At 37.5% G+C, this 261,407-nt stretch overlaps 2 protein-coding genes and 1 long non-coding RNA gene across 7 annotated transcripts; 1 reads left to right on the top strand and 2 right to left on the bottom strand.

Annotated features, from left to right (window-relative positions):
• Positions 1–40,530: 40,530 nt before the first annotated feature.
• LOC105863334 (uncharacterized) lies at positions 40,531–44,095 on the bottom strand. Its single transcript, XR_001150435.2, has 2 exons — positions 43,871–44,095; positions 40,531–40,657 (listed from the first exon to the last, which is right to left on the bottom strand). It is a non-coding gene; the product is annotated as an uncharacterized LOC105863334 (long non-coding RNA).
• Positions 44,096–47,101: 3,006 nt separating this feature from the next.
• Positions 47,102–202,092, top strand: SMAP1 (small ArfGAP 1). 5 transcript variants are annotated; one of them, XM_012750288.2, is made up of 11 exons: positions 47,102–47,478; positions 98,819–98,952; positions 115,294–115,379; positions 124,259–124,334; positions 133,187–133,267; positions 140,259–140,339; positions 168,413–168,503; positions 192,563–192,687; positions 196,983–197,154; positions 198,193–198,500; positions 200,315–202,092. In XM_012750288.2, exons 1-11 carry the CDS (start codon positions 47,361–47,363, stop codon positions 200,447–200,449), a joined length of 1,407 nt encoding a protein of 468 aa, XP_012605742.1. In that variant the 5' UTR covers positions 47,102–47,360; the 3' UTR covers positions 200,450–202,092. The 5 variants fall into 5 exon arrangements, with proteins under 5 accessions (XP_012605742.1, XP_012605744.1, XP_012605743.1 ...); XM_076003238.1 differs by lacking the exon at positions 47,102–47,478 and adding an exon at positions 77,309–77,412 and having other exon boundaries at positions 200,315–201,289; XM_012750290.2 differs by lacking the exon at positions 140,259–140,339 and having other exon boundaries at positions 200,315–201,289.
• Positions 201,766–259,092, bottom strand: B3GAT2 (beta-1,3-glucuronyltransferase 2). Its single transcript, XM_012750298.3, has 4 exons — positions 258,484–259,092; positions 222,298–222,442; positions 201,933–202,081; positions 201,766–201,852 (listed from the first exon to the last, which is right to left on the bottom strand). The coding sequence occupies exons 1-4, from the start codon at positions 259,072–259,074 to the stop codon at positions 201,766–201,768; spliced, it is 972 nt and encodes a 323-aa protein (XP_012605752.1). The 5' UTR covers positions 259,075–259,092.
• Positions 259,093–261,407: the final 2,315 nt, after the last annotated feature.

Here is a 261,407-nt window from a genome sequence, read left to right as displayed (position 1 = left end):
TTAATGTATCTGTATGTGAGAAGGACATTAATTTGGCGGGGCCAGCGGCAAAATGTTATGGTTTGAATGTCCCCTCTGAAACTCACATTAAAACTCACCCATTGTCTAACAGTATTAATGGGGTGGGAAATCCAACCATGATATTTGATAGGTGGGACCTTTGGGAGGTAATTGTGAGGGTCATGAGGGTGGAGCATTGGTGGCTGTGTAAGAGGAGAAAGACTTGAGCCAGCAGGCTCGGCCCCCTCATCATGGGATGCCCTATGCTGCCTCAGGACTCTGCAGAGAGTCCCCACCAGCAAGAAGGACCTCACCAGATGCAGCCCCTTAAGCCCAGTCTTCCTAGCCTCCAGAACTGTAAGAAATAAATTTTGTTTTCTTTATAAATTACCCAGTTACAAGTTTCTTTTATAAACAACAGAAAACAGACTAAGTAGGTATAGACGGAAAATATGAGAAAAACTGAATAGAATGGGCCAGCTCAGTCAGTTTTGATGACTCAAAAGCTCCTATCCTGTGACCTTTCAATAACTGGGTCAGGAAAAGTCAAGTCCAGTTTACAGATCTGGAATAAAGGAAGGACAGGAGCTGCTGGGCCCCCCAAGGCATCCTTTGCTGCATGTCCTCTGTCCTCCCTCATTCGCAGAGGTTGGGCCTTCGGATCCTAGGCTACACTTGAATATTGAGGAAGAAAGGGTTTTCAGAACCTAAAGACAGAATGCAATAGTCTGATCAACTTGTGTGATATGAATTATAAGTGTAATATGTTTTGAGAAGATTATAGGGAGACTCATTTAAGTTCTTCTCCCCAGAAACAAACTAATATGCTAATTAGGACTAATCATTTGATTTTTATATCAGTTTTCTCTCTTAGACAGCATTTGTTCTTCTAGTTGCAATGACTGTGTATGCTGCTAAGAAATAACCACATTTCTTTAAAAATATTCTATAATTTGGTCAACCTACAATTAGCCCAAAATCAGTGAAGGTTTACTAAGTTAACATTCTCAAAATTATATGTTAAATTTTTTTCATTGTATGGTTTTGCTTGTGTTCTACAATAATCATGATATGTGATAAAAGAATATTTACAGTCCGGGTGTGGTTGATCACGTCTATAATCCTAGCACTCTGGGAGGCTGAGGTGGGAGGATTGCTCAATCTCAGGAGTCCGAGACCAGCCTCAGCAAGAATGAGACCCTGTCTCTACTAAAAATAGAAAAAAATTAGCCAGGCTTGGTGGTGCCTGCCTGTAGTCCCATGTACTCGGGAAGCTGAGGCAGGAGGATCACTTGAGCCCAGGAGTTTGAGGTTGCTGTGAGCCAGGCTGACATCACAGCACTCTAGCCCCAGCAACAGAGCGAGACTCTGTCTCAAAAAAAAAAAGTTTATGTACTCCAAAAGCTAATATAAAATACATAACAACCAAAGTGTTGTATTAACATAATAGAATCCTTAACCTCTGTTAATAGTAACATGTTTCATGACAGTTATCAAATATAGAGGTAAAATTTGGTGGCATGAAATCATTTATGGTCTGTATGTCTATCAAACATTAATGAAAAAACTTGAAGACTATCAATTTGATAACTACCAAAGATGATATGGCAGCTATGGAAATGCAATACCCAAATCTCCCCCTGTGGGAAGCAGAATTGATTGAGAACCCCAGCTGCTACCCAGTGAGGTCCACGACTGTGTTCCTTCTGTTCCCAGCCAAGGAATGAGTATTGCATGGCTATTAGTACTGGCTCACTCCCCTGAGGGACAACATTAGCTCAATGACTCCCCTTTAGCCTACGTAGAATTTTCTTAAGACCATGCCACTGTCTAAGATTCTTCCCACCCAATACTCCTTTCCTGCACCCTCCTCTTCACAGGCATCACACCATGCATACTCTGCTCTTAAAATTCACAGCTGTCTCCCCTAATAAATCTTTTTCAGACTTAATCCCATCTTGCCATCTGTTTCTTAGAGAACCCAAATTAACATGGATAATTTTAAAAGAACAGCTTATAGACAGGTTTTCAGAAAATGTCACACAAAGCTTTTGATTTTCTCTAGTATAATCATAGTTTAAGCACTTTGATTTTACATTGCTTAGGGGATTTCTGGGAAATTATATGTTGATCTTTTGTGTACAAGGCTCATACCATGGACTCTTGCTCATATTGGGTGTTTTGGTTGAATTAAATTACGTCCAGCATTTTTTCTTGCTTTGATGTAAGTTATGGGACCTACTATGAGTCAAAATATGATATTATTAAACTTGTAAGAGCAATCCTAAAACCATATTCTGCTAGTAAATAACAAATGTTCATTGGATGAACAAAAGTTTACAGGGAGAAAACTTCATAATAGCAACCATTAATAATACATCAGCAATTTGATAATTTCAGAACAGGACAGTAATTTTTCTAAGTACAGGATAAAAATGTCAATGGGTTATTAATCAGTGCTGATTGATCAATTAGAAGGAAAGTAAAATGAAGAGTGATGAGTTTCATTCATTCATTAAATTGATTCATTCATCATTGTCAATTATCTATGTGCTAGATATTCTGCTAGGCTCTTTATATTTGGTGATTTTTATAGAATGTGATATGAATGGCAGTCCTGGAGTTGTATGATATGGTAGCCCTTTATGGAGAACACAAATATATACATTTTAGGTATATGAAAAAGCCAATTGTGCCAATGGAAGAAAATTCTCCTGCTGGCTTTGAAGAAATAAACTACCCCATTTGGGATTGCCATTAGCTAGGCCATGAGGGTGGCCTGTAGGAGCTGAAAGTGATCTCCATCTGACAGCCAGCAAGAAAACAAGGACCTCATTCCTACAACTTAAAAGGCTCTGAATTCTGCCAACCACCTAAAAGAGATTGGACTCCAAACCTCAGATGAGGTCCCAGACCCAGCCAACACCTTGATTTCAGCCTATTAAGACCCTGAGCAGAAGACATAACTAAGTGGCACCCAGTCTCCTGACCCAAAGAAACTGTGAAATAATAAATGTGTGCTGTTCTAAGCTGCTAAATTTATGGTGATTTCTCATGCAGCAATAGAAACCTGATGCAGTATTCAAGTTGCTATTACCAGGTCATTGACCTTGACTCTCCAGAGCAATGACTAGACTGGCTTACTGACCTTATCCTCACCTTTTCTTGGAATTTGGTTAAATGGATTTGTATTTTGATTATTTGCACACAAAATCCCTCTAAGACTTGCTCTGGCAAAACTCTTGCCATTGTCTCCCTCAAGAGAAATGAAGCCCTACTATCTATAGACAATTTTTCCACAGACCAGAGGGGGATGGTTTCAGGATGATTCAGTGCATCACATTTATTGTGCAGTCAACCCTCTCTGCTAATGATAATCTGTATTTGCAGCTGCTCCCCAGCGCTAGCATCACCACCTCAGCTCCACCTCAGATCATCAGGTATTAGATTCTCATAAGAAGCACATAACCTAGATCCCTCACATGCACAGTTTACAGTAGAGTTCACGTTCCTATGGGAATCTAATGCTGCTGCTGATCTGACAGGAGGCAGAGCTTATGCGATGATGGGACAGATGGGGAGTAGCTGTAAATACAGCTAGCTAGTGATGAAGCTTCACTAGCCTACGCACCGCTCACCTCCTGCTGTGCGGCCCAGTTCCTAACAGGCCACAGATCAGTACCATCTGCAGCCAGGGGCGTGTGGACCACAGATCTCTAGGCATGCTTCCCTGTGCCAGCTCCCTGCTGATCAACAAGGTTTAAATAGTTACTGCTCTCAGATTCCTTCTTGCCATGTTCTGTCTACATATAATATTGCTTCTGTTACTTTACAATGGATCTCCCTTCCCTATGGAGTTAACACCTGCTACTTATTGTGATAACTTTTGTATACTGTGCTAGGCCTGCTGCACTGAACTTCCTTCAGCTGCCCACAGCCTGAATCTTGGTCCCCACTTGGAAGGTACATCTGTTTCCTTCTCACACAGTCCCCTCTAGTAACACCTAGCTCAGTTTTTGGAATTGGGCTCAGTATGCTAGAACTGCACCAGTTGGGCTCCTCGAGTGAAATAGAATTAATCCTAAATCATTCAAAGAACATATATAATGCTGTTTGTTTTAATTTAGAAAATATGAGAAGCATTTCTAAAACTTTAAATTGAAATAAAAATGTGTTATGCCAGATTCTTTTAGGAATTTATTTATTAAATAAAAATGCATTATGTTTCAAAATCAACTCAAAATGCTAAAAGATTTGGAATCCCCCAAGATTTCTAATGTCAATATAAGAAAGCTAGCAAAAAGTCTCACCTTGAGTTGCAGGGGACAGTGATTAACAAAGGTGGGAGGGAGGTGGTTGAGGAAGATGAGGTTGAGCCAGGTCAAGCTAATGTGCTTCGTGATGGAGAAAGAAGGGCTGGGAAGTGTCAAGTTGGGAGGAATCTTACCCAGTAACAAACTAGGGTTCAAAATGTCTGAGACTGGTCCTAGCTTTAATCGATAAGCTGAGCTAGAAGGCATTTGCTGTCATTTTATAAAAATGAACCCCAAATTTCTGACTGTGTAAGCCTGGCCCTACTTATTTTTCAAGACTATTCAATTCACTTAGAACACCTCAAATTATGTGTATTTAATTTTTGTTGAGAAAATCTAAAGAGAATTTACTAGAAATGGTAATCAATCTATAAGTACAGCAAATGCCAAGTAACAGAATAAAGACTTATAAGCATATTCAGATACTCTCCAAAATTTAAAATAGTTAAAATGTAAAAGGCAAAAATAGTTTCAGAAAAGAATAAGACTGACATTTTCAGATGCTCTGCCAAAGCAGAGCTGCCTCTTCTGTCGTGTTAGCAGCCTGGCTGAGATGATCACGGGTGGGCAAGCGAGCTGCTGCTGCTTTCCCACCAAACCAAACCACGCCACCCCACCTCCACACTGCCCCCTCTGCAGGCTATCAACTGAGCCAAGCCACCACTCCAGGGTCAGGTCACTGGGAAAGATGCTTGGGTGTGAAATGTCATAGCTATTTCAGGAATTGAAGCACAAGGCATTTCCTATTTTTCCCTTTAAAATGTGAGTACTAGGTAAAATTTTAGGGCATGCCCAGAACCAGTTCAAGACCTACATATCAAGATTTAATTTAAGCTTTCTCAGTAAACTTTTCTTCTCCCAAGCTTTTCCCCACTGAACTTCATAATATTCCTCACTTGGAGGCACTCCCAATTTCTAGATGCACACTTGTCACAGCTTAAGGCATAAAGGTGCAATTTAACGTGTCACTGACAAGAATGTGTTAATTGTTTCTGACATATCCATTGCCACTTGGCCTTTAAACAGTCTCCTGTGAAAAGAGACCAGAGATATCCTCTTTATTATTGTTGATTAAGCTTTTATTGTGGAAAATATTAAAATAACACAAAGGTTGAAAGAATAGTGTGTAATGTGTTCCCCTTGTACTCGTCACCCAAGTTTATTGATTATTGATATTTATCAACAGTTATTAATTTTGTTTCATTTATCCCCTTACATTCACTTTTCTCCTCCCTGAGATATTTTAAGACACACAATTTCAGACCAGATGTGTAAATTTCAATGTAGAGTAGTTAAAGCAAATTTCAGAGCCTGGGTCTGGCTGGGCCTCCTGGCTAGCTGGGTATGGGAGGTGGGGTTATGGGGCCAGGGGATTGTCAGGACTTAAGGGGCAATGAATGAAAGTTTAATGAATTTTTAATTGTATATTTTCTGAGAAAGAAACAACTAATCTGACTGCAAGCCCCCCAAAATGGTCTTGTTTTCTTAAGGTTTTGTCTCATCTTAAGGATAGGAAGAGTGTGCCTATATTCATTTATTTAGACTTCAAGTACTCATAATTACATGGAGTTTAAACATCTTGTAAACAGGATATTAACCCCAAAGTTCTCAATTCCCCAGTTTTATAGCCTGCTCTCAATGTCAAGGGCAATGATTTCATGGAATTGAGCAAATATGTTCAAAAGTTTCATCATCTTTGGGCTATGTACACAAATGTTCATAGTAGCATTACTTAAAATAAAAAAAAGCACAAATGTCCATCAAATGATGAATGAATAAAATATAGCATATTCATAACAAAAGTTTCATCTTTTACATTTAGAAAAACCATTATTATTGGTTTAGCTATCCTTGGTTATATAGTTTATTTCCAATTCCTTGGAAAAGTGGAGATTTGGCTCCTTGGGACACTTCTATTCCTTAAACAAATATTTCACAGTTTCCAATTAGTCAACATATAGCCTCTCAGTCCCCCATCTGTTGTAAAATCCAACCATGACCCAAGCCAGTACCTCCTTCTTCTTGCCAAGCAGTGCCTTCTCGCCTTGCACTAGCACATTAGGGGAAGTGTTACCAAAAGCTCCGAGGCCAAATCAATGATCATGAATAATGAGGACAAGTGGTTTGAGGAAAAAGGAAAGAGAAATTTATTAATTTGCCAGCAAATGAGGAGGGCAGCAGACTAGCGTCTCAAAGACCACCATCTTGCCTTTAAGCAGAAAAACAGAGCTTTTTAAAGGGGGATTTTTGGGGGGTTGGGCTTGGGTCTATGTGACTAGTGTCACATGTTGCAGCTTCAGGCTATTGTTGCTTAACTGTGATTGGTGATTTTCGTCTTGGGTTATTACGACCTTTATCTCCAGTAAGGGTGATCTTTTGAACCCTTGTCCTGAGGATTCTGTTGAGCCATCTCCTGTGATTTAAGATAGTAGAAAACGAACAGCAAAGAACATTTTTGTACCCCTTTGATCAGTGGCCTTGGGAAGGAATGCAAGTTTTAATTCCCAAAAAGGGAGGAGTTTTAAAGAGAAAACTAGTGAAATGTTTCATTGCCCTTTTTCAGAACTTTACCTCTGTTACAGAAAGGGGTTCATTGCAGGATGGTGTGTGAGTTAGTCCTGCATGCAGAGGGGACCTCCTTGCCCATCTGCAGCTCACAGCCCTGCCCACTGTCACCACCCCCGTCTCCTCTCTGTGGGACCCTGATTCATCACGCTGGCTGTGGCGGGAGGATGGTGGTAGGAGACCATACCTCCCTGAGCCTCCGTGTCACTTACACCACTTGTTCCTTATGTCAGCCTTTCACTGAAGGTTTGGGGTGACTGCAATTTGTGCTTGAGACAGCACAGAACAGGGAACAATTGCATACTACCATGATAGGGTAAGTTGTTAAGGCAAAAAAATCAGTAGGCTTTTTTCTTGAAGTTAGTGGTTTCCTTTAATTACTGTGGTCTCACTAGGAAAGAGTAACTTCTTTATACCTTCCACCAATCCAGGAAGGAGAGGCCAATATTATGTTTTTAAGGTCCCAGGTTCCATATCACCAGTAAGGCTGTTTCGCTTTCTTATCGTTCGTGTATTCGCTGGAGTAACACTTATGATTTCCTTCAAGAACTTTTCCACATTCACAACTTGGCTAACTGGTAGTAGAGGCCTAGCTTCAGCTGCCTTAGCTTCTGACATGCCTTCCTCACTAAGCTTAATCATTTCTAGTTTTCGATTTAAAGTGAGAGATGTGCGACTTTCATTTGAACACTTAGGGGCCATTGTAGGGTTATTAAGTGGCCTAACTGTAATACCGTTGTGTCTCAGGGGAAAGGAAGGCCTGAAGAGAGGAAGACAGAAGGGAGAATGGCCAGTCAGTGGACCAGTCAGAGCACACACAACGTTTATCGATTAAGTTCACAATCTTATATGGATTCAATTTGTGATACCCCAAAATAATCACAATAGTAACATATAAGATCACTGATTACAGATCACCATCCCAGATATAATGATAATGAAAAAGTTCGAAATATTGTGAGAATTACCACAATATGACACAGAGTTACGAAGCGAGTACTTCCTTTTGCAAAAATGGTGCTTGTTGCAGAGTTGCCACAAACCTTCAGTTTGTAAAAAACACAATATCCGTGAAACACAATAAGCAACGTACAATAAAATGAGGCTTGTCTATAAAAGCGTTCCCCTTATGCTTCATTCATGGAGCCCTGAACAATTCGATGTTTGGTGCTGCCTGATTCCTGAATCACTGTCTGCTCAAATAAACTTCTTAAAATTTTAATGTGCCTGGTTATCTTTTAAAATATTTTAATAGGTTATAGCTAATAAATGTTTAAGTAAATGAGTCAAGAACCACAGTAATTTTCCATGAGCTAGCTGTGAATATTTTCAGACATTAGATCACTCAAAGCCCAGGGAGAAGGGAGCAGAAATATATGTATGTGTATAAATGTATATGTGTGTGTATGTATTTTAAAAAATAAATTGATTTTTTTCTTTATAAAATGACCCCTAATTCAGGTTGCTAAAACTGTCTAATGACTTTCAATTGAGGTGGGGTGATAATCTGATGGTCAGTTTCCTACAGCTCTACCTGCTTACTGTTTTGAAAAGAAATTTTAAAAAATAGTCAACAAATAAAGTGGTTTGGCATAGGCAATATGTTATTGATAATTAGCTGTATTGCCAAATACAACCAATATTTATATAATTTTGTAAACATACCTGTTATTGTTGCCTTATTTCTTGGATTTTTCCTCTGCGCAACTATGTGAAGATGCTTTGATTATGGAACAGTATACAGAGGTTTCCATTTTGTCTCTGTGTGGGAGGATGCTATTCATGTGATTTAAAAAATTGTAGACAGATTCTAGTTTTAAAAACTAAGAAAAATCAGAGTGCTGATATCTCAAATGGATTCAAGCAGAAATAGGGCACTTCTTTGATTTTTACATAAATAGAGGAAAAAATCCAGCCTCCCATATTCTCAACCCCTCAGGAATTACTCTACAGAAGAGAACACATTTTTCTATCCCTTCCCTATTGCTTATAGGGACTGGTAGGAAAATAACTTCTCCCAAATTTTATATTTATTAAAATATAATTTAAATTTATTAAAGAAAAATGTAACTACATTTTTTATTACTAAGTCTGCCTATTAGGAGTACATGGCACTTTTGACTAGGAAGTGACCTTAGATTTTATTTTGCCTATGCAGATATATTTTGACTGGCAAAATAAAAGGAGGGGAATCTGAGGGTAGAACACTCGCACCTGTGGAAAGTAAATAAAAGAATGAGGCACTTGAAGAGAGAAACCAGCCAGTGAGAAATGACTGGAACTGGAATGGCCCACAGTATTTTGACAACAGGATGCCAAGCATAATTGTCTGAATATGCCCCCATGCACTCAACCCATCAATCCCTCCCCCAGGGAAATGCAAGTACAGTCACATTATTTGGGGGTGGTGGGAGTGGTGTGGGGGAGGCTTCCTTCCTCTCTTTGAGGTTTTTTTTTTTTTTTTTTGAGACAGAATCTCATTTTGTTGCCCAGGCTAGAGTGAGTGCCATGGCGTCATCCTAGCTCACAGCAACCTCAAACTCCTGGGCTCAAGCAATCCTCCTGCCTCAACCTCCCAAGTAGTTGGGACTACAGGCATGCACCACAATGCCCGGCTAATTTTTTCCTCTATATATTAGTTGGCCAATTAATTTCTTCCTATTTATAGTAGAGATGGGGGTCTTGCTCTTGCTCAGGCTGGTTTTGAACTCCTGACCTGGAGCAATCCACCCGCCTCGGCCTCCCAGAGTGCTAGGATTACAGGCGTGAGCCACCGCACCCGGCCTCTCTTTGAGGTTTTGTAAGAATCCCTAAGTGCTTACACAACCTAGACATTTTGGGGAGGGCCTCTGGTCTTGAGCTTATCCCTGCTGAGAATAGTCATTATCCAAGCATGCCTGGCTCCTTCAAAGGCTAGTGGCTATTTCCTCTGTACCAGGCCTGGTGTACACTCATCCTGTGTTATGGCTCTTGTTGTGGGTTGAATCGTGTACCTACTCAAGAAATATATGTTGAGGCCCTAAACTCTGATGCCTTAGAATGTGACCTTATTTGGAAATAGGGTCATGGCAGATGTAATTTGTTAAGATGGGTTCGTTGTGGCATAGAGCGGGCCCCTAACACAACAGTACTGGTGTCCTTATACAAAAATGTCCATGTGAAGACAGAGATACTCAGGGAGAACACCAGCGACTACGAAGGCAGAGTTGTGAACCTGAAAACCAGGAACGCTAAGAAAGGCTGGCATAGCATCAGAAACTAACAGGAGGCAAGGGAGGATTCCCTTCAGGTTTCAGAGGGAGCATGGCTCTGCCAACATCTTAATCTTGAAATTCTTGCCTCCAGACCTGTGAAAGAATACATTTCTCTTGCTTTAAGTCACCCAGTCAGTGGTACTTTGTTTTTTTTGTTTTTTTTGTTTGTTTGTTTGTTTGTTTTGAGACAGAGTCTCACTCTGTTGCCCGGGCTAGAGTGAGTGTCGTGGCGTCAGCCTAGCTCACAGCAACCTCAAACTCCTGGGCTCAAGCGATTCTCCTGCCTCAGCCTCCCGAGTAGCTGGGACTACAGGCATGCACCACCATGCCCGGCTAATTTTTTCTATATATATATTAGTTGGCCAATTAATTTCTTTCTATTTATAGTAGAGACGGGGTCTCGCTCTTGCTCAGGCTGGTTTCGAACTCCTGACCTTGAGCAATCCACCCGCCTCGGCCTCCCAGAGAGCCAGGATTACAGGTGTGAGCCACCAAGCCCGGCTTGTGGTACTTTGTTATGGCATCTAGGAAACTAATACAGCTCTCAAGGCTGTGGCACTTGCCATTTAGTCCCCAGGAATCTCCTCCCATCCCCTCGAGCTTGTTCTACTAAGGGTGCTGCTTGTTGTAAGATAAAAATGGGCCCTACTCACTCTTTAAGCCAAACCCTGAGTCCTCTTATCTTCCCTTCAGTGGTGACCTCCTCAAAGGACCTGAGTCACAACAGCTATTTATTTCTGTGGAGGAGTAAGAGGGAGGTAAAAAGATCTGGGACCTTAAAAACACAATATTGGGCTCTCCTTCCTGGAGTGGTGGAAGAGGTAAAGAAGTTATTCTTTCCTGGTGAGGCCACAGTAATTAAAGGAAACCACTAACTTCAAGAAAAGAAGCCTACTGATTTTTTTCCTTAATAACTTACCCTATCATGTTAGTATGCAATTGTTCCCTGTTCTGTGATGTCCCAAACACAACTGCAGTCACCCCAAACCTTCAGTGAAAGGATGACATAAGGAACAAGTGGTGTAAGTAAGAATGGTGAATCCTTTCTAGAATGTTTTCAATTTACTTTGCCCAGATCCATCAGAGGAAATACTACCTATGGCAGCTGTAGCCTTACAAATGTATTTCTGAAATAATAAGACTTGAAAGTCCAAATTACTCCTTGATCCATGGCTACAGAATGGAAGTCCATTCTAGAAAGGAGTCACTATTCTAGATCCCATTAAGAACATTCATGAGGCCAGGCATGTTGGCTCACATCTGTAATCCTAGCATTCTGGGAGGCCAAGGCGGGTGGATTGTTTGAGCTCAGGAGTTCGGGACCAGCCCGAGCAAGAGTGAGACCCTGTCTCTATTAAAAATACAAAGAAATTAGCTGGACAACTAAAAATATATAGAAAAAATTAGCTGGGCATGGTGGCACATACCTGTAGTCCCAGCTACATCAGGAGGCTGAGGCTAGAGGATCGCTTGAGCCCTGGAGTTTGAGGTTGCTGTGAGCTATGCTGATGCCACGGCACTCTAGCCAGAGCAACAGAGTGAGACTGTGTCTCAAAAAAAAAAAAAAGAAGATTCATGGGAAGAAGTCAAAATATCAAAATTAACAAGAGTTTGGGAGAAATTGATTCCAACCCTCATGGATGAATTTGAGAAGTTCAAGACTTCAGTGTGGAAGAAGTCACTGCAGCTGTGGTGGAAATAGCATGAGAACTAGAATTAAAAGTGGAGTCTGAAGGAAGACATGATTGAATTACTGCAATCTCATAATGAATGTTCAATGGATGAGGAGTTGCTTCTTATGGATGATCAAAGAAAGTGGTTTCTCTAGATGGAATCCACTCCTGGTGAAGATACTGTGACTATTGTTAAAATGACAGCAAAGGATTTAGAATATTTACATGAACTTAGTTGATAAAGCAGTGGCAGGGTTGGAGGGTATTGACTCCAATTTTAGAAGAAGTTCTACTCTGGGTAAAATGCTATCAAAAGGCATCACATGATACAGAGAAATCTTTTGTGAAAGGAAGAGTCAATTCATGTGTCAAACTTCACTGTTGTCTTATTTTAAGAAGCTGCCACAGCCTCCCCAACCTTTGGCAACCACAACCATGGTCAATCAGTAGCCATCAACATCAAGGCAAGAGTACTTTTTGTAGCAATGAAGTATTTTTAAAATTAAGTTCTGTGCATTGTTTCTCTTTAAGACCTAATGCTGTTGTACACTTAATAGACTACAATATAGTGAAAATATATCTTTTATATGCACTGGGAAACTAAAAAAATCCATGTGACTCCCTTTATTGTGATCATCTGGAACTGAGACCACAATATCTCCAGGGTATGTTGCAAAAAAAAAGTTGTTTGCAGAAGCAAGACAAAGAAAACCTTTTGTTGGTTAAATGGAAAGTCCCTAGTTAGAGGTTAGTTGGTGGTTTCTGATTGATTAAGCTTAAGTTTTGTTTTCTTAGGCTGTAACCATTCACTCTAAGTTGGGTTTAGGTTTGCTTGGGTACGAACCTAAATTGCTGGAGCTAAGTGTAATGGCCTTCCAAATAATTATTTTAACAAATGTAAGAGGACAAGAGGGAGATGGAAACTATAGGGTAATGCCTGGATTCTGTTGTTTAAGAACTGAGAGCTGTAGGCCGGGCGCTGTGGCTCACGCCTGTAATCCTAGCTCTTGGGACGCCTAGGCGGGCGGATTGCTCAAGGTCAGGAGTTCAAAACCAGCCTGAGCAAGAGCGAGACCCCGTCTCTACTATAAATAGAAAGAAATTAATTGGCCAACTGATATATATATAAAAAATTAGCCGGGCATGGTGGCGCATGCCTGTAGTCCCAGCTACTCGGGAGGCTGAGGCAGAAGGATCACTCAAGCCCAGGAGTTTGAGGTTGCTGTGAGCTAGGCTGATGCCACGGCACTCACTCTAGCCTGGACAACAAAGCGAGACTCTGTCTCAAAAAAAAAAAAAAAAAAAAAAAAAAAAAAAAGAACTGAGAGCTGTGCCTCTAGTCTATAATTGCAAGATAGAACCAGCATGGGGCAGGTTTATCTCTTGAGTAATGACACTGTGTGTTCCAGGAAAGATGCAGATGAGGGTAAGATATTTATCTTAGAACCATACCTATTAGATCTTGAAAGTAGTGTTCCGCTGTGCAAGCAGAGGTAAATCACTTAAGTGAGGTCAGGCAGCTGCTTTTTAGCTCCAAGGTCAGAACTTAGGGACCTTGATCTCCAGCTCAGTGCTCTTAACTCTCCTCACCCACAATTGCTTCTCTTGACACTAAATCAAAAATGTCACTAACTTAGAAATTTTCTGGTTTGAATTTGTTTTATTTAAGAAATATGTGTCATATCACCAATGTCATATTTTCTCTGTATTTAGCCATTTTGAAGTGTAGTGTAACATGGATGAAGTTGGTAGTCAAGCAAATATATCTTTTTAAATTTAGAAGAGAGTTGCTAACCCCGATTCCAAAAATTCTCAGCAATTTCATTTGTGTTCTTAACTCTGTATAGAACTTAAAGTGGTACGGTGGATGATAGCATTGTTTACCTATTTGCCTGAATGTGTTATCCTGGCCTCCAGCATCTGAGTTCACAGTATTAACTTAGTATTGCATTTGCTTCTTTGCCCCGGCAGCTATCAGCTTGAGTTTCGTTTCCTTACAGAATCCATTACCTTCTGGAAGGCGCTTAGCAGTACAGATGCTCCTCCACTTAGGATGCAGTTACATCCTGATAAACCCATTGTTAAGTTGAAAATACTATAAATAGAAAATGGGCATTTTCTAGATATGCTGAGATGTGAAACACAAAACACAGCATTTAAAAAACACTGGCAACACAGTACACCATAGAGTGTCAGTTGTTTACATGCACGATCCCATGGCTGACAGGGAACTGCGGCTCACAACCGCAGCCTGGCATCTCGAGAGAGTATCATACTGCATACTGTCAGCCCAGGAATAGATCAAAATTCAGAATTCGAAGTACGATTTCTACTGAATGTGTATTGCTTTCACACGATGGTAAAGTCTAAAAATAGTAAGTCAAACCATCATAAGTTGGTTTGGAATGTAGATACAATACTCTAACACCAAAAAATATAAGCATTGCCAGTTTAATTGGCTAGGTAAAAAATATTTCCATAAAGTTTATCAATTATTTCTTGGCTTTACAGTTATTGATACAAACTACATCACATATTGGGAGGAGGGCGTTCAAATCCAAATTACTAGAGGAATTTTATACATGGAGGGTATAAAGCAAAGACCATCTGTTATCTGACTTTCAATCCTTTTCTTTCACTATTTAAACTTTTTTTTTTTGAAGCCATCCATTTTTCTGAGAAAAAATATTTTTTCCTTAGAAAACTTGAGGTGAAAGAGTCTAGAAGTCTGAAATATACATAGAGTTCATCTCTGCCTCCCAACCATTTTGTTTTTAAGTCAGTTATTTGAAACTTGGTATTCATTTTGCCACCAAAACAGCATTAAGGGGTAAGTAGACAGTCAAAAATAGACTAATTAACTTTCAAATGAGCTTTATTAACATGTAGACCCTAAAAATCCATTTATAACATTGTGTTTCCTGTGGAAAAACTGGCTCAAGTTCCAGCTAAGGGGAACATAGACATATCTATAAAGGTATTACTAGGCTAAGTGGTATTAATTTAGACTAACCTGAATATGGAAAGCAATTTAAAAATTCTAGATAAAATCTACACACACACACACACACACACACACACACAGTCTCCTTAAAGGCACCAAAGTGCTATTGAGGTAGTCAGGAGTGACATGACAGAGCAGTCAGTGAGACATGAGAGCAGTGAAGCCATTTTCCCCTGACACATTTGTCAAGGCCTAGGAGCTGCTCAAAGTAGAAAACACTTAAGGGCAATGAAATAATTTGTTGTCCAAATCAGGACCTTATGAGATTAAAGGGGGGTGTGATAGTTAGATTTGTGTGTCGACTTGACTGGACCTTGGAGTGCCCAGATTTTGGGTTGAACATTATTCTGGATGTACCAGTGAGGGTATTTCTGGATGAGATTAACATTTGTATCTGTAGACTGAGTAAAGCAGAGTGCTCTCACTAGTGTCGGTGGGGCTCATCCAATCTGTCGAAGACCTGAATAGAACCAAAGGCTGAGTAAGGGAGAATTCACTCTCTCTGCCTGTCTTTGAGCTGGGATATAATCTTCTCCTGCTTTCAAACTCAGACTGGAACCATACTATCAGCAATCCTGGGCCTCCAGTTTGCTGATTGCAAATCTTGGGACTTCTCAGCCTCTGTAACAGTGAGACCCAACTCCTTATCATAAATCTCTTTGTTTATACAAATGTACATACACATACATGCATATACATATATACATACACATATACATATACAAATACAGGGGTTTATTAATACTTACATCGGAACAACAGGTACAAACTAGGCTATGCTGAGCAAACCAGGTTGTTGGATCGCCCAATTTGTAGGAAACCCTCCTCCCATCATGCCAGGCCTTCAAAAGGCTACATCCTTAGTTAGGGTTAGGTTGAACTGGAACTAAATTCACTCCTTGCTTCAAACCCAGAGGAATATAGATTAGGCTGTCTTAGGCTTTAGAAGAGCAGGAAAAGAAAAACCAAAGGAAAATTCACACACAACACCCAAACCAAAAAACTCTATCCTTGAGGAATTGTGCCAGAGATCAGGCTTGGAATTTGGGTCTGTAGGGTGGGCCAACCACTAGTTCCTTCATATACCTGCAGAAGCATACAGAAAGCCTCACTGAGGCAATACATTTATCTCCAGTCCCAAAGAACCCACACAGATAATATTTCAGAGACAGTGACCAGCAACTAATTAAAGATAACCAGGTCCATGAAGAGACAAGGTAAATTGTCTCTTACGAGGTAAATTGAGTAAGAACCAGCAGAAATGATAACAGCAAAAACAGACCTACACACATACTTCAGAGAGTAGAACAATCAGACATAGGTTATAAATCAACTCTATTTAATATGCTTAAATAAAAAATTTGAACATATCTACAGAGGATACAAAAATATAGACAGTGCTATAGCACACATGAAAAACAGTGAGAACATGAAAAATACAATCACTGAAATTGAATCCACCTGCTCCAGTTTCAAAGATGACTTCGAGGACTACTCTGGGTTGGGAGAAATTGTAGGTGAGGACACTAGTGGAGACAGTTACTATGTTTGGAGCATTTAAAGATTTGGGTGATAGGAGGAGGGAGGTGCACAATGTCCCTGGTAACCCCCAGAGCCTCCAGAGCTGCAGAGATCCCAGAGGCGCTGGCTCCCTCTGACAGATGGTGGCAACACCATCCGCTCCAGGTTCTCACTCGGCAGAAGCCAGGCTTCTCTGAGAAAGGAGGAAAAACAATGGGGGAGAAAGATACCACTCATTCTTGTCAAGTTGTTCAGAAGCGAGAAAAGTGGGCACTATCCATGCATTATAAATTCCAAATTTGATCCAGAGTGAAGGAGCATAATTAGCATATTAAATACTTATATTTGTGCTGCTGTTTGTGAAACTAATTGCTTTAGAGGCTCTTGAGAATCAGCTGTTAACTAAGAGCATGCACTACACATAAATTCTTCATTCGGTTCTTATAAGCCAAGAATTCAGCTTCATCAGATCTTTTCAGTAGGTAAGACTTTTCTGATCAAGGCAGAAGGTCTTACTTAAGAAAATAAATTATCTTAATGGTAGAAGAATCACAGAATTTGGCACCCTAGCTGGGCATGTTGGCTCACGCCTATAAACTTGGGAGGCTGAGGCAGGAGGATCACTTGAGGCCAGGAGCTTGAGAACTTGGCACTCAGAAGAAACCAGAGAATTACTATTTTTAGTCCCCTTATTTCGCAGTCCCCTTATTTCACAAACTAAGGCTCAGAGGGGGTTATGTGTAGGAAACACAAGATCACAGAGAAAGTCTTCAAACCTCCAGTGCGAGACTCAAATGACACAACCAACCAAAGCAGCCTCCCTTGATGAACCCTTTGTCAGAGTGTCCATCACCTGGTGATGTCCATTGCAGGGTGAGAAAGACAGCCACCTGAGAGATGGTGAATAGCTGCCTACCAAGAAACTGACTTGTTCCCAGACCACTTCCCGGGGAGTTTTCAGAAATTGGACTGGGTTCTGGATTTTTTTCCCTGTAATTATGAAATAACCCTTTTTAAATGAAAGATCGACATATTTATTTATTTGCTGAACTGATACGTAGGATAGCTGTTTCTGCACAGAGTTTGGAAACTCCACTTTCACTGGCATTTATTACTCTAATATGTTTGGCAGGATCATATCAAATTTGAACAGCGAATTACAAATTTGAACAGTCTAAATCAACACATTCATCAACTATAAGCAGAACTAAATCTCAATTAGTGACAGAGTTGAAATCAACTTGAAAACAGGATATGCTAAAATTCTTTTTAAGGAATAAATAAACTAGACTACTACTACCTAGTTTTGTTGTCAGAATTACAAAATGGAATGCATATAGTAATTTTCTCCTCTTAGTAATATGCATATTTTTGCATATATAATATATATATACTCAAACTATCTTGGACAGATAAACATATATTTATACACACACACACATTAGAAATAGGAAATGTGTATTCTTAAAGCTAAGCAGGGAATTACTCTTAGGGAATGGTTCTTCTCTCACCCCAATTCCTCCACTGCCTGATTGTTGTATCAATCAGGATAGACTAGCATCTACTGGAGTGAAAAACAGCCCTTGGGTTGGGGGCTACAGAGTGATAGCCAATGATCACAAACACTTGTAGCCTAGGATCATCATTTCTTTCATGGTACCACTGTCTCAAAAACTTAGTTGACCCCTTCCCTTTCCCTTTTGTCCAGACTGGGGACACTCAGTTGAGTGTCTCTGTGCTCAGCAGGGCTGGAGCTGGGGTGGAAGGAACTTGGTCCATGTGGTCTGTGCATCCAGAAGAGCTGGGACAAGGAGACACCTTGAATGTTTGGAAGACTGATTCCATATGGAAGAATCGAGCAGAAAAGCAAATATGTTAAGAGCAATGGGAACCAATCTTCTTACTGTTAGAGAAAGGAGATACAAATATGGGAAAAGGGAAGGCTAGAATACAGGCTGATGTATTGAATTGGAATTGGAGGTACCATTGTGAACATTCGGTTTTCAAGATAGGTAGACAGATAGTTGTGTGTATATGTGTATAAACATATGTATAATCCTTAGCTTTTTCTGCTTAAAGTCTAAATATAACGACATTTTTATAGCAATGAGTACACAAAACTACCCGATCTTGGTTTCTAACTACCATTCTCTACTCAAGGAAACAGGACTCTTGAATAAATAACTATTTATAGGGTTGGGGCATGGAAAGTATCAGATGAAGCTGGAATAACTGGTTTTGCCAGAAAGAAGGAACGTGTTCAAAGAATAATGAGCAAAAAAAAAAAAGGACACTGGAACCAGCTTCAAAGATCTCCCACCAGCAAAATATGAAACATTTTGAGCATAGATGGTGATTCATGTTATACTGTGGCAAAATATATGGTAAAACTGTTGCCTTGGAAGGCAGATGATGTGTCTCTGAATTTGAGATTTTAGGGGAAAAGATTGGCTGATAATAGCTGTGTTTCACAAATTACCGCAAGACAGATGGGTTCAGAAATAACTGGCAAGTTTACAAGCAGAAATAAAAGGGAATAGATAGTCCAGAAATTCAGACCTTGTTGCATTGGAAGAGGAAAATCCTGCTCAACACCAACCAATACAAGATAAAAATGAAGAACTATATTAAGTTAGCAGCAAAGATCAAACCAGGGATATGGCTGTCAAACCCATGATTAGACCTCTGGATAGATCAGGTGGCACCCAGTAAATCCCTTAAGTTGGGGGAAAAAGTGTCAGGGAAAACAGACTAAATAGTGTGGTTCTCTGGAGTTCCCCATTTGTTAACATTTTACCCCATTAACTTTACATATTCATTCTCTCTCTCTGTACAAACACACAAACATGCACACCCTTTGTTACTGTTTTCTGTACCTTTTGAGAGAGTAAGTTGCAGACATTGTGCCCTGTTATCTCTAAATACTTCAGTGTAATCTATGAAAAACCCATGATTAACATCATACTTAATGGCTAAAAACTGAATTCTTTCCCCCTAAGATCAGGAACTCAGGAACAGGACAAGGACGTCTGCTCATGACACTTCTATTCAACATTATACTGGAAGTTCTAGACAGGGCAATTAAGTAAGAAAAAGAAATACATCCAGATTGGAAAAGAGGACATGAAACTATCTCCATTTACAAATGACATGATTTTGTATACAGAAAAGCCCAAGGAATCCATTAAAAAAAACTATGAGAACTAATAAACACTTTCAGCAAGGTTGAAGGATGCCAGATCAATTGTATCTCACATTATCAGTGAAGAAGCCAAAATGACATTAAGAAACAATTTCGTTTACAAGAGCATCAAGCAAATACAATAACTATGAATAAATTTTTCAAAGGAAGTGCAAAACTTGTACTTTGAGAACTACAAAACATTGTTGTAGAAATTTACAAAGACTTAAATAAATGAAAGGACATTCCATGTCCATGGATCAGAAGACAATATCTTTAAGGTGGCAATACTCACCAAATTGATTTATAGATTCAATACAAACCATATCAAAATCTCATCTGCATTCTGGAATAAATTGACAAGTTGATTGTAAAATTCAAATAGAAATGCAAGGGACCCAGAATAGCCAAAACAATTAAAAACAACACAAGGAACAAAGTATGGAGGACTCATACTTTTTTATTTTAAATTTACTAAAATCGATAGTAATCAAGACAGTGTGATACTGGCATAAGGATAGACATACAGATCAAAGGAAAACATCAGGAGTCCAGAAATAAACCTTCATATATGGTCAATTGATTTTTTTAATAGGGGTGACAAGACAATTCAATGGAAAATAATCTTTTCAACAAATGATTCTAGGACTAGTGGTATCTATACGCAAAGAAGTTGTTTGTACTCGTTCCTATACCATGTACAAAGGCTAACTAAAAATTGATCATAAACCTAAGTAGAAGAGCTAAAACTATAAAACTCTTAAAGAAAACATAGGAGTACATCTTTATGACGTTGGGTTAAGAAATGAATGGTTTCTTAGATATGATGGCAAAAGCACAAGTAACAAAAGAGAAAAGATAAAATGGACTTCATCAAAATTTAAAACTTTTGTGAAGATATCCCACAGAATGGGAGAAAATATTTTCAATTCATATATCTGACAAGGGACTTGTCTCCAGAATATATAAAAGAACCCTTGTAACTCAATAGTAATTATACAAATAAGCAAAGGACCTAAATACACATTTCTCCAAAGCCTATATGCTAATGGCCAATAAGTGCATAAAAAGATGCTCAACATTATTGGCCATGATGGAAATACAAATAAAAATCACAATGAGATACCACTTCACATCCACTATGATGGCTATAATAGAAAAGCTAAATAATAACAAGTGTTGGCAAGGATGTGAGAAATCAGAAGCCTTACATGTTGCTGGTAGAAATATGAAATGTTACACCTGCTTTGAAAAAATGTTTGGCAGTTCCTCAAAATATTTAATGCACAGTTACTAGATGACCCAGCAATTCCATTCCTAAACATATACCCAAGAGAAGTGAAATATGACCACACAAAAACTTACATATGAATGGTCACAACATTATTCATAGCAGTAAAAAATGGGACTAGTTCAAATGTCCAATTGATGAATTAAAAAATAAAATTTGGTATATCCATAAAATGGAATATTATTATATATTCTAATGAAAAGGAATGAAATACTGAAAGCATTATGCTAAGTGAAAGAAGCCAGTCACAAATGACCACATATTGTATAATTCCATTTGTATAAAATGTCCAGAATAGATAAATCCATAGAAACGGAAAGTACATTAGCATTTGTCTAAAGCTAGGAGGAAGATTGGAGGGAAATGGGGAGTGTGTGCTAATAAGTATGGGGTTTCTTTTGGGGATGATGAAAATGTTCTAAATTGATTGTAGTGATGGTTGTATAACCCTGTGAATACAGTAAACACTGTTGAATAGTATACATTAATGGGTGAATTGTATGGTTGTTAATTATATCTTAATAAGATGTTTTTTTAGAAAGAAAAAAGTATGTTTAATTATAGTGAAAAACTAAAGAACTGAAATGTCTAACCAATTATACACTTTAAGATTTGTTGGAAGTTTTCTTTAATTCTAGACTGAGAGTGTATAGATAAAGTTCTGTGTTCAAAAGTTGCTTAGATTAGATTATTTTTTTCTCTGTAGTTATGATGTTTATTTGAAATACAGTTAGGTTCATTTTTTATATTCAATTCTAGTCTTTTTATCCATCCTTATTCATTTAATTTGACTTTTGAATATTTAAAACATTTGCATTTCTTTTTTTTCTTTTCTCTTTTCTTTTCTTTTCTTTTCGAGAAAGAGTCTTGCTCTGCTGTCAGGGCTAGAGTGCAGTAGTGTCAGCCTAGGTCATAGCAACCTCTAACTCTTGGGCTCAAGCCAGCCTCTCATGCCAGCCTCCTGAGTAGCTAGGACTTCAGGTGTGTACCACCATGCCTGGCTAATTTTTTTTTTTTTTTTTTTGTAGAGGAGGAGGGTCTTGCTATGTTGTCAAAGCTGGTCTTTAACTCCTGGCCTCAAGTGATCCTCCCACCTCAGCCTCCCAAATGCAAAATATATTTTTAAACAACACCGAAAAAAGCAAGATACAGAACAGTGTGTACAGCATACTTCCATTTGGAGTTATATTCTGCATGTGCTTAGACAATTTTGAAAGGATCTATAAATTATCTCTGTAGAGGAAAATTAAGGAACTGGGTTGAGGAGTTTTTTGTGTTATTTTTAAAATATACCTTCTCACCCTGTTTGGATCTTCCCAATATGCATGTACAAACTTTTCAATTACAAAATAGCTAATTTTAAAAGGTTTAAGAAGAAAATCCCTTCCAGGCTTCCAACTCTATTATATCATCATACTTTGTGATGCTGTCTAATAGAAAAATCTCCAAGAATCAATTACAAATTGAAGTATGAACATTAGAAAATGATAGCTAATGTGTTTTGAAACTTGAGTGCTGCTGAGTATTTTGTAAAAACCATATGTTTAATTTTATCACCATATGGCTAGATATCATAGAATGTACCATAGGATATATCTGGTTATTTCATACCAAGGTGAAACGAATAGTCTACAAAGGCCAGTTTCTTGAAATAAGTGGGAAGGTGGAAGGCATCAAGGTAGAGTAGCAAGTGCATTGCTGTTCGTATCAGACTGGAGTTTGAATCCTGGCTTACTTTCTGTGTGACCTTGAGCAAACCACTTTGTCTCTTTGAACCTAACATTCTTCTTATAAAAAAAGAGAATTATTAGGTCATTAAATAGGAAATGTCCAATTTTGAATCAACAGTGTAGTTTATTGTATCTCGAACAAGAAGCAATACAATTAAAGTATGCGCCTAAACTGTCGACATTGCCGTCTTAACAGTAGCTTGTTCATGCTGCAGTGAAGAGGCCTGGAGAGCAAGTGGCAATGAAATCTCGAAAGGCATTTTCCACAGCTTGTTGAGAATTGAATATTTTTCCTTGCAAGAAGTGGTCCAAAGCCTGAAAGAAGTGATAGTCTGTTGGTGCAAGGTCTGGAGAATATGGTGGATGACAGAAAGTTTCCAAGTCCAGTCTCTGTAGTTTGAGCAGCGTTGTTTGTGTGCCACGTGGTCAAGCTTTGTCTTACAAGAGGGATTAGCCTGTCTCTATTGACCAGTCTTGGCTGCTTAATTGCAAGCATCCTTGTTTCCAATTGGTTGCTGTAGACATCCGCTATAATCAATTGACCAGGTTTTATGAAGCTGTAGTGGATAATACCAGTGCTGGACCACCAAACAGACACCATTTGCTTTTTTTGATGAATACTTGGTTTTGGACTGTGTTTTGGCACTTCATCTTTATCCAATCATTGTGCTGAACGCTTGTGATTGTCAAGAAGAATCCATTTTTCATCACACATAACAATATGGTGTAGAAATGGTTCACCTTTATGTCGTGACAGCAAAGGAATGCAAGCTTCAAGACGATTTCTCTTCCGACGCTCATTTAATTCATGAGGAACTCATCTATCTACCTTTTTTATGTTGCCGATTTGTTTCAAACGGTTCAATGTTGTTGGAATAGTAACGTCAAACCTTGCTGCTAATTCATGAGTAGGTTGAGATGGAAATGCTTCCACTGTAGAAGCTCATCATTATCCACATTGGTCTCAGGTCGCCTACATGGCTCATTTTCAAGATTAAACTCCCCAGAGCAGAACTTCTCAAACCATCCATGTATTGTGTGTTCATTAGCCACATCCTTCCCAAACATTTCATTGATATTTCAAAGTGTCTGTGCAGCATTGGTTCCTTGAGGGAACTCATATTCAAAAATAATACAAGTTTTCAACTTATCCATGGTTTCACAAAAATTGCTCCAAAAAAATTTGAAAGGTAATCATAAGCCAAAATGTGCATTTGAAAAGATGAGGATGTAGATGTAGCTTCACAATAAAAATAAAACAAGTGTCAAAGTGAAATGTCTGAGATATCAATGATCAAACTTAGTACTTAAGGAAATCGGACGTTCCATACTTAATAACCTAATATTTCTTCCCTACTGGTCTCATAAGGGGTTGTAGGGATCCAGTGAGATAGTAAGTATGAAGAGTCTTGCCAAGGCCAAGGGGTTATTAATTTTACCAAACATCAATTACCTACTCAGCGTGTGTAGATCAGATATTGAAAACATCTTAAAAGGGAATAGATATTCAATTATTATCAACTTTTCAGAGTTTTGTGAGGAGACAGAACAACTGAGCAGCCACTATGGACTTACTGACTCATTAAAGTGTGTAAATTTCACCTTACTCAAACATCTAAGATGAAGTTATTTGTCAAATACCCATTTTTAGGATCATAGAGTGGTATGGAAATACTCAGAATAAGGTTTAAGGCATTTAATTACTGAGACCTCAGAGACTCATGGTTGCTGTGGCAAATAGATCAGTACATCTTGCTCTGGGAAAATTGTCATCTCAAAGCCTGGTACAAGAAGAGTAGGGAGAGATGGCTTAATCGAAAGGTAATTTTCATAACTCATAACTCAGAGTAATGGTTGAGAATGCCCTTTCCGCATGTGATCCCAAAAGAAAGGAATAAAAGGAGTTTTTCCCTAATAAGGTAAAGACTATCGGTAAAACAGCTAGCCCTGGGCAGTTCCTGAAGGCCTCATTCAAGTGTAGGTGTAGAACATCGTGTATGCATTCCCATGCAATTTGCAGCCACACACTGACACAGAAACCTGTATCTCCAAAGGTGATCTAAAAATTTATGCATCAAAGAGGTATTAGTATGGCAAAGAAGTACAGTACTGCTTAATAATTCAGCACATGCATTAACCTCAGAAGGGTTTAAAAGTCACTTATGGGAAAGAGTACTTTATTGTTAGCCATTTTCAATTGCTAATTTTATGACCATTTTATGCCAAAGGTTATCACTTCTCTTTTTTATGTTTTCTTTTATATTCAATTTAATATTTTTATGAGGCAGATTTAATAATAAATCATAAGATATTATTTCTTAATTATTTTTTATTTCTCTAAGTTTTTTCTTTTACCCTTTTGCTGTCCGTTACCAATTCCTTTTCCCTGCAGTATATAACAGACTTTCAGCAACAACAGGAAATTAACAGAGGTTTTTTTTTTTAAAAAATTGTTGCTTGTCTGATATAGGATCAGGGAGACTTCCTAGAACAAAAATTGAAACTTATATTCAAAAGATAGTGGGATATTAATGGCCAATGAGCTTAATATGCACAACAGAATGATTGATGCTTAAAAAAAACCCCAAAAGGCAAAATAAACTTAGGTTCCATATATGGAAATAAAGTGCTTGGAGCACAGGAAAACAGTAGTTCTGTTTTCTGCTGATCTGACCACAATTGAGACAAAGGGTTTAATTTAGGAAAACATAATCTAGAAGAAATGTGGAAGAGGGCTACCAGAGCAGAAAGAATCTGGAAACAGTCATGGGAGGAGGCACAGGAGAACTTTAGGAGGGTTGACCTGGGGAAGAGAACAAAAGAGAGAGACAGGACAATGGTCTGCAAAAAGACAAAGAGCCACTAAGTGAAAGAAAATGTGAACTTGTTTTATATTTATTAATAGAGATAGGAATTTTGCACAGAAATCAGAAGGAGGGAAACACATGAGTTAAATTATTTAGAATTATGTCTGGCAAATAGACATACATAAAAATGGAATATGCTGTCTTGGAAAGTAGCCATTGTCCCACCATTCAAGCCAAAGATACATGGGCATCTGTCAGGGATATGCCAGGGCATCACTGTCCAATAGGACTTTGTGTGGTGATGGAAACATCCTATGTCTGTCCTGCCAACACAGTAGCCACTAGCCACCTGGTACAAAAGCCCTTGAAATCTGACCCATTGAATATGACAAGGAACTGACTTATTTTATTCTAAGTAATTGTAATTGAAATACAAAGAGCCATGTGGGGGTCTTGGCCGCCATATTGGAGGGTGCAGTTGTAGAGTCTAGAAGAAATCCCCATATTGGGCTAGAATTTGGAAAAAACAACTTATAAGAGTTCTTCTAACCTTACATCCCAATGCCTCCCCCACCTGCCTCCTTACTTCCTGCCCCTATAACCCACTCCAGTAATACTAAATTGCTTACGTTTTCTTGAATACACAATGATATTTCATCTTGGTTTGTTTTTCATGTTTTCTTTGCATGGAATGTCCTCTTCCAGCATGTTCTACTGTTACATATTCTTCCTGACCTGCTTACTCATTCCTCTTCTCAAAAACCTCTCCTGATATCTCAACACTTACCTCTTCTGTATCCTGGACATATGCCTCTTATTAAATATTTTAATCATCTGTTTACATCTCCCTCTCACCTGGTAGCTTTAAGTTTCTTAAGGGTAGGGCAATTTTATATCTCCAGCACCTAGAGTAATAACTAGCTCCTATAGCAGTGCCATTGGACAGAATTGGAGGATGGATATGCCTGATGCTCCATCTGCTACATGTATAATATTTTCTAAATGATTTCTAAGAACTTTCTTCCACATAAGGGCAGACGAACAGCTTATATAATAATTCACAAATAAAAACAAAGCAGTCAAGTTTTTAAAATAATTTGTCCAATATCATGCCAAAAAAAGTAAGTAGAAGAAACTGGCACATGATAATAACCCACCTCATTGCCTCATTCTTAAAGATCATTGTGTCAGGTTAAGTACATTACTTTGGAAGAATTTTAATTAAAGCTCTTAAAACTGCAAGGGATCTCAAAATATCCTTTTGCCTTCTAGCAGTGAGATCCAAAAAGGCTAAATAAGCTGCCTAAGTTTCTTTACTGAGCTACAAAGTGCCAGAGTTGGCTTTAAAATTAGGTTTCCTATTTATTAAGCATTTAGTAGGGATCTGTAGTAGCAGATAATGTCCAACGGAGAAGAGAGGGAAGGGAAGTCAAATCAAATCATGTAGGATTTTGTAAGCAATGATAAAGTGTTTGCATTTTATTCTAATGTGATGGAATTCATTGGAGGGTTTTGAACAGGAAATGAGCACAGTCTTATGTATCTATAGTAATAGCTTTATTGAAGTATAATTGCTATTCAAAGAACTGTACATATTTCAAAGGATCACTCTAGCTGATAAGGAGAAAATATCAATGGGATCCCACCCTCCCATAACTTCAATTTCAAGCACTTTGCTTTCTGACCATCACCTTCTAACTTTCTAGCTTATTCGCTCCAGTGCCCCCATCCCAACAATCTTAACTCCTTAAACTCCAATCTTAAACTCTTCATCTCTCTCACTCCACTCCTATTTCAGCCCCCTCCTTATGTAGCTTAAATGCCTGGGTCAATGACAGCCATCCCCTTGAACACAGCCTCTACTCCTGTGCCCCTCATCTCTTCCTCACATTCACTTGCCAATCCTGAACACTATTTAGATAGAACCTCCATATACTATCCCTTCTCCCCAAAGATGGTTGGAGAAAAACATCCAACTTAACTAATTTCATTGTAAATTTAACCCCACTAAACTCAAGCATGCCCATAATTCCACTCAGCAATCAGACTATACTTCTGTTATCCAGTCACTCTCTCACCTTCCCTGGGGGCATATCGTCTCATTTCTCCTAAAGTCTTTAACTGTTCCTTGATTTTCACTCCTAGCTAATCACTGCCGTACGTACGTTTGGGCAAGGACTAGAAGCACTCAGAAGAGAGCCTGCATGAGTCCTCCCCTGCTGCCTACCCTTAGGGTCGGTGCACTTGTGCCCTGACCACGTGAGACCCTCCTGTGCTCCCTGCTCCTCCATTTGCTCCAGATCCCGCCCATTTTCACCGCTCACGGACAGCAACCTAGCAATTCTCCCACCTATTGCCTGTTTCTTCAAATTTCATTATACAACATATGCTGTAATTTCTCTCCTCTTAAAAAACACCCATTTTTATTCTACTTCCTTGACCGGATTTCTTTCTTTCTTTTCCAGGAAGAAAATTGTTAAAGAGTCGATAAAATCGTCACTGTTTTCAAGTTTGTCCTTCCATTTTCTCTTGAACCCTCTCTAATCTGCCTTTCCTTACCACCACCCCATTGAAGCTCAATATTGCAAAATCTCATTATCTATTTTCAGTCCTCATTTTACTCCATCGACGAGGATTTCATCTTTGAACCCATTTCTTCACTTGACTTCCAGGACACCAGAGTCTTCTGATTTTCCTTTTATCTCGCTGGAGCTATTCCTTCTGAACATCAAAGAGCTCAGACCCGGGTCTTCTCTTATCTGTCTCCCCTGGTGATCTGATTCAGCCTGTGGCATTTAATGCCACATATATGTATGCCACACTCCCAGATTTTGTTTTTGGCCCAGATCTGTCCCCTAAACTCCAGGCTTATATATTTAATATAACTTCCTACTCAACATCCTTTCTTAATTGTCTACTTGGCATCTCAAATCTACTATATTACAAGCAGACATTTTATCAGCTCTTCCAAACTTACACCGCACAGTCTTCCTCATCCAGGGTTGATGGCAATTCCCAGCTTTCAGGTGTTCAGGCCAAATGCCTTGGAGTCATCTTGACTCCTCTTTTTGTCTCACATTCAAATTTTTAGAAAATTTGCCCATTTCCTGCAACCTTGGGCCACTCTAGCTCTTCCCTTATAACTCCAGAGACTGTGTACTTTCATATCTCATGCACTACAGGTCTGTGGCAGACCATTTGAGAAGTGCTGAACATGCAAGGGAGAACAAGAGATGTAAGGAGAATAAAAAGAAGCTTTCTTAGTAAAAGAAAATAAAAGCAGGGAAGAGTAAAAGGACATATTCAGAGGGCTACTAGTAGTTTGACATAGCCAGAGCAAGGGATGTAAGTGATAAGGCTAGAGAAATACCGAAGGACCAGATTATGGATGGTCTTCTATTATCTACCAGGCAGTGTGAGACTTAATTTTGCAGGCAATGAGGAGTCACTGAAAGGTCTTAAGTGGGAGGAAACATAATCCAACAGATTTGTGTTGGAAAGATCACTCTTACAGCAGTGTAGAAGGTAAGCTATCTAGGACACACACCTGGAACAGAAGGGGCAGTTAAAAAGAAAAGCTATTACAATAGCTTCAGAGAGAGACAACAAAGGCCTGAGCTAAACTGGAAACTATGGGAATGGAGAAAGACGGAACAAAGCTGAAAATTTTAAAAATATGGAATCCCTCAAATTTGGTATATCATTGACTGTGGGGAATGCAAGGAGTCAAGGATGATTCTGTTTTCTGACTTGGGTGCATCTGGATAGTGGTGCCACCACCTGAGACAGGAGACAGGAGTAACAAGTATAGAGGAGAGATGATGAGTTTCTGTTCAACAGACATTTGAGAACATCACAGTGAAGACATCCAAGATGTTGTAAATTTTATGGGTCAAGAGCTCTTGAGAGATGTCTGGGCTGAAGATATGAGTTCAGGAGTTATTTGAACACACACCACTTTGTTCTTGCCTAGGCAGTGGGATTGCTCAGAGACAGTATACTGAGGGAGAAACAATTTAGGATAATAGTAAGTAGGTACAGAGGAAAAGGAGCCCATGAACAGTCAGAATGGTTGGAAGTAAACTGAGAACAAAGAGCAGGTAGTATCTCAGAATTTACAGGAGAAATTTCAAGAAGGGAGAATTAGCAAGTAAGATGAGGATTGACTTAGCTCGGACTGCCATAACAAAATACTATAGACTGGGTGATTTAAACAGCAGACATTTATTTCTCACAGTTCTGGAGACTGTGAAGTTCTAGATCTAGGCTGAACTAGCTGATTCAGTTTTTGGAAAAAGTCTTCTTCCTGGCTTGCAGACAGTCCCTTCTTGCTGTGTTTTCACAAGTTAAAGGGTGGGGTGGGGTGGGAAAAGAGAGGGAGGAAGTGGGGGAGAGAGAAAGAAAGTAAGACAGATAAGTACACTAATCCTATCATGGGGGCCCCACCCTCATAATTTCATCTAAACCTAATTACTTCCCCCAAAGGTCCTACCTTCAAATACCATCACATTGGGGGAAAGGGCTTCAATACATGAATTTGATGCAAGGGTAGGGGGAGGACACAAAAATTTAGTCCATACTACAGATTAAAGGGGTCCTTTATATTGAAGTCAAGAAGCATTTGGTGGCCTTGGTCAGAACAAATTTTGGTGAGGTTCTGATTATAGATGGTGGATAAAGGAAATACAAGTTTTAGACATGGGCATTGCATTAAAGCATATCATTGAGTTATTGGAATAGTTCAGAATTCACAATCTCTGGTTTTGAAAACTACTGCAACACTGCCAAGCAAATATGTGTTAAATTGCCAGTGTATAAATTTACATTTAAATTCAGACTAACACGAAACTGAAACTGATTTGTATGAAGCATTAAGTCTTTTTAGAAAAAATTTTCCACAAGAATTATCAGCTCTAGGTGTACTAAAATTTATATTTCAAAATACTTTATCAGAAATTTATCTCAATGTTTTTAAAGCTGAAACCTACTCTTAATAGCTCCAATAACAGTTGAATCAGCAGAAAGATTCTTCTCAAAATTATCCAAAATGACTTGAAATGTTGTATTTGTAAAGAACAACTGACATTGTTTTCAATTATAACCATAGAAAATGAAATTTCTAAAAGTAAAAATTTTGACAATCTAGTAAATGAATTTGCAGAAAAATGAGCCAGAAAAAATCTTGTGATTAAGATGTCACATTCATAAAATAGTATTTATTGTACTATATAAAGTTATGATACCAAAAAAAATTTTTTTGCAATTTCTAAGCTTGTTTTATTCATGTATCACTATTATCCCTAATATATAAGTAATGAAATATTTTTAAAGGAAAAACTTTATATTTTAGTACCTTAACTGCATTTTTTTTTTTTTAAACAATGTGCAAATTAGCTGAAGCTGGATGTAAGGATAGGATGTTGAGGGAGTCCAGGCCTGATATACACAGTTTCTTCTTTTCCTATGTGGAAAGTTGGAGGCAAGAAAATGGGGGTGGTGGAGAGTTCTGGGTGTTGGCTTGAGGGAGAGTATTAAAGGTTAAAAATGGGGAATCAGGGAGGGAATGTAGCACTTTGTCTGAGGGCTTTAAAATCCTTTAATATAATAATTTCCATAAGCTTTTTTATTACTACATCTATAATATGCATTTTATGAGCAATCATAAAGAAAATTACATTTGGGAATTATCCCATGTCTACTAAAACATTTGCCAGGTTTAATATCATGTTGTGACAAGTGGCGTACAATTAGCTTGACATGATATGAAATCAGTGGTGTGCTAAGGTCTCAATTACTATAGACGATAGAGAATGAAGGTAAAAGTGGCATGTAAATTGTAAAGCACTGTAGGTACTGCAGTCATTAAATTTATTTTTAGTAAAATATGAATTTTAAGAATATGCTTTTGTTTTTTAAAAGTAGCATTTTTTCAGTTTATAAAATTAGCCATATGTTTTTGTTGAAGCTTTGAAAATTTTGTTAGAGAAAAAAATTACTCACAGATCCTTTTCTCAAGGTCTACCATTGTTACCATTTTGACATGTTTTCTTCCAGATTTTTCCTCTGCAAATTAATTCAAATATGAGTGTAATCACATAGTTAGCATGTTATATCAATTCTTCATAAAGATCACTTTAGTATTTATATGATAGTCTATTATGTGGCTCTCTCTTACATGACTTATCCTTTTACCTATTTTTGGACATGTTTGTTGTTTCTAACTTTCTTGTGATTTTATATAACTACACGAAGATTTCCTAATGGAACTCCTTTCCAGTAGAAATATTCCTGAAATCAAATGAAATTAATCATCCTCGGTTTTTCTGCCTATCCCCCTTTTTTATAATCACAAAACTGTGAGTCACCGACCTATTTGAATCTTAGTTATTATACTAAGACCATTATACATAAACAAAATTATTCTTTGAAGGGATTATAAAAGGTGAGAAAACACCAAAGGTAACCTCACAGGAAATTACCTTTATGAAATTATTTTCTGTTATATGGCCCCATTGTTGAAAATGCCTGAGAATTTCTTAGTGGGGAGGCAAGGCAAAGGTTCAGCTCTTATATGATTCACGGAATTAATCATAGAAGGAGAGAACTCAGGCTGGAAACAGGATGAGGATCCCTGATAGATATAATAAGCTATTTTCTGTTACCTCTAAACTATCTGAATATAAATACAATAGGTCATTTGGGAGCACACTTAAAGTTTCCCAAATGACCACTCTAACTAGGGATGCTTCCTTTCCCCTCTCTTTAATTCAATCTCACCACTAATGGGTGTTTCAGGATATTTATTTTGTGGTCAGGAGGCTTGAAAGAGTTAATGCACTTTACAAAATGCCTAACTTGTATTTGGATTAATTTACTCCCACAGCAGGATCTGGCTTATTACAGCTTCAGATATGTCTAAAGAAAATTCTATGTTAGAGACATCACTGAAATGCTTGCTGTCTCACTGGGAACCCACATGAAATCAGCTTGGTGGAGTAAACTTATTTTTGTCTTTTTCTTCCCATGAGCTTTCCACAAAACAGCTGGCCTTTTCTAAAATGAAGTTGACTAACCATTTACGAGATCTGAGAAGGGACTAATTAGTATTGTAGGCTGATTGGGGATGGGAGCTATTTTTATTTTTTTAAAATCACATACAGAGAAGCATTTGTTTGGTGACTTGCTTATACGATTACTTTTCACTAACCACAGTGCTATAGTGTGGCTCTTGCATAGGAACAAAGCCAATGGGTCTTTATCACCGTTTGAGATTGGGCCCGTTGTAATCATGGTTACTCAACTACATGATTGTACACAGTTTTACAAGTTGAGGCAAGAGATAACGGTAACCCTGACCTCTTGTTTTGAAGATGTCTTTATTAATTTTTCCCAAAGTAGAGGCTAGAGCTAGAGTTCCTTCAGGATTAAACGGAGATGACAGGATGTGGCGCAGGCATCTTGCAGAAGAGCAAATAGTGATCACGAGGGCCTCCTCTCAGTCTCCCTCCCCCATCCTGCCTCCAATGAGGAGGTTCCTTTAGTGGCCTCCTGACACTGGGCCAATTCTTATTTTTGAAAACAGCATCATGAATAACACAAAAGAACATTGTCTGAGTTAATTCAGGCTGCTATAACAAACAATATCTTATACTGAGTAATTTATAAGCAATAGCAATTTGTTTCTCACAGTTATGGAGGCTGGAAAATCTAAGATCAAAGCACCTGCAGATTTGTTGTATGGCAAGGGCCAGTTCCTTATCTGTGACCTCATATGGTGGCTCTCTGCTCCCTTAGGGCTCTTGTAAGGATAATACTACCATCTATGAGGGTGGAGCCCTCATGACACAATCACTTCCCCAAAGGCTCCATCTCTTCATATCACTGCAATGGGGGTTAGGTTTCAATATGAATTTTGGGGCGACAATTTAGATCATAGCAAACATGGATGGACTTTTCAGGGTTGAAGCCCCTAGTTTCCAATCTCATTACTGCTCTTCTTTCACTGTCCTCCAGCTAATAAGTCCCGTACTTAAGTTCTCTACTTGGAATTTCTAAAGAACCAGGATGTCTCTTTCTTCTATACCTACATTATTTGTAAAACCTCAGCCTGAGACTCTTTCTCCATGCCCCACCCTCCTTTGATTAATTTTACTTACCACTGTTGTCTTAGTTTAGAGGTCAGCTTCCCTGACCACATCCTATTCCACTAAGAAACAAATGCAAACAAACCAGAAACCCTAAGAGATAATGGCAGCAGCAACCACAAATTTAGAACCTATTCACTGTTTTCCCACAGCATCCTGCACGTAAGCTTGAAATAGCACCTGTGTTCTATTACAGTCACCTGTTTACTGGGGAGGAGGGTAGGCTGCCTCTCCGTTAGATGGTAACATTCTAGAGAACACTGTTTGTTCATCTTTATATGCCATTATGTTAAAGAGATATAAGATACAGTTCCTTTCATCAAGTAATTTGCAATCCATTTGTGGATAAAAAGGTGTATTTAAAGCCAGCGGTAAAAAGTGTATGTAATTACATGATATACAAAATATACATAATGAAGTTCAAAACTGTTTGGTACAATAATTGGATCAACAGGAATTTATAGACAAGGCTCACACACAAAGGCAGGTGCAATCTCAGGAATCTTCATGGGGAAGTTGAGATTAGAATTGGCCAGATGTTGGTGCTGCCTTAGGGCTATGGAAGGGTTAAGGGTTGGTGTTCTAGGCTGAGAGACTAAAATTAATAAAAATATGAACATTTGAAATGAACAAAAAAAATGCATAAAATTAGCCAACTGGAGAAGGCTAGCACATGGAGAAGGAATCTAGGGCAGAGGTCATAGCAAGGATGAAACATGAGGCGAGAAACTAGCCCAAGCAGAAAGAACACTAAGTAGTATATACTATATATAGTATAAATATAATATATAGTATACTGTGGTGAGGAGTAATTTAGGTTGGACTTGATGGGAAACAAGGAATAATTATAGGTTCCTAAGCAAAGGATTGCCATAGTAGTTTGTTACTCCCTTTTGACTCCCACTCCTCCCAGGGTTTGTGTTTTTATGTATTTGCCTCCCACGTTTACCCTGAACTTGGACAAGCGCCTTGCTTTGGCCAAGAGAATATCACTCAGTAAGACCTTTAGTGCATTGGAGTTTTCCTTTTGGAATGCTGCTTTTGCTGTGTGAGCAAGCCCTGGCTGGGCTCCTTCATGATGAGAGACCACCAGGAGAGACACCTTGCTCTTCCAGTCATTCCAATGATCCCAGTTCAGGCATCAGACTTGTGAGACCACCTTGCATTATCCAGCCCCAATTGACACACCAGAAGATTACGTTTGCATGAGTGACTTAAGGTGAGCCAAAAGAACCACTTAGCTAAGGTTCATACTGCAGCAGAGTTCTGAGAACGTTTTGGCAATGCCAAAGGGATCTTTGAGCCACCACTGCCTGTTAGTGGAATCTCTTGTCTTATAGTAGTTGCCTTCCCGCCCTGCCCCTTCTATGCCCACGCTTGGTTATTGGCTGGCAGCAGCCCAGGGGAAGCATGGCCTTGGCATGAACACAGTGATGGATCCAGAGGAACAACAGCTTAGACTGTCAGTTACCTGTGTGCACCTGAGGCAGAAGAACACCGTGGTGGGCTTCTGTGACCCACCATGAGGCCCTGTGTGGTTTGATCTCAGCCCATTTCCCCAACGTCACCTTGCTCCATGCTGCCCGCTGCCCTTTGAAATCTCATACTATCTGTACAAGTGTTTTGTTACTTCCATGAATGTTATATGCGTTTCCAACCCCTCTCCCCAGCTCAATTCAGCTAATTCATTCCCATCAATCTTTTAGTGGCCAGCTCAGTTGTCTCTTTGCTTAGAGAAGATTTCTATGACCGGGACCAAATCTGTGTTTTACACGTCCTCATAGCACTATATACCTTTCTTCCATAGCATTATTTGTGTGATTATTTGATTACTGTCTGTCTTCTCCCCTAGACTGTGAGTTACTTAAGAATAGAAAATGTCTTTTTTTTTTCCTTGTGAATATATCTCCAGTGACCAGGATATATAGACTATGTTCAAAATATTTTTGTTGAATGCATGACTATAAGAAAGAAGACTCAGGTCCCTGACCTGCTGGTATCTGGGACACTTTTGGCCTTTTCAGCTGCTTTTACCTGCATTGAGGTGGTGAACAACTGATGACCCTGCCCTTTGCTGTGAGGTCCACACAGCTTAGAAAAGGGCATGATTGGTCTGGGAGATTCTGGAAACGAAGAGGCCCAGTTAGAAGCTGATGAATTGAATTACAGGAGACATTTTAAAGAAAGAAATGAAGTGATTAGGTCACTTCTTGGACATTTCATTTATTTGGACTAAATCAAAGATGACTCTATGGTTTTAAGCCAGACAATTGGGATCATAGAATTGCTAATGTTAGAGGGAGGAAAGTTAGAAGGTGGATTTTGAATAAGGAGGAAGATGAGTTTAATTTTGAAAACTGACTTCTAAAGGAGGCCAGGCTCTCCTAGTGGAAATAATTAAGAGTGGCACTTGGAGATGTAGAAATGAGGCTGATGTGAAAGCTCTGAAGTCTATGGAGTGTCTCATCCTTCAAGAGACCTGCCGTGGCAGCCGAGTCTTGGGAGTCTGGGTTGGCTGAGGTGGCAGGGGCAGCCCTCAACATGCACTGGGAGGAGCACAGGGGGATAACGTGAGACGGAAGGAAAATGTGAATTTGGCATCCAGTAAACCAGGTAGATGATCAGAGATGCTGCCAGTGCGAAGCATCAAGACAGAGATATGGAATCTGGGTGGGTGCTGACTGAATGGAAAACAGGGCTGAGGAAGAGATGGAAGGTTTGAAGAGGGTGTTGGAAAGGAGACCCTGGAAAGAATTCTCTGAGCCTATGCAAGAACGTCAGTCAAGGCCATCAAAGTCTGCAGCTTTGGCCATGCACAAGGATAGACCCTGCATGCTAGTTCCTCAGAGTAGAAGACATGGTGGAAGCTGCGAGAATGCATAGATCCTGAAAAACACAATGTAATTTAGGGAAGAAGAGCAAGGGGCTGAGGACTCAACACCAGCAATGAGGGAAAAGAATAAAGAAGAGGAATTTTTAAGAGGCTCAGAGAAGGAGAGTTGGGATGCATTATGGATTATACAGAAGTGCCAAGAGTAGAGTTTTAAGGAAGGAGAAGGGGAAATGTTCCGCATAGAACCAATAACAATGGGAATAAAATGAAACCAAATTATGCTCAATTTCCTAGTGGACCTATATGGTATAATGTCCTCCAATACTCATTTTCAATATTTTCTGTTGAGGTATAATTTATGTACAATAAAATGCATACATGTTAGGGATAGAGTTCAATGAGTTTTTTTTGTTTGTTTGTTTGTTTTTTTTGAGACAGAATCTCACTCTGCTGCCCTAGCTAGAGTGCTGTGGCATCAGCCTAGCTCACAGCAACCTCAAACTCCTGGGCTCAAGCGATCCTCCTGCCTCAGCCTTCCGAGTAGCTGGGAATACAGGCACGTGCCACCATGCCCAGCTAATTTTTTCTATATGTTTTTAGTTGGCCAATTAATTTCTTTCTATTTTTAGTAGAGATAGGGTCTCACTTTTGGGCTCAAACTTGTTTCCGACTCTCGACTTTGAGCGATCAGCCAGCCTCGGCCTCCCAGAGTGCTGGGATTATGGGCTTGAGCCACCGTGCCCGGCCTCGATGAGTTTTATAACTACATAAAACCTGTGTAAATAACTACCCCAATTAAAATACAAAGCACTTACATCACCCCAGAAAGATCCCACCATACACCTTTCTAGTTACTCCCCAGCCTGTTCTCTCCCAGGCAATTGTGGGTCATTTCTATAGCCATTTATTACTTTTGCCTGATCTACAACTTCCCATAAATGGAATCATACAGTATGTACTCTTTTGTGTAGGGATTCACATTGTATTTACCCCACATCATATTTTTGAGATTCATCTGTGTTGTTTTGTATACCAATAGTTTGGTGTTTTTAATTGCTAAGTATTATTCCATTATATACACATATCATTATTTGCTTATCCATTTTCTTTTTTATGAACATTTAGGTTGTTTACAGGTTTTGGCTACTATGAACAAAGCTATTATGAGCATTCTTACGTAAGTCTTTTGTGAGTATATTCTTTCATTTCTCTCCGAGTGGAATTGCTGGGCCACAGGAGTGTGTATGTTTAACTTTAACTGACAGATAGTTTCCCAAAAAGGTTATAAAATTTCATATTCCCACCAGCAATGAGAATACTAGTTGCTTATACCCACTTAATATTTGGTATTGTCAGTCATTTTAATTTTAGTAATTATAATAGGCTTAAAGTGGCATCTCACTTTAGTTTTTATTACATATTTCCCTAATTACTAATGATGCTCCATATTCTTATTGGTCATTCATGTATCTTTTTGAGATATCTTTTTAAGTCTTTTGACATTTTTAGGGATTTTCTTTTTATTATTGATTTGTAGGAATTCCTTATATATTCTCTAATAAGTTATTTGTATTTATCATGTACTACAAATATTTTATCCAAATCTTTAGCCTGCATTTTCATTTTCCTAATGGTGTCTTTTGAAGAGCAGAAATTTTAAATTTTAACAAAGTCTGGTTTTCAATTTTTTTTTCTTTTATGGTCAGTGTATCTTGTGTTCTAAGAAATCTCTGCCTATCCTAAGGTGGCAAATGATAAAAACCCTAAATTTAAAATAAACCTATGTCTATTTCTTTTCCCATTTCCTCCTAAAATGAGGCTACTTTTTGTTTGAAATTTACTGAGATGATATTCACCACTTTGGCAAGAAGGTCAAGAGTGAGAATGGCAGAAAATATCATGTGTAAAAGGTTTCATCCCAGTAAGGCTATCAAACTTCCAAGGTCTAGAAGGAAGAGAATGGTTTCCTTTAAAGACTAGAAAAGAAGCTAAGTTCTTCTTTGAGAAAGTGCTTTTTTGTTTGTTTGGGCTTCTGTAACAAAATACCTTAGACTAGGTAGCATGTAAAAAACAAACATGTATCAAAGAGTGACCAAGGTTTTAAACGAAAAAAAAAAAAAATAAAATAAAAAAAAAAAAAAAAAAAAAAAAAAAACAAACATGTATTGCTTACAGTTCTGGAGGCTAGGAAGTACAGGGTCAAGGCACCTGCAGATTTGGTGTTTAGTGAAAGCTCACTCTCTGGTTCAGAGATGGTGCCTTCTTGCTGCAACCTCAATTGGTGGAAGGGGCCAACAAGCTCCCTTGGGCCTCTTTTAGAAGGGCAGTAATGCCATTTCTGAGGGCTCTGCTCTGATGACCTAATTACCTTCTAAAATCCCTGCCTCTTAATACCATCAGATTGGGGATTAGGTTTCAACATATGCATTTTAGGCGACACAAACATTCAGACCATAGCATATGCCCCTCCACTTCTACCAAATGGTACATGGCTCACTATCAATAATGTTGCTGCTTTACATAAATCTGTTTTAGTTTGACTTTTTATATCTAACAAGCAAAAGAGGAATGCATTGGAAGACTTATGGGTGGTAGTCAAAGAATCTAAAGGAAAGCTAAAGAGCCAGTCTTCAGAAAGAACAGGAGCTGTGAGGATCAAAGGAAGAGGATCAAATAGATGAACAGACATCCAAATGGATGAATGAGCTCCAGCCATTTCTGTCTTTGAGTTACTCCCCTCAAACTCCACTTGCAAGAGGAAAATATCTGAATGGCCTAATTTTGTCATTGAATGGCTGGTCACATGCCTAGTATAGGGACCTTGGGACCTTGATTGACAGTCATTCCTTCAAAACTGCATTCAGTTCACCAAACTGATGCTTTTGAAAAAAAAAAAAAAACTGCATTCAGTAGGGAAGGGGGATAATTCCTCAAAGTAAAATTGGGACATTACTACTAGAATAAAGGGGGATGTACTTTGGGCAAAGACAATAGATACCTATTTTACCCTTAAAAAGGCAAAACATATATCTTTCTACTTGTGTTCATGTCTCCTGTCTTAAGTAGGATGAAATTGCTTATTCACTTACCCTTGAGTCTACCCTCAAATAACTGGGAATTAAGTTACTGTCAAAGATTTGTGAAAACAGACTGTACCTTCTCAGAGCTCATTCCAGGTCAGTTTTGCTGTTTGTTTTGTATCTTCAAGTTGACTGGGTATTTCTGATTACTTAGAATTTGTCTTTCAAAATTAAGATGAAGAATTAAGACATGAATTCTAATACTAAGTGGGGAAAAGGCAAAAACACTAAATAAAATATAACTTGACCAAAATGGGAAGTGAATTAGAGGTGATATAAATAGGAAGAATTCTGTGCATTAGTTTCTCTTTTTAAAAGAGAACTTTTTTTTTTTTATTTCATCATATTATGGAGGTACGAATATTGTTAGGGTTACAAATATTGCTCCTGCCCCCTCCCTCCCCCAGAAATGTTCAATCCTCTGGTGGTGTGCATCACACACATTATGGAAACATCCCTACTCCTGCCTGCCCACCACCTGCTAAAAAGTTTTTTTCTTTTTTTTTTTTTTTAACATTTTGGTTACATTGGATATCTTTACCTCTCCCTAAGAAGGGTTAGAGTTATGCCCTCCCCGTCCAAAATGCTCATCCCATCCTTAAGATTGGGTCCCCTCCCCACCAAATCTCTGGTGGGTATTGCCACCATTTGAAAACTGAAGTTTAAATCAGTCAGTACCAATTTGATGGCGAGTAGATGTGGAGCCCATTTTCCATGTCTTGTGTTGCCTCACTTTGGATAACAGGCTTAAACTTAATCCAGGATAGCATAAATGGTGCTAGCTCACTGTCATTTCTTAAGATTGAGTAATATTCCATTGTGAGCATATATCACATTTTAATTATCCACTCATGAATTGATGGGCACTTGGGTTGTTTCCATGATCGTGCAATAGTGAATTGTGCTGCTATAAACATTCGTGTGCAGATGTCTTTATAATAGAATGTCTTATGCTCTTTTGGGTAGATGCCTAACAATGCTATTGCAGGGTAAAATGGTATTTCTATTTCTAACTGTTTGAGGTATCTCCAAATTCTAAAAGAGAACTTTTAAAAAGTTGCTTTAAAAGTATGTTTCTTTATTTAGTCTCTATTCCTAGACAAGTACCTACATTGAAGTTCATTTGCTCATTCATTCCATTCAGCAAACATTTATTAAGGGCTTGCCATGTGCTGTTCAACGATATTTCCGTTTCTCCTTCTTAGTAAATAGTAGCATCATACTTCTGGTTCCTTTGATATGAGGAGGGGCCGTGCACTTGCTATGCCAATGGAATGAGAGTGGAAGAGAACATGTATCATTCCTGGGAAGAAGCTTTTCAGAGAGTCACCTTCATGCCTTTCCCCTAAAAAGTGATGAAGACTCTAACAGCCTAGTCCCTGAGTGAGGGCAACATGGAGTAGAATTCCTAACAACTCAATGCTCATGTAGCATGATCAAGAAATAAACTTCTATTGTTTGAAGTCATTATTATTTTGAGGTTGTTATCTCAACAAGAAATAGCCCATCCTGGCTGGTTATTCCTGGTATGAAAAATGAGTATAATAAGATTTATCCAAGAATGTTGGTATGAGCATTATTTTTTTTTTTTTTTGAGACAGAGTCTCGCTTTGTTGCCCAGGCTAGAGTGAGTGCCATGGCATCAGCCTAGCTCACAGCAACCTCAAACTCCTGGGCTCAAGCAATCCTGCTGCCTCAGCCTCCCAAGTAGCTGACACTACAGGCATGCGCCACCATGCCCAGCTAATTTTTTCTATATATATTAGTTGGCCAATTAATTTGTTTCTATTTATAGTAGAGACGGGGTCTCGCTCTTGCTCAGGGTGGTTTCGAACTCCTGACCTTGAGCAATCCGCCCGCCTCGGCCTCCCAGAGTGCTAGGATTACAGGCGTGAGCCACTGCGCCCGGCCGGTATGAGCATTATTAACCTATGGTAGGGGATTAAAAAGCAGTGGCTCGTATTACTATTGCCCTCATTCTCCCAGCTGTCCATACCCACTGCTCTCATCAGATGTTCCACTTACCCCTTCACATGTGCCTCACTCTTGTCCATTTCATTAAACTCAACTTTTTCCCTTCATTTTCCCACTCCCCTTCTTTCCCTCTTTTCCCATATCCTCTGTGGAATACTGGTTCCACTGTGGTCAAACTCCCTAAACTTCTTTCTTATCTTTTTCCTCCAACTGGATACAAAAAATTTAGAGTCAAAAGGGATTTATTCTCTCTAAGAATTTGCAGAAACAGACCTTCAACTTTGCTCCCCACCCATCAAGCATAGACACTTTGACATCCTGGACTTCATCAGAACAAGTTACTACACCCCTTCTGTGAACCGTCAGTATCCATTTCCTAACTACACCAAATCACCTCTGGCTTCAAAGAAACCTATAATCATTTGGGTGCTTCTACTTCACCTCTCACACACACACTGAGGACACTTCCCTTACCTTACACTCTGTAGTTAACTCTAGCCTGGCTTCCTATTGTACCTTTCTTCTTTTTTCCTTCTAACCACCCCCATTGCTTCCTCAACATTTCACTGGACCCTCCAGACAATCACAGTCCCTGGAAGCCTCACCAGATGATTTCTCTTCTCCTGCTAAGATTTCTCTTCTTATGCTCCTGGGCTAAAGGAAAACAATGAACTATACAGGCCCATGACTACATGTCATGTGTATTGTCTAAAATGGAAATGGACTTTTCTGTGTTCACCCTTACTTAGGAATCCTTTGTTCCATGGCTCTGGTTCTCTTCCTGGCCATACCTCGCCTCTCTTTTTAATGGTTCACCTTTCTCTGTCTACTCCTCATTTAGTGGGCAATCTCCAAATTTCTGTCTTGGGGTCTCTTCTCTCCTTTATCTACATGCTTTCTCTGGAGGAATCTCATCCATCCTTATGGCTTCTAGATCATTTAAATGTAGATGACTCCCCAATGACTTTCACCAGCACTGACTTATCTCCAGAGCTCTAGAAGTAAATATACAATATCTTACTGGACATATGGAGTTTGATGTCCTAGGCATGTCTTAAACTTAACATATCCTCAAGCAAACACCACTTCTACCTGATCCCAAATCTGTACTATTCTTTCTATTCTTTTTTCCCGAGTGTCCTGTTTTTACTGTTTCACAGCAGAATGCCCCACCTAGAACATAATTGCAAATATTCAGCTGTGCAAAAGAGGGGATAGTGCTTAAACACAAATGGGAGACATGATTTTTTTTTTTTTTTTTTGAGATAGAGTCTTGCTTTGTTGCCCAGGATAGAGTGAGTGCCGTGGCGTCAGCCTAGCTCACCACAACCTCAAACTCCTGGGCTCAAGTGATCCTACTGCCTCAGCCTCTCGAGTAGCTGGGACTACAGGCATGCGCCACCATGCCTGGCTAATTTTTTCCTATATATGTTAGTTGGCCAATTAATTTCTTTCTATTTATAATAGAGACTGGTCTCGCTCTTGCTCAGGCAGTTTCTAACTCCTGACCTTGAGAGATCCGCCTGCCCTGGCCTCCCAGAGAGGAGGATTACAGGTGTGAGCCAACCTGCCTGGCCGATTTTTTTTTTTTAAAGAAATACTTAAACACAACTTGGGTCTTTTAAGATCTGGACTCCATGTCTGCTTGGAAAGGCTGCCTTACCTGTGGACCCACCTCCACTAATCAATACATAGACTCAGGGTGCCAATGGTTGCCAATGGTTGAATATGATCATGATGAACCCCTTTCTACCTTTCTTAACCCTCTACAGACGTAATATGGCCAAGACAAAGACAATGGAATTTCTCAGCATTCAGTGGTCCATGACAGGGACAATATGTTGACTCTTTTGGACCCACACAGGATCAGAGGGGAAGGAGACCACACTGGCTACAACAATCAGAGTCTGGGCAATCATCTGGCTTACCACATCATGTGTGGTCTTAGGGGATCAGGGAGGATGCCTTAGGTGAGGCATGTCTTGTGTTGCCTCACTTTGGATAACAGGCTTAAACTTAATCCAGGATAGCATAAATGGTGCTAGCTCACTGTCATTTCTTAAGATTGAGTAATATTCCATTGTGAGCATATATCACATTTTAATTATCCACTCATGAATTGATGGGCACTTGGGTTGTTTCCATGATCGTGCAATAGTGAATTGTGCTGCTATAAACATTCGTGTGAAGGTCGAATAGGTCGACATAGGTCTTCAGGCTATGCAGCAGATGATGATACCCTGCACAGTGACACTAAAGCCCTGGTACAAGCCTCAGATCCTATGAGACTTGGTGATTTTCATTAGTCTCCCAGGCCTTTGAATTCAAACTTGAACTCTGGCTCTCTGCCTGGTTTCCCAACATTGGCCACCAGATCTACTGGCGAAATCCTGGGGGTAGCCAAAGCAGAGAGAAGTGGCTCTGGCTGCCCTGCTAGAGGCCAGATCGCTGGCAAAATACCTCTAGAACTGCACGAGCTTGTCCATAACCCTGGAAATACCTGTGTGTTCTTATCCTTGAAGGCAAAGTTGAGAGGGCTCGCATAAGGAAGTAGTGGATGACATCGGCCAGGTCTTTGGGGATGCAGACAATGTAGTCCACGATGCTTGTGTAAACCTGTCAGTTGTGATCTGTTTACCAACGTGTTGCAATTACCGCAGCAGCTTGACCCACTCAGGGCCATGATCTTCTTGGAGATGGTAGCAGCAATGCTCCTAGCCAGGAAGTCCTTGACAAAGGAGGTGGCTTGTTATGTCATAGTAGCACAGCGTGCTGCTTAGTGGGTGGTGACAGCCAGGAGGTTGATGCTACTGGCTCAGCCCTGTCACTGCCAGGATTGAGAGACCTACTCCTTCTATTCTTGATCTGGGTTAATGGCATCACCATTTACCTGTCTCCTAACTTAGAAATCTTGGTGTTATTATCACCTTCTTTCTCTCACCCCCCACATACAGTCAGCTGCCAAATCTTGCTGCTTCTAATTTTAAAACATCATTTGATTCTGTCTCTCCCAAACCCTATGCTACTTGCTTAAAATAGGCCTTCAACCTATCTTCTTGGGACTATTATTGCAACAGCCCTGTAATCTGTTACCCTAATAACAGTTTTTCCCCACCCATGTTCTCCATACTGCCACTGTAGTTACTGAGAACAAAGCTCATGAAGTCATTTTTATGTGCAAAAGCTTCTGTTGGCTCTATAAGCCCATGGGGTTGATACTCTATGTAGCTTGCCTACAAAGTTCTTAACCCCTTGGCTGCAATCTCTTTACCTTGTTTCCTTTCCTATCTTCATGTTTTCTGCATACATTCCAGGTTCCCTGTGCCTCATATTCTCACTACTTCCAGCATATAACTCTGCACTTTCAGAAGTCCATACACATTTTTTTCAAGCTATCCCTTTTCTCTTCTCTACCCCCATTCACTTGAAAAATATCTACATCTGTTAAAATCAAGTTTCAATATCACCTCCTTGGTGATACTTTCCAAGATTTTCCCAGGATACCTGGATGTACTGTTCCTTTTGCTCCCAGAACATTTTATATTTGCTATAGATTTTACAATGTGGTTCTTAATTTTTCTATTTACATGTTTAAATATCATGGTAGACTGCAAGCTTCTGATCATCAGAGAACTGGAGAGAAATTTTAAGAAATATTGGTGAATTGCTTTCTTCCCAAGATGTTTTTGGCATCAATCTCTTCCTTTCTTTTCCTTTCTTCCTACTATGTCCTTAAAATACAGTCAACTCAAACTTAGATTTTAATAGTTTCCAAGCTGACCAACTAGAGCAATACTGTTCAATAATGTAGCCACTAATGACATGTGGCTATTGAACATATGAAATTCCATTAATTCAAATTGAAATGAGTTGTAAATGTATAATACATATTGCCTTTTGAAGACAATATGGAAACAAGAATGTAAATTGTCTCATTAACAATTTTTATAGTACATGTTGAAATCTTTTGGATACATTAAATAAAATAAAATATATTATTAAAATGAATTTTACCTGTTGTTCTGTTTTTAAATGTGGCTACTAGACTAAAGTTACATATGTGGTGTACAATGTATTTCCATGAGATATTGCTGCAACCCTTCAATCTATCCTAAAGGTCATTTCGTGGTGGTAAATTTCTATTCTGATTTTCTGAATCCTTGCAGTGCTAAGCAGAATTTTTGGAGGGAGGGGGGATATTTAAAAAATGATGCTTGTTAACTGGTTACTGCTGGACTAACTTTCCTAAAAGATCTTTTTTATTATGCTATCATCCTAGTTAAAGAATCTACAAGTTTTCTATTGTCAACTGCATCAACTAGATTACTTTGGCTTCCCAAGTCTTCCATAATCCTATCATACTTGATTTATCCAGCCTAAGTAGTGGCCCTGCGTTCCAGCCTGTCTTCCAAGGTACTTGAAGTCTTTCTGCTTTTGTGTATGCTGCTGTTCCTCAATATTTCACCCCCCTCTAAATCAAGCCTATCTTTAGGACATGGCCCATAAATTCTATCTCCCATATGACTTTTTTTTTTATTGTAACTCATCAGGATATCTCCCTAATTATTATTTGTCAGAGCTGTGCAGCACAAGCTTTCATTTGTTTAGTTACTGAACATCTTCATTGCCATAGCCATTTAATTTAACTCCACAAATATTTTTGAGCCCTGTGTCAAGAACAGAGCTAGGTAGGTATGATGGTCACTTTTATGCAGGGCCCAAGGCTAGAAATTGGCTTTACAAAAAAGTGTGAGACACAGACTCCTGCTCATTTTAGCATCTGCCCAACCACAGGTAAGGGCAGTGTTTATTCTGCTTGCATTAGCCCCAAATTAGATTTTGCTAATAATACACAACATGCCAAATCATTCAAACTGTCTCAGCCAGAGTTCAAACCCATGAACCTAGATTAGGGAGCTCTGGGCTCTAATCAAGACTGTCTTCTTTCTCTTATTCTCTTTTTCTTGCATTAATGATCACTGTTTATGCAGCTTCTTGTTACAGTACCACCACCTAGTATTTGGCTTCCTGGTCGCACTTTCCCCTTTATGGAAGGGCTTATTATTGCCTGACTCTGGAGCCAGACTGCTTTGGATTTGAATCTCAGTTCCTTCACTGAGTAGCTCTGTAACTCTGGGCAAGTTACCTAATTCCTCAAGGCCTCACTTTCCTCATCTGTATAATGAGGATAACAATATAGGGCTGTGGTAAGGGTTACATGAGCTAATAGTCCGTGGCACAGAGTAATCAATAAATGTTAGTCCTCAATACCTGTCACTACCAGATTATTTGTCTTCCCCCAAAATGTAAGAGACTGTTTTTCCAATTTTATTCCATGCGTGTCTCTAGCTTCTAGGATAGTGCCTGTTTCAGAACTTGCAGGTGAATAAACATCGAATGAATAAATGAATCCACCCAATCGCTTATTATGTCTGCATGTCCAACGTTGTACCAGTAAAGTCAAGGATACAAGAGAAAGCAGCCTGTTTGTAAAAAGATCTTCCATTACCGGGTTTTCTCAAGGACAGTCGGGTTTTACTTAAGGCCTTCAAGGACAATCACACCTCCACAGGGGGGAAACCCAAACTGGGTGGTGCCAGACACCTTTCAGGAATCACCTTGGGCAATGGCCCGACTGCTAACAGACCTCGCTGACTGGGGTCTGTAAGCTCGGCGCATGCGCAGCGCGCCCGGCGCCCGGGTTCCTTCCTCCGCGCCACCCGGAAGCCTCGGCTCCACCCTCCGCCCCCTCCCCTCGCCGGCTCTAGCGGTGCGTGAGGGCCGGCCCGGCGAGGAGGCGGGGCACGTCGGCGCTGCCGCCGCCGCCGCCGCCACCGCCCCTCCTCCTGTTCCAGCTGCCGCCGCGGCCGCCTCTTCCTGGGCTGAGTCCGCCCGCGGTCCGGGCGGCGCCAGGTGCGTTCACCCTGCCCGGCTGCCGCCAGCGTCCGCCGCCGCCGTAGCTGCCCCGGGCTCCCCGCCCCGCTGCCGAGATGGCGACGCGCTCCTGCCGGGAAAAGGCTCAGAAGCTGAACGAGCAGCACCAGCTCATCCTATCTAAGCTGCTGAGGGAGGAGGACAACAAGTACTGCGCTGACTGCGAGGCCAAAGGTAGCGCGGACGTCGTCGCCGCCCGCGGTCGGGGCCTCCCGCGACCGGTGACCTTTCCTTGCCCGCCCCGGCGCTGATGGGAAGACGGGCGGGCGGGCGGGCGCGGGGCTCCTGTCGACCCTCACCTCCGCCAGAGGCGCCGGCGAGGTCAGGCCCGCGGCCCGGTCAGTGGTCGCAGCCGCCTCTCCGCCCGACGCCGCGCTGAGCCGGTACCCGCGTCGCAGAGCTCCGAGCCTCCTCAGGGCTGGCGAAGGAGCGGGGGCGGGAGCGTGGAACTGGGCGCCGGCTCGGGCAGTGCTTAGGGTTAAACACTTGCCTTCCTAGCTCTGCTCGTGGCTACCTCTGTGGGTGGGGCCACCTTAGGTCTCCGTCCCCTCCTCTACCGCGATGTGACCGTGTCCTCCCTCTCGGGGCTCCGATGCTTGGTCTCCCAGATGGAGCTCTACCTGCCTGTCTACCTGACAGCTTTTGTACAGGGCTTTAGCCTCTGCTTCCAGAAAAAAGAGTATGGTGGTCTTTTTTTCAGTGGGTTGGAGTTTTACTGAATGAAATAATTGGGAAAGGGTCTTTATTGGTAGTAATAGTAGTATTGCTGTTTAGTTTGGCTATTAGCCAGAATGAAGAGGGATTTCATTACTTGAGTTTCTTGGAGGACGGTGGGCTCATGTTCCTGAAGATTTTAGTAATTAGATTCTCTCTGAGCTGCTAGTTTGGGAGAATATGTGGATAACTGGTTTGTGTACCTCATAAATGTTGAAAGTGCATTTTAAAGATCCAGAGACGGAAAAGACCTAATTTTAGTTTGTTCAGTTGGAGGGCTTCTGCCTCAGCCTTTGAAACTATTTTTAGCTGATATGTTTTGTATTTGGAGATCTGATTTATATTTAATGTCTTGTAAGTAATCTCATGGGAAATATACTTCAGATTTTTTAAAACAAGTGTCTCATGTAGTTAAGAAAAGATCTTGCTTATTTTGAATTGTTTTATTTTATTATTTGGTGAGAAGTAGTTCTCCAAAGCAATCTGTCTTTAGGAATGCCATGTAAGATTTCTGCATTATTTGACCTAGACTTTTCCTGAAGCTTTATTGTTCTTTCTCAATACTATATAAATGAGTCACATTTCAGTAGGCTGACAATATTTGATTAGGCTGAGCCACACAGCATTAGCAAGTTACTTCACTGTCATAACAGGTACTGGATTACTGGAAGAATCATGTGGGAATAGTTTAACTAGATCATTTTATGAAGCACTTTCAACTTATAGTAACTTGATTGAGTCAACCTTATATTTATTCTATGTAACCTTTCAGGTGATGAGTTTAAAAAAATTGTGTGCCTTGTTCTTGTAGTAATATTTGCTTACCTGATACTTGATTATGGGTGATTATTTGGGAATACTGTGCTGTATTGAGGCTTGATTGCTTGCTAGATGTGCAACGTTTGGGGGATGGTCACTCTTGAAGCTGTGACTCTAGAGGGGAGGGGGAGCATGGGCAATATACTTAACATTTGTGCCACCATAAGATGCTGAAATAAAAAAAAAAAATGGAAAAAAAGGCCAAAAAAAGAAAAGAGCTAAAGTTATAAGGTACACGTTTTGTCATTTTGAATAATAAATTACATGATTAAGTAGAGATGCTGGTAAATATTAAATCCATTAAAAGTTGAATAATAGGTTCAGAATTAACCTTCCTTTATGTATAGAAATAATTAAAGAATAATTTTTTCTCCAGAAAAGTACTTTATAAAATCAGATTTTCACTAATGCTTCATAAAATAATATAGGTTTTAAAAAATCCATTATTGGGCACATTAACCATTTTTTTCATTTAGTTCTTTTAGGGTGAGGAGAGAATCATGTACTTCTTAAATTAGGATCAAAAGTTTTGCTTCTTTTGACCTGAAGAATAGGAAGCATTCGTTTTACTTATTATTTATATTGCCACTGAAGTCAATAGCTATATATTGAATGAATGTCTTTTGTATTTTGGGTTTTTTTTTTTTTCGAGACAGAATCTCACTCTGTTGCCTGGGCTAGAGTGTCGTAGCATCAGCCTAGCTCACAGCAACCTCAAACTCCTGGGCTCAAAACGATCCTCCTGCCTCAGCCTCCTGAGTAGCTGGGACTACAGGCACGTGCCACCATGCCCAGCTAATTTTTTCTATATATTTTTAGTTGGCCAGTTAATTTCTTTCTATTTTTAGTAGAGACGGGTCTCACTCAGGCTGGTTTTGAACTCCTGACCTTGAGTAATCCGCCAGCCTCGGCCTCCCAGAGTGTTAGGATTACAGGCGTGAGCCACCACCCCCGGCCTATATTTTGGTTTTATTTGGTCTTTTGTTGTTGTTGTTGTTGTTGTTGGTTCATTTGTTTTTGAGCAGTAAAGAGGTCAGAGAGAAGAGAATATAGTATCAAGAGTTCAAGGGTACAACCTGAAGGATATGAATTCCACAGTCATGATTTAGAAGGATTATTTTTTTTTCTTGTTGCTACTAAATCTAGAGTAATGTTAAAATAATCTTGTAAATTATTTTATTGTTTTATTTTGATCTTTCAGGGAAAAAAAAGTCACAGGTATGGCCACTTACTGGTTTAATTAGACCTGATTTCATAGTTGTAATTGAAAAACTTGACATGATTGAGCAATTGATAGATTTAAATATATTTTTGCAAAGTTTTTGAGTCTTGGTGTAGTTTTGAAACCCATTATGGAGCCCTCTTATAGTAGAATTCTTGGCTTGTTACATGATTTTGGATCTGTTATTATATACGTCAAATGAGATAATAAATGTAGTTAGTGAAATTCTGATTAAATGTACTTTTAAAAGACATGCTAAGGGTCTTACTTTACAGCTCGGTTATTAAGAGGTTCCATTCTGTATATGGTTTGATATTTTTTTACTGTCTAATAAATTGCATCAAGCTTTTCGTGTACTGTATTTTGAAGTCATTTCCTAGTTAACTCTATTTTTTTTTTCTTCAAAGAATGCTTCTCCCACTGGTCTTTGAGAACATGTACCAAAACTAAAGCCTAGGGTTTGAGACTACTGTATTTTGTTGCCTTATATTATAGTAGTTGGCAGAGATATGTCAATTGGATTTTGACATTTTCTTACTGAGTCACCGGTTTGTGTTTCCTGAATTGACAGTATTTATAAAGTAAGGAAGGAGAAAAGCATGGCATAGGTGCCAGTTTTCTGCTCTTGATCTTACTCTTACCAAATCTGTTGAGCAACTGTAGAATAAGAACACACAGATGGAGCTGCTCTTCTTCTCCTCTGGCCACATTTGTGACTCAGTTGGAGTTTTAAGCAGCCCTTGTTAGTTATTAGTTGGTGGCGCTTTAGGGAGTAGTGAGGACTGAGATCCTCTAGCCAACTTTAGTTTTCAGTATTTGAAGCTTCCTTCACAGGGAATACTGGCTTTGATTTTGAACATGTTTAAACTGGCATGAAAATTAGTCTTGCCCAGTAAGTTATGGGATACTCAGAAATATAATGTATTTGAACCCTAGAAATCATTTCGTTCAGCTTGTCTGGTATTGAGAGGATAAGCTTCTTGCCCAGATGAATCATTTCCACAAATCTTGAGGATACAGATCATTGAGGATACACTGTTACATACTGTTAAGTTATTGGGCTAAAAAAAATTATAAGACCTATAGAAATTTGTTTAGTAGGGGTTGTATTGTTGCAAGTAAATATTTCTAAACCAATGTGCTAAGTGTTATAATAGTGGTTGTAAGAAATACTTCCCTCTCTTATTTTGGACTGCTGTTTCCCTTGCACCTTGACTTTTGGCCATTGGTGGTCTTTACAGTTCCCTGGAATGCTGCTTCAAGGCCTTTGCACATGCTGTTCCTTCTGCCTAGGAAATTCTCATACAATTTTTTACCTAATCAGGTTTTACTTATCTTCCAGTTTCTGCTTAGGTATCTTTTCAAGGGAAATGATTCTCCTTGATCCTGCCAGATTAGGTTAGGCTACTGTTTATACATGTAAGACAATAGCACCCTGAATCTTTTATTGCAGTTACCACCATTATAAATAAACATTTTTAGGTATAATTGGGTACTTTATATCCTTGTTGGAGTATAGCTGCGAGAGAGAAGAGATCTTGTTTATCTTGTTTAGGGTAGTTAGTGTCCCCAGCTCTCAGCACCTGTGGTAGGTAAATGTAACTTAGCAAATATCTTTCGAATGAATGAGTGTGTGAATGAGCACAGAGCCCCTGGCAGGCAGCAGGGTGCATGAAAAGGAGTGCACCTGTGAAAGGGAGTGGCATGTGAAGTGACTCTGTTGAGAAAGAGTCTCATTTGAGATAGGTTTTGAAGGTGCTGTGGGATTTTACCAGATGGAGAAAGAATTAAAGGACACAGCTGTACACACAAAAGTATAGGTGTATGAAAGAACGGAGGAGGTTTCCATACAGCCTTTATTGGGTAAGCGTTCTTTATGCATGATCAGCTTGGTAGTGGCAGGTCAGAGGAAAAACTGGGATGGTGAGAGATTGCAGGCAAGTCCCGAGTTAGGAGATGTTTAACAGTAGTTCAAAGAAGAAAGTAAGAGGACTTAAAATCAAAGTAATGTCAGAGTGTCAGTGAGGGTATAGAGCAGGAAACAGAGCCACTGTAGCTATTTTTAGCTACAAAGGGTTTAAGGGATCAGGTACTTACAAAATCATTGGAACCGCTAGAGGAGGGAAAGTCAGGGAGCCACTTCTGGCTTCAAGGCTACACATACTGCCACTGCCACCACTGCCCTACTTCACAGCTGCTTCTCACCCATGAAATTGCTGTGTTGATGGGGGAACAAGGACTGTGGTGCTGTAACCCCTCAATGTCTATCAGATATTTTTTTTGTCAGTTGCCTCTTCTGTAGGAATATGGCCTCTGCCACAGTTGTGCTTTCCATATGCAAATAATTGGCAGAATCTAATTTATGTCCAACATCTTGCCTTCAAGGGAGTCTTTTAGCTTTCTAACCTCTCTCTTTATTTTTTTTTTTTTTTTTTTTTTTTTTTGTTTAGTTAAATACCTCAGGTTGAACTAACCTCTCTCTTTAAAAAGTAGAAACATATAGAGGCTGTTTGGTTGTGAGAGCCAATCCAGGAGTTCCACTAAGTGTGTGATACTCATTTTAGAGTTGTTATATTAACCTATTTTAAAGTGTAGCAGTTCTTACTAAAAAGTTCACCTTGGGGAGCTGGTGTTTATGATGATGTTGATGCTTATAGGATAAATTCATGTAAACAAAAGTCTGTAATTCCCCTAAAGAAATTTGTCAATCTAAAAGTTCCCTCAAAATGCTTCAGTCAGGATCTGTTGTTCTTGTAATTCTGCTGATCTTGAAGTTTTTCCTGATGCTTGTGTGCAGAGCCCCGGTGCAGAGCTGGGATGGAAACCATTGGTCTTTCTCTGAGTCATCAGTTTAAAAACGTGGGCTGCATGTTGTCCTCCTTTTTTTCTTTCCAATTCTTCTTCTTTTTTTTTTAGATTAAAATATTCTTTCATTACTTGACTGTTAATTAAGTAGACTTACATCTCCTTAATTCTTACTGTATGATATATGTATGTATACACATACACATACACAAATACATGTATACACATATATACATGCATACACACATATAATCCTCTTACCTATAAAGGACTTGAATCCATGCTGTCTTTAAGGCAAAGTAAAATATTTGACACTATAATTATACGCTATGTATACTCAATCCTTTTTTTACTTCTGTTGCTACTATTACTACCAGTGTTTTCACTGGATAGAATCAAACCTTTTTTCTTTCCATTTCTCAAATTTATCAATGGAAGAAGATAAAGAAACTCTTGGAGGCCATTCTATTTAAGTTGTTGTAATTATTATCAGAAGGGTTGACTGCCTTACATTCTGACCACTGTGAAGAGTTAATTTAACAGACACATAGTTTTGCTGGTAAATCAATATATTCTGGGCACTACAAAGATTAATTACCATGCTAGATAGTGTTGTTTGTGCTAAAAAGTTTTGGGCATGGTCCACAAGCTGGTTAGAGATCTTAGTAGACATGGAACAATTATCACTTAACTTCTGATCTGTGTTTACACTGGTAGATTCATTAAGAGTTTAGAGGTGGGATAGGTCAAATGTGACCTGGAGAATGTTAAAAAAAAAAAAAGCAAATAATAACATTACATATATATATACATAAAATCTGTAATATTTTATTCTTGCCAGGGTTGTTGTGAGTACTTTACATATATTAACTGATTTAATCCTCAAAACAACTTTTTGAGGTAGGCAATGTTATTATCCTGTTTGACAAATGAGGAAACATGCAAACAGAGCTTAAGTTTCTCAATGTTATACAGCTAGGAAGTGGTGGAGCCAGGAATTTTTTCATTAAACAAAAGTTTTGGGTGACTGCAGTATTTCAGGCACTTTTCTGGGAGCTAGGGATTAAAGCAGGAAACCGGTTGATAAGGTCCATGCTTGAAAGGACCAGCAGACCTACTAGTCTATTGGTGTGCAGAAAAGACTTAACAAAGCAGGCCTAACAGTCCTTGGCTGGCATCGGGTAACTTGGATTTGGGGATGGTCCCACCACCCTAAGTGATAAGAGTGTCATTATGCCTAAACTGTTTGCATAAACAATATGGTTTATACTGAATACCTGCTTTCATTCTGGGTGTCTGGAATTTGCATATGTGCTAGGCAGAGGTACCTACATGACCAGCCCTCCAATAAAAACTTTAGGCACTAAGTCTCTAATGAGCTTCCCTGGTTGGCATAATTTCACATGTATTGTCACAACTCACTGCTGGGAGAATTAATTGTGTTCAGTGCAGTCTGCTAGAAGGGAGTAAGTATCTGGATGCTTGTTCCTGATTTCTCCTGGAATTTGCTCCATGTGCCTTTTCCCTTTGCTGATTGTACTTGATATCTTTTCACTATAATAAATCATAATCATGAGTACAACTATATGTTGAGTCTTATGAATCTTCTTAGCAAATTGCTGAACCTGTGGGTGGCGTTAGGGACCTCTCAACATAATTGTTAACATCTATTTTCTCCCAGTATATTGTATAGGACATGTTGGAGTATATCTCTGCTAGCTCTAGAACCTAGCCTACTAGTAAGAAGAGTACAACCCAGAGGAGCAGGTATGAACATTAGAGGCTCTTGTAACCTGAGGGCAATTCTGGTTTTTTACCAAGATGAGATAAGGGTGGGAATCTGAACTGTAGAGTCAGGATTTGAGCCCAGAAGACCTAGGTCCTGAATCTATGCTATTAACCCTCTTTGATAGTATGATAGATAAAATATGTTTTTGCTGTTGAAATTTTATGATGTAAGAGGTGGTGGTTGGGAAAATTGCACCTTCAGCTGACTTAAGGTTTTTCTCAGTGAGATTATTACCAAATGTGTTCACAAGTGGAAAATACCTTTATTTTAATTTGTTTGCATTTAATAGCAGAACCACTATAACTTCAAAATACCAATTTAAACAAATTGAAATTTTTGCCTTATCATTAAACTTTATTTTAGAAACTGATAGAGTACATAGACAAGTACTTTAATGTTTAGTTTGTTAATTAATTATTTATTTTATTATAGCTTCTTTGTTTTCTATTTTTGCAGTTATGTACTTAGGTCAGGTACTCTTCATCTACCTGGGCTTCTTTTTTTAACCATAGAAACAACCTGGTAGAGTTGAAAAAGCACTGGCCTAGGTTAACATGGTAAAGCTAGATTTTAGTCCAAGCTTTGACTCTGACTTGCTTAGTGACTAATTGTCCCTGTCCTCTTTGATCCTTATTGCAAAGATTTATTTCAGCTCTGTTGTGTCTGTGTTCTTTCTAGAATCCCATACCCCATGTCACTTCTATGTCAGTATTTACTATTATTATTAATTAAAAAGTTCTATTATTGAGTTTTTATTTTTTGGGGTCTTATTGAAATTTGGATCATGATCAAACTTCTGTACTTTTTAAAGCTTTTCACTGATGATTTTGATCTTGCTGAGAAATTTACTTGAATTATCTTTAATTATCTCAAGCCATATTTTATTTTATAATTCACAGGAATATTCTTCATAGGTTGAGGAGTCCTTTTGTTTGAAACTTTTTCACCATATGCTTTCTTGGAGTAATTAGAGTAAAATCAAAGAGATCACCACATCCTGTAGTCGACTGCCAAAGCCAAGAATCCCCTTTATTCATCATTTTTAAGAAAAGACTATTAAATTTGCAATCACCCATGTACATTTATCAATGTCAGTGTTTCCTACTGATTTTAGGTAGATCTGTGTTTAACTCTGAGGCATTTAGCTATAGTACCATATAGAAATGATTTTTAAAATTATTTCACTTAAAACAGAGCTTCAGGTGCTATCGGAAACATGCTCATTTTATGTTCACATATATTTTGAGTGATAAATGTGAGGACCTTGAGGGTCCAAAGGTAAGATAATTATAAGCTTTCTAGTAATATTCCATTCTCTGTGTTGCCCAATCTGCCCAACAATTTCAGTCTTCATTTCACGAGAGATCCAAGTGATAACTTGCTTAGTGATTGATGACAGACGTCTGTCATTGATCTTTTTTGTCAAGAGTGTATTTCAGGGATCAATGATCAGCTCAGCTCCAAACTTAGAAAATAAAGGGAATTCTGTGGGGAATCCTATTTGGGATAACTTTATCTTCCAATGTAGAAAAATTCATGCAAAATAATGGTTTAGTTCTAGATGTTATTTAGTTTGTGCATTTCTACTCTTGAAAGTTGCTTTTGATGTAGGGTGATGATGGTATATGATGCCAGAAAACTAGTAAAAGTATGTTTATTGAAGTGAAATGATCATCACTGATATGTTCATTCATTCATTTCCTATTGCTACTCTAAAAAATTTCTACAAACATAGTAGCTTAAAACAATACAGATTTATTGTCTTACAGTTCTGAAGGTCAGAGTCCAAAATGAGTCTTACTGAGCTAAAAGCAAGGTGTTAGTGGTCCTGTATTCCTTTTGGAGGCTCTAGGAGAGAATCTGTTTCCTCTCCCTTTCCAGTTTTCTAGAGGCTACCTGCATTCCTTGCTTGGCTCATGGCTCCTTCCTCCATCTTTAAAGCAAGCATCGTGTCATTTTCAGTTCTGCTCCCCTCCATTCGCCACCTTCCATAATTACATCTCCTTCTTTGGCACTTTTAGGACCCCTGTGATTACTTTGGGCTTGCCTGGGTAATCCAGAACAATGCTGCCATCTTAATGTCCGTATTCAACAGGGATTCCAGGAGTTAGAATAGATCAGGAGCATCTCTGGTGGCCATTATTTGGCCTACCAAAATGGATTTGTGATAAAAATTGCATATGGAACCTAGATTTTTATAGAAGGTACTGCTTTGGATATATTTAAGACACACAAGGTAGTGAAGGGAATGCAGTTTATCCATTCTCACAGGACTTATTTTAAAAATATATGCATTATAGTCATTTAATACTCTTTTTGCAATGTAATCATTTATGTAGAAAATCCTAAGAAATTTATAAAAAAGTTACTAGAACCAGCAATTGAGTTTATCAAGTTTGCAGGAATCAAGTGAATATGGAAAAATTAACTATTTGTATATATTATCAACAAACAATTGGAAGTTGAAATAATTACCACTTACAATACCATAGAATATAAAAATTTCAGGATAAATTTAACAAAATATGTGTAAGACCTGCACACCAAAAATTATGAGAGATTGCTGAGACAAATTAATGAATATAGTACCTAAAGAAATGGAGATATCTCCCATGTTCCTGGATTAGAACAGTGGTCCGCAAGCTTTTTGGCACCAGGGACCGGTTTCATGGAAGACAATTTTTCCACAGGCGAGGTAGGGGAGGCAGAGTGATGGGGAGCGAGTGGCTGTAAATACAGTTAGATGAAGCCTCGCTCTCTTGTCTGCTGCTCACCTCCTGCTGTGGACACCCCCCCCCTTCCTAAGTGTCATGGAAGACAATTTTTCCATGGGGGCAGGGGTGTGTGTGGGAGCTGGTGGTGGAGCTCTGGTCCCTAACAGGCCGCTGCCTGGGGATTGGGGACTGCAGGATTAGAAGACTCAATATTTTTTTTTTTTTTTTTTATTTTCGTCAGTAATGGACTACGAAAGACTCAATATTTTTAAGATGTCAATTTTCTAGATTCAACATGATCCCAGTCAAAATCCCAGAGGCTACTGATAAGCTGATTCTAAAATTTTTAATGAAATAAAATTTTTAATGAAATCCAAAAATTCATAACAGTTTTGAAGAAAGAAAAAAAATACTGGCAGTCTTACACAATCTGATTTTAACTGTTACTATAAAGCTATAGCTACCAAGACAATGTGGTGTTGGTGTAAGGACAGATATAGATAAATGTAACATAATAATACAGAAACAGACTCTCATGTGTGGTCAGTTAATTTTAACAGAAGTGCCAATGGGAGAGAGATAGTCTTTTCAACAAGAAAAACAAAGAGTGTACCTTGAACCTTACCTTATACTCACTATACACAAAAATTGAAATGGATCATAAAACTAAATTTAAGAGCTAAAACTATAGAACTTCTAGAAGAAGACATAGGAGAATAACTCTTAGCCCTTGAGTTAGGCATGGGTTTCTTACATAGGACACAAAAGTACAATCTGTAAAGCTAAAATTGAGAAAATGGACTTCATCAAAATTAAAAACTTTTGCTTTTCAAGAGACATTTTAGAAAATGAAAAGGCAAAAGGCAAGTCATAGACTGGGGAAAATATTATATTTGATAATGGCTTTTATTCAGAATATATAAAGAAATGTTACAACTTAAGACAAAATAAAACTTGTTCTTGAATATTCATAGCAACTTTATTCATTTTGTAATAGCCAAACACTGGAAACAATTGAAATATCCATCAGTTGGTGAATAGAAAAAGAAAATGGTACATCCATACAATGGAATAATATTTTGAAATACAAAGGAATGACCTAGTGATATAATCAGTAATATGGATGAGTCTTAAAAGCATTATACTTAAGGAATCCATATATAAATGACTACATAATAATATATGATTCCAATTATATAAAATTCTAAAAGGATAAAACTTACAGGGACAGAAAATGGATCAGCCATTGTTAGGGGTTGGGGTTAGGAAGTTTAACTATCTTTCAAAAGTAAAGTTCATACAAGTATGTCATTGAATTCTTTTGGTGATGTTGACAGTTACTGTAGATGATATAGCAGTTTTTCAATTCTTTTATTTGAATGTATGCAACATATACACTTCTAAAGTTATTTTCCTCTTCCTTGAAAATAAAGTTAATGGTCTGAGTAAAGATTTGCAAAAGCAGTACTTTTCTTGATCCTGGCTTAAAGGATGAAAAATCCTTGATTGGTGCTTTTTGTTGTGTTTTTTTGCCAAGTCAATTAGAATACTCATGAGCACTTTAAAAACATTATGGAATCAGTGATTTAATGTTTTATTTTTCTTGAGGAGTTGTGTTATTCATACATAGCTCTAAAGTTGCTTATGGCATCTTCAGAACATCAGAGTTTTTTTTGTTTTGTTTTGTTTTTGGTGCCTCTGGGTGCAGGATTTTCTATTAGGGACTAATAGGGCTGCAGGAATAGCAGGTAGGGGTTCCTTTTCCATGGCTAAGAACAAGTAGGTTCTCTAAGAAGCAAGTGTGGCATATCTAGTTACTATGTTAATGCAAAATTTAGAGAAAATTTGATCTAAATCAAATGAAGTGGTTAGCTTTGGATAGGAGGAAAGGATCAGGAAAAATATGGATTTTTTTTGTGAGGAAGTAGAATGAGAGAGGTCTGAAATGTGAGGGGACAATTAGTTGATGAAGTTATTTACTGAGAATAAGGATAGTGGGACATTGTAGAGCATTTAAAGTTATTCTCTGCACAGAATATTTGCTAATAGTAAGTATTTTAAAATACTTTAAAAGTTTTAAAAAATAATCTGCCCCCACTAATGGGTGTTTGTTTTCTCATTTTTGTGGTTACATACACCCCTGCTATCAAAGCTTTGTGTGCACACTTAATTATTTCCTTGGAATGAAATCTAAGGTTTGTGTTAGAGTATGGCAGATTAAAACCTCTTCTTTGATCTGTATTGCCAGGAATGTTGGGGCCAGTTTACCTTCTGACCACTAGTATATAAAGACTGGCTGAAATCTGTACCTGATCTGTTACTGAGTATTCATATTTCTAAAAAGTTTACTTCATATGGTTGGTGAAAATGGTATCACACTATTTTGCATTTTCTCAATACCCTTAAGATTGAAAACTTTAATTATACTTATGTGTCATTTCTATTCTTTTATGATTTTCCCCTAAATTCTAGAAGGTAGAGTTTGGCAGTCTTTTTCACATGTTTCTCTTTACCAGTCATTGGGCCAAGAACACACAATTCCAGACAACATTCATTCCTCTGGGTATGATGGTAGCTGTGCTATTCACCCCTAGATTCTTTCTATTTTTAGTAGGGATAGAATCTCTCTCTTGCTCAGGTTGGTCTCAAACTCCTGATCTTGAGCGATCTTCCTGCCTCAGCCTAGGGCTTTTTTTTTTGTTGTTGGGAGATTTTTTTTTTTTTTTTTTTGAGACAGAGTCTCACTTTCTTGCCCAGGCTAGAGTGAGTGCCATGGCGTCAGCCTAGCTCACAGCAACCTCAAACTCCTGGGCTCAAGCAATCCTTCTGCCTCAGCCTCCCAAGTAGCTGGGACTACAGGCATGCGCCACCATGCCCGGCTAATTTTTCCTATATATATTAGTTGGCCAATTAACTTCTTTCTATTTATAGTAGAGACAGGGTCTCGCTCTTGCTCAGGCTGGTTTTGAACTCCTGACCTCGAGCAATCTGCCCACTTCCGCCTCCCAGAGTGCCAGGATTACAGGCGTGAGCCACCACGCCCGGCCAAGATTTTTAAATTAATGTTATTAATCCAATCTCACTACTCATTATTGGTCTGTTCAGAATTTCTATTTCTTCCTGATCCAAGCTTGGGGGAGGTTGTGTATTTCCAAAAATTTATGCATTTCCTCTAGGTTTTCTAGTTTGTGTGCGTAGCGATTTTCATATAGTCATGGATGATATTTTTGTATTTCTGTGTTATCAGTAGTAATGTCTCCAGTTTCATTTCTAATTGAGCTTATTTGGGTCCTTTTTTTCTGTTTATGGTTAATTTCACTAGTGATCTGTTGATTTTGTTTAATCTTTTAAAAGAACCAACTTTTTGTTTCATTAATTCTTTATATTTTTTTGGTTTCCATTTTGTTTATTTGTGCTCTGAGCTTTGTTGTTTCTTTTCTTCTGCTAGCTTTGAGTTGGATTTGTTCTTTTTCTAGTTTCTTGAGGTGTGACATTAGGTTGTTAGTTTGTAATCTTTCTGTCTTTCTGGTGTGGGCATTTAAGTCTATTAACTTCCCTTTTAGCACTGCTTTGGCTATATCTCAGAGATTTGGAAGCTTGTGTTTTTGTTGTTTAATTTGAAAACTCTTTTGATTTCCTCTTGATTTTGTCATTGACCAAGGATCATTAAACATCAGGTTGTTTAATTTCCATGTAATGACATAGTTTCGACAGTTCCTCTTGAAGTTGATTTCTAGTTTTATTCTACTGTGGTCTGAGAAGATACATGATGTGATTTTGATTTTTCTAAATTTGCTTAGACTTGTTTTGTGGCCTAACATATGATCCATTTTGAAAAATGTCCCATGTGCTGATGAGATGATGTATATTGTATAGTTTTGGGGTAAAATGTTCTGTGAATGTCTGTGAGGTCCATTTGTTTTAGAGTCCCGTTTAAGGCTATTGTTTCTTTGTTGATTTTCTGCCTGAATAATGTATTTAATTCTGTCAGTGAAGTTTTGAAGGCCTCAGCTATTATGATATTGCTGTTTATTTCCTTGCTTAGATCTAGGAGAATTTGTTTTATGAATCTGGGAGCCCCTGTGTAGGTGCATATATATTTAGGATTGTTATATCTTCTTGTTGCATTGCTCCCTTTATCATTATATAGTGACCATTTTGTCTTTCTTTAGAATTGTTGATATAAAATCTATTTTATCTGATATAAGAATAGCTACTCCTGCTTTCTTTTGGTTTCCATTTGCATGGAATCTTTTTTTCCATACCTTTACTTTGAGTCTGTGAGAATCTTTGCAAGTTAAATGGGTTTCTTGGAGACATCATATAATTAGGTCATGTTCATTTTTCCATTTAACCAGTCTGTGTCTTTTAAACGGAACATTAATAGTGTTTATATTCGATGTTAGTATCGATATGTGAGATAATGTTCTCTTCATCATGTTGATTGTTACCTAGTTGCTTTGTTTTGTCTCTTGTGTTACTGTTTTATAAAAGCTGTGAGTTTTAACTTTCAAGTGTTTGTACAATTGATTGTTCTGTTCTATGTATAGAGTGCTTTTAAGCATGTATTGTATGGCAGGTCTAGCGGTGACAAATTTCCTCAGTGTTTGCTTGTCTGGGAAAAGACTTTATTACTCTTTCATTTATGAAACTTCATTTTGCAGGATTCAGAATTCTTGGCTGGCAGTTATTCTGTTTAAGAAGACTGAAAATGGCACCCCAGTTCCTTCTGCCTTGTAAGGTTTCTGCTGCTAAGTTTGCCATTAGTCTGATGGGTTTTCCTTTCTAAGTTACTCGATGCTTTTGTATTGCAGCTTGTAGGATTTTCTCCTTCACTTTGGCTTTGTCCAGACTGATGACTGTGTGCCTTGGTGATGTCTTATTTGCCATGAATCTTCCAGGTGTTCAATGATCTTCTTTGATTTGGATGTCTAAATCTATAGTGATACCAGGGAAGTGTTCCTCTTATTATTCCTTCAAATAGGTTTTCCATGCTTTTTGCTTTTTCTTCTTTTCCCTAAGAGAAGGAAATATGATTCTTTATATTTGTTTGCTTTACATAGTCTCATATTTCTTAGCGAGATTGTTCAGTCTTCTTAATTCTTTTTTCTACATTTTTGGGTCACCGGGTTAATTAAAAAGCCTTGTCGGCCGGGCGCTGTGGCTCACGCCTGTAATCCTAGCTCTTGGGAGGCCCAGGCGGGCGGATTGCTCAAGGTCAGGAGTTCAAAACCAGCCTGAGCAAGAGCGAGACCCCGTCTCTACTATAAATAGAAAGAAATTAATTGGCCAACTGATATATATATAAAAAAAAAAAATTAGCCGGGCATGGTGGCACATGCCTGTAGTCCCAGCTACCCGGGAGGCTGAGGCAGAAGGATCACTCGAGCCCAAGAGTTTGAGGTTGCTGTGAGCTAGGCTGACGCCATGGCACTCACTCTAGCCTGGGCAACAAAGCGAGACTCTGTCTCAAAAAAAAAAAAAAAAAAAAAAAAAAAAGCCTTGTCTTCAGACTCTGAAATGTCTTTTTTCTTCTTGGTCTGGTGTTTTGTTAAAACTTTTTAGTATATTTTGAAATTCTCTAAATGACTTTTAATTTCTAGAAGCTCTGTTGTATAATTTTTTTATGTTATATATCTCTTTAGTGAATTTTTCATTCATGTCCTGAATTTTTTTTTTTTTTTTTTTGGTGTCTTTTGTGTTGGTTTTCAACTTCTTTGTCCATCCCATGGATCTGAGTTGCCATCCACATTCTGAGTTTCATATCTGACATTTCCACAATTTCCTTTTGGGTGGAGTCCGTTGCTAGAGAACTATTGTGATCTGTTGGGGGGGGGGTGTGTCAGCAAAGCCTCTTTTTTCATGTTACCAGAGTTCTTATGCTGGTTCCTTCTCTTCTGAGAGACCTCTTCTCTGAGCTCAAGGCAGATAGCTTTGCGGTACATCTGTTCTCTGGCAGGAACTGTTGCTTAGTGAAGAGAGGGAGAGATCTTTGCATGGTGCACTTGATTCCTACTCCAGAAGATAGACCAGGCAGGAGAGGAGTGGATACTTTATGAACCTTTAACATTGCTGTTTTCCTGTGTCTCCCCTTCACCCCTTGCCTTGTGGTTGTCACAGGCAGTGGGTACATGGTGTGAGTATTCACCTATTCAGGTCTCATGGGGGTGGCATTTGTTGACGTGTGAGTGTTTGGCTGCCCAGGTCTGTTGGTCATGGCATTACCCAGGTGATAGTGTCAGTGGCTGTTCCACCTGGATAGCAGTGATGGGCGCCTGAGGCTGTAGGCTGTCTGTACATACTGTTCCCATGGCTGCTGTGACTGAGTGGGACTGCCCAGGAGGTGGCAGCAGGTGCCAGGTCTGTGGGCACTTTCTTTGCCCAGGTTCTCTGGGGGCAGTGGGAGTGCATGGAATCCATCCACAGGGTGTGCAGGAACACTAGGCCTCCCTGCTCCTTCCCTGGCCTGGCAGGGATGATGGGGAGGTGGTAGCCATGGATCTGACCCCTCAGTCAACACATCATTCTGGGGTTGGGACTTAAAAATGGCACCAGGCACAGCACCCAGGGTTTACAAACCAGCGGGGTCCCCTCTGTGCCTTCTCTCTGGAGCAGTGCTGCTGCAAATTCTCCTGTCAGCTCCCCATGTCAGTCCAGTGACCTGCTGTGATGGAGGGCCCCTCTCGCAGCCTTGACTGCAATGTCCACGGGGAAGTTGAAGCCTGGGGTTCTCTCCTCTGTCCCTTCCCTACAGGTGGATGCCTTCCCTGTGTACTTCTAATCCTACTGAGCAGGTTGCCCTCTCCTTCACTTTGAGAGTCTCCTGTCGCTTCTCTGTTGATTCCCAATGCATTCTTAGATGATCGATGAAGGTGAATGTCTACTCACCACTTTCAATCTTCTCCATCAGAGCAGTGGATTCAGGCAGCTTCTAGTCCACAGTGTTGGCATGAATTGATATTTTAAAATATTTTTGTGTTTGAGAAAGGTTTTGCAGATGGAAAGCACTAGAACATTTGTGAAGGGGTAAACAAAATAAAGGAAGACTTTACTGTGCTTGCTCAAACTTTTGAATTTTTAAGCTGAATTTTTGAATGGTCCTAAATCACCTAGACAAAGAGAGAAATTATAGACTTGACAAGGCTTAAACTTTACGACATTCAAGTGAAACAAGGATTATTGATGCTCAAAAATGAAGCTCATTTTATTTTCTCCTTTGATATATCTTATGCCATCCTGATGATAAGTGAATCCTTAAGTAATCACCGTAGTTTAACTGCTTTGCCAAAGTAAACTAACATTTAAAAATGTCAGCAGAATGTATGCTGTATTTATAGATTTTATTAGTTTCCCAAAGAACCTTCTAAGTTTTTCACTGTCCTTATATTTTTAAACTTATTTATATATTTATTTCTTCATTTCAAGTTTAAAGGATAAATATAGAAAATAATAGTACTTATATAAAAACTTTTCCCCTATAGTACTCGTCCTCCAATTGACTGTGGATTGGTAGAGTCACTGCTCTGCTGTTATCCTTGAGAGGCAGATTAGTTTAATAGGGCATTGAAGGCTGACTGCTCTGGGTTAAAATCTCAGCTCCCTCACTGCTGGCTCTGATTTCTTTTTCTTTCTCTTCTTCCTTCCTTCTTTGTGGTGGAGTTGCAGTATTTAAACTTTCTGAGCCTTGGTGTCATTACATGCAGAATGGTGGTACCTGTGTCACAGGGTTGTGAGGATTAACTGAGCTTGTGAACTAACGTATGGCACAAAGTAAGGGTTTGATAAATGAGTAGGTGTTCAGTATATTACTTGGCAGGAAGCATTTGTCAATATATTTTGTCTATTAAAAATGTAATTGAACAGATTTTTAGACTAGACCAGTGTAAGAATACTTTATGGAAGCCTCAGGAGAAGAAAGTAGTTATTAATTTTTTTACTTTTTATCTGCTGGTCCAGTAGAGTAGAATCAGTGAGAGATACACAACAGAAGCCTTCACCTGCCCTGCTCTGTCCTTAGAAGCCTTTACTTTAAAGAGACAGGCAGGCCATAAGCACAGCATATATTCTGGGTGACTGTGTGGAAAGTATAGTGCAAATGTTAGGTGTTATGTAAGTTCAGAGAAAGTAAAAATCACCAAGGAGTTGGGGAAGGCTTTTAATAAGAAAGAAAAGAGTAGAGTCAAACTTAAAGGAGAATGCAAAGTTATTCCAGGTAGGGAAAACCTGGTAAACAGGTTTGTGCATATACTTAGTGAACATGTTTTACACATTCCTGGAGGCAGGAATAGGTACTGGGCAGATATTTAGGAGAGAGGATGGGCAAGGGGGTGATTGTTGATTTGGGAGTCATCTGGATAGAAGTATTTGCCAAAGCTATATGACTGCATTAGATACTTGTCTAATCAGGGGGTCAATGATTAAGACCTTGTAGGGAGGCAGCAAGAGGAAGTATTAATAGAATCATTGAAGGAACTAAATATGAGCCTGGGAGATTGCAAAAAAATCAGAACAGAAAATCCTTGGAGAAGAGGGTTTTAAGAAAGGGATATATTCAGGAAAATTAAATGCAATCATGAGGTAAAAGGGAGTAGAAAAGGCCATTTTATTTTTGTATTTTTGGGGTAGATTTTGAAACTATTTTCTAAGCTCTTATGAAAAGGTCTGTTGTGAAACTAAACCCAAATTGCTTCAGAGCCTGTTATCCACCTGCTGTGCAGTGAGTGCAGTGCAGTAAAGATTTAAGAAAGTGAGTCTTTAGTATGTTGGCACCATTTCTCATGTTTTTCTTAGGTAGTCCTTTGCCATTTCTAGCACCTTTGACAAATTTCTTTGCTTGTTTTGTTTTCTGTGTTTAGTTTACTTTTGAAGCAAATGTTTATTTTCCCTTGGAATTCAGACAACTTTTATACTGTGAGGAAAATTGTTTGGAATTTATTTTGCAGCTGAAGGAATGTTGTTAATATGTATGTAAATGCTCCTTGAAATAGAGGTTAGTTAAAATTTTGTCAGGGTTATTTTGTTTTGTTTGAGGTATTGTAGTTAACTCTTGAATAAACTGATAAAATTGACAAAAAGTGGTGTCTGGGGAGATCTGTCAGTGTTTTTGAAAAATATATATTTATTTTTAGCACATTTATTTCTTAACCTTCAAGAAGTACAATTCTGTTTGTATAAATGAATATACCAGTGTCTTTTGGTTCAGTACAATTGGACTTCTTAAGCATTTGAATATGGTATACTAAGTGGTAGTTTTAATATTAATAACATATTCGCCCTCTGCTGGGGAAAATGCATTATTACTCTTAACTCCATTGATTTAGTAATATCTTTGAATGAAATAATACTCTAATTTTTCAAGAGTAGCCATAAAATTAAATTTTGGGACAAAATGCCCATGTCATTTGAAAGGATTATTTTCTTTAGGACAGTTCTGTACAATGAATTATTTTGCCCAGAACGCCAGTAGTGCCCTGGTTGAGAAATATTGACCTAATACACTGACGGTTATTTTTATATTGTGGCTGTGTGTGTGTGCTTTTTTGAATTTTTCTCTAAGTTTTAGATTTTTTCTGTCCAGGTAGGAACCACTAGGCATAAGGCTATTTAACTGAACTTAAAACATTCAGTTCCTTAGTCCCACTAGTCACATTTCAAGGCTTAATAGCCACATGTGGCTAGGAGCTAATGTGTTGGACAATGCAGATTATAGAGTATTTCCAACATCACAGAAAGGCCAATTGGACAATACCATTCTAATTTTTAAATTTAAAATAATGAGTATTGTTGTTTTCATGAAGTAATCATTGTTACATTTGTAATGGATTTCTTTCTTTGCCTAGTATCCTTTTCATATAAAAATAGTTTCTCAGTCAACAGCTCCAATTAACTGAGGGAATCTGTTTAGTAGGATTTTAGATTATTAAAATTTTATTGTACTTTATAATATACTACAAGTTATATATATTGCAAAATTATTATAGTATAGTTTTCTCAGTGTAAGGCATTGAGCATTTTTAGTGTTTTGGTTCTCTGTTTTGAAGATTAAAGTTAAATTAAAAATGATGGTAAGGCTGGGCATGGTGGCTCACGCCTGTAATCCTAGCATTCTGGGAGGCCAACGTGGGAGGATCGCTTGAGGTCAGGAGTTCAAGACCAGCCTGAACAAGAGTGAGACCCGGTCTCTACTAAAAAATAAAATAAAATAAAATAAAATAAAATAAAATAAAATAAAATAAAATAAAATAAAATAAAATAAAATAAAATAAAAGCTGGGCATGGTGGTACGTGTCTCTATGGTACCAGCTACGTGGTAGGCTGAGGCAGGAGGATCACTTGGGCCCAGGAGATTGAGGTTGCTGTGAGCGAGGCTGATGCTATGGCACTGCAGCCTGGGTGACAGAGCACGAGACTCTGTCTTAAGAAAAAAAAGTCATATTTTCTCTGTGCCATTTAATTGAGGTAATAACTTTTTTATTTATTTTAGAGAAAATAAAACAGTTTCTCAAACATGTAGAGGAACTATAGTGTGTGGATCATATTTTAATATAGGTTGGATGATTATAAAATACATAGACACTTGGCCCAGTTTCCTCTAATGGTAACATCTTATAAAACTCTAGGAGAATATCACAAGCAAGATATTGACATTGATACAACCCAGGAATCTTACTGTAACTTCTACAGTTTTACCTGTACTAATTTTGTGCGAGGGTGTATTTAGTCTATATAGTTATATCACATGTGTAGATTATATATCTGCCACCACAGTGAAGATACAGTATAATTACATCACCACAAGCGTCTTTTGCATTTCGCTTTTACAACCACATGTACACACACACACACACACACACACACACACACACACACACGATCACCCGTTCCTAACTTCTGGCAACCACGAATCTGTTTTCCACTTCTAAAATTTTGTCATTTCAAAAATTTTATATAAATGGAATCATATAATATTCCTTCAACAACCTTCAACAGCCTTCTGGGATTGGCTTAATTCACTCAGTATACTTCTTTGGAGATTTATCCAAGTTGTTGCATCTATTAATGTTTCTTTCGTTTTTATTAAATGGAATTTTACGGTTTGATTTTATGTACCATAGTTTAACCATTCACCTGCTAAAGAACCTCTTGGCTCTTGATAGTTTTTGGCTATTGAAAATGAAGCTGTGGTTAACATTGTGAACAGGTTTTTGTGTGGACATAAGTCTTCATTTCTCTGATAAGTACCCAATAGTGCAATTTGCTGGATTTTATGGTAATTGCATATTTAGACTCATAAAAAAGTTATTAAACTTTTTCACAGTGGTTGTATGATTTTATAATGATGTATGAGTGATCTAGTTTCTCCATGTCTTTGCCAGCATTTGATGTTGTGACTTTTTAATTTAGCCATTCTGTTAGATGTGTAGTTACAGTGATATTGGTTTTGATTTCCATTTTCCTAATGACTAATGGTGTTGAACATCTTTTCATGTGCTAATTTGTCATCTGTACATTCTCTTCAGTGAAATGTCTGTTCTTGTCTTTCATTTTCTAATTGGATTTTTTAAAAAAGGTTCAGTTTTGAAAGTGCTTTATATATTCTAGATACCAGTCCTTTGTCAGATACGTGCAAATACTTCTACCCTGTAGTTTGTCCTTACATCCTCTTCACATGGCCTTTCACAGAGGAACAGTTTTCAATTTTGCAGAGATTCAGTTATTAAGTTTTCCTTTTATGGATTGTGTTTTTTGACAAATAATATTTGTCAAACCCTAGATACTGAAGATTTTCTCCTTTGTTGTTTCCTGAAAGTTTTATAGTTTTATGTTTTATCTTTATGTCCATGATCTATTTTGAATTGCTTTTTATATGTGATATGTATGGATCAAAGTTAAATTTTTTTGCATATTGATATTCAAAATGTCCTTCTAGGTCATTTCTGGAAAAGAATTATCTTTCTCCCTTGAATTACCTTTGAACTTTTGTCAATAATCAGTTGACCGTATATGTTGGGGAATATTTCTGGCATTATGTTATGTTGATCTGTTTGTCCACCTGTATGTAGTATTACACAGTCTTGATAATTATAGCTGTATAATAAATCTTGAAGTCAGGTAGTGTAAGTCACCCAAATTTGTACTCTTTTCCAAAGTTATTTTGGCTATTCTAAGTCTCCTGAATTTTCATGTGAATTGTAGAATCAGTTTGTCAATTTCTACAAGTAATCTTTTTAGATTTTTTAAAAAATTTCAGAATATTACAGGGGGACAAACGTTTTGGTTATATGAATTGCTTTTGTACAGCTTGAGTTAAAATTATAAGTGTGTCCATCACTCAGACAGTGTGTGTTGAACCAGTTAGGTGTGAATTTACCCATTCCCCTCCTCCCACCTGCTTGATTTCCATTGAGTTTTTACTTCAATATGTGCACGTAAGTGTTAATGGATTAGTTCCAATGTAATAGTGAGTACATGTGGTGTTTGCTTTTCTATTCTTATTATACTTCACTTAGAAGAATGGTCTCCAGTTCTATCCAGGTTATTAGTGAAGGTATTAGTTGACTATTTTTTTGTGGCTGAGTAGTACCCCATGGTATACATATATCACATTTTATTAATCCACTCATATATGGATGGGCACTTGTGTTGTTTCCACATTTTTGTGATTATGAATTGTGCTGCTATAAACATTCTAGTGCAAGTGTCTTTTTGATAAGATGACTTTTTTTCCTTTGGTAAAATACCTGATAGTGGGATTGCTGGATCAAATGGTAGGTCTATTTTTAGTTCTTTGAGGTATCTCCATACTACTTTCCATAGAGGTTGTACTAGTTTGCAGTCCCACCACCAGTGTATGAGTGTTCCTCTGCATCCATGCCAACATTTGTTGTTGTGGGACTTTTTGATAAGAGCCATACTCACTGGAGTTAGGGGATATCTCTTTGTGGTTTTGATTTGCATATCCCTGATGATTATAGTTGTTGAGCATTTTTTCATATGTTTATTGGCCATCGGTTTATTTATTTATTTTTGAAAAGCCTCTATTTATGTCTTTGCCCACTTTTTAATGGAGTTGTTTGATTTTTTCTTATTTGCTTGAGGTTTTTTTAGATTCTGGTTATCAGCCCCTTATTGGTTGTATAGCATGCACATATTTTTTCCCATTCTGTAGGTTGTCTGTTCACTCTAATGATTATGTCCTTGGCTGTGCAGAAACTTTTAAATTTATTTAGGTCCCATTTATTTTTGTTGTTGCTGTAATTGTTTTTGAAGTATTCTTCATAAATTCTTTGTCTAGGCTAATATCTATGAGAGTTTTCCCAACATATTCTCTAGAATTCTTATAGTTTCATGCCTTAGTTTTAAGTCTTTCATCCACTGTGAATTAATTTTTGTGAGTGTTAAGAGGTGTGCATCCTGATCCCTTTTCAATATTCTACATTTGGCTATCCATTTTTTCTAGCACCATTTATTGAATAGGGATTCTTTTCCCCAGTGTATGTTTTGTTTGCTTTGTCAAAGGTTAAGAGGCAGTACAAGGGTAGTTTTATACCTGGGTTCTCTGTTCTGATTCATTGGTCTATGTCTCTGTTCTTGTGCCAATACTAAGCTATTTTGGTTACTGTAGCCTTGCAGTGTAGCTTAAAGTCTGGTAAAGTGATGCCTCCCAATTTGTTCTTTTTGCTTAAGGTTGCTTTAGTTATTCATGGTCTTTTCTGGTTTCATATGAAGCATATAATTATTTTTTCTAGATTGCAAAAAATGACATTGGTATTGTAATGAGGACTGCATTGAATTTGTAAATCACTTTGGGTAGTGTGGACCTTTTTATTTTTTTATTTTTATTTTTATTTTATTTTATTTTTTTTAAATCAGTATCAGTATAGAAAAGTGTGGACCTTTTAACAATGATGATTCTGAGAATCAGTGAGCACGATATGTGTTTCCATTTGTTTACATTCTTTGTGATTTCCTTCCTCAGTGTTTCTTAGTTCTCACTATAGAGGTCTTTTACCTGCTTGGTTAAATATATTCCTAGGTGTTTTATTTTCTTTGTTGCTATGTGAATGGTATTGAGTCTTTGATTTGTTTCTTAGCTTGACTTGTTGGCATATATGAAAGCTACTGATTTGTGTACATTGGTTTTATAACCTGAGACTTTGGTGAATTTATTTATCAATTTCAAGAGTCTCTTGGGAGATAGGGGTTTTATAGACATAAGATCATAGCATCAGCCAATAGTGATAGTTTGACCTTTTGTTTCCCCATTTGGAGACCCTTAATTTCCTTCTTGTCTGATTGCTCTGTCTAGGATTTCCACCACTATGTTGAATAGAGGTGATGGTGGACAACCTTGTCTGGGTCTAGTTCTAAACGTGAATGCTTTGAATTTTTCTCTGTTCAGTATGATGTTGGCTGTGGGTGTGTCATACATGGCTTTTATAATTTCGAGGTATGTTTGATATATGCCTAATTTGTTAAGAGTTCTGGTCACAAAAGGTGCTGAATTTTGTCAAACGCTTTTTCTGCCTCTATTGAGAGGATTATATGGTCTTTGTTTTTGTTTCTATTTATGTGGTGAATCACATTTATGGATTTGCTTATGTTCAACCATCCCTGCATCTCTGGGATGAAGCCCATCTATTAGTGGTGGATTATTTTTTTGATATGCAGCTGAATTTGGTTTGCTAGGATTTTATTTATGCATCTATATTCATAAGGGTTATTCATTTGTAGTCTTTTTTTGTTCTTTGTTCCTTTCCTGTCTTTGGTATCAGCTGATATTGGCTTTGCAGAACGAGTTGGGGAGGACTCCTTCTTTCTCGATATTATGAAATAATTTTGGCAGTATAGGTACTAGTTCTTTGTAGTTCTGCTAAAATTTGGGTGTGAAACCATCTGATCTGGGACTTTTTTTTTGTTGGAAGATTTTTTATTGCTGGTTCAATTTTGTTACTTGATATTGGTCTGTGCAGGAGTTCTTTTTCTTCCTGATTGAGCCTGGGGAGGTTGTGTGTTTCCAAACTTTGTCCATTTCCTCAGTATTTTTAAGTTTATGTGCATAGATATTTTTATAGTATTCAGAGATGATATTAGGTTAGTAAGTATGAAATATCTGATTTTCTTAAGTACTGAGTTTGACAGTTGATAACTCTGACATTTCACTTTAATACTTATTCTTTCATTTTTTTATTGTGAAGGTACATCCTCATTCTTACAAACATAAATTTTGGCTTGCAATTATCTTTCAGAATTTTTCTTAAAGCAATTTTTGTGAAACTGTGGATAAGTAAAAAAAATCTGTTATTTTTTAATATGAGTTTCATTATGGAAGCAGTGTAGCACAGATAGCTCAAAATATCAGTGAAGTGTTTGGGGAGGATGGGGCTAATGATTGAATGCACAGTATGTTGATAATTTGTGAAGTTCTTTCTGGTGATTTTAATCTTGAAAATGAGCCACATGGCGACCTGAGACCAAGGTGGATAATGATGAACAGAAAGCTATAGTGGAAGTGAATCCATTGCAACCTACATGCAAATTAGCAGCAAGGTTGGACATTACTATTCCAACAATATTGGACCACTTGAAACAAATGTGCAAGGTAAAGAAGTTGCATAAATGGGTTCTGCATGAATTAAATGAGCATCAGAAGAGAAATTGTCTCAAAGCTTGCCTTTCTTTGCTGTCATGACGTAAAGGCTAACCATTTCAATACCATATTTTGTTATGTGTGATGGAAAATGGATTCTTTTTGACAATTGCAAGTGTTGGGCCCAACCGTGGGATAAAGATGAAGTGCTGAAACACAGTCCAAAACCGAATATTTATCAAAAATCCCCACAAACTAATGGTGTCTGTTTGGTGATCCAGTGCTGGTATTATCCACTACAGCTTCATGAAACCCAGTCAATCAGTTACAGTGGATATGTACTGTAGCCAACTGGACAACATGATGAAGATGCTTGCAGTTAAGCAGCCGAGATTGGTCAATAGAGATAGGCCAGTCCTCTTGCAAGGCAACATTATTGCACAAACAATACTGCTCAAACTACAGTAGCTGGACTTGGAAACTTTCTGATCTACCATATTCAGCAGATCTTGCACCAATTGACTACCACTTCTTCCAGGCTTTGGACCACTTCTTGTAAGGAAAAATATTCAATTCTGAACAAGTTGTGGAAATGCCTTTCATGATTTCATCACCACTCACTCTCTAGGCTTCTTCACTGCCGGCATAAATAAGCTACTTTTAAGATGGCAAAACTGTGTGCATAGTTTAGATGCATACTTTGATTAATTGTAATGCTTCTTTTTTAGATATAATAAACTAGACGTTTGATTCCAAATCAGACATTTCAGATTTAATGACCTAATATTTTGTATTTTTTTGTGGTATCACTTGTAACATTTCTTTTTTCATTTCTGATTGAGCTTATTAGTGTCCTTTAATTTTTCCTTCTGCTTAATCTAGTGAGAGGCCTGTCAATTTTATCTTTTCAAAAAATCTAGTTTTAATTTTATTAATCTTCTATATAATTCTTTTGTAATTGATTTCATTTCATTCTGCTCTGACCTTAGTTATTTCTTTTCTTCTGCTTGCTTTGGGATTTGTTTGCTTTTCCTTTTCCCGTTCCTTGAGATGATTCATTAGATGGTTGTGATCTTTCTGTCTTTTGGATGTAGGCATTTAAGGCTATGAATTTTCCTCTTAGCTTTACTTTTGATGAATTGCACAGATTTTGATAGCTTGTGTCCCCTTTGTCATTTAGGTCAAAGAATCTTTTGATTTCCATCTTAATTTCCTCCTTGACTTAATATTATCATTCAGCAGTGGGTTATTTAATTTCTATGACTTTGTATAGAGTTGAGTGTTTCTTTTGGAATTGATTTCTAATTTTATTACATATATCTGATATCTAAGAAGATACATGGTATTATTTCTATTTTTTAAATTTTTTTGAGACATGTTTTGTGGCCTCGGATGTGGTCAGTCTTAGAGAATATTCCATGAGCTGCTGAGAAGAATGTATATTCAGTAGTTTTGGGGTAGAATATTGTGTAAATGTCTGTGAGGCCCATTTATTTTAGAGTCCTGTTTAAATCCATTCTTTGTTTACTTCCTGCTTGGAGAATTTGTCCTATTCTCTCAGTGGAGTATTGAAGTTCCCAGCTATTATGATGCTGGTGTTTATCATTTTGTTTAGATTAAGTAGGGTTTGCTTTATGAATCTGGGCGCTCCTGTGTTAGGTACATTAATGTTTAGGGTTGTTATGTTTTCTTGTTGAATTGTTCCTTTCACCATTACATAGTGACAGATTTTGTCTTTCTTTACTTTTGTTGATTTGAAGTCTATGTTATCACTAAGAGAATATCTACACCAGCTTTATTTTGGTGGCCATTTGCATAGAATATTGTTTTCAATATTGATTGAAATTGAAATCTTGATTCTCAATGAGTCTTTTTGTATTATATCCATTTCCTGGAGACAGCAGATACTCAGCTTGTGTTTTTTAATCCATTCAGGCAGCCTATTTGTCTTCAGTGGAGAGTTCAAGCCATAAACAGTTGTTGAAATAATTGATAAGAGGAGTGGATTTCTGTTCATTCTGTTGCATAGAACTTTATTGTATTGTTTTTCCTCTTGAGCCATTATGGTATCTGGGCTTTGACCTTTAGTTTTTGGATGATTTTACACTGGTGGGTGTTTATCGTCTGATTCGTGTGTAATGCAGATCTGAGTACTTTTCTGCAGGGCAGGTCTAGTTATTACAAATTCCCTCAATGTTTGCTTGTCTGGAAAAGGCTTAATTCTTTATCAAATGTGAAATTTAGTTTTGCAGGACACAAAATTCTAGGCTGGCAGTTGTTCTGTTTAAGAAGATTGGAGATGGTGGCTCATTCCCTTCTGGCTTGTACATTTCCCCCTGAGAAGTCTGCTGTTATCCTGATAGGTTTTAGCCTGTAGGTCAGTTAGTTGTTGCTTACATCTAGCTGCTTATAGAATTTTCTCTTTCATTTTTACTTTGGTCAGGTTGATTACTGTGTGTCTTGGAGTTGTCTTATTTGCTATGAATCTTCCCAGAGTTCGATGACCATCTTGTATCTGAATGTCTGGAACTCTGGGGAAGCTTTCCTCAATAATATCCTCAAATAGTTTTCCCATACTTTTAGCGCTTTCTTCTTTTCCCTCAGGGTTACCTATAATTCACATGTTTGTTCTCTTCACATAGTCTCGTGATTTGTCTAAGTGATTGCTCTGCCTTTGTTGTTCTCTTCTCTGCCTGTTTAACAGATTGGATGAACTCAAGAGGCTTGTCTTCAAGCTCTGAAATTCTTTCTCCTCCTTGATTTAATCTGTTGCTGAAAGTTCCTACTGTGTTTTGAAAATTCCAGAATGATTCTTTCATTTTTTATGTCCCATTATATCTTTCCCAATTTTGTCTAGTTGTTTAGTGACATTAGTGACATTAGTTTTTTTAATGACATTAGAAAAACATTAGTTTTTCACTAATTTCCTGAAATATTTTTGGGGCTGCTTGTTGGTTTTTAACTTTCTCTTTAATTCCGTTCATCTTATTTGCCATCCATGTTCTGAATTCTATTTCTGTCATTATGACAGTTTCCTTGTAGTTGGAGTTCATTGCTATAGCTCCATTATGATCCCTTGGGAGTGTTGATCTGGTTTGATTTTTCATGTTGCCAGGGTTCTTTTCCTGTTTTTTCCTCATTTGAGACCTCTTTTCTCAACTCTGGGCTAATAGGTTTGCAGGGCTGCTGTTCCTTGCTGGATTAAATCCTGCTTGATTAAAGTAAGGGGAAGTCACTAGATGGTGCTCTTTTTTTCCCTCCCTACTCTGGAATGTTGACTTGGCAGAGGAGGGGTGTGTGCACTAAAAGCCTGTAATGAAGCTGTTTTGATTTGTTTTGTTTGCCTGTGATTGCCTCTGTTCAAGCCTGCGCTGAATGCTGTTTGGGTTGGGTGTCAGATTGTTCTCCAGATAGTTGTAGGTGTTCGAGTTGGGAGCTGGGTGAGACTTTCCTCATTGACCCCACCTGGGGTCTCCTCACAGAGGGAATGGCAGCAGCTGGATGTGGTTGTTGTAGGTTCCCAGGATGTGTGTGTTTGCTCAAACCACGTTCCAGGGTACTGGTGGCTTGAGGTTGGGGGTTCCCTGGCAGGATGTTGGACTTTGGAGCAATTTTTCCAGCTCTGCTGCAGTGGTGGAGGCTCTGGGGTGGGGTCTTGGGGCCCAGGTACAGTGCTGGAGACTTGGGGATGGTGTCTGGGGTCTGGTTGGGATTCTGGAGGCACAGAGGCAGGGCCGCTCTGGTGTGAGAGCCTCAGAGCCAGGACTGGGGAGGAGCCTGAAGCAGAGTTTCTGAGCAGGGATGAGGAGCCAGAAGCAGTGTGGTCCTGGGGATTGATCTGACCTGGAGAGCAGGATCAGGGCCAAGCAGGCAGGAGGCCTTTGGGGCCTGGAGGGTGGAGTCTGGGCTGAGCAAGTGGCAGGCTGTTCTGCAGGCTCAGGTGGGCTGTGGATGCCAGGTCAGGTAGGCAGGAAAAGCCAAAGTCAGTACACTACTACTTCCCCAGCCTGGTGCAGACCTGGCATGGTATACCCGAGAGCTCAGGATGGCTTTAGCTGCCGCCCAGTCCTCACCATGCCTGTTGTCTGATGCAGTGGCTCTGCACAGACTCCAGGCAGATCCTGGGTCTGACTAGGCAGAGGTCTGTTGGGGTGGAGGGAGTGGACTTGCAGTTCAGTTCCCATTGCGCCAGCAGAGTGGGCGTGGTGCCCCAGCACTCTATCTTGTTATTGTTCCCCCTCTTCTCTGATCTTGTTATATGTATCACCCCGTCACCTTTTTGCCCCCACTCTGAGGGTCTGTGATTTCACAATGCTGCTTCAGAGAAGAGTGATCTCTAAGTAGACAGCTGCCTGCACCTTTCACTTCTCTGGGTAGCAGCGTGCTGGCAGTTGGCTTCTAGTCTGCCATTCCCCTCCACCTGCTTTCAGATTTTAATTGGGATTGCTTTGAGTCTGTACGTCCATTTGGGGAGAATCGACATCTTAGACAATATAGTCTTCCAATCTGTGAACAAAGTATATCTCTCTGTTTATTTAGATCTTACTTAATTTTGCTCATTAGTGTTTTATAGTTTTCTGTGTACAGGCTTTGCTTATCTTTTGTCAGATTTTTTATAAGTAGTTTTAATTTTTTAATTCTATTATAAATGCCATTTAAAAATTTTAATATCTGTTTATTATTGGTACATAATAATACAGTAGGTTTCTGCACATTGATCTTAATCCTGCAACCTAGCTAACCTCACTTATTTGTTTTAGTAGCTTTTTTGTAGATCCCATCAGATCTCCTACCTAGACAATTGTCATCTGCAAGTACAATTTATGTTTTCTTTCCAATCTGGATGCCTTTTGTTTCCTTTATCTTACCTTATTGTACTGACTAGACTGTTCAGTAAAATAGAAATAGTGAGAGTGGACTTGATTGTCTTGATCCTGATGTTAAGGAGGAAAGTGTTCAGATACATGATGTTAGCTGTAGGTTTTTTTATAGATGCCTTTTATCAAGTTGAGGAAATTCCTTTCTATTCCTAGTTTGCTGAGGATTTTCATCAGAAATGAATGGTGAATATTGTCAAACGCTTTTTATGCATCTTTTGAGATGATCATATAGTTTTTATTTTTAAATCTTTTAATATTTTGAACTACATTGATTTTCACACAAACTAAGCTTGCATTCTTGGGACACACCATTCTTGGTTATGACATTATCCTTTTTATATAATTTTGAGTATGGTTTGCTCAAATTTTGTTAAGACTTTTGCAGCTTTTCATGAAGGGTTTTAATCTATAGTTTTCATTTCTCATGATGTCTTTGTCTGGTTTAGTATGAGGGTAATGTTAGCCTTAAAATAAGTTAGGAAACATTTTCCATACCCCCTTTTTTCCCTTGAGCTTCCTGAAGAGTTTGTATAGAAGTGATGTTATTCCTTAATTATGTGGTAGATTTCCCCAGTAAAGCGATCTTGGCTAGGAATTTTTGTTTGTTTTTTGCTGAAGGTATTAAACTGTAGATTCAGATTCTTTAATAGATAATCTTTTCCTTCTGGAGAGATCTCATTTGTGTCTTTCAAGGAATTGTTGGACGTAATAGCATAAAGTTGTTTATAATATTCCCTTATTATTTTTGTGATATGTGTAAAATCTATAGTGGTGTCACTTCTCTCATTCCTGATCTTGGTATTTTATATTTTCTTTCTTAGCCTGGCTAGAGGCTTATTATTGATAATTTTATTGATTTTTCTCAAATAATCAGCTTTTCTTTTCATTGACTTTCTTTGTTGCTTCTCTGTTTTCTACTTCATTGATTTCTATCCTGATTTTTATTTAACCTTGGTTTCTGAAAGATATTTTAGCGTGGTAAACAGTTCTAGGTTGATAATATTTTATTTTCAATACTTTGAGATCTTCCACTGTCTCCTAGCTAGCATTGCTTCAAAGAGAAATTTATTATCATTATATTTGTTCCTTCATACATAATATCTTTTTTTCCCCAGCTGCTTTTAAGGTTTTTTTGTTCATCCCTAGTTTTTTTGTTTTTTTTTTTTTGAGACAGAGTCTCGCTTTGTTGTCCAGGCTAGAGTGAGTGCCGTGGTGTCAGCCTAGCTCACAGCAACCTCAAACTCCTGGGCTTGAGCGATCCTTCTGCCTCAGCCTCCCAAGTAGCTGGGACTACAGGCATGCGCCACCATGCCCGGCTAATTTTTTATATACATATCAGTTGGCCAATTAATTTCTTTCTATTTATAGTAGAGACGGGGTCTCGCTCTTGCTCAGGCTGGTTTTGAACTCCTGACCTTGAGCAATCTACCCGCCTCGGCCTCCCAGAGAGCTAGGATTACAGGCATGAGCCACCACGCCCGGCCTTGTTCATCCCTAGTTTTAAGTAATTCAATTATGAAATGCCTTTTGGTGATTTTCTTCATGCTTCTTGTTTTTGGGGTTCTTTGAGGGTCTTCTTGTTTCTCTGTAGGTTTATAGTTTCCAACAAATTTGGAAAAATTTCTGCAACTTTTTTCTGTCATCTTCTGCTTTCTAGTTCAGGGATTCCAATTATAAATTAATTAGGCTGCTGAAATTGCTGCTCAGTGATGTTTTTTTCTCTTTGTGTTTCATTTTGTATAGTTGCTATTGCTTTGTCTTCAAATTCTTTAATAGTTGTTTTCCCCTTCTGTATTGTCTAATCTCTTCATTCTGTCCAGTGTATTTCTTATCTCAGGCAGTATAGTTTCATCTTTTAGAAGTTTGTTTTGGGTCTTTTGTGCCCACACACATACATATCTCTACTTAACATGGTCAGTCTTTGCTATAGCTTTTTTAACATATAGAAGTCAATGATAATGGTTTTAATATCCTTGCCTATTAATTCTATCATCAGTGTAATCTTGGGGATAGTTTTAGTTGATTAACTTTTCTCCTCTTTATACATCATATTTGCCCTTTTTTATGACTGGCAATTTTTATTGGATGCTAGATATTGTCAATTTTGCTTGTTCAGATATTTTTGTATTTTTATAAGTATGCTTGACTTTTTTTCTTGGATGCAGTTACTTGTAAATAATATGTCTTTTTTCAGATATTGCTTTTAAGCTTTATTAGGTGAGACTAGAGCAGTGTTTACTCTGGAATTAATCTATCTTAATTAGTGAGCCAAAAATTCTTCTAAATACCACATCTGATGATCCATCATTGATGAGGTTTTCAAGTTTGGCTTATGGGGCACTGTTTTGTACTGTTTCTGAGCTTTAAGGTGGTTTCCTCTAATTGTTTTGGATGGGTCTCCGCCTGCCTTCCACAGTTTCCTCACGCACGTGCACTAGTCAGTACTAAGTTGAATACTCCAGGGTGACCTTTCACAGATCTAAGGAGTTTTTTCTGTGCATCTCTCTCTTCTCTTGTACTCTGCTTTGTAAAATCCAGTGACCTTGGTCTCTGTGGACTCCAGATCATCTCAAGTCAGAGAGACCACTGGGCTGGGTTTGTCTTCCCTGTGCCATGGCCTGCATGCTTTCCCTGGACAGTAGTAAGCTGAGTTCCTTGTAGGGCTCTCAGATAGTTTATTTTCCAACTCTTGATTTCTAGTCTCTTCAGGAATGTCGTTTTATATATTTTGTTTGGATTTTAAGTTTTTGTAGGCAGTTGGGCAAATTTAGTGTCTGTTCCTCCATATTTTGGCTAGAAAATGGAACTCAGTATAATATTTTAGTAGAAAAAAGACATGAAAAGAAAATTTCTTTTAAACCTTTTGTTTCTTCTTATTGAAACTTACATTTTTCCTGGGCTCATTGAAGAGAATATTTATATTTAAATTTATTTATAACATCTGTCCTCATGTAATTTTACAGTTACTAACACAATATAGGAGAAAATGACAGAACTGTTGATGTTGCTACCACTCTTCTGTTCCAATGAAAGCTTGGCACTTCCAGTTAAATGATGCAGAATAACTTAATCCACTGCATTAATCCTCCCCATTTTCTAAAGGCCAAATCAACTTACGGAGGATATCTCTTATGCTGTGCTGTGTTCTTCATATACAAATTTGTTGTTACTTTGCTGACTGCTGATATCACAGATTTTTTTTTTCAAGTCAAATGAAAACATTTGGTTATATTCTGCAGCATGTTATTTAAATCGTCCATGTTTTAAATATTCTGTTTCTTACTGTTGAAAACATCTGTTTATATAATTATAGTTTGCTGTTCTCAAATTGGTACAGAATTTGTCTCAGTCTTTGCATTTATTTTTGCTAAAAATGCAAACAAGGCTAATATATTCCACAGTGGTATTTGTTAAAATCTTGATATATTGATATTTCATAGTTTTATTACTCATCTCAAAGACATTAAATTGATTTAGACAAGAATCTTAGTAGTTGGACTCTACAGCTAATTTAGAATGTCATTTTAGCTAATAGTTTCTGCTTTTTTAAAAAAGACTTTTAAAACAGCAGTTCTAATATATGGAGATATTAATTATTTAAGTTAATTTTTCACTTCAAACTGAAATTGCTATTGAGCAGGCATCTAAAGACAAATATCTATTAATAGCTTGTTTTTCTCTTTGTCTTGCTCCACTGGAATGTAGAGTTTATGATGGCAGGGACTCTTATCTATTTTATTTCCCTGCTGGATACCTAGAAAGTTCTTGGCACATACTAAGCATTTAGCATATTCCTGTTAATAGTGAGTCACTAAATTAATGAACAATTAAGCTTCTAAGTCATTTCTGCTTATCCAGATCTCATCCATCTTTCCAGGTCCAGTTCAAAGTTATACTGCATTCATGAAGGTGTTTTTGAATGAAATTGTCACCAACTCCTTCAGCTTGTTGTGCTCTTTTCCTCCTTTGAACTCCTTTTACATCAGTTGAAAAGAGAATTTTCTAACAGATATAACTGCATACCATTGGAGTAGGCTGCAAGAAGGGAACATTCTATTACTTGAAATGTTTAAGGAGTGATAGGGTGGCTTTGTCAATAAAAGGGGAGTTGACAGGTACAATGTTCTTAGTTTGTGCTAGGTGCTTATATACTTCATGCCCTTTAATTTCAAGGGACCCTACAAGGTATAGGTGAACTCTCTCTATTTCTTATTGGTGGAAACTTAGGTTTAGAGAAGCCATATAATTTGTCTACAGTTCCATATCTTAAGTGTCTGATTCAAACCCAGGTCTGTCTTTGTAGAAGAGCTATTATGTTGCCATCAGTGGGTAATTACTTTATGAGCTTAAGGTCCATTACTATTGTATGAAGTATGGTAGTTTGGCATTTCTACTAAGGAATGAAGGCTTGAGCAGGGCAGCATGATGGTGGTTAGGAAGAGAAGAAAAATTTTGGAAATTGGGATAATTAGAAACACCAAAGAGAAGGAGAGGCAACAAATTTTATCATTCTTTTCTTGTATTGACCTTGTGATGTGTTAAGATTTTGACAACCAAGTTGGTTGCTACTATTTTAATTTTTTAAATAAATATTTATTGTTGGAGTTTATTGCTCTGGTTTTTGTTTTTATATGATTTAAATGATATTACTTAAAAATTGAAATGAAAAAATCCTTTACCTATTAAGATAGTCTCCAGGGGGCGATAGTTATCATATTTAATTAGGATATATATTAATTAGTTATTACTTGTCAAGAGATTACCATGTATCAGAAACTATGTTTTATGTGCCTTATCTCATTTAATATTTTTTAAAGCAATTATTGTCAAGTTTCTATTTCCAGCACCATTTCACAGATAGGAAACTAAAGCTTATCAAAGGTATCCCACTCATATAACAATGAAGTAGCAAAGTCTAAAACTTACTTTGTCTCTGAGATACATTGAGAAAAAAGCATTTTATGTGATGCCTTGGTACACTTGTGCAGGCATACATGCATATGACTGAAAGAAATGTTTTTTGGATAATATTAACTTTTACTATAATGTTGCATACTGTTTTGTACTGTTGATATTTACCTCAGAATATATACGACATATAATGGGTCATTATCTGCAATTTGAAAAACTTTGCTTTTGACAGCTATATTTGCTTCCTGACTTTGTACAATAGCAGCCCACTTTTGGCTTCCATTCTTGTGCCTGCTTTATTATAACTACCTACTTGTATTCTGTGAAAAGAAATTTAAAAATTAAGTCTTGTGGTAAAAATATGTTCATTTCCTCCAATTGGATTTTTTAAGTTAAAACCAGTAAAATAATATTTTTAGTGAAAATTATGAAATTTTTGTGAAATTATGAAAATTTAGTGAAAATTAGTGAAATTTTTTTAGTGAAATTTTTTTTTTTTTTTTTTTTGAGACAGAGTCTCACTTTGTTGTCCAGGCTAGAGTGAGTGCCCTGGCGTCAGCCTAGCTCACAGCAACCTCAAACTCCTGGGCTTGAGTGATCCTTCTGCCTCAGCCTCCCGAGTAGCTGGGACTACAGGCATGCGCCACCATGCCCGGCTAATTTTTTATATATATATCAGTTGGCCAATTAATTTCTTTCTATTTATAGTAGAGACGGGGTCTCGCTCTTGCTCAGGCTGGTTTTGAACTCCTGACCTTGAGCAATCTGCCCGCCTCGGCCTCCCAAGAGCTAGGATTACAGGCGTGAGCCACAGCGCCCGGCCTGTGAAAATTTTTTTTAAGTGAAAATCATGTTTATTTATAATGCAGTTTTTGAACTTGCCTTTCCTCATGGTTTCATGTGGATCAGTCATATCATATTAAACTGTTGTTTAGAGATACTTTTATCTGACTGCTCAGTGGATGATCTGGTAAACTACTGTAGGATCCATTAACTAGAGGTTAAAGAGTTAAAGTGGGTTCATATTTTTGGTTAAGTTCGATTGGAAGTTTTTCCTCTCTGCTTTTCTGTACACTTTGAAATATTATATTTTCATAATAAAGAAATTTTAGAAATTGTGTAACCCTATTTGTGTTTAATAAATGCCTTTAAACAATGGAAAAATATTTTAAACTTTTGTCGTGCCACAAGATGGCGCTCGCTAGTAATCAAAATTAAAATGCCCGTACCATTTTCTGAATTATTTTATGTTAAAGATATTAATTAGAATGTTGGCAGGAAAGTATAATTAAATAATGGGATCTAGAATTCATGAATGAAAGAAAAAGTAGAATAAATAAGATGCTAATGTATAGCCCTAGGGTATATTATTAAATAAACCAGTGTTTAATATAGTTTCTGGAATTTAATCATTAGGCATTAGAATAATACTAGGATAAAATTTAGGATTAGGAATCTAGCTATTTTGTATTTGCCAAATATATTTGTCATTCATTATTGTTCTGGAGTTTCCTATGATCTTACCAGTAGTTTTTATCTGCTGCTACTTTTGACATTAGTGGTTTCTTTTGTTACGAGTTAGTTTTGATAGTATAGGGTAAGTTTAATTAATGATTCCAATTATGATGTACTGGAATTTGGATTTGTGGGATTTTGTTATTCTCATCACGTAAACATGGAACATTTAGGCTTGATTTCAGTTTAATACAATGAAAAAACTTCACCTCTGGATGCCTTCAGTTGTAGCCGTTCTGTAGAATTTTCATGAACTATCTATGGCAAAGATTGTGATTATTTCAATAACAAAGGGTGTTGAACTTAAATTAGTAATTCTAAATAAAAATTTTATGTTATTATTAAAACTTTTTTTTAAGTTAAAGGAATGATAGACAAAATTGATTGTGTTGAAGTTAGCTTTGATAGCTATTAATATTAAGAGTATGGTCTTAATTTGCCTCTTACTGTTGCTTTGGTTAAAAGATAACAAAACACTTATTTTTAACAGCAGACTATTTTGGCATATAAAAAAGCTTAAGAATAGACATCTCAAACCTAACATTAAAGATGTATTGAATAATGCATTTTAAAAATTTACTTTTTATTATATATATTAATATTTAAGGTGAATAATATGTTTCTATATATTTATACATAATGAAATGACTTCTACAGTCAAATTAACATCCGTCAACTTCCATGATTGCCTTTTTTGTGGTAGGAACACCTAAAATAGACTTTTTCCAAATTTTTAGTATATAATATGGTATTATTAATTATAGTCCTCATGATGTATTTATTAAATACATTCTATCTCCAGACTTAGCCACCCTACATAACTGCAAGTGTGTACGTTTGACCTATTTCTCCCTATTTCTCGTCCTTCCCTGCCCTTGGTAAACACCATTCTACTCTCTGTTTATATTTATTTAATTTTCCCCCCTAAATACCACATGTAAGTGAAATTACACAGTATTTTTTTATGTCAGGCTTTTTTCACTTAGCATAGTGTCCTTTAGATTTATCTCTGTTATCTCAAATGGCAGTAACTCCGTTTTACTCCCAAAGACTGAATAATATTTTATTGTATACATATATTGCAATTTCTTTATCCATACATGTATCAGTGGACACACACTTAGATTGTTTCCGTATCTTGACTGTTGTGAAAAAGGCTGCAGTGAACATGGAAGTTCAAAGTGCTGATTTTATTTTCTTTGGGTATATATCCAACCATGGGATCGCTGGGTCATCTGGTGGTTCTATTTTTAATTTTTTGAAGATCTTCCATACTATTTTCCATAATAGCTATACCAATTTACATTCCTACCAACAGTGTATAAGGGTTCCTTTTCTCTACATCTTCACTAACACTTGCTATCTTTTGTCTTTTTGATAATAGCCATCTTAACAGATAACAGCCATCTTATCACATAGTGGTTTCGATTTGCATTTCAATGAGTGTTGAGTACCTTTTTATATATATTTGTGTATTCTTTGGAAAGATGTCTATTCAGGTCCTATGACCATTTTTAAATCAGGGTTTATTTTTGTTTTTGCTAGTGAGTTAAGTGAATTTTTAAAATACATTGTAGATACTAACTTCTTATTTCATGTATATTGAGAATATTTTTCCCATTCCATAAGGCTTTTTCATTTGTTGATTGTTTCCTTTGTTGTGCAGAAGTGTTTTAGTTTGATGTAGTCCCACTTGTTTATATTTGCTTTTGTGGCCAGAGATTTTGGTATGATATCCAGGAAATCATGGCCATTATCAAGTTTTTCTTCTATGTTTTCTTCTAGGAGTTTTTTAAGTTTCAGTCTTTGAGTTGATTTGTGTTGTGGTGTAAGATAAGAGTTAATTTTCATTTTTTTGCAAGTGGATATTCCAGTTTTCACAGCACCATTTATTGAAGGGACTGTTCTTTCCCCATTGTGTTTTGGTGGGCTTCTCAGAAATTAGTAGACCTTATGCTTGCATTTATTTCTAGGCTCTCTATTCTGTTCCATTGGTCTATTTTTATGCCCACAGCATATTGTTTTGATTACTGTAGCTTTGTAATATAATTTGAAATCAAGAAATGTGATGCCTCTAACTTTTTCTTTCTCAATATTGTTTTTGCTACTCAGGATCTGTTGTGGTTTCATATAAATTTTAGAATTGTTTTTTCTGTTTCTGTGAAAAATGCCATTGGAATAGCATTGAATCTGTATATTGTTTTAGGTAGTATGGACATTTTAACAATATAATTCTTACAATCCACAAACACAGGATATCTTTATGTTTATTTGTGTCTTCAATTTTTTTTATCAGTGTTTTATAGCTTTCAGAGCACACATCTTTCATTCCCTGCTTAAGTTTATTCCTAACTATAGTCATGCAATACTTAATGATAGAAATATGTTCTGAGAAGTGTGTTGTTAGGTGGTTTCATCGTTGTGTGGACATCATAGAGTATACTTACACAAACCTAAATGGTACAGCCTAATACACATCTAGGTTATCATAGCCTACTGCTCCTAGGCTACAAACCTGTGCAGCATGTTACTGTAGATATTTTAATACAATGGTAAGTGTTTGTATAGAAAATACATAGAAAAGGGACAATAAAAATACAGCATAAGAGAGAAAAAATGGTACACTTGTATGGAGCATTTACTATGAATGGAACTTACAAGACTGGAAGTTACTCTAGGTGAATCAGTCATTGAGTAGTGAGTGAATGTGAAGGCTTAGGACATTGTTGTATACTACTGTAGACTTTATAAACACTGTACAATTAGGCTATGCTAAATTTATAAATATTTTTTTTCCTTAATAAACTTAGGCTACCATAACTTTATTTGATAAAACTTTTTATTTTCATTTTGACTCTTGTAATAACATTTAATTTAAAAAACACATTATACATCTGTACTAAAATACTTTATTTATATCCTTATTGTATAAGCTTTTTTTCTATTATATTTTAATTTTTTTTTTTTTTTTTTACTTTTTAAATTTTTTTTGTTGAAAACTAAAACACAAACACATGTATTAGCTTAGGCCTGCACAGGATCAGGATCATCATTATCATTGTCTTCCACATCTCCCTGGAAGGTCTTCAGGGGCAATAACACACATGGAGTTGTCATTGTCTATGATAACAATGCCTTCTTCTAGAATACCCCCTGGAGGACCTGTTTGAGGCTGTTTTACAGTTACCTTACTTTTTTTTTTTTTTGCGCTCCCCTCCCCGCCCCAGTTACCTTATTTTTTATAAGTAGAAGGAGTGCTCTCCAAAATAGCAATAAAAAGTATAGTGTAGTAAATACACAAAGCAGTAACACAGCCATTTATTACCAAATATTATTGAACATAATTGTATTTGTTATACTTTTGTATGACTGGCAGTGCAGTAGGTTCCTTTACAACAACATCACTGGAAACACATCAGTAATGTGTAGTGCTATGACATTACAATGGTTATGATGTCAGTAGGTGATAGGAATTTTTCAACTCCATGATAATCTTATGGGACAGTCATCATCTATGTGTACTGTCATTGACTGAAACATCACTGTGCAGCACATGACTGTATTTTATTCTTTTTGATGCTATGGTAAATGGGATTATTTTCTTGATTTCTTTTTCAGGTAGATCACTACTGGTGTTAAGACATACAGTTGATTTTATATTCTGGTACTTTACTGAATTCATTTATTAGTTCTAACAGTTTTTTGTTTTTTTTAAATGGAGTCTTTAGAGTTTTCTACGTATAGGATCATGTCATGTACAAACGGGAATAACTTTACCTCTTCCTTTCTGATTTGGACACCTTTTATTTCTTTTTCTTGTCTGATTTTGTTAGTATTTCCAGTCTTCCCTCCCTCCTTCCCTCTGTCTCACTTGCTTTTCCCTCTCTCATCCTTTCCTTTCCTCCTCCCTGTTACCTCCCTTGATGCATATATATATATTATATAATATACACACACATATATTTATTTATATTAGTATTTTTATTATTATTTAGAGACAGGGTCTGGCTCTGTTGCCCATACTGTGGTACAGTGGTACAATCATAGATCAGTGCAGCCTCGAACTCCTGGGCTCAAGCAATCCTCCTGCCTCAACCTCCTGAGTAGCTAGGGCTATAGGCACTTGCTACCATGCCCCGTTTTATTTATTTTTTGTAGAGATGGGGTCTCACTGTATTGCGCAGGCTGGTCTTGAAGTCCTGGGCTCAAATGATCCTCCTGCCTCAGCCTCCCGAGTAGTTGGGACTACAGGTATGTGCCTCCATGCCTAGCTAATTCTACATGCCTGGCTAATTTTTTTTTCCTTCCCTTTTCTTTTCTTTTTTTTTTGGGTGTGTATCATGATTGACCCTGGACAATATTTTGATATAGGTAGTTTCTCTTTGGAATCTTGTTGCTACTTTGGTGTATGTCCCTTTCCCTAGGCGTGCACTACTTATAATGCTTCCTTAATTACCTTTTATTTCTCAGTTGATTTCGCTGTCCTTTTGTCTTCTGTTCCCTTTGAGCAAAATTCTGTATCCTTTGCAATTTCTCTTTCCAGCAAATAAACCAAACCCAATTCATTTCTTACTGCCTCTAATCTTGGGTATTATGAGGAAAGAAATAAAGTGAACTTAATAATAATGTGGGAAGGATTGATACTTCCAGAGAAGTGAAAAAATTATTTGCATCTTTATATTATTTAGCCTCAACAGTAAGTGACATGGCATTTTAAAAAGTTGACAAAGTACAGTAAAACCAGTCAGTTGGTATTGAGGGAATTGTGTTTACTAATAGATTGATAGAATTACCACAGTAGAAGCCACAAAGTATTCACAGTTGCATTTGGAAATCTGCCTGTGTGATGGTCTTAGTTCACTCTTTCTTGCTTTGTAGCATTTTTTCTTTATGTTTTGAGCCTAAGTTTCTCAATCTCTAAAATGAGGTGGTGATATTATCTACCTCACATGTTTGTTAGGATTAAACTAGACAGTGGTATCTGGAAATATGATGAATGATGTGTTTACATATTCAGTAAGATGATGATTTCCTCTAAAAATACTCTCCTAGCAGTTTTTGTTAACAGTAATTTAGATGGTTCATGGTCTTAGATATCATTTGTAAGCTAGACTGCTTAAATTTTTTTTTTTTTTATTTCGGCATATTATGGGGGTACAGATTTTAAGGTTTCAATAAATGCCCATTTCCCCCCCTCCCCCCACAAGTCTGAGTCTCCAGCATGACCGTTCCCCAGATGGTGCATATCTCACTCATTATACATGTATATACTCGCTCCCCTCCCCCCTGCCCAGTACCCTATCACTGCAGTACCTATGTGACCACTTAGGTGCTGTTCAGTTAATACCAATTTGCTGGTGAGTATATGTGGTGCTTGTTTTTCCATTCTTGGGAAACTTCACTTAATAGTATGGGTTCCACCTCTAACCAGGAAAATATAAGATGTGCTATATCACCATTGTTTCTTAGAGCTGAATAGTACTCCATGGTATACATATACCACATTTTATTAATCCATTCTTGGATTGATGGACACTTGGGCTGTTTCCACAGCCTTGCAATTATGAATTGTGCTGCTATAAACATTGGAGTGCAGGTGTCTTTTTTGTAGAGTGTCATTGGATCATTTGGGTAGATGCTCAGCAATGGGATTGCTGGATCAAATGGTAGATTCACTTGTATCACTTTAAGGTATCTCCATATTGCTTTTCACAGAGGTTGAACTAATTTGCAGTCCCACCAGCAGTGTAGGAGCATAGAATTTTTTTATTTCCTTCTTGATTTCTTCATTTATGAAGTAATCATTTAGTAGGAGGTTGTTTAATTTCCACATTTTTTGTGTAGAAATGTGAGTTTCTGTTAGGGTTGATTTCTACTTTTATTCCACTGTGATCTGAGAAGGTACATGGTATGATTTCTATTTTTTTAAATTTCTTGAGATTTACTTTGTGTACTAGGATATGGTCAATCTTAGAGAATGTCCCATGAGCTGATGAGAAGAACCTATATTCAGTGGATTTTGGGTAGAATGTCCTGTAGATGTCAGTCAGACCCAGTTGTTCCAAGGTTTTGTTTAAGTCCATTATTTCTTTATTAATTTTCTGTTTGGAGGATCTGTTTAGTGCCGTCAGTGGGGTGTTGAAATCTCCAGTGATTATGGAGTTGCTATTAATCCATTTGCTTAGATCCAGTAAGGTTTGCTTTATGAAATTGAGTGCACCTAAGTTGGGTGCATATATATTTAAAATTGTTATCTCTTCTTGTTGAAGTGTGCCCTTCACCATTATATAATGACCCTCTTTGTCTTTCACTACTTTTGTTGGTTTAAAAACTAAATCATCTGAAATTAGAACTGCCACACCAGCCTTCTTTTGGCTTCCACTTGCCTGGAATACTGATCTCCACCCTTTTACTTTTAGTCTATATGCATCTTTGCAGGTTAGATGTTTCCTGAAGACAGCATATACTTGGCCTGTATTTTCTTATCCATTCAGCCAGCCTATGTCTCTTGAGTGGAGAGTTTTAGCCATTCACATTTATTGAGAGAACTGATAGGTAAGGTAGATTAGTGTTCATTCTGTTGGGTTGGATGTTGTTGCTTTGATTTCTCTCTTGAGCCATTATATTATCTGGCCTTTAATCTTTTGGTTTTGGTTGTTTTTATATTCATGAGTTTTTATTTTTTTATTTTTATTTTTTTTGAGACAGAGTCTCGCTTGTTGCCCAGGCTAGAGTGAGTGCCGTGGCGTCAGCCTAGCTCACAGCAACCTCAAACTCCTGGGCTCAAGCAATCCTCCTGCCTCAGCCTCCCGAGTAGCTGGAACTACAGGCATGCGCCACCATGCCCGGCTAATTATATATATATATATATATATATATATATATTAGTTGGCCAATTAATTTCTTTCTATTTATAGTAGAGACGGAGTCTTGCTCTTGCTCAGGCTGGTTTCGAACTCCTGACCTGGAGCAATCCGCCTGCCTCAGCCTCCCAGAGTGCTAGGATTACAGACGTGAGCCACTGCGCCCGGCTTTGTGAGTTTTTATTATGGTGTTCCGGGCGTAACACTGTTTTGAGTACTTCTTGAAGGGCTGGTCGTGTCTTGGTGAATTCTCTGAGACTTTGCTTGTCTGAGAATGTCTTTATTTCTTCTTCATATATGAGGCTTAGTTTTGCAGGGAATAAGATTCTAGGGTGGGCATTGTTTTGTTTCAGAAGAGTGAGAATGGGGCCCCAGTCTCTCCTTGCTTGTAAAGTCTCATCAGAGAAGTCTGGTGTTATTCAAATTGGCTTTCCCTTGTATGTCACTTGCTTCTTTCGTCTTACAGCTCTTAGAAGGGCCTCTTTAGTTGATATTTTGGTCAGTCTGATGACTGCATGTTGTGACGTCTTCCTGTTTGCATTGAATCTCCCAGGGGTCCTCTGAGCTTCTTGAACTTGTATATTGAGATTTTGAGCAAGGCCTGGGAAATTTTCCTCTATTATATCTTAAAATAGCTTGTCCAACCCTTGGGTGTTGTCCTCTTCCCCTTCTGGTATCCCTATGACCCTCACATTAGGTTTCTTCACATAATCCCACATCTCTTGTAGGCTTTGCTCTTTTCTCTTGTTTCTCTGCTCTATCTCTGTGATGGTTTTATTTAGTTGGAGGGTGTTATCTTCAATCTCTGAGATTCTTTCTTCTGTTTGATCTACCCTGTTCTTGAGACTTTCCACTGTATTTTGTAGTTCCCTGAATTGATTCTTCATTTCCAGGAGTTCGGTTAAACTTTTCTTCATTGTGTCTATTTCTTTAGTGAACTTTTGTTCTAGGTCCTGGAGGCTTTTGATGGTTTCTTTGTGTTGGTTATTGAGTTGTTGTTGCAGTTCCGTGAGTGTTCTTATGATCCACATACGAAATTCCTCTTCTGTCATTTTGCTTGCCTGATTTGGGTTGGTGTCCGTTTCTAGGGGGCTGGTGCTCCTCTTTGGGGGTGTGTTTTCCATTTGGTTCTTCATATTTCCTGAGTTCTTTCGCTGATTTCTTCCCATGTCGATCAGTTGTTGTTTCTTTCCTTTAGGTTTCTGTTTGGGTATTCACATGCCTTGTTTAGTTTCTGAGCCGTTAGGTGGTGTCTGTGGGTGAAATTCGACCACTCCCTGTATAATGAGTCAGTGGGGTGCCGTCCCTGTCACTAGGTGGCACTTGCTTGGAGGAACAGGCTATGCTGTTGTTTTTGTGTCCTGTTATCAGCTCTTGTTCTGGGCGAAGCTGGGTTGGGTAAGCCTGCCCTCAGGCACCACCAATGCCGTTAGCAGGGGTCAAAGTTTTGTTCTCTGTTTCCAGGAAAAGCTGTCAGGGCGGGGCTGGAATGGTCCCGCTCAGCCAGAAAGTCTGCTTGTGGGGGTGGGGCTGTCTGAGACCCGCAGTCTGGAGTGGGCCTCGCTTCTTTCCACCCTCCCCAACTCCGCAGCTACTCCTGGCCCTCTGCCAGCAGGCCAGACCACATGCCACCAGGCCTCCCCAGATTGTGATGCCAGCAGGGAGGTTCCCTGCGCAGGAACGCCACCTGGGCTGGGCGCATGGCTTCCCTTTGCGGGGAGGGTTGCCCTCTAGGATGCTGATCTGCCCCTGAAGGCACACACACCTCAGCAGGCTGTTCACAAATATCCCTTCTGTGCCCCGTGCAATGCTAGACCTCGGTGCAGGGGATCTGGTCTGCAGGTCCGACCTCTGGGTCCCAGAGTTCAAACTGTATCTCCACCAGGGAGAGGAGTTCCGGTCCCAATTCACCCACAGGGAGCCCAAGCTGTGTCTGTGTCTCTCAGCCTCTGAGTTGGCACCCTTCTCCTGGGGACACCGTGTCAGCAGCACCTGGGAGGGCTGGCAGATAGGGAGCTCACAGTCTGAGTTCCCCTTAGTCAGCTATAGGGTCCCAAAAGGGAAGGTCCTGTTCCCTGGAGGTGCCTCCGGCTGGTGGCTGTATTGTCTTTCTGGGCAGCCGTGGGTAGGGTCGGTGGAGGGGAGGAGGAGGCAGTATGGCACCTGCTGCACGTCTCGGGTCTGTGCCCCGAGGGATTTGGGAGTCTGGTGCTGCGTCTGCTACAGGCTCACCGCTATGTGGTGGCGGCCGTCTCTGGGCTGGTGTCCGCAGGTCTCTCCACCCGCTGGGGAGCCCACCAGCAGTCCCAAATGCAGGGGAGGGGAAAGGTGATTTATCCACCTACCCTTCCCGCTGGTCTCCGGGCTGCTCTGGTGGTCTCAGCTTCCAGTTTTCCTCCACAACCTCCTCCCGTGGAGTCTCCCGGGGTCTCAGGTACCCCTCCTTCCGGCCCTCATCTGCTGTATGCTAGCTTTCTTGCTTCTTTTTTCTAATTTCTGCTAGAATCTGTCTTTTCTGCAGAGACACTCTTTCTGGCGGTGTTTCTCGTCCGCCATCTTGATCCTCCTCCTTAAATTTTTATACCAGACTTGTGCTTGGTACTGAATATAATGGAGCTCTATCAAATAAAGTACCTATTCTTGAAGAGATCACTGTTTTCTCAGAAAAGGCAGCTAAAACAATTAACTATAAATCATTGTAATAAATGTTATTTAAAAAGTGTTGTTAGGGTATTGGAGAAGGCTTTAGAGAAGAACTAAGTCTTGAAATTACTGCTAGTAGTTAGTGTTAAGTTTTCTATTCCTCATTGTATTTTATTTTCTATTTATAAAAAATACTTAAGGAAGCTTTTCTGGTTGGTAGTCTACCATGATAATCAGAAATTTAAGAGAAATTTTTTCTCAGAAGATCATATAGTTGTATTTCTCAAATGGTGTGAAAGCTACAAGGCAAGTATATTGAGATCAGTAAAATTCCTGTTAGTTTTTTAGATACATAATATTTTTTATGTTATTTAGACTTACAATGATTTTTCATTCACTCAACCTAATTTTTCCACTTTCTGTAGGGTTTTTGTACCTTAGAACCGTCTTTCATTTCTGTCTGAAAATTAGTAGTCACATGATACTATACAAATTTTTGGTGCATATATATCAAAACTTAAATTAGTATTTAAGTAAAAAACCTTAGCAGCAATCAGGTACTGCAGTGTTATATTTTTTTGGCCATTTTTACAAGATAGCTGAAACTGTTCAACATGGGAGAGGGTACATTTTAAGGAGAACATACCTTGTCCTTGTACTTTGTTCTGACTTTACCTGCTGTATCTGAATCTTCTTATTTTATGTTATGTTATTTCATTTATTTTTATTTATTGAGTTTTTGAGATGAGTCTCCTTCCGTTACACAGGCTGGAGTGCAATGGCGCTGTTATAACTTACTCTAACCTCGAACTCCTGGGCAAGTGATCCTCCTGGTTCATCCTCCCAATAGCTGGGACTACAGGTGTATACCACCATGCCAGGCTAATTTTAAAATTTTTTGGAGAGATGGGTCTTGCTGTGTTGCTCAGGCCAGTCTCAAACTCCTGGCCTCAACAATCCTCTCTGCTTGGCCTTGCTCCTTACCTGGGATTACAGGCATGAGCCACCTCACATGGCCAGATCTATCTTTCAGTAACACATCAAGTGCCACTGGCTTTACAAAGCCTGCACTAATATCACTGGCCATCCTTCATCTTTTCTTCTTCTGTGTCCCATGATTATTTGTACTTACTACTATAACCATCATCTGATTAACTAGAGTTCAAGCTCCATGAAGGCAGGATTTGTATTTTATCTTCTTCATTTAATACTTTGGTTAAAATGCATAATTGATGATTTAAATTAAATTTAGAAAACTCAGATTTGATAAAGTATTTTATTATTCTTTAACCCCTCTTAGAATTTGAGCTCTGAAATCAGGATTATTGAACCTCTGGTGTGTTCTTTGCTGCTACCAACATTCAAATATAATTCACATTGAATTAGGTAGATTACAGGTTTAGCTGCTATAACAGAAAGACCCAAAAATATTGTGGCTCAAATAGGATAGAAGATATTTTCTCCTTCATATTAGTCTGGAGATGAAGTTTCTAGTGTGGATAGAATAACTCTGTCATCTTCAACATGAGGTTTTTGTATGTGGATCCAGGGTAGCAGGTTCATCTCCTAGCAAATGGAAAAGGGGAAGAGGCCAGGGGAACACAGGCCTGATTCAGGTAGTGGCAAAACACCTAATTTCTGCACATTTTCCATTGGCCAGAACTTGGTCCTGTGGCCACACTTTGCTACAGGAGAGGTTGAGAAGTGTAGGTTGAGAAGTATAGAAGCATGGGTAGCCATATTTCTAGCTAAAACTCAGAACCTTCATTACTAAAAGGAAGAATGGCTACAGTGATATTAAAGGTAGAAATTTTTGCCATAGTTTTTGGTTTTATTTCTGTTTTTAAAAATCATAGATAGGTTGCTCCAGGAATCAAAGAACTTGAGTATTTGACTAAATCATCAGATCTTACAGATTTTTTATTATATAGCCCGTGTTCCCTTACTATGGGTGATGCAGAAGGCCATATAGTGCCTTCCCAAAGAGAAATTTACCATGTACTCTAAGAGAGAGGACTAACTACAAATTAAAAAACAAACAAACAGGTACCTATTGTGGCATATTGTGTGCAACAAAGTGTCATGAGCTATAGACATTTATAGGAAAGGTGAAACGAGGGATGATGTCATAAAAGAAATGCTTTAAGAAGATAGGCCTTGAGTATGAGTTAGGATTTGTATGGTCACAAGCAGAACATTCTAGGAAAGGAAATGGTGTGCAGGAAAATGCCAACACAGGATAATTGAGTGGTATTCAGGGGAAAGCAATTAGTCTGTTCTTATTGGCTCCTGGAGTATTTAAGATGGAGTTGTGCAAAATAAAGTAAGTTTAAGAAGGATTAAAATCAAGATGCTCAGGAAAGCAATACGGAAGAAAATAGAAAACTGTTTAAGATTTGGAGACTAACATGGTGTAAAAGTTTAATCTGGTAATGGAATTCAGAATGGTGAATTCGCTCCCTCCCTCCCTCTTAACCTACTAATGGAATTCAGAGTGGATGAATTTCCTCCCTTTCACTCTGCCTAATCTCTGTGAAGTTTCCTGTGATATCTCAGTTACCTCAGTTACCACATCCAGATATTCTTTTTTAGACCCATTCCTCTTGATTTCTCATCTGACATTGTTGAACACCTATTCTTTAAAATTTCCTCCTTCTCTGATTTTGTACAGGTTTTCATTTTCTCCCTAAGACTTAGGATTCTGCTTTTCCCCCCTCTTTTTAAAACCATAATCAATGTAAAGAAGGTGATTATATGTATATCTCTAGTTTGAACATTAGTATTGTGCTCTAATTGCCCGCTGGACATTTTCATCTCAGTGTGTGTCACTGTCATTTAATGTATTCAGCAGATCTACAAGGGTTTCTAGCTCTACAAGTACCTTTATGCTTTAAATCCCAGGTGTAGAATTTGTAGAAATTTTGGTCACTACCTCCTCCTTTGTCACTGTATTTTCTATCACTAAGTCTTGTCAGTTCTTCGTGGTGATTCATACATTTTTCATTTCCAATCTTTTTGCCCCCACATTTATTGAACTATTAAAATGGTGGGTATATGAAAACAAATCAGGAAGTATGCTGAACATTTGCCAAGAACACACTAGAACCCTGCTATTCAAAATGTGGTCTGTGGATGGCAGCATGGGCATTGCTGGGAACTTGCTAGGAACGCAGAATCTGAGGTGCCATTGTGGGGGCAACAGAATTGGAGTGCATTTTCATAATATCCCTAGGTGATGCACATGCACATTAGAGTTTGAGAAGCACTGGTCTAGAACTCACTGTGCATTTCTCTAACTTTTCTTAGTTTGAGATTTAACTGTTAATATAATTAAACCCTCCAGCTATTTATCTGTTTGTAACTCTTTACCTTAGATTTTTGTGTAAGCTTCAAAACCGATTGCTGTGTTATAAATTGTTATAAGTGTTAGAAATGATGAGACTAGGTGGAGAGTTACTGCAGGAGGCAGCTCTATCTGGAGTAGTCATAAATGTCCCAGATGTATGCCTGTCAGTTTATGTCATTCTCAAATTTAAAGGCAGGATATTTTGAGATAAGTTGTATATAAATACTTTACCTTCTGTGTAATTAAGGAATTTGGAGGGGAGCATATGTTTAGTTTTACCATATTTTAACTACTGGCTTTAATGTTGTTTTGTAGCATAACTGTCACCCTTAGATGAAAAGTATGTACATAAAATAGAAGCCTGCATTTTAAAACTTTATTTTCATTGACATATATATTTTTTTCATAATCAAGTAATTTATAGAAGTCTGTTAGGTGTAAGCTTATGAATATTTGACATAATTTCCAAATATTACTTTCATTTTTCCATTTTTAATCATACAAACTATGTGAAAATACTTATAAGAAAATTTAAAATTATCATGAGAGAATACATTCAAAAGCATGGAGAATAGTATAGCTAAGGCTTGTATTTTCATATACATATGTGAGTTTTTCAACAGTGTTTTCCAGAATTTTTTGACCATGACCCAAAGAACTAACATTGTATAGCACATCTCATGCATATTATGTGTTACTAAAACAAACGTTTGTATTCTTACTACCGACTCAGGAAGTTGATTTTAACTAGTGTTCTCTAAGCTACATGTATTTTTCCCTGATCATATCCACTTTCCTCACCATTAGTTGCCTGTCTCAGTTTCATAACATGTGTGGATACTTTTAATTAATATGCAGTATGCTATTATTTAATATATTTTTCAACTTCAGTAAGTGGTTTCATACTATATGTATTCATCTGTAACCTTTCTTAATCTCAGTGTTATATCTGAAATTTAGCCATGTTGACACAAGGCTTTTTGAAGCAGACCATGTTATTTCTCATCCTTGCCAATACTTAGTACTAATGGACTTAAAATTTTTCCCCCCAATATGTTGAGTGCAAAATGGCAGTTACTGTAGTTTTAAAGGGCATTTCCATAATTACCAGTGAGATTGTGTATGTTTTCGTGTTTATTGGTCATATATTTCTTATGTAAATTACCTGTTTATATATCTTTTGCCCTTTTTTCTTTTGGGTTGCTTGTCTCTTATTTCCACATTTTTTTTTAAATGCCTTTGATTTTTATTGTTAATTTTTAAAGCAATATCTCATATAATATATTTAATAAAGTAATTACTTTTTATTATGGGATATTACTACTCCTGGTTCAAATATGCTGAGTAAATGGTTCACATAAATTAGTTTTAACCCTTTGCACTTGGATGTCGAGTGTGGATAATGTTGAGTGGATGATGAGAAAAAAGCAAGCGAGTGCAAAGGGTTAAAAATCTTAGGCAGATTTGGGGGAAAGTTTCTAGGAAAGCAAAAGAAGTAAAATCATTAAGGTTCTTGAGGGTTGCCAAGACATGTCTTTTTAGCAAGCTGCTGCCAATACCATTTGAAAATTTGTATGTGTGATTTTTATATTCTTCCATTATAATTGTATAAGAACCAAAATATTTCTAATATGTTGTCTTGGTGCTTATTTTAGTTTTTAATACTTGCTTTTTTGTGTTTGTTTGTTTCTTCTTCTTAATTAGGTCCCCGATGGGCTTCCTGGAATATTGGTGTGTTTATTTGCATCAGATGTGCTGGAATTCATAGAAATCTTGGGGTTCATATATCCAGGGTAAAATCAGTCAACCTAGATCAATGGACACCAGAACAGATACAGGTAAACATTACCTTACCAAGATATTATTAACATATTTAAAATTATTTAAAAATATGTAACCCTTCTTGCATCTAAGGACTAACAATGAATAATAGTACTGTATATTGAAATGGCATATGCCACATATAAAATTTGAATGTTATTTGAATTGTCAATTTACAGATGTTTATTTCTTTTTGGGTCTACAATAAAGTAAGTTTTTATCTGTTTTATGTGAAATGTTGCTTTTGAATTATTTAAAAAATACCCTTTCTTTTGCTAATACAAATTGCCAGTATAATTCCATAGTTTGTTTAATTTTCTTGTCAGTAGAGGGAGCCTGAGTAAAGATAAAGAAAAAAAAACCCACCTCAGCCTAAAAACTGACTTGAAGGATTTCTGTTCTGTACAGAGGTGTTCTTGGTTTTCAGACAGGGGCTAGTAGCTGGAAGACAAGCCCAATGAGCAAATATTCTTATGACTGATCTAGACTTGTTTATATTTGTAGTTTTAAGGGTTTGCCATTTTTTTCTGGTATGACATTCCTAAATTTTCAAAATCTTACTTTCTAATCCTTCAGGCTGGCTGCTAATGTAAAAATGATTTACTTCTACTGGTTTTATTTTATAATTCACAGTGAAATTCTACTTTTTCTTATGCCCTTTTGAAATTACTTTTAATCAGTGTGAAGTGCTGAATACATAAACATATGTGGTTGAAACTCAGTGATATGCATACATACCTCAGAATCAGAAAAAAACAACCCCCAAATTTGCATGGTTTGGTGAGGTAAGGGTAGAAAGAATAGAATCGAGATCTTCAGGCTATAAAGTCAAGCATAATTTATTTAGTTCCATCTTAAATTAGTTTTTGAGCTTTTTGCTGGCTAGGGCATAAAAGGAAATATCCTTTCTGTATTTTCAGGATCCTTGAAGAGAAAACATACTAGTTACATCAAAGAAGCAGAGCTTTTCCAACACTTCATATGAGGCAGTGTTCTTAATATCTCTGTAGCAAATGTGGTAACAGATGTCTTAATGTTGCACGTTTTTCTCAAAAAAGAATGAGGTGTAGCTTGACAATATAATTTGGTATTTATAATGAGTTTGGAGATACAAAACACTCAAGACTAAAGTGTCTTACCTTTTATATCATTCATTTCAAGCTAAGGATAAAACATGGAATCCCTTAACAATTCAGTTGTTCAGAAATACTATTTTTCTCAACTTAGTTGTTAAAAGGAGTTGAATAGCAGGTTATTTGAGATGGATAACTGTATAGCTTAGAGCAGAACTTTCCAGTCAGAGAGCTGTAGTTCACTGGTTTTCTTTGGAATAGGTTATAGGTAAATGGAAAGATATTGGATTATTAAAAATATAAGAATTTTAAAAGTAATTATTAAATATTTAAAATTGTATTTGAATATTGTTTGGTTCACCTGTCAGCTTCTTAGATAAGAATTATTATTTTACTGTGCAAAACTTTATGATTAGTACTTGTCACCAGAGAATGCTCTTTCTGGCTCTCCCACATTCCACAGACCTCCTCTTCCAGGTGTGCCATGGTGAGAAATAAGGTTAGGATGTACCCAGAAATCAAATGAGTAGACAAAGTTTCACATTAAAAAAAAATAGGGAGGCCTAATCACATAGATGGGCCATCCAGTATTTTTGTGATAGGCCCTCTGAGTTCTTGCAAACAAAGCCAGAGTTGTTTACAAATTGTCCTGCAACATAAACGTGTAATTGGTGAAACCCTCAAATTCCAAACTGTAGAGCATAATCTTTATTTAAGCCTAGAAAAATTCAAGGCAACTGATTCTAGAGAGGAAGTAGAACAAAGTGATTAAGAAGTTTATCTCTAGAGGTAGACTGCAAATAGACCTGTGTGATACTTAACCTCGGGGTGCCTCAGTTTCTCTGTTTGTGAAATGAGAAATAGTAATATTGCCTCCTTTTATAGGTTGCTGGAAGGATCAAATAAATTGAGTTAATTTAGGATAGTACCTGGCACATTTTAAACACTCAGTAAATGCTAGCTTGTTAGTGGTAGTATTAGTTTATTTATTCATTATGTAAAACCCTCAGTATAGCAATAGCCTCCTAGTTAGTATTAATATATTGTGATGAATTGGTTGCTAAATGTACTACTCAGTAAAGAAACAAATTGATCCATTGTATGGTATTATTAAGTATAAGTGAATTTCTTTTTGAGAATATTTACCAAAAATAATTATTTCATTTTTAGTAGTATTGGATGTTAAGGCATTTGGAGATGAATAATTAGTTAATTACAGAAGTTTTCTATTGAAGTTGCTCCTCATTCAGATTTGAGCATATCCTATTTCCTTTTGTTGTAGGTATGTTTCATATAATCTAACTTTATACCATGGCTATCTGGCTGGCTGTCTGGCTCCTCCTCTTCCTCCCCCCTCCCTCCTCCCTCCCTTCCTTCCTCCCTTGCTTTCTTCTGTTCTCTCCCTGCCTTCCATCCTAATTGAGGCATAATTACAAAAAGAACAATTCACAGATCTCAGTGCGTTTTATGAGTCTTGGCAAATGTCTATACAGTGTTACCAACACCCCACTGAAGATAGAGTATTTCTATCACCCTAGAAAGTTCCTTTATGCCAGTTTCCAGTCAAGTCCTGCAGAGGCAAATATTACATTGATTTCTAGCACTTTGGGTTAGTTTTATTATACATACATTGAAATGTCTATCTTTTAGAAGCCATTCCTGTTCACTTGGACCCTTAATTCAAATAGGAAAAGTGATGATCATAATGTGTTGTAATATTCCATGTTTACATATTTTATAAATAATTTGATATAAAAATGCTTTGGAGGTATTTATTTATAGAAGTAAAGGAAATGCTTTTTTACTGCACACAGTTCTACCCTATGTCTTCCCCTACCATCATCCCCAGCATTTCATGATAATCATGTTTCTAATTTTTAAAGATGATAACTTAGTTTTGGTTAGTTATATTTTTTAAAAAAAATTTTATTAGTAAATGTGGAAATGATTTCATCTCCGAGCACAGTCAAACTATTAAGTAAAAATGTTCTTTTTTGTGTATGTATGATACACAAAAAAGTTCTGTAAAATGTAACTACTAAGTTTTCTTTCAAGGTTACTTGTAAACTGATATTATATGTGCCATATTTTTATCAGGTACGTGTATGTTGTGTGTGTTCGTCAATTTTTAGGGGACCTACCATATATATAACTATGTTAGAATTGCTGGATGCTTATGTATAAAAGAAAATGACTTACTTTGATTTTTGTTAACATAGAAACAAAGTTATTCACCTTAAAAATGTTAAAATTTTTTGTTTTAACGCAGTTCATGGACGATTAAATGTCTTTGATCTTGGGTTTATTGTCTCAAATTTTTGGAAAGGAACAATTTTTTTATACTTTTATAAGTACTATAGTTTTTATCTTTTATTTGTGCTGGCTCATTAATGCTAGGTCTTGATTACTATTTTCTTCATTTTTCTCTCATTTAAGAATTCTTAATTATTCATTTTAATATATTCATTTATTTTTATTTTAATAGATTTAGAGGAGTACATTTTAGCTTTTTAAATGTCTGTAGTGAAGTTTTTCTATAAAAATTAATGTCTTATTTTTATTGTAGAGGAACATTACTTCCAAATTTTTTAGCTCACTTGAAATTTGTGCTATTGAATAAAACATCTTAATGAGATATTGACCATAATGGAAAATACATTCCATATATTTTATATTTATCTTGAAAACTTTTGACTACTTTTAATACTTTATGTATCTATAAATCTTCTAGTAACTTTCCCATATAGACTTCTTATTTAATGTTTTTTGCTAGTGTCATTTATTGATGTGGTCCTTAGTATTTTCTTAGAAACATTAAGCCTACTCAATTAAAATTTATTCATTTATTAAATATATTTTGGGGAACTTTAAATTTGAAATTGTCCATTCTCTCTGACTTATCCTTAGTGAACTTGCCTTCAACATTATAGATATTTAACTCCCTCTTCTGTATCTTTACCATTTTTACTTTAGCTGTAACTCCATTTTGGCTAGAAGGAAAGCATCTTTAAACCCACCTCTTTTCACAACCTGGTTATCATTGCAGCAAGAGATTATTCCCTTATTCTCTTCCTCTCTCTTATTTTTTGTTTATTCAACCTCTGAATATTTCTACTTTGACTAACAGCTTCTTATTCTCTTGATTTAGAGGCAAGAATGGAGGAAGTTAGTGGTTACTAGTTTCTTTGCCTGTATTTTCATTCCCAGGCTTCCTTCCTATTTTTCCACCTAATTTTAAAAAATTATATGCACTTCAAGGCATTTTGAAACTTTCTTCCTCCTTGAAATGTGTTTCCTCATTCCTTCTTTCAGAAAAAAGTCTCCCTCATATCTTTCTTTCTCTCAATATACACCTCTTGACTTGACTATTCATTTGTTTCCTTGTTAAGTCAATAAACATGTATTAAGTATTCATAATGTGCCAGCCACTGTCTTTCTAGTGACTACCTCTTATTTCTAATACTTGAATTTCTTGAGGAAGGTCTTTCCCTGCTGTTTCATTTCTTTACCTTATTTTTGCCTCTGCTAACTCATTTCTAGTCCTACCATTCCCCCTACTGGCCAAATCCAACTCTCCATCCTTCTCTTCCTTGATTTTTCTGCTTAACCACTGCCTTCTTGAAAGCTTTTTTTTTTTGTTGTTGTTGTTCTTTGTAAAAGAACAAAATTACTCCCCCACATCTTTTATTTTATTTTGTTTATTTAGTTTGTATATTTTTTATTTCTTCTTCTGCTTTTCCCTTTTACTTGGAGATTTTCTACAGTTTTGTTTTTAGCGTTTTTGTTCTTTTTGCCTTTCCCTATAGAAAAACTCATTTACTCTCATGGATTGAGCTGTAATTTTTCTGTGCAGATGGTTCTTTTCTGCCAGTAGTGACTCCCAGTAGGACAATGAATTATCCTTTTTTCAGATTGCTTATTAGAGTCCTTTGGTATTCATAGATTTGTCATGCTTAAGAAATCTTGAGTATCATTGGCATGAAATGATTGGTAATTCTCTCTAGTATGCATTTTTTTTTTTTTTTTTTTTTTTTTGAGACAGAGTCTCGCTTTGTTGTCCAGGCTAGAGTGAGTGCCATGGCGTCAGCCTAGCTCACAGCAACCTCAAACTCCTGGGCTCCAGTGATCCTTCTGCCTCAGCCTCCCGAGTAGCTGGGACTACAGGCATGCGCCACTATGCCCGGCTAATTTTTTCTATATATATCAGTTGGCCAATTAATTTCTTTCTATTTATAGTAGAGACGGGGTCTCGCTCTTGCTCAGGCTGGTTTCGAACTCCTGACCTTGAGCAATCCGCCCGCCTCGGCCTCCCAAGAGCTAGGATTACAGGCGTGAGCCACAGCGCCCGGCCCTCTAGTATGCATTTTAATTGTATGTTCTGTGAAGCTAGAGTTAGCTAGTTAGGTTGATTTCATGGCAGTAGAGTCTCAACGTGGTCTTACATTTTCTACTCATTTTTGGATATTCTGTAACTCTTATGAAGTAATTAAAAATCTTATTGCTTTATGAAAAATACCTTGCAAAGAAAGCTTGCTGTTAATGATAGAATGTTAAGAGAATGACAGAAGTTAAGAGAAAGCAATAGCTATGACCAAGGATGGATTTTGTTCCAGATAATATTATGCATTTGGATAGAATAAAAAGTTGAGTATCAGAATTAGCTATTGCTCTATTTGGCAGTATTAACCAATCCCTCCTCCTCCATATATTCCACATGGAAATAGGAAACAAGAGTATATGAAATTGTTACACTGTTTAACTGTGGGAAGTTTGGACTATAGTTATAGTTATTAATGCATAGCATTAAATGTTGAGATTGGTAGATGTCTTTATTTTAGTTGCAACTTGACAAATCTAAAATTAAAATGAGCTAGTTGTCTAGATTCCATTTCCTTAGCAAATGTCATTGTTCAGTTAATCTTTAAAATGTCTTGTATTCTGTGGTTCTTACTCCTTTCTCTCTTAGGCCTCTGTCTTCTATCGGTTCTTAATTCTCTTGTTGTTTCTGCTGCTTTCCATTCTCATTTCTCCTACCATGTCCAAGGCTTAAATTTTTGCCCTTTCTTAGACAAAAGTTTTTCTTATGGAAGCCAAAATCATGAGTTTTCACCAGTTATCATCAGTAAACTTTGCTTTATTCCGAGGCTTCAACTTGAATTCTTAATCAGGCCAAATACAGAGTGAATAGGCAAAGTAGTATTGATAGATACCTTAAATACTTCACTAACTTAAAAAAGCAACTAAAATTACAGATACTTCTTATGTTAGTGGTTATGTGCTCATGTTCAAGGGTAAAATTGAGATGTAAATGATTATAAGAGGAAAGGGATAAAAGTAGTTAAATACATTAATGAAATTTTCTGTTCTTTGACTCTCTGACAGTATATTTCAGGTACAGTTAAAATTATATTATTTAAAAGCATATTAATTTTTCAAATAAAACGACTTTCAGTTGATTGAACATTTCTGTGTGATATCTCTGCCATCTTTAAAAAATAAAAACCTAGAAATAGAACCTAGAATATTGATAGGCAGTTGGAATTTAATTTTACATAAGTCATGTGGGTTTGTGTTATTTGGAGCAGGGTCAAAGAATTTATTACTTTGATCCTTTCTGGGTTTTGTCTTAGCTGTTGGTAATTAGTAATAGATAATCAATTTGTTACCAAAAAAAATATTATGACATTAATTTTTAAGTCTCTAGATGGTGAGATAAGTTTATTATGCTTTCCACGTGTGAGTTCTGCAGAAGAAAAAGATCTATTAAATAAAATATATTATTAAAATTAATTTCACCCCTGTTTAATTTCTTTTTAATTAGGCTTGTAGAAAATTTAAAATAATATAACTGGCTCAATTATCTTTTTGTTGCACAGCAGTGGTATAGATGTATCATAGTTTTTATGTATTTGCCAGTAGCCGCTGCAGATCTCTTTTGCTTAATATTTGCATGATGTACCTTCTTCCATTCTTTTATGTTTAAGCTACCTATATCTTTAAACATAAAGTGAGTTTCTTTTATACAAGAAATTCCTACATGTGGTATACTCCTTCAACATGTAGTTTCACATTTTTTAAGTGAAGTTTTTTGAATTACGGTTTTTAATATTCTGTTTCATTATTTTTGTTTACTTCTTCAGTGACTCCTCTTACCTGTCACGTTGTCTTTGACCCTTTCCATTATTTTTCCTATTAAAATTTTTTTCCTCTTTGGGCTCTCCATTTTTCTTAGGTCATTATTTGTTATGTTTATTTTTTATCATATTTAATTTTGAAGTAATTTTACATCACATATATCTTTTAGTTTGTTCTGAATTAGTAGGTTATAGTTTTCATCTGTTTTATGCACTTATTTTTTCTATTGTGGTTTCATTGTAGAGATGTTATTCTGCTTATTCTTTTTTTATCTTACAACTTTTTATAAGATTTGACCTTGATTCTTTGTGTTGATCATTTTTGTGTAAAATTAGTTTTCTTTTACTTTTAGGAGGAAGCGACATTTAAGATAGCTTTTCTAACTTTAATTGTTTTCATATAGTGTTAAAAAAACAAAGCCACTTGTTTTTTGAGACTTTTTGCTCTGTTTCCTTCTCCCATTTTTACCTGCCCTGCTGAATTTTGACAGCTCCTGGGAGTTTTTTTTTTTCTCCTCAGTTTGGGGCCCTGTCCTGGGAGGAATACTTGGTCATCAGATATGAAAGTTCACAGAGGCTAGAATGTTCTCCCACATTCTGAACTTAACATGGACTCTTTGCATTTATTTGCTTTTGGACTGGTTAAAAATCCTTTTCAACTTCATGTACCTTTCTCAGATTGGTTCACTGTGATTTCCAGTTTGTATGTCTCTTTGACTATTTTGATGTTTTGTTCTCAGAATTGTAAGAACCTCCATTAGTTGAAGGCATCAGGCAGGTTGTTAGTGGTTATTAGTGTTGATGGTTGTTAGTGATTTGTCCCTACCTGATACCATTTTGGGGTTTGTGGAGATAGTCTGTTTTTCTAGTTTTGTTGTAAATATTGCCTAAGTTTTTAGTTTTTGTATCAAGCTGTTCTCTATTTTTTCTGAGTAGATTCTGGGAATTTTAAAAGCTGTCTCTTCTCTTACTGAATTCCCATGATAAGCAGTATTTAATAAAATAAAATTCCAGTTTAAAAGAGTTTATTTGGAGAACTCCGTGATTTAACCACATTGACCTGCATGTGTTAGAACATTGTTTAGTCTCTTAAAGTTTTGACCCTTAGATAAATTTTCATTAGTGCCTTATAGAACCAGGCACATAGTAAACTTTTGGTACACAATTCTTGGTACACATTCATTCAAGAAAATCCCAGATGAACTTTTTTCTTGTTTTGTGGTGGTAGGGTTGCTCATTATAATTCAATCAAGCTGACAGAATTTCTCAAATCATGGCCTAAGGTACATACTTAACTTTGTAAATTGATTGAAATTCAATTTATGATGAATCCTTGCTAGGATCATTAAATATGTCTTCAAAAAGGAGCAGAGTATAGGAGTAGCCGACAGCATTGGGTTTATGTATTAATATTATCTGCATGTTAAGAGTGATATAAAGAAAGAAATGTGTTACTGTCTATAACAGAATTTAATCTGTGAAGTTAAGAAATTTGCACTTTTATGAAATCTATTTGGGGAAAAATCACATAAAATTTGAATTGGAATATGCAAGGTTGTGCCCTATATTTTCTTCTTCCCCTTTATTTGCTAATTTTTAAGTTAAACTTTAAAGTCAGTAATAGTTTTTTTTAAAAGTACAGATTTTAGAATTCTCCATTACTAGTGATTGGCTAGTTCTTGTGTCAACGTAGTGAACAGAAATTGTAAGATATTACTTAGTGGAAGTCTTTCATTAATTTATTCTGTGCTTCCTAATCTAGGTAGAACTGAGAGAGTATAACTAAAGAATTAATAGGCTATTTGAAGATAAGGGCTTACATCCCCATATAGATTACAATATTTTGTAGGAAATTGTTAGGGTGTGTTGAATGAATACATATATGAATGGATCATGTAGAAATATTATTAATTTCATTTCACATAGCATTTTAGAGGTATAGTCATGTTCTTCCCTGCTTTGGGTAAATATAATAACGATAGAGGATAAGAAGTTTAGTTAAAGTACTGGCAGGGACTATAGAACTGAATTATGGTTCTGGCTCTGTTAACTGAATGATAGGTAATCTTCAAAGTAAGTCAAAAAGTAGCTTTCTTTTAAGATTACAATATCTAGTCATATGGTAAGCTTTAACATTTTAAAAATGTCTCATCACTATTTTTATAGTAACCTTTATTTGTTTATGAATTACTAAAAGCACACTACAGTGTGCAGAGGGCCTTCCAGGCAGAAAGATGGAGAAAGCATGTTGTGTTTGAGAAGGTAAAGTAGTGTTCTGTGACCAGACTGCTAGGTGCAGTTATATGTGTCATAGAAGGTGAAGGTGAAAGTTATAGCCAGGGACTAGTTTGGTGATGATCCTATAAGTGATAGAAGGTGGGGACAGGGAGAGAGTCAGGAGCTCTTAAAATGTAATAAGTTGAAAAGTATTAATAACATCTCACATTTCCTTTAAGAAGATAAATCTGGTAGGCTAGGTAATAAGTCGCTAGATCTTGGACTAAGGTAGTGGCAGTGGAGTTGATAAACAGGGGAAGCCTGCAAGGAATATTCAAGAATTAGAATCACTAAGACTTGGCAGGAGAGAGAAGAGTCCAGGATGACTCTTGAGTTGGGGTTTAAGCACCTAGTTTGGAAGTCATGGTTCATTCCTAGACTTCAAATGGTATGAATTTTATAGTAAGCAGAGATAACAAAGGAGTGTAATGTGAAATTTTCCCAACTTTGTCCTATCAGTGTTTAATTTCATTCTTTTTAAAAAATGCATTCAGCTGAATTTGTAGCAATTAGCAAATATAACAGATCAATCAAGATCTAAGACTGTATAGAAATTGTGAAAGGTATGAAAAATGCTACCTCTAATTCCACATCATCATTAAAAAATTGAAGTTGTGTGGTTTATTCTTAAAAACAATAATTAAAACAGAAAACAGAGAACAGCTTCCCCTAGGAAACAATTTTATGAAACTGAAGGAATGGACTCTGTATTAAATATTTCCAAAGAGTTCCTGAGACCAAAAATGGTGGCCCTTCTTTTCCAGCAGCTGGAATCCAAAAGATCTTGAAACCAGTCCTGAAAGGCTTGCTCCTATGCAAGAAATCCTGGTGGCTTTTGAGAGGAAGATAGAGAACTATTCTGGAAAATTTCAAGTGGTAGTAGAGGTGAGTCACTGACATGAAGAATTTATCCAGGGACTACAAATACTCATTTCTCTTTTTAAATAGGAGACTTTTTCAGCTGAAAATAACTTTTTCAGTTGAAAATCTTAGTCTTCATGTTTTAAGATTTTAATGAATAGTAAATAGTAGAGCAATTAACCCCCTACCCTCCACCTAAATACATTAAAATTTTAAGAAGCTTTCAGTCTTCCACAACAATAGTGTTTCTATGAGAAGATGGTGATACTGGAAAAAGACATGGTAAATAATTGCCATATTTATGCTTTGAATGTATTTTGACTGTAAGATCTGCTTGAATGAGTTTTTTTTAAATGTATACATTTGATTTGATTCATAACCTTTTTGATTCATCAGAAGACTTTTTTCTCCTTAGTAGAAGAAAGTCCCATTGCTCTGATTCAGATACTACTTGGATACCCTACCTAAGATCCTTGTAGATAGTATTTTATTTTGAAACAAAGCAGGATTAATATAGCCCCTCTCTAATCATTTTATTCAGTTTTTGGTAATAGAAAATATATGGACATGGTACAAACCTCAAAGGGTACAAAAATGTAAACTGAATACTCTCTCTCCCACTTCTGTCCCTCAGTCATCTAGTTCCCCTCCATATAAGCAACCATGTTTATCAGTTTCGTGTATATTCTTCCTAAACTTATTTTTATTGTTAATGTTTTTTTAAGATAAGGTCTTGTTCTGTTGCCTAGAATTGAGTGTAGTGGCGCGATCATAGCTCACTGCAACCTCCAACTCCTGGGCTCAAGCAGTCCTCCTAGTTCAGCCTCACAAGTAACTAGGACTACAGGTGTTGCCACCATGCCTAGCTAATTTTTTTGTTTTCTGTAGAGACAGGGTGCTACTATGTTGTCCAGGCTAGTCTTGAACTCCTAGACTGAAGCAATTCTCCCGCCTCAGCCTCCTAAATTGCTGGGATTACAGGCATGACCACTACACCCAGTCTCTTCCTGAAATATTTTATGTACATATACACAAACATGTAAGTGGTGTACATTTTTTTATTCTTACATAAAATCTTTTGACTTGGAGGTAAGGTTCTTCTTTTCCTCAGAAAATTGTGTAGAAGAGTTTTATATAGTTTTACCTTTCTTCCCACATGTTTAGCATAAACATGTGGCATCCTTCTATTTAACATAAACATGTAGCATCCTAATCTTAAACACATCAGTGTTTAAGATTTGATTGATTATTGTAACATCTTGCAGTTTTGCCATTGGGAATTTAGAAGACCTAATTGCAACCTGATCATTTGCAATATCTGCTATTCTGTTATCTTTTCCACTTACCTCATTTTTAAAAATAACCAGTACACTCTAAAGGGCAAGTCAGTATACATCTACAAATTTGTGAAGACTATGCAGATAGCTTCACATTAGTGACATTAATAACTTCACATCAATAACACATTAGTATATTAGTATAAATTTTAGTTTTACTATTAATGGCTGTCAACCAGGTACTTCTTAGCATTTGAGGGACAAAGTACAGGAAACATTGCAGGGACAGATAGGAGGAAGGTACTGAGAAAGAGGGGAGATGCACAAAGAAGGGAGGTCCACGCAGCCATGTTTATTAGACATAGCCCCTGAGCCTGGAATAGACTATATTTGGCTTTAGTTGCTGGGACAAATGTACCCTGAAGTAGTTTTATCACGTAAGAGAACTCTTTCTTTTTGGAAGATTAAAACAGAAAAAATTGGACAAGTCTTATTCTTAGGGGAATGAATTAGTAACTTGGAATTTCAGATGGCCTGCCATTTATTTTGCCTTTTATTGTGTTTAATTATTGTTTCCTGATAATGACAGTGGCTCAAACTTGGGCACATTTTGTTTCTATCTGTTCCTGTTATCTTTTATCTTTACACATTTATTTCAAGGCTCTGTTTTCAGTAAAAGCAATCCTCCTACCTTGGCCCTGACCTTTTTTTTTTTTAACCTTAATTTTGAGATGAAGCCTAGTTTATTAAGTAAATAAATGTTACTTAAAATATTTTTAAAGTAAATTTAATAGAAACTTTGATTTAAGTAATTAAGAGTCTTTCTCTTCCCTTTTTCATAAAGTGTGTGAGAGAAAGAAAAAAAATATTGATAGGGAATGACATGACTTTTGTAAAGCTGAAGAATTTTCAGAATTACTAATATTTTCGAATTTTTAATAGCTTATTTTCTACCCTTCCAAGTATCTCTCTTATTGGAGAAATGAAAGTAGGTTTGGAAAATAAAGTGTTTCAGAATGATGCTAAGTAGTAAGATAATACTTAGGGTCTGGCTTGATTCACAGGAACTAGATGGTAGAAATTCACATAGCTAGTTCATTACTCATAACTTACATCTCCTATTGGTTACAAATAATTAAAAATGTAAAAGCTTCCTTTTTCTTTTAAATGAAGTATATATGATTTATCATCCAATTTTTTTTTTTTAACCAGTCTGCTTGACCTAGCTCTGGAAAACTGCATCTTTAATTGCCAAAAGAAGCAACTAAAATTCTCCTTTCTGTCAGTGCATTTGCTAAATAAGTTTGGATGAGATAGCCTAAAAGAAAAGGAATAATGTTTTAATAACAGCAGTGATGTTTTAATAATGGAGGCAACACTTCTGTCTTGTGGTGAAATTTCCAAGATACTTACTTTGACTAGCTGCTGCATGGTGGTAAGGATTGGGAGTGAAGGAACTGGATCCTGGTCTTAACCCTGTCACTGATTCATTTTATTACCCAGCAGAATAATCGTATAACCTCTTTGTGCCTCAATTCCTTATCTGTAAAATGAAAACTGAGCCTCCAAAGTAAAGAGCCTGGGGTTTGTAAGCCCTGCAGGACATGGTCCCAGTTCCGCTGGATGGAGCTTAGGATATTTAAACCACTGATGGCTAATGTTCTATCAGGAGTTGAATCATGTAGACTGATAATTTTAGGGCTGTCACTTAGCATCTTGCAGGTTCAGTTTTCTTTCCTGTCAAATTAGGGTAATAATATCTTAGGGTAATCTATCTTAGAGTTGTTTTGAAATTAAAAATTTTAAATACATATATGTTAATAAAGTGTTGAAGCTAATGCTTGTCACTATAGCTGTTTTGCTATTTTCATTATTTTTTTCTGCCAGTTACTGGGCAGAGTTTGCTCTTCAGGGCCAGTAGAATACATTTTCATGAGTGTTCTGTAGGGTCCTTACCTATAGTGTCTAGAAACCTTGAGGTCAACTAGTTTGTACAGTATTCCTTATCACCTTCCCAAAATGCCAGTTCCATTGTTTTTTTACCTCATTCTGTCTTCTACAAATTACTTAACCTTTCCTCTCCACTGATCCTTCCACTACTGACTTCCTTCCCACCCAGATTCTCGATTTTACTTTTTAGAAACTTAAAAACTAAGCTTATGAATTTCTTTTCTTTTTTTTTTTTTGAGACAGTCTCACTCTGTTGCCCGGGCTCGAGAGCTGTGGCATCAGCTTAGCTCACAGCAACCTCGAACTCCTGGGCTCAAGCGATCCTTCTGCCTCAGCCACCCGAGTAGCTGGGCCTACAGGCATGTGCCACCATGCCTGGATTATATATATATATATATATATAGTTGTCCAGCTAATTTCTTTCTATTTTTTTAGTAGAGACGGGGTCTCTCTTTTACTCAAACTGGTCTCAAACTCCTGAGCTCAAACGATCGTCCCGCCTCGGCCTTCCAGAGTGCTAGGATTACAGGGGTGAGCCTCCAGGCCCAGAACCAATATCTTCTTTATCCTCACAAAATGATCTCTCTACATCTGTGTTGTTATTGAATCCTTGTTTTCCCCAATCCCAACTAAAAAACACACACATCCACCTGCACCCAGTCACTTTTTGGCAGTGGTCTCCTGTAGAAATGGCTCATTATTTCACCTCACTTCTCCCTTTCAGATTTGTATGCTACTATCTAATTGTTATGGATAACATCACTAGAACATTGTTTAATAATCTGGTATGATGTAAATGTATTTCTTATTCATAATTACTTTTTATTTTGCCAAAATAAAATATTAATGACCTTCATTAAATAAATGTGTACAATCATATTAATTGTTTGTAAGATATTGCTGACTGTAAGAAGCACATCCATTTTATGGATTAATAAAAATGATCAGTTATTAGATACCATCAATTGTAAGATGCATTCCTATTTCTAAGGTTGTTAACATACAAAAAAATGTAAATGAGGATTGATGAGATGTGGTCTGTATAATAGATACTGTTTTTAGTCTTATTAGCTTTTAAAAATTTCCATGTACTCTTGCTTGCTTGATAGAAACTTTTCAAATTTTCTTACTTTTGCAGTTTCAGTGAACTGTATCTACTTTGTGCTTCATTACAGATATTGTGCAAACTAAGAGGCATTTTTTTCTTGGTCTAGTTCTTTCCAAATGTTTAATGTCTTTATGATTACATAACTTGATCATCTCTGCTTCCAAATTCCCATCATGGCACAAAGATGCAGCATCATTTGGGTGCTTGAGATGGAAAACATTTTTTTGGTTTTCAGGAAGGGTGAGCTTACTGAAAGTTTCTCAGCTATTCTGTCCACACATAGAATTACAGATTTAGCTCTGCTTATACTAACTTCATGCTAGTATCTACTGTGACATAATAGAGCCCTCTGACCTCATACTGTTAGTTCACCTTTTACAATTTTTTTTCATCTTAACATAGTTTTGAAGCTCAAGTTTATTTTGCCTTAGTTTCTGTTTCATCTCTAGAGCTAAATGACAAAAGCCCTTAATTCTTTTTTTTTATATTATCTCTTTTACTTCCCACTCACCCTGTTACTTCACTTCCTCATTATCTCTAGAGGAATGACTTAGAAATCTGATTTACTCTGCAAGAATACGTACATTGAGGTGGGGTGGAATAGATACCCAGAAGTGAGCATATATTGGAATTTCGTACACCTTAAAACTCTCAGTTGGGAGAAGTCACTATATTTTTTGTTTGAAGGAAGATGGTTCTGTATACATTTGAAGGCTACAACTGAAGGTAGATCATATGTTAAACCTGGGTTATCTTCTCATGAGTGTAGGAGTATGTGTCTGGGAAATCAGGAAAAAAAAGAAATTATAAAAACTGATCTCTTAATATTTTATGAAACTCGAGCTCTATGTCAGTGATGTAATATATATTATAATGATTTGTTTGTATATCTTACATTTAATTCTCATGTAATAATAGAATATCAAGGAAGTACTGTTTGGCTAATCATTAGTCATAGATGATACTGAAACTTAATGAAACTGGTTGAAATGATTATCAAATTATTTTATGCCTACAGAGCAGTAGTTCTTACCTCTGGTGTTCATAGATTTAGGGAGGAGATTCTATGAACTTCTGAACTTGTATAAAATTTGACTGTTAGAGTTGTTTTTTTTTTTTTTTTGGTAGGGTTTTGTTAGGGAAGCCCCCTCAAAGGGGTTAGTAACCCCAAAGAAATCAATCCACTTCTATAGAGTTTGAGGTCAGCACTATTTCTCTTTTATCTGGTCTCCATTGTGATCTTGATTGTAAATCATGAGAATCCCAGGGTAGTTGGGGGATATTTCAAGGAAAATTTGATCTTGAGTTGTTATTACTGGAAATGTCAGCATTGTCAAGTGGTATATTTATAAAAATAATAATACTGCTCACAAATTACTAGGGAATTTACTTTTAGGAGGTAGTGAGCATAAAGGTGGTATTGTTGTCATAGAAAAAGGCAATTAGAGAACTATAGATCTATGTATATTGAACATTGTAAAGGATTAAAAATAGGCTTCTGTTTTGAACTTGAATAATCTCATGTTGTGATTTAAATTACTTTTCTAAAGAGAAGAATATATATTGGAAATAATAAATGTTATTCAGTATTTGTATATATGTGTGTATGTATATGTATAGGAATTACTTTTACATGTTCATGTGAGTAATAAAAATACTTGAACTTTTTTTATTATAGTGCATGCAAGATATGGGAAATACTAAAGCAAGACTACTCTATGAAGCCAATCTTCCAGAGAACTTTCGAAGACCACAGACAGATCAGTATCCTTTAAAACTTATTTGTTTTGAGCTTAAAAATAATTAACTCATCTTTATAGTTCATATTTTATCTGTTAGTAGTTAGGAAGATGTAAGCTTGATTATACTGTTTTTCATAAAGATGGAAATTGATTTATCCTGAGCTGTGTTTGTATATAGTAGGTTTTTATCTGGTATTTTAATGTAATTACAGATAATCCTCAACTTATGAGGATGGTTTGACTTTGATTTTTCAACTTTACTATGTATGAAAGTGATATGTGTTTAGTAGAAACCATACTTGGACTACCCATGCAGCCATTCTATTTTTCACTTTCAGTATAGTATTCAATAAATTACATGAGATACTCAACACTTTATCATAAAATAGGGTTTGCGTTAGATAATTTTGCCCAACTATAGGCTAATCTAAGTGTTCTGAGCATATTTAACAGAAACTAAGCTAAGCTATGATGTTTGGTAGGTTAGGTATATTAAATACATTTTTAAATTAAGATATTTTCACTTACTATGGGTTTATTAGGATGTAACCCTGTGGTAAGTTGAGGAGCATCTGTATTACTAAGTATAAAATATTACTACTGATTGTTTTTAATTGATCTCCATCTCTTGATTGGAAATATATGTTGTTTATTATTTTAGACTATTATTAGAGATTTGATTTGTGAGCATCCTGAGTATTTTAAAAATCATTTCCATAAGGATATTCTTTGATCACCTTTATGTAATAATTATATTTATGTGATGCATTGCAGCATTTAAAAGACAAAGTACATATTTAATGTAAGTGCTGAATAATTTATGCTAGTGTTTACTACTGACATTCTTTGTTGTAGCTTGCACAACTGTGTTTGCTTTACAAATCTGTCCTTAAAAGTGGAGAGAATATTTTTCCACAGGCTTTTTATTTGGTATGCTTTTCACATTTGTTAGAGATAAAACTATTTGCTTCTATGGGATTTCTGAAACTCACATTGAAGTTTGAAAAAAAAGCTTATCAAAATTGTGCTGCTTTATGAATAAGATTATCTAATTACTTGTAGGTATTTAGATTCTGTCCAAAGATAACATTTATGATTTTGACAGTAAAATATAGTTTCTGAAAGATCAATTATATATTACCCATTTTTATAGAAAAACAACTTGTGTGATTTTTTCTTGCACAGAGATACAAGCTATTACATTAATATATTTTGATATTTGGATAGAAATCTTTTAAGCTATAATCGAAAAGTTAGTAATTTGCATTTGACCTTTTCTGTTTCTACTCCCCATACTCCCTTCCCACAAATTTAGCAATCTGGTATCCAAGACTGTTTTTATTATAGAAAGATTATGAGGTCAGAGCAGGTGGTATATTTCAGGTATAAAAAATTGTGTGAGTAAAAGTAAGGTCTGAGGAAATATGACCTTTTAGGATTTCGATGTAACAAGATTTAAGTTTTGTGGGGCAAGTGGCAGAAGCAGCTTAAAAAAAGGTATTTTTGTCCAGAATGTGAAGGATTTTCAATATTATGTATAGCCATTTTGGCCTCATTTCATTGGCCCAATTATTTAAAACCCCATGAAGGGGTTTGAAGGAGAAACATTAGAAAAACTAACTTCTACCACAAGGGAGATGAATAGGAGGTGGGAGGAGATCCTGGAGGCAGAGAGTCCAGGTAGTATACTAGTACAGCTTCAAAATGAGCAGTGATGAAGATCTGTCAGACATTGGCATTGAGAATGGACAGGAAGGAATTGGAAACATTGGAAAGAAATTAGGAAAGGAGGAGTAGTTGGACTAGATTAAGAGTGACTTTGATACTCAAGACACTAAGATAACCCCAAAGTTTTTAGATTGAGTAACTGTAAAATTTATTCACTGAGAGAAGGAATTCATTACCAGAAAGAGGATTAAGAGTTAGAAATTAAAAATAATGAGCCATGCTTGATTACTTTGGGCAGATTGAAGTGTCTGTTACACATATATATGGAGTTACCCTACTTGGTAGCTGGAAACATGAGTCTGAACCCCAGACGAAAGTGGTATAAGCAGATTGAGGATTTACTTAGCATGTAGGTGTGGTATAAAGTCTTAGGTCAAGTTCTGTTCACCTAGGGCTGTGGTCTTTTATTCTTTTTTGGTTTTTGTTGAGAATACTGTTTCCTTCTCTGAAAAATGAAGGCCTGTGACTGAATCTTGGAGAAATAAGCTTGGTATAAGGAAATACAGCCAAGCAAACAAATCAGTGTCCTGGGTGGTGGTTACCAACTTCTTATCCCTTTTTCTGCTCCTCACCCACAAGCCTGAGTTGATATGTAAGACCCCTTAAATTGAAGAATCTCCCTTTTCTGGAAGTTTTTGTATATGGCAGGGTTTGTACATTGGGATTTTTGGGCTTCTCTTGACTATTAAAGGGTAAGTTACTTGAGGTTCTTGAAAGTTTGGGCTTTATCCTTTATATAGTACCTTGTGGATTAAAAAGTAGCTTCCAAGCTATTTAATTCATCACCCTGATTCCATGTTGTTTTCAAATAAGCCTGAACAATATTAAGGGAGAAACAATAGCTTCTTGGTATCCTCATTTATTGAACTCTTCTATGTATTATTAGTGTAGGTTGGTAGGAATACTATTTCTTAAGTAATTACCATCAATTTTATGATGAACCTTAGAGAAGTAAGGGTTAATAAGGTAGTTCATTATTAGTTCTAGTATTTTGGCTGATGTATTTAAAAATATTTGATCCTTATCTAAATATTTCAGAAAAGATGAGATTTTTATAGTGTATTAGTATCTGATATCTGTAAATTCTTGGCCTTTGACACAATGAAAATGCAATATTAGAAACAATAGCTATAGTAGCTTTACTGCTTAATAAGAGTTTGCCCTATACCAAGCCCTGAGCTTGGCATCTCATTTTATGTACATAATTTTTTTTAATTCTCAGTGATTCAGTGAGGTAGGGCATAATATTTTGTTTTTCTGGGGCAGTGGAAGGATGAGATGCTCAAAGAGCTATTAAGAAACATCCCAAAGCCTCTAGATTTTCCCTCCTTTATGAGGGAACTTAAATATTTAATGATAGTCTGAGTAAAGTAGTTGTTGCCACATTCGAGTCTTGATTTCCTTTAAAAATAGATAGGCTGATAGTTTGACATTCTGCAACTAGATGGTAAAGTGTAGGTGAATATTTCTACTTTTCAGTACCTGGTATGATTCATGATAGGCTTTTGGATTAAGTGTATGTATGTTATTGTTCCCTCAAGCATGCTTATTTGATTTTCAAACCAAATATTACTTCTTCCAAAGCATTTACAAATTATGGTTATATTTACATGAGGTGTTGAACTTTTATTGTTCACACGGTTGTAGGAAGAGGGGCTCTTTAAAGAGGGGCTTTGTCCAAACATGTTTGAGATAGATGACTACTTCTGTTAAGAGTATAAGATGACAACTCTTGGACCAGACCCCCATCTAATGTAATACTATAGCCTTTAAAAAATTACCTCAATTATTAAAACAATACTTTTATTATTTCATTTTTTAATAATGAAACATTGAGATTTAGAGGCTTTATAAGGGAGACTATTAAGAAAAGCAGCTTCCCTCCCATCATTCTGAAGCTTGTAGCTTTTTGAAAAGCCTAACATCTCTACACTTTTATAGATATAACTATAGTTGTCTCATCCCTAGAGACAAGTGGAACCAAATTGAGTTAAACTCATATTGCATTCTTAACAAGATTTGTCACTTTTTAAAAGCTTTGCAATTTACAAAAGTTATGCAAAAGCTACTGTAAAAGTGTAATTTCTCATGTGGGATGTGGTTAATTATAGGCTGCATGTGCTAGTGCATGACAAATGATAAAGCTTTACATTAAGCTTTTCATTATTAGGATATTTCGTCTTATCTAAAAACTTTAATTACTTCAGTTCCATGAGATCTATTGTGCACCAAAGCTAATCAGCAGTTCTTCTCCTTTGAGCTTTTCAAAATTTTACTGCTGTCAGTGCTGTGTCTGGAACTGGAAGATTTTGTTCTTTGGGAGTAGATATTAATTTAATTGTCTTTCAAAGGGTATCTTTAAAGAAAGGAAAAAAAATCTTAAAGTACAAACACATGTTAAAAGATAAAGCATGTAGTAATGTTGAAATTTTTTCTAGGCTTGAATAGTACCAGTTTAGTTAGGGGACAGGGAGAAGTCAGGGTACAGTACTGAATACTTTGTAACAATAGGTGTGGGGAAGATTGTGGGATATTTTAATGTTTATTTACTAAATCCCAAATCAGCCACTTGTACTTGAATTGTTATTAATATATTCCTTGCCTGATTCCCTGAAAATATCATTATTCTATTTTTCATTTTTTTGGTTATATTATTGATCTACATCAGTATAAGTCTTTTTGTCCCAAATGACTAATGGAGACTGAAGCTAAATATTTTCTTATCTCCAAATTCATTGGTTCTTTGGTTATGGTTTCTCATTTACTCGTCTATTTAAACTTGGTGGGATGCAAGCCATCTTAACCTTAATACAATAGTTGCTATTTCGCGTTCCTACCATCTTTGAAAAGATTTGCTTATCAAAATACTTTTGTGAATAATAGAGCTAAAACTTAAATATCATTCAATATGTGCCATGCACTAGTCTTAGTTTTTTTTTTTAATTGCAGAATATTATGGTGGTACACACATAATGGTAACATAATTTGCTTTTGTACAGTTTGAATCAAAGTTATAAGTGTGCCCTTCATCCAGATAGTGTACATTGTACCTGTTATGTGTGAATTGACCCATCTCCTCTTCTCCCTCCCCATCTCAAATGCTTGATTTCTGTTGAGATTTACTTCCATATGTGCACATAAGTGTTGATCAATTTGTTCAGTTTAGTACTAAGTACATGTGGTGTTTGTTTTGCTATTCTTGTGATACTACACTTAGAAGAATGGTCTCCAATTCCATCCAGGTTATTAACAAAAGATACTAGATCACCATTGTTTATTATGGCTGAGTAGTACTCCATGGTATACATATACCACATTTTATTAATCCACTCATGTATGGGCACTTGGGTTGTTTGCAGATCTTTGTGATTGTGAATTGTGCTGCTATAAACATTTGAGTGCAAGTGTCTTTTTCATAGAATGTCTTTTTTTTTTTTCCCTTTGGGTAAATTCCTAGTAATGGGATTGCTGGATCAAATGGTAGGTCTATTTTTAATTCTTTGAGGTATCTCCTTACTACATTCCATAGAAGTTGTACTAGTTTGCAGTCAGTCCCACCAGCAGTATATGAGTGTTCCTATCTCTCCGCATCATGCCAACATTTGTTGTTTTGAGACTTTTGATAAGAGCCATACTTACTGGAGTTAGGTGATAATCTCTTTTTGGTTTTGATTTGATAATCTCTTTTTGGTTTTGATTTGCATTTCCCTGATAATTATAAACACCGAGCATTTTTTCATGTGTTTGTTGGCATTTGTCTATCTTCACCTGAAAAGTTTCTGTTCATGTCTTTTGCCCACTTTTTAATGGGGTTTGATTTTTTTCTTGCTGATTTGCTTGAGTTCTTTGTCGATTCTGGTTATCAGCCCTTTATTGGATGTATAGCATGCAAATATTTTCTTTCATTCGATAGATTATGTGTTTGCACTGTTGATTATGTCTTTGGCTGTGCAGAAGCTGTTTAATTTTTTCAGGTCCTATTTATTTATTTTTGTTGTTGCTGTGATTTTTCATAAATTCTTTGACTAGGCCAACATCTGGGAGAATTTTTCCTACATTTTCTTCTAGAATTCTTACAGTTTCATGCCTTAGGTTTAGGTCTGTTATCCATCGCGAATTAATTTTTGTGACAGAAGAGTCACATGTCTTTCATTTTAAATCAAATGCTAGAAATGATTAAGCTTGGTGAGGAAGACATGTCAAAAGCCAAGATAGACAGAAAACTTAGCCTCTTGTGCCAAACAGTTAGCCAAGTTGTGAATGGAAAGGTAAAGTTCTGAGAGGAAATTGAAAATGTTATTCCAGTGTACACACAAAGGATAAGAACGTGTAACAGCTTTATTTGCTGATGTGGAGAAAGTTTGAATGGTCTGGATAGAAACTTATACCAGCCACATTTCCTTAATCCAAAGCTTAATCCAGAGCAAAGTCCTAATTCTTTAATTCTGTGGTGGCAGAGAGAATAGAGGAAGCTGCAGAAGAAGAGTTTGAAGCTAGCAGAGGCTGGTTCATGAGGTTTAAGGAAAGAAGCCATATCCAGAACATAAAAGTACAAGGTGAAGCATCAACTGCTGATTTAAAATCTGCAGCAAATTATCCACAAGTTCTAGATAAGATAATTGATGGAGGGTCAGATGATTGTTAGCTGTTTTTATCAATAAAGTAATTTTTAATTAAGGTATGCCCATTTTTTAGACATAATGCTACTGTACATTTAATAGACTACAGTATAATGTAACTATAAATATGGTCTGAGAAACCAGAAAGTTCTCCAAGCTACCTTGAAAATGAAGGAGCCCTTCAAATTTGATACTTTTCTTCAGATTTTATAGCATTTATCACCATTAGCAGAGATTGACTGATTCACAAATGAACTTATTATGAGTCATAACATCATCCAGAAGTTAGATATCAGACTTCATGGTTTCAAATCATCTCCTCTATTATAGAATGCCAGAGAACTTTCTTAAACTTTCTGTGGCCTGGGTTTAGTTATGAAGTGGCACTTACCTCATAGGCTGTTAAGAGGAAAAAAAGGAGATAAAGTTCTTTTCACTTACTCACTTTGTAGAAAACTTGTCCTTAAAAACAGTGTTTGTTCATTCTGCTTACTTAATAAGTGGAATGTTTAGATTTCCAACTTCCTGTCTCTGGCCACCTTTGAGTGCTTTCATAATTCCTCATTCTTTCAGTATCCACTGTATACATTAAGTCCTCACTTATCTTAGGTTCTTGTAAGCTACAACTTTAACCAAAACGACATATAGGGAGACCAGTTTTACCATAGGATAGTTGATGTAAACAATTGAAGTAAACCTCCTGTGGTGTATTTCTGGTCACAAATAGATCTCCAAACTTCTAAATAAAAACCTAAACTATTTCTAATGTTGAACATTGAAATAAATGTGAGCTATACGTACACTTAAGAAAGATTAAATGTATTAAATGATTTAAAACAGGATCATTTTTTACCTGATTATTGGTGAATCAGTGAGTGATGGCAGTTGTGGTGGTGGGTTAAATCAAGGAATAAATGTTTGCAAAGCGAACATTGTTAAGGAGCACTTCTTCCCACCACGTAGTTCAAAACTAAATAATAACAAACATGGTGGGCTTGCTGAGCGCTTTTGTACTACATAATTTATTGTGAATTAGTATGATTATTATATACTTGATGAATTTTTATTTCATAATAATTTGTATTCACTCATTCATTTTCTAACATTCTTAATCCAGTTTAGGGTTGCAGGTATCCAGAGCCTATCCTGGCAGCTCAGGACACAAGGCGAGAACCAACTCTGGACAGGACACCATTCCATTGCAGGATGCAGTCACATACCCACATTTACACTGGCACTATTTAGACATGCTAATCAACCTAATGTGCACATCTTTGGGATGTGGGAGGAAACTGGAGTATCTGGAGAAAACCCACGCAGACACAGCATGGGGAGAATTTGCAAACTCCACACAGACTGTTGCCCTGTCCAGAAATCGTTTTTTTCCTTCTCAAAATTATAATGAAATGACATTGAATGAAATGGCATTTTTCTAGGACCTGTTGTATGGTCTGTCAACTCTGTTATCTTTTGCCACAAGTGCCAGTTTAAAAGGCTCTTATTAACTTATAATGAAGGGTTATTGACTGAAAATGTATTGTTTTACTGCCCAGGTAATTTTTCATTTGAACAGAATGATGTTTTAACCTGGGGATCCACAGAGAGATTGTATTTCAGTGTAATTAGTTGCTTTTGTGATTCTATGCATTTTATGTTATGCATTGAAATCATTATCCCAGAAAGGAGTCTACAGGCCTTTTCCTGACTTCCAAAGGGGTTCATGGCACTATAAAGGTTAACAACCCCTGACGGAAGAATTCTCATTTCATGGAATACGATAAATCAGTGATTGAGTCATAAGAGAATTCATCTATGTCACATAACTCTTAAACACTCGTCCCTCTCTGTGGCTTACTCTGTCAACAGGTAAGGCAAATCCAGCCAACTTCAAAAAATTAAACAGTACTAACCTTGGTTTTAGCTTCTTGACTTCTCCATTTCTCAGTGTTGCAAGGAAAAAACTAGTGACTGTTCTAATACACAAAGAATCCTATACAATATACCTAGAGACAGTGTATATGGGAAATAACATAGATATTGGAATCACAATTAGTGTTTCTAATTTGCTGATTCTTCATCTATGATGTGAAAATAATAACATATACATTACTTTGTTGTGGAAGGAATTAAAGAACAAAAAATATGTACAATGTATAGCACACAGTATCTCCTACATTGTTGATACTTGCATGAATGTTATTAATAGTTTCCTTACTTATACTGAAAATCCAAAGTGAACCTGAATTGAATTTAGAGTTTGGTGGTAGGGGAAGGGTGGTGGTAGTGTGGGAATTAGGAATTGTGGTCATTCACTTTTCTTTCTAGAATTGGGTTGGGTGGTTTTTGTTGAGAGGAAATATTTTTTGCAAGAGATAGACTTCTTTAGGAGAAAAAGATTAGGTTACAGAATGTAGTGGCAGAAATAGTATGAGAAAGCACAGATTGGGGAGTAAGAAAATTAAATTTAGAATCTAGGCTTTGTGGAGAGGAGTAAAACAAAGAGAAGTATACATGCCACTGAACTGATGTTTTTCCTTAAGTTATCTGTTTTCAGAGCAGTGGAATTTTTCATCAGAGATAAGTATGAAAAGAAGAAATACTACGATAAAAATGCTATAGCTATTACAAATGTAAGTAAAACCTTCATGTCTCATCAACTGATGTTTGTGGAGTGTATCTCAAACTTTTATGACATGGAATGCAGCTCAAATTATTTATTACAAAAATATACTAGTTGTACATGTTTAACACATTGACCGTCACACCAGAAAAAAAATTTTTTTCCTTGGGGCCAAAGTGTTTTATTACAAAAATAGAATAAAAACTTTGAACAAATTGTCCTTTCTAATTTAATGAAAAATTAAATTTATAGACTTCTATTCATTTAATCCATGTTTTTAGAACTAACTTTTCAATATTAATTGTAACAATAAGAACATCAATAAGTAACATTTTCATGAACTAAATGCAGGGCTTTGCATATACTTCTTGACCATTGTGTGTCTTCTTTTGAAAAATGTCTATTTGGGTCCACTGCCTACTTTTTTTTTTTTTTTTTTTTTTTTTTTTTTACTTAGGTTTCTACTTCTGTGTGATATTGCCTACTTTTAAATGGAATTTTTTTTTTTTTTTGCTGTTATTTGAGTTCCTTGTATATTGTGGGTGTTAGTTCCTTGTCAGATGAATAGTTTGCAAGCATTTTTTCCCTTTCTACAGCTTGTCTCTTGATTCTATTGATTATTTCCTTAGCTGTGCACAAGCTTTTAAGTTAGATACCATCCTTTTTGTCCATTTTGTTTTTGTCACTTATGCTTTTGAAGTCTTGTCCATGAAATCAATGTCCTGAAGTGTGTCACCTGTTTTCTTCTGATAATTTTATAGTTTTGGGTCTTCTCTTTAAGTCTTTAATTCATTTTGAATTGATATTTAATACATGACAAGAGATAGGGGTCTGGTTTTATTCTTCTGCATATAGATTTCCCAGCACCATGTATTAAAGAGGGTGTCATTTCTTCAGTGTATGTTTTTTTTTTTTTTTTTTTTTTTGAGACAGAGTCTCTCTTTGTTGCCCAGGCTAGAGTGAGTGCCGTGGCGTCAGCCTAGCTCACAGCAACCTCAAACTCCTGGGCTCGAGCGATCCTTCTGCCTCAGCCTCCCTGGTAGCTGGGACAGGCATGTGCCACCATGCCCGGCTAATTTTTTATATATATATCAGTTGGCCAATTGATTTCTTTCTATTTATAGTAGAGACGGGGTCTCGCTCTTGCTCAGGCTGGTTTTGAACTCCTGACCTTGAGCAATCCGCCCGCCTCGGCCTCCCAAGAGCTAGGATTACAGGCGTGAGCCACAGCGCCCGGCCAGTGTATGTTTTTCTTGGTGTCTTCATCAAAATATCAGTTGGGTATAAATATAATGCTTAGATTTATTTCTGCATTCTCTCTTCTGTTCCATTAGTCTGTGTGTCTGTTTTTATTCCAATATCATGCTGTTTTGGTTATTATAGTTTTATAGTATATTTTAAAGTCAGGTAGTGTAATGTTTCCTCCAGCTTTATTCTTTTTGCTCAGTATTGCTTTGCTATTTGGGGTCCTTCATAGTTCCAGATGAATTTTAAAGTCGTTTTTTCTGTGTCTGAAGAATGCCATTGGTATTTTGCTAGGAATCGCATTGAATCAATAGGTTTGTTTGGATGGTATGGTCATTTTAACAATGTTAATTCTTGCAATTCATGAACTTGGGATGTCTTTCCATTTTTTGGTATCCTCTTTAATTTCTTTTATCAGTGTTTTGTAAAGTTCTCCTGATAGAGGTCTTTTACCTCCTTGGTTAAATTTATTTTTAGGTATTTTTATTAGCTATTATATAATAAATGAGATGGTTTTCTTGGTTTCTTTTTCAACTATTTATTGGTGTATAGAAATGCTACTGATTATTGTATGTTGATTTTGTATCCTGCAGCTTCACTGAATTTGTTTATTCATTCTAAGAGCTTTTTGGTGAGGTCTTTAAGTTTTTCTACATATGAGATCATGTCATCTGCAGAGATGGACAATTTGACTTCCTTTTTTCCAATTTGGATGTCCTCTCTTTCCTTCTTCTTGCCTAATTGTTCTGGCTAGGGCTTCTAGTACTATGTTAAATAAGAGTGGTGAAAGGGGAGTATCCTTGTTCCTGTTTTTAGAGGAAAGGCTTTCAGCTTTTCCCCATTCAGTATGATATTAGCTGTGGATTTGTTATATATAGCCTTTATTATGTGGAGGTATGTTATTTCTATGCCGAAATTGTTGAGAGTTTTTATAATACTGTGGAGAAATACTGAATTTTTATCAAATCCTTTTTTGTCCTTCATTCTGTTGATGTGACGTATCACACTTATTGATTTGCATATGTTGATCCATCCTTGCATCTTTGGAATAAATCCTATTTGATCATGGTATGCTATCTTTTTGATTAGCTGTTGGATTTAATTCACTAGTATTTTGTTGAGGATTTTTGCATCTGTGTGTTCATCAGGAATATTGGCCTGTGGTTTTCTTTTTTTGTTGCATCTTTGTAGGTTTTGATATTAGGGTAATGCTAACCTTGTAGGACAAGTTAGGAAGAATTCCATTCTTTTTAGTTTTTAGAATAGTTTTGAGAATAATTGCTGTAAATGTTTGATAGAATTCAGCAGTCTGGTCCTGGGCCTTAAAGAAACTTTTTATTGCTAATTCAATCTCATTGCTCATTATTGGTTGTCTATTTATGTTTTGTATTTTTTCCTGGTTCAATCTTGATAGGTTATAGGTATTCAGGAATTTATCCATTTCGTGTAGATTTTTTAATTTGTCAACACATGGTTGTTCATAATAGTCTCCAGTGATCCTTTGTAGTTCAGTGATATCAGTGTAATAATGTCTCCTTTTCGGTTTCTGGTTTTATTTACTTGGGCTTTTATGTTCTTAGTCTAGGTAATTTGCCAATTTTGTTTCTTTTCCAAAATCCACCTTTTTATTTCATTGGATGTCTTTCTATTTTTTGGTATCCTTTTTAATATTTTTCTGTTTCTTTTTAGTCTGTATTTTGTTTAGGTCTTCTCTGAACTTTCTTTCCTTCTACTAATTTTGGGTTTGGTTTGTTCTTTTCTAGTTGCGGTACATAGTTAGGTTGCATATTTGAAATCCTTCTGCTTTCTTGAAGTAGGTGTTTATTGCTGTAAAATTCCTAATTTGTGTTGCTTTTGCTGTATCCTCAAAAGTTTTGATATATTATGTTTCCATTTTCATTTGTTTCAAGGAAGTTTTGATTTCCTTCTTAATTTTTTCCGTTTACTTTGGCTCCCTATGTCCTACGGGCAAACTCCCTGATGTGCTAGACTGCCTATTTTCCAAGGTGTAGGGTTCTGGTTATTGTATTAATTTTATTTGCTGTTTAACATTACTAGAAATATAGTGGCTTAAGACAATGCAGATTTACTATCTTACAGTTTCTGTACAGAGGTCAAGAGTTTGAGCATGGGTTGGGTGGATTCTCTTCTCAGGATCTTACTAGGCTGAAATCAAAGACTTAACCAGGGCTACAATCTCATGATTCTGAAGGTCTTCTTTCAATCTCACAGTTGTTGTCAGAATTCATTTCCTTGTGGTTGTTTGACTGAGGTCCTGTGTTCTTGCTAATGTTAGATGGGGCCTGTTGTCAGTTCATATTGGCCATCTTTGAGTCGTTGCCAAATAACCTCGTCCTCTCTCAAAATGGAAGTTTATTTCTTTGAGGCCACTAGGAGAATTTCTCTCACACATCAAATCTCTTATTTCAGAAAAGGCCCAGCCCCTTTTAAGGGCCCACCTAATTAGGCCAGGCTTATCCAGGATAATCTCCTTTTTTGATTAATTCATCATCAACTGATTTAATATCTTAATTTTGCACAATTTCTTCACTTTTGTTATATAACCACCTAATCACGGGAGCAAAATCCATCATATTCACAGTCCTGCCCACAATCAAGGGAAGGCCATTATACAGGGTTCATACACCAGAGAGTGGAATTCTGTTTACCATACTAATACAGAATGAGTCTGCTCTCCCTTGTTCTTCCTTAATTCAGTGAGTGATAGGGGAAATTAGAAATACTTTGCCTGCAGAAATCTGTCCTATCTGCCTTCTTCCCCTCCTGCTCTTAACTAATAGTGAATTACAACTGGAAGCACAGTGAGTTGTTAGGAGATCTAGCAGATTTTGAGTGGATGAGGCTGAACTGCCACACATTAATTGCTCTTTACCTCCAGCAGCTCTTCTCTTTCCTTCTTCCTCTCTCCTTCCCCTATTCCATATCCACACCCCCCCCCCCCCCCGCCCTTTAGCGAGTGAGTTAGGATTAGTATAATAGAGCATGGTTTCTGGTTGATTTTCTTTTTTACTACTTTTCATTACAATTTCAGCTTCCTTTTCTGTAGAATAGGGACGATCATAGTGTCTAAATTTTATAGTATTGCTGTAAGAATTAAATAAGGTAAGGCATGCTGTATTCTTAGTAGGTATCTAGCACATAATTGCTTAAAATATAAGCTATAGTGATAATTACATTAGTGAAGAGGAAGGAGGATGGTGGCAGCAAATGGCTGTAGGCAGGTAGATAATTAAGAAAAATTAATACCTGAACTTAACTATAAGACTTTAGATCATTGGAAAAATTTTGGCTTAAGTTCACTTTCATTAATCCTTCCACATTTTAGTCAGCCCTTTAATTATGGGATGCAAGGTAACTTGATGTGGCAATTAAAAGACTTATCACTTTGCAAGTTTTTCAGAATTCTACATAGTTCTTACTGACTTAGCCAAAGATTTTAAAGTTAATACATTAAGATGTAGGCTTTTTCTACACATTTGGTAGCTATGGTTATTTGGTTAAGTTTATCAAAGACTTTTAACCCTCCTAATGATATATTTAATTGATGATGTCTCTTGTGGGATTTATTTATTAGTTTAGTAAACATGGGTTTCAGCATTTGTAGCTAAGAAATACCCTGGAATGTAAATGACATTAGAAATCATATATTTAAAATAATTTCTAGACTTCTGAGAAACTTGAGCTTATGATATATTGAAAGCTCATGAGACAGCCATATGAGAACTGCTATGATAAAATCTCCATTTAGAAAATATATCCAAGAATTTCCAAAGTGAGTTTGAAGCAGTCTGTTGCTAGCAATTAATCCCTATGGTATTTTTCAATGATCATATCTTTTTCAATGTTTAGGACCAACAGATTTTATTTTCATAATACTATTCTGTTTAAAAAGGTGATAGTAGCAAAGATTTCAAAAAGAAAATTCATCAAGAAAATAATGTGGCTTTTGAAAAGGTAATTGAACATTTTACTTTATTGCCTTTAATTAATCATATCTGGTACTTTTATAATACTTAATACCTTTTCAGAGGGTATTTGTTCACCATTTTATTGTAGATAGGAGTTGGGAACTTGTTTTGCCTGATGAGTTTTTCTTTTGCAGGAAGTGAATTTATATAATTATACTATTCTGAGGGTTTCTTCACATATAGTTTATTTTGATAGTGGCCTAGAGGAGAACCTCTGTGCTTAAGAATAATTGAAAGAAGGGCAGTTAACTCATTTTATTCCTGAAGAATGTCTTCACTGGGTTCCCACTATGTATTCTCTCGTGGATAGAAGGGGTGGGCAGGAAAGGGGTAGGGGACAGAAGAACATTTAAATATGACTGAATTTACTAACAGTACCCATTTTCAGCAAAAATTTCTAAGGCCAAGGTCTTATGCTCTCTCTATATATAAAAGTACTAGAATCCAGTGGAGTAGCATTAATATCTAGTTACAAAATGAATTCTAAATTTGAAGATAAATGTAGATAACTTGTAGGATTTCAGAAAAGTACATTAGCAAGCCAGTGACCTTTCAAAGGATGATGATAACTGCTGAGAGTGAACCTCCTTTTAGTTCTCCCTCAGAGATACTTCATTCCTCCTCTTTTACAGAGATATTAAAAAATATTTATTGAAACTTGTTGAATGTCAGATGCTAAAGACAGTGAACAGAGTAGAAACAGCGTCTGCCTCAGAGAACTTTGAACAAAGAATACTGATGAGTAATCAGATCTTTATAAGACAGGATGTGATAACTTCCATAACAGAGAAATATTATAGGAGGTACTTTTGGGGGCTCTGAAAGGAGCTTCTTACCCCAATCTGGAGGTATCAATGAATACATTGAATACTTCCTGGAGGAGGCAGTATCACCTCAAAATTAAAGGCTTGGTAGGAACTAGTAGAGGTGTGGATTTTTGAAGCAGAAGGAATAGCAGGAGCAAAGGCCCCTAGAGTCAGGAGAAGCAGACTAGAGAGCTGAAACCAGTAGGAGTGGTGTGTAGTTGGACAGCAGAGTGTAACCAGAACAGGGAAAGATAAGGATATAAGGTAGATAACACTTGATTAAGAAGTTTGGACTTTGCCCTTTTATAATGTGCGTAAACTATATAAGGCTTCTAAGCAGGGCTGTGTGGTGATCAGACTTGATTTGAAAATGACACAATATGAAGAATGGATTTGGAGAAGAGCAAGACTTGGGGCAAGGAGACTGGTTAGGAGGACTAATCCATAAGATGGATATTGGTGTTTTCCTACTAGGGTGGTTAGTGGAGGTGGTGATGAGTGAATACTTTTAGAAAGAGATTTAGAAAGAAGACTGAAGAGTACCTACTTTTTCTTGCCTCTGTATTTTCTTTCTTTTCTCCTTCTCACTGCCTGTTTTTTCTTCCCTCATTTTCTACTTCTATGTTATAATCTATGGTGACTTTTTGCTTCCAGTTGTCAATACGTTATAATCTCTATTTCTTTATTCCTTGCTCATATAATGTATCTAAGCCTACTCACTGACTTTTTGAAAACCAACCTTATTGAGATATCATTTATATAAAATAAAAGGTAGACATTTTAAGGTATAGTTCAATGAGTTTTGACAAACCACCACCACCACAATCAAGATATTCAACCTTTCCATCACTCCAAAAGGTTCCTTTGTACCCCTTGCTAATCAGCTCCCAACAGTGCCCCAGGTAACCACTGATTTACTTTTTATCACTGAAGATTATATTTTCTTTTCTAGAATTTCATATGAGTGGTTTCATACACTGTGTACTCTTTTGTGTCTGACTTCTTTCTTGCAGCATGTTTCTGAAATTCATCCCTGTTTTTTTGTACTATGAGTTCGTTCCTTTTTTTATTGACAAATAGTGTTTCATTGTATGGGTATACCACAATTTGTTTATTCATTCACTTGTTGATATGCCCATTGGCTTCAAATGTCTTTCCTATTGAACTTTTTTTTCTATTTTTTTTCCTATTTTTTTCCTATTTTCTTTCCCAGTTGGAACATGGTATTAAAGTTTTCCCCTCCCCACCTCCCTTTTTTTCTTTCCTTTTCTTTTCTTTTGCATTAAAATGTTTGTTAAATTATTGATATTTGTTGAATAGAATTTTATAATCCTTCTGAATGTTAAAAGTGGCCAAACCAAGTTCATCATTCTCAAAAGGAGAACAAGCATTTTTACAATGAATTATTTTGCTAGTTTCTAAGGGTTAGTAATTCTTGACATACTAAACGTCCCTAGTCCTCTTTTATATTTTTTATGTTCTGCTTTTTATGAGTTTAGGCAAAGAGGTATTTATGATACAAGTCATCTTCTTGAGTGATTTTATGGCTTCTTATTCTCTTGTTTTCTACATTAAGTGGTAATTAAAGATCTCTAGCAAGTGAATATTCAGTAGGACAAATCAGCTTTAAGCTAGGCTTTAAGGCACAGTTTTTACTTTTTTAAATGGAAGATCTACATTTCCTTGTATTGTTTATTTCCTTCTATATGTAATTTGCATAAGTGGTCATTAAATGGCTAGTTTACACAATTAAAACAGAGCCAGTAATATGCAAAGAATAAATCCCTAAAGTTTATAGCTTTGAGTTGTGATTCAAGAATTGCTACCATAACTAACTTAACAAATAGATTGAAGGAGGACTTGTCATCTTGCAATGTTATTTTGACATTACATAACGACCTATCTGTAATAGCACCTTTTAGTTTTAAAAATCCCTCATAGCCCTATTGATATGATAGGGCAATATAGAGATGTCAGTTTTATAGCTCCAAAGATCTACTATGCATTTTGTAAGCGTATTTCAGTTATATTTTGGCAGTAAAGAGAGCAGGAAGATAATGCTTCCATTAAAATGATCAACTACGCTTATAGAAATTGGGTAGGAAGATGTGTGAAAAAGCTTTTAGATGAAACCCATTTTCATGTATAAATTTCCTCTGCTGCATATATAACTGTCTTATAATGCTTTGGGGTAATTCAGCAAGTACTACACTGGAAATGATGTTTGCCTACTGATCTTAAAGTAGGAAGTGTATAAATTGTTTTATAATAAGCCTGCTGCTCAGCTGTTATATTACATTAGTCTACTCTTTTTTCTCCCAGCCTTTTTTCTGTTTTCTTAAACAGTTGATTAAAATTTTAATTAACTTTTACTATTTCAGCTCTGTTTTATTTTTCATTCTTAAAAGTTGATGTAAGTAAAAACAAAAACTCATTTTTGCTATCCTGCCACTTGGGACAATGTGTCTTCATGCTTCAGAGCATTAGTATTTCAATACTAACATTGACTAAAAACAAACTATAAGAAAAGCTTATTTCTCAAAACTTTTGGTATGATCTTATCTGAGTACACTTAAAATTTCATATCCCAGTAAAATGTTTTAAGTCATACATTATTCTATACTAAATTCGTGTAGAAATTTCAAATGGAAATTTTAGCAAAACAATACTTCCTTCTTGGTGCGTGATTTTCCTTTGTTAACATACTTCTAAGTGCTTCTGTCTCTCAGAAATGTACGGGTCATTTTTTCTTTCCTATGCCTGTCAATTCTGACTACCTCCTTTTTGTTTTTTTCTCCTGACTTTTCATCTGTACTCCACAGATTTCCTCCTCTGATGCTCCTCTTCAGCCTTTGGTATCCTCTCCTTCTCTGCAAGCTGCTGTTGAGAAAAACAAATTGGAGGTATGATAGTGTTTTAGTTTAGCTACATTATGTGATATTCAGTGGTAAATGAACTTCCTTTTGCAGTGTGACATAATTTGGGAGCGCTATAATAATTGTTTATATTTTGAATGGTCCGCAGTAGTAAATGTGTTCAATACAGCAATTTCTAGAATATTTTCTTATATTGCAGGTAAGATTAAAGGGCTTTAATTTGTATATAATTTCAGACTCACTGATTGGTGCCATAGATATATTTCAGTGGTTAAGAAACAGCCTTTTGTTGTTGTGTTCAGTAGTATCCTCTAGGAACTTTTTTACAGTTTGTTGTTGAATTCTTTGATCTGTTAGGAAAATCTTTGATTAAAAGTCATTTCTGTCTATGATTGTGTTGTTATAAGCACTTAAAGTTAATGTCAAGTTTCTTTTTTTAAGCAGTAGTGACCATCATACAGTTAAAATGTATGTAGTATGGGATCATGAGTTCATAATCATCAATGATAATTGTTAGAATGCATTTTGTGTGGGGATGGTTAGGATGCATGGTACCACCATGTGGTATTTTTAAAATCATCCCTACAAATATTTGAGAGTTTTAATTTTCATTGACTTTTTTGCTATGTTGACCTTAATGAAATAGCTTGAGGCATTTTTTCGGCTATCATTTCCCATGTCTGTTCCTTGATAAATGGTATAGTAGACATGAAGGATACAAGGATAAATAAGATATAGTGCCTGTTCTCAAGGAGCTTACAATCTAATGGAGAAAAACAGATAACTGTACAGTGGTTTATAATGCAATATAATGTGTGCTGTGATTGAGTTATACTCACTGTGTTGCTATTAATACAGGAGACATACTTTGTATGCATGTTATATACTCTGAATGAGCATTAGATGTAAGAATATCAGGCATTCCAAGTAGAGATAGTAGCTTGTGAAAAATCATATAGGCAAAGTGTAGTGTTTGAGGAGTTGCAGGTAGAATGGCATGGCTGAAATGTGAGCAGGTTAGGGACAAAGGTGGGAGAGGAGCCTTCTTGTGAGCCTACTAACGGAGTTTGGTCTTAATTCTGAAGGCCCAGGCACTTCAGGGATGAGTTTTAAGGGGAGGTGGGGTAACAGAATCACATTTTCATGTTATAACACTACTCTGCTGGCTTCATAGGGAATGAATATTGTGATGATGGGTGAGGAAAAGGCCTGAGAACCTGTTGCTCTAATCCAGTAATAAAATGATGGGGCCATATATCAAAATGGGGGTAGAAAGAATGAAAAAGAGAGTATAGTTTTAAGAGATCTTAAGAAGGTAGAATCCATGGGATTTATTTATTTTTTAATTTTTATTTTAGTAATGGAATGTTGCTCTGAAACTCAGGCTGGAGTGTAGTGACCTGATTATATATAGCTCACTGAAGCTTCTAACTTCAGGGCTAAAGTGGTCCTCCCCTCTCAGCCTCCTGAGTAGCTGGGACTACAGGCATGTGCCACCATTCCCTGCTTGCTTGCTTATTTATTCATTTATTTATTTTAGGGACAAGTCTCTCAGTGTTGTCCAGGCTGTCCTCAAACTTCTGGCTTCAAGTGATCCTTCTGCCTTGGCCTCCCAAAGTGCTAGGATTATAGGCATGAGCTATCACACCTGGCCCATGGGATTTAGTAATAGATGAATTGCAGAGGTGCTTTGAGGGAAGCCTTGTGACTCCCAGTTTCTGGCTTGAGCATCTCAACAGGTGATGGTGCTTTAATGAAATAAGGATAAAAGCTGAATTAAAGTTGGACATGTTGAATATGAGGTAACTGTGGAACATCCAGGTATCTAGTAGGTGGTTGGATATACAGGTCTATAGCCCAGAAGAAAGAAGGGGGTCCAGGGGGTGGGGGCCAGAGAGAAGGAGAGAGGGAGAGAGAAGAGAAAGTTATCAAGATTGAGTAACAAGAAGAGAGCCATGAGAATAGAAAAGTGGGAACAGTTGAACTTAGGTGATTCATTCTAGTGTTGTTGATGGCTTAGGTCAGCAGGCTGACTCAGAAAAGAAGCACTCTAGGAGTGTGGGGGTTGCCATGAGAAAGTAGAAGGATGCCACCTTGACCTTTTCAAAATTTGCCCTGAGAAAGAGGTTAGAAACCCTGGGTTTACATTTTTATGCTATGTGGTTACTGCCTCCAGGTCTCAGAAAGCAGTGGTCTAATTCCATGGACTGTAAAATCTTGTGTGTATAGCCTAGGCAATCCATTTAAAATGTCTGTTCTTGTATGGATATTATGTTATATATGCTTTATAAGTAAATATCTACATTTGGTGGAGTATATATGTTTATAACTTTTTGATATTAGAGTACATAATCACAAATTTTAGAGACTATGTCTTTAATTAAATCATTCAAGGATTTTTTTTTAATGTAATCATTCCATTATAAGGAACCCAATATGTACTTTTCTCTATGTTATCAGACTTGAATGTTTTTAACAGTTTTCTTACACACAACATCTGCCATTTCATTATATTATTTGTATGTATTAATATAACCTCTAAGTTTCAGGAACTACTATTTTGTAATTCCAAACACTGCTGTATTTTGTTCTAGCTGAGAAAATAGTTTAAAACAACTTAAGTTCTCACAGTACTTTGATCTTTTAGTAGGTTTTGATTATATAGATGGGAGTCATCTGTGGGTTAGACTGAATGATGAGTTTGGAGTCCATGCTGTTAATGTTACTTCAAATCCTGTGTCATAATACCACTGCCAGAGCAGAACAGATGACAACCATATTTTGACAGTTGAAATTCCAATGTTAAAGAGCATCAAATCATGCTCTCCCTCTATTAATTATAGCTAACTAATTTGATTTATTTTTGGTGATTTCATATGTGCCGACCAATCATAGTTTGATTAGGAAGTCAAACTTCTTTCCTGCTCATGACAATGGCTTCCTCAAGAAAAAACTGTCTCCATCTGTGCTGGCTGCTAACAAAATATGATAGATTGAGTAGTTTATAAATAATAAAAAATCATTTCTCACAGTTATGGAGGTTGGAAAGACCAAAATCAAGGCTCTTGCAGATTCCATGTCTTGTGAGGGCCCACTTCCTAGTTCATGAAATGGCATGTTTTCATTGTGTCCTCACATGGTGGGAATGGGCAAGAGATCTCTTTGGGGCTTTTTTTAATAAGGACAGTAATCCCATTTATTAGGGCTTCATCCTCATGACCTAATCCCCTCCCAAAGTCCCCACCTCCAAATACCATCACATTGAGGATTAGGTTCTGTAAAGTTTGAATTCAGTCAAAAGTCTGCACTTAAGGACCTAAAAGGCTACGTGTGGCCTTAAGTCCTCAGGTTCCTCACCGTTGATTCAGACCATAGCAATAACTAACAGCTCTGAGAGTTTATAGAGCAACTTATCCTCAACATATTAGTGAGAATGTTTTATCACATTGCTTTCCTCAGCAAACTTTACTATTAATAATAATAAATATCCAGAAAACATTTTATAATATATAAAGGATTTTTGTACATCTTGTCTCACTGATACAGTGGGGATAATATCCTTATTTCATAAAATTGTTGTGAGATTTAATGAGTCAAAACAGTTCCTGACATATAGTAAGAGTTCAGATAATATTAGCTATTGGTACGGAATAACAAACCACAGCAACAAAGCTTCACAGGATCATAGTGAATAGTGAGATTTGAGAGTTTGGACTCTGTAGTCCCTCAGTCCTACCACTAGCTTTGATTCTCTATGTTGTGTTGAACGTTACTTTCCTAAGATTTTGTGGCTTTTTTTCCTTTTTTTAGATTTTGTTTCTCTATTTGTAAGATGACAGTAATGACAGCATTTTGTATAGTTATTGCAAAGATTAAATTAGACAATAAGGTGCTTATCACCTGGCCCATAAAAAGCGTGGTAGTTGTAGTTGTGTTTGGAAATGCAGGTTTGATTGAAAAATGGTTGAGTCACCTCACTAATAGGTAATGTTTCTAACTACCCTTAAAGAGTCATATCTTCCTTATGGCCCAGTATGAAGTCCAGGTACTTGAGCAGATATAAAAATCCTTTTTGGGAAATATACCCAACTTTCTAGATGGTCTTCTGTCTATGTTAGACTATGTTAGTATCCTTAATGTTCATAGCAAAATGTCACTTTTCACATATGCTCATTTGGTGGCTAAAACATATAGATTGCTCTGAGGTTTTAGCACTTTAGGTATTCAGAAAGCTCAACTTCATGTTGACTGTTATCCTGTTCTTGAAAAGCATTATGGAAATAGATAATCTTGGAGAATCTTAGCCTACAGGAGCAGCCTTAGATATAAACTCTTTTCATCCAGTTCTGGAAATTCTATCCATGTATTTGCCTTTTGCCGCAAAGCAATATACCTACACTTTGTGTTAGGTTATGCCTCTACTCAGATGCTTTCACTGATTGGTGAATCACTATTACACTCATTGCTTTCTATTAATGGCTAATAAAAGAAGATATTAATAAGGAAATGTTTTAGAATTTTTCCACTGTTCTTAAAATTACAGTTGAAGATACTGCTTATTCATGCCCTTAAAAGATCTTTGTTGAAAATTCCTGCCTGCCTGCCTTCCTGCCTCCCTCCCTCCCTCCCTCCCTGCCTCCCTCCCTCCCTCCCTCCCTCCCTCCCTCCCTCCCTCCCCCCTCCCTCCCCTCCCTTCCCCTCCCTCCCCTCCCTTTCCTTCCTTTCTTTTTTTTTGAAACCGAGTCTCACTTTGTTGCCCAGGCTAGAGTCAGCATAGCTCACAGCAACCTCAAACTCCTGGGCTCAAGCAATCCTTTTGCCTCAGCCTCCCGAGTAGAGTAGCTGAGACTACAGGCATGCGCCACCATGCCCGGCTAATTTTTTTTTCTGTATATATTAGTTGGCCAATTAATTTCTTTCTATTTATAGTAGAGACGGGATGTTGCTCTTGCTCAGGCTGGTTTCGAACCCCTGACCTCGAGCAATCTGCCCGACGTGGTCTCCCAGAGTGCTAGGATTACAGATGTGAGCCACCACACCTGGCCACAAATTTCTTTTAAATGGAACCAGGACCAAAGTTTTTTCTTTCTTTCTTTTTTTTTAAGTCATACAGCAAATACTAAAATTATAGTTTCCCGTATTTGTGTAGTGCTTTACAATCTACAAAGTTGTTTTTGAGGTTTTTATGCCTTTTATTTTTTCTTTTTAATACTAAAACACACATTACATGTGTTTCGTTTGCTAAATACTTATAAAACTATCACTGTATAACAAACATTGAACTGAACAGTGTTAGCATTTCAAAAGCTCCCATGTGACTCTCCCTGTTTATGAATAACATCATTCTGTCTCCTCAGAGGTAATTAACATCCTGACTTTTATTATCATCATCATTATCATTTCTTTTTAGCTTTTCTTCATAGTTTGATACTATTACATATACCCCAGAAGAACATAGTTTTGCTTGTTTTTGAATTTTATATGAATGGTTGCAAAGCCTTTTGAACTTTTATTATTTCTTTCTCCTGATGGCCTAAGAATTGCTAATATTGCCTTTCCTGATTTTACAAATGGCAAATTTATTCTGACAGAGGTTGCATCAAACATCATTTTAAAGGCAGGGGTGCACATGTAACCTGTAGGTGTCTTGACTAAGTTCTGTGTGTTTATCATGCTACTTTTCCTAGGTTCATCAATTTATCTTTTCATGTTTGCTGCCAGGAAACTTAGGGCTATGTTAGTGCTTAGTTGTAGTAGTTATTCAATCTGAGGTTTCGAGTCTTCTGTCCCCTCTAAATATCTTATTAATTCTCTTTGTTTAGTCTTTTTTCATTTTCCTTTTTTGGCATTTCGTGGCCCTTAACGGTGGTGGTGGAGGTGGTTGTTTTATAGATAAGATTCTCACTGTGTTGCCCTGTTGGGCCTCAAATTCCTGAGCTCAAGTGATCCTCCCACTTCAGCCTCCCAAGTGACTTGGACTGCAGACTCATACCATGGTGCCTGGCTTGTTGGTTTTAATCTTTAAATCTTTAATATTATATCCTGTCTTGTCCATCTTGGAAATGCAAATTGTGAACATCTTGATATCATTATAGTTTATCTTGACTGTCTTACATTAGTCAGTTGGCTCTGGTCCCCAAGCACTATTTCTTTTTTTGTTTTTTGTGTTTTGAGACAGGGTCTTGCTCTGTTGCCTGGGCTAGAGTGCAATAGCTCACTGCAGCTTCAAACTCTTGGGCTCAAGCAATTCTCCTGCCTTAGTCTCCAGAGTAACTGGGACTACAGGTGTGCACCACCACACCCAGATAATTTTTCTATATTTTGTAGATACAGGGTTTTTCTCTTGCTCAGGCTGGTCTCAAACTACTGGCTTCAAACAGTCCTCCTGCTTCAACCTCCCAGGGAGCTAGGATTACAGGTGTGAGCCACTGCGTCTAGCCCCGACACTATCTCTTAACATTTTTTTCATTAGAAAATTATATTTGCCTTTTTTTAAGCAAAAAACAATTATAATGAACTGAAAATACTTTGTGATTTTTTTAATTAAATTCATTTTATAGTTTCCCTACATGTTTACTTATTTAATTTGTCTTTATCTGTGTGGTAATGAAGTCTCTTCCATCAGTTAGTTTACTTTTTCTTTTTATTCAAACTTCAACTTTATAGTTCCTATCAGGAAGCCTAACCTTATGTAAGGATATGGTGAGAATTTATTGGAGTTCTCATTTGTTTAAAACAAACATGAAACAAAAACTAAAATATCAAAGAAGTACTATATTGTCTCATCTCTGCCTTAATTTTTTAAGAGATATTCTTTATTGTGTCATCAGCATGTAACCTCAATGAAAATTAATTTGGCATGTTTACTTTTATATTTCAATAGCACCTGGATATTGTAATCATTGAAAATTTCTCCTTTCTCAAATAATGACTTAAACTCATAAAATAAAAATGAGTCAAAATTTGCCATTTTTTAAAAAAGTAAACTTAATTATCAAAACTTTGGGCTATGTTTTAGAAAGAAAAGGAAAAAAAAAAGGAAGAGAAAAAGAGAGAGAAGGAGCCAGAAAAGCCTATAAAACCACTTACAACTGAAAAGGTAAAATTCCTTTCTTAAAAAAAAAACTCTATTAAGATTACTGTCTTCTTTGTATACTTACATATTAATGACTTTCTGGATATTTATAACATGCAAATAATCACTCTTTCAATAAGCAATTGTTGAATGAATACTGTGTGCTAAGCATGTCCTTTTACCTTGTCCTATATGATTTGTAATCCAGGTATGCATGTTTGGATATAGATATCTAAGTTCCTCAGGGTAAGTATTCTCTTATAAATGACATAGAAAATGGTCTTTTTAGTGGAAATTGAGAGAATGAAGAGATCATACTTAAAAACCTTCAGAAAAGACTCTATGCTTAAGGTTAGCATTTGAGCTACGTCTTGAAGTGTAGGTAGGGTTAGTGTAGAAGGTAGGAGTGCATGTTTGAGACAACAGCCTGAAGATTAAGCGTGAAAACTGAAAATAAAGTATGTTTAGAAAAATAGTGAGTTTTAAGAAAGGCATTATATATGTCTATGTATAGAAAGTAGTGAAAAATAAGACCAGAGTGGTAGATGGAATTGTACATCAAATTGTAGATGCTTATTCCTTTTTGGGAGGAAAGGCTGTGGGCAGCACTTCAGAGTTTCTAAAGGAAGTTATGTACCTGATTCAGAAGGGTTCTTTGTGAAAATTATTTTGGCAGTAATATGTAGGATCGATGTGGTTAAGCAAACTAGAGGTAGGGAGAAGATTATTCTTTGTGAAGGAATTGGTTAAATGATTATGGTGGCTTGGCTTTAAATGCATTTCATCATAGAAGCATGTATGCATGGTAAGAGAGTTGTCGATAAAGGGAGCATCCTTGATTTTAGTTGTTGAAATTTTAAAAATCAATACCTTTATTGAGGTATAAATTACATGCTGCAAAGTACATCTATTTAAAGTATATAATAAAATGGTATTATATACTTTGATATTGGTTTTTATCTCTGTCATGTATTGGAACAGTCTCTGCCTTCAAAAGGTTATAGACAAGCCTCCACAATTAAGACATACTAAGTATCTCAAGACTCCTGATCCTTCATTTGCCTTCCTTTCATTCACCCTCCATTCTTTATACCAGACTTGTTCACTGTCACCTAACTGTACTTTCTGTCTCTCTCTTCACTAAATTGTTTTGCCAAGAATGTCCTTTCCTTTCCCCACCTCTTACATAAATTCTGTTTATTCCACCTTTTCCTTAAAGCCCCTCTAAACATCCCAACTGGGTGTATTTTCTCCTTTCCTCAAAATTCTGGTGACATTCCTACACACTTGATTTTACTACTTTTTACCTTGTATTATTGTTTAATTATATTTTTAGATAAATTGCTTTTCTAACAGGTACATAGATGTTTTGTTTCCTGAGAGCATACATTAATCAGGTGGGGCTAAGTTTTATGTTTCTTTGTATTTCTAACAGTTTCTTATGAGTAGATGCTTAGGATAAATGCATATAGAATGATTTGTTGATATTTTTCATCTCATAATTCCTGTTAGTGTCTTGATTCCAAGGTCATAGAAGATTAACAAACTATTATTAAGTAATTTCTTAAATACTAAAAAATATAAAGGTATATTCTTCTTTCACCAAATTAAATTAAGATGTTAAATATTTTAATACTTAAAATGAATGATTAAGTTGGTGATTATAACCTGATAATTTAAATAGCTTATTCTCCTCTGGTAGCTTTCTCTTTAATGTACACTAGTAAGAAGCTGTAAGTGAAATTTATTAGAATTTCCTGTTTGATTATAAATAAGTTTTAAAATCACTGCTAGGTTTTATCTTTTGTTTTTACAAATTGGACATTTCAATATAGTTTATGTAATGCCTTGTACTTGGCAAGATATAAAACTTAGCCACTTTTAAAACAACATATATTTGTTTTCTCCATTAAAAAAAAGATATTTTACCACAAAACTATAGTGAGCATATGATGTAACAACCTCATATCTTTTGTAGCTTCTCATGTAAATAATTGCCTATTGTTGTCTGTTGTGAAAATGGGCCATGGTTACCACAAAATGGAGTCTGTGGGCCAGAATCCTGAGAAGAGCCATAGAGGGTGTGTGAGCAGTGAGGAATCTAGCACATTTCTTTACTGTTTCCTTTCAGTATGTAGGTTTTATTAAACACAGTTTACAATTCACCTGTTAATTTTACTCAGCCTGCACAGGTTCAGGACTCCTACACCTGCACACAGGGGTGGCATTGCTAAGAGAGAAATGACATGGAGGGTAGAACTTAAGTTCCTATCAAAATTTTATGGTCAATATAATGCAAAATATATAAGCAAGAAGATACATTTAAAAGTATCACAGTGGAGAAACTAGAAGAAAAATAGCACAAATAAAGACATCTGCACCCGAATGTTTATAGCAACACAATTCACTATTGCACGGACATGGAAACTACCCAAGTGCCCGTCAGTTCATGAATGGATAACTAAAATGTGGTATATACTCACAATGGAATATTACTCAATCCTAAGAAACAATAGTGAACTAGCACCGTTTATGCTATCGTGGATTAAGCTTAAGCCTGTAGTACAAAGTGAGACGACACAAGACCTGGAATATGGGCTACACATCTACTCGCCATCAAATTGGTACTGACAGCCTAAAACAATGGTGTTCAAATAATTGTAGTGTTCAACAGGGATCTGAGGGGGGAAGACCCACATCTTAAGGATGTGATGAGCATTGTAGGGGGGAAAGAATTACCTCTATCCCTTTTTAGGGAGAGGCAAAGAAACACACTGTAACCAAAATGTCTAAAAAAAAAAAATTTGTTAATGGGAGGTGAACAGGTGGAAGAGGGGAGAAGGGGAAGGGTACACACTTTCATGGTGGGTGCAGGGCACACCACTTGAGGACTGGACATGCTTGAAGCTCTGGCAGAGTGGGGTGGGGAGGGGGGCAGGGGCAAGATATGTAACCCTAACAATATTTGTACCCACAGAATTTGGGAATAAATAAATATAAAAAAATAGGCATTTTTCTTTATGTTCTCCCTGAGCATATATTTTCAGGGGGCATAAATAATCCACCGAGAAGACATTAGTGTAAATCAGGGGTCCTCAGACTTTTTAAAGGGGGGGGGTCAGTTCACTGTCCCTCAGACCATTGGAGGGCCGGACTTAGTTTAAAAAAAACTATGAACAAATTCCTATGCACACCGCACATATCTTATTTTGAAGTAACAAAACAGGCAAAAACACCCCCATGTGGCCTGCAGGCCGTAGTTTGAGGCTGTCTGGTGTAAATAATAAAAATAGTAGTCAGAATAATATTATCATCATTATCCATGTAATTGTTTTGTAGTCTATTATATATATGTGTTCCTCTATGCTACTTTTGACCATTTGAATTATGTAGAGATTTTGACTATTATAAATAGTGCTGCTATGATCACTTTTGTACATGCACCCAAGCACATGTCTCTTTGGGGTGTAGTTAGGAATGGAATTGCTGGGCATTTCATTTTGTGTGCATCTGGAAATTTTGGGTGCATTTGTGTTCCAGTTTGTGTGCATCTGGAAATTTACTAAATAATGTCAAACTGTTTTCCAGAGTGTATACCAAACAAAGGTACTCTTAGCCACCATCAAAATAACTCCATATTCTCTACAACACATGGTATTGTCAGAGATTTTAGTTTTTGCAGGCTTTGTTAAGTATGTAATGGTATCTCATATTTTTAATGTCTATTTTCTTGATTACAAAATGAGGCCTAGTACCTTTTCATATGTTTCTATGTTTTGCCTTTTCTTTTTTTGTTGCCTATGTCTTCATGTATTTTACATTAAAAAATGAAAATAATATATGTAAAAACACAAGCACATGATTTTTAAAAAATGAAACAATACAGAAAAGAATGAAAAACAAAAACCTTCGTTTTCATGTTTATTGCCCATTTGGATTTCCTCTTTTGAAGTCCTTCAAATCTTTTGCTGATTTTTTTGTTGGATTATCTGCCTTTTCCTCATTGATTTGTAGCAGTCTACAAATACACATACATATAGAAAATACTAACCCTTTTTCAGTTAAGTGTTTGCAAATATCTTTTTTGTTTGTTTTTTGTTTATTGAGACAGTGTCTCACTCTGTTGCCTGGGCTAGAGTGCCTTGGCGTCAGCCTAGCTCACAGGAACCTCACACTCCTGGGCTCAAGCAATCCTTCTGCCTCAGCTTCCTGAGTAGCTGGGACTACAGGTGTGTAGCATCACACCTGGCTAATTTTTTCTATTTTTAGTAGCCCAGCTAATTTTTTCTATTTTTAGTAGAGACGGCAGTCTACTCTTGCTCAGGCTGTCTCAAACCCCTGTCCTCAAGCAATCTTCCTGTCTCAGCTTCCCAGAGTGCTAGGATTATGGGCCAGGTGTCTGGCCTGTTTGCAAATATCTTGTCTCTGCAGCTTTATTGTGGCTGATTTTGTTATGCTTTCTCTCTTTGGTTTGCAAATTGGTGATGGAGGGTTTTCTTATCTTATTCCTGACATCAAAGGAAAAGCTTCCAGCTTTTCACCTATGTATGTTATCTTTATTCCCCACAAAAACCTACAAGGTTGTTGATGGTTTCATTTACAGATAGGGGAACTAAGATTCAGAAAAAATATATAATTACCTGTTGTCACCCAGTTCAGTTAGAGAATTATGGAGTCTGGGTTAGAAAAATAAGGGCTTTTGTTTTCTTTAAGGCAGTACTGATTAAACTCCATCTCATATTTCTTCTTGTATTTAAAGGAAAAATGCTTGGTAGGGATTATGTATTCTAGAATCCCTTTTCTAAGTCTCACTTATTTCTGTAAGTAATTAAAGCCATTAGTGTGCTTCTTGACACATAATAGTAACTTAATAAATGGTATTTAAGTATATATTAATTTGGGGGTTGGAAGAAAACTTACTTCTCTAGTCCAAATCCATTATTTGAAGTATATTAAATTCTAGAAGGACCTCAGCTCACTCAGAATTGACATTCTCAGTGTTAACATTTGTTGGTAGCTCAGGGATTTGAACCAAAGAAGTGTGTGTGTGTGTGTGTGTGTGTGTGTGTGTGTGTGTGTGTTTTGATTTGACATGTACATCATCAGGTTTTTTCTTGTTTCAGTTTTTAGTCCTATTGTATGTTCTATATCATTGTATAAGGAACTCTCTAGGTTTCCCTAAAAAGGAAATGTGTGTTTATATATAACCCCATCCCCATACTGTCCTAACTAGTGAATTGGTAACTTTTATTGAATTATTAGTTTTCTGATTAGCAACTTCTTCCTTCTACAATTAAACTTGTTTTCCTTGAGCATTCTACTATTGTTTCAATTGTATTTTGTTTTGTCAAACTGAAAGAAAGAAGCTGAGACAAAATTAATGTAAGTAGGGAGTGTATTTGAGCCATGCTTGAGGATTGTAACCTAGGAGCATAGATTCAAGTTGCCCTGACTATACACTCAGATTAGCAGCAGTTTCAGTGGATTTTTAAAGGCAAAAAAGAGAAGACAGGGAGTTAATGGATACAAAGTTGTTTGTGAGGATTTCTCATTGGCTTATAGAAATAACATTGAATTGGCTACATATTGTTAAGCCATAGGGTGTGTGTGGGTTATAGTGTCCAGTGTGGCATTATTAGGTTAACTTATTACTTGTGGCAGCAGCAAGCAGTTTCAGAAGATGAATTCATAGCTAAATGGGGAATAGGGTGTAATGTGGTCTCATTTTAAGGCCCCTCTGAGCCTGATAATTAAAAGGACTTGCATTTTCTCAGTTTATCTTTAAGTCTCATTGAGGTTTACATTTTTGTAGTGTACCAGCTTCTGTTACTAAACGGGTCAGCAGGAGCCATGTTTACTTTCTTTTCTGGGAGGAAAAAGGTAAAACCTAAAAATTTAATGAATCAAGTGATTAATAAGGCAGATGCTTTTGACAAATAGATGCCTTTCCTTTGTGCTTTGGATATACTGGTGAAAATTGTGGATAAATTCCATTTTTTCTAAAATATTCTGTCATATATTGGACATTTCTAATTCACTTAATCTAGATCTACTAGGTTATGTCTAAAGTAATCAGTGGATCTATAAATATGTTTATATAGATGAGGACTACTCTATTAAATGAGTGTTATATGAGTTCTCTTTCAGTTTAAATAGTCAGGTCTTAATTTCTCCTCTGGAAAATTCTAAGTTTTATATAGTTTTGTTTTTCTTAAAAGTGTGCATATCAAAACATGGAAAATAGAAAAATAGTCAATTCCTTGCTGGGGAAAAAAGTTAAACCCTTTTCAGGTGATTATTGTTATGGTTCTGGTTTTATTACTATTAACTACAACCCACCATGTATACAGTTGACCTTTGAACAATGTGGGGGTTGCGGCACTGACCCCCTGCACAGGCAGAAATTCACATATAACTTTGGACTCCTCAAAAACTTAACTACTAATAGCCTGCTGTTGATCAGAAACCTTAGCAATAACATGAACAGTTAATACATATTTTGTATGTTATATGTGTTATACACTGTATTGTTATAATAAACTAAATTAGAGAAACATTATTAAGAAAATCATAAGAAGAGAAAATATGACTATTCATTAAGTAGAAATGGATCATCATAAATGTCTTCATTCTTGTTATCTTCACACTGAGTAGTCTGAGGAGAAGGAGAGGTAGGTCTTGCTCTCTAAGGGGTGGCAGACTTGCAAGAGGTGGAGGAGGTGGAAGGGGAGGCAGGAGCAGCACGCACACTTGATGTAACTTTTATTTTAAAAAAAAAATCAGTGTACAAGTGGACTTGTGCAGTTTAAACCTGTGTTGTTCAAAGGTCAACTGTACTTATTATATGTTAAGTTCTGAAACTTCTGATTGTATGTTAAGAAATCTTTAGTGTTGGAGTCAGCAGCCCTTTTTTTGTAAAGAACCAAATAGTAAATATTTTAGGCTATGGACCTTAAGGTGTCTTTTACAACTACTCAGCTCTTTTCTTGTAGCATGAAAAAAGAAAATTAATGTTTTCTAATAAAACTTTATTTACAAAAACAAGCCACTAAGTTTGTTGAGACACTTCTCTCCCCACCTCCCCACAGTGAGAAATTGTTACAGTGGAAGAAGCAGGGTTAGGAGGAGAGCCAGGCTCTAGCAGCTCATCTGTGGTTCACTGTGTCTCTTTGGCAAAGTCATTTAACTGTCCAGAACCTCCTTTTTTCATTTATTAAATGATAGGATTGGCCTAGATCATATCTAGAGATTTTTCTGGTAATAAATAACTAAATTTAGAATTGCTTATTCCACCTATTGAACACAGGGGCTTATTCCAAACATCATCTGAATATACTCTTCAAAATAGCTTTCATAACTCTACAGAGTTGGTTTTTATTAAGTGACTTCTATTATTTCAAACTGGTTTCTTACCCTAGTTGCTACTCACTTTAATCAGGTTTTTTTTCTATTAAAATACAAAGTCTAATTTAGGAAAAAAGGTATTCAGTTATTTCTAATGCAGGTGACTTCTCTGTGTGTGTGTGTGTGTGTGCATACATGTGTACTCTCAGTAGTTTCTTGTATATGCCTCGGTGAAGATTTCTTAGTGTAAAAGAAATTGCTTTTAATGGTAGGTAGTCCCCAAGGTATAGGTTATGACATTTTTAATGTAAAAAAAGTATTTCTTATGCACATATTAGCCACTAGCTTCTTGAATTTTATGGGAGAAAAATTTCTTTACAAAGTATATCATAGTAGAATAAATTCCAGGAAGGAAAGTAGAGAGGCTGTAGAGAAGGCCCCTACTTTTGATAATACATGCTTAGCAGCATCAGTAAGTTTATCTCAAGGTATGGCAAGTATTTGAATCTTTAAGGACATCATATAGATGAATAGTGATTTTTTTTTAACTAGTTGGAAAAGAAACAAAAACAACCATTAAGCTTTCTCTTTTGAACAAACCTTTTATGTTAATGAAATTTTTAAAAACAATTTTTTTTGATAAATAGAGGTGAACTGACCTACTAATATAAGCACAAGGTACAATTGCGGATTCCTCACATGCACATTTTACAGTAGGGTTCACACTACTATGAGAATCTAGTGTCGCCACTGGTCTGACAAGAGAAGGAGCTTATGCGGCAATGCAAGTGATGGGGAGTGGCTGTAAATACAGATGAAGCTTTGCTTGCTCACCTCCTGCTATGTGGCTGTTTCCTAACAGATCATTGATTGACTAGTACCAGTCTGCAGCCCAGGGTTTGGGGACTGCAATTGTAGGATGTTTAGCAGTATCTTACCAGCCTTAACAGTCAAAAATATCTTCAGATATTGCAAAATCTGCTCCTGGGGAGCAGAACCATTTTTCAGTTAAGAATCCTTGATTCAAAATCTAGAGCCACAAAACTGGGTCTTGATATTATAGAAGAAAGAAAACCTGTCTGTTGTAGGACCCACAGGACCCACATCCACAAAAGGGCACTGATAAGATCAAGGATTCTTTTGGATATAGTCATCCCGAGGTATTTGTGGGTGATTGATTACATTACCTCTCACAGATACCAAAATCTGTGAATGCTCAAGTCTTTTATTTAACATGGAGTAGTATAATATTTGCATATGACCTATGCACATCCTCTCATATACTTTAAATCATCTCTAGATTAGTTATAATTACAAATATAGTGCCTGCACATGACTTCATTTGTGTGGATTCAGCGTAGTACTTACTGCGTAGCAAATTCAAGTTTTACTTTTTGGAACTTTGTGGAATTCTTTTTTTGTTGTTGAATATTTTCAATCTGTGGATGTGGAACCCATGGATCAGGAGAGCCAGCTATATACAGTAGTCCTCTCCTTATCTGCAGGGAGTACCTTCCAAGATGTATCCAGTGAAACCTTAGAGAGTGCTGAACTCTATATACACTATATTTTTTTGTTCTGGTAACTGAGATGGCTACTAAGTGACTAACGGCGAGTAGTGTGTAAAGTGTGGATATGCTGGACAAAGAGAATTTATATCCTGGGAGGGAAGAGATGTCATCACATTATTGAATTCTTTGTGGAATTTTCCGTTTAATATTTTTGGACCACAGTTGACTGTGTGTAACTGAAACCACTGAAAGCAAAACGTCGGGTAAGGGAGGACTACTGTAGACACAATATCCTTTTCTTAGCAGTTTTTCTCTGGTGCCAGAAGGAAATGATATAGGCTGGGCGGGGTGGCTCACACCTGTAATCCTGGCACTCTGGGAGGCTGAGGCGGGAGGATTGCTCAAGGTCAGGAGTTTGAAACCAGCCTGAGCAAGAGCGAGTCCCCGTCTCTACTAAAAATAGAAAGAAATTAATTGGCCAATTAAAAATATATAGAAAAAATTAGCTGGGCATGGTGGTGCATGCCTGTAGTCCCAGCTACTTGGGAGGCTGAGGCAGGAGGATTATTGTGAGCTAGGTTGCTGTGAGCTAGGCTGATGTCATGGCACTGTAGCCAGGGCAACAGAGTGAGACTCTGTCTCAAAAAAAAAAAAGGAAATGATATAGTTACATATATGACAAAAGTTTATAATAACACCTGTAAGTGGAAGATAAAATGTAGGATCAAGTGGAACATAATTATGTTATCCACAGTCAGGTTTATCTTTTAAAATCACACATCTTTTTATCTAATTCTATGTGGTCTTGAGCCATAGAAAGCATTAGCCTATGGCCATAAAATTTGTTATTCTTCATCTTCTGGAATATTACTTTTCTTATAATTATTTGTCTAGATTACTACATTTATTGGAATGTATAGCAGTGCTGGGAAAACTGGAGGCAGAAAAGAAAGATTTTAACTTCATCAAAACTTAGTGAGGGCCTGAACACTGGGGAAAATTACAAGATAAAAAATTAAAAGATAACTAAGCCTATTGCTTAGAGAATAAATTCTAATAAAGCCTGACCCCTTCAGAGTCTGGCTGTTAACCTACTCACCTTCCATTTTAGTTAATCCCTCCCAAATCTATGAAGTTCCAGGGAAACAGAGTAGAAACTGTCTCTTGAACATGCCATTCTTATTCTTGTCTCAATAGCTTTGATTTAGTTTTACACCCATGCCCTCAGTGTGTTTCTCCTTTCTACCTAAATCATATCGCTGTCTCCTCCTAAATCTTTATTATTGTGATAAATATTCAGCTTCATTTCTTTTCATAGCAATTTTCCTTTATTGTAAAAAACATGTAAAAGATAAAAAGGAAAATAAGTTTAAAATCACCTTTCTAAAAAAATCATTTTGTTCCATTTAATCTTAATAATTCATCTGATAGAATTCGACTGAAAGAATAAAATCTGACCAGAAAGTAAAAAAATGTTCAGCAATGAAAGGATGAGGTATTTCTCCACTCACATGAGAGAGATCCATATTCTATTTTTTAAAATGTATGTACCTATATATAATAAAGGAAACCCTGGCCTTGGGAGTTTCAACTCTTTCTGATTTGCAGCCTGCCAAAAGATAGCTGTTCCAGTTTTTAGAGTTTCTGCTTTCTAGGTTTATGGCCTCCTTATTACCAGCCTGGACTTTAAACCATTACTGCATTTAACATTCTTAGCCATGGATCTGGAGGGGGGGGGACTCTTTCTGAGAGCAGTGATAAATAGTTTTGAGATACTACTTTAAAAGTATCCTGAATGGTTTTCTGTGTGGGTTATGAAAACATGACTCATGACTTCATAGTTATGTGAACATCCTTAGAATCTGATGAGAACATTGATAGTAATGGATATAATAATCTTAGAGAGACCACTATGTAGTCTTTGTTTTTTTCCTGTGTCCAGTGCTCTTGACACCTTTCATCATTTGACACTTTCCGTTATAGATTCATAGACTGCAGAGCTTTGAGCAGATGTCATTAGAGCCTTTGGCTGTGTGCTATATTTTACATCCTATTGCTTCAGTTCACCTGATTCAGTATCCTGACTGTATCATCTGATTTCTTCATCCCCACTCACAGTCAGTCTTCCTGTCTTTACTGTAAAAGCATACTGTAGGACTAATTGTATGTTGCTCTTCTAGCCACTATGATATTTGGTGTGACTTAAGAGTGAGGCTGAAAAAAGTAACATCAAGAGGGTTTTTGTTCTGACAGTTTGGTTGTTCTTCAGTAGATTAAATGCTACCATCATTTTGTGTCTGTTTCATTTTTTAGTGAACTATCAATGACAGTTATCATGGTCTTGTCAGCATACTGCTGTAAGCTTCTGTTCATTACTAAATGTGTGGGATAGTCTAGATCATAAGGGGGCAGATGAATAGGCAAAGGATGGACAGACACAGAAATATTAATAGCTGTGTTTTTCCTAGTCAGATGTTAGAGTACAGCCCACTTTTTGAAGACTATGGTAATATTAGCATTTCATAAAAATTTCCCTACTATAGTAATTTTTGATCAGGTTTGTTCCTGATCATGGTATTGCTCATCCTAATTGCTGATAAGTGGTGCTATATTGATTAAATAAGTATGTTCGTTTTTAGTGTCATATCTGAGTATAATAATTTACTATCTAAAGGATTTTCTATAATGCTCACAAAATGTTAAGGTGGAATACCCACCCAGAATATCAAAACTATATGTTGACATTAAAGTCTAATTTATTTGAATTTAGTTGTTTAAGACAGAATAAGTAAAATTGAACAAGTAAATTACCTCCTCTTTAGTGTTTTGTGATGGGCAATCCAATTGTGTAAGTTGTCTTGTCAGTCCTGATGCTTGGCCCATAACAGTTACACAAAATATTTGTGGAATTTGGTATTCTTAGTAAAGGACTATGTATATAAAATGTGAGAAATGAACATAATTATATAAAAATATTTTTAAGACTCTCTTTAGAAAGGATACTTTTTTTGATCAAACTGCTAAGCAGATGACTGATGGCTAGCTCAAGAAGGACACAAACCTTCAGTGCAGCATCTAAAAACTTTTAATTCTATTTCATCCCCTTCCCCCATTGTTAATAATGGGATGTGGAGATTTTAATGAAAGGAAGTAAGCTCAAAAAGCAGTTAGACTGAAATAGGATGATTGTTGTCAATCCTCATACACTTGTGGTGTGTTTTTAAAAGTTTATATATACATATACTGTGTATATATGCATATATATTTACATATGCATATGTGTGTGTGTGTTATTTAGAGAGATTCATTGAAAGATTTCTGGGAAGAAATCTTTGGATTGAATGCAACAACTCTTAGGATGCAGTAAATCAGGCATGCAGAAGGGTTGGAAGGAATATAAAAATGATGAAAACAACTGACCCTCAAGATTCTTAACATTCAGAAAGAATAAGTGATTGAAAGGGGACGATATGATAAATAACTTTAGTAAAAGGCAGATGTAATATAAGAGATAGTGTGGAGGTTTAGAGAAATGAGAGGTATCTTGGGATTATTAGGAAAGTCTTCATGGAGGTTGTTTACATCTGACATGAGCTTTGAAAGATTTTTAGAAAGGAAGAAGAGAGGGAAACAGGTAGAGAAAGTATGAAAAGAATTGAAATTGTGAGGCATATTTTGACAGTAATCAATAATCCAATTTAACTGAGTGTAGGATAATAATAGAGTATAAGACAATAAAAATAATATTGAGAGAATCTTAAATTTCATGATAAACAGTGGATTGTTTCTGACTTTAAGTAGGGAAGCATGTTGATTTGAGTGATGCTTTAATAAGATGATATCCTGGCTGCAGTATGTAAGATGGATTGAAGGGAGGTGAGGCTAGAAGAAGAGAGACTAGCTGAGAGGCCATAAGCAAAGATAATAGAGGATTGATGTAGAGTACTATCTATAAAAGTAGATTAGCCAGCATCTGCCTCTGAAAGAATGATTAAAGGACTTTTCTACTTTGCTTTTTAACAAATAGCCTTGCCAAATTTCAAGGACTGCTGTATCAGTTCATGCATTCATTTGCTCAGTGCAAATGAATTTACTGAGCAGTCACTATATGTCCAGCACTTGTGATACAGTGATAAATAAAAGAAAATTTCCTGCCTTCACATGAGAATGTATATATACATTTCAAACACATATGGTTCTTTACCAATAAAAGGTATTAGTGTGATGATTATTACCGCCATTACTATATGTTAGCCAAAATGTTACTATTTTGCTAACTCTTTGTATTTTATCTCCTGAAAGATTTTTACCACTTTACCACTAAAAGGTATTAGTGTGATGATTATTACCGCCATTACTATATGTTAGCCTAAAATGTTATTATTTTGCTAACTCTTTGTATTTTATCTCCTGAAAGATTTTTAAACTCATTATTAGACTTTATAGCATTGGTAAAAGTTTAAAGATTTAGTACTTTGTTTTTAATGACAAGTATGCATTTACAATTACAAAAGGGAGAATAGTAAAAAGAACATAAAAGCTCAGATATATTGGTGATTTATGGACATTATATTGCATCTAACAAATCACCCCAGTTCCTATTCTCCCTGCTACCAATAGGTAGGTTTTTGTGACAGGAACACAATTCCCAGAAGCTACAGTTTTCAAACTATATAAGAAAACTGCCACTCCTGGTTATTCTGATTTAACAGATCTGCGATACACCCCCAAAGTTTATATGTTTAACACACAGATGCTAGGGAGATGAAATACAACAAGAATACCATTTTCTCTGCTTTCAACTACTAATCTTGTTCAGGCTACACTTTATTATTCTAAGATACTAGTATTATTGTCCCTATTTTTTCTTACTATACCTTAGGACCTTTATTGCTTTAGCATTATAGACTTTGAATTTTGGGAACTGAGTGCTAGAAGGAAGAGCAGTCCTTTTTTCATAGTTGATTTAAAAACATCTAGAGAAAGATCTAATTTGAGTTTCTCCTAATCTTCTGATCTCTGGAAGGTTAAAAGTGGTTTGTATAATCATGGTTCTTCGCAATGACATAAAATAGAGTTTAGGAATTCCTGCCTTTCTGCAAGCTCATACTCATTATTTTCAGAAAACTAGAACCTTTCCTCCTCATTCACAGATATGGATTAAAGTCCTCACCTTCATTAAAAAGGTCCATTTAACACATTAACTGCCACGAGAGTTGTATTTAACTCACCCTAGTTTCAGGGCTGTGTGAAGCATATATATATATATATATATATATATATATATATATATATATATATACATACATATACATACACACACTCTTACTTGTTGTTGTCTTTATTATTACAACTAATGTTGGCAATTTAATTCCAAAAATTGTGGATTAAAGGAATAAAAGTCAATAATTTCATTTTTCTATTTATGTTTACCTTTAAATTATACTTGCAGTTTTTATTCCATTTTTGTAATAAAATATTGTGGTCCCAAAGAAAAGTTTCTGGGTTTTTTTTGTGTGTGTGTGTATGTGGCAGCTAATGTATTAAATGACAGCTCAACAGTCCAGGTACTTTATTGAATGTGTTCTTTTCCCCTTTGTAATTGTGTATTTCTAAGTTCTCAAAGATGTTCGGAGTTTACATTTTCTTTAGCCCCATTTCTTTGTTGATTTTAAAGAAAGGTCAGAAAATGAGTTTGATATTTATTTTCCACAACCAGGCTGTTTTGAGTTCCCTGAAAACCAAGTAGAAGCCAGTAAGGTCCATAAGGGACTAAAGGGATACCCTTTAAACTAATTTCAGAAGACTCAAGAATGTTGAGACTTATCTTTGAAACAAAAGCAAATCAAGAGCAGATTGTAGATTTGAATTTAGATCTGTTTTTTTTTTTTTTTTTTTTTTTTTGAGACAGAGTCTCGCTTTGTTGCCCAGGCTAGAGTGAGTGCCGTGGTGTCAGCCTAGCTCACAGCAACCTCAAACTCCTGGGCTCGAGTGATCCTTCTGCCTCAGCCTCCCGGTTAGCTGGGACTACAGGCATGCGCCACCATGCCCGGCTAATTTTTTTTTTTTTATATATATATCAGTTGGCCAATTAATTTATTTCTATTTATAGTAGAGACGGGGTCTCGCTCTTGCTCAGGCTGGTTTTGAACTCCTGACCTTGAGCAATCCGCCCGCCTCGGCCTCCCAGAGAGCTAGGATTACAGGCGTGAGCCACCGCGCCCGGCCTCAAATCTTGTTTTTAATGAAAGCCTGTTGCTGTGGTTTTTCACATCATGCTGTTTTGCCACATACAAGTGTATTTGTAAACAAAATGTTAATAGAATAAACATAATAGGAATTGATATTCAGGAGAAACTCTTGGCTTGGAGGTAGGATGTTGAGGAGGTGGAGAGGATTGTTTATTAGACCTGCTTTGCCCGGTCGTCTCTCTCTTTCTTCTTGGCTTTTTATCCCTCTTTTCTTTTGGAGGAAGAAGTGGAGCTGGACTAGAAGATGTTAGATTTGTGGTAATGGAAGACTTGTCCCTGTAGAGTGTTGGCATTCCTCTAACTGGATGGGGATATATATTTACTGCTTACAGTATGATCACAATAGTCTTTTTATTTCCAGTTTATAGGAAACTGTGCTCATAACATTTTCTCAGTTATAAAATATTCCAGTGTTATTTTTTAAATAACAAGTTTATTGAGATATAATTAACATATTATAAAAGTCACCCATTAAAATGTACTATTCAATGGTTTTTCTTGCATTAGCAATTACATAGCCATTACCACTGTCCAGTTTTAGAATACTTTCATCAACCCCAAAAGAAACCTTATAGCTGTTAGTAGTCAATCTCCATTTCTCCCTCCCACAGCTCCTGTCAACCACTCATCTTTGTCTCAGTGGATTTACCTATTCTAGACATTTCCTATAATGTGATCATACTATATGTGATCTTTTGTGACTAGCCTCTTTCACTTAGCATAATGCTTTCAAGGCTCATCCATGTTGTAACGTGACAGTACCTTATTTTTTTGTTGCATTTTCTTTTGGTATTTTTGCAATTATGGAGCAAAGAAATGGTCATTTCTCATCAACAAAAATTTTAAGAGAGAAAATCTTTATTTTGTCATGTGTTTGGAGCTGAAGATATGATTAAGGATGAGATGCTGGAACCACATTGACCACAGAATGTTATGAATAAGTGAAAATATAAAAAATGAACTCACATCCTCCTTGTGTTTATATTTATGTCTTTAAAGAATATATACCCTTGATTAAGTAAACTTGAGCTAAGATACACACTAAATAGTAATTTACCAAAGACAAAATATCAATTGGGTATATCAATAGAGATATTGTTTATAGGTTTTCATGTCATTTTTCTATAGTAAAATGTAAGGAAACAGTCATAATTGATGTTATTGTGAATTTTGTAAAGAAGGGAAAGAAGAAAACTCTTGATTTGATGGTAATAGGTATGGTATGCCTTGGTAGAGAGACTAGAGAAAAATTGTGAAAACTTTATTTGGAACAAATGAGAGAGGAACTTCCATCTAGGACAATCTAGCAGATTTTTCCCCCATTTAATAATACAGAGTGAGTTAATTCACTTTCTTTATAGGAGGCATTATAGAAGCCTGGTTTTCACCACAATGGAAGAATTCTTAAATAAGTGTTTAAATCCCCAGACACTTCTTTTAAAATAGGCTAAAACTATCATACATAAATGAGCAATCAGCACACCAAGTAACTGTTGTTCAAGGGGATAATCAATAGCTGTTGGATTTAGACCTTGTAAAGTCTAAAGTTTGATTTCTCTATCCTTTTCCTCAGTAAAAGCAGTATTACAAAATACCGCTCTAGGTAGCACCTGAAATTCCTGTTGGGATTTCCCACATTTACCCCCCTGCCCCCATTTTTTCAAGGTATCCTATTTTTAAAGAGAAAATTAAGAGGATTTTTAAAATTTTTGTGATTATATTATGAGCATATATCTGTCTAAAAGTGACATTTTGTAACTTCATGGAGATTTTATTTTATAAGTTATATTAGTTTTTAAAATTTTCTTAACCTTTTTAAGTATGTAATATACAGATCTTAAATTTAAAGCTCCACTGAATTTTTGCCAATTTATATACTTGTGCAACCAACACACAGATCACCATACAAAACATTACTAGCACCTCTTCACTCTTTGTCCTCCTACTCAGTACCCTCCCAAAGTTAATTACTATTCAGATTTCTGTTAACATAGATAAATTTTATATATTTTTGCATTTTATGTAAATGGAATCATACAATGCTACTCTTTCTGTGTCTGTTTTCTTTTGCTTATCATCGTGTCTGTGAAATTTATCCATGTTATTGCATGTTCATTTCTTACTGCTAAGTGTTATTCTATTGTCTACATATGCCTACACGTAAAGATTGGTTATTTTCAAAGCTCTAGGACCGACTTCCTGGAAATATCCCCTTAGATAGGCATTGACACAGAAATCTCTGTGAGAACCATCTTAGGCTGTCAGCTCATGAAACCACTCCTCAGAAAATGCTGGTGAATGCCTGGTGTCTGTAAAGATGGTGAAATAATGGTGAAATAACACTTAAGATAATGATTTTTTCAACACTGGTGCTAGCTACTCCTTGAAAACCCAGGTGACTGGGCCTGGGTTGTCATATGTCTACATACATATACTTTATTTTTAAATTCTACTGTTGTTAGTGGACATTTGATGAATAAAGTTGCTATGAACTTTCTTGTACATGTGTTTTTGTTAACATATACAATTATTTTATTAGATACACACCTAAGAATGGAAATGGTGAGTGAGTCATAGGGTATGTGTATATTCAGCTTTAGTCTTGCCTCCAAAGTTTTCTAGATGATTATATCATTTTATATTCCCTTGAGTACTATATGACAGTTACAACTGGTTTCCATTTCTTTTTTTACCAAAACTTAGTATTGTCATTTAAAAAAAAAAACAAACTATTGTTTTTTCCTAGTTGATGCTAATTGAGAGTACATTATGTCCTGGTAGTTAAGAGGTTATTGTAAATGAGTAAATAATTTAATTAGCTTAAAACAATTTTGACTGCTACATGAAAGTTCTTTCAGCCAAGATGGTTAGTTCTGTTCTTACTGTTTTACCTAGTCTTAAAAAGAATGAAGTAACTAAAATAAGAATTATTGTCTTACAGAAAGCAATAACAAGATGATAGTAACCTTACTTTGTTAGTTAAATAACTGTATACTAAAATGCCCATAAGCCTAAAAGATGGAACCAGCCAAAGTTGTAATAGCTTTTTAATACTTGCTTACTCTTAGAGTAACTGTGATGATAAAGAATGTATACGTAGTGGCAGAAAAACATATTTTATGTTCTGTTACAGGCTTGCAGTAAATTGGAAACATTTTTTTTCCTTCATGGAATTTGTAAAATGTTTTTGCAACCATTTAAAGCTTTATTGCAAGTGAGGCAATAAAAAGGGAAGAAATCCAATTACTTTATGTGCAAAGCTCTCATTTCTTATTTAATGAAAGAAAGGCTTTTGTTCAGTAAGCATGCAAGCTTTACAGTTCTTCTTAGTAAATTAGAAATTTCCTTAAATAGGAAATTAAGAAAATTCTTCCTCCATAAATGCTTTGATAGAAGGTAGTTTTACTAAGTTAAAGTTTGTATTTAAGGGTGTTGCAACCAAGGTGGCAGGGTCAACAGTAAGATTAGATGAATCGTTGATGGTAATAAAAATAGCAGGCACACTAACCTTGTGTGCTAAGCATATGCCAGGCATATATTATTTCATAGTCCTCACAACAGCTCTGTGAGGTTGATACTTTTATTCTCATTTGTGGTGAGAACTTGAAAGACTCAGGTTTGGCAATTTATTCATGGTCACCCTGTTACTGAGTAGTAGCCAACCTGAGAATTGAATACAAGTAGTCTGCCTTCAGAGTATGTACTCTTAGCCAATATACTATGTAAGCTCTCAGCACATTACTATGACATCCAAAAGTGGGGAGGGGAAATAAAGAAGGAAGAAAAGGTAAAGGATAAATTCTTTATCTTTGATTTTCTGCAATTTGAATATGATATGCTTAGGTGTAGTGTTTTGGACATTTGTCCTGCTTGGTGTTCTCTGAGCTTCCTAGATTTGTGGATTGGTATCCAATATTAATTTGTGGGAAATTCTGTCATACTGTTTCAAATACTTCACATGTTCCATTCTCTCTTGTCCTTCTGTTATTTTCATTACATGTATGTTACACTCTTTCAGTTGTCCCACAGTTCTTGGATATTCTGTCCCTTTTAGTCTTTTTTGTTCTTTGCTTTTCTATTTTGGAAGTTTCTACTGACATATCCTCAAGCTCACAGATTCTTTCCTCAGCTGCATCCAGTCTACTAATGAGCCTATCAGAAACATTCCTGATTTCTAATTTGTAGCATTTTTTTTATTCTTCCTTAGAATTTCCATCTCTACTTACATTACTCATCTATTACTGCATGTTTTCTACTTTTTCCGTTAGCATATTAAGCATAGCTGTTTTAAATTCACAGTCTGATAATTCTGACATCCCTGCAGTATCTGAATATAGTTATGATGCTTGGTCTATCTCTACAAACTGTATGATTTGCCTTTTAATATGTCTTGCAATTTTTTATTGAAAGATGGACATAATGTACTGAGTGAAAGGAACTTGAGATAAATAAGACCTTAGTAATCTGGTGGTAATGTGTTGGGGAGGAGAAGCATTCTATAGTCCTATGATTAGGCCTCAGTCTTTTAGTGAACCTGTGCCCCTGGGCTACGAACTTTACAAGTATCTCTGTCCTGGATCTCCTTAGGTGGGACAGGATGGCTGGAGGGACTGGAATTGGGTATTTCCCTTTTTTCTGGGCAGGTTAAGCTCTGATAAGAACCCAAGCAGGTTAGGCTCTGGTGAAGTAATTTCTTTTTAGGGCAGGTTTTGCTAAAAACAACAGAATGCTCTGTCATATTTCAAAATATAGTGTCACTTAGTATTTGTGGGGGCATAGATATCAAAATCCACAGATGCTCAAGTCCTTTATGTAAAATGGCATGGTATTTGCATATGACCTACACACATCTCCCATGTACTTTAAATCATCTCTAGATTACTTATAATAAATACCTAATACAATGTAAATGCTATATAAATTATTTTTATATCATATTTTTTAAATTTATATTTTTATTGTATTATTTTTTATCTTTATTTCTTTCAAATATTTAGAATCCTTAGTTGGTTGAATCCATGGTTTTGGAACCCACAGATACGAAGGGCTGACTATAGTTACTTTTCATTTCCCCCTGCCAGAGCTCAAGGGTTTTTTTTTCTTTCATCTCCACTGTAAGAACACGTTTGAGCTCCTGGAGGTAAAACTCCAAAGTATGATGACTACTCTATAACTGAATCCCCTGGAGTTTTTATCTCTCAGATTTGTCCACACTGAGCCTCTAGTGTTTCATCAATTACAGTTCAGGTTTTCCTACCCTGGTACTGGATTTCTGCTCCCATAAATTGTAATTCTGTGTATCTGCCTGCCTGTCATGTTTTGGGGGCTATAATTTGCTATGTGAGCTCTCTTCTCTGATAGACTTAAAAAGAGGTGTTTATTTTTCAGTTTGTTCAGCATTTTATTTGTTGTTAAAACAGAGTGGCGATTTGCAAACTCCTTACGTGCTGGCCTAGAAAGTAGAAGTCTGATAATATTTATCTTTTTTTCTTTCAGCAGTCATAAGGTCAGTATGACTGGTATTATTATTCTTATTTTACTGATAAAAAGCTGAGGCTCACAAATTAGGCCAGCTGTATAATGTGCAGGGCCCAGTACAAAACAAAAATTAGAGACCACTTGTTCAAAACACAGAAAAAAGTGCTATTAAAAGCACTAAAATATGAAGCTTTTTTCTTTCTTCCACACTCTCTCAACTTGTCAAAGTGTCTCATTATTTAATGTTCTAAATCAAGAAAAATTAAAATTTTGTGTTTTTAATATGAATTGTATTCATCTTTATATTGTGCAGTACAAGTTTTAATGTAAACATAAGAGCATCTAACTCATATATATGGAATCACCAAAATGATAGAATTCATATTCTTAGCTTGCACATGCATGTGTTTTGTTCTTTCCAGAACAGTAGAAACATGCATCAAACTAACTGTTCTTCTTTCACTTCTTGATACACACATTTTCTGTCAACTCTCTCTTCAGTTCATGATCAGTAAAGAATGACTAAAAGAAAAAGAAACTTGTTGCCCTTTCTCTTTCCTATCATCCTATCATCATTTTCACTGTCCATACCGTGTTTCCCCGAAAATAAGACCTACCCATAAAATAAGCCCTAGCAAGATTTCTAAGCATTTGTGCAATATAAGCCCTACCCCAAAAATAAGACCTAGTGATGGACGTGTCAGCGCAGCATATCTGCACAACCCATGCATTTCCGTCTCGGAGCAGTAAAGAAGATGAGCAGCCCTTCTCATCTGCCCCATCATGACAGCTACTATCCCACAGGTGACTGGAAAGGTGCCGGCAGCCCCGCAAACAAGTCGGCTCCCCCTGTCAGGTCCCAGCCATCCTGTGCGTGCTGGAAGCTGAGGCTTTGAGGGGAAAGTCTCCTTAGTGAAGTGAGGAATGGGACACTCTGCTTTAGGTATTGTGTGTCCCCAGGGGTAGAAGGAAAGCTGTGGCTGCCATTTTACTATGATGATGTTCCAGAAGAAGATGACTTAACTATATTTGAATAAATGTAGATTGTTGTACCATACTTAAAAAAATAACACATCCTCTGAAAATAAGCCCTAGGGTGTCTTCTTGAGGAAAAATAAATATAAGACTGTCTTATTTTCGGGGAAACACAGTAGTTGGCTAATACGGGGAAGTGACATGAATAAGATAGGATAGGATTTTTTGTGTTTTCTTGTTTCTTAGAACACCATTGCCTTTTTTCTGCTTTTAAAGCAAGTTCTGGTTGGAACAGAAAGCATGATCTCTTGGAGCTATTGGTACCCCTGCTTACCCTATCATAGAATTAATACATTGAGCTTGTACTTGCTTGTAGTCTTGTTAAACACTGGAATTCTGTGCTTATGGAGTGTCGTGTCCCCTGTATGCAAATGGAAAGCAAAGAACGGTGGTGGACACACACATTGCACATACATCCATCCTGCACTCAGTTTTCTTCACATGGTGTCTTTGCCAACTCCTCCCTATTGGACTCCTTCATGTTCTTCCTATACTCCTGAAAATTAATGTCACTGCCTTTTTAAAATTTTAATCAACCCATGACCTTTGAACTTAAAAGACTCCCATACCTTTCACGTGGTCTTTATCTTCTACCTTGAATTAAAATTATTTGCATACTTGTCCTGACCCTCTATCAGACTGGCATTTTTTTTTATTGCATTTTCCCTTTATATCATTGAAAGAAGAATATGCATGCGTCATTAAGCATTGAGTAAATAATTTATTTTTAAATCTAATTTGTGATAAATAGAAGTTATTCAGCAAAAGACATCATGGTGCAAGGGAAGAAGCCGTGTTAGGAGTGACTATAGCCACTTATAGAGCCTTTGGACAAATCAATGTCACTTTAATATCCTTAACTTTAAAATGAGAGAGTTGAACATAATAGATTTTATGTCCCTTCTAGTTGTATGATTCTAAGAATGTTAAAGGAAACTGATTATAGGTAAACTAGTTAAGTTACAATTTGAGATGTCAATTTTTAAAGAAAATTTTGAATAATTACCTCTAGAACTTAGAAAGTTGTATGGCTTCCCTATTCTTATGTATTTATGCTACTGGCCAGTTAAAGAATAGTGAATTACATTATAGAGGATTAGCTATTATGTCTGTTATTTCAGGGGATAGGAAATAGTGCTAAATGTAGGAGCTGGAAGCTAAATAGTTTTTGATTCAATTATATTCTGTGGAGTAGCATTTTGAATCACAAAAAGATTCAGTAGTGAATCTTCTGCTAATAAAATCTTTAATAATTTGAATAAGACATCTGCTAAATATGAATATAAGGAAATTACATTTTATAAAATTGCTTTCTCTAAGTAGACCTATGTTCTAGCTTGTTAGAAAATTTTGTATAATAAATTATAAATTGCCTAATTTTATCCACTCACACTCAACTGCATTCCTCACTTATTAAAAGGCATATTCTTTAAGTGATGTTTTTAGTTGCAGGGGAATTTAAAGTGGAGTGATTCTGTGCATACTACTGGCTTTGTCTAAGCTCAGTGTGAAATATCAAAATGGTGACAGTTATATGAGGGAAGATGTAGTCATCAAGGTATTGATTTACTGTTATCACACTTTAGTAGTCCCCGCACATAAATTCTAACAAGATAATAGTACTTTTATTCTTGAATCTTCTAAAATTTCACTATAAGATATTACATACTTTGTTTTTATATGATAGCTATATTTCAAATATCTTAAATAATTTTATCTTTTTATTCTTTGCAAGGTACAACAAAATTGTTGTGCCATAAAACAAAGGTACAAATTAATAGTTTGTATATTCATACGTTTGTTGTTTGAAGTTTACTACCTTTATGCCTTGAAAATATTTGGTAAATATGACATCTTGTGATACAGGCAGACCTGGAAAAAAATCAGCCATGTTCTTGAAGATTTTTTCATTGTAGAAGAACTTGTCAGAAAGGCATAATCTAGTATACATATATTTATTTGTTAACCAGAGTGTTTAATTGGAATATATTTTGGAAATCTGCTTATAGCTCTTTTCTGAACATTAACATTGGTGATGTGTGTTATAAATAAAGGATAGAGCAACAAGTATGCTTTGCTATAACTAAGAAACTAAGTAGACTTCAGAGTAGCCATGAGAAGACAGGGTTTTTACTGTGAACGCAGAGTACTGCTGCTCTTGTCTTGGTTAATCCAGGCTATTTAAAGGCTATCACATTGCCTTGTTGCTATGGATATTGTAATGAGGGACAAAAAGAAAATTATTCTGAATTTCATGAGATTTGATTTTAATAATTTTAAATATTTGATTTTTGAAATGCTGGATTATACAATGTGACAAAGAAAAGAGATTTATCATTTCAACTGTGCTTTCTAGTCTAACATCTGAGACTATCCATGATCTTCCTTCTCAGTCAAAAATTGGGTAGTTGTCTTGTCAACTTTTACCATATGGCAGTGTTAGGCAGCCCTAGCAGTGGACATGATTTAATGGCTGGAAGTAGTGCTTTTTTGAAATAAACTTTAAACCCTCTATTTAATGGTGATAATATTGGGTTTAAATGTACAAAATAATAGAACATAACACATGAATATTTTTTAATTTTATTAAATGTTGAGTCTACATGTATATCTGTATTAGAGGATTACACATTTTAGGTTTTTTTGAACCCTTATAATAGCAGGATATATGCAAAGATTTTTTTTGTTTGTTTTAGCCCTTGTCTTAGTCCATTTGTGCTGCATATATTAATAGAATACTGCAGACTAAGTAATTTGCAAACAATAGAAGTTTATTTGGTTCGTGGTTCTGAGCAAGGTACAACAGAATTGTATGCTATAGAACAGAGGTAAAAATTAGTAATTTGTGTATTCATATGTTTGTTTAGGGTTTCTACCTTTGTATCTTGAAAATATTTGATAAATATGACTTGTGTTTTAGGCAAACTTGGAAAAAATCAGACATGTTCTCGAAGATTTTTTTCATTTTAGAAGGGCTTGTCATAAAGGCATATCTGTTACACATGTGTGTGTTAATTAAAGTGTTTAATTTGGAAAGTGTTTACTTTTAGTCTGTTAAGTCCAAGAGTATGGTTCTGGCATCTGGTAAGGGCCTTTGTACTACATAGTCCCATGGTGGAAGTGAAAGGGCAAGAGAATAGGGGACAGCAAGAGGAGGCCCAACTTGCTTTTATAACAAACCCACTCTCTTGATAACTAACCTATTCCTTTTGTAATGCCATTAATCCATTCATGAGGGCAGAGCCCTCATGATAATCACCTCTTATTAGGCCCCACCTCCTAATATTGTCGAATTGGGATCAAGTTTCCAACACATGGATTTGGAGGGACATATAGTATCCCTTGAGTCTATAGTTTTAGATATTATTACTCATCTAGGACTAGGAAAAAAAAATAGTTCTTCCCTGTCATTTTATACAGATTATTATATCTGTAAAAATTATTGCAAATATAAATAATAATTAATTTTCAATTTTTATTGGAAAGTCATTCAAGAACATTTTACAGAAAGTAATTTCTGTGGGAGGCTGAGGCGGGAGGAGTGCTTGAGCCCAGGAGTTTGAGGTTGCAGTGAGCTATGATGATGCCATCATCCCTACCCAGAGCAACAGAGCAAGACTGTCTCAAAAAAAATAAAAAATAAATAAAGTAACTTTTAATGGATTTATTTAGCTCTAAAAGGTTATTTATTACTTTAGAATTTTAGAAAGATTTTTTAATGTATGTAGTTTGATGGTTTGATATGTTTCCAAATAAAAATAATGAAGTTAATTGTCTATGTTTACATTTATGAGTAAAGAAGAATATCATCTGAATTTAATATTTGTAGTTTCACTAATGTATATAAGGTAGTACCTGGATTACTATAAAGACATAGAAGATAATCTCTAAAATTACCTTTGCCACACACTGATGTATTCAAGTTACTGCCTCAGCAAGATTGGAGGGGGAAGGAATACCGAGTAGCTTTTGAAGTGATCTACCCTTTTGCTTTTTTGATCTGTGGAACAACCTATCAGATGCCAAATCTAAGGATAATTCATGCCTGAATTGTTGTAATCCATCTATTATAGAATAGCCAATTCTGTTGTCAGTAATGAGGTTTAGGGCATAAACATTTCTCACTCATAATTTGACCCATTGTAGTAGCAAAGGAGCAGACTTTAGAGCAGTGTTTCTCAGCCTACCACTGTGGTACGAAATACATTTTATATTAGGCTCCAGATTTGTGCTCCCATGTGTATGCAAATGTGCAAATTAACAATTCTGGATATTTACTTTGTGCAGCACACTCTATTTTCTGTTCTATTTCATTTTTTTTACATGACAGAGAAATTTTTAGTTGTGGTCCATGAAATAGATTTTGTAAACCACAAGTGGACTGCACCTGCATTTTGATAAACTGTTTAGGATATTCCCTTATTCTTTTCTTAAAGTTTGTCTTTACCCTGCGCAACTGTACTTACATGTGTTTTTTATTATACAGTTTACTATGGAAATGGTCGATGGACACCCATTTAAATTATGATGCAGTTGAAATTTAAGGAAGAAAGGGAGCTCTTAGGACAGAGATAGATGTGTGAATATCAGGAAAGATGTTTTCCAAATTGTTTGTAGTAGTTCTGGGAAAGTCAGGATCATAGGACCTCTGCATTGTTTGATTTGGCATTTTCTCCTCTTTCAAACAATGAAGGCTAGTTTCATACTCAGCAATATTTCAAAAGGTAATTCTAATTTGATGGTGAAATACTTTATAAACCAGAATTTGGATTTGCATCTTTTTAAAAAAATCATTTTAGCCTGAATAGGTTCTAGATTCTTAGCCCATAGAAAGTGAATGGGAAGGAATCCCTCACAGGTTTGTTTTGTTTTATACTTCTTTCCATGGAAGAAGATTCAGTAAAATATATCAAAGAAAGAATTCTACATTTCAGTGGCAGAAAGTATAAGTTTTAGTTAGTCTGTCCATTTAGGCATGTAATATCTGAACCTCAGTTAATTTGCAGATTGAATGAATTTGGCCAGATGATCTTAAGTTTATTTTCAACTTTAAAGTTTTCTGATTTTAAATCAAATTAAATTCGTGACAAGATTGTTTTTTAAGTGCCCACTAAGCATAAGACCCTCTCTATAGTGTTATAGGCAGGGATGTGACCAATGAAGACATAACTCAGGAAGGAAGCTGCTGGGATCCTGCCCTAGAATATTTGAGGTTTGTATGCTGTGGCCCCTTGATCCTCAGATTCCCTTGCAGATTTGAGTATTTATAGTAGTACAGATTGTCCAATAAGTAAGTAAGTAAACAAACAAACAAATAAATAAATAATTAAAATTTCTAGCAGTTTGAGTAATCAGTTGAAAAGAATTGCTTCATTTATTACAAGCAGTGCTTTCTTTGAAATTATTTTGAAATCCTTTTGCTAAGCAGGATAAATCTTAACCTATATTGGAAGTGGAAAAGTGAAAGAATAGAGAATGTGGAATGAATTATGTTAAACTTCTGAAATTATATATAGTTACAGGCTGATAATTCTATATTTGACAGTGTTGTTAAAGAATTGCTATCTATGATGGTAGTTAATTGGTTAAAAAAATTCTGAGGAGACAGTAGTGTAAAAAACAAGTAAGAGTAGGTGTATGTTCTTAGAAATTGTACATCAGTAATAGCTAACAAAAAATGAATTCATGTAACAACTAAGTTATGAATTCTTTAGGTAGTTATAGAAGCAGTGATTTTGAAGGAATGATTTAAGAAATGAATGAGTGAATGAACAGATATTTTCTTAGCTTAAGAGAGGTAGGCTGTAGAGTTGAGAATCCAATAGGTAAAGATCTTTTTATTCTGTCTGTCCTATACAACGTTTTTTGTGAGAAAGGAAAAGAAAGTTTGGAATGTGTATCTGTGACTTGGGCTCCTGAGAACTGTAAGAATATTCTATTTAAAAAGTCATTAATAATGTAGATTTAGGAGGAAAACATATCAAATAGCATTTCAGTAGGCTTTTCTTGGTGCAGTAGTGTCTCATGTTAACATACAGCAGTGTGGATGAGGGGGGAGTAACGATGTGCTCATGAAGACTCCAAGGCCTCCCCAATCTTGGCTAACAAGGGTGCATTGATAGTAGCTAGGAAATAATATGAAATGCATTTCTTCAAAAATAATTTCATATAAAGGAGTTAACAGTTAAAAATAATTATATTAAGAGTTAAATTTGTATATTCACTATTTTGGGGTCTCAATATGTAAGGATTGCTATTGCAAATTCAACGATCATAGTTACTTGTTTTCATATAACAAAAAATGCTCTAGGCTTCATTATACTATGTTTCATATGCTCCGTTATACTTTATCAAAAATACATGTATTATTCCTTAAACTAATCAAATTATAAAAAGAAAAAAAAATACATGTAATTAGAGCTTAAAAGACTTCAGTTTATTTAAGAAAAATTAATAAATCTAATTGTTTACTTTAAAGATACAGAAGAAAGAAGATCAGCCATTAGAGCCTAAGAAAAGTACCAGCCCTAAAAAAGATGCAGAGCCCACTGTTGATCTTTTAGGACTTGGTAAGTAATAAAAAATAATAGTCACATTAACGTTACAAAACAGTTGAAACTTTTACTTGAACTGAATGTAATGGCTTTATCTTCAGTATGCCAAAAGATACCTATTATCTGAATTTGAAAATGGTATGATTAGTTTGCCGAGTTCCCACAAAAAGGAAATCTTTAATAAGGGAGCCAGTGTCTGTCAGCACTGTCTTCACTGAAATACAAGTAATGAGTTCCTTGGGGGAAAAGATATATCAAAGTAATCTTCAAAGGCTTGGTAGATGTGACATTTTATCACTTAAAGAGTGAATTATCTTCTTTCTCTCCTCATTTCTTCTCTCTCTCTGTCTCTCGTTTTTTTTAATTTTGTGAGGGATTTTTCCCCTTGGTGAAATAATTCTGGGTTATTATAAAATGTGCTGGTTTAAAATAAAATTTGTTTGGTTAATTGAAGCAACATGTTTTATACCCCAAACTAGATTTATATCGCATATCTGATGACAATGAGAAGTACGCATTTTAATTTAATTTTATTCTCATGGCTGACAGATGTGGTCTGTGTGGGAAATAAACAGGCTTCCATTTAAGAGGTGTTTGTACTGTGCTTATCTACAAATATTGTTAGCTCTTTTTTATATTTTTCTCCTCTTCTAAAAGAATTAGCATATTAAATGGTTATTTTTAGTAATATCTGAGCCTTGGCGTAGGGATTAATTTAAAATTTTTTTTTTTAGCTTGGAGAAATATTGACAACTAAAGGAAAAGAGTGAAAGACGGTTGAAGGATAAGGTTGAATTTCATATACTGCTTTTCAGAAAAATTGATGAAAGTTGCTATTGAATAAATTCTTTTCTGTTTCATGAATTACAGTTGAATGTTTTATTCATTTCTTAGGAAGCTGGCATGTCATACAAATATACTTCCTGGAAGTAAAATTCTGTGATGGTTAAAAGTAGTATGTTAGAAATATAAAAAAGAACTAATTTTAAAAATAGGGCTTCAATATAGGGGTCTAAATGTAATTATGTTGAAATCTAGTCCTCATAATTTTTGTATTTTACTTCTTTTGCTGCTAATAACAGAAAAGAAAAAAAGATTTAGTACAAAAGTATTTTACTAAAACTATATGCATCTTTGTCTTCACTGCATCATTTCTAGTTTAAGTGCCTGGTTTATTGGTTTATAACTTAGAAATATATGATATAAACTAGACCTGCTTCTTATCCTACATATTCATTCTTTAATTCAACAAATACTGAGTGTCTACTATGTGTTGAGATACCATTGCAGGCACAAGGGAGATAGCGCTGAAAGAATACAGATAACAGTCCCTGCCCACTGGGAGCTTTCATTTTATCTGGGGAGGTAGTGAGTAAACAGTTAAGTAAAATATATTATAGGTAATATATATAAGTGCTGTATATGAAAGAAAATAAAAATTGGTGTTTATAATTTTAAATAGGTTGGACAGGGAAGAGCTCACTGGGGCAAGTATCATTGGGGCAAAGACCTGAAGAAAGTATGGGTATTTGGGTATGTGGGCAAGAGTATCCCAAGTAGAGAGAACAGCAAATTCAAAAGGCTGTTCACCAGCAACCTACTTGAACTATACAAGGACCAGTAAGGATGACGATGTGGCTAGAGTGGAAGGATCCGGGAGAGTTGAGTGAGAGGGAAAGAGTGAGGAGGGGCAGGCATATTGTGACAGGACTTTGGCTTTTACTCTGAGTGACCTGGAAACACATGGGAGGGATTTGCAAAGAAGTAGTAATCTGACTTTGGTATTGAAAGAATTATTGTGGCTACTGTGCTGAGAAGAGATTATAGCAGGGCAAGGTGGGAAACAGGAAAACCAGTGAGGAAACCATTACAGTGATAGAAATGAGAGATGAATGATAGCTTAGACTATGTGGTAGCATTGGACGATAGATGATGTAATCAGATTCTGGGTATATATTGAAGATGGAGCCAATAGGATTTGCTGATCGATCAAATATGAGAAGTGAGAGAAAAGAGGGAAGTAAGGAATGGCCCAACTTATATTTAGCCTGAGCAATCAAAAGGATGGAGTTGGACTTGACTTTGATGGGAAAGTCTGCAGGGAGTTTGGATGGAAGATTAGGAGTTTTGTTTAGGTCATATTAAGTTTGAAATGCCTGTGAGACCAATTTTAGACTCATTTTAATAAAAGATCTTAATTAGGCAGTTATATGAATTGTAAGTGTAGGGAGAGTTTGGGCCGGGAATATAAAATTGAAAGTCATTAGCTTTTATGGTTTTTAAAGTTATGAAACTGGATCAATTCACTAAGGGAGTGAATATAGACCAAAGAGAAAAGATTCAAGTACTGCATCCCACAGCACTCAAATGTTTAGAGGTCGGGAGATAGAAAAGGGGACCTGGAAAGATGATCAGAAAGGAGGGATTGGTGAACTCGGAGCAAAACCAGTACCCTTTGGTATCTATTGTGTAAGCTCTCTGTAAGTCAGATTAGAACTTCTGTACCATAGATTATGCTGTAGTAACAAACTTCCTCAAAATATTGATGACTTAAAGAACAAAAGTTTATTTCTCACTCAGGCCATATCCATCTGAAATGAGCTCATCTTCACTTCAGTACCCAGAATTATAGAGCAGCCTCTATCTAGAACAAGCATTGGCAGACTTTTTCTATAAATGTCAGAAAGTAAATATTTTAGGCTTTGTGGGCCATAAAGTCTCTGTCATAACCAATAATACTCAGCCATAAATAACACGTAAATGAATGGACATGACTGTATCCCATTAAAACTTTATTTACATAAAAAGGCAAATTTGCCATAGTATGTTGGTCCCTAATCTAGAACATTGCTGGTCATATGGCAGAGGGAAAAGAGCACATGGCAAATCAAATGTCAGCTCTTCAAGGTGATGTTTTCAAGTTATATCTGAAATTTCCACTCTCATTTCATTGATTGCATTGTCACATGGCCTTATTTCATTCAGCAGAAGGATATATAGTCCATCCATGGGGAAATTTCACCAAATATTTGTGAACATTAATGCAGACTTAGTGAGGAAGAAAATGTACAGGAGAGGAGGGACTAAACAGTGTGTCAAATGTTTCTGACTAATCCAGCATAATGAAGATTGAGAATTAATCATTGGATTTAGCAACATAGATGACCTCACTTCTGCATGGGGAACACATCTCCACCGAATGATGCCTGTGTCTTTAAGTCTGTTGTAATTTGTTTAAACCATGGACATTTTCGCCTAATACATTTCCACGTATTATAAATGCATTAGTCTTTATTTATAATGGGCTTTTCATCTTTTTTTTAGGGCTGAATAATGTTCCATTGTATGTATATACCACATTTATCTGTTCATTTGTAGTGGATGTCTGGGTTGTTTCCACTTCTTGTTTATTGTGAACAATGCTGCTATGAACATGGGTTTATAGATATCTCTTCCAGATCCTGTTTTCTTTTGGGTTTTTTCACTGTTGAACTCTTGTAGGAGTTCTTTATGTATTCTAGATATTTACCCTTATCAGATATATGACTTGCCAATATTTTCTCCTGTTCTTTAGGTTTTCTTTTTACTCTGTTGATTGTTTCTTTTGATGTATACTAGTTTTTAATTTTGTTGTAGTCCATTTTATTTATGTTTACTTTTGTTATCTGTGCTTTTGATATCATATCCTGGAAATCATTGTTGAATCCAGTGTCATAAAGTTTCATGTATGTTTTTTTTTCTGGAAATTCTATAGTTTCAGGTTTTACATTTAAGTCATGGATCCATTTTGATTAATGGATCAATTATTACGTATGGTGTAGAGTAAGGATCCAGCTTCATTCTTTTGCATGTGGATATCTAATTTTCCCAGTACCATTTTTGCAGTACCATTTTACCATTACACGATCTAAGACAAGAGTAGCTTTGGTGGGTAGTGTAAACATGATTGATGTGGGCTCAAAGAGAATGGAAGGAGAATACAGTGAATATATATAGTTCTTTAGAGGAGTTTTGCCATAAAGAGGGGAGAGAAATGGAGCATTAGCTGTAGGAGGATGTGGGCAGGAAAAGATGTTTTTTTTTTTAACGATGACATTATGTTTACTGTTAGGAATGAACTGGTAAAGCAGACAAATCTGATAATTTTAGTATAAAGAATAATTACTATTAGCAGTTTCCTCTGATAGCCTAGAGTGGATGGGATCTAGTAGACAAATGGGATGACTGTCCTTTGACATAAACTCAATTTTTGCTGCAATAATACTGCATAGTGAATAATCCCCAGATTTCAAGACCTTACGACTAGCAAACATTTATTTCTCTCACTGTCTTTGGGTCACCTAGGGTGGCTCTGTTACAACTTCATTTAATGCATTTTCTGCCTTATAGGTTATTAGAAGGCACTGTTTACCAACCATTTCAGTATTGCATATTGTGTCTCCATTTCTCAAGTTCCCGTGAGTGTTTCCTTGTCTTCTATCACCCTGTCTCGAAGTCAGTACCACAGTTTTTAGGGTTTGGTTATGGCAGCACCCCTCTTTGATACCAGTTATAGTCAACTTTGCTGACCATGCTACATAGAACAACTCCAAAATCTCAGAGGCTTACATTAACTAACATTTATTTCTCTCACTCATGGGTCTGTGGGTCTTCTGAGACAGCTCTCTTTTAAACAATGGGGGAGCTTCAAGAAACAGTGACTTTAGAGAAGAACCAAGGTTTGTTTAGGGGGAAGAAGTGAAGGGAATGTTTGAACAAGAGGTTAAGGATATATAGGGGATTCTGGTGGTGACTGATAGTGGATTTTAGACTATATAATGAAAGAGTTCCAGAGGTTGGAGGAGTGGGAGATGGGTCAGAAAGAGGGCTGTTTTGGTGATGGAATTTTAACAACTGGGAAAGAGGAGGTGTCTTACTCAGAGCAAGTAGATCTCCTTACACCTGCTGGTTATCAATATCCTAAGTTATTTTTAAAATTATTTTCAGTCTTGTTTTTAAAGCTATGTTAAGCGTAAGATTTGATGAATTCATGAAAGTCCAGGAGACAACAGACAATTAAAGTTCTCTTTCAGCTTAAAACAAACAGTTCTTCTGAATTTGGATTGATTATTGGTGTCTACCTTGCACAGCAGACTATTTTTCTGCTCAGGAACATGTGACTCTCCCCTAATGGGACTCTTGTTTTCTCCTATAACTTAAAACACATGGGGATTTGGGAGCAGGTTCCTTGAAGTATGATTTATGGTCATGCAAAAATGATAGCATATCTCCAAATGAATGAGACCAGAACAAGCATTAACTTAAAACATTTCCAGCAGATACAGAGAAAACCCTGACAGACATAGTCCAGTTACACAGCCATGGAAGGCCATGAATTCCAAGGATCATGGTCGTCTTCTTTTTCCTTCTTCTTTTTTTTTTTTTTAGATGGAGTCTCACTCTGTTGCCCAGGCTAGAGTGCTGTGGCGTCAGCCTAGCTCACAGCAACCTCAAACTCCTGGGCTCAAGCAATCCTCCTGCCTCAGCTTCCTAAGTAGCTGGGACTATAGGCATGCGCCACCATGCCCGGCTAATTTTTTCTATATATTTTAAGTTGTCCAGATAATTTCTTTTTTCCTTTCCTTCCCTTTCCCTTTCCCTTTCCCTTTCCCTTTCCCTTTCCCTTTCCCTTTCCCTTTCCCTTTCCCTTTCCCTTTCCCTTTCCTTTCCTTTCCTTTCCTTTCCTTTCCTTTCCTTTCCTTTCCTTTCCTTTCCTTTCCTTTCCTTTCCTTTCCTTTCCTTTCCTTTCCTTTCCTTTCCTTTCCTTTCCTTTCCTTTCCTTTCCTTTCCTTTCCTTTTTCCTTTCCTTTCCTTTTTCCTTTCCTTTCCTTTTTCCTTTCCTTTCCTTTTTCCTTTCGTTTTCCTTTCCTTTCGTTTTCCTTTCCCTTTCCCTTTTTGTTTTCCTTTTCCTTTTCCCTTTTCCCTTTCCTTTCTCCTTTCCTTTCCTTTCCTTTCCTTTCCTTTCCTTTCCTTTCCTTTCCTTTCCTTTCCTTTCCTTTCCTTTCCTTTCCTTTCCTTTTCCTTTTCCTTTTCCTTTCCTTTTTCCTTTTTCCTTTCCTTTTTCCTTTCCTTTCCTTTCCTTTTCCTTCCCTTCCCTTTCCCTTTCCCTTTCCCTTTCCCTTTCCCTTTCCTCTTTTCTTTTCTTTTCTTTTCTTTTCTTTTCTTTTCTTTTCTTTTCTTTTCTTTTCTTTTCTTTTCTTTTCTTTTCTTTTCTTTTCTTTTCTTTTCTTTTCTTTCTTCTTCTTTTTTTTTTTTTAGTAGAGATGGGGTCTTGCTCTTGCTCAGGCTGGTGTCGAACTCCTGAGCTCAAATGATCTTTCCACCTTGGCCTCCCAGAGTGCTAGCATTACAGGTGTGAGCCACCATGCTCAGCCATCATGGTCTTCTTGATCACACTTAATAGTTTCATAATAGAATAATAGTTAAGATCAATTTTTAGAAACTTGATCTTGCCTTTAAATGGGACTTTGGTGACCCCAGTCTCTTTTTTTCAACCTGGTAATTCAAGTTAAACCAAATTTCATTAGCTCACTTTTCCTGACCTACCCCACCCAAAGGTCAAACATAAAATCCTTTATTATTCTTTTTAGCAAAGGTTAGCAAATTTTGTCCAAAAAGGGCCAAATAGACAATATTTTTGGCTTTTTAGGGCATGTAGTCTTTTTTGCAACTACTCAACTCCTATTGTAGTGTACAAGCAACCATATACAAATATGTAAACTAAAGAGCATAGCTGTGTTGCAGTAAACTTTAAAAATAGGTATGGGCTGTAGTTTGCTGACCGCTGACCCCCTGCTTTATGTTCCTGACCATACCTGCAAGAGCTGCTTCATATTTAGATGTTCATTTGTGTTTGAAACCTACAGAAATACTATTTATTTTAGTGCTTTGCTCTCTAATACCAGAAGTGGGGTAAGATACTTAACCTGCCCTCCAGTCTTGGAAATTACCTCGGGCCTCGGGGACCTTCTTGACTAAGTGCCAGACTGAATAATGCCTGAATGCACCAGACTCAAACCAAACACAGATACATCTTGCCTTGAATATGTACCTCCTGTGATAAAATACAATTGAAATAAGCTTCTAGGGCATGTGGGGGTAGTGCTCTTCATGTCCCCTTACCTCTGTAGCTAGTCTCAGACTGTGAATTATACTCTTAGGCTAGTGTTTGTTCTTTGTTGATTATTACTTAGTTTTTATAATGATAAAAACTGACAGACTGTTTAACAATTGGTTAGGATAGTTCCCCTGAACTAATACTTCCACTCAGTGGTACTTTTGGTAGAAAATCTCCTCTGAGAATAAAATCTTCAAGAGTAAGCACATGCTTTAGGAACAAGGCTTGAGAAGAATCATAAATTGCTGGTGTTAAAAGTGACCTTGCAGGTTTCTGTTCAATCTCCCATCAGTGGTTCCTGCAGGGTTTCTGTTTAGTGGCCATCCATTTGCTGCATGCACACTGTAGAGCAGCCTGGCCCCTTTTTAGAAGTCATTGACCAGCAGTCCATCAGACACAGAGTTCTTTTTTAATAATTTTTTTATTTCAAAATATTAAGGGGTACAAATGTTTTTGTTACATGGATAGCTTTTGTAATGCTGTAGTCATGGCTGTAGGTGTACTCATCACCCAAATAGTGTTCATGGTACCTGTTAGGTAGGTTTATGCTCCTCCCCTCCTAGCTGCTACCCCCTGCTTGGTTTCCAGTGAGTTTTACTTCCCTCTGTGCACATGTGTGCTCATCAGTTAATTCCAGTTTAAAGCAAGTACATGTAATGTTTGTTTTTCCATTCCCAGATACTTTACTTAGGATAATGGTTTCCAGTTCCATCCAAATTGTTGCAAAAGGCATTAATTCATCCTTCTTTATGGCTGATTAGTACTCCATGGTATATGTATACCAGATTTTGTTAATCTACTCATGAATTGATAAGCATGTGGGTTGATTCCACATCTTTGCAATTGTGAATTATGCTGTGATAAACATTCAAGTGCAGGTGTCTTTTTGATAAAATGACTTCTTTTCCTTTGGGTGGATACCCAGTAGTGGGATTATTGGATCAAATGGTATGTCTACTTTTATTCTTTGAGGAATCTTCATACTGTTTTCCATAGAGGGTATGCTAACTTGCGGTCCTGCCAACAACATATAATTGTTTCCTCTGCACCCATGCCAGCATCTATTGTTTTTTGGATTTTTAAATAAAATCCATTTTAACAGGGATAGTTCATTGTGATTTTAATTTGCATTTCCCTGATGATTAGTGGCGTTGAACATTTTTTCATATGTTTATTGGCCATTTGTCTATCTTCTTTCAAATAGTTTCTGTTCATGTCTTTTGCTCACTTTTTATGTAGTTATTTGATTTTTTCTTGCTGATTTGCTTCAGTTCTTCATGTATTCTGGATATTAGCCCTTTATCAAATGTATACTTTGCAAATATTTTCTCCCATTCTGTAGATTATCTGTTTGCTCTGTTGATTATTTCCTTGCCTATAGAGAAGCTTTTTAGTTTAATCAAATCCCATTTACTTAATTTTGCTGTTGCTGTAATTGCCATTGGGGTCTTAGTCATAAATTCTTTGCCTAGGCCAATATCTAGAAGAGTTTTGCCTACATTTTTTTCCCTAGAATGTTTGTTTTCATGCCTTACATTTAAGTCTTTTATCCATCTCGAATTAATTTTTGTGACTGGTGAGAGGTAGGGGTCCTCTTTCATTTTTCTTCATGTGGCTATCCAATTTTCCCAGCACCATTTATTGAATAATAATTATATCCTCCAGTGTACATTGTTGTCTACTTTGTCAAAGATCAGTTGGCTGTAGGTAGATGGTTTTATATTTGGGTTCTCTATTTTTTTCCATTGGTCTGTCTCTCTTTTTGTATCAATACCATGCTGCTTTGGTTAGTATAGCTTTGTAGTATACTTTGAAGTCTGCTAATGTGATGCCTCCAGATTTGTTCTTTTTGTTTTAAGATTACTTTGGCTATTTGAACTCCTTTCTGGTTCCAAATGAAGCATAAAATTATTTTTTTCTAGACCTATGAAATACGATCTTGGTATTTTGATGGGGATTACATTGAATCTGTAAATCACTTTCGGTAATATGGACATTTTAAAAGTGTTGATTCTACCAATCCATGAGCATGATATGATTTTCCATTTGTTTGTGTCATTTCTGATTTCTTTTCTCAGTGTTTTGTATTTCTCCTTGTAGAGATATTTCACCTCCTTGGTTAAGTATATTCCTAGGTATTTTCTTAGTAGCTATTGAGAATGGAATTGGGTCTTTGATTTGACTCTCAGCTTGATTGTTATTGCTATATAGAAATACTACTGATTTATGTACATTGATTTTGTAACCTAAGACTTTGCTGAATTTGTCAATTCCAGAATTCTCTTGGTGTGGAGTCTTTGGGGTTTTCTAGATACAAGATGATAATCATCAGTGAAAAATGATAGTTTGGCTTCCTCTTTCCTGATTTGGATATCTTTTATTTCTTTTTCTTGCGTGATTGCTCTGGCTGGGACTTCAGCACTATTTTGAATAGAAGTGGTGACAGTGGGCACCCTTGTCTTCTTCCAGTTCTTAGGGGGAATGTTTTCAGCTTTTCCCCATTTAGCATGATGGTGGCTGTCGGTTTGTCATATATGGCTTTGATAATTTTGAGATATGTTTCGTCTATGTCTAGTTTGTTGAGGATTTATATCATGAAAGGGTGCTGGATTTTATTGAATGCTTTTGGTGCATCTGTTGAGATGATCATATGATCTTTGTTTTTGCTTCTGTTTCTGTATTGAATACATTTATTGATTTATATATGTTGAGTCATCGTTGCATCCCTGGGATGAGGCCAACTTGGTCATGGTAGATAATTTCTTTGATATGCTGTTGAATTCACTTTGCTAGTGTTTTACTGAGGATTTTTGCATCTATATTCATAAGGAATATTCGTCTATAGTTTTCTTTTTTTGTTGTGTCCTTTCCTCGATTTTGTATCAGGGTGATACTGGCTACATAGAATGAGCTGGAGAGAATTCCCTCCTTCTTGATATTATGTGATAATTCTGTAGTATGAGTACCAGCTCTTCTTTGTAGTATTCGCTTGTTGAATCTATCTGGTCTGGGTTTTTGTTTTTGTTGTTGTTGTTGTTGTAAGACTGTTTATTCCTGCTTCAGTCTTGCTGCTCATTATTCATCTGTTCAGGAGTTTGCTTTCTTCCTGATTGAGGCTTTGGAGTTTTTGTGTTTCTAGGTATTTGTCTATTTCCTCAACATTTTCCAGTTTATCTGTGTAGAGATTTTTATAGTATTTGTGGATAATGTTTTCTATTTATGTGGTTATCAGTTGTGGTGTCTCCTTTTTCATTTCTGAGTGAAGTTATTTGGGTTTTTTTCCTTCTATTCCTGGTTAATCTAGCAAGAGGTCTGTTTATTTTATTTATCTTTTGTAAAAACCAACCTTTTGTTTCATTGATCCTTTACATTATTTTGTTTGTTTGTTTGTTTTCCATTTCATTTAGTTCTACTCTGCCCTTGGTTATTTCTTTTCTTCTGCTGGCTTTGGGCTTGATTTGCTCTTCCTTCTCTCAAGGTACTAACCTTGAGATTTGACATAAGGTTGTTAATTTGTGATCTTTCTATCTTTTTGATGTAGGAATTTAAGGCTTTGAATTTTCCCCTGAGGAATGCTTTTGCTGAGTCCCATAGATTTTGATAGCTTGTGTTCCTTTTGTCATTCAGTTCAAAGAATATTTCAATTTCCATCTTAATTTCTTTCTTGACCCAATAATTGTTCAGCAGCAGGTGGTTTGATTTCCATAACTTTGTGTAGATTTGAATATTTCTCTTGGAATTGATTTCTAGTTTTATTCCACTGTGGAATGAGAAGGTACATGGTATGGTTTCAGTTTTTTTGAATTTGTTGAGACCTGTTTTGTGGCCTAAGATATGACCAGTCTTGGAGAATGTCCCATATGCTGATGAGAAGAATGTATATTCAGTAGTTCTTAGGTGGAATGTTCTGTAAATGTCTGTTAGGTCTATTTAATTTAGAGTCCAGTTTAAGTCCATTGTTTCTTTATTTACTTTCTGCCTTGATGATTTGTCCACCTCTGACTGTGCGGTGTTGAAGTCCCCAGCAATTACGATGGTGCTATTTATTTCTTTGCTTAGCTTTAGTAAAATGTGCTTTATGTATCTAGGAGCTCCTGTGTTAGGTGCATATATATTTAGGATTGTTATGTTGTCTTTTTGAATTGCTCCCCTTATCATTATATAATGATTCTTTTGTCTTTTTTTACGTTTTATTGATTTATTGATGATTTTAAACTGGTGGGTGTCTCCTGTGGTGATCTGTGTATAATGCAGTTCTGAGTATTTCCTATAGGGCCTGTCTGTTCATGGCAAATTTACTCAGTGTTTGTTGGTCTGGAAAAGACTTAATTTCTCCATCAATTGTGAAGCTTAGTTTTACAAGATACAAAGGCTAGCAGTTGTTCTGTTTTAGAAGATTAAAGATGGGGCTCCAGTCCCTTCTGGCTTTTAAAGTATTTGTTGAGAAGTCTGAAGTTAGCCTGGTGAGTTTTCCTTTGTAGATTAGTGTTGCTTTTGCCTTGCTGCTTGCAGAATTTTCTCCTTCATTTTGACTTCGGCCTGGTTGATTCCTATATGTCTTGGAGATGTCCTTATTTGCTATGAATCTTCCCAGTGTTTGACATCTATCTCGTATTTATCTGTATGTCTAAATCTGTGGTGATACCAGGTAGTTTTCCTCAAATAGGTTTTCCATGCTTTTACCTCTTTCTTCTCCACCAGGGATACCTCTAATTTGTATGTTAGTTTGCTTTGCATAGTCCCATATCTCACTCAGAGATTGATCAGGCATTTTTATTCTCCTCTCTGCGTCTTTGAATGACCGGGTTAGCTTGAGACCCTTGTATTTTATCTCTCAGATTCTTTCTTCTTCTTCATTTAGTTTGTTGGTGAAGCTTTGTGCTGTGTTTTGAAATTACCTAAATCTTTCATTCTTTAAGTTCTACTATATCCTTTCTTAGGTTGTCTAGCTCTTTAGCAAGTTTTTCATTGATTTCATGAAGTATTTTTTGGCTTTTTTTTTTTTTTTGGTAGGTTTTCAAGGTTCTCTTAAATTCCATTTATCTTATTTGACATTCATACTCTGAATTCCATTTCTGTCATTTCAGCAATTTCCTTTTGGATGAAGTCCACTTCTCTAGTTCCATTGTGATTCCTTGGCGATATTGAACTATTTTGTTTTTTCATGTTGCCAGAGTTCTTTTGCTGGTTTCTTCTCATTTGACTCCTCCTCTCTCAGTTCTGGGATAATAGGATTTCAGGGCACCTGTTCTCCTTTGCCTTGAACTTTCCTGATGAGGTAGGGGAAGGGGAGGGCCCTAGGTGGAGCTTTTGTGTCCTACTCTGGAATGTTGAACTGTCAGGGGAGGGGCAGGTGCACTGAGAGCTCGTAGAATAGCTGTTCTGTTTTGACCTGTTCCCCTGTGATTGAGCCAGTGCTGGATGATCTTTGGGGTATAGGGTTTCCCCTGGCTCATTGTTAGGAGTTTGAGTTTGAGGCTGGATGCAACCCTCTCCATGGCAGCTGTTATTGTGGGACATTTTCTAGTTGGGTTCACCCAGTGGAGGTGACAGTGGCAGCTGGGTGAATCTGTTTAGACACTGGTCATGACTGTGCTGTGGACATTTGTACAAACCAGGTCCAGGAGTAATGGCTACTCAGGCGGGGGAGGAGGGGTGGCTGGTGGAGCACTGGATGTCAGGGAGGTTCTACTGGCTCAGGGGCAGTGGTAGAGGCTTGGGTGGGGCGGAGTCTTGGGACCCAGGCATAATTCTGGAATCTGGGGGTGGTGTTGCAGGCCCTGTGGGGGCCTTGGAGCTACAGGGGCAGAACCTCAGCTTCAGGCACAGTGAGAGCTTGAAAGCTTCGGAGATCAATCTGGGGATCACAGGGGCAGAGCCACATAGATGGGAGAGGCTGTTCTGCCAGCATGGGGACTATTGATGCCCCATCGTGCAGGCTGGGGTTTGTCTCAGTCACCCAGGGACTGCGAAGGCGTGCCTGAGCTGCTGATTGGCTGAGCTTCTCCCCTCCTCACCTAGGTCCTGCTGAGGCAGTCGCCCAAGGCTTCCCTGGTGGTGCCTGTGGCATCTGAGGCTCCTCCTCTGTTAAGAGGGGGGGTGTAAAGGGAGGGGGTGCTCTGCCTCCAGTCTCAGGGCACAGCCTGGGGGAGCCTCTGTTCTGTCTGCTCCCTCCCTGGCCTGGCTGGCATGATGTGAAGCCTACTGCTGGAAAGCTGAGTCCCGAGCAGACCTGGCACCGTGCACCAGAACTAGAGCTATCAGGATGGTGTCAACTGTAGAAACCCAGGATCAGCAGCCACCAGATCTGTGCTATGCCTGCTTTCCTGTACCGTGTCTCTGCACAGACTCTGAGCAGCTCCCGGATCAGCCCAGAGGTCTGCAGTTGAGGAGGGAGACCCTTTCCACCTTGAGCCGCCTGCAATTTTTATTCCTCTCCTAAAAAGAGCCTGCTCCTGCAGGCTGTTTCTATTCTTCTGTCTCTCCCTGTCCCCAGCAGTGTGGGGAATTGTATTGGGACCTCTAGCTTAATCTCTGAGATGGTGTGTGGCACTTGTGAGTAAGAATCGGCCACACCCTGTTTGAGCCGGTTCTTCCTATCAGTAGTTCTTCCTATCAGTAGTTGGTGCTTACAGGAAAGAGCCAGCTGCAGTGTTGTTCTTTGGTGCCTGTAATCAGCTGTAGCTCCTCAGGAGAATAACTTGAATGCTCTAGCAGTGAGAGGGGGCCTTGAGCTCCCAGAGGATTGCTTGTTCTCCACCACAGCAGAGGTAGGTCCTAGGCATGAAAGGTGAGCTCCCAGGCTGCTGGGGAAAGCCACTGGGAAGCTGGCTGAAGTGGCCTCACCAAACCAGAAAGTCTGCTCATGGGGATGTGTCCATCTGTAATTCACCAACTGGCTGTCGGAAGTAACTTCTGCTCTTCTCCCTCTTCCCCTGCCCCGTGATCCTCCTTGCAGTGTCTGTTTGCAAACGGGCACCCAAACTCCCTGAGCTTGGCAGCAATGGTGTGTGGGTTGGGACTTCACTACCCTAGGTCTCGCCCCAGTCAGAAAGCCCAGCTTTCCTGTGTGGGGGAGATGGGTTTTCCACCAGTTCGCTCCAGCTCTGACCCACACAGGCACAGAGTTCTGTGTGTGTCAGAGGTGGACTGATGTGGGCGTCTGGGAGGATTGCATCCTCTCAGTGCTCTAAAGAGCATCTCACAATGAATCAGGTAATCTCAGTAATTTAAAATATAGCTCAAGGGTGCAGTCATGTGTTTCTGTGTTCACTGTTTAAACAAAATTGATTAGATTTTATCTATTCTTTGTTCTCTATTCTTATCTTTACCTTAGGGAAATTTCTACCTAAACATTTCATAAGTGTTACTTTAAATAGAGAGGTAGATAGAAATTCCCTCAGCTTTTTCTTAATTGAAACACTCAAAGGAACATACGGCTTTGGGCAAGTTTATAAGAAAAGTTTGCAAATTTTGGTTTCCCTATCCATGCTTGTGTTCAGGAAATAAAGGCTTTAACTTATCACAGTGGTCAAGACAATGCTAGTGAAAGGTAGCTATCAGTATATAACCCATTTGATGACTAACAACATATATCCCAGTTGATATAATGGTAGAAATGAATATGTTATTCTTTTTCCTTCAAATACTTTTATTTCAAAAAGATTTTCTGGATAGAAACAAACTAAAAAATAAAACCCACAGAAAGCACTCTATTTACCATTATAGCAGAAAATTCCTACAGAGAAATGTCTAACCATTTCTCAAAGTCCACATGCTATAATAAAACAGATTTGGGAATGAGCCGAGTAAAAGATGCCATATTTGGTAGCAGTGGTCCTAATGGTCCACAATTTCCAGTAGTCCTGGAAAACCACCAGTATCATAGAGCTATATATTTGACCAGATCTGGAGGATGTTTGTGTGGTTGTGTGCATATCCCCCTTTTTAGGGGAGAGGAAGACTATATAGCAGAAGTGCCCAGGAAATTTTATAGTTTGTTATGGTTTTCAGATATGGTTTAAAAACTATTCAACAACTTGTATTGCTTCTGTACAGAAGAGTATGCTCAGTGAACTATTATTCTTAATGTGAACTATTATTATCCTTTCAAAAAGCAGGTCTTAAGAATTGTGTGTGTGTGTGTTTATGTAATCACACCATGTAGGAAAGAAAATGCAGATATGTGAATATATTGGTGTAAAGGATCTGGCAATGGTCAGATTCTTGTAAGTGGTCCTGAGTCCATGCTAGGGCAATTGGAGAACTGGTACCAGACACGGGTGGAGGAGGAGGGGGCTTGATGATATCACAAACTCCAGAAGATAGCAAGAAGGGGCAGCTTCTGGGTAGTTTTGAAACAGCGAGAAACCTCAGAGAATGTGCTGGTGGTGAAGACATCAAAGAAAGAATAGTTGTGTTAAAAAGAGCAAAAATGACCTGTGCATGAGTCTACTTTAGACTGCTAGTAACAGAAAGCCTGAAAATGGCTTAAACATAAGAACACTTAATTATCTCACTGGGTGAGAAATCTGGAGGCATGGTGGTTTGGGTGCAGTGGTGAAACAGTGAAGCCAGGGGAGTCAGGTTCTTCTTTCCTTCTTCCCATTCTGCCACCCTCATTACAGCGCTAGCTTCTCTCTGTCATCTTGTCCCCTCCTGGTCAGTAAGTAGATGGTGCATCTCCCAGCATCCCATCCTCATGGGACTGCACGTCCCCAGCAGAATTCCCAGGGTGTGCTTGGTCAGAAACTGGATTACATGACCTCACTCTAGTTGCAAGAGAGGCTAGGAAGACAGTATTCGACCTCTATAGTGGAGGTAGGCTTTGCTAGCCAGAAGTACCTAGATGGGGCCTTGGCAGTCTGCAGCTTCTGGCGCAGGTGCCTTTCATCCTACAGCAACTCTTTAGGGTAGAGAGTATTTTGTGCACACACACACAGTCTTTTTCCTTTTTTTTCTCTTTTGAAAAGTCAATATAAGCTAACAAAAATTAACTTCAAAGGCACAGCTACTATACAGCAGAACTAGACTCAAACCTGGATCTGTCTGACTCCAAAGTCCAATCTCAGGTCTTAATATGAACCAAAGTATTAATAAGTTGTTCAACCCAATTATTAATTAAATCATCTTAAGAAATAGTGCTAACTATGTGCCAGGAACTCTTTTGAGTGCTGACAGATATTTATTCATTGAATCGTTACATCAGCCCCAAGGTTGGTGAACTACCATTTCTATTTTATAGATGGAAAAAACTGAGGCACAGAAAGGTTAGGTGAGTTGCCTGAGGTCACACAGCTAATAGCTTATAGAACCAGGATCTGGACCAGGTAGTCTGGCTCCAGGGCTTAATGTTCTTAACACTATGTTGAGCTGTGATAGAAAATAACACTGTAACACTCTAACAATACCAGGTGAGATTGTACCACACAAAGTAGACATTGGACCCATGTCATGAGGGCAATACTGGATTTAGAGATAATACCTGTATTTTGTCTGACTTCTAGCATCTTTGTTTTGGAGATAGAAATAAGAACCCTTCTGTGGTTGATGGCCAAAATAAATAGGGTGCTTTATGTGAAGCATCTAGCAAAGTAACTTGCACACAGTCCTGTGCTGAGACCATAACCTGGACAGTAGGTCAGAAGAGATCAGTAAGAGGAGTGCAGGCCTTTGAAGGGATGTGCAGAGGAGGGACTCAAATTATGCTGAGTAACATAGAAATAAGACTCCTGCTGGGTTATTCCTCAAATTGCCACTACCGTTGAGAGAGAAAGGGAGACAGATGGAAATAGTGTTTGCAAAGCACGGTTTTTGGCCTATGGAGGATTTATTTGCAGCTGTCTAAAAGAACTGAGGAAATTGGGTTGCCTCAGAAATCTAGTTTATCACCATTTTTTAAACACTTAAAAAGAAATTTGGTTCTATATTTATATGTTTTCTATGTATATTTTTCTTTATATATTTTCTATATTTTCTTTTCTTTTGAGGCTATAAAATTGTATAGAGATATTTGAGAAATATATATTTTTAAACAATTCTATAAAGTTTTTTCCTTACACCACTCTCAGCAATCTCAGATAGCAGCTCTAAATCAATGTGTGCCTGTCTTCTGAAAGATCGATAGCACCTCAGGGCTTCCCCTACACAGTGTTATAGTGCCTATTCATAGGAGCATCACCTGGTCAAAAGTTGGCCGGATTGTAGGAATGTGCAGAAGTAGATTGTCCTCCTGGTACAGTAGATTGGCAGCATGGTGGGGGCTTGAAAAGGAGGGACTGACAGAGCCAAGAGGATTAGGATCATCTTTTAAGGCCATGTCTGTCATTTTAGCAAATTAGTTCAATACCACCTATTTAGTAATAAGAAAAATTAACTGAAAAATGAAAATAATTCCACCTAACTCTCAGGCACATTATTTTAAAACATTTGAAAACAATATAAAGCTTGAAAATTTTGATATCCTTCCAATGGTCATTTGTGATTTGGATTTACAAAGTAAAACACATGGAAGTTTATTTGATTTCATAAATCAAGTCATGTATTTTAATATAAAAGAATTCCAAATAACATTTTCATTACGAAAGAAACTTTAAATGATTTCTTGAGTAGAAAACAAAAAGAGTTCTTTGTTCGGTGTGGAAATTTAGAAAGTTTTAAGAAGTAGTTTGCCATTAAAGAGAGCATGCATCACTGCTTCTCATGGAAAGCAGCCGCCTTTAAACAATGCTGTTTCCACTTTAAATTCATCCCTGCTTATGATGACACCTCAGTAGTTACCTAAGAAGAATTAGACTTGGCAGTTTTCATTGTAGCAAGGGTGTACTAAAGACTGAACGTTCACGCTCAGTCAAAAATGATAATGAAAAACATAACATCCATTTACTTATCACATTCTTATCTGCCTAAAACTAGATTAGTAATACATAGAATCTCATGTTGCTCTTTGACATTTTAAAAATTATTTGTGCAAATAGATTATGACCAGCTAATGCCTCTGACATTCAAGTAAAGGAAGAATTAAATTAATATTTATTGAGGACCAGCAGAGTTCATGGAACTCTAGTAAATACCAGAAGATGTAGCTCTGCCGTGTTTATAGTAGTGTAAGTGGGGACTGGAGTTGCAGTCAAGACACTGAAAGGCAAGAGAATTATGATTGAGGGAAGAGATGGGATTATGCAAGAGAATTGGTTGTGAGAATTCAGTTTGAAATCTGGATTATTAATGTAAAAATTTTTTAATTGAAATTTTATTTTCCTTAATTCAAAGGTTAATTTTCTTACTGCTGCTAGTTAGAGCAGAAGCAGATACATTTATTTTGTACTATGCAGTCGTATTTCAAGTATAAATCTAATGTTTTATGGAGATCACCTTTAGAATGAATAACAGTTGGAAAAGATAAATAACTATCCAGATAAATGCAGCTCTTAGTGCCTTACTTTTGTAGAGCATTTTATGATTTAAAACCCATCTACATCTTATTGAGCAGACAGCCTTGGAGTACCTCTCAGGTGCTATGATAGGACAGTTGGAATATAACAGTAGGAGGACAGGGCAGGGCTCCAGCTAGCGAGGCGGCAGGTATAGTCATGTGTGGTGCTGTGGCAGCAGTGATGCATCAAGCTGTGGACAGAGTGACTGTGCAGACACACTTCTGATTGAGAGAGAGAACCCTAGCCTTAATGTAATCAGTGGACTGGAGAGAGGAGGACCCGGTATAAAGATTACAGTTTAAGAAGCAGTTGTGATATCATGGGCACATAGTTGCATGGAAGCTGTGGCTATGAAAACAGACAGGAAGGGGAACCAACTGAGGGTGTGCCTGCCCAGTCTAAGTATATTAAGATGCCATGAAAAACTGAAACTTGAAAAGGGTAAGGTGCTTGGGAAGGCCACCACTTTGCAGCCCCTGGATTAGAGAAACATTTGGGAGGCAGAGTCAGTAAGCTCGAATGACCAGATGTGGGTGGTATGGCCTGCAGTGGAAGTGGTGCCAGGCGTTGTGGGCAGGAGTCATGCATTGCCTCAGAAGGGAGCCTAGCCACGTAACTATGCCTAGGCTGGGTAGTAAAGCCAGCCCCTGTCCTCAAGGTTCTATTCTAGGGAGGTAAGTTGTTGGCCATGTAAAGTATTTTAACTGCGGATAGGGAAGGGGATCCTATTTCTGCCTGGAGGTAATAGGAAACATTTCTCAAACTGGTTATAGCAGTTGGGTTTTCCAGGTGCACCAGCCAGACCTCTCTTGAAGTTCTAGGCTTACTGTGCACATTCCCTTGAAGTGATATACAGATTAAATTGAGATACTTTACATAAAGCATTGATCTCAGTACTGGGCACATACAACTTAAATAAATAAATAAATATTAGTGTTTAAACATGTATTAAAATGGGAAGTATTATATTCTTATTTCCTTTTAGTTTATAAATTATCATTCATAGACACTTGGAATGAACCAAAAGGAAAACATTAAATATTGTTTAAAATACTTAGTTCACCTTTTTCTCTTTTGGATTATTGGTATCATGAGTTCTGGTATAGTCACAGTTAATAGAATTGAAAGGCTACTCACCATATTGAGGATTTCTAGGTGACAGAGACTGGCCTCCAAGACTTCTGTCATATTTGAAATGTTATCTTCTTTCTAAGCATCTCTATATCTTAGTGTGAAGTAGGCCAGTGAATGCATGCTGGGCATGCCTTATGCTCATGTAAGATGTAGTCCTGATTTCAACATTTTTTTTTCTGTAGCTCAAAACATTTTAACCTTTTCTTGTCAATTTCTGGTATGTGTTTAAAACATTCATCTCCCAGCTCAATTCCCAAGTAAATGCCAGCCTAAAATCTTAAGGCAATGGAAGAGAGTAGTTGCCCACAAACTACTAACTGTGTAAGTTTGATGCCTTGCCTTTAAGATTGAAATCCCTTCTTCATTTTACTGCATTGTCCTAATTTCTTCTGTTTGCTCATTGCCTGTTCAAGGGGTCCTTTGTGCTTCATTATCGTTCTTTATGATGTTGTCCCCAGCTAAATTTCTTCTATTTGCCTTAGGCTTTTCTTGTACTCTGGATCTCCCATTATTTTTATTGTCCACCAACTACTGTTTCTGCATACTGATTAAAGGGAGCTGCTGGCTGCTCCCACCACCATCTATAGCTGAGCAAGAAACACACACAGTAAAGTGCATGTCAACGGTGAATTCTGATTAGTTTGCAGAGACATCACCTTATCGGTCCTTATCTCATAGAAGGCACTGTGTGGTTGTTCTGAGGTCCCCTCCACCCTGAAACAGGAAGTTTCCATTTGTCTGGATCCGTGTGCATAAGCATGCACATGCACAAACAAGACATAACCCATCCATATTTAAATGTTTTTCTTTAATTACGGTGATTTAAACTATTTGATTTGAATAACCTTATTCTTTCTAAATTTAAGTTATTTATCTGAAAAACTATTTTCAATGTCTTGATATTCTGTTGCTTTTGTAGCCTCTGAGCTTTTATTCAGTCAGCAGGAGCCATGTTGTTAGTGGGCTCTTGATCAAAAGAATGCATTTAACTCCCAGTGATTTGTGAATACTGTCCATTGACCAAGGGCTGATTATATCCCATACGGGTGCTTCCCTCAGTCCAGTTTGCTCATTGATGACCATATCCTCTGGTATCCCTCCCTGTAAATTGAGAAGACACTGGGTTTGGTACAAGGATGGGAAGAAAATGAGGAAGTGTTGAAGTTCTATGCCAAATGATTTTTGGATGGTTTAAGTCACTGCTTCTCAAACTTAGTACAAATAATTACCAACTATTTAAAAGTTCATTTTTAATTTCCAGAATTTTAAGTGATTTCTTTGTAATTAGGTACAATTGTAATTACATGGCTTTTGATGAAATGTGGTTTGAAGAAAACTAGTCTAGGGGTCAGAAGACTTTATTCTAGTACAAGTTGTGCTATCTAGATGAGTGACACTGAGGAATTCTTTTAATCTCTCTGTGCCCTAGTTTCTGTAACTGGAGATAGTGGAAGGAGATGTCCTTCTCATCTTTCCTGGGGACAGAAATGATAACATGTAAACATTCTTTAAAAACATCCAAGATAAATGTGATGTTTATAATGATAGTAATGATGAGTCTTTAATTGTCCTTTTTAAATACAAAAAATTAAAAACACTACCTTAAAAATGAATTGAAATAATCCTTTTTAAAGAATGTGTTTAGGAAACCAAATGTAGTAAGTAAAATTAGCAAACATTGAAACCCATTGGGAACTTGTATTTACTGATTTTGGAAGGCTGAGTAGTTTTCATTTAGGTTAAGAATTTGTTGTCAACACTTCTGTGAATGTATAGCTTTGGTAGTAACAAGGAAAATTGATGAGAGTGAAATCCAGAACCCTTTGTTGAGGGATCACATGGAAAGAAGACTGGGGTAGAAAGAAAAGAGGGGCAAGTATATTGTAGGTGTGAGAATAGAAATCACCGGTGCCCATCACAAGGCAACTATATAGAGAAAAACTTTGGTCAGGCCTGGGGGAAGTTCCTTACCTTAGGTTTTTGGAGTTATGAAAAAATTTTCCCTAGTCAATTGAAAATAGTGTCAACCTTGCCACAAACATCCCTATCTCTAAGCAGGTGCTTCCTCTGTCTCATTCTAAAGGATTCCAAAGCCCCTCAGACTTAATTGTGAGTTGACTTTCATGATAGCTCCATTACAGGTGTGCACCACTACACCTGGCTAAATGTTTTTATTTTTGGAAGAGACAAGGTTTTGCTGTGTTGCCCAGGCTGGTCTTAAACTCCTGGCCTCAATGATCCTCCTGCCTCAGCTTCTGAAGGCACTTGGGATTACAGGTGTAAGCCACTGTGCCTGTCCTAGTTGTGTTTTAATTCTAGAATACCTTGTCCTTTTAAAATATTGCTTTATTTATGGCTAATATTTACATGATGGACTATACATCATATAAATGGAATATGGAATGAACTGGGGAAAAAAGTAGCTCTTTAAAGAGGTCTTACTTCAAAATGAATGCTGCCATTTGAAAGTGTTAGAAATAAAAACATTACTTTCATGTATGAGTCTTAACTGTATTAGGTCATTAAATATGAAATGTCTGATTCCAAATCAGTGTAGTTTATTATATCTCAAACAAGAAGCAGTACAATTAAAGTGTGTGCCTAAACTGTTGACACAGTTTTGCCATCTTCATGGTAGTCTTGTTTTTGCCAATAGCAAAGAAGCATGGAGCCAGTAGCAATGAAGTTACAAAAGGTGTTTTCCACAGCTTGTTGAGAATTGAATATTTTTCCTTGCAGGAAGTTGTTCAAAGCCTGAAAGAAGTGGTAGTCAGTTGGTGCAAGGTTGGGTGAATACAATGGATGACAGAAAGTTTCCAAGTCCAGCTTCTGTAGTTTGAGCAGCTTTGTTTGTGCAACATGTGGTCGAGTGTTGTCTTGCATGAGGGTTGGCCTGTCTGTGTTGACCCATCTTAGCTACTTAATCACAGGCATCTTCATCATTTTGTCCAGTTGGTTGCAGTAGACATCCACTGTCATCGATTGATCAGGTTTCATAAAGCTGCAGTTGATAATACCAGCACTGGACCACCAAACAGACACCATTAGCTTTTATTGATGAGTATTTGGTTTTTGACTGTTTCGGCATGTCATCGTTATCCAACCATTGTGCTGAACGCTTGTGATTGTCAAAAAGAACCCATTTTTCATCACGCATAACAATACAGTGTAGAAATGGTTCGCATTTGTGTCATGACAGGAAAGAAAGGCAAGCTTCAAGACAGTTTCTCTTCTGATGCTCTTTTATAAGGTACCCATCTGTACAGCTTCTTTACCATGCCAGTTTGTTTCAAATGGTCCAATGTTGTTGGAATAGTAACGTCAAACCTTGCTGCTAATTCATGCATAGGTTGTGATAGATTGGCTTTACTATAGCTTTCAGCTCATCATTATCCACCTTAGTCTCAGGTTGCCCACGTGGCTCATTATCAAAATTAAAATCATCAGAATGGAACTTCTCAAACCATCAGTGTACTGTGCGTTCATTAACTACATCCTTCCTAGACACTTTGATATTTCGAACTGTCTGTACTGCATTGGTTCCACAACAGAACTCATATTCAAAAATATAACACAAAAATTTTTTTAAAAAAAATCAGCTGGCTGTAGTGGCGCATGCTGGCAGTCCTAGCTACTTGGGAGGCTAAGACAGGAGGATCACTTGAGTCTAGAAGTTTGAGGTTGCAGTGAGCATGAATATTCCACTGTATTCTGGCCAGGGCAATAGAGCAAGACCCTATCTCAAAAACATCATCAAAATTTATTTGCAAGGTAGATAGAAATTAAATGATCTCTAAAATGCACATACCCACATGCATACATTAATTCAGGAGCATTATTTATAAGAGCCTAGTATCAAATTCTATCTTAGCCATTTATCTCAAGAGTAGTATCCATCTCAAAAGGTGAGATAATATATGTAAAGTACTCAGAACAGTACCAGGCACATAGAAAGTGCTATAAAAAGTGATCCTGTTATTAAAAATCAGGATATAGTGGCTGGGCACGGTGGCTCACGCTTATAATCCTAGCACTCCGGGAGGCCGAGGTGGGAGGATAACTCAAGGTCAAGAGTTTGAAAAAAATCAGGATATAGTATGATACCATTTGTTAAAAAGGAGGTTTGGATATATACCTAGAAACCAGTGGATAAGAATATTTCTGGGACAATACAACTTCTGGAAATGATTTCTTTGGGAAAGAAGATATATGGAGAAGAAGGGAGACATATATTTCATCAGCTTTTGAACTCCCTCCCTTTTTAATATATATTTATTTTTAAAAGTAATGCCATATTTTAAGTAGTTTAAGAGAATCCACCTTACAATAAGAATCTACATTCTTTTCAGATGGCCCTGCTGAGGCACCAGTGACCAATGGAAACACAACAGTGCCAGCCCTGAATGATGATCTGGACATCTTTGGACCGATGATTTCTAATCCCTTACCCGCAACTGTCATGCCCCCAGCTCAGGTATGTGGCACTTTTTGAAACCTTAAAATTTGTACCCGCATAATATGCCGAAATAAAAAAAAAAAAAAGAATATGGTTTTATATAGTTGTTGCTTATTTCTAAAACTTTTTGAAAAGTTTTGAAATTTCAATTTTAAAAGAATTATTTCTGAGCATTCACTGATTTGAAAGCCTCCTCTTCTTTAGGCCAGGGCTTTGCAAGCTAAATCTGCAGTTAGTCTTTGCAAATAAAGTTTTTTGGCACACAGCCACTCGCACTGGTCTTACATATTGTCTGTAGCTGCTTTGGTGCTACAAAAGTAGAGTTGAATAGTTACAACAGAGACTGTATGACCCATAAAGCCTAAAATGTTCACTGTCTTTAAAGTTCTAACCCTCACTTTAGGTAAATAACAGTGTTTAAAATGCACAAATGGAAAAACTCAGACTACCTCACCTTTACCTGAGATCAACAAAATCACTTCAGATATTTTAAAAGTATTATGGTGAAGAAATTTTGAATTGCCTTCTCAACATTACATAGAATTTCTATAAGTTGAAGATATGACTATTTAGGAAGCAAGTTACTCTTAAGCAAACAACATGAAGATTCTATGTTAAATTTATACTTTACAAATAAACAACTAGTTTGTTTTAGTACAGTATAATTTTTGAGATAAACTATTTCCTTTTCTATAGGAAAACTGAGCCAAATCATTGAATTTGTTTGGATAGAAAATTTTAATAAGTAAAAAGTCTTACTAAGAAGATTAACAATCTATTTTATTACACATAAATTTATTGTTATGATAGTTATTGTATAGTTACCACTAGAATTTAACAAGTAGATTTTTTAAGAATTATTTTAAAATGGATCTTTATCAAAATTGTCTGCAGCAGTAGTGCTTATTTTCAGCAAAGATAGCTTATTTTATGGCGTTGCCCCTTTCCCCCCTCCCATAGTACATAAAAAGAGAGACTAAGTATTGTTACTGTTTCACTTAATTAGCATTAATTACCTTATGAATTTGTACACATGGATGTACATGTGACAATAAAAAATTGTCTAATATTGTGACATCTGCTAGACTTCTTTAGATTCCTCTGGGGTATAAGAGTTGCTTTGCAACTGCTTACAGAATTAGACCCCACCTCTGAGGCTTCAGTGTACTTCACATGTTCTGCTCAGTATTAAAGCAGAAAGTGGAATAATGCAGGCTTCATTTAACATTTTTTTTTTTTTTTTTTTTTTGGAGAAGGGATCTCACTATATTACCCAGGCTGGTCTTAGGCTTGAACTCTTGTCTCAAGACATCCTCTCAGCCATCCAAGTAGCTGGGACTACAGACCCACCCCACCATGCTCAGCTAATTTTGTTTTTGTTTATTTTTAGAAACAGGGCCATGCTGGGTTGTCCTGGCTGATCATGAACTCCTGGCCTCAAGTGATCCTCCTGCCTCAGCTCCCTGAGTAGCTGGGACTATAGGCACATGCCACCATGCCAAGCTCATTTAACTTTTAAGTAAAAAGTAGTGCCATCACAAGGAGTGTGGGCTGTAGCTCCTGGCTTTTGGAGGGTTAGGACTGGCCTTCATGCTTTAGGCATTCTGATCAGTTCCTGGGAGAATAATAGGGTTAATTTTTTAAAATCATAGCTAATTCTTTTCTTGGAACATTGTTTTGGGACCAAAATTGTGCCAGTTATATTAATTCCTGTAAAATATTTGGTGAACAGAATTATAGTTCATCTATATATAATGATTAAAATCCAGACATATTTACAAAATAATGCCTTTGAAAATGCAGGGGGCTGTTGAAAATACAGATTATATATATATATTAGTACTATGTAATTTACTAATTTTGAAGGGTTTTTAGTATATGAAATTGAGCTTAAACTAGTTGGGACACCAAGATTATGAATTACTCTGAACCCTGTATTCTTTCATTCCTGGTGTTTTTTTCTGAGTATGTATAAATTCTAGTAAAGGATTTCCTAACTTGTGAATATGAATTAGATTGATTTTACCATCTGCAATATGTATCTGGAATCTAATCTTCCCTAAAGGGGGTTAGAAATACTCAGCAGACAGAACATGTATATTGGGGGTGGGGAAAACAGTTTCAGAGTTTCCAATGTTGACGTGGAAAAACTCCTTTCCTGTCCTATCTTTCATATTACATACACTACCAGTATCTGGACCTGCCCAAGTGCTGAGTCCTGTCCTTGCTTGGTTTATCCCTGGGATCCCAGAAGACAGAGAACCTTTGGTTAGAGGCCCTGCAACTTTCTGAAGCACAGAATGACAGCCAAATTTGCTCTCCTTTTATCCTGGGGTTGTAGTGCTGGCAAATGGAGCTCCAAAAAAGTAAATGGACATTTGAGTGCTTAGTAGCCCTGCTGTGTGTTTTGGCCATTTTTAGACTGTGTTTATGTTGTAGATGTTACATAGTATCTACTTTCATCAGAGGAAACATACATGATGTTTAGAGTATGTGAATACTAGTCAGGCTGCTCCAGTATGAGGCTGGAATTATAGCTTCCCCTACCATCTTGGGTTTTCTTATAGTTTTTTCTCATACACAGGGAATAGGTCCCTGGATCTTGAGCAGATTCTTAGATTGAAAAGAAACTAAAAATGATAAAAAGATCACTTAAGGATATAGTTGCTTTGTTATATAACAATATTGACAATAAACACTAAGTGCTTAACCCAGCCATTGTACAACACACTTCTTGTAGTCATCAAGCTCATGCCTATTCTATGGAGAGAGACTGGAGAAGTGACATGTCTAAACACACTGTAGTAAGTCCTGGCAGGCTGGCTCCAGCCCATGTTCTTAGCCTCTGTGACCTGCTATTTCTTCATTGGTAGCTTAGGTACATTTTATGCAAGGGCATTGTTAAATTTGATATTCCATCAAGTCTAATTTCTTACACATTTCAGAGTTCTTGCAAAATTAGGTGACTTTTTTTTGTACCACATAATTCTTAATTAGTCATAATAGATTCAAAATATTGTTCTGCTTAAATCAGTTGGTGAGTAGAATTGATGGTAATTTATTGTAAGTTGTTCTAGCCAGGACATTAAATGTTTGAATTTAACTTCTACTTGTTGTTCACTTTATTCTATGGTTTGAGAAGAATCTTGGCCAGCTTATACTAGTCTTCGTAGAATTCTTTGAAACTCTTTTTTATATTTAAAACAAGTCCATATAAACAGATGTGAATGTGATCATTAAGGTTAGTGGTTATGATTGTACAATACTATCTGTGTGCAAGATATAGGTGATTAAGTGAACATTTTTGTGTTATATTAACTATCTACATGTTTATTTGTATTTATGTTCATTTGCCTCTTATCAAAAAATGGAGTGTAGGATGTTGTTGAGAGTGTAGGCGGTTGAATTTTTTTTTTTTTTTTTTTTTTTTTTTTTTTTTGAGACAGAGTCTCACTTTGTTGCCTAGGTTAGAGTGAGTGCCGTGGCGTCAGCCTAGCTCACAGCAACCTCAGACTCCTGGGCTCAAGCGATCCTTCTGTCTCAGCCTCCCAAGTAGCTGGGACTACAGGCATGCGCCACCATGCCCGGCTAATTTTTTCTATATATATTAGTTGGCCAATTAGTTTCTTTCTATTTATAGTAGAGACGGGGTCTCGCTCTTGCTCAGGCTGGTTTTGAACTCCCGACCTCGAGCAATCCGCCCGCCTCGGCCTCCCAGAGAGCTAGGATTACAGGCGTGAGCCACCGCGCCCGGCCCGGCGGTTGAATTTTTGCTGTACTTCATTTCTGGATAGATTAGAAAGCATTTTAATGTTGTGGTTAAAACTTACCTAGACTAGGTCTATAAATCTTTTATGATGCAGCTTTTTATAATAAAAGACAAAACCTTTTAAATGACAGAAGGACCCTCTTGCAGTCTGCTGTAGTTGTAGAAATGTTATTTATTCCAAGGGATACCAGTTCCTCGAAGCAGTAGTTGCCAAGGAGTGCTGGCCCTCAAGACAGCAGCCACATAACTATTATTGAACCCCTTGTGTTCGGGATGTGATGAGCAAAAATGTGGTGTCAGCCTAGCATGTAAATGCAGTTTATTATGAAAGAGCTGCATCTACCTCTTTTACATTAGCAGATTCAAATTAAACATTGTGCCTCTTACTCTAGATGTTTGTATGTGGGCTTATCCTCTTGAATGTTAGATACCATTTTACCTTCTGCAGTTGTCTAATTTTATAACTTTATTTGGATTTCAAGTTACAGATGAGCTGTACTTTACTATGCAGAAATCAACCCCTTATTTTTGTTGTTTATTTCAGGGGACGTCCTCTGCATCAGCAGCTGCTCCCCTTTCTACAGTAACATCTGGGGATCTGGATCTATTCACTGAGCAAACCACAAAATCGGAAGAAGTGGCAAAGAAACAACTCTCCAAAGACTCCATCTTATCTCTGTATGGTACAGGAACCATTCAACAGCAAAGTACTCCTGGTATGTACTTTTGAAATCTGCTTTCAATGAATTGTGACATTACTAGAAGTACATCCTTTGTGATTATAATATATATTTCTTCCCTGTATTTCCATATAGTGGGTGCTTTTCTTATAGTTTAAACAGCTATGAAACTGAAATGAACAAAGTGTTAGAATTAAAAAATTAAAGAGCATGTACAGGATTCACAAAACTTTATTCATTTAGGATTAACAAGCTGTTCACATATCACTTAATGTTGTTTCACAAGCTTATAGGACATGGATTATCTTTGAAGAATTATTGAAATTTTATTTGCATGAAGTTTATAACTTTTTGTGTACATTTTCTTTGCAGGTAAACAATAAACAATCTGAATTATTACATTATTCCAAAAAAGTTTGAAATTTTTTGTAATTAGAATGACATACTAGCATACAGTTTGTTTACAGCTTTAATTTGTCAGACCATTTCCTCTAAAATAATGAGCTGCATTTCACACATGAGCTAAAATTATATAATAACCCAGCTATTTCCATCAAACCCAAATACAGTCAACTCTCACTTGCCTGTTGGGTATTGGGAGACCAATGGTACAAATCAGCAGAAACAGCATATAATCTCATGCCATGTAGTTTGGTCTTCACAATACTTTGTGTGGCTGTTGCATAATATTTATATTTCTTTCCTTTTTTTTAAAATTTAAGCTTATTATGGGGGTACAGATGTTAAGGTTACATATATTACCCTTGCCCCCCATTCCCCCCTTGAGTCAGAGCTTTAAGTGTGACCATCCCCCAGACGTGTGCCTCACACTCATATATTTAATTAGATTTACTCAGGTTGGTAACTGATTTGCCTGCATTCTGGAAATAATCAGCTCTGAAGGTTTAGGTGTGTGCTGGTCTGTGCAATAGGAGCAGACTGGAATTAAAATTTTTGCTGTGAGTATTTGAGAAAGACAGTAATCCTTTTTCTCCGACTATAGTGGTGACTGCAGCTATATGCAATAGCCCTGTTTTCTTCATTCATTTTCTTCTCATGGTTCTTGTGATGCAGGTGTGTTTATGGGACCCACAAATATACCATTTACCTCACAAGCACCGACTGCATTTCAAGGTTTTCCATCAATGGGTGTACCTGTGCCTGCAGCTCCTGGCCTTATAGGAAATGTGATGGGACAGAGTGCAAGCATGATGGTGGGCATGCCCATGCCCAATGGGTTTATGGGAAATGCACAAACTGGTGTGATGCCACTTCCTCAAAACGTTGTTGGCCCCCAAGGAGGAATGGTGGGACAAATGGGTACACCCCAGAGTAAGTTTGGCCTGCCGCAAGCTCAACAGCCCCAGTGGAACCTCTCACAGGTAGGGGTCATTTACTCTCCAACTTCTCCCAAATCAAAGAAACCAGATTTATTTTCTAAATGGTTTTGTTTTTAAATCTAATGATCTGGCAGAAAGAATTCGGTAAGAGTAATGTTATATAAGGTCAAAAGTGTTCATAGATATTAGAAAGTTGTGTTGAATAGACAAATGATATGCCATCCCTATTTTTAGAGTATTCTGAAAAGAAACGTTAAGCATTTTTCATCTCAGATTGTAACACAACTGTACTGATGAACATGCCAAATCTATTTTGTCAATAGCTAGAAATTACCTTGGGCATCATGAGAGACTCCCTCACTGACACCAAACTTTACCCAGCCCTGTTGGGGCGTTTTTTTTTTTCCCAGTAACTTTCATGAAAAAAATCCAAAAATATGAAAAAAATTTCATATTCTCAAAGCACTATTAGGTTTAGGCTCTATTCCAAGTTGTAAGGTTACTTCGCATAGATTTGTAAAATTTCTTTTTGTCCAAAAACCTTTGTAAAGTTGTATTTTCTTTTTACATGTCCTTTAATGACTTTTATGCTTAAAAGAGTACCCACTGGCTCAAGAATTCCCATAAGGTATGAACAAGTCCATATTTGTCATGGATATTCCTTCATATTATAAAATCCTATTTCTACCTAAGTTAGAGGCAAGAGATGACATTTTTCTAGCTCCCTAGTCTTCTTCCTTTTACATATCTTCCAGCATTTTGGTTTCTGCTTGGTCTGTTGTTTTACCTTCAGAGCGTTCAGGGCATAGTCTAGAATGATTTCTAACTAACATTAGCAAAATCCCTGTATATCCTGTGAATGCTCCAAGTTAATTTTGCTGTCACCATTTATAGGAATATATCTAAGTGTCAGATGTCAGTCACAGCTTTTATGTGGCCAAAGTGCTGAAGCACACCCTGCTCAAGTTAAGGTGCTCGATGATAACATTGGCTCCTACTCCAGATAGTGAAGAGGGTGATGCTGTTCTCCAGCACTCTAATAGCCTTTGGGTATGAAGACGTGATGTGCCCCTTCAGATACTTATGCCTGATCAGTGATGTCTTTCAAAAACTGCAAATAAGTGACTTTTGTTAAGAATACAGTCTAACCCTGAGAGTAGGTTTTGAACCCACTCTGTACGTAACATCTTGCCTTTCCTTCACTTTTCACCAATTTTGGAAGAGAACCATAGAGTTAAGATACTTAATATATATTTGACTCTGATCTGGAAGAAAAATACATATATTTTATAGCATATCATGAAAATTATGTTGTTAGATCAGCAAAAGAAAAAAATGTACATTTTACGAACACTTTAGTATTTAGAAAGTATATAGGGCCATTTAGGATTTTAATAGAGAATATTGGCCATCATACAAAGTTTAGAGGCTAATTTTAGACTATTTTACTTTCTAAAATTTTCTTCATCCTTAGTATTTAAAGCACAATATCCTAGTAGAGTTGAAAGTTAAAGAGTAATGGACTCATTTTATAATATACTCATATACCCAGATACAAATTCAAAGATTGCTTTGGTATTTTTTTTCAGTTGTGGTTAATCTTAGGGATAAGAAATTGAATCTAGAAAGTGAATAAATATGATTGAGATCACTTTATAGGCAGTGCTAAAAAGTAGAAGAAAATAAAGAACAAAGCTATTTGCTTTCTTTAAAAAATATTTGTATGGTAGCCTGCTTTTACTCCAGTGCTTTGACTGATTTTCATGTTAATGAAAAAATGTCCAACTGTGGCTAAAGAAATAAGAATTAAAAGTGAAGTAAAGCCTCTTAAACTAAGCCTTTTGTGTGTTTCACAGATGAATCAGCAAATGGCTGGCATGAGCATCAGTAGTGCAACCCCCGCGGCGGGTTTTGGCCAGCCCCCTACCACAACAGCAGGATGGTCTGGAAGCTCATCGGGGCAGACTCTCAGCACACAACTGTGGAAATGAAAACTGAAATACAAGTGTCATCCAGAACTACCACCTGACATTCCTTGCTAAAACGCATCTAGTTCCCCTGTTTGTTCATGTACATATATTTTTTTTTCTTTTTACCCATTTGTTCATATTAAGAATTATCTGATTGACCGTGTTGGTCTGTACTGATTAAATTTGATGTGGTGAAAAGCAGGTTGATAAACCATTTTATGTCAAAAGCAGCTTTGCTCATATTTCCTGTGATTTCATAAACCATCATTATTTGAGAAGCTGCTCAGTCAACTTGCATAATCAGTTTTACTCTCAATAAAATTATAGCTCTAATGTTTGCATATAAGGGAAGTAGTTATCATGTTAGTAATACCTCTAACAGTATAAACCCCACCTCCCCCAAATTAGCCAGTAATCCTGTAGGAAGGTACTGTACTGTATGATCAAATGTTTAATCATATAAATAGAATGTAAATGTATCACTGAACACTGTTTTCTAGTGTATCAAAATTCTTTTATTTCATCATTCACTTCACTGTGCTGTTGTTATGATGTGCTTAACAGGGAACGTGGTTAGTGAAAGGAAGATAAACCTGGATGTTACTACAAAACTTAGTTTAATGAATGTTTAAAGAATTCAAATTTTATCTGCCTCTCTTGTAATTTGGATCTCTTCTTATGTACATAGTGCTAACATGAAGACCTTTTTCTGCACTACATGCAAACAGGGTAACTAAAACAAAGCCACTTTGAATCCTTGAAGGTATATCCAGGTTTATGACAGTAATTGTGTTTACATTTTATGGTGCCTAGTATTGACAAAATGTTATTTCCCTATATTAAACAGATGAATCCATAGACCTTTTCAATTGTGGGGTTTTTCTTTCCTATAATATATACTGCCACCAATCTTCCAAAATTACTTAATATTGCAAAGTCAGGAATTGGGAATGTTTAGCTGACAAAATATCTGTCATCTTGTTTCTGAAACCTATTGAGTTCTACCAATTATAAGGCCAAATTGAGGAGGGAGGAAGAAAAGTGTAAGATACTCAGAATGGTATCCTGCAGTGTCATATAACTCCACTATACAAAAATCTTCCAATTTAGTTGTAGGGAAAACATGCAGAACAAATGAAGACAAAACATACATTTTGTACCATCCAGTTAGCTTGTGTTAACTAACAAGCACTGTTTAAACAGATGTCCATCAGATGACAGTAAAGGCTGTTGTACTGAAGTAAAATGAACAATACCTGAATCTCTGCAGCCTAAACTCCAGACATCCTCTTCCACATCCTTTGGCCAGGTAAACTGCACCAGTTGTTGCTTTGATTTTATACCTCAATTTTCACTGTGTCCAGGTGGTACTTTGGCTCATTGGCTAGATTAACCTTCTCTGTCCGAGTGTGCCACACGAGAACCTAAAAGAGAAGGAAGTATTTTAAGTAGCACACTCTGGACACTGACACTCAAGGTCAGGCAGCACAAGTGAAATGAATACCTTGGTGCAGTTATTTGCTTTTGGTTCCAGTTCTTCCACTGTTGTTATCTGTTTTAGAAAGTCAGATTCTTGCATCCCGGGCTGGGATCCACGGCGCTTAAATACTGCTTTTGGGTTGGACAGGATGACTTGAAGACTCACAGCAAATCCTTTGTGAAAAGTTAAAAAAAAAAAAAAAACTTTTAAAAGTAAAATATTGGTGTACCTCTTTTTTTTCCCCTATATAAATTTGGTCACATCAAAAACAATTTTTTAAATACCTACTATATGTCAGGTCTTGGTATACAAATGTGAACATTACCTGTATTACAGTCTCAAAAGGAAAATCAATCATTACAATAATTGTGCATTCAGTGCAGAGTAGAGGTGCGCATGGGCGGGCATCTATGCAAAAATATGAAGTCTAGTCTGTTGGTAATAAAGGGTGAATTTTAGAAGCTGCGGTTTCACAGAGGTCATCCCACCCCCCACATTTGACACTTAAGGAATGACTAAGAACTAAATGCGGCTGAAAAGCACACAGATTCACCCTTGGGGTGTGAGACTGCCTGCCCAGTTCGCCCCGGGCCCTTTGGCATCATTATGCATGCTTTATCACAGTCAGCACTGCTCTGATTTACTTTGTGTTCAGAAGATTGAGTAGAAGTCAATTAGCTAGAAAATGAATAATACCTAACTTACAATCATTTGTTTTAAATTTCTAATGTGGCTTAATCTGAAAAGGGTAGGGGCGTTGGAAATTGGTACAGGCCATTTGATAAATTTGTTTTTTATATTTCATTTACCAAAAAAAAGAATGAGTGTAAATTTCCTTCGGTGGTTTGGTCATGTGAAAAATCATCACTGTTTAACCTGTAGTTTAACAAACTCTGTGTTTAAGGCTCAGCCATTAAAGCAACTCTACAAGTAACTGTTTTGCAATCTCAGCAAGTAATTATTTTGAAGGTCTGAAGCCCTGGATTTCTGTGCTCTTAATGACTAAGGTGACACTGTAAAGTCAGGCAGCCTCCCAGAGTTGAATCTATAAGACCAATCCCCAGGAACACTTCTTACCAACTTTTTGCCCTTCTCTATATTAAATGATTTATGCTTCTTTTTGCAAAAGACAGCAAAAGTAAGTACCAAATGATACCAGACTATAATGGAGGAGTGGTGAGAACAGCATGACCACCATTCTCATAGCCCCTCCATATGCCAGACTGGGCCAGTCTCCTGTTTTAGACCCTGCTGCCTTTTTGGGAAAACTTAACACTAAGCCATTTACAAACACAACTTGGTACAGCCGGTGCTGAGTGAAGCAGAGTGAAGAAACAATCACAAAGCATTAGCCTTAGGACTAGTCCCAGTATCCTCCACCAGTCCTGGAGGGAGGCAGCACATTCTAGCAGAAAGAACACTGAATTTGGAATTAGAAGCCTTTTGTTTTTGCCTAGGTCTCCTGCACTGGCCAAGTCATTAACTTTTCTTGATTGCACAACTACCCCATCTCCTCATCTTCAAGAGAAGCGTGACACCTTCTCAACTCCGTGGTTGATGGAAAATTAATGTATGGAAGGACTACTCTACTGATTGCAAAGCACTGTTCACAAGACAATATATGAATAAAAATGGCATTGTAAATATTATCATGAGGGGCAGGCAGTATTAGTCACCATTTATGGCAAGAAGAATACTGGTTGACACGTAAAGGGCTTATAAAAGTTCTGGGTGGCAGAGTCAGGCCATCTGCATGTCACACCACTGAAGCCTTCCTCTGGCACAATTAACCCAGGCACAGTACTCAACAAAAAGCCAAAAGTTCAAATTAACACACAAAATGCCTTTTCTAATAGATCAAATGTTAAAAGAGTTGTTTTTGGTTTTTTTTAATGTGCTTATAAATAAGCTTCATCCATTTTTTATCTAGAGTCAGACTCTGCCCTTCTCAATCACGCTGAAGCTTCTGGTAGATTCTTCATGTGGCTTGAAGGTATTGATTCTATTTCTCCATTCTCTCAAAAACATAGGATCCAAATGGTGCAGAAGTAATTCTGAAAATGATATGAAGCCACTTTGATCTGATTTCATTACCCCCCAAGACTTTTATCATCATCACAACCACTGAAGGATTGGGATCAACAGTATTTTGTTTTCCTCAGCTCAGGAATATCCTTCTAGCTCTTAACACAGAGTTAGTCACATGGCAAAATCTACAATTGAGGCAAAGTTGACAGCCAGTCATGAAGCTACACACGTTCTGCTGCAAAACCCCCTTTCCTGGCCTCACTGGAGAAGGGTTTGCACCTGGAAGTCCAGCACCCTGGAGATAGTTTAGTGTGGCACACCCAGTAGCAAGGGGGTTTTCTATTTTCTAATACGAAGGTGGAGAGAGCACAATTCAGATGCTCCTTAACCAGCTCCCTCAGTTTCCTTTGCCCAGGCCCTGCTCAGTGAGCTCTTCAAAGGGAGCAGTCACAGCCAGCAGGCAGGGACTGCCCTGTTTGTTAACTAGGCCAAACCCTGGGTTGCTTTTAGGGAGACCTCTGACCTGCTGTGAAGCTGGGGAGAGTTAAAAAGAGTTCTCCCTTCTGAAGCCATAGCAAAGACTTTTTTAGCGCCTACGGCATTGATTTCCAACCTAAGACAGACGTCTTGAGTTTTCTTCAATTGCAAGTATTTTATACTTCAAATACTATACCTTCCCTTTCTTAGTGAGATTATTTTATCTGTAAAGATATTGCAGTGGCTTTTGAGATACTAGGAGCCTTGTGAAAATAATAGGAGTAGGGTTTTCTGCCCTGGTTCAGTTGTCTAAAAAATAAAATGCATATGAAAAATGGCTGTTCACTGTGAGTGCAGGATTTCCTGAGTTCTTCAAACAGATAGGCAGGGAAGATATATAGTCACCTTCCATATGTTCAGGTTCTGCATCTGTGGATTCAACTAACCACAGGTCAAAAATATTTGAAAACAAACAGTACAAATAACTACAACGATAAAAACATACAAATTTAAGAATGACACAGTATAACAACTATTTGCATAACATTTTCATTGTATTCGGTATTATAAGTCATCTCTAAGATGACTTATATATTATATGTGAGGATGTGCATAGTTTTTAATGCAAATGTGCCATTTTGTATTGGGAACTTGAGTGTCCACGGATTTTGGTATCTGTAGGATCCTTGAACCAATCCCCCCACCCGGATACTGAGGGACAATTATTCCCTCCCAGGCAGAGGGACAAGGCCTGCTTCAATATGTGGTTACTGGCTGATAACTGAGTAGAAAGTTTGTAAGACATTCAAAGTCCAACAAGCCATTTCCACTCATGGATAAGATAGAGCAACAGGTTCTGTTTTGCCCCCACTGTTTTAAGTAACTAAAACCAGACAAAATGTTTGAAAAAAGTTTCCAAACATTGGGAAACAGGCATACAGGACAGAGATCTCTGAGAAAAGAGAAATGTGAGCCCTACGATTGCCCGGGGTTCCTCCCTGAAGTGTGTTTTCAGGCTACCCCACACGGAGGGAAACCCAAAAAGCTCTGCATTCTCCTCAATTTATAGAAACAAAAATGAGAATTTGAGGAGGCCAAGACAACTAGAATTTGCAGGGCAGAATGTTGGAAAGGACTCTCCTCAAATCTTCAACTGAATATCATCAGCAAATGCTACCTGAGACCAGGTGAAGAACTACTGGAAAGGAGCAGGTGAATCAATTATTGGCTCTTACTCAGGGCTGGGAATGGTTCATATTCTCAACAGCCAGAGTCAAGCCACCTCATGATAGCTGGGGTACCTGGGATAATTCCTGGAAGGTTATTGTGTCCATTGTGGGCTCAACTTAGCCCTAAATTAGAGGCTAAGCTGGTTCTGCCTAACAAACTTTACAAGCAAGCCAGAAAAGGATCAAATTATTTGCAGGTTAATTTAGTTGTGTCCCAGTACAAAGCTCGAAAGCTCAAAAATATTTACATATATATTTATAATACACAGTATATATAATATACATTGCAGATATTTTTTATGTATTTGTGTGTGTGTATATGTTTCATCCAGTACCTAGCAACATAAAATTCAACTAGGCCAAACCCTGGGTTGCTTTTAGGGAGACCTCTGACCTAACAGACCCCTGACAAAAATTATCAGATATACAAAGAATAGGAAAATATTAATATGATTCCATAATGAAAATTCAGTCAACAGAAAAAAATCCAGAAATGACACAGATGAATTATAGAACAAGAACATTAAAATATATTGTAAATATACTTCATGTGTTCAGAAAGGTAGAGGAAAGATTTAGTATGCTAAGTAGAGATGTGGAAGACATAAAAAAAGACCCAAAGACATCTCAGTGATGAAAAGTACATTGTCTGAGATGAAAAATACACTGGGTGGGATTAACAGCAGATAAGACATTGTAGAATAAAAGATCAGTTAACTTGAACACATAATAATAAAAACTACCAAAATGAAACACAATAATAAAAAATCCAAACACACACACACATTGAGTCACAAAAACAAAATGAAAGGTGAGAGAGAAAAATATGAAGAAACAATGAAAAGTTTATCAACTTGAAAAATCAGGAAAGATATATAATGCTTAAATAATTCTACCAAACTACTAGACCTAAATTGACATTTATAGAACATTCCACCCAACAATAGCAGAACACACAATCTTTTCAAGTGCACATGGAACATTATCAAGGTAGATCATAGTCTGGGTCATAAATTAAGTCTCAATACATGTAAAATAATTCCAATTGTACAAAGTATGTTTTCTTACCACAGGAGAATTAAAATTAAAGTTGGTAATATAAAGATATCTGGAAAATTCCCCAAATATTTGGAAACTAAACAACATAATTATAAATAAAATATAGATCAAAGAAGAAATCAAAAGGGAAATGAGAAAGCAGTTAACTGAATGAAAATGAAAACAAATCAAAATTTGAGATGCATCTACAGCATTGCTTAAACAGAAAACTTTTTTTAAAGCATTAAGCACTTATTAGATAAGAAAGGTCTCAACTCAATGACCTCAGCTCTCATCTAGAAAAAGGAAACACAAAGTAAACAGAAAAGATGGTACCAATAAAAGCGGAAATCATGGAAGTAGAAATAGAAAATAATAGAAAAGATAAATCAAATAAAAACCTAGCCTTTGGGGCAGGGGTAAAGTCAATAAAATTGGCAAGTATCTACCCATACTTATGAGGAAATAGAGAAGACACAAATTACCACATTAGAAATGAAAGGGGATATCAGTATAGGTTCTACAAACATTAAAATGATAATAAAGGAATAGTATAAGCAATATTTTATGGTAGTAAATTGGACAACTTAGATCAAAATGGACAAATTCCTTGAAAGGCTACCACAGTTCACTCATGAAGAAACAGATAATCTGAAATAGCCCTGTATCAATCAAGAAATCAAGTTTATAATTAAGAATCTTTACACACAACCCTCCAGTGCCAGCTTCACTGGTGAATTCTACCAAACATTTATGGCAGAAATTACAAATTTTACATGATTTTTTCCAGAAAACAGAAAAGGAGGAAACACTTCTCAAATCATTCTATGAGACCAGCATTTCCTTGATACTAAAAATAGACAAAAACATTACAAGAAAACTACAGACCAACAACTGTAATGAACACAGAAAAATTCTCAAAATTTTAGCAAATCCAACAATAAGAAGATAAATCATGACTACATAAAGTTTATCCCAAGATTGCAATGTTGATTCAACATTTCAAAATCAATGTAAAACACCATTTTAACAGAGTAAAAAGAAGAAAATCTATCTCAATAGATAGAGAAAATGCATTTGACAAAACCCAGCATCTGGTTAAGATTAAAAGAAGAAAAAAGCCTCAAAGCGAACTAAGAAGAGAAACAAACTTTTTCAACTTGATTAAAGGCATTTACAAAAAACAACCCTCCCCCCAAGAAAACTCCCAATAACTAACCCAATAGTGATAGGTGACATTGTACTTAATGGTGAAAGAGTATTAGACCCCTGAATTTAGGAACGAGGCAAGGATGACTGCTCTCAACTTCTATCCCATAATATACTAGAAATCCTAGCCATTTAAATAAGGCAAAAAAAAAAAAAAAGGCACACAGGTTGGAAAGGCAGAAGCAAAGTATAGCAAACCTCCTTTTCCCCCTTCAGTCACACAGTTAAGAGCATCTATAGTGCGTATCAGTCCCTTCTATTTTCTAAGTATCAATTTAGTCTCAACTCCATGAACTTATCCCACTACTGCATTCTGTGTTTTCCACACATAATATAATTTCAGCAGGACTGTTACCCAAAAAACAAAACAAAACAAACTATTTCCAGTTCATAACAGATGGCTTTTGGCAAAAATATCTTTATAGTCTGGTCACAAGAAAGAAACTAACAACTTTTTCTCTGTAATTAATCACTTTAGCTGGGTGTACTATAGAATATTGGCCTCTTGACACACTTTTAGCATTGCCAGTAAGTATCGGGTAATTTCAAAAATCTACCCACTTTAAACAGTATTTAAACTTTCAAATTAAAAAATGTATATACACACAGTACTGTCATGGAACTTGCTGGAGAAAGAAAGATATGTGTTTGGTACCTCTCCTCTCTTCTCTAATTCTGAAGTGGATGGCTCTCCTTTCATGTCTCTTCCTAGCAAAGCATACACTGCCTTTTAAAATGCTGTATGTGTCAGTCTTTCCTGCCCATTCCCCTTATTGAGATAAAATTCATTATACCTAAAACATACTTTTTTAAAGGGTATGATTAAGTAGTTTTTATTACATTCATAACTCTGGGCACCATAAGACTAATCTTTCTTTAAATGGTTGGTAGAAGTCCCCAGTGAAACCTTCTGGAATTGGGCTTTTCTCTGTAGGAAGTTTTATTGATTATTAATTCAGTCTATTTGTTATAAGTCTATTCAGATTTTCTATTTCTTTCTGAGTCGGTTTTAATAGTCCTTCCAAGAATTTGTTCATTTTCATCTAGGTAAGCTAATTTGCTGGCTGATAATTTTTCATAGTAGTTTCATGATTGTTTTAAACTTTCTATAAGGTAGTTATTAATACTCCTGCTTTCATTCCTGATTTTGGTAATTTGAGGCTTCTCTCGTTTTTCCTGGACAGTCTAACTAAAGGTTTCTCAATTTTGCTGTTGTTTTTAAAGAACAATTTTTTTGTTTTATTGATTTTTTTCCATTGATCTTTTAGTCTGTATTTTGTTTATTTTGCTCTAATCTAATAACTCCCCACACACACCAAGTGCCCATCAATGCATGAGTGGATTAATAAAATGTGGTATATGTATACTATGGAATACTACTCAACTACAAAAAAACAATGGTGATCTAGCACCTCTTATATTATCCTGGATAGAGATTGAGCCCATCCTTTGGAATTAGGTATCACAAGGATGGAAAAACATGTACCACATGTACTTGCCATCAAATTTTCTACATGTCTAATGTCATTTTGTTCCTCTATTTCTCTATTAACACCTTCTTTAGTGTTAAACAGATATTTCCTTGTATATAACTTTAATTACCTTGTCATTTCTTTTAAAATTATTTTCTTAGAGGTTGCCAGGGGGATTATAATTAACATTCTAATTTCTAACAATCTAGTTCAGATTAATACCAACTTAATTTCAATAGTATGCAAAAACTTTGCTCCTATTTAGATCCATTCATTCCCCCCATTTTGTTGTTATTCTCATACAAATTACATCTTTACACATTTTGTGCCCCTCAAACCAGATTTATAATTATTTATGTACTTGTTTTTAAAAACAGATAGGAAAAAAAGGGGTTACAGAAAAAAATCACATTTATACTGCCTTTCAAATTTACCTATGTCATTATGTAATTGGCCCCATAAGCAAGAAAAACTTTTTAAAATACTTTTGGTAGTTCTCTTATGTTTCAAATTCCCAAACCAGTAAGAAGTTTGCAACTTTCTGTTGACTGATGCATTCCATTTTGAGTTTCTTTCCCAGAAATAGCGAGCCTCCTTGCAGTCACAAGGTAACTACAAAGCCTTACACCACCTGTTTGTCCAGAGAAAACAATATAAGTGATACCCCACCACAGATTGTGCCCAAGGACCTACTGAGCCTATGCACAAGACTGAAAGAATGACCAATATTAACTTCTAGCTAATTATAATACTAAAATTCTTGGCCTGGGAGGAACTTATATGCCATTTTTTGATCATGGTGTATATATATATATGTGTGTGTGTATGTATAATATACTCATATATATACTAGCATGATTTCTCACTGTGCTTGCATGCCCTACACTCCATCCCAAACACATGATGATGCTCACACCCCTCATACATTATTCATTTCACCTCCAAAAAACTCTGATCCTATCAATCAGAGAGAAGGATATCAGACATACATCCCCCTCTCAGTAGATGCATCCACTGTAATACTTTCTTCCTTGACAATCATCAATGTCTCAATAGTTGGCTTTCTGTACAGCGAACAACTGTATTCCCCCCTTTGTGGGTTTGTTAACATTTACCTTACCAGTATTTTCATTTGTTCATGTATATTAGAGTTATTGTCTAGTGTCAATTCACTTCAGCCTAAAGTACTCCCTTCAGTATTTCTTGTAGTATTCCATGTGCTAGCAATGAATTGTACTGGTGTTAATTGGGAATATCTTCATTTCTGTGTTTTTTGAAGGATAGTTTTGCTGGATATAGTATTCTTGATTGACAAGTTTTTTTTTTTCTTCTAACTTTGAATGTGTCATTCCATTGCCTTCTGGCCTCCATGGTTTCTGATGAGAAATTAGCTGTTAATCTTATTGATGATCTCTTGTTAATAATAGTCACTTCCTTTTGCTGTTCTCAAGATTGTCTCCATCTTTGGCTTTCAGCTGATTATGATGTGTTTAGATGTGGATCTCTTTGAGCTTATATTCACTGAGCTTCCTGAAATCTATTGAGTTTCCTGGATATGTAGATTAAAGTTTTCCATACAAATTTGGGAAGTCTTCAATTATTATTTATTTAAGTATTTTTTCTGCACCTTTCCCTCTCTTTTTCTGGGACTCACAGTATGCATAATGGTACATGTAACTCACGAGACTCCAAGGCTCTGTTCACTTTTCTTCATTCTTTTTTCTTTCTGTTCCTCAAACTGGATCAACTCAATTTATCTATCTTTCAAGTTCACTTATTCTTCTGCCTACTCAAATCTGCTTTGAGGCCCTTTAAAGAAATTTTCACTTCTGTTAGTGTACTTTTCAACTCCAGCATTTCTATTTGGTTCTTTTTCAAAAAACATAATTTCCGTTTATTTATTAATCGCCTTTATTTGTCAGATATAATTTTCATATTTTCCTTTAGCTATTTAGTCATTGTTTCCTTTAGATCACTGGATATATTTAAATATCTGATTTAAAGTTTTTGTCTAGTAAGTCCAATGTCTAGACATTTTCAAGGATACTTTCAGGGAAAGTTGACTGTTTTCTCTTTTGTGTATTGGCCACACTTTCTTGTTTCTTTGCATTTATTGTAGTTTTTTTGTTGCTGAGTGTAGGCACTGAACTCTATGTTCAGCTAGCTTAGAGGTCAGCTAAATATTGGACACAGATTTCCTTAAATGCCTGGAACCAAAGAATCTCTGTCCTTGCCAAGATGTTGTGTGTTCATGTTGGGTATGATTTTAACACTCAGACAATTTACAATTCTGGCTTCACTTCCTGATTGCATAGAGACTCAAGACCAGCCAAAGGGGTGAACTGAGAGCCCTGTAAGGTTTTTCTTGAACATGTGCATAGCCCAGGGCATGCACACAGCCCTACACATCCACATGGCCTTCTAGATTCCCAGAAACATATTAGAGCTTTCCATAGACCCCTATGGAATAAAATACTTCCCCATTTTTTAAGTTTTTTGCCAAGCTTGTTGTATGTCACAACTGTTTTAATTGCCTCAGGGAGCTGTGATGGTAAATAACCACCACAAATTGTTTTGGAAAAATGCCCCCAGGGAAAAGGCTATTTGCACTGGGTGATCTCTAAATGAGATCGGATAAAGACAAGGCTTGTGCATAGGGTTTTCTAAGGAAATGCTAGACAGGTCAAATAATGACAGTTCTCTTAGAATGGATCTCTGAATTATTTTCAATGTTGTTCTACCCTTCCAGTAGCTAGGCCATGGTTTTCAAGACTACCATGAAGCTGGGGACAAGAAGGTGGGAATAGGGCAAGTTGACACACTACAATACTCATTGTTCTTACTAAGATTTAGCCAGTTTTTGTTTTGTTTTGTTTTGTTTTTTGAGACAGAGTCTCACTTTGTTGCCCAGGCTAGAATGAGTGCCGTGGTGTCAGCCTAGCTCACAGCAACCTCAAACTCCTGGGCTCAAGCAATCCCACTGCCTCAGCTTCCCGAGTAGCTGGGACTACAGGCATGTGCCACCATGCCTGGCTAATTTTTTTTCTATATATATTAATTGGCCAATTAATTTCTTTTGTATTTATAGTCGAGACAGGGTCTCGCTCTTGCTCAGGCTGGTTTCAAACTCCTGACCTCGAGCAATCCGCCCTCCTCGGCCTCCCAGAGTGCTAGGATTACAGGCGGGAGCCACCGCGCCCAGCCAATACTTTTCTTCATAATCTTGTACTTTCTAGCCCTGGCATCTCAAAACTTTCGAAGTGAAAAACAAGTATGTTAATAGTATTGTTTTGGGAATCATTTCTACTAGATTTAAATCAAATGTAGACAACAGAAAAGAAGGCTATATAAAAGGCATGTGTTTTTTACTTATTTACACTGATCTCTAAATTGCCATTGTGGCCTGCAAGTGTTCCACCATGGATTTTCATGGTTCTAAGACTGAATGCTTACATGTCATCAATGCTCTTTCACAGCCATGATAAAGACTCCTTCCCAACTACCATTTCCAAATGGGTAGACAGAAATATAGATTCCCACATTTACTCCTAATTATAATTTAGAATCATTTTCTTCTGGTGCAGAAGATAAATGAAAAAGCGTGCCTTGGTTGTTAAATAGGTCTGTTAATCTACTCCAGAATACTGACTGAAACTTTATGATTGCATCAGGGTGAAACTTTGTTTTAAAATTATTTTCTAGTTTTAAAAACTCCTCAAAAGTTATTTAGCAGCCATCATTCTTCATGGAAAAAAATAAAACACTCTGCATTTCTAAGAAGTATTCTTTATTTAATCTATACATAATTCACTTAAATCTCTACTCTGAAAACAAAAACACAAAATTGAAAACTAAATCTTCTAAGGAAACAATTAGATGATGAACAAGGATGGAAAACTTGATCCTAACAACCAAGTATAATTTAAGGAGGCTTATTAATTGAATACTTAAAATATTCATGAATGATCTTCTAGTGGGCATGCCTAACATTGAAGTTTGGAGGGGGAAATGGTTCTATAAGCTCAATAGCCAAAAACACTATGATGGGAAATAAACCACTGTATGTGCTGGAAATGGCAGAATCAACATGCTTCCCTGTGTGAGAGCTGCTGTTTCATACTTTGTTTCATGTTTGCAATTGTCTACTTTACATTCTCTATGGTCACACTAAGCCACTTAGTCCAATTGAGAAAACAGAGCAGAACAGGGTGGAGAAGGTACTTATGTCCTGGTCTTTAACCCCTGTGAATACTAGTAACATAATTTTTTAAATAGTTATTCTTCAAGGATTCACTAATGAAGCTGTTACACTTATATCACTTCCTGATTTCATATGGAAGCTATGTTGGTTTATTATTTGAAACCTTAAAAAGTTTCCTAAAGACCTATTTTAATGAAATAGTGTGGCAGTATAGGAGGGTAGTTGAGTGAAGGCTTTTAACTTAGAGGGCCTGGGTTCAAATCCTTGCTCTGCCACTTACTATTAATGTGAATTGGGAAGTACTTTAACTGTTCTGTGCCTCAGTTTCCTCAAATGTAAAAATGGAGACTGTTATCCTATTACAAGGTTTTTGTAAGTCTTAAATGAGCTAACACATAGAAAGCACACAAAACAGTACCTGACACATTAAGCATTCTGTGTTAAGCATAATCATCAAAAAGAGATCTTTCTTATTCACCAATCTGGTTCTAATTTAACTTCTTTATATTAGTCTAAATAATGTTACCTTTCATTTTTCATGTTCCCTTTGACATTATTCATTCAAAAAAATCTTTACATGCATCTTGCTTGTCTTCAGCAGTGGTGATACAATACTGGACAAGACACAGTCCCTGCCCTCTGGCAACTCCAGGTCCCATTAAAAGAACAGATGTGGCATAGCTGTGTCATAAATGCTACAACAGACATAAGTAGAGAACCTGGGGCCACAGGAGTTGGAGAAGCAAATGTTGTCTGACTGGAATAAGGAAGGTTTCAGAGATAGAGTGAAATCTGAGACGGATTTTGAAGCACTTGAAGCATTATCCATCTACAAAGAGGAAAAGTAGTTTTGAGGTCGAGCATTAGGCTGGAGCATCGACGGGTGACAAGGCTGTAAAGCTGCTTACCTGCAGGACTCTGCACGCCACCTACTGAACCGCACACTTTAAAATGATAAAAATGATATATGTTATGCTATGTATATTTTACCACAATAAAACTGCATTCCCAATGAATATGGGCAATATTTTCACTTATATTGTCGGTGTGGCTTTTCAGTTACTATGATAAACAAAATTCCTTTCCTGGCCAGGCACAGTGGCTCATGCCTGTAATCCCAGCACCTTGGGAGGCCAAAGTGGGAAAATCACTTGAGGCCAGGAGTTTGAGCCCAGCCTGGGTAACATAGTGAGATCCTCTCTTTAAAAAAATAATAATTCCTATGCTTAAATTCTCTTTCATACTTGACCCCAATAGAAGAAGTATTTTCTGTAGAATAATTCTATTGAGCGTTCCCAAACTTTGTAATGAGGCTACCCTACATGTGGCTGACTCAGCGGGTGGCACGGGAGAGGAGCTGACCACTAATGGACGGCAGGGAGCCACAGGAAAAAATGTGAGAGTAACTCTGATCACCTACACCAGCAGCTCTCATCCCTGGCTGCACTTTATAGTCATCTCAAGACTCAATTAGAAAAATAAAAACCAACCAACCCACTCCCCACACACTCAAAACCCAGCCCCCACACCCAGAGGCTGCATGATCTAATTGATCCAAGGTGGAGCCCAGGTGTGGGTATTTTCCAAAGCTCCCTTTGTCTCATGTGTAGCCACGTCCAAACCCACTGGGTTAGCCTCTCTTTAGAGAGCTTTGTGGAGTCCAACTCAGCATCCCCCCTGCTTAATGTCACCATCAAGAAATGCTGACAATGTTGTCTCAGAAGCAATAAGAAGGTTTAACTTTTAATTTTGATAATCCTTAACCTAGAAAAGAGAAACGTGAAGATTCATGAAATCTGTACACATCTGTTCAGGCTGCTACCATCAGGGCGTGCCCTGCCTGGAGGTGCAGGGAGAGGGGAGCACTCCCCAGCGGCCTCGCGGGCTAGCCCAGGGAGCAGGGGGCAGGCAGGACACTGGTGCGCGCGCCACCGCGCGGACACATGCGTAAGCGCAGGATGCCGTCTAGGGAAACAGGTGGGAGGGGCAGCCGCGCCAGGTGGGAAATCAGGAAAGATTTCTCAGAGAAAGCAATTCCCACGTTACTGGGAAAAGTAAATGGAAATCAGCCAGGCAGACAGGAGAAGACAAACTGACATTCCATATTCTAGGCTGGAGGGTACCGTGTGCCACTCTTGATTTACTCAGGCCCATCAGCCCTGGGTGATGCCAACTGACCCCAGCAGCTGGCCCCCCGTGGTTGAGGGATTTGAAATTGAGGTGGACTGACGTGCAGAGCGTTTGGGGTCGGGGTAAGTACGGCCACTCGGGGAGCCCAGAACGAATGGCCTGCTAACTTTAACTTCCGAAGCCGGTGCAGAGAAATGTGTGGTAGTCCCAGCTGCCAACCTGCATGCCAAGGAGACTGGCATGTGACCCAGCACCCAGGGTAGTGGTGCACAGTAATAATCCTTAATCCTAGTTATTTACACTACTGAATAGTCTACCTCTTTAATAGATTCCAAATGAAAACTATACTTGCAGATGGTCTCCTAAGGACTCGCAGGAAAGTCAAAGTGGTAAAAAGGACATTTCTCCCCCATGGGACTTTATTGGAAAACATGAGAGTCATTCTTTTCAATCCTTCCCCATGTGCCATGAGTAATCTGTACAACGAATACATGTCTCACGTTCCACACAGACTCGCTTATCTACAGAGGCAAGCTGCAACTTAACTGCACCAAACACTTCGTGAATCTAAATGCTACAAATGGCATTTTCTTTTGAAAGCTCAAGTGCTTTCGTTTGTTTAGTTTTTCAGCTGGGAAATTATAAAAATGAGCACATATCTGCTCCTAAACAATTCTGTAATGATTTTTTTTTTGGGGGGGTTTTGATTTTTTTTCTTGTTGATTACTCTCTTTTGGGGTATTTCATCTAAAGCAAGGGCTGGCGTTTAGCTCAACATGCCATCCTGCACGCTGCGCCAATTCGTCACATGTTAACAAGCACAGGTCTACCAGCCAGGAAAGAAATGAAGTTCATCATGGGCCCGAAGCAGAGTTTACATGTTCTTAAGTATTACCTTTAAGAGTAATTTGAAATAGCTTCGTGTGAATGCGGGTTCAAGCATTCACAGAACAGTAGGAACTTTTGCACATATCCATTCTCATCTGAACCTCACCATAACCCAGAAGGCAGGTGATAGGATCCCCAACGTACAAGTGAGGAAACGTATTTCCCTAGATCTTCAGGTTGTACAGCCTGCCTGTGTCCGAGTGGACTTGGGGGTCAGTGATTCTCCTACCCTCCTACCCTGCCTGTGTGGACCTGACCACTATGATCATCAGTCAAACAAAGCACTGATCCAATTCACCTAAAATGTGTGAGCCAACTGAACACAAGGATAGTCTGATCTTGTTTCCTGATTAAGAGACATAACATTCATGGAGTGTCCGCAATGTTCTACTGGACGCTTTGTATGTGATGTCTTACTTTGTGAAAAATTTCATTTTTCCTATTCTAAAAGTGAAGAAAATAGAGGCTCAGAGACCGAGAACTCAGTCAGTTGACTGCAAGTGGGTGAGCTGAGGTTCAAGGCAAGTTGGGAGGCACCTCTGTATTCACCGATCAGACGTTGAACCAGTTCTATCGCTTCATCACTGATTGCGCTACCCTGGGCAAGCCGCCTGGCATCTCTAGGCCTCTGCTCCCTTATATTTAAATGTGGATAATAAAACATAGCATATCCTTCACAGAGTTGAGTGAGGATTAAATAAGCACTTAAAGTACCTACGAATGCCTGACGCCTGGTAAGTGCTCAGCAAACAGTATATAACTACTGAGTCTGTTGGACTTCCTTGATATAATGGAAAACTTTAGGTTTTCAAAACTTTTAATTTTGAATGAATGTTTTATCCCATGGAAATCTTGAGGGAACTCCAGCATATAAATGCAGAGCTGTTAGAATTGAAGTGGGACGGAGCCCTGGAACCCCTCTCCCCACCAGCCCTTGAAGGGCTCCATGGATCCCCCCACTCTACCTCCCACCCCGCTGAGACCCATTTCCAGCTGCTCCAGAGAAAGCTCCCTGATCACGAGCACTCAGGAGCACGGGTGCTCCTCAGCCTACACAGCACCGTTACCCAGCCCAGCCATGGCCACGGCACGTGTTCACACGCAAGCCTCTAGAACGCACTTGACTCTGGAAAGGGGTACGAAATGAGCAGCAGGCTTGCCTATTGTCCCCAAACTCTGCCATCATCCCTGCAGGTCTGTAAATTATTAGGACAGAATTACTGCCCCCTGCCAGCTGCGGTCCTCTCCCAGTGACAATCGCACTGCACTGACCTAAGGACAAAGTCCCAAGCTGGTCCCCAAACCCCACACTCAAAGGCCCCATAAGACACATCAAATCACCCTCCTGAGAACATTCTGTAACTTTATCTTTCTCACGCAAAACATTCATGCATGGAAAACAGCACACCTAAATCACAAATGACTCCCAAGTGACAGGAAGGTCATTCCCTCCCTTTCCTTGCAGTATTTATATTGATGAAGCAAGGTAAAACTGTGACAGAATTTTGACTCTGCTCATTTGGCTTTGACGATCATCGGATCCAGGCAGGCTGGGCTGAAGTCTATCACAGCACTATCTACTGAGAAAGGGCTTGCTAAGCAAATTAACCCAGGCAAAATTCCTTGTCAAAGAAGACCCCGTACAACTGTTATTTCCATGTCCCTTCAGAGAGTTTGCAGAAAGAGAGTTTTAGTGATCTGCCTAAGAATTATATTCCTTGGCCCTCTCCAATTGCATAGTCATCAGTTATAATCATTAAAAAAAAAAAAAAGTCTGCCCGGTAAACTGGCAGTGAGGACAGACACTCTGGGATAGGGCGATCACGCAGCTCCGCTTGCAGGCTGAGGCTGTGCCAAGCCTGGGGCCAGGGCTGGACATAGAGCAGAGGACGGACGGGACAGTCCCAGGTTGTCTGCAGGAGGCTGCGTTCTGGGCAGGTGGGCTTGTGGCTGGAGGAGCGCCAGCAATGACAGTGAGAGGCATAACGTCACTGTGCTAAGTGCTGCAGGGCCTGAGAGCACGGCGGGCTATGACGGGGCAGAGGGCTGCCTTACTCTGGGCTGTCAGCACAGGCTTCCCTGAGAAGGTGGCCTGAAGCTGAGACTTGAAAGATGAACAGGGCTGAGCCGGGAGTGAAGGGGACAAGGTGCTGGAGGAACGGACCTTTGCCCCCAAAGACTGAGCAGAGGGGAGCGAGGCTGGCAGGGTGGGCAGGAGCTGGCAGGCTGAGAGCTGCATGCAAGGGACAGCCACAGATCCGGTTTGCATTCCTCAAAGCTTCCTCCCGCTTCTTGGCAGAGTGGGCGCGGGAGCGGGCAGGTGCCGATGCATGAGGCCTGGGCAGGCGCCATCACTGTCCTCCTCCTCCCCCAGCCCCTCCAAACTGCACAGTCCTCCGCCAGGACAACACAGCCACGGCGAATCCAGAGCCTGGAAACTTCTGTCGAGTAATGTGATTTTTCTCCTCCTAATATGCTGACTCTTATTTTTACCCAACTGGTGCTCTGAGTAACAGACTATTCTAATTACGCCAGATCACCATATTTTCTGCACATAAATTACAACTCAAAGGATATTACAAATTACACCAATTAAAATTAAACCAAACTTAAATGTAATACATCAGTTATCACCATTCTCTACAACAGCAAAGGTGTTAAAAAGATCTAAATGTCTGCTGATTTATAAGCATAATCTGAAAAGGCTTGTTAAAATTTTATAGGTCCCTAATAGCTACGGTATTTAAGACCTCCACTCCCTCTCCCCCTCCCCTCCCTCCACCCTATTCTCCTGTACCCAAATGGCCTAGCCACCCTCCCCCTTGCATTTTTTTTTTTTTTTTTTTTTTGAGACAGAGTCTTACTCTGTTGCCCAGGCTAGAGTACCATGGCATCAGCCTAGCTCACAGCAACCTCAAACTCCTGGGTTCAAGTGATCCTCCTGCCTCAGCCTCCCGGGTAGGTGGGACTACAAGCACACATCACCATCCCTGGCTAATTTTTTCTGTTTATAGTTGTTTGGCTAATTTATTTCTATTTACAGTAGAGACGGGGGTCTTGCTCTTGCTCAGGCTTGTCTCGAACTCCTGAGCTCAAGCAATCCTCCCGCCTAGGCCTCCCACAGTGCTAGGATGACAGGTGTGAGCCACCGCACCCTGCCTTCCCCCTTGCATCTTGCACCTGCTGCCATGTGGTTTTCAAACCGTGCTTCTAATCGCATCAGTCCTCTACATGAAAGTTCAGACTCTTCAATATCCACAGAGATGAAAACAAATGTCTCATCCCACAATCAGCCCTCACCATCCGACCCCAGCTTGTCCTTCCCCCGAGAGCCTCACAGGCCCTACCCTGGATTTCCCAGTCCCAGAACACACCTGGCCTGGGACCCTTGCCTGTCCTGCCTGGGCCTGGCACCGAAGGTACCTTTCAGGTGCCTGTTCTTCCACACACCTGTCCTGAACCTCCCCATGGTGGTTCTGTTTTCTCTTTAAATGTAGCTCCCAAACTTTCCATGTGTACTGCGTTTTCTATCTCATGATATGGTTGGTTATGCACTTATTGATAAAATAGCCCTCCTCTCTCTGCTAGATCCAAAACTCCCAGGCAGGGGCCATACATTTCCTACAAGATCAGTGCAACTCTATGCTCAGTAAGTGACTATGGAATTCTGTCAGATGTCACTTCCCCTTCTCTGTTAACATTTGACATAGGGGCGACTCCAACAACTGACCACTCTGCCTTCCTAGCAAGTGGTTTTCTTACTGATCTTACCTTTGGTCTAGTTCTGTCCAGGTGAACCTGTCCATCTAAGGTCCTGAACCCCTTCCTTGGCTCTCCCCTTTGGGACTTTTGATGCTTTTTTCTCTTAAAACTTCAACTTCTCCTCCTCCGTCACTATTCTCGTACCCCTTGAAACCACCACCATCTCCCTTCCCTTCTCGTGGCTGCCACAAGTCTCAGAAGAGCTGTCCCCTGGCCCCACTCCCCACTCCCACCCCAGCCCACCACCTGCCCACTTCCCCCAAAGGTCTCCAGCAACTAGAAACTTCCACCAGCTGGAAAGACGGCACTAAGCCACAAGCTAAGGATGAGCTAGCATTCACCAGAGAGAAGGGCATCAAGAGGGTGGGCCCCCTCAACAATCCTTAGAATCAGAACTTGTCAAGATCACACAACCTTCGAGTTGGCTGAGATGCCAGCTCAGCCCTGCGGCTGCAAGAACTGAAGACCAAAGGGTATGGCTGGGGTTGACAGAGGGAGTGGGGAGAGGGGACCTGAGGGAGGACCATCAGGGAAGGGCAAGAGCTTTAGAGTGCCTTGGGGGTCAAAGACCACACCACGCAGTTCCACAAAGCTACGCTCTGGAAATGTCTGTGAAACGTTGAGTAAAAATCTCCCAGTTTGTCTTCTCCCATGATGCAGTGCAGGGTAACAGACGCACCACATGGCTATCCGTGAGAGCTCTGCCCCCAAGTGATTCCGAGCATTCCTCTTGATCTGGCTCCCTCAAATTTACAGTATTGCCAGAATAAAAGTGATGAATCCAGTTCAGAACACAGCCTTCATCCCATCAGAATTCTGAGCAGAGAGACTTTGACTACAGTTCGGACGCATGCACGGAAGACTGGGCCAACGCAGGCTGACACGCAGACAGGGCTGTGCTTCAGAGCTGAAGATTGATGAGACCAATTCTGAAGCCTTTCTGCCTTCATCTTCTGGGGTATAGATGTCAGTGATTTTTTTTTTCTTTCCCTCTGAGCCTCATGTTTCAAACTTCATGCTTCCACAGTGATCACAGGCATCCTTTTATATAACCCACAGAAAGTGATTTGCTTTATGACTAAGAAGCATTTTAGAGCTTGTGGTCTACTACAGGTCTAATTCAATTCAGTTGCTTGTTCAGGGAATAACAACTTTAAAAGGCAGTTATACTTGAAGTTAATGAATGCTTGAAAACCAATAATCCAATTTTATATTTGGATTATATGTATCAATAAAGCACTAGAATTATCAGTAAGCATTGAAATGACTTGTCCTTTATATTATTGCATTTATCAATAAACACATATTTTAATATATTGATCTTCTTGAGAAGGGAGCCAAAAGGTTCCAGCTAGCAGACCCCTGGGAGGCAGCAGCCAGGTCTGGATTTCAACACTGAATCCCCAGTGCCCAATCCAGGACCTGTCACATAAATGTTTGCTGCATAAACACACAGGTGACAAAATGGAACAGAATGAGAATTTTCTAAACATCCCCGAAATCAGTTTCCATTTGAGTTAAGCAAATAGCATACTTTAAAAGTTTAGTTAGGTATTTCCTCTGCTGAATATGATACTATCTAGGGTTTTGTCCAGATTGGTCCTTTAACACATTGCCACACTAGAAAAAAATTTTTCTCTTAGGCCATGGTGTTTTATTACAAAATAGAATAAAAACTTTGAAAACAAAATGATCCTTTCTAATTGAATGAAAAATTTGTTATTTTTTATTGTTTTCTGTGTGTGAGTTATATGCAACTTGAAAAATAGTCCAAGCGGCGCCCAAGGTAAAGAGATGTGTGAGTTACATATGCTTCAGGCTTGAGGCCTCAGGCTCAAAACTAGCGTGAGTTAAATACAACTCACATGGCAGTTCATGTGTTAAAGCTTCCTTCTTCTGGTCCACATCATAGGAACAATCAGGCAGGTACAAATGTCCCCGTCCACACTCCTCACCTGCCATGTCGATGGCAAAAGGCCTGTCTGCTCTCCAGCCGGTGTACCAGCCAACAACTTTGCCGTTTTCCACCAACGGACGTTCGTAGCGTCGCCCACCAACCAGGCCCACGGGCCAGACGGAGACCTTGCGTGTGGTCCGCATCTATCAAAGGGGAAAAGAGATGTGTTTTAAGTTTCGTTAGGGAAAAAAGAAGGGAGGAAAGAAGTGAGAGCTGCATAGAAGTGTGTATATGTGTGTGTGTCGGGGGGTGCGTGGGATATAGATTTTAAACATTGAAGGTTTCCAAACAGAATCCATCTGATGGACCACTTCCCCAATCCATTATGTCTGTCTGTCCAGCGCCCCGGGCTTTGCACTCAGTCATAAATTTAGCTGGTGGTTCCAGGCTCAATAAAAATAAAAAAAGTGGGCTGTCCATGCCTCAGTATCACTTATTTGAAGCCAAGGTGTGCCTATCAAATATTTTCTATTTGCTTGAAAGTTGAATCTTTTAAATAATACTTCATATCTTCTCAAGTAAGAAGATTTAATTCTTCTTAAGGAAACTTCATAGTCAGAGCAAAAACTTCACTCAGAGGAGCCACAGGAGTTCCCTTTCTCTGAACTTTTACTGCTACAGATACATAAAAACCTCACCTGAGGACATTAATAATGGGCTCTAGATATAGAAACGACCCCGGGCATCCTCCAGAGTGACAAAAAGAAACATGCCCCCTAAAAACTTGCTTGCCTTCTAAGGGCAACTGGGCCAAGCTAGAGAGAAGAATGTCCCCCGCAGGTAGCTGGAGTAGCTGATCCTCATCTGTCACACGCTGTCATAGGTAGTGATATTCTGGTTAAACACAACCCTCAGTGGACAGTTAATAGCTGGATTTGTTTAAGGGGAAAGGCGTGCTCACAAGAAATCTTGCTGGTATTAGGCAGCATTCTGGGGAAAAACCGCTACCACCTCCACCCACCACCTTCTTCCAGGGTGTAGGGGGAACAGTCCACTTAGTACCTTGTGCAAACTAGAAAAAGGTGCCCCTTTCTCAGGCAGACACACTCCATGCTGGTGCTCATGGCTCGGCCATCACAGCACAAGCTGGATTTAAGCTCCACTCACACTCGGAGCTGGGTGTGCCCTTAGGTAGCTGCATGGCTGCGTAAGGTGGAGCTATTGTTGAAGTAATCATAATTTCAACACCAGTGCTTTGCCTTTTATCTGCTATAGAAATGAAATGGGTTGCGATTAGTTAACCAATGGTTCAATAATGATTATCAATCAAGGAATTTTTTTGTGTGAAAGGAAGAAAAATGATATACTTGGGAAAAACTTTCAAATACAAATGAAATGGAAGTCATGCAAAAGTCAAAGTCATTAAAAGCTCCCATGAGCCAAGCATCCCAATTTTACTTATTATTATTCCCACCTTGTTCTAAAAAGAAGATTTAAAGGTATGGTACATCCCAGGTAATGAAGATCTCACTGCATTGGTCGGCCTCAAATCTGAAGTTACTATTTTTTATACTATCACTTTTTCAATAATTAATCACAATTATCTCCTGTTAGCTCATATTAACTTCTATGATGATTTTTAAAATGCTCTACTGGTGGTACACCTGGCTCCAGAAAAAAGTTAATAAGCCTGAGACTGTTACCTTTAGAAAGGTCTGCTTGCAAGGCTGGCCCTGGCTAGCATCTGGGAACTTGACTTTTGACTTTCACTTTTGAAGCACTTTCTACACAGATAAGGTTGCTTCGTCTGCCTGGGGCAGTGAACAACGCATTTCCTTTGGGAATCTGAAATTGTGGTGGCCCAGGGGTGCCTGCCTATGTGACCCAATAAAAACCCTGAATTCTGAGTCTCAAATGGGTTTCCCTGGACGAAAACATTGTATAACCCATGGTTACATTTTCATTGCTGGAGGGAAAGTGTGCCCTGTGTGATCCTTGGTGGAAGGGAAGAAGGAAAAGAGGGTAGGAAGCCGGCACACGGATTCCTCCAGCCCCTGCCTGGTGTCTTTTCCCTTTACTGATCCGGCTGTGCATTCTTACTGCATCCGTGTAATAAATCTAAGCCACAAGTACAACTGAGTGCTATAAGTCCTAGCAAATCACCAAACAGGTAGTGGTCTTGGGGACTCCTAAAATACTGAGAGAGAATAAAATGCACTGTTTAAAATGCATAATTTGATACATTTTGACATATTTATGTAGGCATCACCACAAGTAAAATAACATATCCAGCATTCTCCAAAGTTTCCTTCTACTCACTTTTAATCTAAACTCTCAAGTCCCTCTCCACATCCCCTATCCCCAGTGAACCTCTAATCTCCTTTCTATCATTATATATTAGTTTGCATTTTCTAGAATTTTACATGACTGTAATCATACAGTATGTAGAGGCTATGTGTAAATACAGCTTCTTTCACTCAGCATAATTACATGAAGATTCATCCATTTGTAACATGTATCAATATTTCATTCCTTTATATTACTGAATGGTATCTATTGTGTGGATTATATTAATACTATAGTTTATCCATTTACCTGTGGACAGACATTTGCATTGTTTTGAGCTTTGAGCTATTACAGATGAAGTGGTTATAAATGTGTGTACAAGTCTGTGTATTTCATTTTTATGGATAAATACCTAGGAGTTGAATGGCTGGATCATTTTGTAGGTGTACATTTAGCTTTTTAGGAAACCACCAGATTATTTTGCAAAATGGTTGCGCCATTTTACATCCCTATCAGCAGTGTATGAGCGTTTCAGTTCTTCCACATCCTCACCAACACTTGGTATGGTCAGTTTTCAATTTTAGCAATTCTAATAGGTGTTAATGATATCTCATTATGGTTTCAATTTGTATTTTTCCAGTGACTCATGATGTTGAGTATTCTTTCATGTGCTTACTGCCATCAGCATTTCTATTTTGGTAACAAGTCTGTTCAAATCTTTTGCTCATTTTTAAAAAATTGATTATTTTCTCACTATGGAGTTATCTATATATTCTGCATACAATATTTATGTACAAGTATTCATATGATCTATAAATATTTTCTCCCAGTCTGTGGCTCACCTTTTCATTCTCATAACAGTGTTTTTGAAGAGCAGAAGTTTTTAATGTTGATGAAGTCCAATTTATCAATTTGTTCTTTTATGGACCATGCTATTGGGTGTTATATCTAAAATATCTTTGCCTAATCCAAGGTCACAAGGATTTTTCTCCTCCTTTCTAGAAGTATTATAGTTTTAGGTTATACATTTTGATTATGATGTACTTTCTGTTAATTTTCATATGTGGTATGAGGAACTTAACTGAAGCTTTTTTCCCGTTTTTGTATATAGATACCCAATTGTTCTAACTATATCTAATTGTCCCGAAACAAGTGAATTGCTTTTGCATCTTGTCAAAAATCAATTGTGCATATACATGTGGGTTGTTTTCTGGATGCTCTATTCTGATCCATTGTTCAATTTGGTGATATTGATGCCAATACCACGCTGTCTGGATTTACCATAGCTTCATGAGAATTCTTATAACAGATAATATTAGTCATCCCATTTTGTCCTTCATTTTTGAAGCTGTTGTGACTGTTCTAGGTCCTTTTATTTCCCTAAGAATTTCAGAGACAGTTTGTCAATTTCAGCAATTCTGACTGAGATTGAATGGAATCTATTAATTTAGTGAATCTTAATAGTGTGTCTTCTAACCCACAAGCATAATCTCTCTATATTTATTTAGGTCTTTAATTTCTCACACCAACGTTTTGGTGATTTAATTCTTGAATCAATATTAACACATAATGCTTTTGTGTCCTAGGTCTTCTCCATAGGTGAGGAAAAATTCCAGAAAATTTACTAAAATTTTCACAAAAATATAGTCCCTCTTCCCCAACTTGTGATACCTTCGGGGTGTTGTTTTGCTCACATACTAGAGAAAATGAAAACATTTCAATTTTTTGGTTTTATATGTCAAATATGCCAAATACATAAAGAAAGAAAGTTAAACCTAACACATTTGTTTTTTTTTAATTAACAGAAGGGCTTTATAGATCTCTATAGGGAGAACTATGGAACACTGAAGAAGGAAATAGCAGAGGACATAAACAGATGGAAAACCATACCATGCTCAGGGGTCGGCAGAATCAACATTGTTAAAATGTCTATACTACCCAAAGTGATTTACAGATTCAATGCAATTCCTATTAAAATACCAACATCATTTTTCACAGATATAGAAAAAATAATTTTATGCTTCGTATGGAACCAGAGAAGACCCTGTATAGCAAAAGCAATCCTAGACAATAAAAATAAAATGGGAGGTATCAGTTTGCCAGATTTCAAACTATACTACAAGGCTGTAGTAATTAAATCAGCTTGGTATTGGCACAATAGGGACATTGACCAGTGGAACAGAACTGAAAACTCAGATATAAAACCATCCTCATATAGCTATCTAATCTTTGACAAAGCAGACGAAAACATAAACTGAGGAAAAGAATCCTTATTCAATAAATGGTGCTGGGAAGACTGGACAGCCACATGTAGAAGACTGAAGCAGGATCCACACCTTTCACCTCTCACAAAAATCAACTCACGCTGGGCAACAGACTTAACCTTTTGCACTCGCTTGCTTTTTTCTCATTATCCACTCGACATTATCCACACTTGACATCCGAGTGCAAAGGATTAAACCTAAGGTAAGAAACTATTAGAATTTTAGAGGAAAAAGTGGAAATACTCTTCTAGACATTGGCCTAGGCAAAGAATTTGTGAAGAAGACCCCAAAGTCAATCACAGCAACAACAAAAATAAATAAAGGGAACCTTATCAAACTAAAAAGCTTCTGAACAGCCAAAGAAACTGTCAAGAGAGCAAACAGACAACCTATAGAATGGGATAAAATTTTCGAATACTACACATCTGATAAGGGGCTGATAACTAGAATCTATTTAGAACTCAGGAAAATCAGAAAGAAAAAATGAAACAACCCTATCAAAAAGTGGGCAAAGGACAATGAGAGAAACTTTTCAAAAGAAGACAGAATAATGGCCAACAAACATATAAAAAAAATGTTCAACATCTCTAATCATCAGGGAAATGCAAATCAAAACTGCAATGAGATATCATGTGTCTCCAGTGAGAATGGTCTTTATCAAAAAGTCCCAAAACAATAAATGTTGGCGTGGATGCGGAGGTACACTCCTACAGTGCTGGTGGGACTGCAAACTAGTTCAACCTCTGTGGAAAGCAATATGGAGATACCTTAAAGCGATATAAGTAGATCTGTCATTTGATCCAGCAATCCCATTACTGGGCATCTACCCAAAAGAACAAAAGACACTCTATATAAAAGACATCTGCACTCGAATGTTTATAGCAGCACAATTCACAATTGCAAAGTTGTGGAAATAACCCAAGTGCCCATCAATACATGAGTGGATTAATAAAATGTGGTATATGTATACTATGGAGTACTATTCAGCTTTAAGAAACAATGGTGATATAGCACCTCTTGTATTTTCCTAGATAGAGCTGGAACCCATTCTAAGTGAAGTATGGTATATAGCACCTCTTGTATTTTTTCTGGATACAGCTGGAACCCATTCTACTAAGTGAAGTATATCCCAAGAATGAAAAAACAAGCACCACATGTACTCACCAGCAAATTGGTATTAACTGATCAACACCTAAGTGGACATATAGGAATAACATTTATTGGGCATTGGGCAGGTGGGAAGGGGGAGGAGGGGATGGGTATATAGATACATAATGAGTGAGATGTGCACTGTTTGGGGGATGGTCACGCTTGAAGCTCTGACTTGAGGGATAGGGCAAGGGCAGTATATGTAACCTTAATATTTGCACCCCCATAATATGCTGAAATAAAAATAAATAAATTTTTAAAAACCAGAATGGCTTTATAAATAAGGCACTAAAAATAGTACTAGATGGGGTTTTTTTTGGGGGGGGGAATATTTCCTTGAACTGACTATGATTTTTCAGTTCCTGAATCGCTTTTGCCCAGAACACTATATTTTAAAATCTGTGAAAAACTAGTGAGCAAACCCAATCTCAGACTTCTGTGTCCACTTGAGAGTGCATAAGGTTGTGCCCTGCATACAGTAGATGCCACACAACTCATGAGAAGTGTTTAAGCACCACGTAGTAATTTAAACATGGGCCCATACATAACAAGCAATTAGTACATGTCTGTGCTGTACAAGAGACATGCTCACAATTAAAGAGGAAGATAAACAAGGAAAGAACAGAAGGCAAAAAAATATTTTTAAAGAAGGAAAAAAAGAAACTGTCATTAAAGAGGATAATAAAGTTTAACTGTGGGACCACTAGGAAGGAACAATTAAATATGGCCATTGGAATTAAGCATGTTCTGCAGCAGACTTTTCACTTAAGCTGGGCCATGGAACACATGTAGGATTTTGCCCACAGAATACAGAATGGTGTAGGTAGGGTTTTAGGTAATGAGATGAATCACGGAAGCAAAAGTTCTCATTTCTGAGCCAGTTTCACGCTAGAAGATATAAAGTTTTTCTTAGCACACTCCAAATTTCTGAGAGCGACTCAGAGCTAACATTTGTTCATGTTTTATTTTATCAAAGGGTTGGGTGTTAAAGGTGAGGTGGTGACTAGCTGAATGTAGATGACGTGGCAGGATTATGTTTCCAAGTATGCTACATTTTAACAAGTTGGTCATATAAATGGTTAGAAAATTTGAGGATTCAGATGCCCTTACCATCTACACAGCGCTGGAGATTCACGGCGAAATGCTTCATCACAGAATTAGATACACAGCCCCTCCGCTCTGACCACTGTGCTATATAGAGTGTGCCAGACATTTCAAAGGAAAATAGCACAGCTATTTACAGAACGTCTTCATTTCACCCCTGGGATCTATCCTTTGTTCTGTGTCCTTTTCACTCAATCTATGCTCTTTAAGGATTCCTTGGATGCCACTTTCTTTTCTGAGAGGGGGAAAAATATAACAACAACTGTGGCTTATATTAAAAGTACCTCCATATAATTAAAACATTTTCAGTATTTAAAAGCTTTGTTACTTTCTTAACACAAAATAGCAGTTACATAACAGGCATAACTTCAGGTACTTGGTGAGAACTCCAATCTAAATAAAGCAATGGATATGATGACAAAGAAGCAGCAATTCACATATTGATATGAGTTATAAACAGGTCCGGTCCCCAAAAGCACTCTCTTCCTGTTTATTTGACACCAATTGCCATTTATTCCTCTGCCGCAACCTCCAATGAAACAGACAGGGCTTGCACAGCAATGTTAACCAACCAAACCCGCAGCCAGAGTAATTTCCATAGACCCAATGGCCATGAAGGACACAGAAGATGTATTTGGTGCACCTCCCAACTCCTCCAGGCTAAATGCCATTTAAACTTTCCCAGTGCTGGTAGTGCTTGTTTACTGCATTGTCATCTGCTCTAGGCAAGGAAAGAGCCAGGTAACTGCTGTGCACTCCGTGTCGAGTGACCCTTGCCGAAAACCAGCTGTTTCTTCAGCTCACTTTTCTTTCTGCAGCTTTAAGCTGCAGCTTTAAGCTTTAAGCTCCTCTTTGGGAGATGGATAACAGAAGGCCTGAGGGATTGCAAAACTTTACAGGGTTCCTCAAACTTTTTAAACAGGGGGCCAGTTCACTGTCCCTCAGACCGCTGGAAGGCCGGACTATAGTTTTAAAAAAACTATGAACAAATTCCTATGCATACTACACATATCTTATTTTGAAGTAAAAAAACGGGCAAAAACACTCGCATGTGGCCTGCAGGCCGTAGTTTGAGGACGCATGCTTTAGAAGATCAATGTAGGCAATCATCAGAATCCCCTTACAGTAAAACACAGAAAGTTTAAAAAATGCCTTTAGCTTCCTTGAAGATATACCACTATTTGGAATCTTGTTTTATTTTTTCTGAAGGAAATGAATAAAGTTCTTGATCTTCTGAAATTTAAAATGCTATAGGCAACTTTAAGGAGCAAGGTTACAATAAAAAAATGTGACACTCTGTATCTTGTTTTTTAAACTAACAATTTCAGTAGCAAAAGACAAACAAACAAAACCCACCAAATCCAATGGGACCCAATGAACTAAAATACACAACGGAAAGGGCAGTGTAAATATGGTAAAGATTCGAATACAGAGGAGAAGACTTGGAAATGAGGGTCCTTTCCAATTTCATGCCCATAAACACCAGATATTTTCCAAAACAGAGCTACATTTATATAATCCAACACAACCCTACTTTTTGTCTTTGGAAGAAGCTTAAACATTAGCACAATGCCTGCTCTTTTCTTTACCTTTCTTGCATCTGCCTTGTAAGGATTTCGCCACCCAGTTCTTTCAACTCAATGCTATTCATGCCACACAGTGTCCTTCACATAACTTCATGTTGTTCTGGATCTTTTATTTGCCTGTTTTAATTCCTATATAGTGCCATTACCACAGCACAAAATTTTTGAGATGCACAAGCAAATTATTTTAAGGAGCTAAAAATCCCAGAAAGCAGAAATGTTCTTAATGTTATATTCTTAATCCTTCTCCCGTCTCATTGAGCAGAAGACTGAGTCTTAACATTGCTTCCATGCCTACTTTATTTTTGCAATAAATATCTACTACATATCTAATGTGTGTCCAGTCCTGTGCTATCCTTGAGCAGGCCAGACAAGGGCTTTGCTGCACAAAGCCAACACTCTAGGAAAGAAAAAGCAATGATACAACTATAGTCATGTGCCTTATAATGATGTTCTGGTCACATATGACAGTGTCCCATAGATTATAACGGAGCTGAAAAATTCCTATCTCCTAGTGATGATACAGCCCTTGTAGTGCGATGAGTTCCTCATGTATTTGTGATAATGCAGGTGTAAGAAAACCTAATGTGCTGCCAGTCATATGAAAATATAGCACATACAATTATGTATATCAGATTTGATAATAAGTGACAGCATTACTAATTTGTGTATTTACTATGCTTTTTTAATCATTAAACTATACTACTTCTACTTATAAAAAAAATAGTTAACTATGAAATAGCCCTAGGCAGGGCCTTTATCCCAGAAAAAGGCATTATTATCATAGGAAATGACACAGCTCCATGTATGTTATTGCCCCTGAAGACCTTTCAGTGGGTCACGATGTGGGGGTAGAAGACAATGATATTGAAGATCCTGACTCTGTGTAGGCCTATGCTAACGTGTGTGATGGTGTCTTAGTTTTTGACAATATAGTTTACAGAATAAGGATATAAAAAATATTTTTGTACAGCTGTACAGTGTGTTTGTGCTTTAAGTGTTTTTACAAGAGTCAAAAAGTTAAAACAATTTAGAAGTTTATAAAGTAAAAAAGTTATAGTAAGCTAAGATTAATTTATTATTGAAGACAAAAAATTTTCATAAATTTAGTGTAACCTAATTACACAGTGGTTTATGAAGTCTACAGTAGTATATAACAACGTCCTAGGCCTTCGTATTCACTTGTTCACTGACTTGCGCTGAGCAACTTCTAGTCCTGCCTGCTCCTCCAGTTGCCCTATGTGGGTATATATATATTTTTTAATCTTCTATACAACATTTTTACTGTACCTTTTCTGTGTTTAGATACACAAACACCACAGTGTTACAACTGCCTACAGTATTCAGTATAGTAACAGGCTGTACAGGTTTGTGGCCTAGAGGTAATAGCCTACACCATCTAGCCTAGGTGTGTGGTAGGCTTTGTGCAAGTACATTCTATGATGTTTGCACGATGACAAAATCACCTAATGATGCATTTCTCGGAACATATCCCTGTTGTTAAGTGATACATGCCTCTAAGTGCAAATTAGTTACATACTTTCTGTGCTGATAAGGACTATAAGGGAAATAGATGGTGTGATGAGAGCATGTTACAGAGAATCTGACCTGATCTGGGATCTCTTATGGATTCCTTGAGGACATTAGCAAGAGCTTAGCCTAAAGCATTAGTTAGCATTAACCACCGTGGACAGGAAGACTAAATACCTTCAAGGAAGAAAGGAACCTAGACCCCATCAAAGCACCCACAAGCAAACCCAAAGGTCCTTACCCAACATATGCCACAGACACACCCGTAGGAGTGGGGGCGGGGGCAGAGGCAGAGAAAAAGCACCATCTAAACAAAAGAAAATCCCCAAACAAGAAGTGACAGATGCTCCAGATGGGAAGGAAATCAGTGCAAGAACTCTGGAAGTATGAAAAATCAGAGTGAAACAACATCCTCAAAGGAGCACACCTGCTCTCTAGCAATGAATCCCATCCAAAATGAAAATACTTAAATGACACAGAAAGAATTCCAAATATAGATTATAAGGAAGCTCACTGAGATTGAAGAGAAAATGGAAAATCAATTCAAAGAAACCAGAAAAACAGTTCAAGAAATAAATGAAAAATTTTCTAAAAAGATAGATATATTTTTCTTTAAAAATAGAACTTCTGGAAGTAAAAAAATTCACGTAGGAAAATACAAAAAAAAAAAAAAAAGAAGTTTTAAGAATAGATTAGACAAAGCAGAGGAATTTCAGAGCTTGAAAACAACTCTTTTGAATTAACCTAGTCAGTCAAAAATAAAGAACAAAGAATCAAGAGGAATGAACAAGTCTATGAGAAATATGAGCTTATGTGAAATGGCCCAATATAGTAACCATGAGCATCCCTGAGGGTAAAAAAAAAAAAGCCACAAGGCCAGGAAGACCTATTTGAGGGAATAATTGAAGAAAACTTCCCTGGTCTTGCTAGGGATTTAGACATCCAGATACAAGCAGCTCAATGAATACCTGGGAGATTCATTACAAAGAGGCACTCACCAAGACACACAGTCATCAGGCTGTCCAAAGCCAGCACAAGGGAGGAACTCCGGTGAGCTATGAGGTGAAAACATCAAGTAGCTTACAAAGGAAAACCCATCTGACTAATAGCAGAGTTCTCAAGAGAAATCTTACAAGCCAGAAAGGAATGGGGTCCTATCTTTAGTCTCCTTAAACAGAATAACTGCCAGCCAAGAATTTTATATCCTGCTAAACTAAGGTTCATAAATGAAGGAGAAATAAAGTCTTTTCCAGACAAGCAAACACTAAGGGAATTTGTCACTTCTAGACCCACCCTACAGGAAATGCTCAAAAGTGTATGATATATGCAACAGCACAATAGATACCAACCAGTGTAAAAACACTCAAAAGTTATAACTCACACCTATTATAAAACAAAGGTACAAAAGGGAAAACACAATAATAAGGTATCATTCAACATGTTGAACAGAACAGCATCCCACATATCAATACTAACACTCAAGGTGAATGCTGTGAATGGCCCACTTAAAAGATATAGATTGGCTAAATGGATGAAAAAACAAAAGTATTTGCTGTCTGCAAGAAACACATCTAAATCACAAGGACTCACACAGACTCAAGGTAATGGGATGGAAAAACATATTCCACACAAATGAAAACCAAAAGTGAGCAGGTGTAGCTATTCTTACAACAGATAAAACCGACCTTAAATCAACACAATGGCACAGAAAGACAAAGATGGTCAATACATAATGGTAAAGGGAGCAATACAATAAGAAGATACAATAATCCTAAATATGTATGCACTTAACACCAGAGTTTCCAGTTTCATAAAGCAAATTCTTCTCTATCTAAGCAAAGAAATAAATAGTAGCATCTTAGTAGTCAAGGAATTCAATATTTCACTGACATAACTGGAAAGATCACTGAAGCAGAAAATGAATAAACATTGGAATTAAGCAGGCTTCTAGAACAAATGAACCTAACAGATATTTACAGAATATTATACCTAAAAACTGAATATACATTTTTCTCATTAGCACATGAAATATTTTCCAGATTGATCATATCTTAGGTCACAAAACATATCTTAGCAAATTTAAAAAAAATCAAAATCATACCATGTATCTTCTCAGACCATAGTGGAATAAAGCTATAAGTCAATTCCAAGAGAAACTCAAATCTACCCAAAGTCATGGAAATTAAACAACCTGCTATGGAATGATCCTTAGGTATATGACTAAATTAAGATAGAACTCAAAAGATTCCTTGAACTGAATGACAAACGGGACTAAGCTTTCAAAATCTTGGGATACAGTAAAAGCAGCCCTAAGGCGGAAGTTCATAGCCTTAAATGCCTACATCAAAAAGACAGAAAGATTACAAACTAACAACCTAGTATCACATCCCAAGAACTAGAAAAAGAAGAACAAACCAAACCCAAAGTGGGCAGAAAAAAGAAATAACAAAGCTCAGGGCAGGCCGGGCGCGGTGGCTCACGCCTGTAATCCTAGCACTCTGGGAGGCTGAGGCGGGTGGATTGCTCAAGGTCAGGAGTTCGAAACTACCCTGAGCAAGAGCGAGACCCTGTCTCTACTATAAATAGAAACAAATTAATTGGCCAACTAATATATATAGAAAAAATTAGCCGGGCATGGTGGCGCATGCCTGTAGTCCCAGCTACTTGGGAGGCTGAGGCAGGAGGATTGCTTGAGCCCAGGAGTTTGAGGTTGCTGTGAGCTAGGCTGACGCCATGGCACTCACTCTAGCCTGGGCAACAAAGCGAGACTCTGTCTCAAAAAAAAAAAAAAAAAAAAAAAAAAAAGCTCAGGGCAGAACTAAACAAAATGGAAACCAAAAAACAGAGACAAAGGGTTAATGAATCAAAAAGTTTGTTATTTGAAAAGATAAACAAAACTGATAGACCACCAACTAGATTAACCAGAAATAGAAAATACTCACAAAATCTCCATCAGAAATAAATAAGGATACATTTCAACTGATACCACCGAAATACAAAATATCATCCATAAGTACTATAAATACCTCTATGCAAAGAAACTAAAAAACCCTGAGGAAATGGATAAACTACTGGAAACACACAACCTCCCAAACCTGAATCAAGAAGAAATAGAAACAACAATAATGAGCAGTGAGTTTGAAGCAGTAATAAGAAATTTCTCAACAAAAAATGGTCTGGACCAGACAGATTTACAGCCAAATTGTATTAGACCTACAAAGAACTGGCACCTAGCCTACAAAACAAACCAAAACCCCAAATAAACTCACATTGATGGGGTTGTGTCAAAGGGACCTATCCAACCGAGACAGGTCCTAATGCCCAAAGCTGGGACAATTGATCAACAAAATAACGACGAATGCACATACCCTTGACATGATGTCATGAAAATGGTGTGGAGTGGCTATGTCCCCTGCAGCAGCGCCAGCCCTCCCGTTTGCCACATTCCTCCCCCACGACATACTCCCCATCCAAGCCCAGAGCTGAGTCTGCATGTCAATCACCAATCATCGCCAGCTTATGCTATCATGGGAGAGACTCTATTCCTCTCATTAAAGTGGGAAATGGAAAAACAGAACAAATTAGCCACCCATCTCAGGAAAGTGGAAAGGCAACACTGTTATATTATGGAAATGAGGAATGTTCCTATTTATTTAATATGCAAATTGTTTATATAAAAGACACCATTAGAAACAAACCATAATAAGAGCCATGAGAAATACGTGGGACAGGGCCATGATTAAAAACATTAATAAAGGGAAATAAACCATGTTGAAATTTTAGCCCTTTAGGTTTTAATACAAAAAAAATAATACTGCTTACACAAGAAAAGCTTCACTTAATTCTGTTACTTGCTTTAAGTCATATGAATTTGTGAATCCTGGTATGGGCTGTCTAGAATGAGATTTCTTGAGCTTTGCATATTAAAAAGCTATAGTAATCAAGACAATGTGGACTTAGTGTAATGATAAATATATAGACAAATGGAAGAGATTAGAGAGTTTAGAAATAGTTTCTCCTACTTATGGTCAGTTGATTTCTGTCTAAGATGCCAAGGCAATTCAGTGGGGAAAAGGATAGTCTCCTCCACAAATAATGCTGGAACAAACGAATATCCACAGAAAATAACGGGTGGCGGGGATATGGAGTACAGAGAAAAGGAAACTCTTGTATATGGCTGGTGGGAATGTAAATTAGTACAGCCATTATGGAAAACAGCATGGAGGTTCTCCAAAAATATTAAAAACAGAACTACCAGGCCGGGCGCAGTGGCTCACGCCTATAATCCCAGCACTCTGGGAGGCCAAGGCGGGCGGATTGCTCAAGGTCAGGAGTTCGAAAGCAGCCTGAGCAAGAGGGAGACCCCGCCTCTACTATAAATAGAAAGAAATTAATTGGCCAACTAATATTTATGGAAAAAAATTAGCCGGGCATGGTGGTGCATACCTGTAGTCCCAGCTACTCGGGAGGCTGAGGCAGCAGGATTGCTTAAGCCCAGGAATTTGAGGTTGCTGTGAGCTAGGCTAATGCCACGGCACTCACTCTAGCCTGGGCAACAAAGCAAGACTCTGTCTCACAAAAAAAACAACAACAAAAAAAAAACCAAAACTACCATACGATGCAGCAATCCCACTAGTGGGTATATATCCAAAGGATATGAAATCAGCACGTCGAAGACAATTCCCATGTTGACTGTAGCATTACTAACAATAGCCAAGATGTAAAATCAAGTGTAAGTAGCCATCAACAGATGAATGGATTAAGAACATGGGGTACATATACACAATAGGATACTATTCAGCCTTAAAAAAAAGAAGACAGAAATCCTATAACGTGACAACATGGAAAACCTTGAGGACAACATGTTAAATAAAATGAGCCAGGCTTAGAAAGACAAATATTGCATGATCTCACTTACATAAGGAATCTAAAAAAGTTAAACTCATAGAAACAGAGATTAAAATGGTTGTAACAGTCTGTATGGGGGAGTGGGAGGAATTGGGAAGATGTTGGTCAAAGGACACAAAATTTCACTTACGCAGGATGAATAAATTTAAGAAATCTATTTTACATGATGGTGATTATAGTTAATAAAAATATACTGTATACTTAAAAATTGCCAAAAGAGTAGATTTTAAGTGTTCTCATCACATACAAAAAATAAGTATGTGAGGTTGTACATATATTAATTAGCTTGATTTAACCATTCCACAGTATATACATATATTAAAATATGTTGTATACTATATGTAATTTTTGTCAATTAAAAAATTAAAAAGAAAAAAGAAACTTAACCTCTATATCTCACACTATTCATAAAAATTAACTCAAAATTGGATCATGAACCTAAACACAAAAGCTAAAGTTTATGAGTTTTATAAACTTGTAGAAAAAAATAGAAAAAATTATAGGAGAAAATCTTTGAGGTATTAGGGTAGGCAAAAATTCCTTAGACAGGACATAAATATGAACCCTAATAAAATCTATAAATTAGGCTTCACTAAAATTAAAATTTTCTACTCTTCAAAAGATACTATTAGGAACAATTTTAAAATAAGCCATAGGCTGGGAGAAAATATTCCAATACATATATCTGATGAAACACTAGTATTCAGAATACATAGAACTCTACAGCTCAATAAAAAGACAACCCAACTTTAAAAATGGACAAAAGATATGAACAGACATTTCATCAGAAATATATGAATGACCAATCATCACATGCGTACATGCTCTATATCATCGGTCATTATAGAAATGGAAATCAAAACTATAGTAAGATATGACTACCCACTAGAATGGCTAAATTAAAAAACAATACCAAGAGTTGATAAAGATATGGAGTAACTGGGACTCCTACACATTATTGGGAGTAAAAAAAGGTACAACTACATTGGAAAAAAATTCGGTAGTTTCCTATAAAATTTAAAAAAAAAAATACTTACCTTATGACCCAGCAATTCTATCCCTGTTGAGCCAAGAGAAATGAAAGCATATATCCACACAAAAACTTGTATAAACTTGTAAAAGCTTCATAACAGCTTTATTCATAACAGTCATAAGCTGGAAACCACCCAAATGTTCATCACTTGTAAATTAATTGATGAACAAATAAAATATACATACAATGGATTACAACTCAGCAACAAAAAGTAATGAATGGCTGATATCCATAACATGGATGAATCTCAGAAACATAATGCTGAGTGAAGGAAGCCAGAGAAAAGGCTACATATTAATACAGTCAGTCAGGACCCTTTTAATAAAAAACTTTGGCTCTCTGAAAAAAAAAAAAAGGCTACATATTGTATTATCCCACTTATATGAAATTCTAGAACAGGTAAACTAATCTATAACGATAAAAAGCAGGTCAGAGGGTGTAAGTTGTAAGGACTGACTGCCAATAGTCACAGGGGACAGTTACCAGTTAGTTATGAGGATGTGTGGATTTGCTAACATGTGGCAAACTCTGCACTTAAAACGAGTACATTTTACTTTAAATCAAAGGTTGATCTAAAATATAAACAAAATAAGTAGGTGGTTTCAACTCATAATTGAAGGGCCTAGAAAAATTAACACCCCAGTAGCAATAAAACACCTAACACAGAGATCTTGGTTTGTAAATACTATTCTCCACTAAAATGAGCCAGGGCCACTTGGAGAAGGGGTTGACTTCAGGTCTGGCACAGGGCTGGGGAACTGAAAGTACCAGATAAGCCGAACATATCTTCTGGCAAAAAAGCAAAGAAGTTGTAAGAGATAAACAAGGACAAGTTCAGTAAAGACAGAAGCTGGTCTGAAGGGTTCCTGGCCAATCTGTGAACAATCTGAACATCGAAAAGAAAGACATGATGTATTAAAACACACTGGGAGAAAAGCTGATCCACAAGTTTATGGTTAAAGGGTGTGTGTGTGTGTGTGTGTGTGTGTGTGTGTGTGTGTAGCTGTTCTTGGGTAAAAATTGTGGGAAAACAAAATATTCTGTCTCAAAGTATCACCCCATGGGTTATTTATTAATTCCTGGCAGAAAATATGCCTTTGCAATAAAAGATTTGGTGGTTACCTCCTTGACCAAGTGGTCAAGCTTGGCATCACCATATCTAAGACGACCTGACAATATGTGCTGCCTCCCTGGGTGCAGGAGCAGAGAGACAGTATCACCTATGTGGTGTGCTTGCCAAAAAGGTTTGGCCTAAATACAGTTATGAGGAAACAAATGACTGCTGGGAGATGAAACAGAAAAACAGGATTTGTGTGTGTTTGTGTGTGTGTGTGAACTTATAGACAAGTGTGAACTTATCTGTGTGTGAACTTATCATAGACAAACCTCTGAACTATTTAAATTTCTATTTTCCTCAAGGTTTCTAGGAAAGTGGCAACTGTTGCAGAAAAGAATCCCAGACTAACAGTATAATCATTGTGTGTTGCAGTACAGCTATTGGCATGATATCTGGGAAGAACAAAAGAAAAGAGCTACTGCTTTGGAGATCCTCCCAATCCACATGAACCTGTCCTCTCTCCTGCCATCAATGTTAAAATACATTCCTTCTAGAAAAGTCAAATGAACTTCCTCTATTCCACTGCCATTTGTAATGGGTCTGTATACTTTAGTAAAATTTGATGTTTATTGAAACTATGAATTAAGTAATTGCCAATGACTATGTTAATCTTCATTTGGATACCAACATGGAAAACTTTATACAAAATTAAATTATACTTAGGTTTCCAGGAAACTTCTACACATTAGCACATCTAACATATTCCAATACTCTGAGCTGTTACCCCTTTTAAAAATGGATTCTTTGCTACAGATTCCCCAAAATGTTTCAAAGGTCCCAAGTTCTGCAATGGCAGAGAACGTGCTGCTGGCTTCTGAGGCTGTAGGTCCAACATGTAACAGAAGTGTTTGTCCAAATGTATATAGTTCATTTGGTGTGAGATCTGGGGCTCTTAGCAACATTGGATGGCTGGTCTCCTTAAGTCCTTAGCCTTTTCATGTAATAGACAAACTCAGATACAAAGAAACTAATCTGCATCTCAAAAAAGTTATACATTAACACCATTGATTGAAAGCATAATCCTGCCTTTCCTTCTTAAAAGGAAAATCAATATGGCTTCAGAATATGTCTTTGGGTGCTATGTGTTTGCGTGCACATAGAGGGAAAAGGGCTGGGGGGCATGTATTGGATTGTTCAACTCCTTTTCATCACTACATAAGAGGTGGCCAAGTTCACTATAGGAATAGTTGCCTTGGCCACAATCTATTTTCCCAAATAAGTGCTGACCCAAAGACCTCTGCTCTAGTTTGCTTAGTATTATGATCATGTGAGGAAATTCAAATTGCTTCATTTGTGTTTCTTAATTTCTCCATATAAAAACCAACTACCTACCTCCTATTCTTCTCAGGGAGAACAGGAGGAAAAGAGGTCTCTAAAGCACACATTCTTAAAAGATGCTGTTTATTAATCATCTAGTTTCAGCATTAGGTGTAATAATCTGGGACATTAAAGAAATCACACCTCCCTATCTCCTACCACCATGACCACCTCCCCCGACATGCACAGCATTCTCTTAAAGCAAATTTTGAGAAAAGCACACACTTATACTGTACTTTTCACGTGCAAGGAGATATGACTTCTCTTCCCACAGAAATGAAATATAATATTCTTTGCCATCTTATTCTTAACCCCATTCCCTACTCCATTTAAAATCCTCCCACTTCTGGGTTTCTTTCTCAGAATTTAATTAACATCTAATATTGCTCCAAAAACGATTTAAGCCAATTTACACAGACACATAGACAAAAGAAAATTGAACAGTGGTGACTACATAAATCAATAGTTTTCCTAAACACAAACAGATATAACAGAAAACAGCAATACAATAGCAAGAGCAAATATGCAATGCTAGGCATAAACTTGCTGACAATAGTGCAGGAACCACATGAAGAAAATCACAAACTTTACTATGAAACCTAAATGATGTTAAGGAGCATAGGAACTGGCTGTGGCAGACACTGCCGGTTGCCTACTCAACATGTTCTCTCCCCTCTTCCTATCGGCTGAGCCTGTCTGGGTCAGATGGTGGCCAGCCCTTTCCCCACATGACTGAGGAGAGGGTGACCCTCTCTCAATGCCAGGGTTAAATCATGCCTTGTCAGTGATCAGTGTGGGTGTTGGCAGGCCTGGCCATCAGAGCAAGTGCGCTGGGCTGCTTCTAGGAAAGGTTCCCTCATTCTTCTCGATGGTCCCTTTCTGCCTCAGCCCACGGCCATGTCCAGTTGTGATGGCTGGAAGTACAGCATCCACCCTGCAACCAGGGGGAACACCGGCCTGAGGACAAAGCTGACATTCTGAGGATAGCAGGGTGGAGACAGATGGAGAGACTCCAGGACCTTGGTGACACCACTGAGTCAGTAAGTCAGCCAACCTTAAAACCTGCTCTATATCTGGACTTCCTGCTAATGGAAATGTGGCTCTTTGTTTATCACAACTTTTCCTCTTCCTAAGCTCACAGGAAGACTCTATTTCTCAGCATCCTTTGCAGTTAGCATTGGGTCATATGACAGATGACTGATGTGCAAGCAGTGACGCATGGGCAGAAGTTATATAAGTCAATTCCCATCCTGGTGCTTAAAAACAATGTATGCCATCCACCAGTCCTCTTCCCTTGCGAGGGTGACATTACAAGCCATGTGTTGCAGACAGTGCAGTGACAAGATGGAAACACTGGGATATCTGAGTCACTAACTTTTCCCCAGAGAGTCGCCAAACCCCAGCAAACTGTGTTGAATCAAGCAATGACTTTTTACTGTACTGAGCTTCTCACAAGTCAGAGTTTGCCTGCTGCAGCAGCCAATGTTAATTATTCTGCTAATATAGTGAGATAATGCGTGTGCTTATTGTTTAAGCTAATTCCAGTTGGGGTTTTGTAGTTTGTAGCCAAAGGTTTCCTGTGTGTCACACCTGCCATTTTGTTAGACCAAAAGTCTCAGCAATATACAGAATTTCTGCATTGATGACCAAAGTGAAGCTTGCTGACAATAGCTCCCTGGAATGTAGCTATTCCAGGATGTTGGTTTGGTGCAGGGCCATAAACGCTTTAACTACTGTATGGGGGAAAGTGTGGCATGATTTTATGTAAATTAACCTAAGGCATCTGACAAAGATGAATGCTTAAATGGAAGAGGGTCAGGGCACTGGGGACATTGTCCCCAGGGAGTTTGTCCTAGGAGCTACAGGTATTGATCATTTCTGTGTATGGTTCACAATTACTGGGACCTGATTCCCAACAAAGTGGAAGCTTTCCAATTTGGTAGTCTTTGACTAAATAGGCTCTTGGAATAGCAGGAGTGAGGTTTAATTTTTTCCACCAATTAATAAAGCATTAGAGTGCTATGGTGTTGAAAATACGAAAGTACCTTGTGGCAAATTCTAATTTCCCAAACAAATAGAGCATTTATGAGAATTCCAATTTGAAAAAAAATGTTTCACAGTTAGAAGCAGCAGACTGGAGGTGTACACAGCAATATAAATAAATATTAAAAACATGGTATAGCATGAAAAAAAGAAAAAATCTATTCTGTGATGCCATTTATGCACATTTGAAATACTGCACATAAAGCACTATACATTTCGCAAGGACACACACAAATAAAATAAGGCACTGCATACAAGTTAAAACAGATGCCTGAGAATAAGGATAGAAGGGAATAAACAACAGGAGAAGAAACTTGCATAGAATGATACTGATAACAGGTTAGAACTGGGGAGTATGATGAACTCTATCTCTATACTTGAAATATAATAGAGAGAAAAAAATTTCTCAGGTTCTCCTGGTAGAAAATATACTCAAAATATGTGACAAATGAATAAAAGAAGAACACAGAGGGAACCCTTGAAGGTTATAGAAGTAATTAAACACTCCCAGAAAATATTCTGAAAGATGGAGCTCTTTCAAATTTGATAGAACCTTTCATGGAACAATAAATAGACCTATTTGTAGCTTCAGTAAAAGATTATTTTACAAAGTTATAACCAATCATCACTTAGGCCCAAAGTAAAGATATAGGTAGATTTTGAAAGGAAATCTAATTCAATTCTCTCTTTCACAGACACACAATGCTGAGGCTGTTTGCTCAGCACCAGATCACAGCAGGGTTTATTTAAACAAAGCTTTGTTTACAGACTATTACCCCCTTAATTCGGAGAAGAGTGTCAGAAAATCAAAGGGGATAAAGAAATAAAAACCAACTATATACTATTTACAACAGACACACTTTAAGTATAAGAACATAGATAGTATAAAAGTAAAAAGATCAGAAATAATATAACACACAATCAAATGAGCATATGAAAGCTATGTGGCTTCATTAATATCAAAGTAGCTTTTAAGACAAAGAGATTACCACAGATAATAAGGGACAGTTCATAATGATAAAAGGCTCAATTCATCAAGGAAAAATAAACAAATCTAAATGTGTATGTACCAAATAACATAGCTTCAAAATACATGAAGTAAAAAAAAGAAAAATAGAGCTAAATAAGAAAAAGTACAGTCATAGTCAGAAAATTTGCCAGTTTGTATGTGATAAAGCAAGCAGACTAAATATCAGCAGGGATATAGAATATTTGAGCAACACTCAACCTAACTGATATATATAGATCACTATATCCAACAACTGCAGAATAAACATTCTTTTAAGTATACATGGAACATGAACCAATTATCAACCACATGCTGGATTATTATACAGCAAACCTCAATAAATTTAAATTGAGTAAAACTGGATTACATTTTCAAACCATATAGAATTAAACTAGAAATCAAAACCAGAGATAATAAGAAAAACCCTAAGTATTTACAAATTAAGGAGCACACTGTGAATTATTTAGTAAAATGACAGAAAAAAAATGTATGAATGACATACCAATACAAATTAGAAAATATTTTAAAGTGAACAATATGAAAATACAGCATTAGAATGTGTGGGGTGCCACAGAAACAGTGTTTAAAGTGTATAACTTTAAGCATAATGTATATTAGAAAAGAAGAAAGGTAGAAAAATCAAACATCTAAGTTTTTATCTCAAGAAACTTAAAGAGGCAAATTAAACCAAAAATAAAGAAAGGAAATAAAAGAAAAAAAAATCGATGAATTAGAGACAGACAATAGAAAGAGAAATGTTAAATAGACAGAAACAGACCTAGAGAAAAAGCAAAGTACAAAGTCAGATCTGTGAATCTGACTTTCAGCATTCAAATCTGAGCTCCACCATTGTGGAGCTCTGTGGCATCAAGCAAGTTATTATGACCAGTTCCACATAGATAAATGATTATAGCAACATCATAGTGCCATCTCACAGGATTATTTTAAATAAAAAAAGTAACGAGTTAAAACATATAAAGCACTATGGTTCTGGTACATAAGTGCCACATAAGTGTCTTCTGTCATCACTGTTATTAACAGCAGCAGCAGCAGCATCAACACAGGCTGCTCAGCAGCAGAAATTCTCCAACCTTGATTTAGACCAACCTTGATTTAAAAAGTCCTCAAACTTTTTAAACAGAGGGGCCAGTTCGCTGTCCCTCAGAGCGTTGGAGGGCCATTGGAAAGTGCGGTGCACATTCCACACATGCGCACTGTGGGCCCGGGAGGAGTTGGCTGCTAAGCAGGACAGGCAGCGTTGGCAAAAACACCAGGCGGGCCAGAAAAATGTCCTCAGTGGGCTGCATGTGGCCTACGGGCTGTAGTTTGAGGACCCCTGATTTAGACATTGGGGCCCGTTACCAGGAAATCAGTGAAAACCCTTTTCTTAGGCTTAAGAAACCTATCTTTCCAGGAAAAACTGTACCAAGTAATTTCTAAAGGCACAGGTCTGAATAACAGCTGTCCTTCTTTATATGTGTCAGAATTTAGAAGTTTAATCTTTGATTAAATTCTTGTTTGCTTAATTCTTGTTCATGTTCATCTGCAGGGCTGATTCATGTTTGGGATCAGCCCTGCAGATGAACATGAAGAATCAAGTCATTTAAAACCATGCTTAGAAACATCTCATAAGTACACAATTCAGAAAACCCTAAGTTATTTTATTTCGGGATTTGAAAAGGACTTGAATAGACATTTCTCCAAAGACACACAAATGGCCAAAAAGCATGAAAAGATGCTCAATATCACTAATCATTAGTGCAAGTAGGGAAATGCAAATCAAAACCACAACGGGATACCACTTCATACTTTTCATAATGGGATTTCACTTTACTTCACATTTTTTGGATGGCTATTATAAAAAAAAAACAAAAAAAAACAGACAATAACAAGTGTTGGCTACAGTGTGGAGAAATTTTAATACTTGTGCTCTGTTGATGGAAATGTAAAGTGGTATGGCCGCTGTATGGCAGTTCTTCAAAAAATTAGTCACAGAGTTACTATATGATCTAGCTGCAATTCCACTTCTGTGTATATATCCAAAAGAACTGAAAGCAGGTACTTTAACAGATATGTATGTGCACACTAATATTCATACCAGAATTATTCACAATAGGTAAAATGTAAAAGCAACCCAAGTATCCATCAATGGATGAATGGGTAAGCAAAACGTGGAATATACATATAATGGAATATTATTCTGCATCAAAAAGGAATGAAATTCTGATACATGCTGTACTGTGGATGAACCTTGAAGACATTATGTCTATAATGTCTTTCACCTATGAAGACATAGGTGAAATAGACCAGAAAAAAAAAAAAGAAAAAATGTTGTATAATTCCACTAATATGAGGTACCTAGAATAGTCCAATTTGTAGAGATGAAAAGTAAATTAGAGGTTATCAGGTTAAATGCATAATGGTAAATGTATATTTTATCACATTGGAGATTACCAGGGTAAATGTATATTTTACCACAATAAAGAAAAACAAACAGGAATACTCAATTTTTGTTTCTGCCCTTCCTCATGTTTAGGGAAAAGAGACATAACAAGAAATGGAACAGGCATGCACTTTTAAATCTCACTGGCTTTACAAATAACACCTATATTTTAACCTACAGAACACTCAACTGATTTTCAGAGGAACAGCCAGGGTTGCTATAAAACCCCAAATCACTGCCCACATAAACTACAAGCACCCAACCTCTTAAAACTTTTTGGTTTTTAATCCTAAAACAAAGGGGAAAAGCAAGACCAGAAAAGGTAAAAACCACAAAAACATGTCTCATCAGTATACACAGCAAGAAGCAAAGGTAATAGGCAAAGTGTTAAATATATTCAAGAAACATGAAGAAAATTAAAAGAACTTTTCATTAAAAAATTGAAAATAAGTTAGGGCATGAGCCTCAAACACTAGAACTTTCCAGCAAAGCAAGGCTGCAGCTCCCCCAGTAGAAAAGCCTTCCCTAGGACGTCGCTAGCACTCGTGCCAGTGTGAACAGATGTAGCTGAAGAACTTATCAAAGTTATAAAAATATCCCCAAACTGTCACTTGACCTTTAAAAAGGATACTGGCATTTTCATCTTGCAATGCCAAGTTTATTTAGATGATAAACAACACATCCACATATGGATCATCCTTACATTCTAATTCCCACTGGCCAACTGAGCAGCACCTTGGGGGCCACAAAACATGATGGGATTAGAGCAGCTACAGTAGCTAGGTGGCTTTGTGACATCTTGCCTTCTGTAGCCTCTCCACAGCTCCTGTGGTCACAGACTTCTAAGATGTCCAAATGGATAGGGACGTTACCCTATTTACTCCCTTCACACATCTATCACCTCATTGAATTATCACATCCACCCTGTGCATTATTGCCAAGCTCCAAGAGGAAGCTGAATATTAGGGCTTTTCCTTATTTGTAAAACAGACCACGAAAATTAAACAGCAACGCAGGCACACGTCTAAATGCTGAGGCTGGGACCTATTACACAATAAAAAAAATAAAAAAAACATCTGTCAGTTTCCCTGAGGGCGTGGGGGTGGGGGCCTTTGGCTCGGCTAGGCTTGGAGACCGTATCTTCTGGTTCCCTGTGTGTGCTCTTTCTACCAAGACATCAGTTTTTAGACTGGAGGTGCACAGTCCCTGAATGTACACGAAGACTTACCGTGGAATACATGGACACAGATGGCTTTAAGGGAATAAATTCTCAAACCCTCAGCCTCCCTACATACACCAAAAGGTTTCCTAAAACTGATCTGTTTGGAAAAGGGCAGGTTCTGTCCTCTGCCCCCACCTTCTCCCACTGCACAGGAGGGTCTATTTCTCACCCATCCTGAACTGTATTAAATGCACCATCCTACCTGGTAAAACCTCCAGGGCCATAAACAAAGATAGTTAGAAATATTACTGTCTTTATTAAGAATGTCAATGTCTCTAATGAATGGGTAATAAATCGTTTGGGAGGCCAGAGGTTTCTAATTATTTGCATTCAACAAAATTGAAGGGGACCTAGAGTCATCAACAGATCATTAAAATAGCATTTGCTGAAATATTGCCATATGATTTTTGTCTTAAAGCATGAGAATTAAAAAAATAGAGGAACAATGCTGTAGGGAAATGCTTTTCATCTTATTTACTTCTTTATGTAAATGAAGTTGGCCTAACAGGAACATAATTTATACTAAATCCTATGTTTTTCTAGCAATTTACAATATTCAATGGATACAGAATATATAATCAACCACATAAAAATGCTCCATCCATGTGAGTAAGATATCAATTTCCAATAAATGTAGCATTTATGCTTAATTGCTAATTACACAAGTCTAACATTTATGTTGTTTTGATTAACTGTTTACCGATACTAATGGTAATGTTAAGTCAATCCTAAAGAGTTTTTAAGACAGAGGCTGATAGGATTTTTAAAAGATTTTAACTTCTATCTGTATTCGTAATTTTTGTCATTGCAGATATGTCTGATAAGGAGGATCAATAAATGACCCTGAACCTCAAAATATTATTCGAGGATAAAATCCTGAGGGGAAATGGAAACAGAAAAAGGGGCAATATAAAATTTCCAAATGTTATCGAAAAATCTATTAATGAATGTATCAAACTGTTATAGTATTTATGGAATCTACTGGATATATTTAAGTTTCATTTACAAATGCCAACATTTATAATACACTATACATCACAGGCTTTGCAATTATTTAAAATGATTTTGAAAATTTAGATGTCAATTTGAAAACATCCCAGAGAGTATATGTATACTTTTACAAAATTCTTTTAGGAATTATGTGAACAGAAAATATCGAGGACCACTGCATAGGACCCCTAAATCTGACCACAATTCTTGCCAGGAACAGACCTGGAGGGTGTGTGAAGAAAGAACAAGGGGGGCAGCCTCTGCGTTCACAGGTAAGGGGACAGCCAGGAGGACCTGTGGGCAGGCAAACACACACATTCTCCAACTGCTACACTGTCCTCACTATGGCAGAAAATAAACTTTAGAATGTTTTTATTTATGAAAATCTAAGCAGTGTTTGAGAAAAGAGAAACAAGCTTATTGGGGCTTCCTACTAGGCCCCGGTGGGCTGAAGACCAGCTAGGGGCCTGGTGTCCCCAGGTGAGGCTGTGAGGGGGATGGGCCTAAGGCAAGGCTGGCCTGGGATCCTCTCTGCCTCCTGCAATAGGTGCTGGACAGAAGAATATTCCTAACCTTGCCAGCCCAGGAAATGACCCTTAAAAAAATATATATCAAACTATTGCTTCTAATCATGTGCTTTATAAATCTCTTTTATTCCTCCCTATTAAGCTGCCCTCTCCTTTGTAACATACTATTTCTTTGATTCATTCATTAATGCCAGCAATAATCAATCTATCATGTACTAAGTATGCCCTAGGTCCAGGCTAGGTCCTGGGGCTATATGGTAATTAAAAACCACACCCAGGACCTGCAGGAAGTTTAGCATCCTGATCTGAGCTACATGCAAGCTAACTTCCTTGCTTTTACATAATTATTAGTCAGCCACAGGCCTCAGAACCCACAGGAGAACACCCTTTACTTCCTCTCCACCTCAAATGTCCTTTAGATGCATTTTATCTCACATCTCATTCCCAGGACTCTTTGTAGACAAGCCCTATTTAACTCTTTTCTCTCCGATCACTCTAGTAGCACCCAATGGTGTAATTAAGATACCCAATTTATATAGTTCCACTTGGGTACAAACTAATTTGGGAAAGTCAAGTACTTCTACCTCCTCCTCGCCCCAGGCCTCTGGAAACATCACCCAGATGTCAGGAGCAGAGCATTTAGAAGAACTTAACAAACTGAGACAGAGCAGTTATCTGGTATATCCTCAATTGGGGCAGTCTCCCACAGCACAAAGAACAAGGTGAAAATAACTAATACTTATAGTTCAGTACTATTGGCAATCACAGGAGGCAGGCAACCCTTCTCAATTAACGCAACCACTACATGGTGAAGCTGCATTTGAACAAGGGGCTGTTACGGCTGTTTGAGCTCCCCACCAGCGCCCAGCCTTTCACATGGGTGAAGAGGCGTAATATTCAACTGGCTCACAACTACCTGGACGCACCTCCCCGCAATGGCTACTGATGGGGGTGCCTTGCTACATACATAAATATTCATGACCCTCCCTCCCCCTCCTCTCTCCTTTTAGCATGAAAGCTCTTAGAATCAGAGTAGGGGCCACATTTATCTTTAAGTTACTATTTAATAGACTCAATATAATCTTAGACATACAACACAGACTTCAAAACTGTGATCTGAATGACAACCTCTGTACAAAGACTCCTTGCTGGGATTAACTTCCTTTTGTAACAAATTCCTTCAGCTTCTAAGCATCTGATAATTCATTCATTCAACAAATAGCATTTACTACAAGCTAGGCACTGCTCTGGACAGTAGAGATACAGCAGTAAATAAAAGAAAATTATTACCCTTGTATTCTAGTGAAAGAAACAAATAAATGAAATACATATATAGGTACTATATTATTTCACGTGATGTTAGGTGCTATAAAGAATCCGCAAAAGCCTACATTACCACTTCCTTGGTACGACTAGATGGACCAGTACTTATCTATAATTTTTCCATCAATTTACTCCCCACCTTATCCAAGGTCTGTTGAACAAATTAGAGGTCAGATATTTGCCTAATGGATATTCTGTAAACCAGGTGCAATCAATCAATCCAAAAGCACGGTCCTCACACTGCTATGTACACTTTCAAATTCACAGGTTAACGTAAGGACATGACAGTATCCAGGAAGAATGGGCATGACTTAGATACCACTTCCAAATGCAGAGGAATTGATGACGTTTTTTATTTTTATAGGACAGGTTTGGGGAGATTCGAAAGCTTCTCTCAAAGATAAGAATCACACCCAGGAGTTGAAAATGGGGCTGCCTACTTCTCCATCTCATCATCTCATCATCTTGGCCTCCTGCTGTCAAGAGCATCTTTCAGGTCTCTGAATGTTCCCCGCATCCTATTTTCCCAGGTTCACAAGTATGGCTCCCTCTCCCTGGAGAGCTCTTTCCTCCCTGCTGCATCACCCATGAGGGCCTGTTGTCCTTTACTGCCAGCTCAGATGTCACTTCCTCTGCTGCTACTCCTACAACTACTCCAGCAGGTGCCTCGGCTTTACATTCCCAGGCACCTGCATTGCTGTCAACACGCAGTGATCATAGTGTGCATCTTTAGTCCAAACAGCAGTCTGCAAGGACTGGGATGCTCTCTGTCCACAGCTGTAATCCCCTCTGCTTTAATTAAGCACAGTGCCTGACACATAATTGGCACTCAAAATTTGTTAAGTAATAGGGAAGGCATACTGACGCATTACATTCAAATAACTTTTGCACGTGGTAATGTTGGAGTTCAGGTAGGTAGAAGGAATCTTGCAGAGTAATACACTATGACTGCTAAGACATAATTTTTTTTTAGGTAACTGAAATCTCAGTTAATGGAGAATGGTCAGCAGTTAGCACACTCAGCTTTCATGAGACAGGTGAAGGTGGAATTTATAAATACATACAGTTCAAGCTGAAGGAACAACAGTCTTGAATTCAGCATGTAACATGCATACTGTTTAAAGTTCTCTTCCCACAGATGGAGGAGATTGATTTTGAGAACTACTGAGTTTTAGTTACGTTTAGAACAAAGACCAAATAATCTGACTTATGCTAGAGAACGTGACTGCCCTCCTTAGCACAGACATCTCCAAGTTGTTTAGCACACTGGAAGACTCGACCAATGACGTATTTTTGTTTCTAATCCAAGGAAATCCCTAATCCCAGAAGAAGTCAAATGAGAAAATTAACACACCTCCTACCAACAAGTGGGCAGTCAAGTGAATCTGGCAGTGTAGGCCGCGGGCACAGGGAGCACACTAGCGTGGGGAACAAAGGTTCCTCAGAGCAAATCTCTGTGCTCCCAAGGGGAGCTGTCTCAGCCACATTAACTTCAACTCCAATTGGCTCAGGCCCTCAGCTCCTCTCCTGTGTCCTAATAGTAAACCCCTAAGTCAGGCGTCCTCAAACTACAGCCCGCAGGCTACATATGGGTATTTTTGCCCATTTGTTTTTTTTACTTCAAAATAAGATATGTGCAGCGTGCATAGGAATTTGTTCATAGTTTTTTTTTAAACTATAGTCCGGTCCTCCAACGGTCTGAGGGACAGTTGAACTGGCCCCCTGTTTAAAAAGTTTGAGGACCCCTGCTAAGCCCACTTGAAACAATTCCATATTTTCTCCCATTCCCATTCTACCCTGAAAATTATTCTTCCATTCAATTCTGTCTGCCCTGACAAGACACATGCCTATGAAACAAAGTTGCTGATGTATGTGTGTGTGTGTGTGTATATATATATATATATATATATATATATATATATCTCAACTGAGGAAAAAATTGTAATATCTTATCTTGCAGAAACTATCAATTTTTTTTCACAAGACTACATAGTTTAAAATAATATGTAAGACTACAGTTTGTATACTAATGTGGCAGTTTTTCCCTACCCTGAAAAACCAATCTAATATCAAATGGTCTATATAAATTAGCGATGGTGAAGGAGGAGAAAAAAATTTTCATAAGACCAAATGGTATCAGGAGAAAAAAAGGTAGGGGTGGGATTGGGGAGATGTTTGGCCAAAGGATACACAATTTCAGGAAGAATAAGTTCAGATCAGTTGTACGTGTATAATTGTACAACAATATGTAACTATAATGCAGTTATAGTTATTAACAAAGTATTGTATACTTGAAAATTGCTGAAAGTAGATTTTCTTTTCTTTTTTTTTTTTTTTTTTGAGAGAGTCTCGCTTTGTTGCCCAGGCTAGAGTGAGTGCCATGGCGTCAGCCTAGCTCACAGCAACCTCAATCTCCTGGGCTCAAGCGATCCTCCTGCCTCAGCCTCCCGAGTAGCTGGGACTACAGGCATGCGCCACCATGCCCGGCTAATCTTTTTTCTATATATATCAGTTGCCAATTAATTTCTTTCTATTTATGATAGAGACGGGGTCTTGCTCTTGCTCAGGCTGGTTTTGAACTCCTGACCTTGAGCAATCCGCCTGCCTTGGTCTCCCAGAGTGCTAGGATTACAGGAGTGAGCCACCGTGCCTGGCCTGACAGTAGATATTCAATGCTCTCCACACAGAAAATGATAACTATGTGAGGTAATGGATTGGTTAATTATCTTAAGTCATTCCACAATGTATACCTATATCCAGATCTTGTTCTACAAAACAAATACATACAATATAGTCAAGAAGAAAGACCTGAGTTCAAGTATGCCAGAAGATAGCAAAAATAACAGAGGACTCCTATTTATAAAATGCTTGTCTTATTATAATGACATATTTCCATCTGATTGCACATGTTCAATGAGATGAGCTTCAGGATAGTAAATAGTGCAGGCTCCAGAACCAGAGTCCTTGGGTTCAAAATCCTGTCTCTGCCACATAATGCCTACATGACCTTTTCCAGTTAATTCTTGGTACTTCTTTTAGAAATGGAGATACTGATTATGTTAATCAATCAGAGGTAAACAAGTATATTACAGTCAGGTTGTACTTGTTTAAGTCCCCTGTACTCACCAAAGGACTATGTTCATATCTAAATATCAGCATTAGTATGGGGGGGGGTGGGAAGAGACAGTATTAGTACCTAGCTCAGCAAGTGTCATAGGATTAAATAAGGTAATACATGTAAAACTCTAAGGGTGGTTCCTTGTCTATAGTAAATGCTCAATTGATGTCAACTATATTTTGCTTGTATCCATGGTAAAGGTATTTTTAACATTTAAAATTGTATACAAAAATTACCAGGCACGAACAATGAATTATCTTAGTTTTATTTCTATGAATTGGAGATCTATTCTAAACCTTCCTTCCTACCTACCTATTAATAGATTGACACAATTTTATTTGTGTTTTGGTGTGAGAATTTAAGAACCATGTGAAACCTAAATTTCATGCTTCAACTGCACTGTGAATTAAATATACAATAATGCATTAACTTATACAGAATGAACAAATATCCCATCAGCATCCAAAAGGTTTGAATAACCATGCCACTGCACTCCAGCCTGGGCGACAAAGACCTTGTCTCAAAAAAAAAAGGTTCCAATAGACATATCTAAACATTACTGAATTCTGTACCAAACACACACACACACACACACACACACACACACACACACACACGCATACACACAATACCACCTGAAAGACTTAATAAGACTGTTGACTTTCGTTCTTCTATTTTGCTTTTACAGCATGCCTTAAAAGCAATTACTATTCCATTACTGTTCACACAAGAGAAAATTTACCAGCTTGTAATTTAGAGGCAAGTGGAGTAGACAGAAGAAAATGGAGCCACCCGCTATAGTTTCTAAGAAGCAGACAACAGCTAAATGTTTAAAAGACACAACATTCATTACACTGAACAATAATCCAAACATGTTTTCATGTCTATTCATGAGAGAGAATAATCAGTGAAAACTAGGTTGAAGAAGAAAGAATGATGGAAAAAGACAAAAGGAAGAGGCAGAAGGAAGAATGTCTTTTAAACCCAAATTGTTACTTCTGGCTGATTAAAATATCAAAATCCAAGTGGTTTCCAAAGAAAATTCTGTCAAAAATGAACCATAAATCAAGTACTGTACACCCAGGGAGAGTAAGGATAATCTATAGATTTAACATTTATAGCCTAAGAAAATTGGCTGTAGTTTCATATACATATTTTTATGAAATTCTTGCATTTTATCATACCTATGGCATGACTATTAATATGACTTCAGATGGGGAGAAACAAAAGGCAAGGGGCACATTTCAGGTAAAATCATCTTTTTATGAACCTTGTAGGTTTCTTCACTTTAAAAAGATAAATTACCTTACACAAAGTAAATGTATCAAGCATAAAAATGGGTAAATCTTGTATCTCTATTCAGGAAACATATACAGAATTACTATTTAGGGAGAAAAGTATCAAACATTGTGAACTTGAATATCCTTTGGATTATGGCTCCAACAAGCAGCATGTAAAGGGGAAGCACACAAATGCTTTAGAAAAAGGAACAAGACACAATTAACCCTCAACTCCTCCACCTGCCAAGTATACCAATAGCTTAACAGCACCCAACAAAACATCCAAACAAGGACTCTCTCTAGTTCATCGCTTTCCAGAAACATCTTCATGATGCAGCCTCATTCACTGACTCCTTTCATGAGCCCCTTAAGTGTCTCAGAGACAGTCTGTCTTCCAGCTTTACCTCATTAAATTTAACATTTCTGAAGGTTTTTTTTTTCTTACTGGGAAAGTGCTATTTTTCAACCTTTCAATTCAATTGATTTCCAAAGGTGAAACCAACTTCACCTGAAAAGCATCTGCTTTAAAGTAAAGAAAGCTTTGAAGGTTTTCTAGCAAAGAACAGAAATGTGATCAATAGTGTCATTGGAAAATATGACTAGATATAAAGTCACATTTATCTGTAGTTGTGGCTTTTATTAAAGCAGCTTAAATCCTTTGCAAATAAGCTTTCCCAGAGAGTTAGATCGATAAGGTGCACATGCAGGCAGGATTACCTGTGATCCATAGTGAGAAATCCCATCAATGCCACAGGAAGAACAGGAGGAGTAGTTAAGGTACTTGCAACTTGAAAAAACCCTGCCACCTCCTTCTGCAATGGACAGCACCATTTTCTGTGGCTAAAACTCACACTGAGCTTCATTTGCAAATGGATTTGGCTGTTAAGGTAGGATTGTTCAATGCAAATATTTTTTTTCTGGGCAGCACAGCTCAGTTGAAAAGAGAGGCTGAAAATTAGTTAGCTGTATGGGAGGGAAAAAAAGCACCATTCCAGTTACTAGGGAGGAATAATTGAACACAGATTGCCTGTTGCGTCTTTAATTTAATTTTGAGACCTTTCATCCTTTACTTTCCTTCATTTGCAGCCAATACTTAGTGAGCTAATTTGTACCTGGTTCATTTTCCTCCTTTTATCTTATCTTCTTTAACATCAACCATGGAAATTAGAAGCATTATGAATAAAAGATGAAGGCTGACTTGGGACATTCTTTCCTTAAGTACTGTGAATTACTTAAAAACTAATTTGTGTGTGTGCACAATACAGAGGGCTGAGATATATGCCTCAGCCCGACAGCATCCCTGGGCAATATCTTCCCTTTTCCCCACAGAGCTACAGCTTTTAAATGTCTTGCCTGGTCCTTCCAGGGAACAATGTCTAGACTATAAGCTACATGGATTTATTAATCCAAGGATGGGTATATGATAAACTATCTCGTTAATAAGCTAAGGGTTTATTAAAAAATTTCAAGTTCTGGAAAAATGTACAAGTCTAAGAATTTACAAATTCCACTAATCCAATGGGTTCACTGGTGCTTGCCATGCAAGGAAAAGAATTAGCTGTGATAAGGAAAACTGAATATATATATATGGCGAACAGAGGCCTCATCTATCCCAAAAATGCGGTGGTGGTGGCAGAGAAAGGTACTAGTCTTAAAATTACTGTTTGGGAGAAATGTTCAGGGACTAGAAGACCAATTCTAAGTATGCCATGCCTATTATGCTTAAAACAACAACAACAATCCCCCCCCCCCACACACACATTTTGTTGTATATTTTATATATGTGACACCACTCCATAAAAAATAGTTACATATACTCTTATTTTAAGATAAACATAATTTGATTATTTTATTACTTCCAATTGTACAAAATTTTAGTGTCGTGAAAGTTGTTTATGTTTTCCTTTATAATTTCCTTTTGACAATACCATTTTCCCCCCTTACCTTCTTTATTTTCTTTCCCCCACCTCTCACCCATGCCCCATAATCCAATGAAAAAACTACTGGCTTTTTTCTCTTGTTGCCTAATATCCCCCACCAACAAGCCCTCCTTTCAGCTGGGAGGCATCAAAGGAAGGCTGTGTCCTGAAGCGTTTCACTGCCTGTGTGTGCCAACTCTTCCAGCCATCTAACATCTCACACCAACAGGACAGAATCTGGGAATAAACCGAATCATTCTCCCTTCACTATCTAACCTCCTACAAGGTTCATTAACAGCAACGCCCACTATTTTACTTAAACAAGACCATGCCTTTTCACCGATAAGGCAACTTCTAAGTTGTAGAAGGGGGAAAAATACTTTGGGGTTTAAAATTATGGTGCATTGTTGCTTGTCTGAGAAGCTATTATAAAAAAAAAAATTATGGTGCATTAAAATGTAAAGTCTTTGCTTCAGAATGCAAGTCACTTCTTTTTGGGGAAAGAGTACCGTAGCAGGATCAAAATAAAAACCCAATTAAAAAAAATCAGATGGTATGTCTAATCTTGGTTATAGACCATATTATACAATGCCAAGCTCATGTATTTCTCTGGAGAAATATGGAAAGAAAGCCCTCTGCAGTGAAAGGAGGAGAAGAAATGGTGAAGAGCAATTACTACTCTTTTTATTCATGAAGGGGAGGATAAATGGAAATGAAGGTAGCAATTACCTTTAAGAAGTGGATTTTTAAAAGCCACACAGAAAAATTAAACTGGAAGAGTACAGAATAGCTTTGAGCTGAGGTCGAGATTAGGATTAAAGTGTGGAGGGCAGTTAGAGTACTTGATTACTTAGACACACAGATTATTTTACCAGTTCAGTGTCCAGCTCATGCATAGTGTTTTTTCAGATGTCCAGTTTACTTGAGAGAAGGGACATTGCATTTTTCTCTTCAGAGGCAGAATATCAAGACGTTTCAGGTGAAGGAAGGCAACAGTCTCGCAGGACATCAAAGAAATCAAGATTGCATTTAAGCTATAATTGTGAACAGGGAAGAAGAAACTACAAAACCACGCAAATCTGTCTCATTGGCAGACTGCACACACACACTGTAAAACACCAGCCTCAAGAAAGAACACCTGTTCTAACACTGCCTGTTGGCTGTGCGCGCGCGGGCGGGGGACTTTCCAAGGGACCCATGGGCCATCTCAGCAGCAGGTGGCCGGGCTGCACTCCAGACCTCAGACAGCAGCAAAACACAGTGGCCCCGGGCAAGTGCGGCCTGGCTAACTCTTCAAAAAGAGGCCTCAGAGAAAGTTTGGGAAAAGGGACTGGTCAGACCAGATGGTACCTCGGGCTGCAAAAAGACATAACCGCAGGGCAGAACAATCTCATTTGACAGAAAGGGTTTACCTGAGGGGTAGGGGGCGCGTGCGTGGGAAAGGTAACCTTCAGGGTTGGAAAGGACTATTGTGAGGTGCGGGGTAGAGAGGAAGGGAGGACCCCACATAGAAGTCAATGTTTTCACTAACAACCATTTTCGTGCCAGGGGACTGTACTAGAAGTAACTTGTCTCTAGGCTAACCATCTCCACCTTCCTCCCTGTTTGGGTCTAGACTCAGAATCACAGCTCTGTGCACTGTAAGGGCCTCAGAGGACACCAAGCCTATCCCCCTACCGTGCAGGGTCCCTCTCGGATCTCTCGCAGCCTGCCTCACAGACAGCGTCTCCAGGTCCGGGCTGCAGCTTCAGGCCAGCCAGAACCCGGTCCCTAGAAATCATGCCCGCGCCTAACACCTGTGCGTTTCCTTTGGCCCAATCTGGAGACAGAGAGCCTTAAAGCAGACCCTTTGAGCCACAGTGGCACTCTCACACCCCCCCCTCCACCCCCGTGGCTAGAGGAGGCTGCGGACTGCCTGCGAGGAGCAGCTCCACTGGGTGTCCCGAATGCGCGCACCGAGAACTGAGAACTCAAAAGTGCAGGAGCAGCGCACGGGGGAGTGTTGCGGCTGCCCGGCCCGGCCCGGAGTCCCCTCCGGCCCTCTCCCCCTCTCCCCCAGTGGGGCTGGCCGGCCGCTACCTCCTGGAAGAGCTCCAGACTGTAGGTGTTGTCGTCGTCCGCGAAGAACAGCACGCCGGGCTGCGCGCGCTGGTGCTGGTGCCTCTGGCGCAGCCAGGCGAGGCCGGCGTTGCGCTGCTCGGTGGCGCGCGGCAGCCCGGGCCGCTTGTAGCGCCGCGGCGTGGGCACGTGCAGGTGCGTGCTGGGCAGCCCGGCCCGCGCCAGGAAGCGGCTCACCAGCTCGCTGCGCGCCGCCGCGTCCTCCACCAGGATCCAGTGCAGCTGCGCCACCTGGCGGAACGTGTTGGCCAGGCGGGTCAGCTCAGCTTTCTGCACCGGCCGGCTGTAGGTGGGCGTGATGGCATAGATGGTGGGCAGCTGCGGCTGCGGCTGCGGCTGCTGCCGGGACTCGTTGCGCTTTTCTGCCCCACGCACCGGGCCGCCCCTGCGGAGCGGGAGTCGTGGGCCCCCGCGGCCCACTGCATAGGGAGAGAAGTAGGGGCGCGGGGTGAGCGGGGCCGCGGGCCTGCGCGTGTCCACGTCGAGCATGATGATGACGATTAGGATCCAGGGCAGTAGGATGAAAAAGCGGCTGACCAGCACGGACTTCATGGTGCGCGCTTCGCGGCCTCTCAGATACCCCAGAGGGGGACGAGCCAAGGGACCCCAGCGCGCAGCCTGGACGGCAGCGGTGCCGGCACTCAGGAAGCCGCAGCTGGTGCTCTGTCCATGGGGCCAGGGGTGCTGCGGGGACCACGAGCCGCCGGGCTCACCACGCGGGCGTCCGGGGCTCACCACCCGGGCGTGGGGGATCCACGCAGGTTCGGGGGAAGCTAGGGCTGCAGGGCGGGCAGGCAGGGGCTGCCCCCCACTCCGGGTGAGCTGGCGGGAAGCAGGACTCGTCCAGCCGCGCGCTGCTGGCCCAGGAGTTGTGCCGAGAGCAGGGAAGGCGGCGGTCCCCACCGCGCTCTTTCCGAAGAGTGGGAGCCGGGAACCGGCGCCCGGTGCGCCCCGCCGCTCCGGTCCCGCGCTGCTGCGGGCAAAGGGGCTCCAGCCACGGGTCACAGGATGCTCTCTGGGACACCGTCGGGGGCGGGAGGCAGGCGCTAGGGCTTTCCTTCCTTACATTCCGGCCGGGGAGGCGAGGACGGGGAGGGCACGCCGGGGATGTTGAGCCCCCAGCTCGGTTCGCGCGCCGCCGCCGGGGAAGCCTGCGCTCCTGCCCCTCGCTCTTGTCTTCTCAGAACCTCTCTCGGCTCCGGCAGCAAGATCCCAAAGCAAGGAAAGAAAGAAAAAGCGAGGGGGCGGGGGCGCTGCAGACTCGAGCGTCCTCCCAAGTCCTCCTGTGGGAAGACAACAGCGCTGCTACTGGCGGAGAGGCCCCCCCCCCCCCCCCCGCGCTCCGCTGGGTCTGGCGCTAACCGCCCCGCGGGCCAGCTCGGGAGGCAGCCGCGGCCCCGCGGGAGGATGAGCGGGAGGAGGGTCCCCGCGGCGCTGCACGGCCTCCGGGAGGGGATGGTGCTAGTGCGCTGATCTCCGCGCCTCTCCGAGATACCGCACAGTCTTTGGAGATGAGCCAGGAAAAGCCATTCACGTGCGGGGAAACTCGCCGGGCTGCGCGCGTTGATGCGGATGCCCAGGCTGGGGAGTGAGAGGAGGGAGAGAGCAAAGGGATCCCTTCGCTGGCTCCCAGCAGTGGGGTTGGTGTGTGTGTGGGGGGGTATGGAACAGCTGCACAAAAAGCGCTTTCACTGAATGGCAGACATCAATAGAAGCCCGCGGAGATGGAGGGGTGCGGCACATAGGTGTTTGGTGCGTGAGATATAGCCAGCCCATAAGAAAGAATCAATCCAAACCGTTGCTGACTGCAGTTAGATCATTGGGGGCTGGCGGGAGGGATTCTTAAAACTCCAGCTGAGTATGTGTAACTTATTTTTCTTCAGTAATTTGTGGTCACAGTCCCTCACAGTTCGCCGCCACTGGAATTATTCCGTTTGACCCTCCCAACAATCCTTTCAAAGAGGCCTGGTAAGTAGAATCACCTTCATTTTCTGGATGAGGAAACAGAGGCTCAGGGTTTAAAGTGATTTCTCTGAGGTCAGTAGCAAGAGGCCAAGTGGAAATAGAATGTGGGACTTCTGCGTACAGCTGGTGGCTTCCTCACTGCATGGCCTGCAGAAGTTACACCCCATGCAGCCAGCTAGGGGTGGTTGGCCTTGTTAAGTGTAAACGTGGTGCTATCCAAATCAGAGCATATGACGACATATAGAATCATGACAGTTTCTGGAGGACACCAAGAAAAGAGTTGGCGCTTAGTTGGACTTAGTTTGGACACTTTTTCTATCCAGTCGACCTACTAGCTGAATGCCTGGCGGTCTGTATTGTATCTGGAAAAATGAAGAGGAGCCATGCTTCCCAGTAACGTCCCAGGGAGGTGTTTGCAAAGTGGCAGGAGCTTCTCTGTGTTCCCTAGCCTATGATAAATGATTCCTGAACCCATTTGCCCTCCGTCGTCTGCCTTTCTAAGACTTGTTCACAAAGAAATCCCTCCGACTCTGGGTTCTGAGGGTGCAACCAAGAGCTCCGGGGCTGTGCCCCTCCAGTCTTCCCGAAGCTCCTGTTCTCCCAGGCCTACTCCCGAACCCCCTACCTGTTAATCAGGTGTTGGCTGTGAATTTCCCTAAGTTCCCTCCTCAGATTCCAAAACCTGAGAGTGAAAGTCCAGACTAACACCCTGCTTCTTGACGCTTGCTAGAGCCAGCCTTCTGTCTCAACTTCCCTGTGTCACCTACAACTCCTACTATTTAAGCTCTGCAGATTAATGCATTCTAAACATAGGAAACAAGGAATCCATTAGCTCTCTCCCTGTATTCTCCAATAGCCTAATGTGCCTCCGAATATAACACAATTGTGGGAAAATGTGTCCTGGTCAGGCCTTGATGTGC

This window comes from Microcebus murinus, chromosome 5 (assembly GCF_040939455.1).
Source record: "Microcebus murinus isolate Inina chromosome 5, M.murinus_Inina_mat1.0, whole genome shotgun sequence".
Taxonomy (NCBI): domain Eukaryota; kingdom Metazoa; phylum Chordata; class Mammalia; order Primates; family Cheirogaleidae; genus Microcebus; species Microcebus murinus.
The sequence above is the reverse complement of the archived record's forward strand: the minus strand, read 5'-3'. Positions and strand labels throughout refer to the sequence as shown.

Bases quoted from the DNA above. Each gene is read 5' to 3' on its own strand.
- B3GAT2 (XM_012750298.3), bottom strand. From the start codon at position 259,074: ATGAAGTCCGTGCTGGTCAGCCGCTTTTTCATCCTACTGCCCTGGATC. The intron at 222,443-258,483 runs GTAGCGGCCGGC...CCCCTTTGATAG, and splicing joins GTCTGGAGCTCTTCCAGGAG to ATGCGGACCACACGCAAGGT. The intron at 202,082-222,297 runs GTGAGGAGTGTG...CTTTTCACAAAG, and splicing joins TTTTGCCATCGACATGGCAG to GATTTGCTGTGAGTCTTCAA.
- SMAP1 (XM_012750288.2), top strand. From the start codon at position 47,361: ATGGCGACGCGCTCCTGCCGGGAAAAGGCTCAGAAGCTGAACGAGCAG. The intron at 98,953-115,293 runs GTAAACATTACC...TTTTTATTATAG, and splicing joins GGACACCAGAACAGATACAG to TGCATGCAAGATATGGGAAA. The intron at 140,340-168,412 runs GTAAAATTCCTT...TTTACTTTAAAG, and splicing joins AACCACTTACAACTGAAAAG to ATACAGAAGAAAGAAGATCA.